We start from the raw sequence: 254,109 nt of genomic DNA on the forward strand, positions 1-254,109 counted from the left end.
TCTTGGAAGCCATGTACCATCACTTCTGCTGTACCTGTTCGTCACAGACCAACCCTCGTAGAGGTGGGGATCACAGGGGTCATCTTGGAGGCCTCCATTTGTGAAGCATTTGCTACACACTAGTTACTTTTCCTGTGCTTGTACCAGCTGAGCACTTTCCGTGCATGATCTCAATTAATGTTGTCAGTGTCCTCCAGATTGGTGCTATTCTCAACACCCCACTTTACCTTTGAGGCAACTGAGGCTTAGAAATGTTAAGTAACTTAGCCAAATTGTTTGTCAGTGACAGAGCGTGGATTACAATGTAGGTCTACCTTTAGAGCAAAATCCTCCTGTTACCCAAGGCCTCTTTTCACTTGGACTTTACAGTAACCGGGTCTCTCCTAACCCATCCTTGTACAAATGATTTTTTGATCGTAACTGAAGAATTCTGCATTTAACCTCTATTAAATTTTGCACACTTATTAAACATTACAAGCCAATTTTCATTCTCAATTATGTCACTTACGAATTCCTTTCACTATACTTGTGCCATCTAAAATCCTATTTGCACACAGAACATAATGGACAACAATTCTGAAGAAATCAGAAAACACAGACATGTCTCTAAAACAGGATACACATTAGGACTAGAATAAAAGCCTGGTGACTTCACGTATGTAGTTTTTGAAGTAAAATTATCTTAAAAAATTGAAGGTTAAATTTGCACTCCATAGCTAAATTTTGTCAATATGGCTATGAATATGTAACTCAGTGTAGCTGAGGTCACCCAGTCTGTTCTGTGACATTTATAGAAAATGGTCTGAAGGCCTTTATCCATATTCCATTGGGAAGACCAGTCTTCTCCCAACATTTCAGCAAATTCCAGGGTTTTTATATTCTTGTTGTCAGCTGTGGGTCTGAACCTCTGTTCCCAGTCAACTCCAGCTCTTGCCTCCTGCCACTCCTCACTTCTTTCTGTTCTTCAGGGTCCCGGATGTAGAACACAGCTCCTGTTTCCCCAAAAACTGCTCACAGATGACATGGTTTATACACCAGACCTTACTGACCATTCCGGAGAGATGAAGGATCCAGCATCGATGCAGCAGGAAACTGAATAGCAATCTTTCCTTTTCTGATCCCCAGGTTGCTTGCTCTCCTCATTCCCCAAAACCGTCGCCTCTCAATTTCCCTCGCTTTAGAAAGCAGAGCAACTCAGCTCTTCCTTCCTGACAGAGCGCTGGGTAACTTTGATTATTTAAAATGCCAATAACTGGCTCTGCTTTGCAACAAGGACTTTGAAGAGCTTTTGAAGTTCTGGCGCTTCCTCTCTCCCTCCGCAACCTCTACGTCCATCCCCCATCAGTCAGTCTTTCCAAGTGAGCAGTATATCTATTTATTCCACGGGTATGACTTGCACAATTTCCCTTAGAAGGCAGAACTTACTGTCAGTTTTGGCTTTAAGTGACATGATTTTCCTCCTTCTGTTACAAGTAGGACTGAACCAACAGTACTGTGAGTCACAGAGAGGGTGACATAATTCTTAGGGACACCTAAGGGACAGTCCTGTTGGCTTGGAGTAATTTTTAATAGTGTCTCCTCACATTCTCAGAATGCCCTGCTGGGGATCACAAATTATACGGTCATTGTGGTCAGAGAGGAGTTGACCGAATTTTGAAAATACATCACTGATGTGCCAATATCAAAGCAAAGGGGAAGTGAAGCTATTTGGAATAACTGGGGCAAAAAGCTGGATTAATTTTGGCAAAAATGCCTTAGTTTAATTCATTTGAATACACTGACCTGTAGTGATAGGACCCATTGAGGCGTTTACAGTGTCTGGAGCTAAGGGCCTTCCCAATGTGTCTGGTTTTTGACAATGGATAGAAAGGTTCGCTTTTAGGAAGCCACAGCACGAAAGGGAACTATGGAAAGCGGATGGACCCATGGAGCCGTCAAGTATCAAGATAATCACAGCAGCGACCCAAGCTGGCAGGCTTCTTCTCCATCTCTTCCCACCATATATCCCCAACATTCCTTCCTGAGGAAAGAATCCCACACGCAGAGGGAGGATGAGGTCCCGCTCAGTCCATCAAAGGGCATTACCGAGTGCCCCTTCAGTAGCATGCCTCTGGAGAGTCTGAGAGATTTCTTTCCGTTGAGAAGCAAATCATTTGAGGGGATAAGACATGCACACAGGATAACGTATCACATGAATAGTTTTGTTACGTTTGCGCCACAGCAATGGGAGGTTGGAGTGCAAACCAATTTAGGTTGGGGGCAGAGGATGCTGGGGAAGACAGGGAGATGATAAGACATTCAGCTGGACTTTGAAGGCTGGGTGGGCTTTAAGTTGAGGAGAGGCTGGAAGAGGGGAATTGAAAACATGGGAAAAACGGACCAGCAGAGATTGTAAGCACTGTGAATAGCAAAGTATCTGGGAACTTGATTGGATTAATCTGGAAGGAAGATGCATGTTGAGGCTGGATGCAGAATAAATCAGAGAAGTGTGGGCATTGGAGGCAGGCAAATTGGGAGGGAAGTGGTTATGACCCAAGGAGGAAGAGCACTCACAGATGAGGGTTCAGGGGTGACGAACGAGAGAGTAAGTTGTGCCTGTTACAGAATTAAGAAAATAGACAAATGAGACTTTTTCAGATGGTGGCGGTGAGGATGATTGGGAGGAATACCAGGCGGGAGAAATAACAAGAGGTCTACAGATAAGAACATCCACCAGGATAGGCCACGATTTTATGTCACTCACTGTCACAGAATGCTATTTATATATGAAGTATATATCTCTATATCAATCTCCAACAGGGGAGAAAGACTGGGCTTACTTTCATTCATTCAACAAACATTTTCAAGTGGCTCCTTTGTGTCACTCTACTGTGGGAAAGATATACACAATATCTTCCTTGTCTTTACTGAGCTCATAGCCCACAGTAGGAGACAGACACAGACACGGAGCCGGCAGGATGGTATTTTGGTGCAGTAACCAAGGTGGACTGTTCACCCCTTGGGCTTTCTGCGACTGCTCCCCTGTTCATAGCAAGGGAGTAACAAGGGCAGGGATGATACAGCAGAGAAGGAAAAGTAAATCTTTGATTTTAAGTTCCAAAATGGACCCTTTAAATTTTTTCTTTTTTTTTAAGGAAGATTAGCCCTGAGCTAACATTTGCTGCCAATCCTCCTCTTTTTGCTGAGGAAGACTGGCCCTGAGCTAACATCCATGCCCATCCTCCTCTACTTTATATGTGGGATGCCTACCACAGCATGGCTTGACAAGCAGTGCCATGTCCGCGCCCGGGATTTGAACTGGTGAACCCCGGGCTGCGAAGCAGAATGTGAGAACTTAACCACTGTGCCACCTGGCAGGCCCCTCAAAATGGATTCTTAAACATCTACTGAATCAACAGCTTGCAGGAGCCTCCATCTTTTGAGTACCAAAACCCACAGTTTACACCAAAAACAATACACGATAATGTGAGAGGCAGTTCCACTGCCCCAATAAGGAAACGTTCAACCAGACCGGGGCAGAGCAAGAGGAGGAGACAGACTCAGGGAGAAGAGAGCTGAGGAGGGAGGGGCGCCTGGCCCTGTACTCCGGAACCGGTTCTCACGTGGGGATGCAGTAGAGATGGACTCAGCAGGCAGGTGTGGAGCTTTGAGAACAGAAGGTCCCCACTTTCCATTTCCTTTGAGAAGTAGCAAGCCTTGCAAACCATATGCCCACCTTTTGCAATCCCCCCTCACACACACTCACACTCTTGGGCATGGTGAGGAAGCAACAGAGAAAGACCAACTTGGCTGGCAAGTCTGAATTTCCCAGAGCATCAGAGCCACGAGGCAGACAGAGGCGGGGGGTGGGGGGGGCGCTGCTGCAGGAGGCGGGGGACTGCAGAGGCTTGGTGGCCAGGAGCAGCAGGGTCAGTACGAGGACTGAGGACCAGAGACTAGCTGGGATGGCAACCATCTAAGAGATGCTGGCAGCAGAGGCAGGTGATGGAAGGCTGGGGGGATGAGGGCATTTCAGCCAATGCCAGTACGCACAGAGGTTGACTGGCCAGATGCCTCCTTCTCATTGATCCTGGACACAGTGAGAAGATCCTTGCCACCACCTCAGAACTTAGAGGCAACCCAGGAGAGAAGGGGTCCCTGAACTATCCAGAAGAGCCTGATTTGTTAGTTTACCCTGAACTAAGATGAAATTTATGCCACTAGGTAGACTATAGACTTGAGAAGGTTTAAACGTTCTATGTTTGTAGACCTGAGTTTGTGGACCGAGATGATATTTGCCACACAGACAAACGCAGTGTGGTGGGACAAGGGCAGAGGGAGCCCCGGGTGCTGTGAGAGGACAAGTGAGAGGTCTCCTGCCCAGCTTGAGGGGGTCAGCAAGCGGGGGGTCCCCCTGAGCGGAGCCCTGGAAGACGGAGAGCGGCAGGAAGGTAAAGGGAACCACAAGCCAATCTGTAAAGGCTGGAGCTCAGGCAGTGACACAGAGGAGGCTGCCGAGTTAAATGCGATGGGTTGTACAGGTCAAGCCCCAAACCAAAAGCCCTTCCACGTACAGCGCGTGGGGACTCCTGAGGGTTTGGAGAAGAGGAACGACGTGACCGCGTGTTCATTTCAGAACCACCATTCTGGGTGGACGTAAAGAGGGGACGGGGGAGCGGCTAACTCTGGGACACCTGCTGCTAGAGGCCGAGTCTTTTCTTCTCTCTCCCGTCTTCTCTTCACTGATTCTAATCATCCCCAAACCTGCACTGTGGGAGCAAAGAGGATGGCATTTCTTCCAGATTTTATCAAGTGACAATGAGCTTCGAGTCCAGGCATAGTGCCTGGGAACTGAAAGTTCCTGTTTGGTATCAAAACTGGTGGAGTTTTAATAGCCTGCTCTTGATAAGAGAAACCAGAATAAACTGGTGTGATATTTGCACGTAGAAACGTCTCCTATACACATATGTACACATAATATTCCTTATTTAGTGTTACTGAGAGTGAACTTTAAAAGAAACTGAGAAATGTGTATACTTTCATTTACACAAAGTTTACTTCAAAATAACTCTTTGCACGGCTCTGTGCAGCCGGGCGTGCCCCGGGAGGTGTTCCTGCACACGCGCCCTGGGTGTTTCTTCAGTCCTCTGTGATTCTGGGAGCCTTCGATACCTTATGAGTAATTCCTTTCTTCTACTAGAGTGGGTTTTGTTTTCTATACACTGATCAAAACAGGTCAAATAACCACTTTTTTACAAAAAGGATCAAATATGCAGTGGTTAAGAGCATGGACTCTGAAGGCCGACTGCCTGGCTGTGAATTCCAGCTTACCATGTGCCTGCTCCTGGCCCGGAGACAAGGCCTGACCCTCATGTGCTCCTGTTTCGTCGTCTATGAGATGAGGATGGGCTGGTGCCCAGCTCTCGGGGTGGGTGCGATGACAGAACGAGATGACAGGTGCAAAGCACCTGTAACAGTGCCTGACACATAGCCCCTGCTCAACAAGTGTTTGACATTAAAATATTAAATATATATTAAAATATTAAATATTATATTTAATATTAAAATACAGTTTCACACTATAACCACCACCAAATTAATTAAAAACTTCTTGAGAAGTTCTCACAAATTCTCAAAAATGAACATACTTAAACTAGTATAAAATTCTTTTGGCTAAAAACAAAAGCAAAATAAAACTGCCGTCACAAAGTAACTTTGAACTTGGCTGTGTGACAGTTGGAATGGCCTTCCCTAAGGAGAGGATGGGAAACACGCTGGCAGCTACGGTCCTCTTCTCCAGCACAACGGAGCAGGCTTGCTTTTTACCTGTGTGGTTTTTTGTGAAGGAAGGGTTCCTCTGGTTAAAACAAAAACAAACATGAAAACTGAAAACGAGCAGCGAAGCAGAAAGGACTCTCGTCTTGGAATAAGCAAACAGAGGGCTGAGGCTGACATGCACTTACAACAAAGGACTTTCCAGTTCTAAATAGTCAAGACAGAGAAAGTCTGCTGTCTGTTAGAGAATATTCTTTGTAACTCCAGTGTGAAGAGACGCCCTGTGCGTTTCTTCTGCACTTGGCCCTGATTTCTTAAAGCAGAGTCCTGCTCTGGAGTCAGGCTGTCACCTTTGCGCCTGGGGTGACATCTCTGCATTTTGGTTTCTTCCTCAGTAAACCGAGGGATACACTCACTCTCTTCTCGCTGGGGGAGCCGTGGGAATTCACTGAGATGCTGCTCAGGGAAAGGGCGGGGCCAACTTCGGTGGTGAGGATGTGCTCAGTACTCATTAGCATCCTGCCCTCTCCCCAAAGAGAGAGCAGCAGAAGCCATATTTATCCCCGTTTATGGGACTGACAGAGCACGGCCAGTGTGCGTGTGTTTTTCACACTTTTACATCCATTAGCAGATGGCAATATATACCCAGACAGAGGAAGCCAAGACACAGTCACAAGCTTGAATTCTCTCCCTCTGTTCTACGCTCCCTACATTCTCTGAGGGCAAAGGCTCCAGAAAACATCCTTATGCTCACGTTCTGGCATTACGCACTCCCATCTCTCTGGAGAATCCCTCTCGGATTCTACAGCGCCACTCACTTCCTGCCTGCTAGCCAAACCCAACCACAATTACTCACACTCTAAGATGCTGAAGCTCTCTTCCTTTCCTTATGAAGGTGCTAGAATTCCTGATTGAAGTTGCTCAACCCAGTCAAAGGGAGTCTTTCACAATAAGCAGAGGTAACATTTATTCAATCAACAAAGGCTGTGTGCCTGCCAGGGCCAGACACTGCCAGTTGTCAGGACACACGGAACGTGGGACTGGTCAATGTAAAACGGCATGACGTCAGCCTGCTCATGTTATTCCCAGACATCACTGAATAAGCAACAATTTGCATGACGTTTCATTAAATGCTTATTAAGAAGATAATCACAGTTGATGACATATATAAAAAAGCCAAACCCAGAAGGTGAGCACTGCGGCCAGCAGAGTGTATGGAAATAAGGTCCAAGCTGCGGCAGGAGCTGGCTGGACGGCCGCACTGGCGATGCTCTCGGACAGCTGGGGATAACTCAGCAGTCCACTTTACGGCCGAATAGTTTTACTAGGATCTAAAAAATTCCTTTCCAACTCGCTGACTTATGTTTCCATTCCTAACCAAAGAATGAGCCAAAGAAATAAATGACGAAAGATTGCCCGGGAACCCACATTTCAAGGCATGGATAGGGTGAACCCTAACATCTTTCTCAACTGCAAAGAGAAACCTCTGGTAGACAGGTGAAGATGAAGCAGCTTTTCCTGAACATGACACAGACGCGTACAAATCTCTTCACAGCGCTGGCGTCAACAAACGCCCCGGCTGTCGCAGACAGTGATCCAGGAGCGGCGATGGGGCGCTGGCGAGCGGCCTGCGCTACTTTTTCATCTCCAGGATGGCACTTCCCGGTCCGCGGTGCTTCGCGCTGCAAATGTTGCAGAACTGCGCGGGGGAGGCCTACAAACGTAATGAAAGAGCGGAGTTACAACCACCCCTTCTCCTCCTTCTCTTGTGTTCAGAGACGTCATGGGAGCAGTAGTCGGGGGCACGGAGGAAGCTGGGAAATGTTACTCCGCCTCCTGGAGATGCCTGCTGGTTCTCGGAGTCCGTCTACACCAGCTGTTACTGGGTGAGTCAAAGGACACCCCACAGCAAAACGCGTCTAAGGTGACCTGGGGGACATGGGAGAACGTGACCTGACACTAAAAAAGAGCAGTGTCATGACACAGCAATCAGGCTGAGACAGTCATACAAAATAGAGAACAGCTCTCGCTGGCTCTCACATCTCCATAGCAACAGCCATCAATCTTACCTGTACGGATTCACTTAAATGAACACGCTTTCATTACGTTTACTGTAGCATGCTAAGCATTTTTACCTTTGAGAAACAGACAAACGCATTTTTCTTCTGTGACATAAAACTACACATATTATAATTTTGAGGCCCTGAGGTGGTAATTTTGGGCACATCCCTCTCATTGCCTCAATTTCTCTTCAGTTGCTGGTTGCCAGGCGCCCACTCACCATGCTGGGCACGGGCAGGCACTCCTTGTGAAACATATGCCGGCAGTGGAAGATCACCACGCTGAAGGGCTTGGCTGCATCTGGAGGCAGACGGCAGAAAAGGGAGAAGAGGTCAACGCAACAAGCAGATCGGGAACTTCCAAAACCAGTTGCGTCTGCAAATCCAGCTGTGGTTTAATTTTCTAGCAAGGAGCTGCCTTCGGAGGACCACTTACTGACAAACGTGTTCCTGAGGGCGGTGCCATCACATGCAGAGTAGATACTGCATTTGAGATCTTGCCTGGCCTCCATGTCAGGTACCACAACTACAGACTGGGGTCAATTTCCCAGCAAATGCAACCACGTTTATTTTTAAAATTCGAATCAGTATGTGCGTGTGCAATCTTTCCTCCTGATCAGCTCCCCACATGAAATTGTGACCTGCCATATCCTGAAGCCAATTTCGTGGCTTTATAAACACGCCTTCTGCCAGTTCACCTACTGCCCTTGCCAAGACCGTTCACTGGCTTCAGGGCAGAGCTGGGTTAAAATCTGAGGCTGCGACCTTGTGTTGTACTGCACTTTTGCAGAAATTTTATCTAACTATACAGTGAGGGTGCATATGGTCTCTTTCTATTAAAACACTGCCCAGAACACCATGAAAGCTCACTTCTTTTCTTGTGCCCACTGCAGGGTTTTTTTGTTTTTTGTTTTTTTTTTTTGGTGAGGAAGATTGGCCCTCAGTGAACATTTGTGCCAATCTTCCTCTATTTTGCATGCAGGACACTGCCACAGCATGGCTTGATAAGTGGTGTGTAGGTCCGAGCCTGGGATCTGAACTCATGAACCCTGGGCCACTGAAGTGGAGCACGCGAACTTAACCACTAAGCCACTTGGCCAGCACGCCCCCTGCAGTTTTTAATGTAAGCACTTAAAATCCAAACCTATTTCCTCTAGAAGAGACCTTAAGTGGAATGACTTCTCGTGCTTCTGCCCTATTAAATAATCTCTTAAAGCTAAGTAAATGCTCTATCAACTAGGTCATTTAGTACTTCTCTATGTGGAATTCATGTTAAAAAAAGTGTTTTTTAGGGGCCAGCCCCATGGCCCAGTGGTTAAGTTCGCACGCTCCACTTCCTCCATCCAGAGTTTTGCTGGTTCAGATCCTGGGCATGGACATGGCACTGCTCTTCAGGACATGCTGAGGTGGCGTCCCACATGCCACAACCAGAGGGACCTGCAACTAGAACATACAACTATGTACTGGGGGGCTTTGGGGAGAAGAAGAAGAAAAAAAAAGATTGGCAACAAATGTTAGCTCGGGTGCCAATCTTTAAAAAAAAACAAAGTGTTCTTTAGCATCCCAACAACCACGCTTTAATTTCTACTTTGAAATTACGGAATTTCCTCCTCATGTCATAGGATCCTCACGTAAGGGCCTTTGACTATACACCAAGATATATCTATCTACCAAGGACTATAAATAAACAAATGCTCATGTCTTTAATGGAATCACAGTGCCCATTAGATGGTGAGTATCACCCTTCCACTGAAATGTGCGATGACTTGGGTGCCTACAACCAAATAGCAGAGGAAAAGTTTAAAGAACAGGAGAAGCTATCTACGATTTGTTTCCCTGGATACGCACACGGTTTTTCCACCTTGGAATTCCAACATGTTGATGGTAGTCTTTCGTTTTGTTTTATTTTACTCTAGAGCAGTGGTCCTCAAAGAATGGCTCCTGAACCAGTTGTGGCCACATGACCTGGGAACTTGTTAAAAATGCAAATTCTCAGGTCTCACCCTGGGACTACTGGATCAGAACCTGGGACCGGCAATCAGAGTTTTAACAAGCCTGCCTGGTGAGTGATGCCCACTCAGCCTGCAGCTTCAGAATCTCCGTTCCAAGGAATGGCAGCATCAGCACTCAACTGAGTAGGGATGTGGAATGAAATCCTTCTCTAAACTGTATTATCCCAAAAGTTATATAATTTTATACATAGTAATCAGCAAACTCCAAAATTTTAATTCCACTTGTCATTGACACATATTTGGGGATCCCACCCCCCACCAACCATTTTACCTGATGGAAGAATCGGGGAAAGACACGATTCACAGATGTTTTCCTCTGCAAGGAAACACACATGCACACATGTGGGATTACACAATGTTTCTCTTTGCTGTCTCTTCTGAAAGCAAGGCATATGTTTCCAACATGATTATTTCAATTATACCCACCATCGACCAGAACACCTTTCATCTGAGTTCGGTGCATCTTCTTCAGTAAGGACAAAGAGTCTGCTACGAGAATCTTCTTGCAGCCTTCACGAAGCAGAATCTAATGCACACAGCGTAAAAACAAAAGGCATCTGAAAAAGACTCCAAGATGGGAGAGAATCTTCTAACTGGGAATTCAGAAAATCATTGTTTGAGATATTCCAAAGAAGCCATCACTGTCCCCTGCCCTCAGCACCTTCTTGCCTCCAAACTACTGCCAGACCAACCTTTCCAGCCTCCAATTGGTCAGGACTCTGCATTTTGTTCTAATGAACATAGAGTGTTTCTCATAGTGCTTGTAAAATCAAATACGGGGGCTGGTCCTGGGACCTAGTGGTTAAATTCAGCACGCTCTGCTTCGACAGCCTGGGTTCAGTTGCTGGGCGCAGACCTACACCACTCAGTGGCGGCCATGCTGTGGTGGCGACCCACATACAAAATAGAGGAAGACTGGCACAGATGTTATCTCAGGGTGAATCTTCCTCAGGAAAAAAAAAAATCAATTACAAATTCCAAAGTCTGGCAAGGAAGGGCCTATATTATCTACCCTTATTATAATCTTATGGGGCTTCCTAACACATTCTTTCTGGCAGAGTTTGGCACCTCCATGACCTGCTCATTCCAACCTCCAGATCTTTGCCCAGGATGGAAAACTGACTCCAAAACCATCCATTTCTTTAATAAATTCATCTATTTACTGCACAAATATGTACTGGGTCCTATCATGTACAAGGAACAGGGCATAGAGAAGGAACCTAAGCAGACATGATGTCTGTCCTGAACCCCCTCCAGGGTGCAGTCTGTCCTTCTTTTCTTCCAATCCATCCAAACCATTTAGCATAATGCTGTCAATGTGCTGTGTAAACTATTAACTGACTACCTTAACCCTCACATTCAGTGACTCTTATGGGGCTGACAACTGTAGAATGACCACAGATATTAAATATCCTGTGACGAGATTCATTTTCTTATTCTTCATCTTGGTACTGTATCTTTTGCTTCTTTATGCATTTTTCCTGTTACTTTGTAGGCTTATTTTCCCTGCCTGGAGGATAACGAGCCCTAGCAACACCTCGGCAGTCTGAGAAGTCAGGATGCAGACAGTTGAGGCTGACTACCCCTTCTGGTTGGTACCCACTCCGTTTCAGAGCTGGGGGCATGATGGAGACAAGGACCACCCACCTGCCTTTAGGCAGGGCGACAGCAGGGAGAGGCAACCCACATCACCTTTCAAACCGGCTCGGCTGGCCACTGCATGAGTTTCCACCCTTTTCTGGGTCTTCTTGGGTAATTTAATAGGAAATTGGGAGAGGCTATGTGACGTATGCTTAAGACAGATGCCACTTTCTTTTCTGAGGAAGATTAGCCCTGAGCTAACACCTGCTGCCAATCTTCCTCTATTTTCCTGAGGAAGACTGGCCCTGAGCTAACATCCGTGCCCAACTTCCTCTACTTTATATGTGGGACACCTACCACAGCATGCTTGACAAGCAGTGCATAGGTCTGCACCCAGGATCCGAACCAGCGAACCCTGGGCCGCCAAAGCGGAATATGTGAACTTAACCACTGTGCCACCAGGCTGGCACCCAGATGATATTTTATTACAGGAACTTGTTGCTGCTTTTCAAAGAGGGAGACATTCAGGGCCTAAAGGACTGAGAAGCTCCGTACAGTGGCCGCAGCTTCCTCTTCTGGCCCAATGTGCCTTCTTACACGTGGGTCTGTGCAGTCACACAGAACTGGCATGGCCATTCACATAATGAAGACATCACTGCCTCGCGGCGGTCCAGCTCTGGGTCACAGCAAATGCTGCTGTCGAGGTGCATCCTGCCATTCTTCACACTAAGTCACTCTCAACTCTAAAACCTACAAGGGCATTCTGCTCTCAGGCTTTCAGTTTGTGCCACCAGGGAAGGGAAGCAAGGGCATCGCCAACTTGTGGGCCCCATCCCCAACTCATCTCAGTAACACGAGCCCCGCTCCCATCCCAAGGAGCGCTGGCTCTGAGGGAACGCAGCCCGAGGGCTTCCCCAATCACAGGAAGGCAGACAGTCAAGAACAGAACTGATATCCAGAGTAAAGTTTCTCTACTTGCCGCTTCTAGCACCGATCAGCGGGAAATAACATGATTTTGCTATTTATGTATTAATTGAGAAACTCTCTATGAAGTTTTATTCTTTAAAATGCTCCTAGAAATTGAATTTTTCTGATTCATTTTAAAAAGACATTAGAACTTTGACAGACATCATTAAAGCATTAAATACAGGAAGGAGAGAAAAATATCAAATACGGTAAGAAAAAAATCTAATACAGATGTCAGCAAACTTTGAGAAAATTTCTAAGCAAACATATAAAGCTGCTCAACCTCCAACACCAAAATAAAAACTTGAAAAATAGTGTCAATTACAGTATCTTTGGTAAAATGTTTCAAAAAGAGCTGGCTCTGCCCTCAGTTGGGTGTTAATGCCCACTGCATGAATAATACAAGAAGGGCGGGTCCCACAGTCTAGACAGAAGCCACAGTGTCTGCAAACAAAAAAGAAACAGCAAAAAATGCAAACTAAGAAGGAACCATTTCTTCACCAGGATTACATTTTTCTACATAGGTACAATCCATCTGCCCGCAGAAAGCATTGTCTAGGAAACACTTCAGTATTCAGAGGCACACAGCCAGGAAAAGGGGAAATACACAAACACAGCTTACTGTGGTAGAGTATGTTACTTTCTACTTCATTTGATCAAACCTAAGGCTCCAAGTCGGAAAAACATTTTAATTTTCACTTACATGATGCCAGACAGGTACATAAAAAAATGAGACTTAACACCTGTACAAAAGAGTTATTTATTCTATAAAATCTGCAGTAAACTGAAGGCAATCAGAGGTGGTGAGTGAAAGATTGTACAAGAATGGTGTGGTGTTACATAGGTGTTGTTCCCAGTATCAGACACCGGGCAAGGCATTGTGTTCACCATGGATTCCCAGTAGCAACTCCATCAGTGACTCATGAAGAATGTGCTGTTGCTGACACTGATGTCACCCTCAAACGGACACATTTGGTATTTTCCATGAATGCCTTTGTTAAAACACTGACGGCTGAAGTCAGACAGTAGCAGCTGGCTTACGGAGGTGGTCTTTACCACTTTCTGACCTTCACACTCATGATTTTTCTTGATCAATTTTGTCGGAGGTGTTCCTATTTTATTATTCCTTTTATTCTCTCCTCTGGGACTCCTTTGCTGAGGACATTTTCATTCTAACCTCCACGTCTCTGTTAAGCACTCTTTTATATTTTCTATCTCAATTTCTCTGTGCTGCATGCTGAATTTCATCAGATCTACCTTCCAGTTCTTTAAATCTCCCTTTCAGCTGTGTCTAATCTACTATTTATTTTGTCCACTGGATAATTTAAATGAATACACACATACACATACATAATTTCAAAGAGTTCTACCTGGTTATTTCTCAAATATTCCCATTTTCAATCATACTTTTCTATTTTTTATTATGGTATCTATTCTTTCTTTCATAGCTTCACTTTAAATGAACTTATTAATAATGCCTTTGAGACTGATCTAGTATTTTCAGTGCTTGGAAATACTAAGATTATCATATCACTTCACATTCTTTTGTGCACTGTATCTCCTGACTACCCCTCAGGATACAGTTCATAATTCTTTCTCTTGTGAGCTCACCATCAACGGAGAGTCCCGTGTACCCTATTTGAGGGAACACCATCCTGAGTGGCTTCACTTTTGCTCGTTTGGAAGTCTCCAGGGATTTCAATGGTCCTAGAAGAGTTTTCACAAGCAGTATAGTGTAACTTCAGATCCTACGATTTCTTGTGGGCCTTCTGTTCTTCCCCAACCTTCTCTCCCACTAACCCCTGAGGAGACGGCTAGTTCCCTTGGAATTTTACAAAACCAGAGAGTAGATTTTTTCTTTCTTTGAGGAAGATTAGTCCTGAGCTAACTGCTGCCAATCCTCCTCTTTTTGCTGAGGAAGACTGGCCCTGAGCTAACATCTGTGCACATCTTCCTCTACTTTATATATGGGACACCTGCCACAGCGTGGCTTGCCACGTGGTGCCACGTCTGCACCTGGGATCTGAACTGGCAAACCCTGGGCCACCGAAGCAGAACGTGTGCACTTAACCGCTGCGCCACCGGGCCAGCCCCAAGAGTAGATTTTTTCTATGGCTTGAGACTCAGGCTTTGTGCAGGGCATTTGATTTTAGTTCCTCACTTTAGGTGGGCCAGTAGCTATTTCTCCTGCTTCCACATAAATATTAGAAGCCCATAATCCAGTAACTGTATCTGCTACTCCAGAGGGCTGCCACAGCAACAACCCTCCATTGCCACTTTGGATTTACTGTCTCTCAGTATTTCCTGGTACCTGGTTATATCTTTTGAAATCTGCTATGAATTATAAAAATAAATTCTTTTTAATACAGTTACGTGTTGCTTAACAACGGGGATACATTCTGAACGTGTTGCTAGGGAATTTCATCATTGTGCGAGCATCAGAGTCCACTTACACAAACCTGGATGGTATAGCCTACTACACACCTAGGCTACATGGCACCAGTCTTATGGTACATCAATGCAGTCTGTCACTGACTGAAACATTGTTATGTGGTGCACGACTGTATCCTATTTAACATTTTTTTTTAATAGGAAATGGGTATTCAGTTCAGTCTGTCATGTATCCTGAAATTTAAAGCTTCTCTGGTTTAGAAAAATCAATTTCTAGTTTATATACTGTTCACTATGCTAAGCAAGGCAGATATCTATCAAGATAGATTACATCTAGATTTACTCTTGAATGTATTATACTTGAATTCTTAAGATCTTAGTCTTTACCACTGAACCTGATATTTGATGAAATAAACTTATTCTTTACTTACTTTAAATTTTGTTAAAGACTTAAAATTAGTCTACAAGGACTCTCTTTTTTATGGTTATACTGGTTGTTTTCCCATACCTTTTTCTTAGACTTTATGGAATTCACAAATACACTTTGTGATGTTTCCACAATATTTGTAGACTACAGAAGTTACGCTAAAGTATGCAGTTTTAGGAATCATCTCTCCCCTCTCCACAAAACGTAGTCCCTGTTTTCCAAATCAGGCCTACTGGCCTTTTAAAGAGCAAGTAAATTTTTGCCCAGCAAGATCTTTCTTGTCTGTTTCCTCCTGTTTTACCTTTGTTTCCCCGTGTTGGGCAGCCTCTGATATCACTTTCAGAAACTAAAATCAGTTTGAAACACCCTTATCTTGTCATCTATGAAATGTCTCCACTTGGTAAATAAGACAGAACCACTATTAATCTTTGCTTTGTAATCTATATCATATTAGAATTTCACAGAGGTAAAGAAACCACTGTCTGGTCTGTTCTTGCCTCACTTTCACAATGGCATTAACTTTCATCTCAAAAAAATACTTGTAGGCAGTGCTTAACAAGTAGAATATTATCTTTCAGAGATTCATTTTCCCTATGGGACTGTCCCTTGTATTTCCAAGATTATTCAAATCAATGGGCCAACTTCTTCTTACATCTTTCTCAACCACTCTCATTTTCTTTATACCACAGTTTCCCTCCATAGTTCTAAGTTTTTCTAAATTCTGTTTTACTAACATTACCTTTATTTTTTCCTCTTCACCATTTTCAAGACAATCAGTCATAGCTTCTGTAATCAGTCTGTTAACAAGCACACCTCGTTCTACCGTTGACAGAAATAAGAACGCATTTTTAAGACAGCTGTTGAAAACCCAGACGAGACTCTAGATTCTCTCCATTATTTCCTTCTTATTTCTTTGCAATTCATCATCATTGATAATAATCCCAACCAAAAGCAAAGCACCTGACCCACAGATATTTCATAAAGCAATAAAAGAACTGTACATCAGCCAAGTTACTATGGTTCATTACAAACAGCTGCTGTGGGAAAAATGCCATAAAAAATTGCCGAGTTTCTGAAATTTTTATTTTAAAAGACGCTTTGAATATTGAACTTTTTGCTGACATTGCTTTGTTCGTGCTGCACTGCTTATCATTAGAACTGCAAACGACAGACAGTTACCTGGTTTTACAAGCCCTCAATATGACACCAGAGCGAGACTGGGACACCATTTTACCTAATTTCTAATCCATCATTTAGGCCACAATGGGATTCGAGTTCTACTTGAAAAAGCTTTGCTTCTCATTAGAATTATTATCAAAGATGATGAACCACAGAGAAGTAAGAAGGAAAAGACAGACTCCAAGGTCTTATGTTGGAGTTCAAAAACAATATTATAAATACAGTTATATTTAAATTTACAATAGCACAAAGTATGCACGTACCAAATGGAGTAAAGAAGCTAGAGTTGGTTGTCATAGGCCACCTATGTCACCGAAAAGCTGTGATGAGGCCAAATTGAAATAGTTTGAATGGAAAAAAATCCATTTTATCTTAAAAGTTCATTTCAGGGATTTATAAATTTAAAAACTATCTCTTAGAGGAAATTAAGAGCTTATATACTGCTAGTCAAAAAAAAACCCATGTGGACCAAAAAAAGGCAGATAAGAAAGAATTCACCGTTTCCTCTTTATTTGTCTCTGGATTTCAATGTAGAGAGATATGGGAAATGATAAAGAAATGGGGATTGTAGCAAATGTAAGTACAAGAAAATAACTCTGACAGGCATGGAGATATCTGGAATCAATTTTCACCAGTGTGTGCGTATGTGTGTGTACATGTGTGAGGTTTAACAAAATGGAAGTGTTAAAGCTTTTTACTTCTCCCAGAAATATTAATTCAGACCATGAGCTGCTTGAGCAAAGGGCTGTAGCTCACTCCCCCCTCCAGGTGTCTGAGACAGTACGTGGAGGCCCTGTTAGAACCTAGCGCAGTATCTGACGCAGCAGGCACTCAAATCTTTACATAAATGTGTTTATAAACAATCAAACATATGGCACTTAAAAAAATCATACCTAAAAATCTAGCTGCGTTATTAGAGATTCCAAAATAAGTATTATGGAGGATTTACACTGAAACATTAACACCGTGCAGCTGCAATCACTATATAAAGGCGTGTTTATGAAATGACTCTGTCAGGAACTTGAGACAGAAGACACTTTAACATCATCCACTCTCGAGGTTCCTAAACGTCAATGCACACCCAGCGCCCGGCCGAGAGTGTCAGAAATAGCCAGGTGGTTTAAGCACAGTCCCTAGTCTTCCCCAAGAAACTCTAATCCAGCAGATCTGGGGTGGTACCTGAACTAGGTAATTTTAAAAAGAATTCACATAATTCTGGTGTGTAGTCAGGCTTGACAAACACTGGTTTAATCAAATGGGAAAATATTTCCAGAAAACTTATGTGCCCTCCCAAAGGTCAACAGGCTTGTTAATGGCAAAGCCAGGACCAGAGTCCAGGTCTGCAAACATCACATCCACTGGTCTTTATAGACAACAGGCTGCCTGTTCATACTCCACGCTAATCCTGTATAATCTTCTGTCGGTACAATGAGTGCATCTCCAGAGAACAATGGGACAATCAGTGAGAAATACACAAGATTTAGTCAGAGGATCTGGGTTCAAATCCAGTTCATCACCTTCCCAGACTGGCAAGTCATTTAACCATTTTGAGACTCAGTCTTCTCACCGGTAAAATGGAGATGACAGTTCCTAAAGGACCATTGTGAAGGAAAAATGACCCTCAAATTAGACTGTCAAAGGAGAAATGTTTATGAATAAAGATCCTGGAATTCTTAAGAGAAAAAAACCACAACAGAAATGAATATAAATACATGCTAAATTTATAAATAAAAATATAAAAAATTTATAGCACAAAAATAATTTGGAAATTGTGGTCAATTTAATATAAAAATTGAAATAGCAATTCTACCAAATTGTTTTATAAATAATTTATATCAAATCAAATGCTATTTATCCTTGATATCAGACCTGGAAACATTTTAAGTTTATGAAGTATGATAAGGGCTACTGGTATCTTACTGACTTTATGAGGCTTTAAAATTTGTTGACTAATTATACTAACAACGTAACAAAGTATAAAAACATATGATGGTAAGTTAAAATAAATTTTAAAAACTTAAACATTGATAATGTGGTTGATTATATTACTTCCTTAACTTTAATGATGTCACAGACATCTAACACGCCTAATGCTAAACTTCAGTTGAAGAAAGTTGTTGCAGTTTAGAAAACATGAAATTTTAAAACCAGAAAAGATGTTCATTGTAAGTTTTTCCCCCAAAACGTTCTCTACTCTTTTTTTGTTTTAAAGATTGGCACCTGAGCTAACAACTGTTGCCAATCTTTTTTCTTTTTCTCCCCAAATCCCCCCAGTACAGAGTTGTATATTCTAGTTGTGGGCCCTTCTAGTTGTGGCATGTGGGACGCTGCCTCAGTGTGGCCTGATGAGCGGTGCCGTGTCCGTGTCCAGGATCCGAACCTGAGAAACCCTGGGCCACTGAAGTAGATCACGCGAACTCAACCACTCGGCCACGGGGCCGGCCCCTACCCTCTCTCTTTCCAATTAGCAATTGGCTAATGAGAGATCTCTGAAAGCATTTTCAGTGGCCAAATAAATTTTCAAATGCTGTGTGCTCTACCCTGACTCTCCCTCGTAGAGATCCCCAGTGCCTATCAGCAAGAAGAGGTGCTGAGAGGCCCTGTGACAGCCGTTCTCTAACATCTGACCACAGATCCCCACGCTTACTAAATGGTTCTTAATTCCTCCAGGGTCATTCCCCCTACCACCCGGCTCCCTATACACAGTAGGTTCCAAATTCTTGCAAATTCATGCACCTGCACGCTGATTTTGGGGATTAACAGGGTTGGCAATTTTTTATCTGGTTAGAACACGTGAAAATCAACCATAGTTTTATGAAAAAAATAAAGGCTGGACAGAATCAAATGAAAACGTATGTTAAACTTTTCTGGAAACTTCAAAACACTCTATAAATAGACTTATTTTTACAGTGATCCCTAACAGGTTGCCTAGAGAAAGAAAATAAATGGTCATTAATGAAAAACAGTAGCCTTTTTCATAGAAAAACTTCTCAACTCTTTCTCCATGTGTAAGAAGGAAGTATTCCCTGGAGTTCTTTGAAGACCCTGCCCCAGTAGACCACTTTTTCTCTGCATCCTCCCACAAGATGTCAGAGCTCCAGGGGAGACCACAGGTGCAGCAGATCCCAGAAGCTCTGCCCCTGTCCCCGTGGGTCCCTCCGCTTCCGTCCCAGAAGCCCCTCCGTGGCCTGGGGCTCTACAGTCAGCCACCACTCTTTGGACCCGCTGGCCTCCTTAACACAGCACCCACTGCACACTTACACATCTTAAGGAAAGCTCTCAGTACATTTTAAAATATAATTAAGAGGATAAAATATTGACTTAGCAGCTGTTTTAGCGGATAATTTTAATAACGGAATCCATTTCACATCTAATAATAATTTTACTTTTATTGCCGACTGACTCAGAACTATGCAAATTTACTCGTAAAAAAATGAACGAGCAGTGAGACCCACTGGTGTCCATGCGCTTGGTTCTCTGGATGAAGAGCTAGTAAGAGGGATCCATTAGGTGCTGCTGCAGGCACTGGAGAGGCTGGGAAAAAAGTAAGGCCTATTTTTCAACCTGGAGGCTGGGCTTCATGCACGACAGCTGGAGGGGAGAAGGGGTAATTATTTCCTCATCTTCCTGGGGGCAGAGTGGTTCAGAGAGACATAAATGACTTCCCAATAAATCTGAGTTTGAAACTTTGCGCATATCCTGGCATACAAGGGGTGCTAAGAGCCAATTAAGTACAGATCATTCCCAAACTCACATCCAGAGCTTTATAAGGTCTGACACTGAACGGCTTTCCCCAAAGCCCAATTGCAAGCCTCGGACTCAGTGGATTATTTCCTGCCCGGATCACTTTTCTTTGTCCCTTGGGCACTGCACAAAACGTAAGCTCCCAGGTCACCTCTCCTCGCCTATTACCCCATTCCCTTATTCCTCTTTCCTTCCTTGCCTCTCCCATTCCCCCTCTGATAACCTTTCCCTGGGTCATCTGCAAACTCCAGATTCCACTGTAAATAAATACGTGTATACCTTGGAGCTTTTCATAGGATAGGTCCTCTCCTTTGCCTCTTTGCCTTAACCAAATACCCCTTTCTTTCCCACGACCCGGATTTCCCACAAGCCCTCCTGCGTGAAGGCTCCTTGTTCTCTCACATCCCGCCTTCGGGGAAACCTTTTCTCCTAAGCTTTAAGCCTTTGAAGCTGTGTTCCCAGTAAGACCACGGTCACCTGTGGGCTGCGAGGTTAGTCTCCAGTTCACCGAGAAGGCTGGAGTTGGCCTACAGCCCCCAACCCCACGTTCCTCAATGCCCACTTGGATGACTCATTGTGTCCTCACAGTTTCTCTCAGAATTCCACGCCAATGACCTTAACCTTCATCCCACTTTTTGAACATATTCGCAAGGATTCCTTTGGAAATTTTAATGTTAACAATATCCCACTCCCTGGCCACAGCTCTTGTCCCTCCAGCTCTGTCACTCTTTTTCATCTCTCACATCTCTAATCTGAGGCCACCACCCCGAGTTCAGCAGGCAGGCCCCCACTCTGCACCCTTCATGGTCACTCCAGGCTCCACACATCCTCCTCACTACGCTCCTCTCCTTACTCACCCTCGTAACCATTTCTCTCCACCACAACCTTATCTTTTGACTCTACGTGAAAAATCTTTGTTTCCAGGAAAGGAATTTCATCCATATTATAACAAAAACTCATTTTCGAATGAAGGAGGGAAAGAAAGAACGGTCTGAATTGTTAAAGAAATGGACTTTAAATAGTTTCAAGTTCTATGGAAGCTACCAGCATCTGGAAAAATAGTAATTGTTAGAGTCCTTTTAAAGAAAAGATTAGGATACTTTGTAATTAGCATATTAATTACTTATATGGAAATAATGGGGTCCATTGCTCTTATCACAAATTCTGAATTATTATGGATTAAAGTTGTACTAATCTAGAAAACAGACAAAAGGTTAAATAAAATCCTGTATTTTAACATGTTTCAGGCAGTGGGTTAATGAGTGGCTTCAGGAAATTATCAAACTATTTGAGAAACATTTTTTTTTTTATTCTTCTAAATGGACACAATACTCATTCTACCTAAAAACGGTTTGGGAGGTCTGACCTAACAGCATGGTCACCACTCTCACGCCCTCTCCGATGCCATGCTGTACTTACTACATAAATGTACGAACGTCTGCTCATTAGGAAGAGAAATTTGGGGATGGTTAAAACATTCGATGGCTTCCTTAAAGGTTGATAGTTCTAGTTTCTCCATGTGAGCAGTTTTCTAGACATCTGGGCCTAAATAAAATGTAATTATCAAATTGAATTATTTGACTGCTATCTAAAATAAACCCTGGAAAAGTTTATCTAGTAGTTAGTCAACCACTCAGCATGCTTATTTGTCCAAGAAAGGACACTTACTTGCAAATTGTAATCTTGCAGAATTTTAACCAAGGAATCTCTCAAATTGGGAATCTCCATTCCTTCCTTAATGCGGTGAATCAGCAGAATTGGGTCAACGTGCGTGCCAATGTTATTTAACAAGCCAGTAATAAATGCTACAAAATACCACATAAAACAATTTTATAAGCAATGTATATAATGCAATTTTAAACCAAAAGTAACTCAAAGAAAAAACTATTTCCTTCAAAATGTTAAAACTGTATGAATTTCTAAACTCGCAAGAACTAATTTTCTTTTATTTTCCTCATGACATAAAGGAGAAGCTAAATGAGAAGAGTTTAAAACAGCTGAAAAACAAATGATTCCTTCAGAATACAGTTTGCGATGTCAAAGGGTTGCAACTAATATTTACTGAAAATTTACTATGGCTCATCCCTATCACACACTTTTCTCCAATATTCTGCCAGGTCGGAATGTTATTTGTCTCCATTTCACAGAATAGGGAAATGGGGCAGTTAACTAATTCATCCAGGGTCACACAGCCAGCAAGTTATAAGCCCAAATTCAAACCCAGGACAGATTCAAGTTCACGATGTACTTTGGCCTCAGGTTCCTTAAACTACTACTTTATCACCCTAAATTAGATTCTCAAAGACATACGGGCATGTAACTACCTTAATCTGAAATTGACTTGAGTACCACTGTCCTCTTGTATCACAATCATAACAGCAGTTTTTAGAACTTGAAAATCTTGAAATAGATAAGCATTCCTACCAAAAAATAAAAAAGGGAAGGGGGGAGATTTCAAACCACTACTGTTAGTTTCTGAATCATTTCTGTATCTACAAAAGAGGACCTGGGTGACTGTTAAGTGACTGCTTTCGTTTCTTTCCAAAATGGGAGACCCAATGCAAATGGTCAAGCGGAGCGCCAACATATTTACACTCCATAAAACGGGGCAGGAAAGAGAGACTAAATATTACAATAGCAAACATCCACATATGGTCAACGTCCAGTGACAGTCACCGATTTCCATAAAAAGAGACTGGTAAAGGCTAGAGACTGGTAAGGGCTATCCATTTTCAAAATAAATGCACTCTGTAGACAAACAGAAAAAAAACAAACTAAGCCAGATCACATTTACTCAATTTGGGTGTAGTAAGTAAAACTATGGTTCATGGGGACAGTTAATATTAGGAGGTTAACCACTTGTTCTTTATCACACTAAGGTAATGCAAAGAGATGGGGCTCCAGACTTCTCTGCACAGGATGAGTATTGGAAATCGTTACGATGTGCCTGGGCTGTTTTTATTACGGATACTTTGCAATATTTTTAAGTCAACGTGTCTTGAGATAATTCTTACTCCAGACATAACTGGCTATATTGAGAGAAAAAGTTATGATCACAGATGGCTTTTCTGCTTACGTGGTTTGTCGATGGAATATAAAATCAGGTCTTCCCAGAGTTCTCCATCGTCTTGCTCCTTGGCAAATTCAATTGCTTTATCAACATCATGTAATTCCTCCATGATCATCTTCAGGGCACTTCGGCTATTGCCCATTCGGCCTAGCAAAGATGTGCGAAATACTTCACTTAGGGCATTTCAAGAAAATATTGTTAAAGAAATAGCCTATCTCTTTAATTTGTTTACACAGTTTGAAAGGTGAGACAAGAGCATATTTTCTTAAGTGATATTAGCACTCACTACCTATAACAAAATACAAAACAAATATCTCCTATTTACTGGGTGTTTACTTGTGCTGAATACTCATTGAAGTGCTTCACATGAAATTACATCAATCACCACTATAATCCTATGAAGTATGTTCTACTCATAGTGCTATTTTACAGAGGACATTGAAATGTCAGTAACTCTAAGATCATTCAGCTACTAAATGGCAGATCTGGAATCTAAACACAGGCCTGTAGATTCTGACTTCCTTCGGACAGACCTGGATTTCTTTGGATCCAGATACAGTTAAGGCTTTTAAAGGCCCTGGAGTCATTCTGCCTCTTTACGTGCTTTGCATATTGCTCTTCTGACACACTGTGCCAACTGCAAACTCAACTATCAGAGGGCTGCCTCTTTTCCTTCTCTTCCAAGTTCAGGGCAAAGCTTTTCAATAACCCCAATGAAATGAAAGTATTCATCAACTAGGCTTCTACTCGCTTAATTATCTTTACACACTTTGCTCATTGATCTCTTGGCGTTCTAATGGTTTTGTTAACAGTTTCCGGGAGTTTTTAACACAGTTCATGTAGAAAACTTTTCTCAGAGGAGGGACAGTGACTGCCCGGCTGTGGGCCATGGTCCTCCCGTACGCCCACGGCCCCTGGCCTGGGGTAGTAATGGACCTTGAACCCTTCTGACCCTGGGCAGCCATTATCAGTGATAATAGCTGACCTGTGAATAAAATGATATCCCATTTGTTATACCTTCCAAAGCATTTTGTTTTCCTACGAACACTATTTCCATAGTTTATGTCTTTAAAAAAATGGTTTACTTTTTAAATGTGTATAGGATTTTAAAATTTTTATAACGTAAAAAAGGGAGACGATGTCTCCCTTTGTAAGTTCTCTACTCCTTCTAACACAATGTAACATTATGACAAAAATCTACTCTACTGGAGTATTTCTTGGGAGGAGATGCTGGAGAAATACCTAATATTAACTCTATCTTTATGTTAAGAATATCTGCATGGAGCTTCCTTAGGAAAAATCTACATTGCTTTTACGTAAGTGATTCATTTTGGAGGAATGTGAAAATATAGTAAGTTCTGTGCCTTGGTGTGCAGGATACAAAAACTGTGACATGTATGGAGGCAGGGGCCAGAGGACCAGGGACAAACACCATTAGCTATGCTATACTAAAACATTTTCCTCTCTCTCCAAAACTTCGATATTCAATTGCATTTCCTCCAATTGTTTAGGGTGTGATTTTTGAAAATGAGCATTATTTATTTTCTACTGAGGTGATGGTAATATAAGATGATGATAATTAAAAAATAAAAAAAGGACAAACTCGTCAATGCGTTTACAATTTATTTTATGTTGTGAGATGTGAACGGATACAGTTTTTTTATCACACAATACTAAGATGTAATTTCAACAGCATTTATTAAACAACTCTTCCTAGAGCTGTGAAGTCTTCTTTTCCATGCATTGAATTCTTGTGTAAAATAGGCTCTAACCTTTGTGTTACTTTCGTCTAAACTTACGTCTACTCTTAGACAATTTCTATCACGTTGTCATCCCATTTCTTAGTTTATGGGGAGCAAAATGAATAAAAGCTACTTACTCAGAAGATACACGGTCTCTTCTACAAAGTTTCTCTGTTGACAGATCTCAAGAGCCTTCAAATAAAGCAGGGTAAAAACACTGCTATGGGTTAGCAGACAACAACAAATATTAATAGAGTCCCTTAAACACAAGTTTGAGAGAATTTTTCCATTGCCATCCTTTAAAAACAAAACAGAGCAAACAAACAGGACACAACCGTCCTTAGGTGTTGGAGTCGCTGTCCTCATTCACTCTCACGGAGGTGCTGGATCCTACACAATTTAACGGATAACATATTTGAGGCAACTCAGAACATTCCAAGAGCAAAGGCAGAAGGCAAGATGCTGAAAGGACCTTTCCCGCCAAGTTTTCTCTCTTTCCATCACTTTAGGTTTCTTCGCAGCACTGCCCCCTCCCGAGCTGCTTCAGTCCCTGGTTTAAGCTCTGGTTCCCTCCCCTGGACCGTAAGCTCCACGAAAGCATTGCTGCTCCCTGCCACATGTTCCCAGTATTGAGCGTACCAGAGCTCAGGAAACATGTGTTCCATAAATAAATAAATACTGAGTATATTTCTATTGCCGGCTCACAGGGTTTAAAAGAGAACTCAGCTCAAGGATCTGTCAAAAGGGAGAGGGGAAAAGCACATCGGACAATCAAGAAGGATCAAAAAGGAGGAGATCAAGTAAAGAAAAGAAATGGGGGAGTGCAGAGATGACAGCATTTCCTGAGTGTAAGAAAAAAGACACACTATGTGTTTACACATCATCCAATAATCCTGAAAGAACCGGCACACATCCACTATACACTCTGTGCTGGCGCTAGAGGGTCAGGGTGGATGGAGATGCAAAGATGCAGTGATAAAAATGCTGCTGATGATGACATGTAAGAGGACAACAAGGAGTGGGGGGAGGTGGTGGCTCAGTGGGAGTGGAAGCAAGGTCCAGGGAGGGTCACAGAGATGTGACAACACCGAATCCCAGGACCAGGAGAAGCACAAATAGGGGGCCATGTGCATAGACAGAGGACATGAGCTCCAGCATGGCCCTCTTATAAAAAGCTTCACAGAAGAGGTGGCATCTGCAGTGGGTGCAGTAAGAGCTCAGCAGCAAAGCTCACCTCAAATCCTTCCTATGTATCCTTCCTATGGTGTTGCTCTGCTCTGACTCAAAGCCGAGAATCTTTACTGCATCCTCGCTCTGGCCCTGCCTTTCTGTGCAGCAACACCTCACACCCCGCTCATCCCTCTACCCTGTCCCTCAGCCTGGAAGGCTGCCCTCACTCCCCACCCCTGGCAAGTACTTCAGACAAATACTTCTTGGACCCCTACACCAGGTCAGATCCCAAGTCCTTACTCTCTCTGCACCCTGCATGCTTTTCACAACACAATCATAGGTGCAATTAACTACTTCCCTAATTGTCTGTCTGATTTCTGTAGGCTGGGACCATGCACACTCTAAGCCCTGTGCTTTACAAAATGCCTGGCTCATAGTAGGTGTGCAGTATATATTTCCTAAGTAGATGAGCAGACAGAAAAGGTTTCAGGAGGAAGATCACTGGGTTGCATAGCTAGAGTAATCATTTAAAAACAACCAGTTGAGGTTGTTTTAAAAACAAGAACCAAGAAGATAAAAAGAACGGCACAGGTTCATCAGCTCTTCTGGCTCAACGATCTAGTTTAGGAAATAACAGCAGCCGCTAGTTTTGACATTTTGATTTTTGACTTAAAAATTGTGTGTAGAATATGTTTAAATCTGTGTCTCTTATTGGAGATTAACAGCTAAAATGGAGGGGAAAATGCTAATCACAGAGATCAACGCAGGAGAGAAAACCCCTATAAAGAGATCAAAAATTCAGGGGAGAAAAACCTCTAAACCAAACATAAAAAAGGAAAACACCAGTAATACCTTACTTTAGCATTGCAATGAAATGAGGATGGTATTGTAAAGTACACAAATCATTTAAATGAAGTAATGAGCAGACCTGAAGGTCACATCGAGGAAGAAATACTATTGATTTGATTGCCCACAAGATTCCTTTAAAAATTACGTGGCAGAGGTAGGTAGTTGTCCCCCACTATCCTTCACCCATTTCTTCTACAGTAATAAGATTTCAGGTGTGTGTGTGACTGCCAAGAATTAAACAAAACCCTCCAAGCTCCCCAGAGGTGGGAGAGCTACGTGACTAACGTCCACGGTACAGATGGAGCAGAAACGCGGACCGGCAGCTTCTGGGGGCGTTCTGAAGAAGCCGAGCAAGGGAACTCTTTGCTTTCTTCTTTTCAGTCCTTTCATCCAGTCTGCTGCTTGTAACACAGATGATGCTATCTCACACCACAAGGTCAAGGTCACATAAGGTGGGGGAAGAGAAAAGAGGTCTCTGACCCTGTGGCATGCCACCACCAGCATGGCCACTCCATTAGGACTTCCCTGTCACAGAGAACTAAACTACCGCTCTGTTTAAGCCACTATTATTTTGGGATTTTTATCACTCATGGCTGAACCCAATCATAACGAACACTTAGAAAATCCTCATTTATTTTGAGTAAAAACATGGTTTACCTATCTGTATACCGTCACATCCACAAATCATCATCACAAACAATGATGTTTATGACCAACTTTCTCATCAACTCCCAACTCTTCTGGAATGAGACTAGAGCAGAGACAGGATACACAGTGAGAAGTCAAATAGGGGAAAAAAGCAAAAAATCTGAAGTCAGAGGACTCGGGACTATTCCAACAAGAAATTATTGAGACACTGGCCTACATTTGTACTAGCTGGAGATACAGATGGACAGTTTACGGTTTAGTGAGACTGTCATTCACAGATAAACAGAACATGGTAATACAACTGGATAGGTAGAATGTTTAGAGAAAGACAGTATGAATAAGGATGAGTATATTGCTTAAAGTAGTTTATTAAAAAGGTATCTATAAATCAATTTTGTATTTGGAAATTTACTAACAGTTTAAAGTACCACTCAGAAGTTTCAAACAGAACCATCCCCCCTTTTCCTGAGTATTTTAGAAAGCTTGAGAAGGTGCTTGTCTCAAACCACAAAGCGAGTTTGCAGAGTGAAGGCTCACTGAGCTGTCCAAGACAGTAGCTTGCTTTATGTGGCTACTGGAATTTAAATTAAATTAAAAATTCAGTTCCTCACTAGCCACATTTTAAATACTCAACTGCTGTTTGTGGCTGGTGGTTACCTTGTTAGAGTAGACAGTAGCACACTTTCATCATTGCAGAACATTCTACAGGACAGTGCTGCTGGAAGCTCTTTCAGGATGCTACCAAAAATGACAATTCGGGTGGGAAGAAAGGTCTGAAAGCAAGTTTGAAGTCAAGAATGGTCTGCACTGCAAGATGTGTAACACCAAGCTCAAAGATAATCTGAGTGTCCGAAATTTGCCTTTCACAGATTTTTAAATATCTTGAGACTAGCTTCTAAAAGTATCTTAAATTAGCCTTTTCTCATATATGAGAAAGTAGAGACTCTAGAACTCTTTAGAAATTTTGAGTAAACTATAAAAAGAAAATATTTCTGGTACATAGAATTTTTCTATTATTGACACACGTGAAGCATAAAACCATGTGTCCAGTTTCAGATTCTTCCATGTTCTGGGCCGTGGTGCTCCCTCTAGAGGAAAGAGATGGGAAACACTTTTAAAGCCAATGGGAGACAGACAGACAGACACACAGGAAAGGAGAATAGTAGTAAAAATAAAAGTGAAAAGACAGAATAATGACAGAAATTGAGTAAAAAACGATCCAAAAATAATATTTTAATTTTCCTTTTCCTGATTAGTATAAAGGTAAGGAAGAGAGTTAGAAATTTGGGGTAATTAACAGGAACTTTATCAACTATAAACTAAATAATGACTTCCACTTGGCCTTGACCTTGTCATCTTTTATCCAATCTTCTCTTTTAATTTCTTTAATGAAAATCTATAAACTTTGTATCTCCCAGCTTTATTCCTCGAAATCCACAAATACTGCCACCTTGTGAATGCCATTATACATGAGAGAGATCACAAATTCAGGTATAAATTTGCCAAAGCTATAAAACTGATACTCTGCTTTTAACTATCATAGGCATAAACAAACCAGGTTTGCAAACGAAACTATGCTCGACGACCACACCTGGAAATCACAGGAGAAAGGACAATTTAGCCGTTTAAAAACTGTTATCTTTCATGATTCTGGCAATACTAAGAAATATCTTTATTATTGATGTTGTCATTATTATTTTAACTAACTTTGTGAACCTGAACAATGATTCCTTACCACAGGGGGCAGAACATGGGACCTGAAGTTAAAAGATCCAGGTTCCAAGTCTTGGCCCTTTGACTTATTAGCTCTAAATTTTGGGCTGTTTCTTTCACTCCTGAAGACTCAGCTCGTCATGTACAAAATGACTTTATCTACCTACCTGCACTTTTATTGAGATTAAACAAAAACAAAGTGCATTAAAGCACAGAACACATAAAGCACAACAGAAACGATTTTTATTGTCTTTCTAAATTGCTACAGATGTTATAAATTCTTACCAACTCTGTATCTCCTTTAGAATGAGCAATTTCATCAAAGCTTATGGTTAATTTTGGAATTTAGGAGATGTGGTGACTTTAAATCCTGAACTCTTGTCCTTGATAACTACATGCCTAAGGGGCTTTTGATGTGATGTCAGGGTCTCTACGAAGTTTTTGGCCAAATGCTATTGGCCGTGGGATTTCAATCAATTCAAAATAAGTTTGACCTGGATTCTTGAAGATTTCAACAAGCTGTCATATGAAATCACCCCTCCTCTCAACAATTACCCCATCCCAGCAGAGGCAGACAACCAGAAATGGGGAAGAAAGAGCCGCTATTCTGCCAGAGTGAATTACCAACAACAGTGGGTCAATATGCTCTGAACAACGCCTTGACACCTTAAATACTTCCCACTCAAAATAAAAACAAACACCAAAAGACCTCCTAAGCATCTACAGGACTAAACAATCCATCAACTCTTCCGAAGTAGAGACTTCCGAGGGGGAGGGCATTACATTTTTAAGTTCTTAACTTAGAAAAGTAGACCAAATTTTCTGAGTCTCTCTTCAGACCAAACAGATGAACTTATCTCTATGACCTTCAGTCACTTCACTGTTAGCATGCTTGGGGGGCATTTAATGGGGGAAAATCTACTTTGCTTTTTATGAATTTGTAGCTTTTTCATGTTATAAGTATTCATAAGAGAAATTAGTTTCTAAGATGACTAAGTGTATACAGAGCTCCTACTTCAAGGGAAAAAGGAAAGAGACCCTTCATGAGTTAATAAAATCAAGAATATCTCCTTTAAGATGGCTTTGGGTACCTGAACAAGGATAGTGATGTTTTTGCAAACATACAGATTTCCCACAATGGATTCTGATGAAAAGATAATCTCTTATGAAGAAGTCATTCAATGACCAGTAACATGAAAGCCCATTTAAGGAGTTCTAAAAATGTTGATTATTGACTTCATTATTTTATAGGGACATTATTTCCACCATTACAATCCTCTAATCCATTTTGTTCAAATTTTTCTTTCAGTGGAAACCATGAGATAATTTTTTTAAAAACTATTTAAAACATAATTGCTTTCAGTATGCTTGTGTTCTTTTATATGCAATGGGTTCTTCTCAATGGATCCGAGAGAAAAATTCTAAAAGGTCTACACAATGCTCTAAGTGAGTCCTATGTATCAGAAGTACCATACGCAGGTCTTCAACTTTCTGATGTTCCCTTACAGAGCAGTGTGCCTTCTGTTGAACACTACTAGATTAGCAAAGTGTAAACCAGATGGGTTACAGTGTGTGAGAAACACAAACACACTGGAATCCGGGTGCACCTCTGAACCTGTGTTGAGTGAATGAGGAGGCTGGATGGCTGCTCATCACCCACCTGTGTGGGACTCTGTCCAAGGAGTCAACTAGAGACAGCCACGCCCTCCTGGAAACAAATGCCATGTCCTCAAAAAGTGAGATATAAATGAAGGGGCACTGTTCAAAGCATAAGATTCTCACTCTTTTTCTAGATTACAGATTCCATAGTAAGAAAAGAGGGAAACATCTGCTTTTATTTTTGGAGTAAGATGATGTATTTCCAAATTTACTCTTGAGAAAATGTTGTAGGGCCCAAATATAAAATGTTACAGATTTTAATAAACTAATATGCAGGCAAGATATTTTTTCATTAACTGCAGATTTTGAAAATCCATTGAGCTGAAACTGGTTCATAGTAAAACCCATATATTTAAAGTTAATCACCATGGATTCAAGAAGCAACTATAAAAGTTGTGGGTGCACAGAAACTGCACGTTGTCAATCAACTTCTTAACACACGTCTCTTATGGGTCAAATTCATGTTTTGTTTTGTTGATAGACACAGTTGACTAAAAAGTACTTGTTATCTTGTCATCTGAATTTACTAAGACACTTGTAGATGTTAGATAGCATTCCAGATGGTATGAAGAACCATGGAAAACAATATTGACGGCTTTAGATTGCCAGGTTTCTAGTACATACTAGTAAGTATTATAGTTTATTTTGAAACAGCAGGCTCATAAAACTTACTCGTTCATATTTAGCCCTAAGTAGAACCTCTGAGTATTCATTTAGTCATTTGCTCACTCACTCATTACGCAACAAACATTTAGTAAGTATGTAACGTGTGCTGGCTACTGGGTTCACAAAATGAATGAGACAAACTCCTTGTCCTTGAAGAATTTACAGGACAGTGGGAAAGAGAGACTAGTAATTATATTTATTATAATTATAGTGAATGTAGTGTGATAGAAAAATGGAATGTAGTGTGAGAGAGAAATACAGAAACACCTAAGGTGGATATTTAAAGCAGGCAGGGTGCAGGACATAAGCTATTGACCTTGAGTCCCAACTGGGGCCAGTACCTCTGGCTTGGGACAGTTCCTGTCTCCCTCTTTGGCCGACTGTGAGGCCTAACTCTGATTCTGGTAAACTGACTCAGACTTCTGATATCGTTTTTTCTTCATGGTTGATTGAGTTCCAGACCTTAGGTTAAACCTTTATTCCAATTAAACCTGGCATAGAAATGCTTGTGCTCCTCACCAAAATCTAACCAACAGGACCTCCAACTCTCATCAGAAGGCCCTGGCAAAACCTACTGCTTTGAGAGCAAGAATCCTCCCCTTGAACAGGGATGGGTGAGCAGACAGAAGAAGACTAGAAGAACAAACAGTTGACCAACAATGACAACTTCTGCACCTGAAGTGTGCCAGCGGAGGAGTCTGTGACCTACCTTTTCAAGCGGGCAATGGGTACTATCTCGGAGAAATGGAAGCAAGTTTGGTCGATCATATTCAGCATAAAGGCTGATCTGTTTTTCATGGTAGCGCTGCCCCTTATGATGGTCTCTCTTGAAAAGCTTATGCAGATACTAAAGAGAACAAGGGAACCAATCATGAATATTAAAATGAGAAAAGTAATACCTGTTTAACATTGTTATTCAGTTCTAAACATCTTCCACGGAGAGGCTGAAGAAAAAGTCGTTTTCAGGAAAAATCTCTGGGTGAAGGAGAAGTGGACAGGAGAATGCCTTTGGGAGAGCAAGGAGCTTCTGAGCTTTTCTAGAATGGCCCCGAGTGACCTGGCTCTACCACTGACCAACCCTGTGACCTTGGGCAAGTCACTAACCTCTCTGTGACTGAGTCTGTTTATCTGCAAAAAATCTCATTGTGTTGCTGTGAAGACTGAATGAGTTACGATGTGTAAATCACTCAGAACCCTGCCCCGCATATGCTAAGCACTACAGGAATGTTAACCATAGTAGGGTTAATATCGTCACTGTCATCTGCTTCACTTCAGAAATAAAATACCAGACTGGTGGTCTTCCTAGATCACAAAAATCCTTGTCTTTTAGGGGCTGGCCCCGTGGCCGAGTGGTTAAGTTCGCGCACTCCGCTGCAGGCAGCCCAGTGTTTCGTTGGTTCGAATCCTGGGCGCGGACATGGCACTGCTCATCAGACCACGCTGAGGCAGCGTCCCACATGCCACAACTAGAAGAACCCACAACGAAGAATATACAACTATGTACCGGGGGGCTTTGGGGAGAAAAAGGAAATAATAAAATCTTTAAAAAAAAAAAAAAAAAGAATCCTTGTCTTTTATATAACAGAGGGTAGAGTCAATATGTTCTTAAAAACTGAAGCAGTAAGTGCTAAATTCATTCTCATACATTCTGCATCTCCTCTCTGTTAAGTCTTTTTGAGATCTTTTCAGAGATCTTTGCAGTGAAATGCTGCCTATGCTGGGGACATCAAAAACAGAAATAAAAAGTCAAAATCAAGAAGAGCACAGGTGTTCTGAACTAATTCTCAAAACCGATTCCTTTCCCTAGCTGTCAGAAAAAGTTAACGGACCTCAAAGGAACGGAGTAATTCACTTTCTTCTCAGAGGCAAGATTAAGACTACAAATATATTATGTAGAAGTTAGAAATCGATGTTCAACGTTTAGTGAATGTTTAATGTCAACAAACGCTCCATAACCCACCAGAGGCGGAAACACTTCACATTAATTGCATGAAGTGTATTCACACCTTGAGGACCAGTTCGTAAGCAACAGGGAGCGTCAGCCCCCACGAAGCTGTGACTGTCAATGAGTCAGCTAAGTCCGACATTCACTGCTGTGTACGGTCACTAAGTAAGCCCAGCCACGACCTGTGCACATGGAGAAACCACTCCTCAGGTTAACTGTCCACATCTCCCTAAGGCGAGAAGCAGGGAGAGTGGTCAGACAGATCTCCATGCGGGTCGGACAGAGGGCCCTGCCAGTCCACTGGCACTGGGGTCAGTGTGCGAGCTGGACACATGGTGCTGCTTCCCAGAGGCGCAAAGAGGACGGGAAGGCTCTGTCATATCTGCCAAGGCAAATTTATGGAGACATTACACCGCCTGACAGGGAAGATGAGCTATTTTAGTGTGAGCTCTGCCAGCGTCTCACCACGGCACTAATGACACTGTCACACAGACACCTATGGCCTGTAATCCTGTCTCACGGCCTAAGGAGGCCAGAAATCACTGCTTTACAAACAAATCCCAAGGTGGCCAGCACAGAGGCACCTTGCTTGGGTAAGCAGATAATCTTGAGATTTCCAATCATGAACAAAATAGCAATAGCATCCGCACAAGCCCTGAGCAAAAAAAAAGAGTACCACCCATTCCTATCCTGGAGTCTTCAAAAGCTTCAGTGCCTAAAACTGACTTCTGAACAAAATACTCTACTCCCTGAGCCTCCTCTTGTGGTGTAGAGAGGTGGGCAAAGATAAAAGAGTGCTTGTCATATGTGGTACGCATATAGTCCTACTGGTCTAATCTCTGTTTTCACTGAAGGCTTCTCTTCTATAATCTACTCCTGCTTTACTCCCATGAATGACAGCAGTGCAGAGAATAAAGTAGCCCCCCAGAGGAAATCTAGAATAATGGGTCTTAACAGCACCACCACCAACGCCACACGAGACAAGTGGGAAGAGCTGGTGTTGGGCTGAAGGACAAAAAATATGCCCTGTCCTCTGATCTTTCAGTGGGCCTGGACATGAAACAGCTGTGCGGTGTTCCCTTGGCAGGAGAACTGGACCTCTGCAGGGCACAGGGCAGGGCACTGGCTTTGCTATAATTTATGCCATAATTATGGTAAATGGTAACTACAGAAGGAAAGTGCTTACTCCTAGGCATAGTTTGATAACATAATGTGGTAACTTTTTTAAAAATCGCAATTCAATTGTGAATTACAGTTAAAGTGCCTGGTCTGTTACTAATCCCTAGCCTGGATTCAGAGCATACACTACATCCTAATGATTACAGAACACTGTTTGTGGTGCAACCTCCAATCTGAGCATTAAACTGAAGAGTTCACTCCAGTATTCTCAAACCAGTACTGAAGGTGCCTTGCTGCATGGTTCAAGCAAAGGGCAAGAGAAGAAGACTGTCATGCTCACCACGTGCTGCAACTCTGGTCTGTCTTCTAATTCTTCCACTACTTTTTTAATCTAGAGAAAAAATAAATTTTTAAATGTAGAGGATATGAACATAGCTGCAAAATTATCTGAGAAACATCTCTCCTCTTTCTGGCGACAGTGGTCTCAAGCATTCCTATGGTGACACACATAAAAACAAAAGACACTCACTGAAATTTTATCTTCATTGTCCAAAAGCATGTCAACAGCTTTCTGAAATATAAGAAAAGAGCCAGTCATTGAAATTTGCCAGAGACGAGGAGAAGAGAGAACACAACAATGTATCGTGTATGCTGTCAAAGCAGAGGGCTTATTTTTCATACTTAAACAGGTCCATTGTACAATGGCCCTTAAATGAGATATTTATAAAAGAACGCATTTTAAAGTGTGTCTCAGTCTGAGGCCTGTGTGCTTTACGTACTACTAAAATGGTACCTTGCTACTACTGACTAAATAGCAAACATCCTGCCTACACATAGTCCCAAGTTCTCAAGTGACTCTTGGTAGTTACGGACAGCTTATGATTCCCAGTACCACAAAAATGAGTTTTTCTTCTGACCAACTGAATATTGAGTGAGTCCCTCTGTAGATTCCACAGATATAAGGAGCTAGTCTTATGTAGAGAAAAAAAAATAAGATACCTGAAGTTTCATAATGATATAAAGCTTATGGAATTTTAGAATTTACTTTAGCTACGTTTAACATTCACATTCATAAACGTCTGCCCCAAACATTTTCTTCCCTCTGAATTATGAGGATGTTAGAAGAGATTATCCTTAAGTTATCTTCTAATTAGAAAGTTCTATGATTCCTTAACTCTGGTTCATACTCTTGAATAGCAATTAGTTTCAGCTCATTCATCTTTTTTCTACAGCTACATATGCCAAACTAGGCTCTTGAGACTGGATACGGGGAAATGCAATTAATTTTTATATAAGCATCTCATCCTTTTAATCATCTTCTGCCAGAGAAGCAGAACCTCTGTACCTGAACCTCCTCAGAAGTGCACTAAATCTTTGCAGGTCTGTCGTCCCTAAGGACTTAATCATTCAGTACGAAAAATGAGCTAAAAGCATCTTTCAGAAAAAAGAGGTAGATTTAGTTCCTATTTAAATTAAGTTTGTGAAGACTAATATGTAGTACCTATATATACATAACACAGCACATAATATCCCCAAAGACAGTAAAATAAAATTGAAAATCCAAGTAACCCTTCTGGAACCTTAAGGTTTCTACTCTGATTTATTTAAATTTTCTGAATAAGAACTACTGTGTTTGATGAACCTCTTCATTTCTATCACCAACAATTGTCATTAGCTTTCTTTTTTAAAACACACACATGCAGTTTGTAGCACATGCACACACACACACACACACACAGTTTCTACCACTTTACAAGAGCCACTGTGAGCTGTGGAGGTTGGGTGCCCTCACTGGTCAAGTGAACCACTATTCAAATTTGTCTTAGAATAAAATAACACACGCCACGTGTCCTGGACCTGAGCATCATCTGAGACTAAAGGAAACGTCACATGCTACATCTGTGAATGCCAAGGAATAAAACTGCAATAAATGAATCACGATAGAAGTTTACTTAAAATTTCAATTCTGGCCCATACAATTAAAATGAGCCAAAGCGTATGGCTCGTTTCGTTGTTTCTATGAGTTACGTGAATTCTTTTACTAAAAATTACTTCACACACACACAACTTTAAAAGTTCCACATCAAATTATGATTGCTTTTACAGAATAACCACATCAAGTAAAGGATTCTTGAATTCCAACGACTAAAATAACTTAGCATCTACTGAGGGTCACAGTGTCCTGAGCGTGGTCAGCATACAGCCAAGCTGTGTGATTTATTAACTACTCCAGCCTCTGGACAGATGTCTTATCATTAAAAATCTGAAATAGTACAAATAATTTATCAGTATTAAACTAAGAAACACATTACCTCAGAATCAAAATCCATTAATAAAACAATTTTATCCTTGATAGAACTGAAAAGATTGTGCTTGTGGATCAACTGGAAAACATCCTTATGCCTTAATGTTAAGTATATTTCCAGGGCATTGCCATAGTTTTTGTCATAGGTGTACCTGGTAATGCAAAATTTTTACATTAATGTTCATCAACACTTCTAAACATACACATACATAAATGTTTTACAGTATTAGAAACTGAAAAACCTGTTGAGAGACAAAAGTTAACTTTATTTGGAAAACTACTCCTCGGGATTGAGCTATATGTGACCAACAAGTATTTCTTTCTCAGAACCTTGCTTCCCATCTCACCAAAATTTACAATATTCAAGTAATAAAAGTTTGCTTTTATAGAGAGATGCAAAATTTTTTACAGCAATCCACAAAGTAGACAAAGAAACTAAGATCCAGAATGAAGGAAATTTTTATTCTGGTAATAGAAAAATCAGTTAAAACTCTTACAAGCAGTGTTCAGCTGATAAGATATATTGCAAAAGCTTATTTGTAAGGAGGATGTATAAAACTGAAATGTGTTTTCTGTTGAAACAATGTTTTTCACTCACATCGATTAATTCCCTAAGCCAGCTCCCAAAAGCCCAGTGAACCTAAATTGTGCTGTTAGTCCATTATTAGCACCATGGAATTATTACCATTCTTAGTACCTTGTTGATACTACAGAATCCAAGGAGTATCTATATCAAAGTTTCCAGAAGAAAAGGATTAGTGTTTCAACTTAGAATGCCACAGACATGACTTCCTCTGTGGAAAGTCTTAGACAGTCCTAATTCTAGGCCATTTTGATGCCCCTCTCTTGGTTTTGGGAAGAAGACATAAGAAGGTGGGGGCGGGGTGGTCTGAGGTAGTGGGAGCGCTGAGCGGGGCTGAGGCGTCAACAGTCCTCTTGAGATTACCCACAGTCTGCTTCTTGTTTCACTAGACCAAAGCTCCTCGCGGGCACGAGGGTATCTTACCTATTTCTCTATCACAGGCACGTGGCACAAAGCCTGCATGACTGAAAGTGCCCAATAAATACGAAATAGATTAACCAACCTTCCATTTTCTGAGCCCTGACTCAGAGCCAGCACTGAGCTTAGCCCTTGATCAAGGTATCTCATTTAACCCTTAAAACCATCCCACGAGGAACTGTTACCCGGGATCTTACAGATAAGGAGTCCGCGGTTGGAGAGACTGACTGACCGCAGGTCCAAGAATGACAGGATCCAGAGCCTCACCGGGAAACTGCCTTGTTGGAGTGGTCAAAGCAAGACCTGGGCCCTTCTCTCCCCGAACCACGGCCTTGACCACAGGCTGCTCACCAGGGCTCCTCTCCTGGAGGAGACGGATTCCATACCATTGTACCGTTCCCCACGCTCTCCTCACCTTCCACTTGTTCATTTGAAGCTTACAAAAGGTTTTTACTAACAGCGAATTTAAGAAAACGGTCTAAAAGTCTCCCTCCTCTGTGTGCCCCCCATTCAGAGGTTGCCAGATCTAAAATATGGAAAACTTTTCGTGTACATTGACTTGAAAAAAGAAGCACCAAAATATACTCACAATTCTGCCAGGGTTTTAAGTAAGGTCCTGTTCTGACTGTCTTTCTTCAGGTGGTCCCGAACTGCTTGAACTATTACTGAATTGTTGTACAGATCTCCGGGCCATTCTCGGATCAGTGTGGCAAAACCCTAATGAAGGGGAAGAAAGAGAAGAGGAACACACTCCAGATAGAGTAAAATCCAAAATAGTTTAAACAATGCCCAAAAGTATTCATGTAAACAAACTAATTTTATGATTAAAACTTTGGTCCATGAACACAACGTCACTGTTTAGAGTATGGGTGTGTGGATGGCGAGGGCAGGCAGAGAATGACTGTACACTGATCTCCATTTAACATGCCCGGGAAGCCAGGGGTGCCATCCACTTCTGTTGTTATTTCATGAAATGCACAAGTAAGAAAGGCCCCCTGGTTCTTCCATAAAGTACCACAGCACAGAGTTTAGGTTTGACCTGCTCTGTCCTCACTCTGGACTAACTATAACATTTGGATGACATCTTTAACATCTCACAGATATTGTCCAAGGCAGCTACTTTCCCCACCGCCTTGTATGCACTTTAGGTCTGGGCTGCCGTGTCCACTGGTCATGCAGTTGTCACTGCACAGCCAGCACAACTGCACATGGTGGCTTGTTCTCACAGCAGAACTGCCGGGCATTCCACCTTCAACAAGTTACCATCTTTGTCCTCCTTCCGCTCCTGCCTCTACGTCTAATTTTGTTTGGGGATTTGGGACTTTGGCCCAAGTCTTCTATCCCCTAGCTCTTACCCTCACTATCTCTGGATCTCACATTTTGTGGTTCTGACAGACAACCCCAGAGCCCCTGCTTGGATCCTGCTTCTCTCCTACGGTTGATTCTTGGCCAGTATCCTGTGTTGCCTCTGCCCTCCTGATTCTCAACTTCAGCCCTCAGAGTTTTAACACAAAATATGGTGGAGCAGTTTACTTACTGATCCTTAACAGCTCATAGGAAAAAAACAGCTTAGATGCATTCAAAAGACAGCAAATAGAAGTAACAATGTCCATATTGTTGAAAAAAATCATATGATTAATATTAAATGATACCTCAACTAATGCTTTAATGAATTGTTTAAATATTTAGAAATGAAAGAAGTGTGGCAGAATTTGCTTTTTTAAAGTACCAGGATTTGGCAAGAAGGAAATCCCCAAAGAATCTGGAATATGGTCGCCATTCAAGTCTTACCCACTTTCCACTACAGTCACCCTAGGAAAGATGGCAGGAGACCAGAACAACAGGCTGCACATTTTCCATCCAAACTGCACCCTTCCTACATATGAGCATGACTACAGTTTGACTTTAGAGATTTGAGGAGAGGGTTCACTAAGAAAAGATGATATATTTTATAAAAATACTGAATCAGAACATTAAAATGTTCTCTGAACCAAAACCATACTTTGGATCAAGTTTCTGTTTTCTTAAGACTCTGCAATTTACAAGATAAAAAAGTCTGAAAAGATTTCCACCCAAATCCTGGCAGCTCTCAGTAGCCCTAAGACCAGGAGTAATATGATTCAAGGGAAAGAAGAAAGCTTGGCTCCATTTTCTCTTTTCCCTATTCATGCAACAGCCTCACAGCACTGCCAACTTCCAATACAAAATAAGACAAAATGACCGGTCATATTGTGCGATAAAAGCATGATGACTCCAACATAAACTAAAATAAACATTTATCACATTTCATGTTAGGCTTTTCTCTGCTTAATTGGCTTCATATGCCCTTGGATAAATGTGCTCAGAAATACTGAAGAAATCAACCCTGTGGCCATTATTATTAATTAGAGGACACAGGGAGCTGTGACGATAGAGTGGGCAAAGTCAGACACCTCAGTGCCCAAGACAGGAAGTAAAAAGCTAAAAAGTACTCATTAAATGAAATGCCAGAGAAATCATCCCACTTTTAACGTGTTTATACATTTGCCATTAATATTCTGAAACAAAGCATAACTATTTAAAACGATTCTGTAGGTTGTAAATTAACAGGCAAAGCTATATGCATTTCAGTAGAAATCCCATACAAATTAGTCATGAAGCATCATTACCCACCCAATACTGTTACTTCTTAGCTTTTTAGGAAGAAAAGAAAATTGAGAAGTCCATATTCCAGAGAAGTAGTCGTTTTTTTTCCTAAATCTGACCTTTAGTGCTGTTAAGCAGCATAAAATTTTCATCCGCATAATGTGATAAAAAGCGTTGCTACAGAATGCTATCTGATCAATTATGCGACAATTCAATTCAAAATTAAACATGAAACTGAGAATGATGGAAGCTAAAATATGAATTGTTCCTAAGGGTTTATGACAATAAAAATGAATTATTTATAACCTTCTTAATAGTACTGTCCAGGTAGACACCCCAAAAACCTTTAGGGAAAAACATCTACAAGCTCTAAGATTAAGTCATGCATATTTCTTTCAGCCTCAGTCAAAAGTCTTCAAGATATCAATCAACAGGATAACTCTGATGATATAAGATTTAAAACAGTTTCAGTAAGAGGTGAACCATGTGAAAGAAGTGTAATGGAATCATAAAAATAATAAAATTGCTTTCTATGATTAAATTACATTACTTTAAAAAGAGGACAAGTATACTAAGTTTCAGTATTTCTAATTAAAGTTCATACTCTTTTCCATCATTTTCACAGAACACTCATATTCTCTTTCTTTTGGGAAGAGGAACAAAGATGGAATATTTATGACAGCCACTCTGTGTACTAAGAATATACTGGAAAGAAATAGGAGAAGTCCATCACAGGTCTTTATTCACTGAAGAAACCTTTTCCAATAACTATGGCCAATAATGGCCTCTCTTTAGATCTCTTATAGGAGATACTGCTCTGCCTGGCTGACTTATTTTCTAGCTGCCTAAAGCTTGTTAATATGGTTTCCCCAGTCAGCCTGTAAACCCAGTGAAGACTAGTACTGTGTTTTTTTATTTCTCTTGGATCCAACTGAGTACCCAGCCCAGTTCTAGACCATGGTGGGTTCCAAATAGAGGAATGTTGCCTTGAACTGAATAGGAAACGAACAGGAAGCATGCCTCTGGCCTACATCAGGTGGTACTCAGCATAAATGACAGAAACTATTACCATCGACTCTTCTGTACAGATCTAGAAAGGAACAGATCCATGCTGTTAGAGAAGACTGGATTATGATATTATAATACATGCTAATAAGAGAAGATGAGGAAACACTGCCTCTATTAGTATGCGTGATTATTTAAGAAATATTTTGTTCAAGTTATTCATGCAAAAGCACTTAATCCCTTCCTATAACCAGAATACAGACTTACAAAAGTAAAGGAACTATACAGGTCACCCACACATCAGGATGCTTGGATCTTAGGTACCCAGGAATACCTGGTTGACAGTAAGTGACCAAACACTCAAGTTATCAGGGCAAGGGATCACTATTTCAAAGGTCCCTTTAGATCTTAAGATCTAAAAATCATCTCAGAGCTAAAACATGGTATTTGCGATATTACTCCTCCTTAAATTGAATCCGTTATTGGTTAAAAAAGGATCTTAAATAGGTGTTTAGGACTCAGCAGGGATTTGAAATACAGGAGTTCCTTCTCTCATCCCCCTCTAGACTGATCACCTCTATTTCTGTGTGTTAACCTCTTTGCAAGCCACCTCACATTCTCGTGGAAAAGAGGAAAGTTGTAAACTAAAGTCTTGCTGACCTTTAAAAACTAACCCCAGAATATAAGAAGGCAATGACAACCTGCAGCCCACTGTGAGGCCCCCAAAACGAAAGCTTATCTAGGTTGGGCCTCTGAAATTCACAAGGAGCTGAGGATGGTGCCACTTTTATGAAAGACTATGGAGGCGGGGCGGAAGCTGGGGAAGAGCAGCCCACGGTGCCACATCCCCTGGTTCATGGATCCTTCTAGCACCAGTCACAGCTCTGAAAAAGGGCTCACCAGCTTTATCTAGAACCTGCCCACCAGAAATCTCCTCTTTTCCTCTGGTCAGAAGGAGGACAAGGCTAAGTCTTAGCCACAACACTTTGTTGATAGCTTTATGAGACCACTCAGCATATTATATAAGAATTTATCTGTTTATATCAGGGTTTCTCAACGTCAGTACGGTTAACATTTGAGGACAGATAATTCTTTGTCGTAGAGGGGCCATCCTGTGCATTTTAGGAGTTTAGCAGCATTCCTGTTGGTCTCTGCCCACTAAATGCCAGTAGCACCAAATCCCTAGTCATGACAACCAAAAACGTCTCCAGACATTGCCAAATGTCCCCTGGGGGGCAAAATCAGCCCCTGTTGAGAACTGCTGGTTTACATGCTTGTGTAACTTAGCACGTTAGGGTGTGACTTAGACTATGAATTATCAGTTAATACAGATCATTTCATTCACATTCACAAGCCTACTGCCTAACACATTTCTGGACTACCGTAGGCATTAAACAGATATTTCCTAAACGCACGGCATGTAGTAAATAAGCAATTTAAGTACTGCCTTTCTCCTTAAGCAATAAATAAACAGATCATTTCCAATCTCCTTCCCCATTCCTGACCCCCAATTTCTCTCCCTTTTTTTTTTTTTTTGAGGAAGATTAGCCCTGAGCTAACTACTGCCAATCCTCCTCTTTTTTGCTGAGGAAGACTGGCCCTGAGCTAACATCTGTGCCCATCTTCCTCTACATTATACATGGGACGCCTACCACAGCATGGCTTTTGCCAAGCGGTGCCATGTCTGCACCCGGGATCCGAACCGGCGAACCCCAGGCTGCCGAGAATCAGAACGTGCAAACTTAACTGCTGCGCCACCGGGCCGGCCCCCTCAATTTCCCTTTAATCCTCCTTTGGCAAACCTAGTCTGAGTCTCACGCTTTAGAAAGTTCTGAATTCTTTAGGGGTGGTACAAGCATCAATAGCAGTTGCTGTTCTACTTATGAAATCCTCCAAATGGCATTAGTCTTTTTCTTTAGCTCTATCAGGAGGTAGCTTTCAGGAATTCTTCAAAATGTACCTGGATTAGAGATTTTCATTGTCTACATAAACATTAGTTGTCATCAGAGATCATCTACCACACTTTCATCTACCACACACAACTGCAAACCTGTTTCCTTTAAACCAGGTGCTCTGTTGTATTATTTCTCTACATTCCCTAACATTTTCCATTGAGAACAAGTAAATATGACCACGTCAGAATGTCGTACCTCATAATCACTTTCCAAAAATTCATGTAAGATCATTTCATAGATGAGTGGTTTCAGAACTGGATCCCCTCTTGGCAAATAAGGACTAATAGCCTAAGGAAAGAAAAGGAAAAAAAATCCTTTAAAAAGTGGCAAACAAAACCATACTCCAATTATGCAGAAAATATAACATTATATTTTCACTTTTAAAATTTAAGGCAACAAAACACCTTGGAAAATTCTTATACAAAGATTCAAATAAACTCTACTTTCTTACAACACATTATAAGATGTTTTCAAAAGTATATATGAGGTATATATGTGTGCGAATGAATGAATAAAGTAATTCCCTAGGTTAACCTTTATCTCTCTGTTCCTCCTGATGAATTAATGGAAATCTAAATAACAGGAAGGACAACGTCACAGAGTTGATAAAAATCAACTTCTTAAGTAATCAAGGAGTTATAGGTCATCTACTAATCTTTCTTTTCTTCAACTGGAATATATCAACTTTTAAAAACTCAGTCATCTTTTGAAATTAGAAATATACCTTGTTTTCTTCAGCTATTTCAGTGCTAAGTGTGGAATTTCCACACACTGTTAAATGACTGCAGTGCACTGTGCACCAATCACTATGCTTTGCACTGGGGACAGAGGCACCATGCAAAGGAGCTCACAGCCCCAGAGGGAAGACAGGCAGAGATCTAACCAGCCAACTGCAATATTCTGGGGTAAGTGTTATAAGAGAGAGGTTAACAAGGTGCTATGGGGAATCTTGCATACTGAAGCAGAGGTCAGAGATGCCCAGGCTCTATTAGGCAAAGAAAGAAGGGGAAGGGCACCCTGGCAGCAAGACCAGCCAGAGCAAGGGCATGGCGCCATGAAAGCACACTCTACTCAGGGAGGCCAGAGTAGCTCAGGGATGTGGACAGAGTCACTGAAGGGAGATGAGGCTGGAGAGAAAGGTGCAGTGGGGTCATGAAAGGAATTCAGATTTTATCCTACTGGCAGGAAGGAAACAACAGATGTTAGCCAAGTGAGAGTAGCAGATTTATTGCTGTTTAAACAGCTAACATTGGGTTACAGTTGCCCGTAGATCTATCGAGAGTTAAGGCAGTGGTACTATAAGGGAAAAGAGGCCCAACTGACACTGACAAGGTAAAACTGACAATCGGAGTTTACCAGAATCAGCAGGTGAGTTAGATGTTCCCATTAAGGCCGTGGCTTGGAGCTATTACGCATGGAGGAATGGGTAAATTGCGATGTCATAAACACAGAATGAAAGGAGAAGGACCAAATTTGGGAAGGAAATGTATTCAGACTAATTTGAGTGGTCATTATCAGCAGTACATGCAAGGACAAATGGCCATCACACACTTCCAACACACATATGGAATTCAAAAGAGAGGTCCCGGTTATGGAGCCATCAGGGTAAACCTGGCCACAGGACTGGATCAGATCCTCCAGGAACAGCCCACTAAGCATGATGACAAGTGTCCTCGAGGGCCCCCCAGGAAGAATAACATTTATGGGGTGAGCCTCGAGGAGTCACAGGGCTGCCCAGCTGGGTAACTGGGAATTCTTAAAAGCATAATACCAAGAGAGCACTGAAAAGGCCCACAAATACTGCAAAGTTTACAAAAAGGTTTTAAACAAACGCAGGAACACTTTATTAATTAGTTTGGAGACTGTGCACTAAGTTGAAAGATAAAAACATGAAACACCAAAATTATTTGTTAGAGTTGCATGGTCGAACTTTTCCATTTATCTTCCAGCAAGTAAAATATTATTTGAATAATGCATTAATTCTTCAGTACCTTTGAAAAAAGCCTTATGTTTTATAATCTGCTGGATGAGACTATACCTGTTTTCCACATTCATTATAAGGAATATGAAAACTTCATCTGAATACAGAGAGAATTGGAAGGAGATAAGAAAACGAACACATCATATATGTAATATTGTATACATTTTAATGCACAAAATATAAACTAGGGTCATATTTTGCAACTAATTTCTAAAAGGTGGATTTTTCTTTCTAGCCAAGATACTTCTCAATAAAGAACTGGTTACTATTGTCTTCATTTTATTTCTATCTCAATATTAATATTCTACATGCAAAAACTGAGTTAAAAATAAAGATTTGCTTACCTTAAGCTGTCCAATTTCTTTAAATTTATAAACTTCATATTCCCAGAGTGCTGCATTTTTCCCAAGAATTTTCTGGCATTTCCTGGCATCAAAAACATCCAAGGGAGATAGTATAAATAAATAAAGTATAAATAAAAAAAGAAACAGAGACAGAATAAGTAGACATTTCCCCAGTGGTTTAGATCCATCTCTCATCCCAGAGTTTTGACAAATTTCTCTCTCAAGTGCCAATGAACATAAAGCTATTACTGTTATACACTTGACTGCATATACAAGGTTGATGGAAATCATCGAAATGAATACAAAATACTTCTAACTAAAGAAGAAGCCCTTTCAGAAGACTACAATTAGGGGTTCTCCCAATGATTTTCCTGCTCTGAGCTTCCTACTTATCCAGATGAGCCCTGCTGGTTTCGGGACCTTTCGTGCCTTGAAGAAATCTCATCATACTCAGAAGCGCCAATGTGAAGCACTTCTAGAATGACTTTACGTAATGGACTACAAAACCAGACTTCAGAAAACGCAAATACTACCATTGTCTAGAATCTGGAGAAGTGTTTATGGATAAACGAAACCTCACAATTTATACATCAAAGAAACACGTTTCCCTAAGTCACAGGGGAGGAAAAGCATGGGTGAAGGCTATCTTCCCTGGCTGCCATGTATGTGCAGTCCTGCAGACAGGCACAGCTCCAGGGGTAGTGACTCATGGAGACCCCCACGACCACTATATACCATTTATGTTTTCAGCCCACCATAGACTCCTGCCAGCCAGGAGCCTGGGGTCTGTCTGATCACTGCCATTCCATTGCCACTTTCTTGTTGGGAAACAATTCTTGAATTGTGAAAAGAGGCAGTGACTGCCTTTATTCTGGACTATCTTCTCAAGGATGCCTGTGGAGGTAACAGCCCTGGAAATCAGAGAACACAGATAGTGTCTCCCTCCAGAGCAAAGAGCAGATTTATTTACTGTCTAGTTTAATAAAAATAACGTCTTCCTCTGTTGCCAAGGGCAGGCACACTTACTGCCATTAGAAAAGATTCAGATACCCTAAGGTCAGGGTCCCTCTCCTGTAACACAACCTACTGCCTGTGCAGGGCCCTGTGGCCCTCGCGGTCTTGCACTGTGGGATCTGGCATAAGTGCTGGTACTCAGGCTACTATGACTGCTGAGACTGGCAGTCCTGTGTCTCTGACCCAGGAGCCTCATGTGTTCTGCTAGCACCCGTGAAACGGAGCCAGGATAACTTGTTAGCTTCTAAATTGGGGAAAATCCTCATGGTTCTCAGCACCTTTCTCATGAAATAAGCCAAAAAAATTTCTCCTTTGATGAAAATGAGACAGTAGATGGGTAAATAAATATCACTCTATTCCGTGGTTAAAACCATTAATATTCCAAAATTACCCATTAGAAAGATATTAAAAAATGTCAACTGCAGAGAATGGCTAATTTTTTTCAACATTGCTCAATTCTACTTATATTAACACATAATTGTGAAAATGGTATTATTACCGTGCTGCGATGTCATAGTCTCCTTTCTCCACCAGGTGGTTTATATATGCCAAGCCAATATCCTAGGGAAAATTAAATAAAGGAATTTCATAATTAACTGGAACAGCTGAAAAGGTGAGTCTCAGTTTCTGAGCAGGTCATGACATTAGGGTCCTATAAGCAACACCAACTGGAACCTGTTTACACATCTTAGTTTGCTTTATATAATTACACTTGTTTCTTTCTCAAGCATATTTATGTAATTATTCTCATTTCTTTCTTAAGCATATTTAAATGTCCTTGTATTTTCACAAATTTTAGAATTCACAATTTTAAACAATTAAGTAATGTTACTAATTTTTTTTTTTGGTGAGGAAGATCGTCCCTGAGCTAACATCTGTTGCCAATCTTCCCCTTTTGGCTTTAGGACGATTGTCCGTGAACTGACATCTGTGCCAATCTTCCCCTATTTTGTATGTGGAACGCTGCCACAGCATGGCTTGATGAATCGGTGTGTGGGTCCGTGCCCTGGATCCAAATCCATAAACCCTAGGCCACTGAAGCAGAGTGCACGAACTTAACCACTATGCCATCAGGATGGCCCCAGTAATGTTACTATGTGAAAGGCTCCTAACCTGCCCACTTCTAATAGATTTTCTACAAAAGAAATTTCCAATAATTAGCAACATGATCCAACAATTTCACAATGTCGCTGGATACAAAACTGGTGCCTGTGCTTTCATCTGTAAAACGTGAGCTACCTGTGTCCTCTGTCTCAAGTCTGAAGAAATGTCGCAAGAAAAATGAAACGACAGAACAGTATATTAAAGGGAAATATTAAAGTTAACATTAAAGTAAAAAAGAACTAAAAAACATGTGATTCAAACCCACGAGTTTACAGATGAGAAAAGTGGGGCTCGAAGCAGCGAGCTGACTAGCTTCAGAGTTCACATGCATCCACTTACTCTACCCTGGTTCTGAGAGGACGTGGGGTGACCCCTGTCACCACAGACACGGGAGCTCTTGCTTGATCTCCCCACAACTCTTCTTAGGAAATACAATTTCCTTCTAAAAGCATTTCACAAGAAGCTTAACTCAGCATATATAACAAACGTGGATTTTAACTTCTACTTTCTGCACAAAAAAGTTTTTGTGACATTTCTTCCTGGATGGCAGAAATGGCAGGGGCCCACTTCTCTCTCTGCCTGCTGGGTACAAAATTACATTGTGCCGGGAGAAGAAATTCTGTGCATAATTAATGTCTAGGACATGCCCATTTCAAGAGTGAAGGAAAATATCCATTGTTCTTAGTTTGTTAAATTTTCACTTTAATGACTACTCTGTAGGAAATCATATTTCAAATCTGTAGGAACTACAGAGGGAAGAAAGGGTGCCTAACTATACTTTTCTGAAAACAAACCACATACCACGTATCAGTGGAGGGTCTTTCTGTCCAGGTTCTGAGAAGAGAAAGTCTCCTTTGCAGAGCCAATTTCTCCAACCTTTCTCCTCATGTCCATGTCCCCTCCTCATTGTGGAGCTTATTCTGCCACTCACCCCCTCTCTCTGCATTCCTCTAACTTTAACCCGATTTTGCCTTTTCCCTTAGCATAAGCATGTTAAGTGTCTGTCTTACACATAACTCCTCTGTCAACAACAGCCTTCATGACGTCATGGCCCCCAGCCACAGTCTTCACTCTTTTCCACTTCACAGCTGCCTAAGAGTATACATTCAACTCTACTTCATACGCTCCTATTCACTTTTCACTCCCTAGAGCATGCTGAGAATGAAGAATACATATACAGAAAATTCATTAGTCACTTTCATCTCACCAGCCCCAATGTGCAACTAACTAGCTGAGCTTGTCTTACTTTTGATCTGCCTAGCTCAACTACTTGAGCATTTAACTCTCTTTACCTTGAAATGCTCTCCTCTCTCAGTTCCCATGATACAACTTTCCTCTGGCTGTTCCAAATCTGTTTTGTATGCATCACTCCTTGAATGTCAGTGTTCCCAATGGTTCCAGTCATGGTTCTCTGTTCTTTGACGTTATAAACACCCTGCATGGACTGGTTCAAACTCATGAATTTGCTGATGACTATCCTGAATCTATTTCTGAGTCCAGATCTCTTTCTTGAGCTCCACTAGGATGTCCCACAGGTGGCCAAAATTCAGTGTGTCAAAACTAGAATTCATTGCCCCCTGCTCCTCCTTGCACAGTCTCTCTCTCTCTCTCTCTCTCAGTGAATGGCAACATCATCCACCAGAGGCCCAAGTCTAAAGCCTGGGAGTCAGCCAAGATTTCTCATTCTCTCTCCTGTGTACACGGAGCCAGTCATCATATCCCCAAGAGTCCAGCTGACCATATCTTCCATCTATCTTCACCTTGCCATTTCTACCAACTCTGCAGGTCTCATTACTTCTACTTCCATACCAAGAAGAGATCATACTTAATTGATTCCCATCTCAGCTGGCCTCCCTGCGGCCCTCAGCTCCACCAGAGAATCTTTCTAACCAGCAAATCTGATGGCACTGAAAGCTTAATCTGTCTTCTAGAGCTTCCCAAATAGAGCCAAGCTCCTAATGACACATGGCCCTTCAGGATCTGGCCCTTGTTACCTATGTATAAACTCCTCAACTGCCCCATATAACCAAGCAGGCCAAGCGGTTTCACTTCTCTAAACCATCACATACACTATTCTATTGGCTGGAATGCCTTCTGCTCCATTTCTAAATAATTTTCGCTTGTTCTCTAAAATTTTGAATGGAAAAAATAAAAAAAAAGATGTCCTGGTTCTCTCTCCTCCTTTTAGTTCCTGAATTATGTTGCTTGTATACTCTTTGGGAATCAGGCTTTTATATGGAGTTTACAGAAAAGTCTAAGGTGGGGAAAGTGTAGACAGAAGGAATTTGTGCTGAAACCCAGAGAGCCATGAACGACTAAGTTTCCAGTCTTCATCCGTAAACAAGAGTCGGGGGCTGGAGGATCTCTAAGGACACTTCACGTTCACAGCATAAGATTTCTTTTCTGCTTTCCATCTGCACATTCACTGTCACAGTTAGCAAAGAAATGGGCTTTCACTGTATTTTTCCAGAGTCCAAAATGTAATAAAAATGTATTTGATATCCTAGATCAGTCTCCATAACAAAATCAATTGAATGTGTTGTTGTGGAGACACCAAAGCAATCTAGTTTTAGGAAACCACTCTTTTGATAAATTTTGTGATAATGTGATTTTACCTATGACTTAAAGAAACTTTCCCAGACATAAGTGGAAAGCTTTGTATTTAAAGCGTATTTCACAAATCCAGTTTCCAAATTACCTAAAACCACCTCTGAGCAGGTGTTCAAGCCTCTTGTTTACAAGGCAAAACTGATTCAATAAAATGAAATATTTTGACCTTACAGGTAGGAGAATTAGTTTGAAATAAATTTTCAAAAAGTAGGAAGAATCTGTTCTTTTCAAATTACATTCAGTCTCATTATAACTTAGTGAAAGGTAAAGTTATGTTTCAAACAACAAAATTACACACTTACCAGAATCTTATGTCTTTTAATGTTCCTTTGGCTAATTTCAGCTGCCATCAAAGCTTCCTATATTTACATAAGCATGATAAAATGAGGAGAAAAGGAGGGAGGGAGTGGGAAAGAAAGATATTGAGGTTATAAGCACTGTATTTATTATGCTTTCAAGTTCTGCACTACATAAATAAAGCCCCATTTTCCCGTGGCTTTTGCTTCAAGCACAGGAATTTTTAATGTTATGGTTGAATGAACCTCACTGAATTCAAACTCAAACAAAAGCACTCAACCAAAATGAAGACTTCTCTTATTTCCATTTGAATTCATTTCCAGATTAAGATACCGGAATCACATTTCAGACACAAATCAAAATAAAACCAAATCTGCTAGGTTCAAACAAAAACTCATCCATCATTCTAAATCTGTATGACACATATTGACAAAGGGGCTCTTTTCCTCTATGAAACAAGAAAAAGTAAACTATATGCATACATTTAGATACATCTACATTAAGATTTTTAAAATCTCTGACTTTATTTTTATTTTGGAATGTTTATAATTATTAGTTTAACACAAATGTTTATGACAAAACTTGTTTTAATAAAATATGTTTATGTTTAAATAAATTTAAGAAACTACTGGATCTAAAGCAACATGGTAATAACTGGGGTATGAACTTGGTATCAATACCTAGACTCTAAATGTTTATAAATTAAAAACATTCTCTTCCAAATCCTTTTAGGTGCTTACAAACCTAAAGCAACAAGTAAGTGGACTATTTTTTATTTCTTTTTAGCTGATTAGTATATAAGCCCATCCAGAGTTTCTCTAACTAAACCAACACAAAAACGACTTTGCAGCTACTAAAGTTAAAAAATGTTTCCCTTTTTAAAAAAAAAAGTCATGATGGCACATTATCTACTCAAATCCGTCTGAATGAAGACTCAGCAAAGCGGACAACGTCATTCTATCTGAACAGATAGTTCAAAATATCCTAAGTTACTACTAATTTGATAGCTTTACTTTTACATATGAAATAAGCACAAAATAGATGATTTCACTAAAATATCCAAATAGGCAATTCTGAAATACTAGCTCTATTTTATATTCTTTGAAAACCACAAAATAAACATTTCAATAGGCTGGATCTAACCCACTCCCTCTCTATCATCAACTCCTCTTCTCCACTGAACAGTAATCTTTCTCCCCTTAATCTCTGAATGACTATTGGAAAGTTATTAGTCTCCTACATATTTTTAGCTTAGGCATTCTAATTCACCTAAATGAAAGATTTATTACCAAAACCTTTTATCCTCTTTCTGGTATAGGCATGTCAATAATTTCAAGAAAGTGAAAGCAAAACTACTTCATATTTCTTCTTTTCAAGGAGCCAGTCGATGTGGTCGTCTTGGTCTCGTTCCTTGGCTACTACAACGTCTCTTGGACTCACAATGTAAAAGAGTGATTCCCCTTCGGAGTATTCTATAAGTGAGAGAAGAGAGGAACAATTCCGGTGACTCAACAGTAGGAACCTTGGCAGTGGTCTCGGGGGACTAGGTCAGAACAAAAGAAAACTCGCCCACCTCTGGAGCAAGTGTGTTTGGCTCTGTTTCAAGGTAGGGGTGGAGACAGTGCAGAGAATGACAGATCATGTTCCAGTGATGAAAAAATATTTAAGTGCAAAATTATTTGGAAGAAAAAAGAAGGAAGGGAAGGAGAAACGAAGAGAGAGAGGGAGGAAATACAAAAAAAACTTAAAAAAACAAGGTAGGTTCAAAATTCTGTGTTTAATACACAAACATTCTGACCTCAGCTGAAAGACAGCGTTCAAAATTCTCCATGTCTGTTGCATATTAGAATTCATCTACTGTATATACACTTTATTTATGGCCACTTACAGCACCGTTCTATCTTTACAGAACAATTACAACCCACAGTCGGCAAAAAATGTTTCCTCCTCATCAAGGTCAAGGCCATCTAAAGCATAAATGACAGATGCCCCAGGCCCTGGGGACATCATCTATCATTTCGGCATGTTGTGCACAACGCCAGTCGTGGGGCTTTCCCGCAGAATTCAATTATAAAACCTGTTCTGAAGGGTTTCTGAGTGCGCAGCAGAGTTTGCTCTGAGCAAAATACCTAGATTGGATGCTTGCAGTTGTGAATCACACGTGCTTTCTGCCAAGTCCAGAATATGCTCTCAACATTTCTCAGCTGATTAGGGGCTTCATAAAGAAAGCTCAAACACGTATAGAATATTTTTGCATTTCTTTTAGCCAAAATGAAGACTAAAAATATTCTCAAAAAATGTCAATTGTTTTTAAAGCAGGAAAGAATTCCTAAAAAGCTCAAGCTGTTCTATTTTCATCAACGTATTTTTCGAAGATATGACGACACCCAAACACAGATGCCCCTGGTATGATTAAATAGCAGCTCTTTATTTCTAAGCAGTGACTATGTTCATTCACGCACTCAACAAATATTCAGCAAATGCCTGGTATGTGCCAGGTACTCTTCCAGGCTCTGAGGATTGGGTCACAAACAGAAAGATGACTTCTCTGCCATCTCAGAGCACACCTTCTGGGACATAAAGTTGGGAGGGACATGGCAACCACAGAACCAGGCTGCTTGACATCAATGTGAGTTAGTGTTATATTAATTAATTAGGACAACAGACCAAACAAAAGAACAAAGGCTACAGCCCCCACTCACCTCTGTCCTGGCCCCATCTCTACCCCTCCCCCCTGCTGTGGGAGCTCAAGCAAGTCGTGCAGTATCTCTGGGCCTCGATGCCCTCATTTTCAACATAACAGGCCTGCCTAAATATTCTCTAAGATCCTTTCAGCACCTCAGTTTTATTCCTGGCTGTGCTACTCGAGTGGAAGGGGAAAAAACCTAAGTGTAACACAAAACACGAGCCAGATCCTTGATCTCTCTCACCTAGATGATAATCTCTACATTCATTCTCCTGAAAGCCCCTCACTGTCAGAGCATCGGAAGAGATCTCTTCGCAAGTCTCGGCAAGTGGCTGGATAATATCCAATCTGGGCCTGGCACAGTATTCTCTTTCCTGGGGGGAAAAAAGAGGGGAAAGGCTCATTTTAACTACATTCCTATAATTTATGCAAAGTAATTCTAGCTAGCCATGAATAAATGCCTTGGTTTCATAATTTGGGCAGATGTAAGCCCTTCTCACCACCTGCCACAGACAGCCTCGTAAGTATTTTATTTCCTGACCTTTTGCATGAGATAAATAGGACAAGTACTACTGTGTCATTTCAGTTGCCCAGTGCTGCAGCCCATGCAGCTCCAAGGGGACAGCTATCGTGTACTTAGACAACTTTGTCACATCTCTTCCTGACAAATGTGAGAAAAAGCAAAATAATATTACAAACTGCTCTGTTATCCAAACCACTGCCACCAAGAGTAAAAGTACTGGTAATGTTGAAAAGCCAGAGATTGAGAGTTATGTCTAAAGCAGAACTTGCAGAGATGATGGAAATGTTCTCTAACTACACTGCCAACATGATAGACCGAAGTTACGGGTGGCCACTGAACACCTGAAATGCGACTACTGTGACTGAAAAACTGAGTTTTAATTTTATTTAATTTTAACTCATTTAAATTTAGATAGGCACATATGGTTAGTGACTACAGTTTTGGACAGTACAGTTTTAGATCAAGACAGAACGGGGGGAATACACGATTTACTGGGCTTATGACAGTTCTATTAGCCGAGTAGGTGATCATACACAGATTATTCTCATTGAGGTCTTAAGTTAACCCTTAGTAAGTATTATTCGGCCTAATGTTACAGATGAAGGAACTAAGGAGCGAAATGTTTACTAAGGTCAAAGTTACATAAGTAAACAGACTGGGCTTTGTGGAAAAACTGGGACTTATGGTGAACCTCAGATTTGAAATCAAATTTTCTTTAAAGTTCATGCTTTCTGAACACTTAGCACACAGGCATAAGACATACACTTGACTATTTTCTAAAGCAACAAGACCTAAAGCAGTGTGACACTGGTGCAGAGAACACAGATGAAAGGGACGGAATAAAAAAGTTCAGAACTATCCTCAACTCTCCAAGTTTCCTACGTAAACCTCAGAGATTTCTTTGATCAATTTTGCTAGGTTAATTGAGAAGCAATGACATTAGTTTTGCATCTCACACATTTAAAACATTCCAAAAGTAAAATCTCAACTAAAAGATCAACTAGTAGAGAAGAAAAAAAAAAACCCAGTAAATATACAGCATAATTTATCAGCTCTATAAGAAATGAGAAATATCTCAATTTTGAAACAGAAAAAAAATGAAAAGACTGAAAGATTTTAATTAAAAAAAAGTTAACTGCTATAACAATGGTAAAAAATATCAAAATCAAAATAGCAGAAGAGAAAAAAATATTTGACCCAAATATTAAAAGAAAACTCACTAGACTATATAAATAGCTCCTTTATATGTGTAAGAAAACTATCAGCAATGTGATTCATCTCATTACTTTACGTTTGTCCAGAGGTCACACAGCCCTACTCATTTGTGAAATTCTGAGGAGCAGGAATTTGGTCTTGTTGATCTTTGATCCCCAATGCTTAGCATGATTTTTAACACACATGTGCTTTATTAATGAATGAAAGAAAAACCAACATGAGGGGAACAGCTTAATAAATTAGGGTATATCAACAAGAGGAAAGAATATACAACCACTGCTAGCGATAATGATGGGAGACTACACAGCCATACGGAAAGAGAATGGAATAATGCTTCTAAAAATATGGGAATTCAGAAGAGCTTGTAGGGGCTGGCCCTGTGGCCTAGTGGTTAAGATCAGTGCGCTCCACTTCAGTGGCCTGGGTTCGGTTCCTGGGAGCGGACATACAACACTCGTCAGTGGCCATGCTGTGGCGGCAACCCACACACAAAATAGAGGAAGAGTGGCATAGATGTTAGCTCAGGGCGAATCTTCCTCATGAAAAAAAAGAGAAGAGCTTAAAACTACGACTGCAAGTGTGTGGAAACGTGCATGTACGTAAAAGGTGTAACGGGGAAAATATGTTGGCGGAGAATATTATCAGTGATATAAAAACGAATTTTAATTTTGCAGTTAAACAGGCTTTTTGATATGAAAAAAGAAAAAGGGGAGTGTGACTGGCCCTAAGCCTGCCTCTTTATGCTTTTTGTCGTAATGTTACCAGCTTATTCTGTGTTCAAGGATTTCAGGTGTATTTGGTGTTACATAAGATTAATAGCTATACATAGTGGCACACAAATTTTTAAGTCATTTCTAAGACCCTCACTTCTTCCTCTGAAAAAATACCATTTTCTAATTTCCTATATGAGCAGCCTCTCCTGGTTTTCACCCTTTTGTAATACTCTTTTTATTAACAAAGCTTTCCTTCCTTCCTTTCTTTTTTTGGTCAATTGTTTACTAGGCTTTCCCTTTTTCATTTTGCTGCTTCTTTCCTTATGTCTTTCAATCACATTCTCAACCCTCCCCACGTTCCTCATCAAAAAGCACTGTGTTTACTCCCTCAGGAGCCACTGCTTTTCTTTATTTTCAAAAAAATAAATAAAATAATAATAAACTGATGTCCTGCAACAGGGCTAGAAGCCAGTCCTATTGATTTTAGCAGGTTTGAGTGTTCACTTAAGTCGACAGCTTCCCATTGCCTAGCAACATGGGCACCCAGAGCTTCAGGTTACTATAGCAATGGCTTCCTAATGCAAGTGCTCGCTCAGAGAAATGCTCGAGAGCAGCTACCACTTCAAAACTGGGGCTCCCAGGGCTTTTCTCCCTATTTTATTTCTTGCCATTTAAAAAGGAAAAAGAGAAAAAAAAGGAGAGAAGGAGAGGATACAGCCAAGGAGAGTCTACTTACTGTAAAGGGCTAGACAATCAATTACAATTTCTTTTATACACAGCATCCAAAAGAAAATCCTTTACAATAAGCTCTCCTTGTTTAAGCCTTGAAGCCACCCCTCTCCCCTCCCTGGCAGGACCCCTGGAAGCCGACAATGAAGAAAGCTGGGAATGGGGCCGCCCTGGGCTTCAAAGGGAGGCTGAGTGTGCATGCCCCTCCACTGGACCATCTATAACAGGCTTCATTCCAAAGTCATGCATAACACAATTCAGATTCTCTGCTGCTTCCTATTAGCCACACATTTCATACCATCATTTGCATTGATAACTGAGACTTAGCAAGACTCTATTTCAAAGCAAGAATCAAGCTACTCAGAATCACTGGGAAGTAAAGAAATAGGTCTGGACCGCAGGAAATAATGAACTGCCCTTTCTGTAATTCCCTCTGACCACAGGGACCCCTGTTGTTGCAGCAGATCAACTTCATTGCTGTCATTTCTGCTAATGCACAGTGTCAGCTTAGTTTCTTCGCCTTTCAGCAAGAGGAATCCTTCATTCCTTTCAACTAAAATACCAAGAGAGATTAAAAAAAGAGGAAAAAAAAATGACTCCCTTTTGCCCAGCAAAAGGAACCAAGGCAGACAATGCGTGGTGCTTCTGAAAGGTAAACAGAGCAGGTCAGCAGGGTAGCCCCTCCGACCGTATTCCACAGGTCAGGGAGTTCTGCTCAGATGACGGCAGCATCGTTTCATGGGCAACCTGATCCAGGTATAACGCTAAAAATAAACCCTCACTTCCCTTTGTATTCGGGGTGAAAAAAATTACCGTTTTTTCAGAAACCTCCTTGACGTAGGACAGTACAACAAGCTGATCACAGAGCGGCGCAAGTCCACTGATGTAGAATTCGGTTTCAAACTGAGACACTGCAAACAAAAGGGATATAAGATGCACCATTAACAGGAGCAAAAGCAGCACACCAAGGAAGGGACATACTGACTATGAATGCTGGGTGGACCCATTTTAGACATCTAACTTAAAGGGGGCGTGGATAAACATACTTTCTCAACAATAATCAGTACCAGAAAAGGATACCTGGGCACTTATGCTTGAAAATTTCTATCACAAATATAAAGCAGACCCAAGAATATAGCAGCATGAATGATGAAGTGTGACACTGTAGGCAGCTAGTTTAAAAACGACAGTTAAATCGCATGAAGCCACTTTGAAACCCATAAAACCCAATGTACACCATTACTAACAACAATAATAATCTTTAAAAATGCCTGAGTTTAAGTTTTTCACAATTAGGGCATTATAGTGGTACAAAGGTTACCCCAAAAAGATGCTATTTGTAATTATGAAACACTATTTTTATTCCTTTTTAAACATTTATTAAACATTTTATCTAAAGACTTAAAAATAAAAAGCGTAAATGTAAATCACATTATGATGAAACATCATTATTTCTTAAGTGAAATAAAGGTCAGAGAAAATAAATTTCTCTTTCCTTCTTAAAGACAGTCTTTAAGATTTAGAAGAAATATTGCATCACTTAAGAAGCATATGGATTTAATTACAATGGACCTCAAAGATCTGATAGAAAGCTCAGGGGTGGAAGTACAAATAACAAATACTGCTACAGTTTGATTCGGATGATTAGCTGCTGTAAAATATTTATAATACAGGACTGTTGTTTTAAGCAACTAAGTTTTGGGATGGTTCGTTACGCAGCAAAGCTAACTGATACGGTTAGCTTGCGGAAAGCACACGCTGCACCTGCAGATTCATTTGGGAGTAAACCTCTACTTGGACTGACCACATTTGCTAAGAGTTTCTTGCTTCAGATCTTCTCCACACTTCTGTGGTATTAGCTTCAGATTTAGTTAACTTGTATGATAAAATTTTCTTCTTTTTTAAAGTAGGGGAAGTCAGTGTAGAATACTGGAAACAATATTGATTGTAGTCAGGAAATCTGGGTTATAATTGCCACTGAATTGAACCTGGACAAGTCATTTTAATTTCTGTGGTTATAACTTTTGCCATCTATAAAATAATGGAATTAGAGGGAAAAGAATCCATAACACAGATGAAATGAGGGCTACTGTATTCTTCTTCTTCCCCTTCTCCATTTTACCTGGAAATCACTTATTGTTACTTGTCTCTACCTATCTTCAGTGCTTGCTCCTTACATGACTGTTTCCAGAATTTAATTTTCACACCAAAATGAAACTGAAGATGACCAAAAAGAATAACTAAACAGTTAGTAACATAAGCATTAAAAAGGATAACATTTCTCATGTTTTGTCCTTGATTAGATCTTATAGGTGGTCAGGGTGCCCTGAACAGAACCACAGAATGAAGTCCAAAGGCAGGTTCTCTGGTCCCATCTCTGCCGCTCACACTTTTTCCCTCAACATCTGTGGGCTGAAACTGAATATTCTTACCCATGCGCTTCAAAATAGTTTTGGTAAAGTGGTAATGTGATAAACATTTACCGGAAGTGTACATGTTTAACCACCTCCACATGCGCAGAGATGAGCAGATCCAGTGAAGCCAGGCACCGAAGGTTCTGGAGAAGCTCCCAGTGTGTGTGGGGGAGGGTGGGTGGGGCAGGGGGGTAGGGCTGGAATGTGCAGATGCTACTGAACAGTGTGGGGCCACACGGGATCCAGTGATCAAAGAGGTGACAGTTTCACATTCTAGAAGACATACAGGCATATTACAAGAGGTTTTAGTTGCCATCACTCCTGAGGTTGCTAAGCTCTGTTTGCTAGAGACGGACTTGAGCTCTGTTTCATCAGCTCACATTCCACTGTTGAAATGCTACGCGCACCTACCCTTACCAGCATCTTGGGTGAAGAACAAACAATCAGAGATGACACAGAGACTGTTTCATAGGAATCACAAAGAGGCTTGATGTGCTTATCTGCCACAGGCACCCGAGAGAGAAGATCATCTAAGAAGAGGTGGGTCAACGAGGGACTCTTCCTGTCTGGGGCCCCAAATGGGCTGCCCAGGATCACTGACAAGGAGTATTGGACAGTATGTCTCTAAAGGTAACCAAAGACACATCAAGGCTTGGTTTCTATCAATGAGCTGTAACATACAGAACAGAGAAGCCAGAAAATAATCCTATCCAAACCTTTCCTCTACTGTACGTTCTGATTTCCTCGTCCTCAATAGCTTGGATTAATAAGAGAAAATTTCCTGTTCTCTAATTAAGAACATAATAGAAAATCTAATGTGTTCTTAAAGAAAACAAGGAACGATGTGCAGAATCACATATCTATTTCACTTCTCAATTCCAGATACTGTAATAAATGCTTATTTGTTAAGCAGTAAATCTTACCAGACTTTGGTAATTGAGAACTAGTAATAATTTAGGCAGAGACATGAAGTGACTAGAAACTAACAAAAAATGTTATTTATGAAGAAAAGATGTGGTACATAAAACTAGCATTGTCAAGATTTCCAGAGGCAGAGTTAACAAGTTATAAACATTCAGATAAAGTTGAAATTTAAAAAATTGTTTCATTTTATTATAATAATTTAATATCCAGAAAAATCCTCTTATGGAAAACAAAATTGCAATTATAGTCACACCAGTATGATTCACAAATTAAGAGTTCTAAAATAATGTCTGTTTATCTTAGCTTTGAATATTTTACCACTCAGCAATTCATCTCCAGTAACACCCACTAGTAATGACACCATGTAAAAAAGAACTCACTTCCCAACGTGAGCTCCTGGTTTAGGGAAATGTCTACAGCTACTCGACATTTAAAAAAGATATTTCAGGGTGAATGGCAGTGTTTTGTTTTTCCATTACTGCTAACTAATGCAATCAAACCTGACTGTTTTTAGATCTATCACAATTCAGTATTCTTTATATTAATACTGATTCCAAGAAGGGCTGGTTGGAGACAGGGGGGTCAGAATGAAAGTGGAAGTACAAGGAATATTCTTTCCACTGAACAGATTTAAGGAAAGAAATGTGGACTGGTAATATTTATTCTTTTAAAGAACATACATAAATTCTGTAAAAGTTTATGAACTGATTCTGCAAAATATCTTCAAGTAATTACTGTCTTTCTATTTCAAATTTTCAATGGAACAATAGAGGTCTCGGTTTACTTTCCCTGATATTCTATTCTTTTCCACATATCAATGATTTTAATAATTTTAATGAAGATTATTTTTTCACTAAAAAAAATCAGTTTAAATAAAGGTGGTTTATAACTTTAATACCACAGAAGCTCACCTTCAAACTGATTATCTGGAAAAGATAAATCACAAGGAAAACAAAGACAAATTCTGTTGGAGAGCATTAAAACAAAACAGAAAGCAAAAGCTAGAGGGGGGGGAAAAAAGAGGAGTCAAAAAGGCAGGGTTTCCTGAGGGTGCCACAAAAGACAGGAGCTGTACTTCAGATCAAAGAGCTCCAGAAAGCTCTGCTCTAGAGCTCTGCAGGAAGTGCGCTGTGTTCACTCAGATGATGGACATAAGCAGCGGTGAGCATCACAGCTGCAGTGCATCCTCATCCTGATGGAGAAGGAAGGACCATCTGTGCTGTGCTCTGGTTTATTCAGGAGGAAAAAGCGTTCCTAGACAGGCCAGAAGAAACGATACAAGAAAAAAGACAAAGAGAGATCCTAAGAAGATTACGAGAGAAAGGGAAAGAGAGAAAGAGTCTAAAGGACTACTCCCATGACAATTCTGTTCACGGGGATCCTTTGAATCTAGAATGAGAATGATTCTATACAGTGCCCTGATCCAGAAGGGAAGCTAGAGTTCATGATCAGTGCTGTCCAAGAGAATAATAATGCAACCCCAAAACACAACATAAATATGTAATTATAATTTTTCTAGTAGCCACATAGAGGAGTTTTTAAAAAGAGGTGAAATTTTAAAAATATATTTAATTTAATGCATATATCCAAAATATTATCACTTCAATATGCACAACATAAAAAGTTATTGATGAGGGGCCGGCCCCATGGCCAAGTGGTTAAGTTCGCGTGCTCTGCTTCGGCGGCCAAGGGTTTCGCCGGTTCAGATCCTGGGCGCGGACATGGCACTGCTCATCTGGCCATGCTGAGGTGGCATCCCACATAGCACAACCAGAAGCATGCACAACTAGAATCTACAACTATGTACTTGGGGGCTTTGGGGAGAAAAAAAAAATAAATGAAAATTTTTCTTAAAAAAAGAAGATTGGCAACAGCTGTTAGCTCAGATGCTAATCTTTAAGAAAAAAAGTTATTAATGAGATAATTTACTTTTTATTTTCATACTGAGTCTTTGGAATCCTACACGCAGCACATCTCAATGTGCACCTGCCACATTTCAAGCACTTAATAGCTCATCAGGGGTCACTATTTTCAGAGGCACAGTGTACTATTCTAATTTATGCTTTTAGTTTTGTTTTTTGAGTTTCAGGACATTTTTCTTGAATTATTGTTTTTGAATTTGTTCCATTCCTTTGCTTTATTTTGTTTTTTTTTCTTCAGCAACTCTTATTTGTAGGTTGGATCATCTTTGCCAGTCTTCAGTATTTCTCACTTAATTATAAATCTTTTTTTCCTTACTGCTTTGTGATTTTTAAAAGTCCTCCTTCCCTTTCTACTTCTCTTACAGCATTGTCTTTGTGTCTATCTGCTCTTGCGTTCCTTCTAGTTTAATCTTCATTTCTGGAATAATCTTTTATTTATAAATATTTCCTGAATTGTCACCAAATTTGACATTTTTTTTGTGTGTGTGAGAAGATTGGCCCTGAGCTAACATCTGTTGCCAATCTTCCTCTTTTTCCTTGAGGAAGACTGTTGCTGAGCTAACATCTGTGCCAATCTTCCTCTTTTTCCTTGAGGAAGACTGTTGCTGAGCTAACATCTGTGCCAATCTTCCTCTATGCTATGTGGGATGCTAGGTCCACGCCCGGGATCCGAACCTGCAAACCCCAGGCCGCTGAAGTGGAGCGCATGAACTTAACCACTACGCCACCAGCCTCGCCCCTCATTTGACATTTTTTAATTCTGATTTTTGTTCTTTCACGTCTTGCATCACTTTTAAAAAATGTCTTGTAGGTTGTTCTGAAACATCAAATTACAGTTGTTGTCTATTTTGCAGGTGTTTCTTTGCCATGTGTTTTCATTGCCAAGGATGTTATTCTGCCCCTTCTCCACTTTTTCTTAAACCTCAGTGTGGGATCTGCCCCTGGTACTTTCCTGGTGCTCATTTCTAGGTGAAACCACTGTCGGTGATCTCTTAGAAGGAGGCAGGGACTTGGATACTCTTCTAACCTCGCAGAGGTCTCTCTTCTGCAGTTTTCCATTTACTGTTCAAACTCTGGTCCCTTGCTTTCTGAGGCTTCCTAGCCCTGCCCCTCCCCATCTCTCTCTGGACGTTCTCTTTCTTTCGTTTCTTTCGTGCCTGTCCTGCTTATTCTCCTCGAGTGACCCAGCCCTGGCAGGAAGCCCTGTCGCTCAACTGTGAGTTCACACGGGCTGCTGGGCACCTGCGCCCACTCCTCTCAGAGCGGCCCCTGGTCTTTCCCAGGGAACGTCGGCCAGCAGCTGTGGAGTCCCCCTGGTCTCAAGTCCACTGGATGCCCCCTTGCTCCCCTCTGCTTTGTCTCACAGCCACGCACCCAACAACGGGTCTTGTGGCTATAGGCGGTTTTTCCCATCCACTTGTATCTAGGAGTTCTTAGGGCTACCTTGTCATTCAGTTTTGGTGTAAATGTTGTCGATGGGTTTTTGGTTGTGTGACCTAGTTTTTCCTTTTTTATGTGACGACTCAGGCAGATTGAACAATTATGCTGCCATTCCTACCATCTTTTCAGAATCCCCCAAGCACAAAATGTTAACATATCAGTTATGCATCATAGTATATATCAGGGTTATAAACCATAAAATATATATATTATAAATATATTAGCAAGGGCATTGGGTCAGGATTACAGTCACAAATACATAAATACTGTTGGGCCATCAACAGCCCACACAGTGTCAGTGTCAGAATGATGGCCATGTGGCTGAAATAAAAACTCACAAGAAAGCATTCTTGCACCTTGGGTCTTACATGTCTGAGCATTATCAACTTAATTCAATAAAGAATTACTGAGCACCAATTAGGCATAAGACACTTTTCTAGAAGCATCAGGATGACGAAGTCTCTGCCTCTAAAAGAGATTGTGAAATCTAGACATCTACAGAAATAATTAAAATACCACATGCTATGCAAAAATAGGAAGAGGTATAAAGCAAGAAATACTACAAATCAGGAAGGTTAATTTCCGGAGAGCTCAGGATGAGGGTGGAAACAAGGGGCAATAATCACGACTCTAAACCCCTTACAGGCAGGAATGGTGCTTATAACATGAAAGAAAACATTTCATTAAATGTTCATTACATAAAATTTCATTAAAAAAAGAATTACAAAAAAACTAATGTATATTAGATCATAAAGGATAAAAACCAAGATTTTATTTAGGTCTGAATAAAGACCACCCTCCAAATAATTCACAACTAGATCCTTAATATCAGTGTATTCAGACCTATAAGAGATGGTATTTAAATCAGTATTTTTGATTATTACTTGTACCTCTGTAATATATAGGTTTATAAATACATTTTACTGAGAAATGTAGTTGAGAAATGTTTTAATCTCTTCAGCATAATTCAGCAAATCTGTATTTATATTTTTCCTTCAATCCTCTTTCAACTGACTTTAAGGAACATAATATTTTAGTCTTCTGATTGTTAAAAGAAACCACTGTTTTTCTCTCCCACTGAGTAACTGAATATAATAGTAACATTAATAATAGCTCCCATTTACCGAGCATTACTACATTGGAGGCAGTATGCTAAATACTGTGCATACGTTATCTCTTTTCACCATAACACCCCTACACTTTATTTTAGAGGGCACTGAAGCTCACTGATGTTAAGTAATTTGACTCAAGTCCCTTAAGTAGAAGGTAGCAGAAGTAGGAATTTGAAGTCTTACTTTCCCCAGATGAGAGTCACACTAGGAAACATAAACCAGATGGCAGAGATGCTCAAGTCAAACGTGCACCACAGTTAGCAGGAACGGAAGTTCAGGGCTTGACAATCGTCTGGCGGTTCTGCTGTGTGCAGCCAGGGTGCCCGGGCCTTCTCTTGATTTTGAGAGGTCCCCTTATGATAATGCCTCATTCCCAAGAAAACCTGACCCCTTAGTCACCAGATAATAATATTTCATAATCAAATAGATATAACGTCCACAGATTTTTCAATAGGTTTGGGCACTGTGTCAGCATGACCACTGATCCAAGAAAATACGTTTGGAAATCACATTTCCACATCTTCAGGACAGTGTTACAAAGCAGATGCATTAAAGTAAAAGTGACTTTACAATGCTTTACATGAGCAAGTCCTGGAGAAGACCTAACATTTGGGAATGAAATAGAAGGGAATGGCTAATGGACAAAGTAACAAAAACATTCCAACCAGGAGCCACAGTACACGTAAGTCAGAAATCATTTAAAACAAGTTGAGTCTACAATTTAATTGCACATTTTCTATCAATATTTAGCACACTGTTGTGTGAAATGACAAAGCTAAGCTGCTTTGCTAAGCACAACACCGCTTAGACAACAGAAAAGATAATGGTCAAGGACCTGCTGGGTCAAAAGGTTCAAATCACACAGTCACACTTAAAGTAGTAAATAGGCTGTTAGCAAAAAAAGAAAGGACAAGTTTTGGAGAGGATTTGGAGAAAAGGGAACCCTCCCACACTGTTGGTGGGAATGCAAAATGGTGCAGCCACTATGGAAAATAGTATGGAGGTTCCTCAAAAAATTAAAAATAGAGTTAACATATGACCCAGCAATTCTACTTCCAGGTATTTATCCAAAAGAAGTGAAATCAAGATCTTGAAGAAAGATTTGCACTGCCATATTCACAGGAGCACTATTCACAACTGCCAAGATGTGGAAACAACCTAAATGTCCATCGACAGAGCAAGGGATAGAGAAAATGTGGTATATACATGCAATGGAATACTATCCAACCTTAAAAGAAGAAAAGTCTGCGATATGCAACAAGATGGGTGAACCCTGAGGACTTTATGCTAAGTGAAATAAACCAGTCACAGAACGACAAATATTGCACGATTCCACTTATATGAGGTACCTAAAACAGTCAAACTCATAGAATCAGAGTGGAATAGTGATTGTCAAGGGCTAGGGGGAGGAGAAAATGGGGAGCTGTTAATCAAGAGGCATAAGGTTTCAGTTGAGCAAGATCTGGAGATGTGCTATACAACCCTGTACCTATAGCTAACAATATGGTCATGTGTCACTTAGTAACAGGATACGTGTGAGAAACGCATGGTTAGGTGACTTCATTGTTGTGCAAACATCATAGTGTATTTACACAAACCTAGAGGGTATAGCCTACTACACACCTAGGCTATATGGTCTAGCCTACTGCTCCTAGGCTACAAACCTGTACAGCATGTTACTGTACTGAACACTGCAGGCAACTGTAACACAATGGTAAGTATTTGGGTATCTAGACATATCTAAACATCGAAAAGCTACAGTAAAGATAGGGTACAAGAGATAAAAAATAGCACACCTGTATAGGGGACTTACCATGAACGGAGTTTGCAGGACTGGAAGTTGCTCTGGGTGAGTGAGTGAGTGAGTCGTGAGTGAATGTGGAGGCCAAGGACATCACTGGACACTACCGTAGACTTTATAAATACTGTACACTTAGGCTATGCTATATCTATAAAAAAATATTTTTTCTTCAATAATAAATTAACCTTAGCTTACTGTAACTTTTTTATTTTATAAGCTTTTAACTTATAACTTTTTGACTCTTTTGTAATAACACTTAGCTTAAAACACAAACACACTGCACAGCTGTGCAAAAATAAAATTCTCTATATTCTCATTCCATAAGCTTTTTTCTATTTTTAAAACTTTTTGTTAAAAATCAAGACACAAACACACATTAGCCTAGGCCTGCACAGGGTCAGGATCATCAATACCATTGTCTTCTACCTCCACATCTTGTCCCACTGGAAGGTCTTCAGGGGCCATAACACGCATGGAGCTGTCACCTCCTATGACAACAATGACTTCTTCTGGAATACCTCTGGAAGGACTTGCCTGAGGCCCTTCTTGAGGAGGTGTCACTCATTTTAGAAATATGTCCATGGTGGTTTGCTTGGTTTCTCTTTTCATCATAGATTTACTTGTTAAGCAGATAACGCACCATGAACATTCCTCTCTATTAATGAAAGCTTCAGTGGTGGGGTCCATGTTTTCAATCTTTTTAAGGAGCTGGTTGAGGTCTACAAAAGCTTCTGCTCATCCCTTCACTGTGAGTTTTCTTCGAGATTCTTCTGCTTTTTCTTCTCCTGCAGTTTCCTTTTCTCTTGCTTCTGCATCAGTTAAGCGTTCCTGTCCAGTCCTTACAATTCCTCGTTAGCTGATGCCTCAGGAACCACCTCAAGGGGCTCCTCAATGTCATCCTCAACCACACCCAAGTGTGATATTAAGATGTCAGTAGGCAATAGGAACTTTTCAGCTCTATTATCATCTTATGGGACCATCACTGAATATGCAGCCGTACTTGACCAAAATGTCTTTATCCAGCACATGACTGTAACGTATTGTACGCTTAAAAATTTGTTGAGGTAGTAGATCTCATGTCACCTGTTCTTACCACAATAAAATTTATAAGTGAATAAATAATTTTAGAGAGAAAATGCAAACCCCAAAACTACCCTGATGCATCAACTAAAGTCAAACACTAAAAAAGAGCAAACCAGAGCTTTTTTTCTTTTTGAAAGGGTTGCAAGAACTGCCTCACAGTGTGGATTTGGTTCCCTTTCCTTAGAAACAATTCTGATAGCCATCCACGGCAACTATGCTACAGAGCTTCCCTGACAATGTGGAGGAGGGACAATGAAGAGCTCTCAGTCCCAGGAGAATACAAGTGGAAATGCAACTTTTATTTCTCCATAGGAGATATTTCTCCGAATCAAAAAGAAAACAAACCTACTGCATTATTCCCATTTATGTGGCTATCAGAAGAAGAACAGGTGAGCAGACATCACCGGTATGTATGAAGGGGTCTTTGGATTCTAGAGAATTTCTACCCTACGGTTTTTATGTGAATGTCTGGAGCAAGTCTCTGTCCTTCTCAACAGCTCCTCTGGCTGCAAAGGAGGTCCAGGGGTTAGGGAGAGGCATGCATGGGAAGAATGTTACGGCACTGCTGTTATGAGCAACAGCTTTGACAGCAGGCGTATCTGAGTTCAAATGTTGCCTTCTTTGCTTATGAATGTAATCATCTTCAGCAGGTTACTTGACCCCTCTGAACCTTAGCGTTTCTCCATCTATAAAATGGGCTAATAGCCCCCACCCAATGGGATCACTGTGAATACTAAATGTAATTCTGCTTGTAAAGTATGTAGCATGAGCCTGGTGGTTGCTGTTATAAAAGGAATAAAATATATTTGTTACTTCAGGTGCTCCAGACTTCTTCTTACTACTTATGGAGAAAATTTATTAATGCCACTCCCAACAACAAACATTTGTGTCTCCAGCACTGAGTGGGACAGGGTTCTTACTTTGAGGAGGAATGGACAGAGAAGCAGAGCAAATACAACAAAATCTTTTTTTTTTTAAAGATTGGCACCTGAGCTAGCTATTGCCAATCTTTTTTTTTTTCCTGCTTTTTCTCTACAAATGCCCCCAGTACATAGTTGTATATTTTAGTTGTGGGTCCTTCCAGTTGTGGCACGTGGGACGCCGCCTCAATGTGGCCTGATGAGAGGTGCCATGTCCGCGCCCAGGATCCGAACCAGTGAAACACTGGGCCGCTGCAGCGGAGCACGCGAACTTAACCACTCAGCCACGGGGCCGGCCCCAAATACAACAAAATCTTAACTGCAGACTCTAGGAGGTGAGTATACAGGCACTCATTGTAAAATTCTGTACTTTGTTGTCTTTCAAAGTTTTCATAATAAAATGTCAGGAAAAAAATTCAATGCAGAACAGAAGAATGAATAGATTAGAGAGAGTCACACTAAATTAGAAGAGAAAATTCGTACACAGCCAGATCCTCAAGAGAAAACAACTTGAATGATGCCAGAGCTGGCATGACGCCTGCTGAACCTTAGACTACGAGATGAACCACGTCACTCACGTGCACAGAGGACTGTCCCCCGGCTGGAACCTGCATGTCTGCGTCAGAACAATAACAGGCGGATGGAGAGAGACCCTTAGATCTAAGACAGACAGATCTCTCAGCTCTCCTCCATCAGGGGAACAGACTCCCATTTCCAGGTCACTGTTTTCCCAATCAGTCAAGTGGCTGAAAATAGAATGACAGGCTGAATTCTAGGAGCCAGAGCCTTGGATCCACTGAAGATACTGACACTGTTTAATCAAAGTGAAGATGTCCCTTCTTTTCTCCTCCTTTTCTTTCTTCTTGGCTCCTCCATCATTTTACATCAATTCCCACATAGTTTTTCTCTTGATTTTTCTTTTTGGAAAAAACTTCCATATGAAATCAAGAATAGGAAGTCAATCATTAATTCCTTGCATGTAAGTCACCTGCTCCTGGCAGTAGACACCCAGAAATGACACACAGATATTGGCTTCATTTCCTAACAACATAATATCAGCTCCCCAAGTACCACTCCATAAAGACCATGGAAGACTCTGGTGAAAGTGCCAGAGGGTTAGGAAGTCCCGTGAGAACACAGAGATCCAAGTTAAAATAAGTACAGTAGGCATGGACCACAACCTACTTTTAACAAGGTAATGTGGAAGAAGAAATGACATCCCAAAAGCCTGATGTACAGAGAATGTCTTCATGGGTTGGTGACTGGCCAGTAAGCTTAATCTTCATCATTATTATTTTTCATTTATAAGAATAAATTAATATCCTATTGAGAGCAATAACTTTTGTGTTGTTGTTGGGATTCTGACATCTAAGGAAGAGTTATAAACATTCAGCTTCTAAGACAGTACAGTCACGGGAATTTCTTTAATCTTAATGCCGTTTTCACCTCTTTTACTAAAGAACAGTGGCTCATGCTGTTCAGGGCTAAAGCAAATTGTAATCCAGACCTCCTAATATTTCTCTTTTCCTTTATCCTAGTCAAGGACTCTTACCTAAACCACTTTGCCTCCTGCTGTGGAAACGGTTTACATTCTTAAAGGTTTGCTCTCAAGAGGGTAAAAAATGGTACTTAACCACTAACCATAGCAGTAAAATGTCAGTAATGTGATATTGTTAGTAGCCACACACGATCTATTTCACGTAAATTGTAGTACTGATGAAGTACACTTTGATAACGTGACCCCTGGGCTCTAGGGCCACCACTGGGCCAGCTGTGAGCAATCACGGAGCTGAGATGGAAGTGTGCACAGTGACAAGAACCACCATCATTCAGTCAGTGTCTAGGTGTGCCAAGTACCATGTTACAGACGTTACTTTCGTCACACTAATTCTCACAACCATCCAGAAGGGTATGTCACATCCCTTTTTACAGGTGAGAGAAGCCTGGCTCAGGAAGGTGAAGTAACCGAATCAAGACCAGACAGGAATTCGGCAAACTGCCTTGCCTCCCTGGCAGGTTTTGGTGGTTCTGCAGAGTCAGATTCTATCCACTTTAATGTCATGGTAGTAAGATCTTGGACAAGTCATTTACCTCCCTGAGCCCCAGTTTTCTCGTCTATAGGATGAGAAGCGTGCTACCTGCCCTTCAGAGGGCGCTGTGAGAGTGAAGTGAACCGATGCAGGTAACACACATAGTGCCATGCCCCAGACCTAGCAAGTCGTGAGCGATAACGATCATGTACTGAGAAAAGAGGACAATTGCTATGTTTTTAGGCCTCCCTGGCAATTTTTACATCCTTAAAAATTCCCAGAGTTTCTGCTTATTTTCTTTTACTCATCTGTATTTAAAATATTCTAATACTTATTCCTCAGGACACTATGCATTGAGATGTGCAGAGTGTTTTTTCTAGGAGGCAATGGAGGGTGGCAGGAAAGAAAAGAGATACTGAAATAATTATCTTCATCTTCAAGTTATCAGTCTTCTCTATTACCTTGTTCCTCAGTTTTTCTCAGTACCATTATATTCTGCATATACCTATTTTGTCCATACTCTGAGCAATATGAACTATGTACTTATTTATCCTTCTAAGGCAAAAAGTTATTAAAATGCCACCATCAACTTCTGACTTCACGTACAAAATATCCCAGGTTTAAATTTTATAACAGTATTAGCCATGTGGGTAATAGACATTTTTCTCTGTTTTTAGAAATGTGCAAATGATTTATCTTGGCTTCACCTTGTTATAATGACCCATCAAATTTATATTCCATATCCATCATCCAAATGGGTAAATGAACTTTTCAGCTGACTTACAATATGGCAAAAAATTTTTGGACACACAACTCTATTGCCTATTGCTCAGTTCTAAATACTACAAAAACAGCTTTACCACACCTGTTTAATTGACAAAAGTCAGTCAATTTTGATCCTTTCTGTCTGAATAACTTTGCACTAAGTTATAAAGCTCATGGTATATCATCCTTGGCATGCTTCTGCTGAATGCTTGTTTCCCAGAGTCACTGATTCATTCGACACAGTATTATTTAGCACCATGTGCCAGGCACGGGACCAGGTCCCTGAGATACAAACCCTGAGCAGAGACAGACCAAGGGTGTGCTCTGGAGGAGGTTACAGGCTGGTGGAAGAGAGAGAAAAGCACTGAGTAATCACGCTATCAGTTGTTTCAGCAACTGAAACAAGTGGTTGAAGGGGGAGTGGTACACACGCCTCTGCTGGGAGGATTAGACCTAGGTAGGGGGTCCAGCGGGCTTTCCCAGGAAAGTGACACTCGAGCTGAGGTATGGTCAAGGGTGACTAAGGGGCAATGAAGTGAAAAGAGGCAAGTGCATTCTAGACACAGAGAGATGAAAGAAGGCCAGTGTGGCCACAGCACAGGGACCAAGGAGAAGCTTACGATGGGCTGAAGCTAGAAAGGCAGGTGCAGGCCACCACGGACCCCTGTGGCCCATGGTAAGGAGTCTCATCTTCATCCTAAGAACAAAGGGAAGGGACTGAAGGGTGGTGACATGCTCTGATTTGTATTTTGACTGCATGGGGGGGGACCAGATTCCAGTAATTCATGGTGGAAGGAGAGCAACTGGTTAGGAGGCTGCTGCACTGATCAGATACAAGATTGTGGCAGTCTGGACCAGACCAGTGATGATGAAAATTAATATTTAGAAGGTACAGGACCAGGGGTCAGTCCTGTGCTATGAGCTGTGCATGCACGAACTCTCGGAATTCTTACAAACAACCTGTGGACCAGGTATTCTTTTCCACATTTTATAGATGGGAATATTGAGGCATGCAGAAATTTGTCCAAAGTTCAGGTGATAAAAGAACCCAAACCCACAGTTATGCGACTTCAAAGCCAACTACAAAATTATTGTGTAAAAACTGGAAATATAGTTAGAGAAAAGGGTCTCTACAGAGAAGTTTCAAAGTTGAAGACACAATGCTTCTTGACCTATTTCATCAAGGTCCCAAGTGATAAGCCCTGAAGAAGAAGATGGCCTTAGGTGTCCCCTTAATAAAATGGATTCTCTTTTGAAGGCTTGTGTACATGCATAGAAGGCGTACCTATTTCAACATATCGACTCGGCAAGTCCCTCATTTCACTGGCATGCCGTTCCTTCACTGAGCATATCTAGAAAACAAATTCACAGGTTATTTTATTCATTTGATGGAAAACTGTTTATAACATTTCACTCAATATGTGATACTTTCGTTAAATCAGCCATGTAGCTCTGAAGATGGAGTGCACATAATCTACCCTAGGACTCAAGTGAGAGAAATTAATTTCAATGACATACAGCAACCATTACTCATTTTCTCCAACATTATTCTCTAATAAAGTCTTATTGAAGGGCAAAGAAAGAAAGAAAACTATAATATAGTTTTAACGTGTTTCCAATGACCCATTCTCTGCAACTCTACTTAAGGACTACTTCGCTCATCATTCAGATAAAGCTCTGGCAGAAGTATATGAACAAAAATGCCCAGTGGTCAATCTGGGCAACACTCACGTTAGGTCTGAGGTCTCTGATTACTTAGTAGTAATTTATTTCACTGTTGCTAAATAATACTTTGCAAAGGTAGCATGTGCTCTTCTTCTCTCGAGTATATTAAAATCAATGTATTACATAATTTAAATCAGGTGTTGGCAAACTACAATCTGGCCTCTGTCATGTGTTTTATGGCCTGTAAACAGCATAGTTTTTACATTTTTAAAGGCAGGAAGTGGGGAAGGGAAAGGGAAGAAAGAAAAGGAAAAAACAAAAGCAAAAAGGGAGAAAAAAGAAAAATACTCAGCAGAAACAGGATGTGGCCTGCACAATCTAAAATATTGACTCCTAGCCCTTTACTGAAGAAGTTTGCTATCCCTATTTTAAATAGTATGTATGCAGTTTGGATACAAATTTATGTGTGTGTTATTTATCACTCACACACACAATACACAACACATATGTGTGTTAACAATGGTTGTTTTAGGGTGGTAAGACTATGGATATTTTCTATTTCCTCTGCTATACTTTCAAAAGCGAATATATTCTATTTTGAAATAAGACACAACAAAAATGCACGTAAGTTCCCCATCCAGGTTAAGACTGATTCTGAAGTTAAGGACTGACCCCATACAACCTTCGTCAGGGGTCAGGTTTTTTCCCTTTTTCTTACAGATGACATTTACTGTGTTCTTGTACAGCTGACATCCTAAGTATAGCTACAATATGGAAAATTCTAAAATACAGGAAAACAAAAAGAGAAAAAACAAATATCTGTTGTCTCAGCACAAAGTGAACATTATTAACAATCCTTTTTTGGGGGAAGCTACTTTTATTAACCTAACGATTTACTACAAATAACTTGATATATTATTAAATATTCTTCCACAACAAGAATCTTTAATGTCTCCATAGTATTTCATCACAAGTGCACTATAATGTATTTAATCAATCCCCTTTTAGACGTTAGTTATTTGCTCTATCTCTAATGCAAGCAATGGTGTAATTAACACACTTGTCTATAAAACCTTTGGACTTTTGTTTCCTTAGGATAAATTGCTAGAAAGAAAATTGATAGACCAACGGGTACGTGAATTTTCACAAGGTTTTTTTTGTTTGTTTAATACACACGTCCAAACTGCCGTCCAGCAACGCAGTGAATACACGCAAGTACTCGCTTTCTCTAACACAGGACTTGAACCCGTGGCTTTGGAGGTATAAGCATTTATTTACTTAGAAGTGATCGGCTACTTCCTCCCTTGACTGCTTTTTGTCACTTGTCTCCTGTGCACATCAGACAACGTCTCCGATTTTCCCCAAGATCCTTCTCTTTTCATTAGAGTTTTGATTTCATATGTTATCCTCTTCTGCCCACACTTTCCAGGGCAACTACTAAACTGTCTAACAAGCACACTCCACAAAGCCAAATGGACGACTGTTTTAATGTGCTGACAAAAGTACATGAGTACTTTTCTGTTTCAAGCGGTCTGAAGTATAAGAATACAAAGTACGAGTATATATATAATACTAACTAGCACTTCTGAGCAACTACTGGACACCAGTCCTGAGTTAGGGGCTTTGTAAAACAGACATATCTCTTTTCTTAGGAAGATTATGGTGCAGTGGGGAGATACAATGAAGTAAGGCATTTTACTCAAGTGTGCTGGGGAAGTACAGCAGCATAGAGCAGGAGCACCCAGTGGCAGGGGAGGAAGGCTTCCTGGAAGAAGTGAACTCAGGCCAAGGCCAGACTGCGCCTCTCGGGCCATGCTACGACCTCTCTGAAGACAAGGACACATGGCACCAGTGCCAGCTGGGCCGTGGCTCCATCTCCCGCTCCTCAGTTCCGTGGTCTGAGCTCTGTTCCCAGCACCTGTCTCATAGATGGGGAGCAGCAGGTGACAGCTAAGTGCTGCCCAGAGCTCAGGTGCAGTGGAAGAGCAGAGCAATGATTTCAAGAGCCCTTTACAACCGCAGGTAGGTTCTTGCCCATGAACACTAACTGCTTCATCTGTCTCCTCCACTGCTCCACTTACCTGTCTAACAGGCATCTCGAGTGGATACGCACAAAAACAACTTCTTTTTCCCTCTACACATGCTCATCAGCAGTCTTTCCCATTTCAGTAAAAGGTAGCTTTGTTTTCTAGTTCCTCAAGTAAAAAAAGTCACTATTGACTTCTCTCTTTTTCTCACGTCCCACACTCAACCATCAACAAATACTACAGGGTCGACCCTCAAAATATATCCAGAATCCAGTCATTCCTCATCAGCTCCACTAGGCTGATCCAAGACACCACTCTTTTTCACTGAGGTTACTGCAGCAGCCTCCCATCCAATCTCTTCTCTTTCCTGCCCCTTTGCTCCAGACAGTGACTGGTGATCCTTTTAAAATCCAAGTTAGACCATTAAACTAACTCCACTGCTCAACACCCTCTGCTGGCTTCCTATCTCACTGAAACTAAAGATTTCACAAAGGCCTTTGAGCCCCTACATGATCTGCTCCACCGCAACACACCCATAGACATATCTCCTCTCTCCCCTCTGTCCCTGTCCTGCACATTGCCCCATCCTCTCTGCCAAGAATGACTTTTGTTATGCTTCTCAAAAACAGACCAATCACACTCTGGCTTCAACCATTTTGTACCAGCTGCTCCCTTGCTGACACCTCCGCCCCCACAGCTGCACAGCATCCTCCCTCCATATCTCTGCCCAGATGACATGTTAGTCAAGAGAGAGGCCTTCCCTGGACCACTCTGTATTAAATGGCATCCACTCCCAACCCCTTGCCCCATTATCCTGTTTAATCTTTCTCCTTGGTATTTGCCACCCTCAACATAGTATATTTACTTGCTAGTTTGTTTTGTCTATCTTCACTCACTAGAGTGTAAATTTCCCCAGGGAGAGAACCCACCCTTTTGTCTAGGCATGCATGTGCAACACTAGAACATTGCCAGGCACATCACAGGAGCTCAGTAAGTATTTGTCAGCCAAATGAATGAAGGAATGAAATGGTTAGCTCTAATTGCACACTTTATGAATGAATGACATGGGTAGCTAACTGCACACTTTATGAATGAATGAAATAGCTAGCTTAATTGCACACTTTATGAATGAATGAAATGGCTAGCTCTAATTGCACATAACTTGTGGTTGTTTCTCCCCAACAGGAGTGTTCTCTCTCTGAGAAGAAAAATTATGTCCTATCTTCTCTTCCTTCAATACAACACAGTAAGATTTTGAACTGAGAAGAAGTCCTCAACATATTACTAATTGAGTCTGAAGAAGAGGAATCTCCAATTAAATGAAACATTTGACAGGACAGATGTTTTGAGTTGGAGCGTAATTTGGGCACTGTGAAAGTGTCCTAGTTTCCTGTGCCTGTTGTAACGAATTACCACAGCACCTTCCTCTCTTTTGGGACCACTCTCTCTTAATAAGGACACATGGGATGGCACTTAGGGCCTACCCAGGTAATGCAGGATAAACTCTCCATCTCAAGATCCTTAATTAATTACTTCTTTTGCCATATAAAGAAACATTTACAAGTTGCGGGAATTAGGATCTGCTATCTTTGGGGGCCATTGTTCTGCCTAACAGAGAAAGCATTTCTGGTAGGCAATCAATGAACTTCTTACATGTCTCTCTAGGCTAGTTTTCCTTGTGTTTCACCAAAAGAAAAGAAAATCACAACTTTAAAACAGAGAAAAAAGCCACCTGGTCCCTTTAAGGAATTTGTTAAATATGCAGAATATAAGTTTATCATATGAGTAACCACACACATGGGATAAGAAGACTGAGGAATCACTTTTTTCCTCCTAGACTACTGGGCACAGCCTCCTCCTCTGACCCTAAATGTGAATCAGGCTGTGTTCATTTAACACATGAAAACAATTACTCCATGTTCAACTAGAATGAAAGAAAAGAGAACCTAAATATGTCAAAGTAAGGGCCAGAAGGACCTTATCTTCTTCTGGTACATCCAATGATTGTTTTGGTAATAGCAATCATTACATTAATAATTTTTATGCGTTCTTTTCCAGAGAAGAATAAATTTTAAATAGCTATGTCTCTTTCATGACTCCTTAAGAATTTTACGGCATAACGATGACACCTGATATTTATCAGGCACTTACAATATGTCAGATTCTATGCTAAGCTCTTTATATGCATTATCTCATTTAATGCTCCCCCAAATTTAGGACGTGAGAAGGAGTAGTACTCCAACTCTGCAGATGAGGAGAGTAAGGCTTAGAGAGGGTCACACAGGAAATAAATGTAGATGCTGGAATTGACCTCAAGTCTGTCTGACTCTAAACTCTGAGCTCCTCCATTAGACTATTGCTGGGATTTTCTACCATTTCTCATACCAGTTCTACCTCAGCTAATTTTCAGTTTATTTTGTTTAGATTAAGCTACATATTTTTAAAGGGACACAAACAACTTTTGGTTCTGAAGTATCCAGTACAAGACAAGCACTGGTATGCATGAAATAAATGGGAACAAGCTTTGGGCCTCCTTTTGTGGAATAACTAAATTTCATTTATCCAGGGAAGGAAAGAGCAGATAATTATACACCACAAAATAGTCCCAAATCTTAATGACAATTAATCTGGGCCTCCACTCAGTCAAACTATTACCAAGCAAGCAGGATGGTTTAGTTTTAACCTTTTTCCACCATCAACTCTAATGAAGAAGCTATGGGTCAAAGCTAAGGGAAATGGAAAGAATAAAGAAAGGAAAGCCTGACAAACCAACAAGGCTGACCACATGTTCTATAAACAGCTACAGCCAACTGGGTTATGAGAAATTTAAAAGGATCAAGAAAGGCAGGACCATTCTGAACAGAGAGAGGTGCACAACTTGTTTTGCATGGCATGGAAAAGACAGACCATGTCTTAAAACTCATGCATATGAAAGAATTTGAGCATTAAATGATCATCATGGGACAGTAATATTCAGGTGAAAATATTTTGTTTCCAAGAAGCCATTCAAGAACTCATATTCTTTGGATCATCCTCAGTGGATCTATAACAACACAGACTTATCATAAAGACAAGGAAAACCACCTTGACAGATGTCCCCCAGCCAATAATCAGTGTCACGTTGTCCTTCCAACACAGGCTGCAGGGGTACATATCTGGCCGAAGACTGATATCGTCCCGGGGCACATTGGTGATTCTCTGCTTTGAGGTGATGTCAAAAATCTTCACACCCTGGAAAATAAAATACCATTAAGTATCTTCTACTCAGGAGGAGGAAGGTAAAGGAAAACTTATTAACAGCCACTGCTACACACCACCGATAGCCAGCACTGCAAAATACTGACAGTGTTTACTGAGCCCTGCTGGGAGCTATGCAAAGGAAAATGCTCCTACTCCATACAAACCCTGTGAGAAGCCAAAATAAAAGAAACCTCTCTCCTTCTTTATGGATGAAAGAGGTTTTATCAGTGGACGGCATCAGTGACTCAAATACAATGCAAATGTGAACTGTACAGATAGCAACAACTGCGTTTCCAAAATGACGGACAAGTAACATTTCTAATTGTACTGCTCCACTACAAAAATGGAGTTTGTTTTTTAGAAATGTTTTGAACCTGAAAAACCAGTATGTAAAGAAAGCTATTTCTGACATTTTAAAGTACTCAAATGGAAACATCAAGGAAGCAGTAACTGAAAATCAACCACGAGGCCACAGGTCTGTTTACCTTCACTGTGACCCGGAAGAGGTAAGAAAGTCCTCAATAGTGAGGTAGATTCTGGGAGATTTCTACCACCACTTAAAACTGAATAGAGCTAATTTACTAAATTACACCCTGAAATTCCAAAAGATATGCCAGATGTTGTAAAGATAATTTTTAAACTTTCTACTGGCCCTAACTCATACTGAGTAAACTTTAAGTAAGTGCAGCACCAAAAATTACGATCTACTTTTTATAAGGCAGGCCTACTTTCTGCTTGTAATTATACTGGGAGTCAAAAAGAAATCAGCAATATCCTGCACTTGTTTCATATCAACTGTTACTTGCCCTTGGCTAATAGGCAAATGGTATTTTCAAGATCACATTCCCAATGCAGCCCTTCAATTATTAAGATGCCTTTTCATTTTCTTGGCTATTCTCCAAGCCTCGGGTTTCTTACTCTAAAATAGAGTCCAGAAGATGTTGGGAATTACTCTATTATGAAAGCTAAAAGCAATCTAATTCTTTAACCTTCCAGGTCTGCTATCAATTGCCATTTGGATCTTTTAGAAATGACCACCACAGCATGTGGCATCTTTTCCCTTTGGTCCAGCCCCTTGGTCCACCCACTCTTCCTCTGAAGAAGCCTTAGGACGATGGAGCCGTGCTTTTACCATGTTATTGGCCCAAGCAATCAGGTGGCCTCTCCACTTCACACTCCTTATGTTTCCTTCCCCTTCGTGCAGAACTGAAGACTTCCACCTGCTCATCCAAGATCGTTCAAACAGCAGCAACTAGGGACAAAATTCATGGAGACAGAACTTTAGAAACTGAGAAGCATATATTAGGTTGCCTACTTATGATTCTTGACCGTTCACTGACCAAAAAACAAACAAGTTATTCTCAACATTTTTCCTGCTGATTTACAGTAGTATATGATCTGCATTTTGGAAAGAATTTCCACTACATCTTATCCTGCCCAGGACACTGTTTAAAATGTATCTGAGTGCTAAAGTTACTACAAAGCCAAGCCACAAGATGGCACCAAAATACCAAAATTCATGGAGAATAACACACACTAGTCAGTCAAAAGATTTGTATCACAGGAAGTTCTTCAAACGATTACTCAGGAATTAATTTATTTTGTAAATTGGGAAATTAAAACCTCATCATTTTTTTTTCTGAAAGTAAGATATTAGTCACAGAGCAAACTTTAATAGTTAGAATAGTCTGTTTTTCTTTAACCCAAGAAAACTAATTTGACAATGACATTCGAGGAGCAATTCATGTCATAAAATAAGAGAAGCTTGCTTTAGGATTCAACTTCTTTAAAAAGTTCATAGTAGCAAGGGTCTTTATTTTAAAGGGAAGAATCTAGAATTTAAAAAATCGGCTGGATAGATTTTACTGCCAAATATAACTGGTCAAAATCCTAAGACTGGTGAAGAGGTAGTTCTAGTAATTCATGCATTATTAAAGATATAATAAAGTATTTTTTCTTGATATATCCAATTTAAATCCTTTAAGAAAAGACATACAATATAACTTAACACATACAATGTACAATTCATATAATATATAACTTCAGGCATGTAATCCTGAAATACGTTTACCTTTAAAAGTAAATGCTAATGACAGATGTCATAATAGAATTCTTAAAATTCCTATTGTTAGAGTCAATTTCAGTTTACCTTAGTATATTTTGTGTCCCTTCCCACCCCAAAAGAGGGGGGAAAATAGGTAACAAGAGAAAGAATAAATTCACATTTTACTTATAATTTTTATATATCTTTCTCAATAGTTAGGCTCCTGTAAGTCAGAAAAGGCAAAGAAAATCCCGCCAAACCCTAAAATTAAATAAGTGTCCATCTTCACAAATGAGCAGAGCAGGGTCCCTTTAAAATGTCATAAATGTCTGAAGTTGCCTATTATCCATGCAAAAGAAAGGCGGCCTCACACCGTCCACCGTGCAGGCAGGAGGCAGGGCTTTCACTGAACATGTGCAGTCCCGTCTTCCCCTTAGATACAGGACATCCTCCACACTCTCAAAGACCTTCTAACCCATCTCGTCCTCTCCCAGCCCAGGTCCCAGGTAAGCAATCACCACTGCCATGCCTTCCAGCTCCCAGTTAGAGACCCTTACGTACGGCCTGTCTGATTCAGCCTCTCCCTAGGCCATCAGCAGAGAACAGAGGCAAGGAGGTCACTGAATGTGTTTAGTATTTTGTGACAGGATAGGTTTGAAACTTGGGAAAGGAGGAGAAAGCCTGAGAATACAGCTCTTGCTACACACTGCACTAAAGAAAGGTAGCTAAAAAAATTATATTAAATACAAGGAATTGATAAGACCAAAATGTCCATCCTCCATCTGTGGCCCGGGTCAGGTGGAGGTGACCGTAAGGAGTGGGCTGGGCCCGGGGAGTGCTCCATTCCCACCTGCTGGAAGCTCGGGTGGCTGGATGGCCAGGAGCGAAGCGTAGTGGAGCGAGGCATCAAATTCCTCCCCCCACCAATTCCCACCCAGAAATGACCAACACAGTATTAAAAGGGGAACAATCTGAACCTGTGTTAGAAAAATTATATATGTCCCAAATTTAAATTAAAAATTCTGTAAAATATGATAGAAATAAGACTCTGGTGAAGGCTATGATTCAACTCATTATAAGAAAAAGCCTGTCTGGGAAGCAGCTGGTTGGGGAGATCCCATAGTCAAACACCCGCCTTGCTCAGTGCAATGGGAGCTGGAGAAGAGGGGGTGACAGGGGAAATTTCATGCAGGGGCACCCAGGCTTCGGTCAGCACTGGTAGCTGACACCTGAACAGCCACTCTTGCCAATGCTGGTGACACAGCTCGGAAGGAAAGCAGGTGTGCTGGCAAAAGGAGGGCATCTACCAAGGGCAGCTGTGCCAGTTATGTGAGGGGGCAGTACCGTCCAAACTTCAAACTGCCTTAGTAAATGCAGAAGGCAGGCTTTAAAAAAAGAACACAGTTCTTCCTTGCCACGCCAATGATGACATTCTTTGGTAGCCATTTTCCCAACAGACATCGGTGTTCCAATTCAGGCAAAAACGAAACATAAAACTCCCTTCCCCAACATTGTCCAGAATAAAAGATCTGGACAAGTTCTCACAAAATCTGTGACAAATTCACAGCAACTTCAACTCTGAATACTGAGACTTCTCCCAGTTAATATGCACTAATAAGAAAAAACACTAGCACTATGGACAAATTCAGTATTTGAAACCAATAAGACTTATCCAGGGAATAAGAGAAATTCCCCACTCCTGACTCCACAAGAATGAGACACTCCCCCAAACAGAGAAGAACTTTAAAAAAAATCCTTCATAAAGAAGATGTGGTATATATATATATATATATATATATATACACACACACACATACAGTGGAATCTACTCAGCCATTAAAAAAAGATGAAATCTTGCCATTTGTGACAATACAGATAGAACTTGAGGGTACTACGCTAAGTGAAATAAGTCAGATGGAGAAAGTCAAACACTGTATGATTTCACTCATATGTGGAAGATAAAACAACAACTAAACAGCCAGATACAGAGAATAGATTAGTGGTTACCACAGGGGAAGGGGGTAGAGGAGAGGGTGAAAGGGGCAAAGGGGCACATGTGTACGGTAAGAGATGGCGACTAGACTTTGGATGGTGAACATGACACAGTCTACACAGAAGTCAAAATATGATGATGTACACCCGAAATTTATATAATGGTATAAACCAATGCGACCTCAATAAAACAAGATTAAAACTAAAAAAAATAATTAAAAAAAATCCTTATTCTCAAGTGACAACAAAACTAAGAAATTAGTAACAAAGGATAAGAAAAACACGAGATACTGAAACAAAAAAATAAACACTCTCCATCCTTGGGTAAAAGAGGAAATCAGTCTGCAACCAGAGCATGTTGAAAATGAGACACGGAGGGGATGCAATCACAGTTGTAAACAAGGGAGGGTCACAGCTCTGGAAACTCATAATGAACAAAAACAGATGTGCGTGGACCCGCCACACGACAAAAACACTTTACTGAGGGACGAACTGAATAAATGGAAAGAGACATTATGTTCCTGGCTAATAAGACTCAAAGTTCTCGCTGAAGAGCTTAAGTTTCATTAAGTTAACCAATGATTTTAATGCGAGCCCGAAGAAAATCCCAAAGGAATTATTTCTAGAACTTCCAAAATGCTACAAATTCATTGGAAACAATGTGAGAATAACAGGAATTTTTCTTTTTAATTGAGCAATTTTTTTGAGGAGGGGATGTGGATTTTCCCTGCCAGACAGTGAAGCATTTTATAAAATTAATACTCAAAACAGTATAGCAATGGTCTTAGAATTGACAGATGAAGGAAAAAGAAAAGAAAGAACTGACAAAGATGAATCAAAATGATAAGGTCAGACGCTGGAGAGAGAGAGAGAGAGAGAGAGAGAGAGAGAGTGTGTGTGTGTGTGTGTGTGTGTGCGCGCGCACGCATGTGCGCACGCCCAGAAAACAAGGCGCACTCAAACTGCTGAGCAGTAGTGTCACCATCTTTCTGGAGGGTTCTTTAGCATTATTGACTCAAAGATTTGCAAATGATCCCAGAGAGTCCACACCTAGAAATGTATGCTAAGAAATGACGATCAGACAAGCGAGTAAAGATGTACGTAAAGTTATCTATAACAGCCAGAAATGAACTATTAACTGGAGAATGATTCAGTAAAATGTGGTAGAGCTACACCACTCAAGACTATGCGTGCATTTTTAAATGATTTTATATATGTACATTCACTAACATAAAAAGATGTTTGCGGCATATTAAATAAAAAAGCAGATTGCAACACATTATTGAATTAAAAAACCTTTAAATAAAAGATGAATGTGTATCCACATATAAAAATCTGAAAAATATGTTACAAAGTAATCATACTTAATTCCAGAAATGGGTGACAGAAGATTTTATAGTAATTATTTCTACTTTACAATTATTCTGCACGGAATATGTGAATTATTTTCATAACGTTAATACATATTGGGATGAAAATCCATTCTTATTTTTACGATCAGGATAATTTAGAGGAATAGTTGGAATGAAACGATAAAACAATATAAAAAATTCACTGAAACAGAAAAAGAAGAAATGTTTGAGGCATACTGAAAATGTATTAGAATTAACTCACATGGACTGCACCTACTTTTTAAATAAAACATTAAGTTCTTTAGAAAATTTTTAACAAAGTCTTGTTGCATTTCCAACTGAATTCCAAACTCACTGCCAGGATCCTTTCTGCTGTGGGCAGTGTGCTTTCAGGTACAGGAGGGAGCTGCGGCCACCGGACCCTGGTCTCCCTTTGTCTCCTGCTCTAGCTCCGAAGAAAAAACTTCCAGCAGAGGGCAGGGAAAAAAGCAAGGAGAGAATTCTGACTTCAGTCCGTCTCGTGGTTGAGTCCGAGTTTCCGGAGTTCTATTACAATAAACCTTGTGTACTCTGCTCTGACATGAAATCAAAGGAGCTAAACAGCTTCTCCTTTAATAATATTTTTATAGTACAGACAGGCACATGCCATTCTGTGCCACTGATGGGGTGCTCGAAAATGGGGCGGGGGGCTAACATACCAACTTCTGTAATGAAACAAATTTTAACTAATTTACATTATAATTTTAGACACGACTCATGTTGTTTTCTGATTTTTTCAAATAGCAGTAGTTCCAGTCACTTTATATTTTGTGGATGAAAAGTAAGAAATGATCTGTAGATAAACAGCCTTCAATATATTAGGGAAGACTGTCATTTAGGGGAATTCTTTCATAAGTCAAATAATTTCCCCCTAAATTCTTGGTTCTGTACGCATTGTAGGGTCATGCTGGCTCTATCCCGGGATACTGAGTACCACATGACATCTGCTCCCTGAGATGCAAGTGTTTACTTTTCAACTCCCCCACAGACGGCAAATGCACTGAGGAAAGGAACCTCTTCTACTTTGCCAGACACACAGGCATGATAAATATTAGATAATGAACAGGCTTTCCTAGTCTACTACTCTTATTCTTCACCACTCACACACACAACGTGTTTACGACAAGAAGAGCCATGGAATTCCCCCAAACCCTCTAGTCACTCAGCCCATCTGTAGTTAGTAACGTCCCTAAACTACTAGGGACAGATGGGAATCTGCCCTAATCTCAAAAATCTAAAGGAAAGAACCCTGTGATGATTCATACAATTAATACATCCCTGCTTTGAGAAAGGTCTCATTTATCTCATTGACGCTGACCCCCGTCCCACTCCTGACACGTCAGCGTGTCTCCCTTTGCTCAATGCCAGAGGATACCCTTGCGCACAACTTGTGGAAAATTTGACTGCTACTCTTGAGGTTAGTCTTCCCCTGTTCAGTTTAACTAATTGCAGTTCTTTTATTTCCAAGATGCAAACTGGCCTCCCACTTGGCCTGAGCTGTGGTCACTGCAAACGTGTCTGCATGCCTGCAGGAGGCCCCCTGGACTGTGCAGAGCCCGCTTCCCCCCGTGGTCTCACACCTGGCCCGCTCCTCTCCTCTACTTCACCTGCCTGGCCCCTTGAAGCACATTTTTCTCCCTTCCCTCTCTACTCCACTTTATTCTTTACTCACGAGTCCTACTTTCCAATCCATAAACAGTATAAAACCTTAAATGTCAGCTAGGAATTATGGAATCATTCCAGTTACTGTCCTTTGAAACTCTCCAAACCCAGCTACGCTGTACACGCAGGATTAGACTGAGAACATGCTGTGGGACACGGAGTTTCATCCAGGAGGGAGAAAGACCAGACGGTCCACTCTCCATGTGCTTTTTTAATCCTAATCTATGGGAATTTCAAGCAGAAACACATGGTCTGGCAGGAATGCCAGGGAAAGTGCTGCTTCAGTGATTTAAGAAGAGAGAAGCTGCTTTTCTTACAAACATTCTACACTAATTTACCGCAAAACTATCTGCCTGTATTTCACTGACATTTAATAAAATCCATTTCTTTCTTCTAGGCATAAAACTGCCTAGAGACCTACGGAGCACGAATGTTCTGCAAGGCATTTTAGAGGGTGAGCCATTGAGTGAACTACCCTTAAAAGCAGCTGGTTAATTTATTTGGTTCATCTTCCACATCCTGTAATATTGAATTGTCATTATCACAATACTCAGAGCAATTTAAGCTCAATGGGAGCTAAGTACATAGAGAGGAAAAACTGTTTCCAAGAGGTCTATTTTTTGTTGGAGAAAGTATTTTAGGGCTTTATTTCCCATAAATCCACATTCTGGCAGTCAGCACTCTCAGTACTTATATTTCAATGGGAGTCCTCACATCCTCAGCAATATACTTTATTCTCCTATGTTTTGTGCTGATAAATCTATCTAGTACTTTCCTACACTACAGAGTGGTAAGGATGCACATCCCAGAATCTCCCTCACGTGTGGCAGGATTCCCATCGGGCTGTAATAAAGCCGCCGATTCCAGAAGCATAACCCCAATCATTACCCATCACCCCTCTCCGCTGATGGAGGAAAGGGAGTCTGATTGGCTCCTTTTTAATCATCTCGTGATCTGGCAATATATAAATCACCTGACGCCTTCAGGCTTCCTAAACACCAGCAACGCCGTTTGCTGGGGGCAAAGAGGGAAGACTGGGCTGGTATGTAAGTCCCTGGGCAAACGGCGCTGTCTCAGCAAAATAGACAAAGGGCATAATGATTGGGAAGAGTCATCACAGAAGGATTTAAAAACCCAAGATTAGAAAAGATTAGGAATGAATTTAAAAAGTCAAGAAAAAATGAGAAAACAGTGAGCGCAGAGAAGCCCTGGGATGGTGGCTGCCGACGGCAGATGGAAGTCTTAAGTCTTGATGGAGGCAGGAGTAACCAAGAAGAACCCAGTGGAGCAGACAGTGCCTCTGTCTTGCTTCCTGCTTTGGCTTAGAACCAAAGTTTAAAACACACAGCGTTTCCAAACGCCAACAGTTTTACTATCTCCATCACGAGAGAACAAAAACCACGTAGGAAGATAAGGGGAATTTCCCCACTACATTATTCCTTTAAGTTCAGTGGTTACTCTCTGGACAAGCAAGTTATCATCCTTCAATCTCCTTTCTCTGAAGCTAACTTAACATGTTTAAAAGCAGTTAAATACAGGCCAAATACTCTCCCATAGCAAGTCTCTGTACACAGTAGAATTTCCAGAGCCCACCTGACAGGCCACTTGCCTTCCAGCAGTATTTGAGTAAACACAACTCCAGTGCAACACAGATTTTGGACAAGCCCTTGAAGTTAACTAATCCTCTGAAAACTATGTAGACAGAACAAAAAACATATCAACATAAGGTAACAGTCAATTTAGTGACCAAGAACTACAAGTTACGGGTTCAAAAGAAGCTAAACTCTAGAGGTGCCACTTAGGAGCCGTTTCCTTTATATTAAAAAACCAGCGACGATGACAGACAGATCCAATCTATGTATCTAGCTACCCTCCTCTATGGGTTGAGCAATCGGCTGCAGCCAGCATGTGATACAGGCTCCTATTGAAACTAGCAATCTGCAAGTTTTGCATAAGCAAACCCACAGTTGCAAATGTGGTTCCACAATGATTGGGGCAATTTTTTAAAAAGTAATTTTACCACTGGAAAAAAAATCTTTCCTTATGGATCCCACAGACATAACAGAACTGGTTGTTCATGCCAAACACCTTGCGTCTGTTTTTCAGTTTGCAGCCGTCTGAGGATACATCTCCCAGGGCTGGGTTCAAGGTCAGACCTCTTCAGCGGCACGGTGGAGAAAACACAAGTGTCAGCCACTGGGTGATTAAACTTGAATCAGTGTCCTGTGCGATGGACAAATATCTCTAATTTCAACCACACATGATCTCAGTCAACGATGACTGGAGGGAGATCTCTGCACAGTGAGGATACGAAGAAGAAACACAAAACTGCTAAGTCTTGAATAACATAAAAAGCCACCTGAACACAGGTTTATATATCTGAAAAAGCACTTCACTCGATTCAAAGTAAAGCAAAGGGGGAAAAAATAAAGATCAAGATACTATCTGCAGAAGAAACCAAGTCAAAGGAACCTGCCTTTAGCGGGGCATGTTGGCCAGTCCTTAAGAACTTCCAGAGAAGGGGGAGCAGTGATGGTTTGGGGGCAGAACCACATCCACGTGATGGCATATATTCACCCTCTTTTTACACACTTCAGTGTCTACTCTAAAGTCTCATTATGACTCCTATATAATGCCTCCCTGGGAACAAGAATAATTATCCCAGATTTAGCCAAAATTGGAGAAAAGGCTGCAGGCTATTCAGGAAGCAGCAATAATTTGCGCTCAAACTGACAATAAATATCAAACGGACAGTCCTCATTGTCCTGCCTTCTCTAGTAATATTAAAAGCTGCCCCGAGCAAAGAATACAATCAGACAAATCACAAAGGAAGATCTATAAGTGGCTAGTAAATAAAAGTGTTCAAAATCACTAATAATTCAAAGAAGTTACAAAACAGAACAATGCAATATCTTTCTCTGTATATCAAATTGGCAAAGAGGATAGAGTGAAACAGGTACTCGCACACACAGCTTGTGTAAATTGGTACATTTTCTGGAATGCAACTTTACTTGGCAGTATGTATCAAAAGCCTAAAAAATAATCACAATTGTTGACTCACTAACTCCAACCTCAGGAATCAGTGCAACGAAAATATTCAGAAGCACAAAGTTCATGCCCAAAGATTTCTGCTTCATTACATCATGATTTATTACAACCCAAAACTGGATACAATCTAATGGTCTAATAAATATGAGAAGGGTTAAGCAAATTAAATAGATGGAATGAATTCCATCTATTCATAGGATGGGATATTATGTAACCATTAAAGAATATTTGAGCTAAGATTAGACTTCAATAATGTAGGGAATTTCGTATGATTTACAATGGCAAGTTAAAAAGCGATCCAAAATAGCTGAGATTACTTTATACATTCTTTTATTATTGCTTTTCATTACTATAAAAGTAATGAATGTTTACTACGAAAAAAAAGAAAGCAGAAAACAAAAGCCAAGGAAGGCCCGAAAGAACACTCAAAATCCTGCCCAGACATAGTGAATAATATGTAAATATTTTAACATTGTTAATAATTTGGTGTATAGCCTTCCATGAATATTGCTGCATACATATATTATTACATATCTACAAAAAAATGCAATCAAACCATACGTACATTTTCGTAAAGTACCTCAAAAGAAGCAATCTTAGCCAATGTTGGGCATTTCATTTGTTCCAACTGAGAGAGAAAAGGTGACATCCAAGAGCTGACCTGGCACTCACAGCTGGGCCCTGGTGTTCTATGGGTGAATATATGCAATTTCACAGACACCAACATCAGACAAGGCCTCGTGCCCATGAAGAATCAGAACAAAAATAAGCCCACTCCATAATCAGGTCTGAATACAGATAAAATATGAACATTTTCCAAACCACATGAGTGACCAAAGCACCTCCGTGTCCAGGCTACAAGGAGAGACCTCCACTGCTTTACCAATGTTATCTTTAGCCTTGATTTAGTCTTTCCTCCTCTTAGATAAGATTTATTAAGATACCGAATAGTAGGATTACTCTTGCTTCCTGACAGCATCCAATCTAGAGCAAAGCCCTGCTTCCTTAAACCCACCCCAAATCACCTCTCACCAGCCCCAAACCTCTAGCACCTTCATTCCAATGCCCTCTTCCTGACACCCGATGGGTGTGCTCCTGGTGAGCTCTATCTGGAGAGCGCTGACCCAGCTAAAGGACTATCATTAGACATTTAGTTTGTTCCAATTTTCACTGCCACAAACATTGAAGAAGAATATTGGCTGAAATTGAATTAGAAAAGTAAAAGGAAACAAACAAACAAACAATAGGGTGGGAAAGTCCAAAATGCTTAAAGACAAAGGATTTCAAAATTACCCCATGGTGATACAGTATGTACACATATGCATACACATATACACATTTTTCCCTCTCAAAATACCTGGAATACTCATTTTCCTCCTAAATCACTATTCTGATTAATGGTCTTATTGACCAACTGCATTCCACCAACAGCATTTTACCTATCTGCTTTTAGAAATGTACTGCCATTCCTGAAATCCAGATACAGCACCTAACATGGACCCTGCCACAAAGTTGTGTTCAAGAAGCAGATTCAAGCCAACTAATCCTGTGAAATGACTGGGATTCAGTTTGTACTGGTGTTGTCAACTTACAATGGCTGCATGACCCCTTGCTTTATATAGCCTTATCTTTAACAAAGAAAAAAAGGAAAAACCCTTCCAAAGTTAATGACAGCATTTAATATAGCCTTACTTTAAAAAAAAAAAAAAAAGAGAGAGAGAGAGAGAACCTACCAATGTCAACGGCAGTCAACTGGTATTTAACCCCATAGGAAAACATGGTGAGCATTCTGAACTAGGCAATGATTCCTGTACAGTCCTTAACCATTCAAAATACTTAAGAACAATCACAGTGCTCTTAACATGCAAAGGAAGGTATTTTCAGCAAGGAGCAAAGATGGTTTGATTGCTCAAAGAAGAAAGATGGTGGGCTTAACATCGGAATTCAGGGGGAAACTGCAATCCATATGGAAACATTACATATGGAAAAGTTAGCTGAACTCATTAAAGAAAAAAGGCTTCTATTCTCAACAGGATTTTGATGAATATGAAACAACGGGGATCACTGAAGAAAATGAAGTTGCCATGGATCCATCCCAAGGACTTTGGGAGTCCTATGTATTGATATTAAAAACATTATTAGGGGCTGGCCTGGTGGTACAGTGGTTAAGTTTGCACGTTCTGCTTCAGCGGCCTGGGGTTCGTGGGTTCAGATCCCAGGTGTGGACATGGCACCACTTGCCAAGCCATGCTGTGGTAGGAGTCCCACACATAAAGTAGAGGAAGATGGGCACGGATGTCAGCTCAGGGCCAGCCTTCCTCAGCAAAAAGAGGAGAAGTGGCAGCAGATGATAGCTCAGGACTAATCTTCCTCAAAAAAAAACCCCCAAAACCAAAACATTATTAATATTTGAGACAGATGAATCTAATTTTGAAAGCTATAAAGAATGCCTTTTTTGTTTGTTTTTTTGGTGAGGAAGATTCACCTTGAGCTAACACCTGTTGCCAAATTTCCCCCTTTTTCTTTTCGACGAAGATTAGCCCTGAGCTAACATCTGTGTCAATATTCCTCCATTTTTTGTATGTGGGATGCCTCCACAGCATGGCTGACAAGTGGAGTAGGTCCGTGCCTGGGATCTGAACCTGTGAACTCACGCCACCAAAGTGAAGTATGAAAAGCACCTATTTTTGAGCCTAAAAATGATTTCTATTTTAAGCACTGGATTTCTATTTTTAGCGTCAGCCACTTCAGCACATACAGAAAAGCCTACCAAAATATACTTTGACAATATAGCTGTTTTACATACCTAAAAAATGTTTGTGAACGTTACATTTGTGTTTTCCTTTCTATTGGTTTTTAATCAATTTTTGTCTGTTTACAGCATGAAGTGAATTGCTAGGAATGAAACCACAGTTTATAACACAGTACCTGGAAGAAATGAAGATATTTATTTACAGTGGTTCAACACGCAACCACTAGGACATAAACGTGGCAGTTGCCTGTGGAGGAACGTGTGAGAAAGTCTGCACGTAGCAGGCTGCCCAAGATCAAGCGTCTGACCACTCGCAGAAATACCATCCCAGAGACCCACTGGAGAGCAGACCGAGCAGGATAAGTGATGTCAAATCCCTTTTGACCCAAGAACCCCAGCTCCAATCTGACCAGATGAGCAGACACAGAAGGAAGCATGTCTGTATTCCGTGTTTAGCGGTCACGGTGGCTCACTGCGCTGTGTGGAATCTAAGAAGATTTGCATTCTTGCAAAAAGCTGATCCACTGAATCCTCTACCAAAATGGATTCAAGATGCAATCTGCTGTTTGCAAGCCCCTGTTGGAAACTTACAGAAGCTAGCTGATGCCACCACCGCCGTCCTTCAGGTAAATTTACCACAAGCCTTCAGCCCTGAACAGTGGAGCGCTTTGCCTCATTTCATTCATGCAGGTCCTTTCCTCGTTTGCTGGCTGACATTTTCCAGCTTGCAAAGCAACCTGTCCCTATGGCCAGGTCCCCCTCCTCCTATCCCACCACAACGCCAAACAGCTGACTGTCTCATTTCTAAAAATGAACTCCGCTGCAAGCAGCAAGGCGACAATTTAATAATTTGTCAAAGGAGTGGAAGCAGTTATTATGAAGTGTATTTCAGAGTTCAAAGGTAAAGGTCATAGGAAGCTAAAGTTTATCTGCTGACAGAGAAAGCTGAGCAATTAAAAGAAAAATCCAGACAAGATCTGCTTGGCAGACTCATCTCTAAAATAGAAACCTCATTGCTATGCTCATGTATTAGAATTCTTGCCACATAAGGAGGTTACACTTAAAAAAGAAAATCCATCAGTTCACACGTTTGAAAGCGCTCTCCAATGGCACTTTTAAGAGAGATGCTTTTTCTTTTCTTTTCTTTTTTTCCAACATGGAAACAAAACAGAATTTAGAATAAGCTTTTTATGCCCATGTGCCAAGCAGTGGAGTCCATAAATCCAGCTATGGCATGCAACTACTAAGAAGTTACCTTGAAAACTTAAAATAAAATAAAAATTTATGCCAGGCAGAACTATAGCCTCCTCTTCCCAGTCCCTGGTGGATAAGGGACTCTCTCTAAAGGCCTAAGAAGCTGGAACCTTAAAAAGAAAATACCAACAAATGTGTCAAGCTACAGTTGCAGGTTTTTTCTGCTACAGTGCTGTTTTGCAGAGCTATTCTGAAATGTATGTTCTAATGACTTTAAAAATGTTTTTACAGGAATCAAAATTTTTAATGAAAGCCAAACAACTAAAATATTAAATTAGATTTTCTTATGAAACGACATGACGAATGTCTCATTGCAGGACTTCTGTTTTCCTAGTTCACTTCTCTAGTCTCTGCCCCTTTCACCACTGCTTACGGAAGTTGGCATAAAATGCCAAGATTCATTTAGCTGTCACTCTAGGGAAGATCAGTGTCCTTAAGGGTTAAGAATGCCTTTATTCCACATTACACCTTCATCTGGAAAGTCTTTGCTCAAATGTTTTTTGAAGATTAAATTATTTCTTAAGGCAAAAGGCCATGACCTCTCAGTTACACGGTATTTGTCTTTACTCTCTTTCCCCCCATGTGCTCTGCCATCTGCTCCAAACAGAGGTCTTGACATCTACAATATACGATTATTGCCAGGTTATCACTGTTTGCTAATTGTTGGACTCATCAAACTTGTTCTGCTTAGTTTATGATGCTAGTTGAACACTGCAGTTGGAATGATCAGAGTTGCGATGGGGCCAATGTAGCCTCTGTTTTTCTCATTTTTCAAAGGTACAAAACGCCATGGCTTGGTTATAAAAGCACCCCTAAAATTTGCTGACATTTTCAAAATGAAAATACTCACTTCACAATAGTATCCCTTTCTTAATGTCACCTTCTAAAAGCCTTTTTCCTAGTTTTTAAAATCAAAGATATATTCCTTAATGAAATTAGAAATGTTTCCTGAAATATCTTCAACTAAATAAATCTATTTTAAAAGAAACAAAATACCCTAATGCTAAAACCATGCAGCATAAGTGATTTTTAAAAGCGCAAACCAAGCAATAAAATAAAAAATAAACAAGTGGAACGACATCAAACTAAAAAGCTTCTGTGCAGCAAAAGAAATGATCAACAAAGTAAAAAGGCAACCTACAGAATGGGAAAAAATATTTTCAAACCATATATCTGATAAGGGGTTAAGATCCAAAATATATAAAGAGCGCATACAACTCAACAGCAAAAAAATAATAATCCAATGAAAAAATGGGCAAAAGATCTAAATAGACATTTTTCCAAAGAAGATACATATATGAAGGGCCAACGGGTACATGAAAAGATACTGAACATCACTAGTGATCAGGGAAATGCAAATTAAAACCACAATGTGATACCTCACACCTGTTAGAATGGCTATTATCAAAAAGACAGATAAATGCTGGTGTGGATGTGGAGAAAAGGGAACCCTTGTGCACTGCTAGAGGGGATGTAAATTGGTGTATTCACTAATGGAAAACAGTATGAAGGTTCCTCAAAAGATTAAAAATAGAACTACTATATGATCCCACAATTTCACTTCTGGGAATCTATCCAAAGGGAAGGAAAACACTAACATGAAAAGACAGCTGCACCCCCATGTTCACAGCAGCATTATATACAATAGCAAAGACATGGAAACAACCTAAGGGTCCACTGACTGAAGAATGGATAAGGAAGTTGTGGTGTTACATATATACAATGGCATATTTTTCAGCAATAAAAAACAAGGACATCTTGCCATTTGTGACAACATGGATGGACCTTGAGGGTACTATGCTAAGTGAAATAAGTCAGACAAAGATAAATACTGTATGATCTCGCTTGTATGCGGAATCTAAAAAAAACCCCCAAACAACAAAAATCCAAACTCATAGAAAAAGAGATCGGATTTGTGGTTACTAGAGGTGGAAGGGTAGAGGAAAGTGGAACTGGAGACAGGTAGCGAAAAGGTACAAACGTGCAGTTCCAAGATGAGTAAGTATTAGGGATGTAACGTACAGCATGCTAACTAGAGTTAACACAGCCGTATCATACACAGGAAAGTTGCTGGAGTAAATCCTAAGAGTTCCCATCACAAGAAAAAAGACATTGCTGCTTCTTTTGCTTTCTTTTTATTTCTCTTTTTATCTCTACATGACGCTAACTAAACTTACGTGATGATCATTTCATAGCACATGTAAGTCAAACCATTGTGCTGTACACCTTAAATTTACACAGTGACGTATGTCAATTATATCTCAATAAAACTGGGGGGAAAAGTGCATACCACACACATAAGGAAGAAATCTCTGTAGAGATTTCTGCAAACCACACCAAGCTGGTGCACGATGTGGAAATCTCTAGTTATTTAACCATCTATACAAAGAAGTTACCATACTTTACTGAATAAACAGTAGCTTTAAGAAACTATTTACTAAATATGTATGTACATAATAAGCTTTAATCCAAAGAAATCAGTCAACAGTCCGTATGTCACAAGTCCCTGAATAGAGGACACATTTACATACCAATGTTTCTTAAACCTCTAACATAAGTAGGAGAAATTATAATGGCATTTTAAAGGGAAAGAACACAAAATCAAAATGTTTAAAGAGGAGTTAATTTGTTTGTCATCCCATAAGTAATTAAAGCAAAATTAGTGGCTCTAAAACCTAAAAGGGGTAGATATATAGATCAACAGACCGGGAAGTCCAGAAATAAATCCTAACATTTACGGTTAACTGATTTTTGAGAAAGGGGACAAGACAACGGTGAAGGAACAGTCTTTTCAACAAATGGTGCTGAGACAACTGGCCATCCGTATGCAAAAGAATCGATTTGGGCTCCTACCTTACACCATACATAAAAAATTAACTCAAAGTAGATTCTAGACCTAAACTTAAGAGTTAAAACTATAAAACTCTTTGAAGAAAACACTGGCATCAATCTTTTTTTTTTAATCGCGGTAACATTAGTTTATAACATTATACAAATTTCGGGTGTACATCATTATAATTCGATTTCTGTGTAGATTACATCATGTTCACCACCCAAAGACTAATTACAATCCATCAGCATACACATGTGCCTAATTGGCTCTTTCCCTCTCCTCCCTCCCCACTTCTGGTAACCACCAATCCAATCTCTGCCTCTACGTGTGTGTGTTGCTGTTTTTAGCTTCTATTTATGAGTCAGGTCTTACTGTGTCTGACTTTCTCCTTCTGACTTATTTCACTCAGCATAATACCCTCAAGGTCCACCCATGTTGTCACAAATGGCCAGATTTCATTGTTTTTTTTTTATGGCTGGGTAGTATTCCATTGTGTATATATACCACATCTTCTTTATCCATTCATCCTTCAATGGGTAACTAGGTTGCTTCCAAGTCCTGGCTATTGTGAATAGTGCTGCAATGAACACTGGGGTGCATGTATCTTTATGCATTCGTGTTTTCATGTTCTTTGGACAAATACCCAGCAGTGGAATAGCTGGATCATATGGTAGTTCTATTCTTAATTTTTTGAGGAATCTCCATACTGTCCTTCCATAGTGGCTGCACAAGTTTGCACTCCCAGCATCAGTGTACGAGGGTTCCCTTCTCTCCGCATCCTCTCCAACACTTGTTATTTCCTGTCTTGTTAATTACAGTTATTCTGACAGCAAGGTGCTATCTCATTGTAGTCTTGATTTGCATTTCCCTGACAGTGATGTTGAACATCTTTTCATGTGCCTGTTGGCCACTGGTATTATCTTCTTCGGAGAAATGTCTGTTCAGATCTTTTGCCCATTTTTTAACTGGATTGTTAGTTTTTTTGCTGTTGAGACGTATGGCGTTCTTTATATATTTTGGATATGAACCCCTTATCAGATATACGGTTTGCAAATATGTTCTCCCAATTGTTAGGTTGTCTTTTCATTTTGTTGACAGTTTCCTTTGCTGTGTAGAAGATTTTTAGGGTGATGTAATCCATTTGTTTATTTTTTCGATTATTTCCCTTGCCTGGTCAGACATGGTACTTGAAAATATGCTACTAAGACCGATGTCAAAGAGGGTATTGCCTACGTTTTCTTCTAGAAGTGTCATGGTTTCAGGTCTGACATTCAAGTCAATCTATTTTGAGTTAATTTTTGTGTATGGTATAAGACAACGGTCTACTTTCCTTCTTCTGCATGTGGCTGCCCAGTTGTCACAATACCATTTATTGAAGAGACTTTCCTTTCTCCACTGTATGTTCTTGGCTCTCCTGTTTAAAATTAGCTCTCCACAGATGTGTGGGTTTACTTCTGGCCTCTCGATTTTGTTCCATTGATCTGTGTGTCTGTTTTTGTGCCAGTATCATGCTCTTTTGATTACTATAGCTTTGTAGTATATTTTGAAATCAGGGAGTGTAATACTTCCGGCTTTGTTCTTCTTGCTCAGGATTCCTTTGGTTATTCAGGGTATTTTCTTGTTCCATATAAGCTTTAGGATCCTGTGTTCTATTTCTGTGAACAATGTCATTGGAACTTTGATAGGGATTGCACTGAATCTGTAGGTTGCTCTAAGCATGGACATTTTAACTATGTTAATCTTCCAATCCAAGAACACAGAATATCTTTTCCACTTCCTCGTGTCTTCTTCTATTTCTTTGAACAATGTTTTATAGTTTTCAGTGTACAGATCTTTCACCTCCTCGGTTAGGTTTATTCCCAGGTATTTTATTCTTTTTCTTGCAATTGTAAATGAGACTGTATTCTTAATTTCTCTTTCTGTTTCTTCACTACTAGTGTATAGAAATGCAACTGACTTTTGTATGTTGATTTTGTATCCTGCAACTTTACCATATACATTATTTCTAGAAGTTTTCTTGTGGATTCTTTAGGGTTTTCTAAATATAAAATCATGTCATCTGCAAATAGTGACAGGTTCACTTCTTCCCTTCCAATACGGTTCCCTTTTATTTCTTTTTCTTGCCTGATTGCTCTGGCTAGGACTTCCAACACCATGTTAAATAAGAGTGGTGAAAGTGGGCAAGCTTGTTGGGTTCCTGTTCTTAGAGGAATAACTTTCAGTTTGTCTTCATTAAAAATGATATTAGCTGTAGGTATATCATATATGGCCTTCATTATGTTGAGGGACTTTCCTTCTATACCCATTTTATTCAGCGTTTTTATCATAAATGATGCTGTATCTTGTCAAATGCTTTCTCTGCATCTATTGAGATGATCATGTGATTTTTTACTCTTCATTTTGTTAAAGTAGTGTATCACATTGACTGATCTGCAGATGGTGAACTATTCCTGCATCCCTGGAATAAAATCGATCATGGTGTATTATCTTTTTAATGTATTGTTGTATTTAATTTGCTAATATTTTGCTGAGGATTTTTGAATCAATGTTCATCAGTGATATTGGTCTATAATTTTCTTTGTGTTGTCCTTGTCTGGTTCTTGTATCAGGGTAATGTGGGCTTCATAGAATGAGTTAGGAAGCTTTCCCTCCTTTTTGATCTTTTGAAAGAGTTTAAGAAGGACAGGTGTTAAGTCTCCTTGGAATGTTTGGTAGAATTCACCAGGGAAACCATCTGGTCCTGGACTTGTACTTTTGGGGAGGTTTTTGATTACTGTTTCAATCTCCTTACTGGTGATTTGGTCTATTCAAATTCTCCATTTCTTCTTGATTCAGTTTTGGAAGGTTGTATGATTCTAAGAATTCATCCATTTCTTCTAGATTATCCAATTTGTTGGTGTATAGCTTTTCATAGTATTCTCTTATAATCTTTTGTATTTCTGAGATGTCCATTGTAATTTCTCCTCTTTCATTTCTGATTTTATTTGAGCCTTCTCTTTTTTCTTGGTGAGTCTACCTAAAGGTTTGTCAACTTTGTTTACCTTTTCAAAGAACCAGCTCTTAGTTTCATTGATTTTGTCTTTTTCTTTCTTTTTTAAGTCTCTATTTCATTTATTTCTGCTCTGATTTTTATTATTTCCTTCCTTGCACTGATTTTGGGCTTTATTTGTTCTGCTTTTTCCAGTTCCTTTAGGTACACTGTCAGATTTTTTATTTGAGATTTTTCTTGTTTGTTGAGGTAGGCCTGTATTGCCATACACTTCCCTCTTAGAAGTGCTTTTGCTGTATCCCATAAATTTTGGGACATTGCGTTTTCATTTTCATTTGTCTCCAGGTATTTTTTATTTCTCCTTTGATTTCTTTGTTGACTCATTGTTCAGCAGCATTTTGTTTAATCTCCACATATTTGTGGCTTTTCTGATTTTCTTCCTGTAGTTGATTTCTAGTTTCATACCAGTGTGGTTAGAAAAGATGCTTGGTATTATTTCAATCTTCTTAAATTTAATAAGACTTATTTTGTGTCCTAATATGTGATCTATCCTGGAGAATGTCCCACGTGCATTCGAAAAGAATGTGTATTCTATGGCTTTTGGATGCAATGTTCTATGTATATCTACTAAGTCCATCTGGTCTAATGTGTCATTTAAGGCCAATGTTTCCTTACTGATCTTCTGTTTTGATGATCTATCTATTGGTGTAAGAGGAGTGTTAAAGTTATCTACTATTATTGTGTTACTGTCTATTTCTCCTTTTACGTCTATTAATAGTTGCTTTAGGTGCTCCTATGTTGGGTGCATAGATATTTACAAGTGTTATATCCTCTTGTTGGATTGTTCCCTTTATCATTATGTAGTACTCTTCTTTGTCTCTTGTTACAGGTTTTGTTTTAAAGTCTATTTTGTCTATATAAGTATTGCTACTCCAGCTTTCTTTTCATTGCCATTTGCATGGAGTCTTTTTGTCCATCCCTTCACTTTCAGTTTATGAGTGTCTTTAGGTCAGAAGCGTGTTTCTTGTATGCAGCAGATATACGGGTCTTGTTTTTTTATCTAATCGACCACCCTATGCCTTTTGACTAGAGCATTTAGTCTATTAACATTTAAAGCAGCTATTGCTAAGAATGTACTTATTCCATTTTGTTACTTTTTTTCTGGGTGTTTTAGTAGTTCTTCTCTGGTCCTTTCTTCTTCTCTTGCTCTCTTCCCTTGTGTTTTGATGGCTTTCTTTAGTATTACGTTTGGGTTCCTTTCTCTCAATTTCTTGCGTATTTATTATAGGGAAAATACAGGCATAAATCTTCAGGATCTTGCATTAGGCAATGACTTCTTAGATACAACATCAAAAGCTCAAGTGTTAAAAAAAGGTTAAATGAGACTTCATCAAAATTACAAACTTTGGTATCTCAAAGGATATCATCAATAAAGTGAAAAGACAAGTGACAGACTGGAAGAAATTTGCATATCACATATTCACAAAGGACATTTGCAGAATACATAAAGAACTTTTACAAGTGTATAACAAAAAGAAAAATAGCCCAATCAAAAAACGGGTAAAGAATTTCAATAGATATTTCTCCAAAGAAGATATGCAAATGGCCAATAAGACCATGAAAGATGCTCAACGTCAGTAGTCCTTAAGGAAAGCGAAATCAAAACAATGAGATACCACTTCACATCCACCAAATGGCTATAATCAAAAAGATAAAAGTGAGTGTCGGTGAGAATGTGGAGAAATTGAAATCCTCACATACTGCTACTAGGAATGTAAAATGGTGCAGTCATTTTGGAAAACAGTTTGACAATTCTTCAAAGTGTTCAAAAGAAAGTTACCATATGATCCAATAATTCTACACTCAAGAAGAATGAACATACACGGCCACTCAAAGAGTTGTACACCAATGTTCACAGCAGCATTACTCATAACAGTCAAAAGACGGAAACAACCCAAATGTCCATCGACTGATGAATGGCTATAAAAAATGATAAATTCAGGGGCTGGCCCCGTGGCTGAGTCCATGCGCTCCGCTGCAGGCGGCCCAGTGTTTCGTTGGTTCGAATCCTGGGCGCGGACATGGCACTGCTCATCAAACCACGCTGAGGCAGCGTCCCACATGCAACAACTAGAAGGACCCGCAACAAAGAATATACAACTATGTACTGGGGGGCTTTGGGGAGAAAAAGGAAAAAAATAAAATCTAAAAGAAAAAATGATAAATTCATACAATGAAATGTAATTTGGCCACAGAAAGGAACAAAGTACTGGTACATGCTATGACATGGATGTACCTATAAAACTAATGAATGAAGCCAGACACAAAGGCTACGTATTGTATGATCCCTTTACATGAAATATCCAGAAATTATATGAAATATCCAGAATAGGTAAATTCATAGCAAAACAAAGTAGATTAGTGGTTGCGTAGGGCCGGGAGGAAGGAGGACAGGGAGTGGCTGCTAATGAGTTAAGGTTTCTTTTCTAGGGTGATGAAAATGTTCTAAAATTAGAGTACTGCGATGGTTGCACAGCTCTGTAAATATGTTAAAAATCAGTGAATTACACACTGTAAATTGGTAAACTTTATGTACGCAAATTACATATCAATAAAACTATTAAAAATCTAAGACAAATGACTTAATATCACATACGTTAATATGTATAATCATATGATTCTTCACTTCAAAATAGTACACACACACTTTTATCAAGCCTAACATACTAAGCCCTTTACACTTTATACTAATCCTATAGTATATAGGGTTTTTTCTTTTATATATATATAAAATATATATATATGTATATAGTTTTTTCTTTTAAATTATTTTAATCCAGAAATTCTAACTTAATATCACTTTTTGAAAGTTTTTCACCAGATGACCTGAACTATTTTTATGTTATACACACATAATTAAAACACCTTTTTGTCCTTGGGAAGAAATGTCTACAGATGCATTTCTGGAGAACTGAATAGGAAAAAGGAGAAATCAGAGTGCTTTGTCATAGAACACTGAACACAGAAAAACTTGTCAAGTAGTCAATGATAACCAAAGAGATGAACCAAATCCCTGATGTTCTTGCCTGTTCAGCATTCGGTGAATTCTACTTATTTTACTGCTTCTAACAACGTCTATCTTTGTATAAATTCTAACTTATTCCCACATTACCTCATCAGCACTTGGAAGCTAGACTACTCTGACGTTTGCATGACACTCATGTGTCTACTCAATGAATTCTGACCCAAACAGGTACATTTACACTGTGCTTCCAAAAGATGTCTGTAAATGATATAAAATGCTAAGTAGAAGGATGAAGAATAGGTTGTCAACACAGTTAACTCAGGCATCCTGCAGGTTGACAAGCCATTCATGTAGCATAACTACTGTGGAAACCGTTTGAATCCTACCACTTGGACATCACCACTCACTTTATCTCTAATATTTTCTTTCATACCAATACCATCAAGAAATAGGAGACAACTGTAAAATCTCCAACTCCAGAAACTGGAAACTGGAACTCAAAACTGCATCCCACACCAGGAAAATACTTAAACCAAAGTGACTTATCAATATTTTAAGTTACCAATATTTTATGAAGTATTATTATTAAGAAGGCAGGAGATATCCTAGTAGCAGATTCTCCAGCCCCAGTCAAGCCTTCAGATGACTGCAGCCCAGGCCAAAACCTAGACTGAAACCTCATGAGATGCTGAGCCAGGACCACACAGGTAAGCCATTCTTTAATTTTTGAACTTTGAGATAATAAATGTTTGTTGTTTTAAGCCACTTAAACAACAAACAAAAAAACAGTGGCTCCCCCTTCTTTATCCCCATTGAGTTTTAAATAAAAACAAATGAGTTTAAAGTACAGCTAAGTGAATTTATGCTATATCTCACAGAAAATTTCCTACTAGAAAAGTATTTAGTAAAGAAATACTTTAACAAGAGAAATTTTAAAGCTACTCTTTCCTGAGGTCAACAAAGACAAGTAAGGTAGTTATTTTTTTTCAGGAGTGAATCACCTGCAGATCTAAATAGAGAATGTTGGATTAAATCTATAACTCCCACTGATTAATCCCATAGACATTTTTATGTGAGGCCAATGAGGCCAGAACATAAGGATAACAATGGGCTGTGGGGAGGGGGGGAAGGAGCTGCCTCTCAACCAGAAATCAGAGCTGGTGCAGACTTGGCTTCGCGCCCGTGGAATGGAATAGGGATCTACAGGACCTGCCACTCAACCATTATTACAACGAGCTAAAACCAGTGCCTGAGAAAGGCTGGATAAGGTAGCAGCCAGTAGGCTTTCCTACTCTAGCATTCTAGGAAGCAGTGGACAAAGGGAAAATGACAGGTAACTATCATAAAACATTCGAAACCATTTAGCAGCTGAGCTTCAAAGTGGTCATTCCATAGCACTACATCTGCTACAGAAACCACCACAGACCACCTCCTTTTCGCTGATCTCTAAACTGAATATGAAATAACATTCAGAGTTCCAGTACAATGGTAGTATTTTACTATAAAATGGATTACAAAATTTCACTGGTTAATAAAAGTAGGAAAAAGTTAACGACTGCTATTAGCAGAAAGATTATTTTAACTTTAGAATTTACTATATCTACAAACAAACATGTAAATGTACAAAAAGGTAATTTAGCACTCTCACTTTTTTTTTTTAAAGATTTTATTTTTTTCCTTTTTCTCCCCAAAGCCCCCCGGTACATAGCTGTATATTCTTAGTTGTGGGTCCTTCTAGTTGTGGCATGTGGGATGCTGCCTCAGCGTGGCTTGATGAGCAGTGCCATGTCCGTGCCCAGGATTCAAACCGATGAAACACTGGGCCACCTGCAGTGGAGCGCGAGAACTTAACCACTCGGCCACGGGGCCAGCCCCGCACTCTTACTTTTTAAATGGCACTAAGGTAACAAAATATGCCATGAACATGTCAGTAAAAAATATCCATAATTGTCCTAAAACTTTATCAAGGCTGGCAAGAGATTTTCTACAGGGGGAAAAAACACTAGTTTATTTACTCTTTTGTTATTTTTAAATGCTACCTCTCTTTTGTGGAAGGAACAACATTACAAACGGCCACGTGGCAGTTTAAGTAACATCTTTTTCTCTTGCCCTATAGATACCCCAAAGGAATGTCAGCGAGAAGCTCCAAGGCCACACCTCCCTCAAGAAATGATGGTCTTACAATTTCATTACACTGTTCTTTCTCAAAATTTCTCCTAATGAACAGTCAGACGTAAAAAAACTAAGCATAAATTAGAGAGCAAATGCAAGCCCCCTCAAAGACCACATGTGAGGGCAGACACACAGCATTTACCTTCTTCCCTCCGGTCACAAACTGCTTGCAGCTGGACCTCACGTACTGCGGGTGCACAGCAATGATCTACAAGGGAACAAGGACCCGACACTGGTTTAGGAGTCATGGTTAAAGCACAGCATGAAAACCCTTTATACTTTCCAAGCAGCAGGATCTCAAAATCATCCTATACTTTGGCAGGAAGTAACCTATTCAGGTAAGATTCTGCTACTACTGAGGACATCTGTGTCTTGCTCTTGTGTGAAAAGATTTCTTCCATGAAGCCAGGTCAAAACTAAAAGATGAGAGTGAGTTAGTTCTAGTTTCGGGCTGAGTGGGACCCTCTACGTGGGTGCCCCATCCTCTGACACAGCAAGGGAGGTCAGTCAAGGCAGCAATTGTAACTGAATACAATTCTAATACAACAGAAGAAACCCAAAGGAAGAACCTGACTATCTCTTTGCCCGGATGCCTTTCAGTGACTGAGGGTACCAAATGGAACAGGTGGGGCAATGAAGCCTCACAGATATTTAGGATAGTTACACCAAGACCCCGTTAGTGTGAGAGACAACATTCAGGGTCTTCCCTTCTACCTATGGCCTCAGTCCCTGTCCCCCCCGGTTCTCATTAGCTTTCCGCTCAGCCAGTCTCCTCGCAACCCCTTACACAAGTTTCTCCCAAGGCCGCTCCACCCGTCATCTCTGTTTACTTCATGCACCAGTGGCTTTCTGAAGGTCAGTGGCTCTACTCAGAGCAAGCCCATCTTCGGAGCTCCCCTTCTGTGGCTGTAAGCCTGCACGTGCTCTGCCCCCTTACCTTTTTATCCCCAAACCCATGGAATCACTGACTAATGCACTTTGTTTTCTTCCTAACCTAACATACAGAATATTTCTAGACACTAAAAAAAATCCACACACTTAAGCTTGCACCAACCTGCAACTAAATACACTTTATATTCATGTTAATTGACTAATATATTTTCATCCTCCAATGGAATAGATTCCTCTTCCTACACTGCCATTTTTATGGCTTTTAGCGTATGACTCCTCATTTCTCTAATCATTCCTTTCTCCCAAGTTAGCCCTTCTTTCCTTCAACACTTCTCTAATCCACCTGAGATACCAATATTGAATCATTTACACGTTCTGTTATTACATATTCTTAAACCCTCTCATAAGAGTCCTTTTAGCTCTCTTAATAATACATAAGCCTAGAGAACAACTGTTATTCCAGACATCCCCCACGTTCCTAAGTCATATTACCTTACCCCTTTCTCCTCTTCTGCTCTAAGGAAACAAGGCCATCAAGATCAGTCGCAGCCAAACTCAGCAAACGGCTGGGCTCAGTCTCCCCTGTCCTGTGCCCGTCTCACAGACAGAGGCTGTAGGACCTTTTCCAAGGTCACTCACCCACCCCGAGAGGTTGATTCCATTCCTTAGTGCTGCTCCATTAAGTACTCACTTTCTTTTATTTTTCAATCTTTCCCCCTCTAGTGATTTTTTACCATCAACCAAAACACGATCTGCAGAAATCTTCCCTGGACACTGGCCCTCTCTCACCTACCAGATGATCTCTCTTCTTCATGATCAAATCTCTTGAAAGAAGAGTCTACACTAGTTGTCTCTACTTCTTCATCTCCAATTTACTTCTTGACACAGGTGACCCTCCTGCTCTTGAAACTGTCCTCACTAAGGCTGTCAATATCTCCATGATGACCAAATAAAATATCCTGTTTCAGTCCTCATCTCATTGACTCTCCACACTGCCTTTCGGCTGCTGCCCACTCCTTCCTTCTGGAAACCCTCTCTCCTTTGGCTTCCCTGACACCACTCTTCTGGATTTCTTCCAGTCTCTCTAACTGATTCTTCTTAGATCTCTTGCTGTTTGTTTTTTCCACTGCCTGAATCTTTAAATTAGAGTGTTCCAGAATTTTACCATGAGTCATCTTCTCTTCTCATTCTTTAGCTTTTATAAATGGATAATATCTTTAAAAATGGCTTCATCTTGGGGGCTGGCCCCGTGGCCGAGTGGTTAAGTTCGCGTGCTCCGCTGCAGGCGGCCCAGTGTTTCGTTGGTTTGAATCCTGCGCACGGACATGGCACTGCTCGTCAAGCCACGCTGAGGCAGCATCCCACATGCCACAACTAGAAGGGCCCACAAAGAAGAATATACAACTATGTACTGGGGAGCTTTGGGGAGAAAAAGGAAAAAATAAAAATCCTAAAAAAAAAATGGTCTACACTGAACAAAAGTAGAAAAAAATGAAACAAAATTAAAAAAAAAAAATGGCTTCATCTTACTCAACTGGGGTTATCAACTTTGTGATTTTAGGGCCAATCCCCAGCCTGAGCTCATAAGAGTCCTTTTAGCTCTCTTATAATACATAACTCATTATGTATTATAATGAGCTCCACACTCATGTTTCCAAAACTTCTATATAACGTTTCCACCAGATGCACTACAGTTAACTAAACTCAGGACCAAACTAGCAACATCCTTACTCAAATCATCCCTTATTGCAACTGATGGCATTCTCACGCACTATTACCAAAGCAAAAACCTGGATTTACCCTCCACTCCTCCATCTTTCATCACCCTCATGCAATCCATCACTAAGGTTTGTTGTGTCTACCTCCTAAAGGCTTTTCATTTCTTCTACTCCATCCCGAATACTCACTACTATTCTTTTCATTGAGATGCTGTAATGACCTGCCTAGAGCACTGCATTAGCCTTCTAAATTGCCTCTTGTCCCAAGTCACTCTCCTGCTTAAATCACCCTCCATCCTGGCATATTTAGCTTTCTAAAACACACATCAGATCCTCTCTCTCCTTCACCTGTCAATCAATAAATGTTTGAATAAACAAGTGAAAAAAACAAATGACTGCTTCCTTTAACAACTATAATAGTCACTATAACTACCATGACTGTTATCTAAAACTGGTCCTCCTGCCTCATGTCTACCAGCCCTCCAATCTATACTATATATAGTCGCCATATTAATTTTCCTTAAGCTTAGCTCAGTTTATGTCACTTCTTTGCTCTTAAACATTCAACAATTTCTCCTTATCTACTAGATGGAGTCTAAATTCCTTAGCCTGAATATAAAGCCAGCCCCAATCTGCCTGTACAGCTGTCTTGCAACTCAGTATTTTATGCACCATCTAAACTAGACTATTTGCCACTTCCTGAACACAACTTGAACTTTCTACCCTCTCCATTTCTATTATGCTGTTCTTCCACATGGAAAGCCAGCTTCTCCATCTGCTCTGTCCATTTATTAAAGCCCAGTCAAACATCACTCCGTCTATAAAGTCAGCACTAACAAAAACAGTTAGAAGTAACTTTTCTCAGCTTTGGACTCTCTGTGCTTACCTCTTTGAGTATTTAATCACAGATTGTGCGTGTGTGTGTATCATCTCATGCACTACAACAAAAGATTCCTGAGGACAGACTGAGATCACAGTCATATGATACATATCCTGTACTCCTTCACAGCATCAGATAGTATCTAGTATAAGTGGTGAATACTTACTGACACAATTAATGCAAGACTGGGAGGGCTCAAAGTATTGTAATCCTTATTGCCTTAGTTGATAAAACCCTTAGAAAAATTAAAACTTAGTGAATACTTACTTTAATAGGACAGTCAAAAGTCTCATGAAATTCTTCTCCAGAATACAGTCCAAACACCTGCACCTAAAAAGTAAACGGATCCTGTCAGTTCACCAGGACAGCAACAAAGACGGCTGCTGAGTCGGCGAGAACACATACTGTCAATAAAAAAAAAGCAGAACACTTAATCTAAGGTCTTTGTGATCTCTATTATATATCTAATGAAAACAATTCTATCAGGGTAAGAGTACTCTGCTGCAAGGTCATAGGCATTTCATGGATAGAGTTTCCTTTACTCAACATAAATTAGTTTTATCAAATGGATATCAACTTTTAAAAATGAAACAGATAGGAATAGGTTATTCATACTCTTTCATGAACTTCCCATAGGATATTCTTAAAGGAATTATTTTTTCCTTCCCTTAAAAGAAAGAGAAGCTTCTTTTTGGAGTCATATAGATATGTATATAAATCTACCGTGCAGATCAATGAGGCAGGAGATGAGGGGAACGGCACTTCATTTACAATCTTTACGCTGAATCTCCTCAGTGTATAAATGTACGATTGCAGTTTCTACTTATCAGTGCCACCCTTGAAGTTGTTCCAGGCCACTTTACTCAGACAATCTCTTTTCTGAGTGGTTTACTTAAAAAAACTGAATAATATACATGTTGTAAAGGGTACAAATCATAACTTTACAGCTTGACAAATTTTTCTGATGTGAACGTACCCCTTCAACCACCACTCAGATCAAGAAATAGAACCCGAGAAGCTCCTGAGGGTCCCCTCCCTGTCAATAACACGCTCACAAACTGACCACTCCCCTGAAATCGATCGTCATAGATACTGTGCTGGTGTCTGAATTTTATATAAAGGGAATCATGAACTACTTTCACTGGCTTCTTTCACTCAGCATTTTCTTTGTGAGATTTATCCATCCTGTTGTATACAGCAGTTGCTGGTTCTTGACCACTGCTATGTAGTGTTTCAGTTTAGGGACATATCATGATTTGTGTGTCCATCATCTATCGATCATTTGGGTTGGTTCCATGTTGGATCTATTATGAATAATGCTGCAATGAACACTCTTTACAGATCTTTTGGTGCACGTATATACACCTTTGTGAAGGGTATATAACTAGGAATGGAATTGCTGAGTCACAGATTATGCACCTGTTCACATTTAATAGGCAGCCAAACTCTTTCACTAAGTGGTTTTGATCAATTTACACTCTCACCAACAGAGAATAAGAATTTCAGGAGCTCTCAAACACTTGGAAGTAACAGGGCCACTTACAGCTATTTTCCAACAGTTGGGAAGTTTTCACTTTTTCTAGTCTCTAGAAGAGTGGAATTATTTCTTCTTTAAATTTTGAAGAATTCACTAGTGAAGCCATTTGCGTCTAATGGCTTCCTTGTGAGAATGTTTTTAATTACAAATTCAATTTTTTAAATAGATACAAAACTGTTCAGACTTCGGATTTCTTCTTATCTTGGTAAGTGGTGAGTAGTTCATTTTTGCGAGTTCAAAGAGGAAAACTTACTCATGTCATGATATAATTTTGGGAGACAAATTCATTCATTAAAAGATGAAATTTTTAGGACACTCCATTCACTTTGTGACTACTGTTTTTATACCTTTGTACCAAGTAAGTGATTTGGGTTCCAAGAACAGCACACAGTACAATGTACCAGAAGGGAATTTGATTTACCCCAGGCAGTTTGTTAGACTGTATTCTTGACACGGCAAGGATACGGATGCCCCACCACCACCTTCTTCTCGTTGTTTAGAGAGTATCAAATCAGTACTTTTATATAAAGGCATTAGCACAGGGTACACTGAACTTCTTATAAAATGGTGGTTAGGAAGCAGGAAAGAGAAGCATTGCATTCAGAGTTTTACTTTACCTCAGGGAAGGTTAACTTGATCAATCCCAACAAACCCAAGAAAGTCAGGTAGAAATTAAGGGAGGTACTGTTTATCACCTGAATCTTAATGGAGTAAATTGACAAGTGGTCAACGTACTGAAGTTACCTCAGTATAAACTCATGCTGAACTAGGAAGTTTAAATTCTTCCAACATAGGAATTTCTATTCAATATAAAAATGTCACTTACAACACGGTCCTATGTCAAATCGTAGAGTACTGCTAATAACACATCTCTAAATGCTTCCACCTACTTTCCCTTAGTGCCCCTCAAACCTGACTGCACAGTTAAAATCCCTGGGTATTAAGGGCCAGACCCCACGTTAGACAAATTCAACTTTCTGGTGGGGAGAAAAGGTACTTTTAAAGGCCCACCATTGACAGTAGGTACCCAGTGTGGACAATCCTGCTGTACCTCCTCTGGTCCTTACAGCAACTCTGTTACCATTACACGAACACAAACACCATTAGGCCTGTTTCACAGTAAATGAGAAGATAAATATTCAGATTGTGAATCTAATGGTGAAAATTAAATTATGAATTTCCGGAGATAGATGCCCCTTTAGAAATTATGAATCCATACTGAAGATACAATAGCAGAGTGCTAAGGCGAAATACACAGAAAGATAACAAATCAAATGTTTGCGCAGTGCTTCACAAACAGGCTGACACTCATCTCTGAGAACCAGTCAGGAGCAAAACCGCCACTGTCATCCCCAGAGCAGGGGCTGGAGCAGGGTCTGCTGAAGGCGGTGAAGCAAGATTAGAACTTCTAGGTCACGCTCTGTTACCAGGTTTAACCGAATAACATTCTCCTCAACTGTCCCTATTTTCTCCTTCACTATGGAAAGCCCTGTAACTTCACAAGACAAATGTCATAAACGTTATCAGTACAAGCAGGGTGATTTGTAAAACCTTCAATGTTGCAGTTCATTTCACTAATGAGACAGCTCAAGCTAGTTGGTCACAAGTTACACTACTAAAGCTAATGAAATCCAAACAATTCTCATTCATTTCCTCTCTCTCCCTCTTTATTTATTTTGCCATTTTGTCAGTGAATATCATACTCGTCTGTGAAAAGAATCCGTTGAATGACAGCCCAGAGAGCTTTGCCTTTAGGTAGATCTCATCCTAGATAAGAATAACATAATTAAAGATTAAAACAGAGAAGAACCTTTTGAAAATGGTATCCCCTATAGCAGCCTTAACGACCTCCCCCAACTTGTCACCGAAATACCCAATGAGGAAAAACAGAAAACGCAGGGCAGTTGGCCTTACAATCAACCTACTGTAAAGTCCCGGAGGCTTTCTCATCAACTACAAACCCAGAGAGCCATGTGATTCACATCCCACAGAACCACAGAAGGTACGTGATACACGTTTTACAGTCTGGAATAAAGAAAAGCTACCCTCATGAAACAAGGAGGAAGGTGTGTACCCTTCTCCACTTTAGCATGGATTTCTAGGTATTTGTCAACTGGCAGAGTGGGTGACAGCCCATCTGATGTAGAGGAACTATGAGTGAGGCGGCCAGAGTGTCAGACAACCCTCCCAGTTAGTACTTTCACGTAACCAGTCTCTCTCTCCAGCTTCCAAACAGCAACAGATCAAGAATTAGAGGAGGGATGAACGTGTAAACTGTCATTCCATCTAGGGCGGGAGCTGAAGGGACTTTGCAGGGGAGACGGCTGGTTTTCATATTCTCCAGCCACGTAGAGACCCGGGAGAGATGACTGGAGAAGCTCCCACTTCACGCTGCGGGGGTGGCCTTCACTGAACGCCTCTAGTCAGATGAAACTGGGCTCATCGACAGGCCCCCGCGTGGAGCTAAGAAGGTGATCCTACCACACCCAAAACGGTGACAAGCACGGTCAAGAGCAATCAGACGCTGAATCTGTTTGCTCACCCAGGTTCAGAAAGAGCTCGTCTCCTTGTTCTGGAATGGACAAACAAGCAACAAAAACGGACGCAAAATCTATAAAAAGAATATCGCAGCACACAATTCTCACAACTCAGAGGGAGAAAAACAACGCTTTAAAAAACGTTTTTTGTTTTTGTTTTTTTTTAAAGATTTTATTATTTCCTTTTTCTCCCCAACACCCCCCGGTACATAGTTGTATATTCTTTGTTGTGGATTCTTCTAGTTGTGGTATGTGGGACGCTGCCTCAGCGTGGTTTGATGAGCAGTGCCATGTCCGCGCCCAGGATTCGAACCAACGAAACACTGGGCCGCCTGCAGCGGAGCGCGCGAACTTAACCACTCGGCCACGGGGCCAGCCCCTAAAAAATGTTTTAATAGTAACCAGAAAAGAAAGAAAAACTAGAAAACGGTTTGGTAACTTCAATAAGAAGAAAAGACGTCTAAGAATCTGGAGCAGAAAGACAGGATGATGACGCCGACAACGACGCCAACAATGACGGTAACAGCTAACAATTACTACATGTTTCTTCTATTCCAGGTACTATTCCAAACAATTTACATGTATTACCTTCCTCCTTCCTTCCTTCCTCCTAATCATCAATGAGGTAGGTACTGTTTTTATCCCCATTTCATAGAGGTGTGAACAGACTGAGGCACAGAGAGGTATGAATAACTTACCACTTACCTGACATCCCACAGCTAAATCCTGGCAGGATGACCCCCTCCTAACCACTAGATCACACTGCCTGACACCCTAAGACACAGAAGAAGCTGCATTTTTTTTAATTTAAATATATGAGGCTGATTTGAAAATAGAGCTGGGAGAGAGAGATTTCAGGAAAATTAAAAATGCAAAATGGAATAAAACTATTCCACAAAGCTAAACTGACATCGGAAGAGAAGGGAATCAGCAAAGGGAACAAACAAGCAGAGAAACTCTCCCTGACTACAAAGAAATGAGAGGATAAAAACAATGAGGACGCAAAGCTCACGTGTGGAGAGTGTGTGTGTATCTCACAACATGACCAATTTCTCTTACAGCTGATGTATTTTCGAAAGGAGAGGACGAGTGACCAGTGCTTCTCCATTCACACACTTAGCTTGAAAAGTTTAGGTCCAATGACGTGGAGGGGAAGAGGCCAGACAGTTAATATATACTGAGAGCTGGCTGTACACGTGGCACTGCAGCCTTCTCCCTGTGCCCACTGCCCAGCTGAGGACACAGAGGCACTGGGAGAGCCAACAATGCCCCCCACCTAATACAGGGGTGTGGGGACGTCGCCCAGGCAGGTGGAACACACAGCTATGCTCTCCGCCTCTGCGCCATGCTGCCTCCAGCCTAAGTATTACTGAGTTTCTTTGAAGAAATGAAAACAAATGGAACTGAAGCAATAATCAAAATCATAAGTGAAGTAAACTTTCCTGAAACGAAAACAATACTTCTGTATATGGATCAACAGGACTTACTGTGTTCCAGACAAAATTAATGAAAGCAGACCCGAACGAGACATAACTTAGCAAACTGAGTTACAAGGGCCGCTTATTGTTGTTGTTATTGTTGTTGGGATTATGACTAGTCTAAGCTCCAAGGCAGGACAAAAAAAAAATTAAAAAGATTTTGCGAAAGAACAAATGCAGGCTGGCCTCAGACATGTCTACAAAAATCAAGGGGAGACAAAAGGGAACAACATCTCCAACGTGTTGAGAGACAATATTTCCATACAGAATTCTATACTAAACAGATTCTAGTTTATGTGTGAAGGCAACATGTACAAGAGATCAGAAAATAAAACTTGTACATATTTATCCTGAAAGTTACCTAAAAATGTATGCCAGTAAACTGAAACTACACATACACACACACACACACACACACAGAGTATATCTCAAAATTCAGAACTCAAGCATAGAGAAACTATGGAGAAAAAGACTAGAAATGAGCACCAGCTGAATAAACAGAGTAAATTTTTAAAGACTGTTAGGATTTTGGCTTTAAAACTGAATACAAATATCAAAAGTTATCCCTATTTATGTTTATCTTCTATTTAGAAGATAAATAATTATTTACCTAGGCATCTTCTTCATACACTAAAGAAAGAAAAAATCACAACAGCCATTTAAAGATGCATTCAATCTAGATATCTGGAGTCTATCTCTGTAATAATCTTTATGTTTTTACATCACTAACCACTTTACCAGATCATTCTATACTAGCTACTCACTTTTCCTACTAGTGACTAACCCAGGGTTAAGGACTAGCTTACACAAATATGGGCACTGAAAGATCTATTTTCTATTCTATCAATGTTAATAAAACATATGAGAAAACCATTCTTAAAAGTGTACCACAGGTCTACACCAAAATATGGCAGTTATAAACCTGGCTAAAATAGGAAAAACCAGGTATTTGCCAAGAAGTGTACCAGGAGATATCCGAGGGGCGTCTCGTTATCCATCCACCAGACATAGTAGTTAAAATATGCCACTTTGCCACATCAAATGATAAGTCTTCAACATTTAAAGCTCTGAAAATTTCTAGAAAAAGTAGCCTAGTAAAAATTCTTTTCCAGCTCAAAAAATGAATATTCTCTTTTAACAAATTAGTTCAATTAAATTGGTATCGGCCCGTAAGAAATTCCTCGTCTTGAAGAAAACAAAAGAAAGGAGATCTTTCTTTACAAATACATGAACACAAAACTGTCTCAACAGTTTGGATAATTCTTCTGATTTCTGCACATCGCAACTCCTCCCTCACCTCTCTTTGACAGTCTGCTTCATCTCAGAATTTCAGAAAGTACTGTGAAATGCGACAGTGCTTTTTGAAGAGCACGAGTGTTCCAATTACTGTTTCAAAAGACTCTCCGGGCAACAGTATGCTTAGATACATAAAATGCGCTCTTCTATGTCAAGAGGACTTCATTTTTCTTTTGTTAACAGATTAAATGGGTATAAATCTTTTACACTGAATACATTGTTTTTAATTTACTCGTCCTAATGGCCCATTGAATTTAGATCATGTAAAAAAAATAAAATTGGATTAGGAAATCTGCTCTGTTCAGTCAGGAATATGTAAGGCTCTGCAATGATTCTTAATGCACTCTCTTCTTAAACTGTTATTTTAGTAAAGTAGCTTAAACACACTGTGCATTAGAATTTTATCATTGCAAACCAACATTAGATAAGACTTTCATCGACTGAAAAACAAAAAAGACATTCTTATAAGTGGAAAATCAATCACCACAACCACTAAATGTCACAGCTCAACATCGGCAAGAAGCCCTGATAACTGTTCGTTATACACTGCACAAATGATGGATGTCCGTGGTCGGGGAAGTGGTGCCAGGTTTTTAGAAAACTGTACATATATTGATTTTACATTTATTTAATGTGCCCATTGTAAGACACTTTATTCTTCTGATAAACTATGATTGCTTATCAAAAGATTCTATAATTCAAGAGAAACATTCATAACTTGTGTGTGAAAATGAAAACCACCAGCCCACAGAAATCATGCCCACAAAATCCAATTTTGTGGATTTATGGCAGAAAGGCATTAAACTACTGTCTTGCAGGAACTGCAGACTAGTCACTGAAGTATAAGTGGCACAGCAGTAATGATTAAGGTGACATGTCCCCCTGCCACAGCTGTTAATCAGCTTAATACTAGTTACACTATTGACATTCTTGTAATTACTTTTCCTAAGGCACATTTGTGCAAAATATATTTTCCTTTAATTATGAGCAATCGGAAGCAAGTCCAATACCCAAAAAGAATGATCAAGGGTCTCCTAATGCAGGTACACCGCAAGCAGAGTGCTTTTCTGAGCACCTGCAGCTGAGTAAAATCAGCCCTTAGTGCCGGAGTAGCACTTTCCACGTGAGCACATCGGCACCATACCTTGCCATCCTCTGAACAGACGCCCATGTGTTCTCCACTTTCATCCAGGCTAATCTGATTTATCTTCACAGGACTCTATTAAAAAAAAAAAAAAAGGAAAACTTTAGGAAAATATATATCAACAATCAAATGCCTTGGCTGTTTGTAAAATTTAACTGATACAAGCTGTCTATTAGCTTAGATGCATGAGTCTAAGACATATTTTGTTTTTGCAAATGACAATAGTAAAACATAGCTTTGTTTCCAGACCTATAATAAGCCCAGGAACCTGAGATTTCCCCAAATTATCTTTTTCAGATACATGAAGTCCCAGCTAAAATGTTATTTTTCTTACGTGTTACATGCCTTTTTGTTCTGCTCTATTTACTCCACACTCCTAAATTTCTATCAAATCCAAAATCCATTAGAAGAACAAAATAAACAAAAGAAAAAATAAAACTCAGGATGTAAATAAAAATTTTAGTTGAATAGTTTGGTTCACCAGCCAATCTATTTGTTCTTCTCTCATAAATTACTAAATCAAGTTTTAATTTATATTTTACGCTTAGTACTTTCTCGGGGGAATCTACAAAGTCTACTGATATTGACTAACTTTATCCCCCAGTTTTTGGAACAATCTCAAATTTAAAAATCTGTGAAGACGAACTCAGGCTTTCTACTTTGGATTTATTTTTCAAAGAGTAAATATACAACTATATTTTTAATATTTTTCACAGCTTTCCAGTTCTCTATGTAGCCAACTATTTACTTCCTGAAATATTGATACAGGTGGATTTTCTAATAGAAGTCAAAATCAGTGAATGTTGATAACATTAAAAAATGGTAAACTCTTCTTTTTTATTTCTTCTTAAATAATGACAGTTTCCAACCATCTTACACAAAGCATGACAGGGACAAGGTAACCATGAAAAGTAAGCCTTCATCAATTACGACATGAGCTTGCAAATTAGTTTTTTCCTTAAAACAGTTTGGCTTGTTGATAAGAATAAATGGAAATACACAAAACTGAATGCTGGGTCCTTCCTCAATGGAAAACATCTCAGAGCTGGTAAGCAGAGGTCAGGGCAGACCAAGATTCCCAGGTCTCGGAAAGGCCACCCACTGACTGATGCTGCTGAGACTGAGTCCTGTGCTCCAGGTTGCCACAGCTGGCCACAGAATCCTTTCTCATCCTGCTCACCACACAAACAACATTCCTCAAACGCAGTCCATGAAAACCAAGCTACTTCCTTAAAGTTCCCAGAATGTGAACAGAGGAAAGGAAGGTAGACGTCTGATCCATTTGATAGGAGAATGAAAAGTAGCCCGTGGATGAGAATCGCAACAGAGAAAGAGCAGAGCCAGGGCTCCGAGCTGGAGCGCAGTGGAGAGGCGTCCTGCAAGGGAATATTGTGAGGGGCGGTGAGGATGTGCAAGAGCAAAACAGAAGCTGCGCTGGGAAAGCACTGAAGCCATTGTATCTGGACTTCCGCCTGAGATGTCCGAACGCTCAGCTTCGACATTCTACGGGTAAATGCTTTCCTCACTGAATATCTTCTGTTAACACTTTCCTTATGCTGATCTTTTGTTCACCAAACATTTTAACACCCATTTTACTCTTGCCAAATATAAACCCCACATACTTCTGGGGATTGTAATTTAATTGGCATTTGATTATAATCTACCTCAAGTTACAATTTAATAGGCATATGTAGCCTGATCAATGCCAAGGTTTCCCAGCCTGTCCAATATGATACTATCCACATGTGACCATTTATATGCAAAGCTAAATTAGCTAAAATTAAACAAAATTAAAAATTCAGTTCCTTGGTTGCGCTGACACATGCCAAGTGTTCACCAGCCACATGTGACCAGCAGCTACTGCATTAGAAAGCACACGGAGCACAGAACGTTTTCATCACTGCAGAAAGTTCTATCGGCAGTGCTGTTTGAGGCCTACAAAACAGCCCCAATGCTGAATGCGACCCTCCTTTACAAGAGCCTTCCTTACGACAACTTGCAATAAGAAGTGTATTTTCTTCCCACATACACGTCAAAACTTGTGTAATCTGTTCTGGGACCTTCTTGCTGTTTCTCCTGCCTGCATCTTTGCACGTGTTGCCCGGAGCCTGGAATGCTCTTCCGCCAGCTCTCCACTGGCAGTCATCTTCTCAGTGACACTCTCTGGCTCCTAATCTAAAATTTCAACATTTCACCTACACATTTTATAACTCCTTCACTGCCGAATTTTCTTCCTCCTTAGCACTTACCACCATCTATCTTACTATGTATTTTACTTATTTATCTTATTTCCTGTCAAGCTCACTCACTAGAATATTAACTTCATGAGAGGCAGTTCAAAGAATAAAAAATTCCAATCATACACAAATTCTTCCAGAGAACAGAATAAAAAGAAAATGCTCCCCAACTCATTTACCAGGCCAGCATAACCTTACAATAACAAAACTCAACAAGGATGTTAAGACAAAGAAAAGTACAAATAAATCTCATGAACAGAAATGGAAAAATCCTAAGGAAAATATTAATAAAGTCAGCATATATAGAAAAGCCAAGTTTATTCCAGAAATACGAGGCTGGTTTAAGGTAGGGAAATTAATCAATATATTATAATTTTCTGCATTAATAAAATAAAGAGGAAAACCATAAGATCATCTCAGTAGATGCAAAAAATATCTGATGAAACTTAACACCCATTCATGGTAAAAACTCTTAGCTTACTAGGAGAAAAACTCCTCAATCTCATTTAATGGTGAGATGTTGGGAGCTTTTCCTTTGACCTCTTTATAACACTGATTCTTCTAACCCTTTATGGGGCATTTCTCCACTTATTGGGCCTTCTTTAATGCCCCTAAATTTTTCCCTTTTCCCCTTAGTGGTCTTGCACTTTGTTTTATTCTGGGATAGCAACGACAGCGAGCATCCTTTTCTTATTCCTAATATGTAAGATACAATTCCACTTATACAACATAGAAAAATAGGCAAAATAATACTGTAGTGTACAGCAGGTACACATAGAGGGCATTAAATGAAAAAGAAAAGAAAAGCACTTATTACTACAAAGGTCAGTACAGTGGGTCCCTTTAAGGGAACTGTGGGGGAGGGGGGTCACGTGGTATATTCTTGACAATGGTAGTGACATGATTACTTGTTTTGTAACTATTTGTTTCACTGCACATTTTAGGTAATTTTTAAAGTTACATTTCACAGTAAAAACATTAAAAATTTTTAAATGGAATTAAAAAGAACTTGTGCATGAAAATGTCTGGGATCAATACTTTCAATGGGTTATTTATTAGATTGTGTTTTCTCCCATGACTGTCAAGCTACTCAAATGTTCCAGTTCTATTCTAGTCATTTATACTTTCTCAGACAATAGTGCATTTCAAATTCTTAGTGATGAAAGTATTTTGTATTTTACTTTTTGTTCATTTAATATTTTAATACTAATAATAATATTAATACTATTACTAATAGTCAGTAGTACTACTACTAAGTTAACATTTACTATATGCTTATTATGCATCAGGCTCTATTCTAAGAGTTTTATACATATTATATCATTCAATCCTCACAGCAATTCTACGAGGTAGGTACCATTAATTTTCCTATTTCCTATTTGCAAATATGGAAATATATATATAGCAGTATCTTACAGGTATACAAATATTTTATTTCCTTTTTTTCTTTGATCTTCCTTATCAGATGTTTATCAGCTGTACTGGTATTTTTATAGAAGCAAGACTTTAATCAATTTCATGTATTTTCAATGTATTCTAATTTATTAATTTCTATTCTTATTCAATATTAATTTTTTCCTTTTTTGCCTGAGAATAATTTTGTTGACCTTAATCTAATTTCCTCACATTAATATATTGCTTGTTGGCTATAACTGCTCATTTTTTCTTTTCTTCTTCAAAGATTGGCACCTGGGCTAACAACTGTTGCCAATCTTTTTTTTTTTTTCTGCTTTATCTCCCCAAAACCCCCCTCTACACAGCTGTATATCTTAGTTGTACGTCCTTCTAGTTGTGGGATGTGGCATGCCGCCTCAACGTGGCCTGGTGAGTGGTGCCATGTCCGCGCGCAAGATCCGAACCCTGGGCTGCCACAGTGGAGCATGCGAACTTAACCACTTGGCCACGGAGCCGGCCCCATGTAACTGCTCATTTGTTAATCATAAAATAATAAAGCGTCTTGCACTTTCGTTTGAGTATATTATTGGCCACAAACCAGAGATCAGAAAATAATGTGTAATTCAATAATTATTTCCTCTTTGAGAAAAGTACCATTTTGTTTTGTTTCATTTCTAAGGATGGTGACAGTGTTATTTGCTTATTTATTTAGTTATTAGTAAACTCTAGTGTGACTACAATGGAGTTCAGAGAATGTGATTTCTATAATGTCCATTTTTAGAAATTTACTGATTTCTCTTTGAAACCTAAGATATAATTTCAAAATAATTTATATTCTCTATTTTGAGGTTCAAAATATATTTTTTCAATCACATTATTTATACTATTTAATTTCAACACAGCCTCATTTACTTTTTTCTTCACGATCTAGCAAAGACGGATAGGAATATGTTTCAAAAACTTCCCACTACAATTGTAATTTTGTCCATTTCCCCCTGAATTTCAAATAAACTTTGGTCTGGATATTAGATGCCCTACAATTTGACACATCAAAGGGTACAACAGTTATATTTTCCTTTTGACTCCTAAATATAATCAGTATAACAGGCCTTCTACTGGGTAATGCTCTTTTGCCTTAAACTCTACTTTTTCTCACATTTTTATTGTCAATGTGCTTAATTTTCGTTTGGCTTTTTATAGTATATTTTTGCTCACATCTGTATTTTGTACTCCTATCATCTTGTGGGATATGTATTCTTCAAAACTGCAGCTGTTTTTCTTTTAGTAACAGAATACCTAGCCCATTTAGTGTTATCTTAATTGCTACATTATTTTATACTTTTTAGAATTATATTTCCCCATTTCATTATTATTCTTTTGCCATATTACTCAAATTGTTTCTCTTGTCTATCTAGGAAGGATTTAGATGTTGCTCATTCTATTTTTATCATAGCGATTATCTTTAAATTATTAAGTTATATATGAATTACATCTCCCATGAAATCAACACACTTGCATTAACTGACTCATTTGGAAGATGAGGTATTTAGCACATACTCATTACTACCTCCTTCCCTTACCTATTTTAAGGTGAGAATACAAATATTTTCTATTTCTTGGGTCACTTCAAATAGAATTCAAGAGAAAAGTTAGTAAATACATCAGTAAAAACTAAAATCTTTAAGTTCTAAGCATGAATCCAGAGGAAGAGACTGTTTCGCTATTGGAGTCTCCAAAATTTAAAAATGGAATCATGAGCGGTTATTATAGATAAGGGATATTTACCCCTTGTCATGTGCACTGCAAACAACTTTGCAGCTTACTGTACATTTTTAAATTTTCTTTAGTTTTTGAAGAAACTTGGATTCTTTTACTCGCGTAAATCAAACCAAATAAAAAGTCAACTCACTAAAGAAATAGAACAAATTGTAGACAAATAAGAACAAGAGTCAACCTCAGTAATAACAAAAACACAAAAACTAAAACGATGAGATATTTTTGCCTACGGAATCAGAAAAGATTTTTTTAAGAACTGAGTTTGGGCAAAAGCACAAAATAGACACTCCTCTTACACTGCTGGTAGGAATTCACATTGGGAGAAACTTTCCGAAGGATCATTTGCCAACACGTATCAAAATTCTTTAAAATATGCATTGCCTCTTATTCCCGAGGAGAAGTAAGAAGACTATTTTGCAAAGATGCTTTTCACAGCAGGTTTCTTTTGTAAAGAAACTGAGAAATGGAAATTATCTAAATTTGTAAAAGCAAGGAATCTAAATGATAAAAATTAAGAGCATAAACAAAAAACAAATTAAGTTAAAAAAAAAAAAGTATTATGTAGAAAAGAATTTGGCCTTGCCTAAAGAAAGGTCTGAGCTTTGCCCTGGGCTTCTGGGAGGTAATCTACGTCACACCTGCACACCTGACAGGTATGTCTTTGTTAAAGGCGGGGCCCATCACTTGATAGTGTTATGGTGGGGGCTGGCCATGCCAGAAAGACCAATGCTGTGGTTTACAGTAGGAGCTCTGGGTCACCGGGTATCAGTCAACCTGGAAGCTGAGATCAACCATGCGGACAACCCATCAAGCAAGCAATCATGCCTATGTACTAGAGCCCCAGTAAGAACCCTGAACACCAAGGGGGCTTCCCTGGTTGACCATCTATGCCAGGAGGATAAAACGTTCAGAGAACTATGGAGGCTTCACTTTTAGTACCATCTCAGGCTCTGTCCTATGTGTCTCTTCCACTGGCTGAGTTTTTGACTTGTATGTATTCCCTGTAATAAACCATAATTGTGAGTATAACAGCATTCAGTGAGTTCTGCGAGTCATTTAGCTAGTTATCAAACATGAGGGTGGATTTGGGAACCCCCAGAACTTGTAGTTGGTGTCAGAAGTGTTCAGTCGGCTTGGCAGTCTGGAGGACGACGCCCTCAAATCTCACTTGGTAGCTGTGGGTAAGTACAATCTGGTCTTTATAAATACTACCATATTTACAGGTATTTGTGCATAATATACGTACTGGAAGTACATACTCCAATATATCAGCATTGGTTATATCTGGGTGCTGAGATATTATTATTGTTTAGGTTGTCCCTTTTTAGGTTTGCTAATTTTCTTCAACAGATATTTATTTTGTTTATAATCAAAAGATAAATATTATTTACATGATTATGTAGCAAATTCATTAGTCTTAAAACAAAGAGAAACTGAAGTTAATCTTGATTGTTACAGCCATCATTCTGGGGACCCGCAGCACATATTTTTATCTTGAGTGATAATTGAGTTATCATCATTATGCATATCAGTTTCTATAATAGTCCTGTAACATTTAATAAATAACAGGATTTCAATATTACAGCTGTCAAAGGTAAAAATCCTTCCTCTCAGAAATAGGGACAAATGCCTTTCATGTAACTATCCTTCTATTTACTAGAAACAAACAACAACAAGAAAAAATGGGAAAAAGAGAAAGGGTACAGGAGAGAAACCGGAGTGCAAGATTCTGTCTTTCTTCAAGACTGATTTTTCCAATTGCCTGTTTCAGACATATAATTGAGGGAGTGTGTTTGCAAAGATGGGATACTGGAGTAGATGTAGATAAGGGTAAGGAACCAGAGAAAAATGGCCTCAGCTGTATTTTCCATTAGCTACAATTTTATTCCTAATGGAGACATGTTTGGAATTCCAGACAAATATAAGTGAGTTTGTTCAAAAATCAATAATGTCAAGCCGACACTATAGAACATACAAAAATATTTCCTTAATGGAACAAAAAAAGAAGCACGAGTAAACAGGAGGGGGCGAGGACCAGCACATACCTTCTAAGTCCAAGTCTACCACAGGTGGCCTCAAGTTCTTAAATTTAAAGAAAAGGCAAAATTACCAACATGTACACCTCATGTGATAATCAATGACCTAATGTAAAACGCTTGAAATAAATACACTTAGTATGGATTATGTCAGCTCTTCAATTAGGAATAAATTCACAGTCACTTCGAAAGCTGCTTTTAATGGTGTTCTTTGTGGCAACTCCTTTTCCCCTGACACTCCTCATCATCCCACCTTCAGCTATTGGTCCCCCAACAGTGAACCTAAGAAATCAATCTGCTAATGTATAATGTGTAAGGCTCCCCTGACTAACAAATGGATAATTGATTCCCTCACAAATGCTGCATCCCCGTGGACCAGGGTGGAATGAATAAGAACCAGAGATGGGATCTCATCTTTGTTCTCTCAGAGATTCACCGGTTAGCCATCCCAACACCCACACGACCACCTCTGCAGCATCCTGCTCTGTGGTCACCGTCAGCAAGCAGGCTGCCCCTGCATTACACGTGTGAGAAGCAACAATTGTTCTTTCAGACTTGGGAAAAGCTCATTTTACTGCTTATTTCACTCTCCCCTGATGATGCACCCTGAGGTAAGCAAGACCTCCATGTGGACTTATTAAGCCTCTGAAAAATACACCTAATGGTGGGTTTTCTACAAATCTACAAAACAAAATTAAATAAAAGAAATATTTACTTTCTCACTGATTTACTCTATCGCCAGAACGGCCTAACCTTTAACTATAAACTCAAACCTTCTCAGTTGCTCTAAAGATTTCATCTCAAGGTTCGCATTTAACCTTCCTTTGACTCAAGATGGGGAATAAATTTATCAACAGGTAATCTTGAAGTTGGAGAACTTCTGTGAAGCTTTCTTGGAAGTCTCAAAATGTGGGCTCGGTAAAAAGAGAGGAAGATGTAAAAACGCCAGCCAGTCACTCTCGAACACCACAGCAACTGGCTGGTTCCCAAGCCTCCATTGGTAACTGCTCTCCCTAAGGCCACCAAGAACTTCCTGGGGCTGACGCTACGGGAACTCTTTCATTCTTACTTTACTCCGCCACTTTGTGACAAGGTCACTCTGTGACCCTGCTCAACACTGCTTCTTTCCAACTTTCTCTTCCCTCAGCAGTGACAAGCACATTCTCCGTTGCTGAACTTATCACATATAAACACTGTTGAAGAAAAGAATAAATAAATGATAAAGCCTTTTTCTGTTATTTATGGTCCTGTGGCAAAAGCTAAATACATCATTTTTACCCAGCACACCAATTCCAAAAAAAGGCTAAGAAAACATGAACCCATTGCATATTGTTTGGGTGAATACTTAAGAAAATGGGGGGAAAAAGCCACACCAAAAACATTAAATCTCAAGTAAACAAGCATGACAAATACTAGGGGAAGAGATTGAAAAAAATCCTACAAGAAAAGATGAAGAATATACTCCTAGTCTGACTTCAAAGCAATATTAGATTCTGGATATATAATAAATGTTAAATAAATGAAGATGTAAAAATCTTCAACAACAAAAAAGATAAAAACAATGATTAATAAACATATAATGAAAAATGGATTAAGGATTAAAACAAAATAGTGCAAAAGTCAACACTAAATTTAAAATGACGCAGACAAAAATTAAGAGACTAGACATTTCAGTTACCATGAGTAAATAGAAATATCATACTAATCACCAGGAAACTAGTTTGCTGACTTTTTACTTGAAAGTCAGAAGAGATGATGACCTTCATTTAAACAGTAAAGCTATACAATGTTTTCACCCCAAGGGCAGATAATGAACACCCACTCCTCTCAGAAGACGCCTCACCTCCTTTCTGCTGGACAAGATACCCCTCTGAAGTGTTCCAACATCACTTTCCATCAGAGCACACCTGTTTCAGAATAAGAACTCATTTTGTGACCTGCTCCTGGCACTTAACTTGAGCTCCTAGAGAGCAGAAAATCCAGCAGCTGGCACAGAAGAGCTCAAAGCTGCCAAAAGAACGTGAACCCCAGTCTTTCAGAGCCTGAGGCTCTGAGCTAGAAAACAGGTTAAAATAAATAAATAAACGCTCTGTAAAAAGACAAATAATTAAGAGCAAAGTAGACAAAAACAGAAACAGAATTTTGTTAACATGCTATTTTCCTAAAAATAGGAAAACTTTTAAAGAATGGTAAAGCCTCAAAAGAAGTTCAATGGAAAGAGTCAACTTCTAGCATACCCTGCTCTTCTGGGACCCAAAGTTTTCAATACTCAATATCAGGCTTCAATAGCTGAAGAAGGGCAGACAGTCTAAACATGGCAATCATTTCCCCAACTATAATCTATTTTGTAGTTAAAATGAATATACAAGAAATGTGTCCTCTTAGGAGGTTTTGAAGACAAACCTGCCTCTCTAAGATTTAATAACTACATTAATTTGAGGTTCTTGAAGTGATAATCCAGCTTTTAACAGAAGCTGCTGTTTCTGCAGATGGAGGGAAAATGCGTTCGTTATCAGCAGCAATTCACTCCAACTTGAGAAATAATCAGGAAATTTAAAAAGCTGCAAAATCATTTATTTTTCTACTCTGAATAAACAGAAGGGGTAGTGGTGAAATGTGGCATGGCTGCAGACAAGTTACATTTAAAATTTTGCATGACAATGTGGCTGAAATATCCTTTATTCCACAAACAACTAGGGATCATCTATTACTAAATTTACACTTTTAAAAGTATATTCCTTTTCAGAGAAACAGAAAAGACATTCCTAAAATTCGTATGGAACCACAAAAGACTACAAATAGCCAAAGCAATCTTGAGAAAGAAAAAGCCGGAGGCATCACATATCCTGATTTCAAACTATATTACAAGGCTAGAGTACTCAAAACAGTAAGGTACTGACATAAAAACAGACACATAGACCAATGGAACAGAACCAAGAGCCCAGAAATAAACTCATGCATACATGGTCTATTAGTATTTGACAAGGGAGCCAAAAATACTCATAAGGGAAAGGATAGTCTCCTTAATAAATGGTGGACATTCACATGTAAAAATAATGAAATTGGACCTCTATCTTACACCACTTGCAAAAATTAACTCAAAATAGATTAAGGAATTAAAGGTAAAATCTGAAACTGTAAAACTCCTAGAAGAAAACATAGGAGGAAGGCTCTTTGACATGGGTCTTGGCAATGGTCTTTTGGATATGACACCAGAGGCACAAGTTACAAAACCAAAATTCAACAAGCAGGGATTACATCAAACTAAAAAGCCTCTGCACAGCAAAAGAAACGATCAACAAAATGAAAAGGCAGCCTAAAGAATGGGAGAAAGTATCTGCAAACCATATATCTGACAAGGAGTTAATATCTAAACTATGTAAGGAATTCATACAACTCAAAATAGCAAGAAAACAAACAATCCAATTTAAAAATGGGCATAGGACTTGAATAGACATTTCTCCAAAGAAGATATACAGATGGTTAACAGGTACATGAAAAGGTGCTCAACATCACTAGTCATCAGGGAAATGCAAATCAAAACCACACCAGGAGGTACCACCTCGCACCTGTTAGGATGGCTATTACCAAAAAGATAAGAGATAACAAACGCTGACAAAGATATGGAGAAAAGGGAACCCTGTTGAACCCTAGATGGAAGTGTAAATTGGTTCAGCCACTATGGAAAACAGCATAAAGATTCTTCAAAAACTTAAAATTAGAACTACCATATGATCCAGCAATCTCACTTCTGGGCGTATATTCAAAGGAAATGAAATCAGGATCTCAAAGAGACATCTGCACCCCCATGTTCACAGCAGCATTATTCACAACAGCCAAGTAAGGGAAAAGACCTAAGCATCCACTGACAGATAAATGGATAAAAAAATGTGGTGTATATATATGGAATATTATACAGCCATAAAAAGAAGGAAATCTTGCCATTTACAACAACATACATGGACCTTGAGGGCATTATGCTAAGGGAAATAAATTAGAGAAAGACAGATACTGTATGACTCACTTATATGGGGAATCTAAAAATATCCAACTCTAGAAACAGAGTAAAATGGTGGTTGCAGGGACCGGGGGTAAGAAAATGGCGAGATACTGATCAAAGTGTACAAATTTTCAGTTATAAGATGAGGAAGATCAGGGGACCTGAAGTATAGCATAGTGACTATAGTTAATAATACTGTATCGTATACTTGACAGTTGCTATGAGAACAGAGGTTTAGTGTTCTCACCATAACAACATCAAAATGATAATTATGTGAGGTGAAGATGTGTTAACTAATCTTATTGCGGTAAATGTTTCGAAATACGTACACGTATCAAATCATTACACTGCATATCTTAAACTTACATAACATTATTTGTCAATTAAACCTCAATGAAGCTTGAAAAAATAATTCGAATATTCTAAAAGAAAAGTACTAACCTATTTATATAAGCAAAGTTGATTTCCAAGTGAAAAGTATTTATTTGAATAACTTCTATGTTAAAATATTGAGCATACCAGTGCCATTTTAATAATAGAAAACAATTACATGTCTATTACTTGAGGTGATATCTGTTGCATTCCTAATACAGGAGCTCAAAACGACTCCCCAGATGTCATAATCTACTGAACTACAAATGATTCCCCTCAAAATGATTTCAAACTAGCCATAGCTACTCAAGGAGCTTTATGGCTTATCATAGCTTTCCCTTGATACTGCAAGGCTAATGTGAGTAAATATAAAATGATTACTTTAAGGTACAGAGAACACTGTCTACAAGTATCTCCAGATAGCCTTAATAAGTAATCTAGAACGTCCACAAGAATACTGTTTGATAGAAAAAAATAAATTTAAGTATCTCTAATTAGCCACTTAAATTTAACTTCCATTCTAAAGATCAAAAAAATGAAATTACCCTATTACAAAATGAATGTCCTTGCCTCTAACTAATATCTTGAAAATAATTGAAAAGAAATAAAAATCATCCAGGAAAGAAAACAATGGAAAGAAGTTTTAACGAAGAGTCCCCTTATTTGGAAAGAAAATAAAGTAATTTTGTTTATTCACTGTGTCATCACTGTTTTAAGTTAACCCTTGAGCTTAAATTTTCTGCACTTATAAGAATGCTTATAAATCAGTCTTTGTTATTCATTAAAACATTCCTAAATACCTTAATGTTTAAAAGTATCCTCTAATCAAGAGCTTTTAACCACTCCCCCATAAGAGCACATTGTGTGTGACTTGGATGCTCTAAACATACAAGGACCGTTTGCACCCTCACCTGACCCCTCCAACCCCAGGCTGCTGTCTCTGCCCAGCCCCTGAGACCCACAGCCCCTGAGCGCAGCAGACCAGTGAGAGGCTCAGGCATTCACCTCACTGCTGCACCCACCAGGATAGCACAACCTCCAAGAGGCAGGGGGCATGGAACGGCCTTGAGCCTGTGGAAGCCTTACTACGTAGGTGTTCGTTTTCTAAATCCTAACAACCTTTAAAAGCACAGGGAGGATTTGCAGAGGATTGCCTCCTAAGAAGCTGGCATACCGCTGATTCCTAGAGCTGTTTTCTTTTTGTTAAACTTCATCTTCTGCCTGTGCCTGCCACATCCCGCGGACAATGGTAGGAGGCTGGCTCGCACATAGCACGTACCCAAAGACAGTTATTCACAGGCTAGGCACCGACTGAAACATCGCTTCAATAAAAGGTAAAACCGGGCTTTGGTCCACATTTCCTCATTTATTTGCACGCCAGGGACTGTGCACATGGTGAACACGGTAAATGTGGTCCTTGTCCTTATGAGGCTTGCAAATCACCGAAACACTGTCCATGTTTAAGACAGTGACCTTCAGCGGATGCTACAAACCTGCAGCTGTCCTCTGCAGAGAGAGGGATGAAGAGCGAATTGGAGTCAGAGCTCATTCGCCCCACCTGCTTAACAGTTCAGAGGAGATACTTAGAGAAGTCGACCTGTGATGCCTTGGATGGCTGTCTACAATACTAAATGTGGCAGGGGAGTGAGCAAAACTTTTATAGGAACTTGTAAATAAGTCAGTCTAAGCAACAGCATAAGGAGCCAGCAAAGTTTCTTTGTAGTTTCTGTATTGGAAGAATTGCTGAGCACCTGCCAGTGAGCAGACACTGTGCTGGGTTGTGATGCCATTGTAAAACCATCTGTTTTACTAGAAAACATTGTTAAAAGAATAAAAATTTGTTCCATATATAAATGATCTGAAAAGAAATACAATTGAGTTTTCAAAATGGTGAAATATAATGTGTGAAGTATGATAAAAACTATTTGTTTTTAAACTAAGTAAATATTGTCCTTGCTTATCAAAGATACAAAGGAAAGAGTGATAGAAAAGGAAAGCAGTCACTAGAGAAATGCAAAACCACTGCTGTATCAAAAGAGAATAGTACAGAAGAAAAACTTACTAATAAGTGCATTTAACAAAAGAGCAACTAATATTAACAAAAACTCTACATGATATAAAGAGGATTAAACAAAAAAATAGACAGACAAGGCCTGCCTTCAAGGTGTTTGTGTACACAGAGTCTGGGATCCCAGCACTTGGCAACACTTCTATTTGACAATTTAACACAGTATATTACAGATCATTGTTTATATGACCAGCTCCACGACTGGTTCGACCTGAGAACAGGGGCTGTGTCATGTTATTCTTTACATACCATGCATATCCTTACAGAATGTCTGCTGAAGGAATAAGAAGCAATCACTGAATGTGACATACGTACTTTCATGTGGGGCCATCAAGGAAGGTGTCAAAAAGAAGGAGGGCCACTGAGCATTTCCAAAGGTAATGATAGGAAAGTACATTCCAGCACAAGCCAAAGGACAAAGTCTAGAGAGGGTGCAGCCCACAGTGTGGGAGAATACCGTAGCCCACACAGCGGCAGCCCTGAGGGCCGCAGAGAGGAGCTCGGCTTTATTCCACAGCATCAAGGAGGCGCGAGCGCTTTCAGTGGGGGAGCAGCAAATCCCAGTGCTCCTTCGGGAAGATGACTTGGGCAGCTGTGTGAAGGATGGATCAGGAGGGACATGAGGCGCAGATCAGTGGGGTTTCATTGCAATAACCCAGGTGAGATTCAGTAAAGACTTGAACAAGGGTGGTGGCAATAACAAGAACGAGCAAGGAAAGAGCGAGCTGAGAGAAGAATCTGGGGGATATGGAGGGATATGAAGGAGGATAAGCATCACAGAGACGGAAGTGAAGACTGATGAGCAAGAGAGCACAGGGCCTTCTGAAGGGATGATATCCACCAGGGGCCTGGAAAAGCCTAGTCTGTGCAGCTTGGCAAACACTGGCTTTTTCCTGGCTACAGTATTTAGATTCAAAAAGATACCTGACATTGTCTGGCCTACTAGACTCCCCTGATAAAGAGAAAGGACTTACAAAAGATACAGTACCTGGTCTAAGGAAAAGACAAGACCTTTTTGGGCACGGTTAGTGCTGTCAGCCCAGGGAGCCAGGCCTCAGCAGAGCAGGCGCAGGGCAGGCTCTTCTGTCCCTATGGTAACTCACAACACACAGCCCAACTGGCCTAAATTATTTCAAATAAAAATGTAGCATAGAAACAAACACTGATGTTTCAACACCCAGACATGTTCGGCTAAAAGGTGGGCACCGTGAATATGGCGCCCTCTGCAGGTGGCCATGCCCCCAAGACTCCTAGCCTACAGGGTTCTAACACTACAATTCCAGAAAACAAAATTCTTCTTTTTTTTCCCAGAGAACACTGCCCTAGGGCATATAATAAATTTTTTTCTCTAAGAGTTAAGGCAACAGAAATGAGGTCGTCGCCCCTGAGACCATATAACTAGAAAAGGAATAATAAGCATATTGCTGTTTTTCAAAATTAAGTCTTAGAGGGCTACCCCTTAGACTGTCCAAATTTTAAGCATCTGCTACGCCACCCCTGTGAGGACAAACTTCATCAAGAGAAGCAGCTCGAGTAAGCCAAACACAGCCCAACTCCATGATGACCGCAGAGTGATGTGAGCACCTCACCAGGGCCCACAGACGTCCCTGCTTAATGTCTCAATGTGCAAGTTAATGATACCATCAATGATGGAGGACAAATGTGTTACAGATGTTCCTCCTTATTTTTTCTTGCTTTCATTTGTAACTTAGCAGCAGCAGCAATGCTAATGCATTCTATTTATCTAAAAACATTTGAGAAAGTAAAGCCTTTGTGTGTCCACAGGTTGGAAAGAAAATCACTTCTAACAAGGGCAGCACTAATAGTTTAAATAACTGAGACCAAGTCATTAATCAAGTAGAAAATGCCTACCTCATTTTTCAGACATAAGATGAAGAGCATTTAAAACTTCATCAGTTCAGCTGTACTGTCACCACAGAAATTACTGCTATGATGCTCTCCAGTATAAAAACAGTGCTTTATCACTTCCCCAGTAAGTCATTTCCCAAGCAGATTGTCATCTCTCAATGGTTCTCAAAAGAGGCATCTTGTAAACCAAGTTGCAAAGTGCCCACACTAAGACGTTTTTCCTGGAGTCAACTCACAAGACCTCCCCAGGAACCACTTCACAGAGCCCAGTTACATAAGCAAGTATGTTCTTAAAAGTCCAAAGAGAGAAACCTGTTCATGCCATGTGATAAAAGATACCCGTTCCCAAATAAACAAAGGATCTGACGGAGCAGGCAGCAAAACCACTTGGTAAGAGTGGGTATGTCGAGGAATTTGCTCTTTCTCCTTCCCTTCTTTTTCCTTTTTCCTTCCTGCCTCCTTCCCTTCTAATTTTGCCTCCCCTGGACACTGTCAGGACAACTGTTAAGCCAACCATATAACTGAATTAAAAAATAACAGCTCTCCTGCAGGAAGTGTTGTAAACATCTGCAGTCCGACTCTTGGCTTGAGTCCCTCCCTCATGATGGCTAACTGAGCCTTGTGCTACACGTTTTACATGCATATCTTATATAATCCTCAAAATAATCACATCAACCAGGGATGCAACTCTACTCTACATTTTACAGACAAACGGAAAGAGAGGTTAAGTAATTGCTCAAACGAATGAATGTGGGGCAAGGGCTGGAAGCCAGGAGTCTGACCCTGAGCCTGGCTGGCAGCCACAGTGCCACACAGCCCAACTGCCACCTCATGACCACAACCTGCCAACTCCAGACCCTGGCCAGCCACCCCTCTGCTGGGTATGATTGCCCCGTTAGCCTTCATCTCCAATCATCCCCTCAGCACCTTTTCTGCATCCTTTCTAGGGTAGCCAGATTTCCAGTAATGCAACCGAGTCAGGGCCTGAAGTGAGACTAAGAAAAGAAAATGGGGAATCAGTAGGTTTGGGAGGTTGTAAAGTTTCTGTGTAATTTTTTTTCTGTCAAGACAAGAACTTCAGACGCCATCACGCTATCAAGGAATAGATCCTTCTCCTCACAGCACAGTGAGGATTTTTTTCTTGAGGAAGAATGAAGACTTAAATGTAAAAAGGAAAACCTTTGGAAGAAAACGCAGAAAGACACCTCTATGACTTTGAAGGAGCAAAAAACTTTTTCCTCAGAAGACATAAAAAATACAAACCATAAATGAGAAGATTGATACAGATTTACTGCATTCAAATAAAAAAAACTTCTGAACCACTGAAAATACCATAAATGAGGAATTAAAAGATAAAACTACAGACTAGCAGACATCTGCCACTCTTCCATCAAGGAGATGCGTCCAGACTCTCTAGGCCCTCTGCCCCTGGAGCAGAGCACCCAATTCTCTGGCCCATCACAGGGTCTGAAATCTGGTGTTGATCAGACTTTAAATGTTTTGCCAAACTGATGGGTGTGAAATGGTATCTATGGTTAGGATAATTTCACATTTCCCTGATTACTCCATGATTACTAGAGAAACTGAGCATCTTTCCACGTGGTTACTGGAGACATTCGGGGTTCTCCATCTGAGAATTTCCTGTTCATACTGTTTGTCCAGTTTCTTTTTGGGTTGTGTGTGTTTTCCTCATTGATCTGTAAGAGTTTGTTATAGAAGTCATGTTTTAACAAAAATGTTAAAATTTAACACTGTTAAAATTTGCTACAAACACCTATGTTTACAGCTTTTATAGAACTTAAAGAATCAAAGTAAGTGAACAAAGACAATAAAGTTGAGACTTAAAGTATTAATTTAGTGTGAAAACAGCTGTTGTCCTAAAAGTAAATCATCAGTGTTTCATTTAATATGGAACAATTTATTTCCAAGTGTTAAATTTAACTTGCTGGTGACTTGTGATTCTGAGCCATCACATGAGCCACCCTGATCAATGTTGTTATTTCTGCTTATAAACAACGAACTTTTTAATTACAAATCAATTTCGAACTTTACACACATACTGACAGCATATGAAGTAAACAATTCTCAAAAGAGTAAACAGTCTCATTAGCAAACAGAAAAATACACACTAAATCAATAAATTCCTATTTTCTAGAAATCTAAGTGGCAAAGAATTTTTGAAGGCTAACAGCTAATGCTGGATGAGACACAGTGACACATTCTCATCATACAGTGCTGGTGGGAGGCTAATTCGGTATTACCTAAGTGCAGGGAAATGCAGCAATCTGCAGCAAAACCTTAAAAATGTTCATAGCATCTGACCCAGCGATTTCACCTCAAAGGATCTGTTCAAAGGAAATAAAGTGTCACAAGATTCCCCAGCCGGCCCTAGGATGCTCATCCCAGTATTCCTCCCAGATTTAGCATCATTCGATAGGAGTACCAGGCACAGGACAGTTGGCTCCTAGACAGCTCCAGGCAGTACGAGACCTACTTTTCTGTTTAAGAAATTCATTCTGTGTGATCAGAGTGGGGCTCATCCCCCTCCCCTAATTTCCACTCTTAAGTCAAGCCTAGTCAGAGGAGCCTATCAAATGACCTACAGCAACCGCTTCAGGGGGAAGTATGTACCGCAGCCAGGCCCAGCAAAGTCTTTCCTGGCAGGTTTTTGCCAGAGTGACTGAAGGAGGAGTCCTAGCTCGCTTATGAGGATTATAGTTCTGTGACACGGGTCTTAGACTGTGGACTGACCTTCACGCCCACCAGACGAAAAGAGCCTATCCTGGAAATGGGGACTCTACGACACCGTCTGAGTCCTGAAGCCGCACGTCACCTTGACATACAACAGGAGGAGCCAGTAATCCCACTGTTGATTAAGTCTGGCTGAGTCGGATTTCTGCGATGCTCTGAAATAATATATTAATTTTTTTGCACTAAAGTAAAATGGAATCCTATTTTTAGACTACCTCACAGGGCATTTAATTCTCTCTCTCTGAGATGAAACTCTTCTGGAAAATCTAACACAATTCTGGTAGACTTCCTGCCTACTAGGCAGAGATACCCTAACAAGATACTTAGTGCAGAAGCTGCTCTCTCTATTATTGCAAACAAGCCCATTTTTCTGACCTGAAACACAGTGCCCATGCTCTGGGGGAACCTCAAACAAATCCTCAGTAACCCAGACCCCACTCTGTATGGTGTCATTTATAGTGTCAAACACCTTACAGAACATCCAACAGTTTGGGGTGACTGGATGCAAATAACCTAAGTATTTTGATGTGTAAACATGACCTCTGGGAACACATTATTCTATTTTTTCTGTAGTTTTGTCTTTTTGTTTTCTAAAAACAGCTTTATTGAGAAATAATTGACATACGATAAACTGCACATATTCAAAGGGTAAATCTGGCAAAGCTGTGAGATATGTGTGCATTTGTGAAAGCTTCACCATGATCACTATAATGAAAATATATCTATCAGTTCTGAAAGTTTCCTCACGCCACTTTACAATCCCTCCATGTCACCCCTCTGGCCATCTCCAGGCAACCAGTGATCCGCTTTCTGTTACTATAGGTTTGTCTGCATTTTCTAGAATTTTATATGAATGCAACCATAGAATATGTAGCCTTTTGAGTCTGGCTTCTCTCACTTAACTTCATAGCCTTGAGATTCCATGTTGTCGTGTGTATCAAAAGTTCATTTCTTTTCATTGATGAACAGAATGCCATTGTATGGATATAGCACATTTTCTCTCTCCATCCCCCTGTAGATGGGCATATACATTGTTTCTATTTAGCGGCCATTATAAATAAAAATGATATGAACATTCATATGCTTCATTTCCTAAGTGTGGAATGGCTGGATCATATGGTAGGTGTATGTTTAATGTTTCAAAAAATCTGCTACACTGTTTTCCAAAGTGGTTATACCATTTTACATTTCCACCAGTAGTATATGAAAGTTCTGGTTTCTTCACACCCTCACCAATACTTGATTAGCAGTCTTTGTAATTTTAGCCACTCTGAGAGGTGTGTAGTGGTACGCATTATTACATTTTACTTAGTTTTAATGTGAATTTTTTCCTTTTCTATCAAACTAACAAAAGCAAAAGTGTTAAGAGTCAATAGCCGCCCTTGGCAGTAAAGACTTTCTTCTTAGTAGAGGTGTAAAATAAGGACTGAACAACCAAATGATAAGAATGCTATAGAAGAATTTCACGTCTGGATGGACAGATGAACAAAATATTCTTTAAGTTCCCATTTATCATAATATATCATGACTCTATCAAATGAAAATATTTGGGAATTATAGCCAAAAAAGTAATTTCTAGAGAAGGCTAATAAAACAAACAGAAAAAGGGAGCTTGTTTAAGGAAGAAGTAATACACCATTATTTTGAAACATACTCTGTCAGGGTTTCCACAGACTGAAAAGTCTATTATTAACAAACTCCAGGTATAAACTATTTGCTATTAAACTATATACACAGACACTCATACCCCAGGTAAAAGCCCCTGCCTCCTGGTCCAAGACATCCGATTTACCATCACCGTTTGTTTCACTTACTTCCCTAAACAATCTTAACTCCAAAGTCAGTCACCACAACGACGCTGACATGAAAACACTCCATGTCTTTGTTTTTCCTCCGGCCCTTCTGCCCAACCTGCTGCCTAAGTCTCTCTCAGCGCATCTCACCATCCATTCTCTCCTCTCCACTCCCCTATTCTCAAGCTACCAGAGGAACAACAAAACGTCTATGTAGATAAAACGTCTGCAATGACTGTTCCTAGTCCTTTCTGATTCCTTGTTTCACAGGAAGAGTGCATCAGTCTGTCCAGACCCACTCCAACAATCAGGAAATACTCCTTCATCCTTCAAGATTCACCTCAAATGTCACTTTTTCTGGCTTACAAAGTTAATCACTCCTCCTCGGAGCCTCCACACTGTTCACAATCCTTTTAAAGTGCTTATGCTGCAATAAGCACCTGACCCCAGAGAAAGAGGCATCAGAACTGAGGACCCCCCCACCACAGAATGGGGTCCACAGTCTTCCTGACAACTAGCCCCAGTCTGCTACCCAGGTCAGAGTCCTATTCTGAAAAGTTAAAATTACTTCAACCATGACTTTGAAATGTGTGCAGTACCAGGGTAGCTTCGTTCAATGAAGAAATATTTCAAACTTTAGCTATTTAAGACATATTTTCCCAAATGTAGTTACCACTAAAGGGTCAGATATTACAATATTCTGTAAGCATGATATTTTAACTATTCTAAATGAGAGGAGCATCCTTAAAGCTGAATATATTTTCTTAGTCACCTCTGTGCATAAATGCTACCAAAGTTATCAACTTACCTATAAATACTTAATCCACACACTGGAGATTATTTAAGAAAAAAATGCATAAAATTGGAAATATGACTTTCCTTGGCATCATTCATCAGAAGTTAGAATGAGTTCTGTTTAAGTAATTCTCAACTCATTTGACACATTTTCTTATCACTCAAAATACCAAGTCCAAATATAGGAAACAGGTTCTTTAAACACATAAGAATCTGAGACCTGCCAATCAGTCTTAGGTATTACAGACAGTGGTACATTTAAGCCAACAATGTACCACTTTGATAATATCAAAAGATACATGCCATGCTTCCCAAGAAATGATACCACATCTGGAACAGCATCCTATAGATGGGATTTGCTTCAGGGTGATAAGCCAGTACCACAAGACCAATAGTAGAGCAGTTTCCTTGTTCAAGGAGAGATAAATTAAGTTTTTAGATCTGCTTCAAGGGTTCTTTTAATAAGTAGTCACCCCAACATTATCCTGGCCATGTTATGAATAAGCTCGAAATAGCTGGGCTCTTCAGGGTATTAACGCATGCAAGGTATCTGCATTAACTTGCAAAGAAATGGTTATGTTCAAATGATATCCCGTAACGTACACACAATAACCCTGATATGTGAAAGGAAGGTGTAAAACCCTGCTTATCTGGAAAATAGTCCAGATATAGGCAACTTTTCAGATTTGGAATTATTAGTTCAGCCAACTTCTATCAATTTCTTACTTTTTACCAGCTTTTATGCTAAGCCCTGAGGATGCAGAGTTAAATTACATACAGAAACTGCCCTCAGGAAGCTCACATTCTATGGCGAGAATGACACAGATGCAAATAATCTCAACAAAATGACTGTACGTTCAAAATGAAGGTATCACAGAAAAGCAGATGATTAAATCATGTGAAAGATAAAAGAGGTGTTTGTGAATATTAAAAAAACAGTCTAAGAGGCTTCAAGGAACAATAAATTTTCAGGATTATATTGGAAAGAGAGAGATGAGCGAGAAGACAGGCATTTCGTTGGCTGAAACATGAAAATAAACATGGGTAATCCTGCAAACAATATTTATATATCAATACAAAGGAAACAAAAAACAAGACTGATTTATATTAGAGATTAATTCCTCTAAGCCAAAGAAAGCAGTAGAAGGCCAGGAATGCAATCTGGAAGATGGCCGAGTCCCCAGGCCCAGGGACAGAAATGAAACCACGGCCATTTAAACACCAGTCACAAAAACGTCTTTCTAAACTATGTAAGGGAAATGACTTAATTAGAGCGTCTAGATACGTGAGGGAGGCCTAGAATGAGCCAGGAGAGGAGGGTAGAAGAGGAAGTGGACAGGGAATACAGAACCAAAGCAAATCAAGCCCATTTCCCCTCCGTTTCCTTACTTGGTATCTTTTATATCTAGAATGATCTCTAAAGCCTCCTCAGCTTCTAAACTTTGATAACTTTATGAATTCCCCATAGCAACTAGGAAAGGTGATATGTTAAAACTTGATAAGTATTGCTACATAAAAGGGTTACTTTCCATAAGTAGGAGTTAAGGTTGAGACTCAATATAACAATTCCTAATTCTCAACCCAACGGGGAGCTGAGGGTGAAATAATACACAAGAGTGCAGAGAGGTGACTCCCAGAGACCCACGGAGAGGTTAATTTTCATGGGTCTGTTTCAGAAAACCAGTTTCATGGGTATGTTTCAAGATATTATCAAACAATATATGCTTACTGGGTACCAAACAGCCCCAGAGAAAAGAGAGGGAGGAACAAGGGGAGAAGCATAGTAGGAGCCATGGCGCCCGCCCTCCAAACCTTAAATATGCATGTGAAGCTGGAACTGACACCAGGAGGGACTAGCGCTGCACGTGAATAGTAACAATGCAGTTCAGAGAAGGAGAGGACATCTCAGGACAGGAATCCAGGGGACGCACATCACAGAAACAGCAGAACTTAATGGAAGAAGAGCCACCATTCTAGAAAGATATAATTAATTTTAATTTAAAAAATTAAAGACTGGAAGCAAGCATATCCGAGGCAATACTCAGGAGATGGTGAGCAGACCACAGTGAAGAGGGAAGAAACTGACACCAAGACTGGAAAGGTAGGTTTCAGCATATGACCAGGGTCTTTGACGCTTAGCTAAAGAGTCAGGACTTTACCTGGGAAGTCATGAGGAGCTATCTAGCATTCTCGGAGACCCAGAGATGAGACTGCTGGGTGGGAGAAGGAGCAGAAATGGACACCTATTAGGAGGGTGTTAAATTTTGGAGCGTGAGCTAGTTAAATATTGACAGAAATCTGGGTTTTCACCAAAGATTAGCAGTAAAGAACAGAATGTGTTAGTTGAATCCCAAATCAAAAACAGGAAGAGAAATATCAACAGACTCTCTAGGTGGAGTCAGGGGGAATCCTGAACCGACCTGTTAGGAGATTAATTTCAAAAAACGTGGTATGTATCTTAACATAAAATGCCCAATAAGCCCCTGTTCTGTTTTGGTTTTTTATCTCTTTCCTTTTGTAACCATCCATTTTACAGGTATTTATCTGATATCTCCTGCCAGGGCACCATGACAGCAAAATCTTCGCATTTTCCATTTCTAGCAAAGAAACAAAAACACATAAAGGTAAACGGCAGAAACTTATGTTTGGTCAATGGAGTTCTTTACTCTCCTAGCACACGTAAAATAATAAAGATTTAAAACATACAGAATAATGCTCCAAATACTGTGCTCATTGACTCCTAATTACTCAGACTTAAATTAACATGCTTAAGGAAAGTGGAGGCTATTAAAGACAAAGTAACTACTATGATTAATGGCATTACCTAGGCATAAAGGCCATGTGGGAATTTAAAAGGAATTTGAGATTCTCTAAGGGATTAAAGTCACATGTCACAGACTGGTGCAAGCAATTAAGACAACCATTATTCAGGAGAATACGGCCTGATCTATATTAAAGAAGGCAGTTTTCTTAGCAACTTGAGCCCTTTTACATGAGAAGCAAGGCCTATTTTAATTTTATTCTTTGAGTTAAGTAAAATTGAATTTTATCAATTAAGTCTGAGTTAACATAAAGTTACATCAAGAAACAATCTTAAAAAACAGATTTGTGGCTAAAGCATTTTAATTAACACATATTCTGAATATTTCAAATGTACCCAAATGTAAATATCAACAGGCAAAATAAAGTATCATCCTAGTTGATTTTCCGTCTTGCCCATCAAAAGAACAGTCATAGATCGTTGGGTAACACAGACTCCTCTCTATCAACCTTTTTATGTAACTGTAGAAGAATATACAGCTGTAGGAATAATCTTAGTAGCATGATTCATTTGTATAAAGATCCCTGAGGATACCAACCTAGGAAATTCGCTGGTGTTTGGAAGTGAGTAGAGGAAAGGGTTACTTCAACAGACAAAGGATAATTTGAGCTTTGCTCAAGGTCAAAGAGACATACACGTGTCTAAGTATTTCTGTACGGGTGTGTTATGAAGTATAACTCGTATCGAATAACGTGCACAAATCTCAACTCTACAGTTCAGTGATTTTTACATATGTATATACCTGGGAAACCGTCAAGATGGAGACTATAATCAGCACTCCAGAAGAATCTCCTGCGCTCTCTCGCAGGTCAAATCATTATTTGACCTCTATCATCATAGTTCAGCTTTGCCTTTTCTTGACCACCATATAAAAGGAATCATACAACATGTACACATTTGCGCCTGGCTTCCTTGGCTAAACATTAAGTCTGTGAAATTCGTCTATGTTGTTACATGTATCAATAGTTTATTCTTTTTAACTGCTAAGAATATACCAGAATTTATTTATCCATTCTACTATCGATGAACATTTGGGTTGTCTCTAGTTTGAAGCTATTAAAATTATGCTACTATTAACACCTGTCTATATATTTTTTTGCGGACATACGCGCTCCATTCATTTTTCTTGAGTATACACCTAGGAGTGGAACTGCTGGGCGATTAGGCAGGCATATGCTTAGCTTTTGTAGATTCTGCCAAACGGTATTTCTCCTGAAATATTAATGGGATAACAAATAACTTTCTTCAACATGCAGAATGATTTATTTAGTTATTTCTTCTTTTATATCATATATATTTAAAATAACGTTAGACAGTCTCTGGTGCAATGATTCCACTCCATCACAAATAGCAGAATCATCTGGGAAACCTTATTAAAGGAGAGATTCCTCAATGCCCCCAACCTCTGCCAAACAAAACTCTATTGATTGGTGAGGTTTGAACCACTGCTTCACGACTTCTACTACCAGACTCAAAACTATAAATGTAATGAAGGAGTTGTAGAGATATTTCTTGGAAAAATAAAAAACGTACGCAAATATAAGGTATTATTATTTATCTAATTTTATTTTGTTTAAATTATCTTCGCCTAGAAGCAGAAACTAAAGGGCATTTATTCATTAATTTTTTAAAAAATACTTGTTTTACTCTCACACATTTCTAATGAAAAAAGTTCTTGATTAAATATAGTAATCATTACATTCAAATAAAATTAGTAAATTCAAGTCATAACAGTGTTTTTAGAATTAAAAGAATTGTTTTTTAGGAACAATGATACAGAGCCACACAAAGCAACTACATCATCAGAAATAGGAAAATAAAATAATAAAGAAAAAAACTCATCAGAGACAAGAAGCTGAAGATTGAGGCTCCTTTCAAAAGATAATGACAATCTGAAACTTGTCACCTGAAAGTCATATACCTAATATGGTAACAATCATGAAAAAGCCAGGGCCTCATGAAAAACTTGTCCACAGCAGACTATCAAACTCTTGAGTAAGGCAAACAAATAAAGAAAAATAGCACCACGGCACCTTCCTCTCCTGCCAAAAAAAAAAGAGTGTAAAGCTATAGAGAACTTAATTTTCAAAGACGTCACGTAAGCAGGACCAAAAAAAAGAAGTGAAAAAAAGTGTGGGCAAATTTAGGAATGATACCATAGATGACCTGAAAAACGTTGTAAGATACACTTGACATAAAATTAACATCAGAAGATGTCACTGAAGGCTTACACTGAGCAGACACAGAGACTGACTGAACAAATGAATGAGTGAGCAGACACACGAATGTACTCCTGCAGTATCTGTCTTGGTTTCTCTTTTGGCAGCGGAACCAGTGGTAGACGCACCATGAACCTTAGCAATCAAGCACGACAATTTCTATACAATATTAAAAAGCAGAGTGTCACAGAATCATTGAACTGGAGCAGGAAATTTAAGAGACCACGTAGGCAAGTTCTTTTTTCAAGGTGAGGAGACAGGAGTAACACCACATAAAAGGGGTCTGCCCAGCAGCAGCGACACATTTTAATGGATGGCAACTGAAAGACCAAACGCTTACGTCATTAAGACGGGTGTCCAGTGTCCAGGAGGTAGATGAAAGATGGCCAAAAGTATATTCCTCTTGCCTGGAAGTGATGCTAAAGCAAAACAAGAACTCACAACTTTCCTGATCTATCAGTATGATTAGAGCACGTAATTCCCTTTCTGGAATATTCCAAAGGTTCTACCACCATTTGGCGGTTCCGTTTCTTTTAAGTAAAACAGCATCCCTTTTCCTTTCATATGCAATGTATCAGCTCTAGAAACTGTGGTTTCCTTTATAAACTACACCAATACCTCATGATGGCTCTCACAACAGCGCTGACGCCTTCTTCAAAAAAGTACTATCTGCCCCTGAAACGATCCCCTTTTTCATCCCAAATGTTCACATTCACACAACCATGGATGCTCTTGATACTTTCAAGGTACATCTTAAACACCAAAACCAAGCTTCAAATTCAACGTTTCCTCAATGATTCTAAACCACAATTAAAAAAACAAAAAACTTGGTTCTTCAAATTCAATCAATATAATCCCCTAAGAGTCCAAGCATAAAAATACTCACATAAAATACTAGTTTTATATATTTAGAAGAGAGAAACTGAAGCAGCAAGGTGATCAATCAATTTTCAATGACATTTGGCATCTAGAGAAGATGATGGGGCACGTACTTACAACTGACACTAGTCACCAAATGAGAGGGTCCATGCTGTAAAGAGTCCACAAACGCCCAAGTACGTAAATTAGCACGAACCCTGGGCCGCCAAAGCAGAACATGCGCGCTTAATCGCTGCGCCACTGGGCCGGCCCCAATATATTTTTTTTTAATAACAATTCACTTAGACATTCTGCACTGTTACAATTTAAAAAGAACACACATAGGAATATTTTAAATGCTCCATTTAAAGCCAAATGGATGACAATAATTAACTAAAGAATCGCCATTAAATGGATTCATAAAAAGAGATTTTTAAAGGGAGTTTGTATATAAAAGATACCCAGCCAAAATATATAACATATACATATAGAGCTCTTTCTTTGTAAGTCCACCTCTAAAATTTTTAGCATATACTATTAAGTTCAGAGTTATACTCTTAGCACCCTATCATTTAATTGATAAAGATCCTTCTTTATGCTATTAAAACAAACAGCTAAAATTAAGATCCTAAGGCACACATTTTTGCATGAAATTCAGCTCATACATTATTTTATACTGTATACTTACTACATCAAACTTCTGAGTGATGTTCCCCTGGACATCAAGTAAATAAACCTTGCCATAATGTGTGCCAAGTGCCAAAAACTGTAAGAAGAACAGAAGGGTCAGTTTATTAGCATACCATTAATACACAATTAGTAATAAAACCATTTTGAAAGTCAAGCCTCCTTAATGTGTACGTGATCTGCAATGCCCTGGAAGATATGCGTTCCTCGGAGGAGGTTTGTCTCCAGCTTCAGGGAAATAACAGAACGGGGCCTATTTTATTGTGATAGTGCAAGCTAGCTGTCAGAATGACTCATGAGGGCCCTCATCTACTGACAACTAATGGTGTGTATGCGCTCTGTACACAATGCCTGCTGGACTGAGGCAGCAAATTAAAATGCAGCTGTGAAAGCATGACCAACCTACAGTTGAACTCAAAATCAGAAAGGAATGATTAAGAAACTCACCTTAATTTATGGCAAATGTGTAAATCTGCACTATCATTTAAGTTCAACATAGACATACACACACAAACAACAAAGTATTATTTTTTAGAAAGGAAATCCATGCCATATAGAGAGAGAAAAATACTCAGATGTACTTATACTATTGGTTAGCATTAGAATGCCTCTGGAAAAGTTAATGTATAATATGGAGTATAAATGTTTATATTCTAATGCAAAAAAAAATCCTTTTTTGTCACAAAAAAACTACTGTGCTACATACTCATTTTATGATGTGAAACTAGTTCATAACTCCCACTGTTCCTTTAATTCTCTGAACTAACCCTAAACAAACCAGAAGAAACTTTAGGACTACCTGAAATACGACATGAGATTTTTCTCCCTTTTTATTTCTTTGCGCATTACTCAAATAGTTCCAAATTCTCTATATTTCACTGCATGTTAGCATGCTTCATTGCAACCTATAATGAAATGCTCAAATTTACAGGCACTACTAAGCGTTTCAGTCAAGCAGCACAATCTTTAAAAAATAACCCTACAGAAAGTCAAGATTTAAAAGGATTTCTCAAAATGGAATGGCTTAAAATGAAATTTCAGTCCAGGCACTTAAAATATGAAGCTACATTAAAGAGGAGTCACAAAAAGGGAAAGAAGGGGGTTCATTAGAAATTCATCCCCCGCAATGCCTTTCACTCCCTGCAAGGTTGCCTTTTTTCAGGAAGAAAAAAGTCCCCGGGGTAAAAAAATCAATACTGGTTAATAAAACATCAGGTGTGCAGACATAACTAGGTATGACGATTCCGCTGCACAGGCCTGCCTGAATGCACCAGGTGCCACGCCGATTACTCATCCAGGGCAGACAGCAAGCCGGGTGAAAACAGGATGCCTGGGCCTGGAAAGGGAAGGGGAAAGAGGGAATTCTGGAGGGAAATTAGCCTGAATATTTAAACCAAACAGGGATGTTTCCTCCGAAGCAAAAGAACATTCTAATCAGAAATAGAGGACTGAGATGGTTGCAATTTTTTCCCTACAGTTACACTCTGACAATATTTGAATACAAAAATACTACATAACACTAGCTAAAAACAAACAACACTCCACTTCATTCTGAGACCATCTATGGGAAAAGAATGGGTCTTAAAAGCTCCCTGCACCCCAAGTACTCGACAGTATTGATTCGCCTCATAAATATTGTATTTAATTTGTTAGAAAACCAAGGGGGCTTGGATCCTTAAAACGCTTTAATACTGGGTCAGCCTCTGACCCCTCTGGGAAGGCCGTTCTTGAAACTCCAATTATACTTTATTTTTTCGAAGTTTTAAAGATTCTGTGCAGGGTACTTTACCGAAATATTAATGCCTTCCCTTTTTCTTTTTCCAAAGTGACTCATTTCATTCAATACTTAAGATGGAAAGGAAACACAAGATAGTTATTTTGGTTTTATAGTTTCAACTTAAAACTATAATTACTTAAGAATGTTTTTGAAAAAAAAATGCAGTGGTTTTTATGACAAGCTTTTGTTTAGAAAAATATTTCATCACTTGGATTAGATAAACTATTGCTGCTCCTTTTAGAAATAAATAATTTCATGTGCCCTTTGAAGAAACCAAGTTTGATAAGCCAATCATACAGGTCTTAAAAAATTTATTTAACTAACAAAATCATTGATGATTCATACTTCAATTTGCTAATGCTTTCAACTACTTAAAAGACAACAAAAAATGCAAAATTGGCCACAAACCACAAATGTAAATACAAATTCTTTAAATGTGACTCTCCTTCCAGCCTTTAAGTCTTGCAGCTCTTTTATAACTATTAATTTTTTTTTTCCACGTAAGAGCACTTAGTATCCAGGATGGGCAAATAATAACTGCAATTTAATCAGCCACTTTTGTGTTTAATTACAGAAACTTGACTCATTTTATAAACTATCAGATCAGGCATCAAATTCTTTTTCTGAACCCTCCACTAGCATAACTGATTCTACTCTGAATGACTGGACTTTTTGTCAGTAAACAAGTAGGAGAAGTGATAAGCAGTCCTTTGGACACCAAAAAGGAAAGAAGAAATATCATATTTCAAATATGGTCAGCTGTATAATATCATCTATGTTTCACATAGCGTTTTATAGTATTCAAAGCATGAGAGCAAGGAATGCCTTCAATACACATGAGGAAATAAGTCCTGAGAGTAGAGGTGACTTCCCTGGAAAGTCAATCAGTGGCAGTGCTGGGGCCAGAATTAAGAGCTAAAATACTCTCAACTGGATCAGAAACCTGATGAATAGAAAGATGGGTCTCAGATTCAGAGAGCATGTTCTAGAAGTTAGCACTGATTACAAAGCCCACTCTCAAGCTCCTTGGCCAAGTGGTTTGAGTACAGTGTTAATAAAGTTTGATGTCTTGGCAGGCAAACTTTGTTCCCCATTTCATCCATTCAGTGGTCCATTCAACACACAAAAAGTATTTAAAATATGCTCAGATAATAAGCAAGCGTGACTTAAGTGGGGACGGTATAATGAGGGAGAAAGATATAAAAAATTAACTGATTAAAATTAAATTTAAAGACTATGCTTAAAATGCAAGTATCTCTAAGACTCTATGGAACATGAGGGGTGTCAGCTGCACTGAAATGTGAAGGAGAGTTAGACAGCAGACATGGAGGCAGCTTGTGGTAAAGACCATTTCAGACAGAGTGGATGTGATGTACTCCAAGGCATGGGGTCACATAAGGAGCTGGACAAAGTCAAGAAATTCTAAGTAGTTTTACATAGCAGAAACATCCAGTTTGTGCCCAGGGGAGGAGACAGGCAATGGGAGTGGAAAGGTTGGTTAACAGGAGGCACTTGAATATTTATGGAGAAATGAAGGTAGGAAAGCAGAGGAAAGGGGGGAGGACTGTCCAAATCATGAAAACATCAGGAAGCCAATAAAGAATTCTAGGAAGGAGGGTTACACGATCAGATTTGAATTTCTGCAAGATTACTTCAGTAAACGAAGTGTTATGAATGGACTAGAGTGAAAGCAAATCTGAAGGAAGACAGATTGGTTTGCAATGTGTGCATTAGTCCCAGGGAGAAATGACGAATGTCTGAACTAAAGGACCCTGGGCTTAGGATGGGAGTAGATTCAAGCAAGTGAGAAGGGGGTGGAATCCAGGCAGAAGAGATGTTGTAAATAGGGACAGCCAAGCATTGCCACCAGAGCACCACACTGATGGCAGAAAGTGGTAAGACATAAGGCCAATCCTACAAGGGGGCAAGATCTTAGAGGATCTTACATACCATATTGAGGGGCTTAGACTTTACTTAGTAGATAAGGAAAATTATACATGGGTTTTAAAATTTGTATTTTCGAAAGATCACTCTGGCAACCAGATGGGAGGCGGGTTTGAAGTGGAAAAATCAGAGGCACATGAGTACAGGCAGGCGAAGATGAGAGCCTAAGCTGGGGCAGGTGTGGTAAGAAAATCACCAGGACTTTGGGGAAGACTGGGTGAAAGTGGACAAGGAGTCAGCTTTGGCTTAGGTGACAAAGGAGATGGTGATGCCACTAAATGGGATAGAGAAGAAAAAACAGATGCAAGGTTACAGGGAAAAGATAAGTTCACTATGGATGTGCTGCGTTTCAGGTAAACATAGAACAACAGCTGGAACTGGTTAGGAGGCACCTGGATAAATAAGCACGCTACTCTGGGGAGCATCGGAGTGTAGGTGTCACAGAAAACATGACATTTCAAATCCAGAAAAGTAAAAATCCAGAAGAAATGTAAACAATGAACCAAGTCCTGGGAAAACCAACATGTAAGGGAAAGGGAGAGGTAAAAAGCAAGTGAAAGAACCAGAAGGGAGTAACAGAAATGATCAAGAAAATAATGAGAATGGTGCCATGATAAAGAAGTTTCAAGAAGAAAGGTGAGATGCACAGTTTTAAAAGCAGCAAAATGTCCATCAACTGGTGAATGGACAGACCAAATGTGGTATGTCCATACAACAGAACACTATTCGGCCATAAAAAGGAATGAAGTACTGATACATGCTATATCACACATGAACTCAAAAAATTATGCTAAGAAGCCAAACACAAGAGACCAAACAACATATGATTCCATTTATATGAATTATCCAAAATAGGCAAATCCATAGAGACGGAAAGTAGATTAGTGGTTACCTAGGGCTAGAATAGGTCTGACTCAGGACATAGTATATCTCTCTAAGAGAGACGGGAAGTAATGAGGGGAGGTAAAAAACAACAGTGGACAAAAAAAGGTCCTTGAACAGAAGGAAGAAAACCTCCTGTGAGTCAGGATGGGTGTAGATTCAGATGAGGTGGGAAAGGGGTCAGGAACTGAGGTTGATCATGCCTGAGAGATTCAATTATCTTAATTAAACGGAAATGACATCATCTTCTGAGAGTGAAGGCAGACAGAGGACTAAAGGAGCTGATGAAGGGCAAATAAATAGGAGCACTTTTAGTGACACATTTACCGGGACATGTGAATCTGGACCAGCAAGTGCCTGGCTGGCTTGGTCATCAGAGCACTGACTCAGAGTTCAGAGTGAGGCTGAGGGGCACAAGAAAGCACACGGATGTAAGAGAATTGAAGATGCTGGCAAAGTTAAGTTAGGACGGTTAACCACCTGATAGAGACAGAAAAGAACAGAGAAAGAATGAACCAGAGATCAGGGCGCCACAAAGTTACAAAACAGGCTTAGTGGGAAAATTAACACAATACCTTGAAGGATAAAAGGAGTCAACAGAGAGTATACTGAAAGATCCTCAAGTTACAGGTACTGAAACCATCCAGGGTGTGGCCTTAAAGGTGGAGATGAAAGGGCAGACGGGAGAGTCCCTGGAATTAAAGTAGGCTGAAGAACCGCAAGGCCAGTTCCCAGGGGGCGAAGGGAAGTGACAAGGTAGTTGGGAGATGGCAGCAATGGGAAGGGCTAGAGGTGGGGCAGCTGAACAGTAGGCGTCTCAAAGGAGGGGTTTCTGGTAAAACAGAGAGCAAACGTTCTATTAACATGCTGAGTGAGCACAGGAATCTGTTTACAATGGAGTGAAATCCGAAGCAAAACGGAATGGGGTAGGAGCAAGGAGAGGATGAGGCTCACAGGGAAGAGGAGAGCAATGGGTGAAAGTGCCTGGCCTCCAGTACTCCGACCACGACACGGAAGGTTTTGGTCCAAGAACGGGCTCAGGGTGCTGTACGATACTCAGCGTCGACTCAGAAAACTGGTGGGGGCTTTGTTGCGACGAAGACCCAGATGTGGATTAATTCATTCGTGTAATACATAAGTAATAATTTGGGGCTTGTCGATTGATTCCTAATGCTTCCAACGTCATCTCTTCTATTCTTATGAAGGCACTGAGCCCCACACTTTTTCTAATCTTAACACTTTCCTACTCTATTCCTTATGATTTGAGGAATTAAGCAATAGAGTTCCCAAGAACCACTTGCTATAAATCTTTCACATCCATCAATATCTAAATTCTACTTGATACACTCTTGCAACGTGTTGTGTGAGTGCACACGATTACACATATAATATTTTTGGTTGTTTGGTTTTCTTGTTGGTGAGGAAGAAGAGAGGAGGAGAGGCAGGGAGATACAATTACTGTAAAAATCCACCACCAAAAGCATCTGGACTCCAAGTATAAACAAACTTAGAAGAGACATGACTTACAGAAGAATCCTCTACAAGGGCTACCTTACCTTGTCATGGACTGTCATGCAGCTAGCTGCATCCTTCTGAAGGATTTCTGTCACCCCGTTGGAAAGCCTTTCATACTTCAGTTTGGGTTCCTCTTCACTCTCTTCTTCCTGCACAAAAAGCAGAGAAAATGACAGATATCACGGATTTATCCGAAATAGACTCAAAATACACTTCTTAAGGGGGAACCGGAGACCATTCCCTCAATGACTGTCAATAACTACAAATGTAACTAAAGGTTAAGAGCTTCACGTTTCATTTTTCCAACTAGATGTATCAAAACTGCTACAACTTTACTGGTGGAATAAATTCAAAAGTTGAAATCAAGAATATACATACTTACTGTCGATAGTAATCAACTTTGGCTTATTAAATACTAAACTGCCTGGCCCACTATGCAGACATTTGCCAATAAAAGGTATGGGGGAAAAATACCTGTCAGCATGATCTCATGGGCAAGAAACACAGGAATGACATAAGAATACAACAAATCTCTAAAAGACGTGAATTTTGTATTGCAAGATTATAAATATTTTTGTCAGATTTGAAAAAAATCTAATTTTCATTAGAAAAATATAACTGCGAAAACATTAAGTCAAAGTGAAAGAAAATTTGAAACTTTCTATAATGGAAAATATATACTTACCCTTCAGATAAAAAATTTTAATATTTATTTTAAATAACTGATAATCCATGCACAATCATTACTTTAGTTCATGCTAGAAAATATATTATTTACTCTCATCTAAATAAACCTACCTATGCATTAAAAATTTCTTAATCATTTTATAAGTATTGCTATTCACTATGAACTTTATATGTTCAACCTCACTGTTGATATAGCATCATAAGATATCCCTAATCCTTACATTTATGGAATAAAGTTAGGTTGACTTTAGATCAACCTAAATTGATCTAAAACTAAATTGATCTAAATCAAATCTAGATTGACTATAATGGCCATGACTTAATAAATCAAGGGTAGTTACAAATATCATTACAATGACTCAAAAAAAGATTTTATTTTACTGCATCGATACGTAATGAGAAACAAAAAAAATGTGCACATGCTGACAACTATGATATGCTAAAGCTGGCCAAAACAGAAGTTCACAAAAATAATCCACTCATTGAGATTTCCTTCAAAAATAACTGTATAGGGGGCCGGCCCAATGACGGAGTGGTTAAGTTCACGTGCTCTGCTTTGGTGGCCCAGGGTTTTGCCGGTTCGGATCCTGGGTGCAGACATGGTACCGCTTATTAGGCCATGCTGAGGTGGCATCCCATAACCCACAACTAAAATACACAACTAGGTACTGGGGGGATTTGGGGAGAAAAAGCAGAAAGAAAAAAAGAAAGGAAAAAGAAGATTGGCAACAGTAGTTAGCTCAGATGCCAATCTTAAAAAAAAAAAGCTTAAACAAAACATAGTCTTCACCTCACAGCTAACCTTCAAGTAGTCTGAGGTGCAGCAATGCTCTCACCACCATAACTAGAAAGGCTTGAGGAAATATACAGCCGCATCCATCTAAGGCGTCAATTAAAAGGCTGCTGCGGCAACCTGAACTAGAAGGACCAGATTCCAAGGTGGTGGAGAAACCATGGAGGTGAGCTGGCCTTCCACAGCCATTCTTCCTGGAGGTATTTACCAATTCTGGGTGCAGGACAGGAGGCTGAGAACCCAGCCTCTGCCTGGGACGATGGCCACTGCTAGGGACAGAGAAAGCAGTGAGCTTTTTGATAGTTGTGGGGACAGAGTGACAAAACTGGAGACCTGAGGGGCTAAGATTCCAGTGAGAGAGAGAGGCAGAGAAGTGAGCTTGTTACACAACCACTGTTCCCCGAAGACGACTGGCCATTTCCAAAGCTACATAGAGTGTGAGGCAAAAAAGCTAAACAGAAAGCCTCAAAAATGCAAACCAGCTGCTTTGAGGTGCCAAGAGGACAAGAACTAGAGTCAGGTGCCATTGGGAAATGAGGTCCTGGTGAATACTGCGGGGCCTCACTCAGAACACTCCTGGTCTCCAGGGGACACGAAAAGTAGCTTACCAAAACTTCAGTCTAGCTTTGACTCAGTTCAATCCCCGACTGGAGTCAGGTACATAACCCCCAAACCATCTGTCCAGTAAGGCAAGGGTGACTCCTTGGAGAAAGAAAATCACTGGGGCCTCTACAATTTTTCACTTACAATACCGAGAATTCAATAAAAAATGACCAGGTTTGCCAAAGACAGGACCAAATGACTAAAAATCAAGGACAAAAACAAGACCATAAAAACAGACGCAAAGGTGAACTAGATACTGGAGTTAGCAGAAAAGCGCTTTAATACAACTATGACCAGTATGTTCAAGAAAGAGAAAAAGATGGAGAAAATAGATGAAAAGATAGAGTTTTTGAGAATGGCAATCTGTAAAAAAGAATCAAATAAAAATTTTACATCTGAAAAATGTAACTCAAATTAAGAACTCAATAGATGGTTTAACAGAAGATTATCAAAGCAGAAGACAGGATTAGTGAAATGAAAAACAGGTAAAAACATATCCAAAGAGAAGTCCAGAGAAGAAAAATGGATGGGAAATAAAGGAAGGAATGTATGAGATGTATCGAACACAGTGAATAGGGTTAAGATGCTTTTAATTACAGTCCCAGAAAGATAAGGCAAATGGGATGGAAGAGAGGCAGGAGCAACACGTAAGAAGATACCAACTGAGAATTATCCAAAACTGATAAGACATCAATCCACAAATTCAAGAAGATCTCCAACCCTGAGCAGGATAAATAAGAAGAAAATCACACCCAGGTGCATCATAGTAAGAAGAAAATTATGTAAAAGAAAAATGACTTGCAGAGTACTATGAGCTGGGTCTACTGAAAACATTAAAACTGACAGGACACACCAAGCACAGACCGCAAACTCATATGCTTACAAAGTCTTTACCTTTGGGGCACAGATTTGCATTTTCACATGCAAGGGGGCTAATGTGTGGATAAATGGAGAGGATGATATATCAAACATCATGCTATAGGCTTAACATCAGATATCGCATTTCATCGTGACTTAAAAAAAAAAAAACTACGGTGAGTTAATTATCCCATTTTACAGAGTTTCAGTAAAAACTGACAATCAGAAATTTTAAGTAATTTCATCAAGACACATACACAAAGCCAAAAATCAAATTCAGTTATGAATGCTCTAAAGTCAATGCCTTCCTTGTACAACACACTACCCAAACTCCTATGAAAATATCACAAATCACAACAGAAGCCTCCACAATTTTTATGCCTACAAAGAAATTTAAACTATGTGATCAACAGGAAATGTTTTAACATGTGTTTATTTAGCAGGTGCATTAGTTATCTGTTGATACATAACATATTATGCCAAAATTTACTGACTTAAAACAAAAATACATATTATTTTACAGAGTTCCTGTGGGTAAGCAATACAGGAGCAGCTTAACCGGGTGGTTCAGACTTAGAGCTCTCATGGGGCTGCAGGCAGGATGTCAGCTGGGGCTGCAATCATCCGAAGGCTTGACTGGAGTTAAAGAATCCCGATTCCAAGATGGCTCATTCAAGTGGTTGGCAAGTTGGTGTTCGCTGTTGGCAGGAGGCTTCAGTTCCTGGCCTCATGGACCTCTCCACAGGGCTGCTTGAATGTCCTCAGGACATAACAGGTGGCTTCCCCCAGAGTGAGTGATCCAAGAAAGAGCAAAGTGGAAGCCACAATGTTATATACAAGCTAGCCTCCGAGGTTGCACACCAACACTTCTGTAATATTCTATTGATCATACAGGTCAGCCATAATTGAGTGTGGGAGGGGAGGACACAAGGGCAGGAATACTAGGAGGTGAGGACCACTGGGGGCCATAGTCAGGCTAGCTACAAAACAGTTAGAAAATTTTAAAAGCAATAAACCTAGTTTTAAAAAAATCAGTATTCATGTCTACTGATGAGCTGTCTTAAATTTTCTTCTCCAAGTATGCACAAGCTATTAGTTATTAAAAGAGTAGTAAAGTCAAAGATGATGCACCTGCTATTAACTTTCCAAGAATAATTTTAAGAACGAATAGTAATAGAAGGAAGCATAATAAACATGGTTATCTCAAGACATACACTTCTTTAAAAAGGTAGCTATGATAGTCAACCCAACCCAAGGAGCTGTTACATGTCAAAAAGCGACCTGTTGCTAAAATAAATGTGAAAGAGCTAATTAACCAAGTCTAAAAAACCTGGAAAAAGAAAAATTACAAAAAGCAACAAACAGTTCTGCTTATGTACTTCCAAGCAAGAAATAGAAATCATTACCAACAAGTTAACATTAAATGTGGCAAAGATGATATGTGCATTCTGAAGTAAACGTGTTAAATACAAATTGAGCCCTGAATGTTAGTCTTTATAATAAGATGCCACATCTTGTTCCAGGCTGGACATCAAATGCGCATCCAACGTGAAAAGTTAATTCCACCCTCTTGACTATTTTGCATAAAAGCACTCATCCTCGGACCATTAGATAAAGTTACTGTAAATAAGGTTTGCCTGTCTTATTTATAAGTGAAAACTAAATAATTTCTCTCACATAAATATACAAAAATAAATACTTTCACAATACAGTTCACTGAAGCATTCATGCTAGGCTTCAAAAACCATAAATAAAATGAAAACTCCAATATTAGGCACTTGATGTAACATTTCACGCTTTTCTGACAGGTATCTTATGTTAAGTTAAAAGCAAGATAAGGTGAATTTTTAAGGTATTTTTCTGCTTGCTGTAAACAAAGAAAATGGAAAGTAATTCAAATATACAATTCATGGAGGTTACTGTATTGCTGCAGACTTATATCACATTTTAAATAAAAAATATTTTTAAAAATCAAGCAGATTTAATATAGAGCTTCACTACAAAAAACATCTAAACAGAAAAAAAGGGTTTCGTGCAGTCTGAACTTCCATGGAAAACAATCCAGTGCTAATAAAAAGCAAATCAATAATTTTTGTTAAATTTTAATAATCCTGCAAACCTACAAATAAAACCATCAACAGTCTGACTTGAGATGACAGTTAACTGCGTTTCTATGACAACCTAGTGGAATAGTACAAGTCCTGACTTGCAGCTAAGCGAAGATATGAACAGAGTGACATTTACCCATACAAGAAAAATTTGCAGCTTTCCTTTAAAAAGAATCAATTCCTCCACTAACATGGATTTTCACTAAATGTATAGCACTTTTAATTAAAGACAAGTCCTTTAAACCATCATACAGGATTCTAGAACATGATCTAAAAGTAAATTTCATATCAGAGTCATTCTTAGTGAATTTTGAACTTAAAAGCAAAAAAAAAAAATACTTTGGGGGATAACAAATTAAGGCAATTAAAGATTTCTGCCTAAAAAACTATTTAGTAATTTGTTACTAACACCATAGGATAAAATTTCAAGGAGGAAGTCCTGTCACCTTGGACTTGCGTACCAAAAAGAATATTACACTTCTCACCTGATAATTTAAAATTCATGTACAAGAAACATTCTTTTGGTGTTTAAAACCAATTTTTTAATTTTAACTTCATCCATACCTGTCACACATCAGTACACTTTACACACCACTGTTACAGTCCAAAGAAGACCTGAACTTTACTTTTGAAAAGTGTGTGTGACATGAATTCTGGAGGTTAACAGATCATTACATTTTCTATTGTTAATATTTATATAGAACTTAAAATTTTGTTTTTGGATAGCATTTCTTTATTAAACTCCAGTTTTGTCCTGTTTGTTTTTTTTACAGAACAAAATGATACTAGACATATTGAAGGCGAGAGGTGAGATTCTTATAAAGCCCAAGTTAAGCTAGTGCGAAACACCACCATTGAGCACTGCTGGACAAGTCAGCCTCGCTCTTTGGAGATGGCCTTTATCCCACGCAGCTTCACCCATCAGAAGGACCTCAGCTGAACCTCCAGGAATTCTCAAGAGATGGTTTACTTGGTTTCATGTCATCAACTATACCTGACTAGGGGCAAATCCTTTTAATAAATATCCAATGTTTTGAAGCTAGATACTACAGGGAACACTAACATCCTCAAAAAGAATTCTCATTGCTCAAAAAGAAAATGCAGTTTGAACTTCCACAGTAAAAAACTAAGTGTTAATAAAAAGCAAATCAATATTCAACCATGGGTATGATGAAGGTATAAAATAAAGGCTTTCCTCCTCTAGAACATTCTTTCTAGAATTCCAATTATCTTAAGGAGAAACGAAATATTCAAAATTAGTAATCAACTTTATAAGTTTAAGATATAAAAAAGCTATAAAAATCTAATATCAGAACATCTGAATTTTAGAAAATGTGCATTTAAAAAATTTTCTCTTTACAAGTAATTCACCTCATATGGAGCCCATGATATACTAAAATATTTCTCTTTGATCACTGTTGGAGAAGATGGAGGGAGAACAGAAAAATTTAAAAAAACCAGTTGCTTCCAAAAATAAGACTTTTTTTAAAAAAAGCAAAATTGAAATTATACTGCAAGTCAATCAAAACATATAATTTGAGTCTCAAAAACATAATTAACAAACTTTTAAGGAACAGATCTATTCACTACAACACAGTACTATCAACAAAGGCAACATAATCAAGAACTATATATTATTGTACAAATAATATACAAACACATTTACTTGAAACTATAATGTTATCAATTAATGTACATGGACAATATAGGACATCTCCAAATATGTTATATCAATCTTGAATTTTTCCAGAAAGTGTACAAGAGATCTATGATGAGAAAAATCTGCACACACAAAAAAGACCCTAAATGTAAGATTCAAAATTAATCAAGGACTAATGACTTTAACTAGCTTTGTATTGCCCACCACTCCCCCAAATGAATGTCACTTCCTTAAAAGGGCAAGTGCGATTATTAATTATTCACTAAATGTATAGCACTTTTAATTAAAGACAAGTCCTTTAAACCATCATACAGGATTCTAGAACATGATCTAAAAGTAAATTTCATATCAGAGTCATTCTTAGTGAATTTTGAACTTAAAAGCAAAAAAAAAAATACTTTGGGGGATAACAAATTAAGGCAATTAAAGATTTCTGCCTAAAAAACTATTTAGTAATTTGTTACTAACACCATAGGATAAAATTTCAAGGAGGAAGTCCTGTCACCTTGGACTTGCGTACCAAAAAGAATATTACACTTCTCACCTGATAATTACAGATATTACCTGATATTACAGAAAGATGATTTTATTTACACAAAAAGATGATTATCTGATAGGAAAGATGGTTTCATATACCCTTCTAAAACGTCAAGACATATCAAGAAAACTACATAAACAAGCCAAGAGAATAACTTCTGGCTTCCATTAATAACACAAGGTATTATAGCTGCCTCAATGACCAAACTTTTTAAGAAAGTGACATGGAGATAATGGAATTCATCTACAGTAAAACAACTGTAGTCAAAGCTCCCAGGATGCCTTTCCATCAGACTGGTGACAGGTAACCAATTATGTTCTTACAGGAATGCAAATAATGCTGTTAAATTTTTGACTTTCAAGCAATATAGCTATTACTGAAAACATATATTAACCAAAACAGGTAGCTGAAATTAGGAAGTGATAAATGTAATCTAGATGACATCGGTCTACTTTTTCATATAGATAGAAAATTCAGATGAGTCTACTCATATCCATATATTATTTTTAAAGGCATAGAATACATATGGTTAAATAAGTGGTTCCCAACCAGAGTTCATTTTGTCCCCCCGGGACATTTATTTGGCAATGTCTGGAGACATTTTTGTTGTCACAACTGAGTAGGGGGAGAAGGTGCTACTAGCCTCTGGTGGGTAGAGGCCAGGGATGATGCTAAACATCCTACAATGCACAGGACAATCTCCCAGAAGAAAAAATTATCCAGCCAAAGATGCCAACAGTGCCAAGGCTGAGAAACCCTGGCTTAAGTAAATTTCACAAGATTAACCATTACACACACATTAAAATCTGCTTTCAAAGACTATTTCATAACAAAGGGAAATGTTCTCAAAACATCTTAATAGGTGAAAAAGTAGGTCATAAAACCTGCTTTGCATGATCCAAATTTTATTGAAGAAATATTTATACACATGTGTGAGAAAAATGAAGAGAATAACACTAAAATAGTAACCTTTCTGAGCTTCAGTTTCTTCATCTGTAGAATGGGAGTGACAGTGGGTCACAGGGCTGCTGTGGCCATTACAGAAGATGGCAAATAAAAATCACTACTGTGAGCTACTGCCAATATTTTCTCAATTTTCTACAGTAAACATGTATTATATTTATTGTAGAAATAAACACTATTTTTTTAAGCCATTGTTCAACATCCTCTTCAAAACCTTATATCGCCTTAACTAAGATTCTTATCTCTCAAAGCTGCTTTCCTTACCATACACTTTGACTAGAAAAGTGAGAAAAAGTTGGAACCTCTAATAATTGCAGAGCTCTACTTAAGATTCACAAGATATGCAGTCTTCATAAACCCTGGTCTCTCCTTTGCCCTGTAGCATCTGAATTTCATGTTCAATTCAAGGAGGAAAAAACAAGGTGAAGGTCCCCATGCCCCAAGCCACATACCATAAACAGGATCAACTCCCATCATTTAGTTTATATTGGGAAAGCGATAAGAATATATAGAGGAGGGGGAAAAAAATGAGAAAAGCAAATAAGCTTTTCATTTCCTTCCAGCCATATGGAATAACCTAAGCAATCTTCAAGATAAGCCATTCAGGTGGACAATTTCCGCCACTGAAGCCCACATAACCCTCTTTTCCTTTCTTCCCAATATCCCCTGGCGATCACAAGATCCTCAGAAGCAGGGTTTATGCCTTTCCATTGTTCTGAACTTCACCTGACAAAACTGTGGGTACCTCACAAAGACCAGTGAAAACACAAGTATGCAGTAACAGCAGACCAAGTTGAGTAAGAAGCTTTACTAAGATATTTGGATTTCCACACAGGAAAATCCAAATCAGAGAATATCAGCCAAGAGGACCCTCAGAGATCATCTAAACTATGCATTATTTGACAGACACGGGGGAGGTATGTGGGTAGAGGAACCAAACAGAGGGAGGGGGGTTGCTATTCAGAAAAAGTGTAAGTTAAAATTATAGAAAAATGCACAGAAATCAAGCTCTATAGTCTTCTAACAGTAGGAGCAAACAGAAGTCCTGCAAACTCAATTTTCATGAAAAATTTACATTTATTTATAACTTATATGTCTATCATTATATGAAAAAGGAAAATACTACAGTTCCTGAAATTATTTTATGTTTTAGAGGAGATTAAATACCTCTCCAGCATCTTCCAATTGCACATTCTATATCCAAGATGCAAAGAAGCCCTCACTAGCCACGCCCACCGAAGCCTCTGACAGGTTCTCAAAACTTCCCATGAAGAAACAGAGGAAGATAAAAACTTATGATAGCAATAAAAACTAAGACGAACTGTTACCAAAATCAAGGAGACGCTGATACATATGCTGAATATGAATCCGAACTCATGACACACCCTGACTTGTTTCATGAAAACGTAAACCACCTGAACAAAAGGTAGAAAGCTAGCTGCTTTCTAGCTCTGTACCCATGACTCAGAGCCTGCCCCACTCGACCAGCAGACACCCAGCCCACCCCCGAGGGACTGCTCTCCAGAAGGAGGCGACAGTCTGCAGCCTCTGCCCACCGTTTCTCCACAACTGCACTTTCGGCCCTGGCCACCAACTGTCTACGTCTTTCTTCCACCGGCCGACTCTACAAGCCCCTAACACCTTGACAGCGCATTATCAATGGTCTAGGAGCCCTGGCCTGACCCAGAGAACAGAGAGCAGGAAGGTGGACCCTGCAGGGAACCAGAGAACACTAACAAAGGCAAAAGCAAGAATGCACTAAACAATCAGAAAACAGAACAGTTAATAAGTCCAAGGGTTACTACTTTTTTTTTTATTAAGATTATGATAGTTAACAACCTTGTGAAATTACAGTTGTACATCGTTATTAGCCATGTTGTAGGTACACCACTTCACCCCTAGTGCCCTCCCCCCACCCCCCTTTTCCCCTGGTAACCACCGATCAGTTCTCTTTGTCTATATGTTAACTACCACCTATGAGTGGAGTCATACAGAGTTCGTCTTTCTCTGTCTGGTTTATTTCACTCAACATAATACCCTCAAGGTCTATCCATGTCGTTGTGAATGGGACGACTTTGTCCTTTTTTATAGCTGAGTAGTATTCCATTGTATATATATATATATACACACCATATCTTCTTTATCCAAGGGTTACTACTTTTAAAAGATCTTATTTAAACAGAATAATATAACCAGAGAATGAATTCAGAAAATAAGTGTCATCAAAGTGCTACTGATCTCCTGCAGAAAGGTATCTGCCTAGACTGTTTTAGCAGCAAGTTCTATTAAAAACTCTCAAAGAATAGAAAATTCTTGAGTTATTTAAACTGCCTCATAAGAGGGAAATATTAAAAACTTCCCAATTCATTTTGAAAAGGTGGCACCAAAATTCCCAGAGTACCTCAAAGGAAAAAAATATATACTTCACTCACTCACTCATGTAAGAATTTAAATGTAAAAATTCTGAATAGAACAGCATAAATTAAACCAGCATGTATTAATAGAAAACTTTTAAGACGAAATATTGCAAAAAGGCAAAGATTGGATATTCACCATTTGATAGGTCAAAGAAGGAAAACTATAGGCCCACATTGACAGATCCTGAAACAACATTTATAAAGTTCAACACTCTAATTTTTTTTAAATGCTGATTTTTAAAATATTTTTTTTAAGAAAAGCTTTCAGTAAATAAAAAGAGGTTTCTTTCCTGAAGAGCTGAGAATGATCATTTGAAATCAAAAGCCAACATGACACAATGAAGAGAAGTATTCCCATAATGAACAGGAAACTATCACCTTTTTTTTTCCAAAACTGATTTAGAAGTTTTAGCCAAGGTAAAAGACAAGAAAATGGAAAACAATCATTGCTGGCATCACCTTACTGGAAGATGATATGATTGTATGGAAAGAACAAAACACTTACACAGCTTATGATGATTAATTTTGTGTCAACTTGACTGGGCCATGGAGTGCCCAGATATTTGGTCAACCATTGTTCTGGGTGTTCCTGTGAGGGTGTTTTTGGATGAGATTAACATTTAAATTGGTAAATTGAGTAAAGCAGACTGCCCTCCCCAACGTGGGTGGGCCTCATCCAATCAGTTGAAGGCCTGAATAGAACAAAAAGATGGACCCTCTCCCAAGTAAGAGAGAGTTCTTCCTGTCCACCTTTGAACTGGGCAGATTTTTCTGTCTTCGGATTTGAAATGAAACATCAGCTCTTTCTGGGTCTTGAGACTGCAAAACCATTGGCTCTCTTGGGTCTCCAGCTTGCCGACTCACAATGCAGATCTCAGGACTTGCTAGCTCCGTAATCACAGGAGTCCGCTCCTTAAAATGAATCTCTTTCTCTCTCTCTTTTTCAGATCCTATTGGTCTCTCTCAGATGCTACTGGATCTCTCTCAGATCCTTTCTGTCTACACAGAAGCTACTACTGTTCTATTTCCCTACTGAACCTGACTAATACACAGCTCCTGCCAAGACAGAGAGCTTGCCCGGGCTGCTGGCCCTCTTTCCCTAAATCAGCCCTGAAGATACTGTAAAGATGAGAAGAAAGAGGGATCCCAGAACTTAACATCCCTGGGTGAGGAACTCTGGAGGCAAGTGAAATCATCCAGAAGGAGGAGCTGTTTAGACATGGCGCTCACCTCTCCTGGGAAAATCGCCTCTGGACATTTTGCTGCCCCATTCACTACAGAAATCAGCAGCAACGGCCCAGCCTCACAGGGGTGAGGACTGGCCAGCTGCATTCACTCCTCCACCCTATATACTTTCCCCTACCAAGGGGAGATGCCCCTCTCCCGGTGCTGCTTCCTCCCAGATACTTGCCTAAAGGGCATCTTACAAGTGCTCATAAGACTCACAGCACAAATTCTGAAACATACTTTTTTAGTAAGTTTTCATACAGAAAGAAACATCTAGGAGATGCTGTAAGAGATATGAGAATAAGGAGGATCAAAAAATCTTGGTAAAGTTCACTAATGTCATTAAACAACGAAAAAAAGGATGAGAGAGAAGGGGAGAGAAAATTATCCAAAATCCTACTGGAATTCATAATCAAGAGGCCAGCCACAAAATAAACTAAAATAAATTTCTCCTAGGCCGGTCCTACCATACACAGCCCAAATACATGGGGCAGGTTACTTAAAACCTCAGTTCCTCATCTTCGTGAGAGATGGGATGATAACATGTACTTCATAGGACTGTTTTAAGAATTAAATGAAATAAACGTATGTAAAGCATAAAGCACAGTATCTGTTAAGTATCTGGTGAATGTCAGTTACTAAAAATATTACCATTATTTGTACTACAGTAGCAAGTTTAAACTGTATGACTCATACTCTCCCTTCTGAGTTTACTCCCTATCACATTACCCAGACATAACATTAAGCAAACATAACATCTCTAATGTAATTATTACCTCTTTGTTTTATAGTACTTAGAGAAACTGAAGATACATTACTTTTGACTTTGCCACATCATTAAAAAAATGGTTTCAAACACATCCAAGTGTGAATCTTTTTATAAGCCAAGTAAAAGGAAATGCTACATTCTTCTACTTATTAAGCCAATAACCTCTCCTGGGCGCTGTAAAGACAAAAAGTAGGGGCCGGCCCCATGGCCGAGCGGTTAAGTTTGTGCACCCCGCTTTGGTGACCGATTTTCGCTGGTTCGGATCCTGGGCATGGACGTGGCACCGCTCGTCAGGCCATGCTGAGGTGGCATCCCACATAGCACAACCAGAGGTACTTACAACTAGAATATACAACTATGTACTGGGGAGCTTTCAGGGGAAGAAGAAGGAAGAGGAAAAAAAAAAAAGATTGGCAGCAGATGTTAGCTCACGTGCCAATCTTCAAGGGAAAAAAAAGACTAAAAGTAGCCCATCACAGGCCAAATATCTCAAAAAACGCCCAATCATCAACAGAAATGATGACAATAGACTAAAACCTTAAGCTTTATCAGAGGTTTCCCTGACTCCCGCCCCTTCTGATACTATTTTGAGGGATTTATTTAATCCACTCAGGTCTTTGGAGAAAACAGTCAGATTCTAAAGTAAAGAATTACGATGACATGGATGCCTGTGAATCTCTGTATTTAATAATGGCTGCACTAAAACTGAAACAGCTCATGGATGAAAAGAAATCTACGTGGTATTTAGATTTGTTATGGCATCTCTTGAGTCTGCAGAGAAAGGAATGCCTAAAGTCCTGACAAGGTAGAAACAGGCCATAATTGTCAAGTGCAATTATCACTTAAACAATATTTTGGAGCAATTATCAGAAGAGAGAGACACACATTTTTGTAAATATAGCTCCTGACAGCATTAGCGGTTTCATTACAACTATTTTCTGTACGTTTTCCCTTGCTGGATGTATGTTACTCCTGAAACCCTGAGAAATAAACAAACTCTAATGAAAAGTGCTAAGGGAACAAGACAATCCAATCACATCATTTACCGTATGTTTCCTATCGCTGCTGTGACAAATTACCATAGACCCTGTAGCTTGAAACAACACAAACTTGTTGTCCTACAGTCCAAAATCAAGAGGGGCTCAAATCAGGATGCTGGCAGGGCTGTGTCCCTCTGGAGGCTCCAGGGGTGAATCCGTTTCCTCATCTTTTCCTGCTTCTGGAGGCCACCTGCATCCCTTGGCTGTGAGTCCCTTCCTCCCTCCTCCACCTTCAAGGCCAGCAAGGATGGGTGGAGTCCTTCTCACATTACATCACTCTGACCTCCTCTACCTCCCTCGTCCACTTGCGAAGACCCTCATGACTATACTGGTCCTGCCTGGATATTTCAGGATAATCTCCCCATCTTAAAGCCAGCGGATTAGTAACCTTAGCTCCATCTGCAACCTTCATTTCCCTTGCCATGGAACATAAACATACTCGCAGGTCCCAGGGATGAGGACACAGACATCTCTGAGGGACCATTATTCTGCCTATCACTAAGGATGAGAGAGAATAAAAATGGTTGCGGCTATGGAGCTGGATGCCATAAGCCAAACCCAAAGTTAAAAGATGGTTCTCACCTGCTGTTCCTAAGTTAAATCACAATCCTTTCATGGACCCACCGTGGGGTAAACCAGTTCTCAGCTAGTCAGGAAGCCAGGGGTGGTCCTTCGTATCTGGTTTTGACAAAGGGAGCTCTCAAAACCCTGGTTTCACCATTACGTCCAAAATCAGGACATAATGCCAGCTTCATATAATTGGTGTAAGGCTTAATGAAATCAAATCATTTATTCACTCACAAGCAGCTCTGCTAATGAGACTCTGGTGACTCTCCCCGCCCTCATGAAAGCACCTGGCATAGACCTGGACAGGAATAATAAAACAGCAGCAGCAGCATGCTTACTGGATACCTGCTAATGACACGCACACGCTAACTACACATTATCGCTTTTGACAGTCACTCAACAGAGCTGTCCCTTATGAGAGTTCCAGACATCATCATTTTGTAATACACAGTACAAGAACTTCTGAGAGCATCAAAGACCTTTTGCCAACCCAATCTCTTTTGAGCCCATTCTAGCCAGGCCCCACCACCACCTCCACCACGAGTCACTGCGATTGCTCATATCAGGATCACCAATAGCTCTGCCTTCGCAGATATCCAAGGGCAAATCCTTAGACCTCACCTTATTCCTCCTCTCAGCAGCAGTGGCAATGGTTGACCAGGCTCTTCTTGAGATGCATTTCTCCCCTGGCTTCCTGGACACCACTCTCATTTGGCTCTCTTCCTACCTCACTGGCTACTCCTTCTCAGTCTCCTTAGCTGATTTCCCTCCATCTACCAGATCCCTAAAATGCCTTAGTACCCTTGAGGTCTAGGCATCAGGCCTCTTATTTATCTGACTTCATATCCTAAATGATCTCACCCAGTTTCCTGGTTTTAAACACCATCCGAATGCTGACTAACAAATTCTCATCTCTAGTCCAGACCTGCACTAGCCTTCTTTATCCAGCTACCTACTTGACACTTCCACTTGGATGTCTAATTGGCACTTCCAACTTGAAGTACCCAAAATGGAACTCCCCCGCCCCACCTCCCCTTGAGCACCCAAACCAGCTCTAGGTAGAGTCTTCCCCTATCTCAGCTAACAACTCCATCTTTCTAGCTGCTCATCCTTGATTCCACTTTCACTCACACCCCTACACCCTAGTCAGGAAATCCACTGGCTCTACTTCAAAAAATACCCTAAATCCTTCATCACCTCCAGCTCGAGTTCTGCCAAAGCCTCCTAATTGGTCCCGCTGCTTCCTACTTGCCCCCTTTCAAACAGCATCAAGAGTGCTCTTATTAAAACAAGGACCCTCCAATGCCTTCCCATCTTGCTCACAGTAAAAACTAAAGTCTATAAATTGACTGACAGGCCCTAGGTTCTTGGCCACCCATTACTTCTCAGGCGTAATTTCCTACCATTCTGCTTCAGCCCCACTCAAATCCTCAAAGACATGACCTCACTCCAAAGTACTGTATTTGCTCTTCCTTTTACCTGGAAGACATTTCCCCCAGATATTTACTCAAATGTCATCTTACCAGAGAGGGCTCCTCTGACCATCCAGGATAAAATAACCTCCTCGGCTCACTCCATATTCCCCTTATCCAATGTTATTTTTTTACCCACACGTTTATTACCACCTGATATATATAATTTTGTTTATTGTCTACCTCCTTCACCAAATACTAGTATATCCTAGCACTCAAATATAGTAGTACTCAGTAAATATTTGTTGAATGAATAAATGATCAGTAAATCCATCTTGGACTGCCTAAAATAATTTTTCTTCTAGGTAGTAAAATTATAAATTCTGTTCAAATATATATCACATATCATCAGAAAGAGTCATCTTCATCTTTTCAATCTCGAACCAACGGCAGAAAGAGAGATTCATAAATCTTGCATTCAGCAAGTTTCTACGAAGTTTCCAAACATATAATTTTTATAATATATGCTTCAAAGGGAATGTTTATCCTTGCCTGAATGATGCAATAATCAGCAGAACCTGTTAATATTAATAGCTCATTAAATGAAAGAGCAAATTTTTAATCCAAAGGCCATTTGGAAAGATGTCACATTACAACCCCAGGTTCCATTTTTCTCAGCAATCAATCTCATAACAAGGTACATTACCATTTTAGTTACTAGTTGCTATAAATTTGTTTATTAAAATTAATACATGTAAAGAATCAATTTAAGTTTCAATAAATGATTCACAATGTTCTACGCACCAGGTAAGATTAATAAATTATTTTTGTGTGATGCATTTGCTGATTGAAAGAAGCTATCTCCTGACTTCTCACGACTGGTTTTCATTTTAATAAAACTGAAAAAGAATTCTCCTTGTGGCTGATGCACCTAGAAGTTGCATTTTACTTTAAAATTAGTTTCTCATTCAACATAAATTGCATATAGGTTTATTTTAAATAGATTCAACTATTTGTTAGCCTGCTTGATTTTACTAAAATTAATATATCTAACATATTAAAGGCCTCCTAACTATAGCATCTGCACGAGCTAAGCTAGATCTGAATGGAGATCTGTTTAGGAGGCAGGTTTATTAATAACAGTAACAAAAATTAAGAAAGACAGAGGCGACACTAATTAACTACTGTGTTATTACATGCCATGATCCAAGTACAGACTTATGTTATTTACATGCAATCTTTGCTTCAAAGTAACAAACTTCAGGCAGAACATGCCTGAGTTTAGCTATTGAGCGGCATTCACGAACAACAAAAGGTCACCGAAACCCTCACCTGGTACAGCACAGACCTCACTACATATCAGTTTCCAATAGGTGCTCCTTTCTCTCCTCGCCACCCCTCTTTAGCCTGATGGCTTTTCCCTTGTGATTCTTCTCTTCGCTCTGCAGGTTTAATCTTGAAATGGTAGGCTAACAGTTTGATGCGTCTACTGTAAAAGTCTTTGTACAACACACTAAATTCTTCTAAGAAAAGGTAGAATATGCTTCTAAATAAAAAACTTAGAACCCATTCAAAATAAGCAGGATTTAAAACATACATATCTCCATGAAGCAGAACTGCTTCAGTTTTCAGCTCTATGACCAAAGTATTCCACAGCATATTGTTCCTGCTCCATAAATAGGAAAGAAGCTTTTGAAAATGATGAGCTTTTTGTATTGCTGATGCCTCGATTTCCTCTCCCTACACTACTGATTCTACTCAGAAATAAATCTGTGCTGTGTTAAGCCACTACAATTTTGGAACCGTTTGTTACTGCGGCATAACCTGTCTCTCCTGCCCAGTATATTCCCTAATAGGACTGTGGTTCATGTTAAATGAGATGATGACCGTAAAGCACTTCACGCAACACGTGGCATGTACTAAGCTGACTGAAAAACCTGAATTGATGATTCTTCATGATTTAAATATTGTGTTGTATTAAAACGCATATTACAAGAATGAAATGACACAGATGTTGGAATTATCTGGCAAGGATTTTAAAGCAGTCATCACAAAGGGGCTTCCACAAGCAATTAAAAAGTCTTGAAACAGATGAAACAATAGGACATCTCAGCAAACAAATGTAACTTATTTTAAAAAATGGAAACTTTACAAATGGAAAATACAAAAACCAAAAGAAATAACTCACTGGATGGGCTCAACAGTAGAGTGGAGATGACAGAGGACAGAACCAATAAATTTGAGGACAGAGCAATAGAATTTCCTGCATCTGAGCAGCAAGGAGGAAAGAGAATGAAAAAAAATGAACGGTGTCTCAGGGACCTGTGGAGCAAAAAGAAAAGGGCTAACATTCATATTATCAGAGTCCCAGAAGGAAGAGAGCAGAACTGAAAAACTATTCAAAGAAATAATGGCTGAAAACTTTCCAAATTTGGTGAAGGACATAACCCTACAGATTCAAGAAGCTGAGGGAACCTCAAAAAAGATAAATCAAAGAAATCCATGCCAAAAGACATCATAATTCAACTTCTGAAAACTAAAATAAAAAAAAAAGTCTTGAAAGCAGCCAGAGACACATGACACATTACTTATGTGGGAAGCACCAATTTAAATGACAACAGAGTCCTCATTTGAAGTGACAGAGGCCAGAAGGAAGTAACATAGCATTTCTCAAGTTCCGAAAGAAAAAGCTCAACCATGAACGCGTATCTGGTGAAAATATCCCTCAAGAATCTAGAGAAAATAAAGACAGTCTCAGATGAAGAGAAACTAAGAAAGTCTGTTGCTTGCAAATCTATCCTTAAACAATAGCTAAAGGAAGTTTTCTAAACAGAAAGAAACAGAAGATAGACAATAACAGAAGAAAGCTTAGAACTCTAAAAAGAACATAGGAATGGCTGAAAATAGGGGTAAATACAGTAGACTATCCTTCTTTTCATGAGTTTCTTAAATAATATTTAATAATTGAAGCAAAAAGCATAATACCAACTGATGTGGTGCTCAAGGAACATAAAGTAAATATTTAAGACAACAGTATTTAAAAAGTGGGAAGGGTAAAGGGACATAAATGGAAGTATAGGTTCTACACTTGACTATACGTGGTGAAATATTATGGATACCAGCAGACTCCACTAAGTTATATATGTATATTTTAACCTAGAGCAACCATTAAGAAACCCATACAAAGAAATATACTCAAAAACGCTATTAACAAATCAAGATGGAATCTTAAAGAAATATTCACTAACTCACAGGAAGGGAAGAAATGAGAAACAGAGAAATGAAAAACAGAAGAAACAAACAGAAAATTAAAAATAGCAGACTTAAGCCCTAACATATCAATAATTACCTTAAATGTAAATGATCTAACCACACCAATTAAAAGACAGATTGGCGAGTAGGAAAAAAGTCGATTACAAAAGGTTACACACTGTATGGTTCCATTCATATAATGCTTGAAATGAGAGAACTAGAGTGATGGAGAATAGATTGATGGTTGCCAGCGGCTGTGACCATAAAAGGGTAGTACAAGGGAACCTTGTGATGAATGTTCTGTATCTTGACTACAATGATGCTCACATGAATCTTCACACGTGACAAAAGTACACAGAACTAAATACACACACACACATGCACAAATGAGTGCATGTAAAACTGGTGCAATCGGAATAAGGTCTGTAGACTCTATCAATATCGATTTCCTGGTTGTAATGTATAAAGAGTCATGCAAGATCTTACCCTTTGGGAACTGGGTGAAGGGCATAAAGAATCTCTATTACTTTTTACAACTGCATGTGAATCTACAATTATCTCAAAAAAACAAAAACTTTAAAAAAATAACTCAAGAAAAAAATGTCTATTACAGTAAAAAACAATTTTGGCTTTATATAAAATCTTGGATAAAATAAAGAGGGCAAGAAATAAACTAACTAAACCTTCTCGCTAACTCCCTTGTTAAGAGTTTGAGGTGGGGAAGGAATGACATGCATTTTCATTCTCGGTTCCATGGCTTGCAACCCAAAAGTTCTGTAACATCAACACAGCAGACTACTATGATATGCATAGACATTAATGTGTTTTGTTAAAAAAATAATAATTGTCTTGTTTTGCTAAGTATATAAGTAAGGCATATTTGCTATAGAAAATTTAGAAAATGAAGGCAGATAATGATAGTAAATAAAATAAAAATCACACGATGCACTGATAATATGGTCTTGTAGTCTTTTTTTCTATGCTTAGATGTGGATATTGGAGGCTGGAGAGAAAGTGGATTTTACTTGAAATCAGGAATCAGCAAGCCACCGTCAAAATCCAGCCAAATACCTGTTTTTGTACAACCCACCGCAAACCAAGCAGGGTTTTTACATTTTTATATGGTTACATATCTATATAATATCTTCAATATTGCCTCTTTGATTGCAAAACTTTAAATATTTACTATCTAGACCTTTACGGAAAGAGTTTGCCAACCTCTGCTCTAAATGGCCTTTTTTGTAAAAAGCTTTTTTCAATTAAAAAGATAATATGGGGTGGCACAGTGGTTAAGTTAGCACATTTTGCTTCGGTGGCCTGGGGTTCACCGGTCGGGATCCCAGGTGTGGACCTTGGCACTGCTTGTCAAGCCATGCTGTGGCAGGCGTCCCACAAATGAATTAGAGGAAGATGGGCACAGATGTTAGCTCAGGTCCAGTCTTCCTCAGCAAAAAAGAGGAGTGGCAGCAGATGTTAGCTCAGGGCTAATCTTCCTCAAAAAAAAAAAATAAAATTCCTTTATTTCTGGATATTTAGCCTGTTTCCAAATTTTTATATTATAAACAAAGTTGTAATCAACACTCTTACCACTAAATTTTGCACACAGAGAAGGATATACTCTTCAAAGGAGATACAACTTATAACTAACATTATTTTATTTTATAATTATTAATTTCTAAATAAATAGCATTATTTATTTTATGGCAAAGCAGGAATTTCATTAGAATTCTTAACACTATATATAAATCAGCTAGACAATTCTCTATTCTCCAGAAGAGAAAGCAAAGTTCAAAGATTCTTAAATTGAATCTTTTCCTACTAGTTGAACAAGTCAAAATCTGTAACATCACCCAAAATATCACTTTATACATAAGCAAGAGTTCCAAAGATTTTTATTTAAATCTTGTCCAATTCTACAAAGGTACACAGAGGAAGAACCTGCATTAGAGAGGTCACAGTGAAGCTGGAGGCAGTATAAACAGAGGTTAGAAGACCAGCTTTGGAGTCAAATTGCTGGATTCAAATCCACTTACCAGCCAGGTGACCTTGGGCAAGTTAACTAAACACTCAGTCTATTTCTTCATCCGTAAAACGGAAGCAGAAATCAGAGGCAAGTCACAGGGTGGAATAATAAACCTAAAGAGCTGACCAAAGTGCCAAGCACTATTTCTCACACTCTGCGTGTTTGCTTTTGTAATAATCTTCATTATCAAAATTGATTCCAACGCTGTGCTGGTTCCACTGCACCATCTTTGCTCCAAAGACAGCTCAGAATCTTCCTCTATATGCAGTAACTTGTAGGATTTTAAAAATAAAGTAAAATCCCAAATATCAGTTTGCTCACTTGCTTTTGTTTAAAAATATGTTTAATATGAAAGCATATTATTTGTTTCTGCCTGAATAAAACCATTATAAAGGAGTCACCAATAGATTAAAAAGTACCACTGTAAGGAAAAAAGTCATCCTTTTCTTTTGCCTAATAGTGGAGTTTACTTACCTTCTTACAACACAGCTAAGCTAGATACTTCAGAATCTTCTTGACTCCCCCATGTAGCTCATCTCTCACATACTATCCTACACTTCCTATCGACTGAACTTGAGAGGCATTTCCTCTTTGTCTTCTGTACTGCCTAGCCCAGGCCCCTCTACCCCTACTATCTCTCATGGGGACTTCCAGGAGAAATTCCTGACAAGGGGCTCTTATTCCAGTTCATCTGTCACCAGCCCCTATCCCCACCCCTGACAATCAAGGCTTTGGCTGGCTCCCCAGCTTCCAATGTCCATACGATCAAGTCCAAACTGTCTGGTTTGACACACTAGGAGCCTCCAGACTTTACCCTAGTTTCCTTCTCCAGCCTCATTTCCCCAACTTCCTCCTACATTCCAGCCACAGGGAGCACATCACAGTTGGCTGAACGTGAGTGCACTTTCACAACTTGGTCTCTGCACATACGTTCCCTCCTTCCTGAAGACTTGCCCAGCTTCTCTGCCCAGACTCATCTTCCATACTAACCTCGAGGACTACAAATGAAGCCATTCCTGACTCACCATCCACTCCCCCATGCTCCCGTAGCACGCTGTTACCAACACCACCATAGCAGTTATGCCTCAGTATGGAAAAGATCGTACAGCTTCAAAATAGGGATAACAATTTTGAGCAGTCAATATTCTTCTCTTGAACACGTTAAAATAAGAATTTTGAAGAAAACATAGAGAAAAACTTCATGACATTGGATTTGGCAATGATTTCTCGTATATGACATGAGGAGAACAGAAAACGAAAGTAACAACAGACAAACTGAACTACATCAAAAGTAAAAACATCTATGCATCAAAGGATACACTCAACAGAGTAAAAGGGCAACCTATGGACTGGGAGAAGTATTTGCAAATCATATAGGTGAAAAGGGATATACAGATATAGACATATAAAGTTATATATTCTTTATATATTGTATTATCTATATTATTGATATCTATAGTAAGAGAGATAGAGATATGAGTAAATCACTTACAACTCTGTAGCTCTAGATCTATTCATCTATTTCTCTATCTATTCTATCCATAGGTTGTTGAGTTCTTGATAGATATAGATAGACATATAGATGTCTGATAAGGGATTAATATCCAGAATATACAAAGAACTCCTCAACTCAACAACACAAAAACAAACCACCTAATTAAAAAAACAAACAGAGGACTTGAAGAGACATTTCTCCAAAGAAGATATACAAATGGCCAACAAGCACATGAAAAGATGCTCAACATCATTAGTCATTAGGAAAATAGAAATTAAAACCACAACGAGATATCACCTCATATCTGTCAAAATGGCTACTATCAGAAGAAAAAAAAAAACAGAAAATAAGTGTTCATGGGAGTGTGGACAAATTAGAACTCTTGTGCAATTCTAATAAAATGGTGCAGCTGCTATGGAAAACAGTATAGTGGTTCCTCAAAAAATTAAGAAAAGAATTACCAAGTGATCCAGTAATTCTACTTCTGGGTATATACCCAAAAGAACTGAAAAGATACATCTTTTCAGAGATATCTGTACACTCAAGTTCACAGCACCAATATTCACAATAGCCAAAAGGTGGAAGCAAGCTAGTGTCCATTGGTGGATGAATGGATAAACAAAATGTGGTTTGTAGACACAATGGAATATTATTCAGCCTTAAAACGGAAATTCAGACACATGACAAAATAGATGAAACTTGAGAACACGGTGCTTAAGTTAAATAAACCAGTCGCAAAAAGACACATACTGTATGATTCCACTTATATCAACTACCTAGAGTAGTTAAATTCATAGAGAGAAAAAAGTAGAACGGTGGTTGCCACGGGCTGGGAGGAGGGAGAATGGGAGGTGTCATTTAGTGGGTATAGTTTTTGTGTTGTAAAACGAAAAAGATCTGGAGAATGCTTGCCCAACAATGTGTATGTATTTACCAATATTGAACTGCATGCTTAAAAATGGTTAAGATGGCAAATTTTATGTTATGTGTACTTCACCACAATTAAAAATTAAAAAAATAAGAACTTAGAATAACCTAACACTATGACCTTCCTGATATAAAAGCTCAGTTTATATGAAATGCAGGATTTCACAAAGTGATGAATAAGTTGTTATAATATATGGTTGAAAACACTAAGCAGCATCATTCACAGAAATGGAAATTACCTGAGCACTTGAATAAAGAGGACGTAGAAATATACAAAGAAATGGCTGCCCTGGGAAAGCTTAATTAACTGTTACAAAACCTAATGACGAGAGAGAGGAAAAAGAGAAAAGGAAAAATAAAGCTTCTTTGGCAACCAAGTGGTATCTCACAATATCAAACCTGGGATGGAAAGTGATTCAAATTGAGTGAGAAACCCAAGAAAAACTTCTCCAAAGACTGGATTGCAAACCAACACCGTCTACTTACAAAGCCTACACTTGGTCTAGCACCAGCCTGCCCACTTAGCTGGTCCATAGACGCCCTGGAATCAGGAGCATCGGGGAGAGTAAGCACTTTCCCAGAGCCAGAGGGGAGTCTCTGCAAGCCCACAGGTTGAAGGCCCCGGCAGTAAAAAGAGCCACCAGCAGCACATCTAAAACACAAGCTAAACATCATAATATTCACGGAGTGCTTCCCACATGCCAGGCACTTAGGAGATGCTTTGCAAACATCAATGTTACCTAATCCTTACAGTAACCACACAAGGTAAGCCATAACCCCCCTTTTCCACAGGGGGAAAGTGAAGGATAGAGATGAGCGCCCAAGGTCACACAGCAAGTATGAAATACAGCTGAGACTTGAACCCGACGGCCTGACTCCAGTCCTTCAGTGCCATCCTAAGCAGAAGGTAAAATGACGGAAAATGCCCAGGGTCTGAGGACTTGAGTTTGAACTCCCTTCTCCCACAAACCAGCTATACGACATTACACAGTCAGGTTACCTTTTGGGTCGCAGTTCCCTCAACTTTAAAGTAACTATCTTTTCCTTCCATTTCTTTCCTGAGTGTGGTCAACTCTTATTCCCTAACTTTCTAGTTTTTTGTCCACCTCTCTTCCGAGTTTTTTAATTTCTGGTTTAGGACAGATTTTCCTATCCACGAATGCTTGTTTAAAGACATCCAACTCAGGATGGACTATTAGGCTGCTGTTTTCTTGGGCCGATGATGTTTGCTTCCCACTTGGTATTCGTTCGTCCTAGAGTAGCTTCGTATAGATGCTACCTGCCGTTTCAGTTCCTTTTTAAATGTCTCAGATTTTCCAGAGAGCAGCAATAGGCGCTCCTATGGAGCAGACAAGGTATTTGGGCAGTCTACTAGGTTTCCCAGCTACATTGGTAAATGAAGTACATTTTCTTTAATAAGTGACATCTCTTTTTGGTGGTGGGGAGAGGAGTGGGTCAGTCTCCCCTGACTTTCTGATATTCTTTGTTTGGGGGCACCCTTAATTTCCCCCCCTTTTTCTTTTTGCCTTCACCACCACACCTCCAGGGGATGACTCCCCCTTCTTTCCAAGAGTAGACCCCTCCTAACACTGTCACCTCTGGTCCCTCGCATTTTTAATCCCCTTCCCTTAAATTCCCCAACAGGCAGTGCTCAGATCCACCAGGTCTCAGGCCTGTCTTCACTACTTCCCCCCTCAAGGCGGGGCCCTCTCCCTCCTCGGGGTGGTGGGCCTCTGTATTCCGCCACTGCTGCAGCTCAGCTGCACTCTCTTCATTTCCATCAGTCTCCATCTGACTCTCAGCTCAAGTCAATCCAGATATGTATTTCCCCACTTGCTCTGAAGTTTATAGTACTCTGGTCCCTAATGATGCTGGAGGTAGAAGTGAGGCATACTTTCTGTTTGCTCTCCTCGTGGACCCATTCAGTAACTGAAGAATGTGTGGAAAGATTTATTCAGGTGGCTGCCAACATCCTCCTCACCTCTGAAATGAAATTCCTGGACAGGGCTCTAACACCACAGGATTCTGTACCAGTGACTCTGAGAACGCAGGGTTCTCAGTTAACCAGAGATTTCCAAAACTAAGAACGGTGATCTGAAATGCTTTTTAATACTTTATTAAAAAAATTAACAAATATTATATCTTATCTGTAAGCACACTCAGTAATGCCTTTCTGGGAGCTCCAAAGAGAGTACCAGAAGTCCTTAGTAGTGAAAATATTAGGAACCATGACTCTAGAGCCAAACTACAAATGCATGATGGCATAATATACAAGATGTTCTCTGGATGAATATGTATAAGCCCACCTTTTCCCCGAAAAAGCAAACAAAAGTCATACAATAATTACATGCCAAATTTAGAGACTATAATGGCTACAGTCATTGGTGTGGATTTCCAGCAGGTTATCATGGATATTTTTTCATTCCTCTGAGCTAAATAAAACAGTAAAAGGAAAAAATGCAATTATTATTATTAGTCCATCCATAAAACTGATGAGGTAATTAGTTTGTGTTATGCTGAAATTTATTTGTTTTTTTGCTGAGGAAGATTAGCCCTGAGCTGACATCTGTACCAATCCTCCTCTACTTTATATGTGGGTCACCACCAGAGCATGGCTGATGAGTGGTATAGGTCCATGCCTGAGATTCAAACTTGTGAACATGGGCTGCCAAAGCGGGACACACCAACCTTAACCACTACACCATGGGGCCAGCCCCCTGAAAATTATTTCTTATACGTAGTCTTGCAAAGGAAATTTTTAAAAAGCCCTCCCTAATATGTTACTTTAGTTTCCTTAAAATACAATCTTTAAGAGCCAGCCCAGTGGCGTAGCAGTTAAGTTCGCCTGTTCCACTTTGGTGGTAGGGGGTTTGCCAGTTTGGATCCCAGATGTGGACCTGCACACCACTTATCAAGCCATGCTGTGGCAGGCGTCCTATAAATAAAAAAAAGAGAGGAAGATGGGCAAAGATGTTAGCTCAGGGCCAATCTTCCTCAGCAAAAAGAGGAGGCCTGTCGGCGGATGTTAGCTGAGGGCTAATCTTCCTCAAAAAAAAAAAATCTTTAACACAATTTAGCTCCTAAACAGCTTTTCAGGTAGTTACTTTCCTTTTTATTTTACGAAATTGAACTATAATTTCAAAGATTTAGCAATTAAACCAATGAGGATGCCATATTATTAAAAGAATGAAGAATATTGCAGAATCTACAGTAGTTCTCTTAAAAATTAGATTTTTAAAGTGTCGAGATGAGTTTGTAAAACTCTGAATCAATTTTCCTACTGCCAATATGCTTCAGATTAAAATATTGTTCAAGATGAGGAGAAAACTTTTTGTCCCTTTTCCTGTTTACTTTTTAAGCTAATCCCTTTAATATTTTTAATGGCAACTGGCGGGTTCTTCCCCAAGGCTCAACCGCCCATGGCCCTCCTCCACCACCCCAGCCCCTGGGAAGGCTGCATTTTGCAAGGGAGACCAAGCTCAAGATACTAACATGGTAACCTAGAAATCCCCAGGCTCCTGGATCACCACCTTACCTCAGACTCATCTGTAGATTCTTCAAGAGACTCAGTTTCCTAAAAAGCATGGAGGAAAAAAATGGTCAGAACAGACGACAAAAGAACAAAAAACATTTTCAACGGAAAAGAGTCCTCATGTCCCCACCACTAATATCCACCTGCCCTTTTTTGGAGGTAATTTGCAACTACAGTTGAAAGGACTCCATGTGGCCCGACTCACAAGGCCTCCTCCAATTTCTCCACACCCTGCAGGATGGAGGTGGTTACTCAGGGCCACAAGGATCCACTGCTCCTGCCGACCTCCCTCAAGTGGTCAGCAAGTTAACAAATGACCCCAGGAACTTGTCATCTGAGCACACGGAAGGCTTTTCTTTCGCTAAAAATGGAAATCAGTCTGGCAAAGCAGCCTTACTGATCTCGGAAGGGAAGAGGAAACTGCCATCTCAAATTATCTATAAGCCAATTTTTATACAGAAAAGCTCTTGTGCTGTTAATTATTATTGCTATTAATCTGGCTGAGTCAAAATGATTGTCTTGGTTAAACAGCTTTTACAAAAGAATTCCCCTAGAGTGGTACCTATCAGACATGGTGCAAACAAGCCGTATAATTTACATCCACTCTTTAAACCATTAACCACAAGACAGATTCTGCCATTTAACACAGTTTCTCTCTTGCTAGACAATGAATCTCGCTGCTCTGGAGAAAACAAAGCAAAAGGGAAAAATTGACCGGATCCTGCTAATCTCTCACCTGTCCACCGAAAGAGAGAATCTGCTGATGCCATGCCTCCTCAAAGAGGTCAGCAAAATGAAGATTTACTTAACGTACTTATAGATATCAATAGCAATAAAAGGTTACGACTAATATGCTGACACTGAATGTAAGCATTTTACAACAATCCATGAGCGAAAGAAAGAACAAAAAAAATGGGGCAAGGACATTTTAGATATAACTAATATTTTTTCAAGGAAAAGAATGAACATTTTCTAGAAAGTTAGAAGCATGTATTACTCAATGCAAAATGGACAGTAGGATTTGCCAAGGCAAGTCTGGTGTTTGAAAACATTCTAATTTCATTCATCAAAAATCAGTAAAGGCCTGGCAGGTTCTGGAGCAGTCTCTGCTCTCGAAGGCCATGTGTAAAATGTAGACGAGTGTTACTTGTAATTAAGAATTTTACTAAGTTACATTACTAACCATGGTGAATATGAGAATCATCTCTACATAGCAGTGCAGTCTGTTTAGTTTAATGTTCATCTAAGTCTTAGAAAGTTCTTATTAATTTGGAGCTACAATCTCTCCATAGTAATTTTTTGTTCTCAGCGCCAAAACGACACACAAAAAATTCAGTTCTTCTGCTACTTGACAGTTCTCCAGAGTTAACAACACAAATCATGCCTACCCTTCGAAATTGTTTCTCCTCCATCCTAACCATCCGCAGTTCCTAGATTTAGTCCATTTGCCATCCCAATCCTTCTCTTTTGAACACACTCCACTTAATACTAACAGTCACTATTCTGATGTCTTTACTGTGCATCTATTATATATTGCTCACAATGCTAAGTGTTTTACATGCAGCATCTTGAAATTTTCTAACAACCTCTGAGGTGAGGTTGACCATTTAAATGACTTCTAACATGCCTTGATCCCTGACAGTCTCTGATCAAGTTACCAGCATTAGCAAAACAAGGTTTGACAACTGTGCCAATAAGCCACAACTAGGAATATAGCTGTGGAAAATATAGAAAATATAGGAAAATAGGGAAATTCCTATTTCCAGGCTTTACAACTCTAAAAGAACACTTGACTGCTCTTTTCAGAGAAATTACATTAAACCTAAGGAAAAAATTTTTTCCTTATTTGGAATCCATTTAAATACGTATATGGGGTATAAGGACAAATGTCCCATTTACGTTCTTCATTAAAACTAAAACATAAGTCCCCAACCAGTGATTCCAATTCAAAAACTCAAAATCAAACGACACTCTTGTTCCCCACCAGAAAGCACGCAGGGCCAGAATCTGACACCTTGAGGCATGGGGGCCTCAGAAATAGGAGGCTTCTGGGAAAAGCAGGCTCTGAGTCGCTCCCTGAGGCTGCTGGTATCTGTCCAGAACATTTACTCCAGGACACTCTCAGACTTAGCCTCAGCACCAGCACGAACCTCCCAAATATAGTTGTGGCCTCAAAAAATTACACTTTTGTCCACAACGCTACCAAAGCAATGCATGAGTGACTTCGGGAATTATCCTGGTCTGTTATTACTTAGCTTCACTCATTCATCAGGCCCCTCGGCAGAATGCTCTAGAGACAGATGGGCAAACAAGAAGACAGGAAGTGAAGGTCCCCAGCAAGGGATCAAAGAAGCATGGCTGAGCCCTGGGAAAGGTGACCACTTAGAAAGAGTCGATGACTTTCAAACACTTTTTGACTCCACACTCTCTCTTTCAAAGAATCTAACTTCAAATCATGAAAACGTAAGTTATAAAACTGCTGTTTTCTAAGTGAAACAAGCCAGAAACAAAAAGACAAGTATTGTAGCATCCCACTTAGATGAGCCAGAAAGTAGAACAGAGGTTGGGCAGGGCCGGGGGAGGGGGGATGCGGAGTTACTGTTTAATGGGGACAGAGTTTCAGTTTGTGACAATGAAAAGTTCTAGAGATGGGTGGTGGTGATGGTTGCACAACAATGTGAATGTACCTAATGCCACTGGATCATACACTTAAAAATGGTTAAAATGGTAACTATTATGTATATTTTACCACAATAAAAAAAATTGTGCTGTTCTGATTGAAGCAAAATGATGGGCTAGAAGGCACGCAGTGACACAAACGTACAGCTGAACAAATCCTGCGACAACAGGCTGAAAGCTACACTCAACAAGGATCTCACTCTCCTTTCTTTTGCAAACCAATCCCTTACACGTAATCACCTACCTAAACAGCTTTACTTAACGATCTCTGCGCCTTGACAGGTGATCTCTTCTATCCATCCATCAACTGCTGTCAGGATCATCTTCCCAAACACACCTCGGGCGGGGCACCGCCTTCCTCGGAGAACCCTCAGGAGTCAGGAGATCGCAGTTTTCCCAGCAGGGCAGTCAAAGCCCACTCCAATGTGGCCCCCTACAGACTTTTAGCCTCATTTCCCACTCGCTGCACAAACCCACAGCCCTCCAGCCACAGTGGGTGACTTCTCACAAATATTTCTATGCCAGGGCTGGCAAAATGGTGGTCCGTGGTCTGGGTGGGGTCTGCAGGAGTTTTCTTCAAACTGGGTAGCATTTTTAAGACTTTTACATAAAACTCTGTATTTCTGACTTCATAAAATTCAGACCATATGTCTCCACGGGATCCACATTTCCGTGTAACATCAGCTGGAGCCAAGCAGCTGTGCCCGAGAGAATGCTCCTCACCCACCACCCCGACTCCCAATTTCCCTACACCATACAATCCCAGTCATTCCCACTGCCCTCTGCCTGCCTTGAGCTTCTGATGCTTGCGCTGAGCATCCTTAAGTGGTTCCCTAGGCTTAGAAGGCCCTTGGCCCGACCCCACACTCATCCTAGGGGTCCTCCAATTCCCACTACGCTCTACAGGTTCAAGGAAACACTCAGGTGGTACCTCCGGGGGGCAGTAACAAAGGGCCTTCACTCTTGCTTCAACAAGAGAGCTTGGATTTTATGTTTTATATTTTCATGTTGTCAATCTGAGGCTAAAAAAGTTTGAAACTCACTGGCTGTTTCGACATCCTTTCTAAACCTTTCTTCATGGCCCATTCTAGGTCTCACCTCTTTCAGAGTTGTCTCCAGTGAGCCCAGGCCACACGGTCCACATCTGGCTTCCTGTGGCCTGTTTCTTACCATCCCCGTCAGCTCGCTCACCTAATATTAACCGCCTTGTCCTAAGAGTTGTCCTTTTAAATATACTGTGGATAAACCCGACGGCTTTTGCCTTTTTGTGTCCCACTACCATCCACAAAGGAACAGCTCAACACCCATTTGCTGGTGATGACGATAAGAAAAAGCAGCCAACCTAAAACAGTAAGATTGTGCCTCCTCTGTTTATTCCTTTTCCACTTATAAGGAACACCAAGTGCATTTTCTCCAGGCAGATGCTTGAATTATTGGCTCACGGCTACACGTCAGTTCTAGAAGGGGGACTGGAGTAAGGTGGCAGCGATCAAGGATACAGCGATTCCAACAGAATGTTAACCTAGCAGCAGCCCTTGGAAGGGGCCAACAGGGCTCACAGAAGACCCCTCCAATAAGGGCTTTCAACCCACTCCCCCCCCAAATCCCACCATCAGCACAGGCCCCAGGACAGTGGCTGGAAGAGACTCAGCACAGTTGGCTCAGAGGCCAGACAGGGTTCAAAAGACTGTCAGCCCAGAAGGAGAGAAAGAAGCCAGGACCTCCCAGGTCATGAAGTCCTCAGAATTTTGAGTATACTCACTGTCTGTTGGGGGAAAAAACAGAATTTGGGGGAGGAAGAGGAGGCTAGAGCCTGAGGAAGGCCAGCTCCAAACTTTGCTGGATAAAGATAGCAGAGACCAGGCCCTGGGAAATCAGACTGGGCTGGAAACAGACGTGAAACACTCAACCCTGGACTGGGGCACTGCCACCTGAAACACTAATTGTACACCAGAGGTGCACTGAGTAGAAGATTGTGACAGATCCCAATGTCTGACACAGGCACAGGGCAGAGGAAATATTTTGTGACATGCATTTGATATCCCTGTGTCACAGAGCCCTAATTTCAGACAACTCTTGGGCACCCGAGGATAGCTGGTTGAGTAGGAAAGATGAAAGGCACTTGGGGAGCTGGCAGGAGCAGGGGGACTCAGGTTTCCAACCCTGTCCAGCCCACTAGGCTCCACTCCTGCACTCATCTTATTCTGCACATGAAGAAAAACTTTGAGGTCAGCCCCAGCTCGGTGACCTAGTGACCCAGGCCCAAATGTGACTTTGCATCAGAATCACCTAAACTCGGTTTGGGGAACTGGCTAATTCCTGCGAATACAGTCCATCTTCACAGGGGATTCAGCAGTATAAAGAAGAACCTAGAATCACAAGCATTTGGTAAAAAAAAAAAAAACAAACACTAAGGAGGACCAAGTTTCTGGAAGAAACAGCGCAATTGAGACTGAGCAGCCATGCGTGGGAGCTGCAGGAAACAGAGAAGCCCCTGACCTGGTGAGAGCTCCCTCTCCGAGGTGGTAACATGGGTGCAGGGGAGACTAGTAATCAGCTGGTGACCTCCACCTCCAGCCAACCAACCCAGACGAAGATGCGAAGAAAACCTTACCAGACAGTAAGCATGTCCAGCTAAGCGAATTTGTGATTACATTTTATTTACGGGATGGTAAAAGGTGGGCCCTCTAAAAATGTCTCTGATCCTGTGCTTTTAAAACTTCTCGTTTGGGGCTTTATTTTTCCCTTACTAATTTATTAGCAAAGTTGCTTTTAAAAGATCTGTCTTGGCCAAGCTGTAGGAAAAAAGCATTGTGCAGACCTAGGCCAATCCAAGTCCGGGTCCTTGTCCAGCCATCATCCTATGTACCCGGCAAGCATTTCAACCCAGCACTTCAACAGACTTTATCTCATTTCATGCTCACAAGAGTCCTGGGGAATAAAGTGCTCAATCTACAGGCAAGAAACGTGCGGCACTCAAATACGTGTTGACTTGATTTTTATTTTACACATGGGGCTCATCACATGGGAGCATCCACGTTCACGGATGTGCTACCTGATAATCCGCAAATGCTCTACAATACAGACAAAATTTCCCTAATTTCTACAACATAGAGGGAGAATTCAAAGTAGAAACTCTCCCTTCAAAGTAGAAACCTATTCCTCTGGTCAAGGAATAGATGGTCTGATTGACCAAAGATTTTAATGGACTAGGTGCCCTGCTGGTTAGTAGGAAAGATAAAAGGGTACCTGCGGAGCCGGCAGATAAGGAATGTAGGAAATTAATCGACGATACATTTGAATGAATAACCTTCACAAGTTTCAAGTAAGACAAAATAACACTAATTCTAGTGAGCCTAAGCTACAATGTGACATGTTGGATTCAGAAGTCTAGTCTCCCCCTAATAAATTCACTGAAACATTTTATTAAGCACCTAGTGCCTGTGAAGCACTGGCCCCGTGAGAGATGCAGACATGAGGGCGCTCTGTCCTGATTCTCGAGGACTCAGCAATACGTAGGAGAAATAAGACAAATACACACACAACCAGACTTCAAGAAGAATGTTACTCATAAGAGAGGGATGGACAAAGACTGTTGCGCATGTGTGATCATGAAGGTCAGGTATAAATCATTTTGGAACTACGTAAAACTGCTGGTTAGAACTTTTCCGGGCAGAACGCAGGGTATTCGTTCTTTCTGTGATCTATGTAATATACACGCAGCTATTTTTGCAAACTACCTTAACCATACTCAGCATAAACAAGGATTTCCCAATGACTTAAGAAAAACGTTCATTCACATCCAAAAAGTGATTTTTAGTTTGTGAGTCTGTGAACCGTTTCATGTTAGGTTAACTCATTCGGCCCAGATCTCATTACTTTTGTTCTTCCTAAAACTAAGTGGGGAAAAAAAGCAATCACCAAAGAATACAACATTCAGAAAAGTTAAGAGGAGAGGTTTAGTTTTGTCTTGCTCATTTTGGAAGGCTGTGCACATTTATAGAACACGGTGTCAAAGAAAAAGCTTCCTTTGCCCTAATCTGTCATTGTAGTTAATTTTAATATACATCTCAGTTTTTAAAGCACTCAGGGTGAAAAATTATGTCAAGATTTCCTAAAAAGGGGCCAGTCCCAAGGCCGAGTGGTTAAGTTCGCGCTCTGCTTCGGCGGCCCAGGGCTTCTAGGGTTCGGATCCTGGGCGTGGACATGGCACCACTGGTCAGGCCATTCTGAGGCGGCATCCCACATGCCACAACTAGAAGGATCCACAACTAAAAAAATATACAACTATGTACTGGGGGGATTTGGGGAGAAAAAGCAGGGGAAAAAAAAAGATTGGCAACCATTGTTAGCTCAGGTGCCAATCTTTAAAAGAAAAAAAGATTTCGTAAAAGGTTCAAAGTAGCAGAAAAGAACCAGCAAATTTATATACTCCACTTTTGTGCACTTTTAGCCTTCAAAAAACTATATAATAAAGGTCTACTATGGTGGTCAGATTTTAAGGGATTCCTACCGTGAAATGCAAAATGCACAAATCAAGCAGAGAAAAGTCTAACCGTTTTTAATCTATAAAAGACTGATAATATGGGTACAATTATTTACTAGCTTTCTTTTTTTTTTCAGGAAGATTAGCCCTGAGCTAACATCCGTGCCCATCTTCCTCTACTTTATATGTGGGCAGGCCCCCTACTAGCTTTCTTTTAAAAAAATAAACAGAACAACAACTTGTGAATGTTAGCCTCTCTCTGGTCTTTTTGAGAATGACACTGACACCATGGGGACAGGGCGTGAACACCTGTTCTAGGAGTACGCTGGCTGGGAAAGCATCAAAGATGAAGTGATGGCTTGAAGGAAATGTACTACGGTGATAAGGGCTAATTCTCCTTCATAAAGGAAAAAATGATTTAGAGTTAGGTTCCTGAGTATTTTTTAAAAGGCAAGAGTTCTCTTGAAAAATCATGAGCTTTGGAGATAGAAGATGAGATTACAGATATAAGTCTGAGCAAGTTACTTGAGTTGTCCGAATTTCAGGTTGCTTATTTGTAAAATGCAATCATTTAATACCTATTGAGTGCCAATCACTATTCTAGGTGTCAGGCATACAGCAGTGAACAAATCCTTGCCATCATGAAACCTACATTCTAATGGGGAGAAAATACAGAAATATACAGAATATACAGAAAAAATAAACAGAAATTTAAAAACACAGTATGTCAGATGATGATGAGCGCCAAGGAAAAAAATAATGGAGGAAAAAGGTTTCAAAGAATGGTCAGGGAAGGTCTCACTCGAAAGGTAACACTTGGACAAAGACATGGTGGAAGTGAGACAGAAAGCCCTGTAGACATCTGGGGTCAAAAAAGGGAGTAGCATGAGCCGAGGTCCTGAGGTAGAAACACGCCAGCCTTGCTGAGGGAACAGGAAGAAAGCCAGTTTAGCTGGTGCAGAGTGACAGAAGGGGAGAAGAGTATTGGAAGATGAGGTCAGAGAAGAGGACAGGAGCAACTGGGGCAAGGTCCTGTAGGGCAAACAGGCCATTATAAGGACTCTGGCTTTTCCTTGGAGTGCAATGGGAAGCCACCCGAAGGTTTGAAACAGCAGGTGCTTGTCCTGACTTATATATCAGAATCAACCTTTACCACACAGAATTCTTTTGTGAGGACCAAATACGACGTGAAAGGGTTCTTTAAACCAGAAAGTGCTGCAAAAATGCGAAGCATTCTTATGATATCACTAACTTTCTAGGTTAGTGATTTAATCATCATCTTTTTACAACAGACAGCTTTGCCAAACTCCCCTTCTGCACAAAATTGTAGTAAATACTAAGAGCAACTCTTTCCATTTCTAGTCCACTATACTTAAGAAGTAAAGGAGCTTGGTTTTTTGCTGTTAAATCAAACCACAAAAAATATTTCAACATGAAATGAAGGTGGACAGCGCATTAATCAACCTCACCACTGTCATCAAACCTAGCAATGAGTCAGGAAATTATACGTGCCTAATGTGCATTTTCCTTTCAACTCTTGGGAACACAAGAGAGAGGCTCTAGTGGCAGCTAGGGGACTCTCCTATTATCACAATGACCACCCAAACCAAATTTCTACCTAGGCAAATTTCTTAATTATTAGCATATATCGAATGTACAGAGGGCAAACTGTCATTACGTACATGAAATATGTTGCAAAAGGTACAAATTAAATGATTAAACTAGGTAAACTTCTCATCATGATACCAAACAGCTCACCATCTAGAGGTAATTATGGAAACTGACAGCCTTATTAATTAGTGAGGAAAAGCAACGCCAAGCTGAATTGACACTGGAAATGGAACTAAGGTATTTCCCCAAGCTCTGGTCTTTGTCTGCTCTTGTTTGTCTTCTTGATGTTACTTTGCTGTTTCATCTACTGTCTCGCTACCACTATTGGCTGTATGAAAATAACTCATATTCCCGTCGTTAACTTCTACGCTAAACTCCAGTGCCACACGGCTGGGCTTTGACTGGACACTGCGGTCTGAAGTCCTGCCAGCATCAAACAAGCCCACGAAACTTGTACTAAGCCCAACTTGTAGTAAGCACTTGAACTTTGTGTACTAACCCATGCCATCTTAAACCACCCTCCGAGGACCCTACTGTTATTACCTCCGTCTTATAATTAAAAGTTAAATAATTAGCCCAAAGCCACATATTAAAAAGAACCAGCTCTGGAGCCTAGGCATTTGTGCTCCAGAATCGATGCACGTAACAGCCGCGGCCCGCCACAAAGCTTGGTACCTAAATGTAATAGATGCGAAACAAAACTCATCCTTTACTCTCTCCTAGCCCCCCTGCAAGTCAGCTCTCACGGTCCTACTTCGAGAGAAAAGGAATTTAAATTACAGTCATCTGGCCTCAACTCAAGGCACCCCCATCACGCCTCCCACGGGCAGGCTGTCCCCTGGGGTAGCCCAGGCTGCCTTCAAGCCGAAATTCCCCCGAACACAGACCACAGGGGTCGCGCCGCAGGAAGGGCAGCCTCGCCAGGGAAGGCGGGGGTGTGTCAGGCGCTTTCGCGGGTGCCCTCCAGGAGCTGGCTCCCACCCGCTCTCTGCTCCCCGAAATGGGCTTTCGCCGCCGGCCTGGCCCGCCTTGGGCCTGCCGCGCCCGCCCGCAGCCCGCCCCGCCACACGCTCCCCTCCCACCCCCGACCGCTTCGCCCTCCTCCCCACTGCCCTCGTCTAGCAGTTGCAGTCTTTACCTGCTCCTCTGCTTCCGCCATGGTGCAGCCGGGAGGGTCACGTGACAGACCCGGAAATGAGAGAACCCAAGACACTGGAGCCCGGTGCCTGCTGGGAAATGTAGTTTTAGCAGCGTCTCAGTCGGGAGGTACTTTCTATTGGGCCTCATTTCTGCTTTTGACTTTCCAAGCTGAATGAAGTTGTGCTTTGGAGAGTCTGAACGTAACGACTGTTAATGCTATGATTTATTTTACTGATGTTATTGCTTTCTTGATTATATAGTATTTATTAACATTTACTATATATCAGGCCCTGGGTTTATAGCTTTGCATAAATTATCTCATTTAATTCTCCCAGCATTCCCTACCATTAACTCCATTTATAAAGAACATCGTGGCTCAAAGGTCACACAACTAGTAAGAGGCAGAACTGGGATTAGAATTTGACTTTGATGCCAAAGATTCTGTGATTACCAAATGCCGCTTAGTCTAAAAGTGTTCTTGCCCTTTCTTTTTTGAGAATTTTAAGTGAACATAAGGCATAAATCAGTCTTTGTAGTAGAGAGAAAAAAATTTATACTCTGGAAATATTTATTTAGCTTGTACTTCCTGATGCTTTCAGTTGGTATCTTCTGGCATCTGGACATTGAAATTAAAAAGAACCTCTGTTGTTCAATTAAATAATATGTTAAGCTTTTATTGAGTATATTCTATAGGTAAATATTCAAGATAGAAGATATAATGTAAATTTATCCTTGGCAAGATCTGTAAAACCACTCTATTACTTCCACCCTTTAGGATGAACAATTCCCTCTCCATGTCTCTGGGCATTATGAACTCTCCTCCCTAATCCTCAGGAATTTACAGTATCTTGTCCAAAGACAGGCATTTTCTTCTTTCCACTCATCTCCAGTAGCTGGTTACTAGCAGAGGGCATCACAGATGGCAGCACATCATGGGTTCCCAGTGGCCTTTTTGACTTCCTATGCTCCCATGGACTGTGACCCTGTAGGAAGTTATGGACTCAGCATTTGTGCCTCCGAGGTCTCTAGCTGTAACCTGCTCAACCCATGATTCCTCAATAGACGGGGTGACTGTCTGAGACACTTGTCTTCTCTCCTGGGCCTCAACAGCTAGCTCCATCCTCTTCCTCCAAGCCTTGCTGGGGTCCTTCTCCCATTTTGCTGATCACTCAGTCACAGGGAATAAAGATAGACCAACTCTACGGCATTGAGATATCGATAGCCAGGCACTCAGTGCCCTAAGTGTAGACCTTTCCAGTCCATGAGTTTCTAAGATCTTCTCTTGCAAAAGCAGCCCAGGACCAAACATTGCTCATGATGGACTCCAAGTCCCAAAAGGACCCTTATACAGACCCAAAAGGTGTGGAGTCCTCAGTCCAGTCTCCCTAGGAAAGAGAAATAAGCCTAGCCCTTCTACTTTTCTGACTTTTCTTCCAAGCTGTAATTTCCCATTTTTCCATTGTGACCTAGACCCACCCATAAACCTTTAGTGGGTCCGATTGAAGATGTAGCCAAAGTTTGCTGCAGATTCTCCTCTGCTCACTCAACCTCAGAAACTCTGGATTCCTCAAGACCGTTCCCCATTCAATGTACTGTCTTGACTATAATAAAATATGATGAGCGTATTACTCAATATGATGGATCTATTACTATTTCCTTTTGGACCGACTGGAAAGTGAAGAGACCCAGATATGGAACGATGAATTAGAGGAAGAAACCCACTATAAGCTAGCATCTTCACGCTGTGCCTGTAGGTGAGATGAAATTCACATGTGATCTCCGAGCCCCAGGTTTTCTCAAGTGAAACGAATTTTGGGCTCCCTTATCTGGGAGATCCTCTCCGCTACTGCTACTCAAAGTGTGGCTCACGGACCAGCAGCATCAATATCACGTGACTTGGAGCTTGTAAGAAATGAAGAGCTTAGGGCCCTCCAGAAACCTACTGAAGTGGAATCTGGAGTTTGGTAATATCCCCACATGATACATATGTACATTAAAGTTTGAGAACTGTTCAGCCTAAAAACCTTTCATTCTATGGCAAATCACCTATTTTTTTCTTGCACATCATCTGTTCACCCTCTCCCAACTTCAAGCTATGGAGGTAAAGATAAGAGTCAACTTGTCATTTTCGATCTATAGGACCTAATACTGGGACTTCAAAAATCAGACCTAGTACCTTCTATTTGTAGAGTGGTTCACTGGTTTTAAGGATTTGCCTCATAAGTTTGTTGTATAGGTCTGAAACAGTTTACTAACTCAATAGATTGTAGTCATTTTACTCATGATAACAACCTATTTCATTGTTTAAACAATATGAATGGCTTCAATGTTTTCCATTATAAAATAATATTTCTAAATTTAGGAAATGTGAAAAATCAGCCAAGTGGAAAGTTGAGGTAAAAAAATTCACCTCTAGGGGCTGGCCCCGTGGCCGAGTGGTTAAGTTCCCGTGCTCCACTGCAGGCGGCCCAGTGTTTCGTTGGTTTGAATCCTGGGCGTGGACATGGCACTGCTCATCAAACCACGCTGAGGCAGCGTCCCACATGCCACAACTAGAAGGACCCATAATGAAGAATATACAACTATGTACTGGGGGGCTTTGGGGAGAAAAAGGAAACAATAAAATCTTTAAAAAAAAATTCACCTCTATATCTCTTCTAATGAGATGATGGTTTATAGATTCTTTTCCCAATCTTTAAGCTTCCATTCCTTCTTAGATTGCTACCTTTTCAGTCTAAAGGTCTTTCTTGACAGCCAGTGACAAGCACAATTATACCACATTACACTACTGACTCAAAGGAATGACCTTAGTCTTTCTTTAATTAACTTTCTCTCCCAAATAGCTAAAATAATATTTATGTTCTCTCTAGCAATTTTGGCAATCCTTAGCTTATTTTTCTGTTTAGTTTTTCAAAAGCTATGCCCGCTGAAACTTGTTACCTTCTGGTAGTCTAGATGTCATTTTAAGATATAGCGAATTGGAAGGTTCCCTGAGCAACCACGCTAGAGTTTTTTAAAGAACATTTTTCTAACTACAAAAATAATGCATATTCACAATAATTGGAAAAATATAAAAAATATGTAAAATTCAAATGCCACTTCTAGTTCCTCCATCTAGATCATCGCTGTTGAAAATGCTTGTTTTTTTCCCCTCTCTCTCTTTCTGTCTCTCTTCCTCTCTTCTCTTCTCTCTTTCTTCGTGTTTAAAGTTTTTTTAAGCAAAAATCATGTTAAGTTTTGTCATCTGTTTTCCTTACTTAGTCATATTTCAAGATGATTTTCCGATAACCTTATACAATGTTGCTCTAAACGATATGACTTAATGGTGCACATTAAACTTACATTCTATGAAAATACCATGATTTATATAATCAGTTCTTTTTCATTGCGTACTTTGAGTATATCTAATTAACATCCTTTTGCATAATTTTGGCAGATGCTCTAATGAAAGGTAGTATCAATTGTAGAAATAAGTGAAGACCAACCAAATGAGAAAAACTAAGGCTATTTATTTGGAACCTGCTCCAGCAAGGAAGTCAGTGACTATCACTTGCGTTTTAGCAGAAACTCAAAGGTGGGCAGAGGAGTGGGAAAGCTTTATACCAGACAAAAGGGAAGGCTTCAGGTGTCCCCTGATGGAGGCCATTTGTATGGGGGAGCTGTAGCTGAAATTAGAGGGGGTACACCCTGTGTTATTGGTTAGGGGTGCATGTTTAGCTTTCTCTGGTTGGCCCTAAGTTGGAAGCAGGGATAAAAATTAGGAAAGCTGTCAGTTATTAATCAAGTCCTGGCCGCCTTGGGTCGAGTGTTACAGAAGTTATTGTTTAGCTTCCTGGATTGTTACTAAACTAGCAGCCTGATGTCCTGCAAGCCTGACTTGTAGCAGGCTGGGTCCTGGGCTGTTGTTGTGGATGAGGGCTTGGTTTCCAGGGCAGATTGCTGAAGGCTGTGGGTCAGAGCTCTGTTTTTATGTATGGTCTGGCCATTGTTTGTTTCTATATTCCATCTCTCACAATTTATATTCCCAAGAGTTATATATCAGATCTCTATAGCCTCCTACCATCAAGCATTCGATACTATCATTTTCTTAAAAATATCATCAGTTTAGTTGGGGGAAAAAAGAATTACTTTTTGTTTTAACTTGTATATCTTTGATCTTTGATGAATTGATATTTTCCATAAATTCACTAGCCGTTTTCCATTCTTTTCTGCATTTTTTGCTCTTGATCTCTACTCATTTTCTGTTGGGAAATTGATCTTTTTCTTATTGAAAAAGAATGTCCAGCAGACAGTTGGTTATCTGGTTTTGAAGCTAATAGAAGTCTGGTGCTAGAGATCAATATTCTGAGATCTTCAGCATACAATTGATGTTTGAAGTACAGGGGACTAACCAATAAAGGGAAAATGCAACCTAAAATATGGTCTTTGAGAATATATAAATTTGAAGGAAGATTGAAGAGGATGGGGTTTAGATTTGCCGTGGTGGTTCCCTTGCTAGGCTCCTGTGAAACTAGTGTGCCCTGATTTGGATAAGGGGTTTTATTGTTAAAATTAAATAGTCACAGCGTTTTCCCACTTCATGGAAAAAATAATTAATTAGTGGGGAAAATATTGCACTTAGGACTTTTCTTGTAGATGTTTTCTTGGAATCTTTGATTTTGCTATTGCTTAGTTACAAACAAGTACTGAGAAAAAATACATTAAAATAGTAAATAAATCCTAACAAAAGAATCAGAAAGAAACTATCATGATTGCTTTGACAGCTCCTTATTTTTAAATTAAGATGTGCCAGCATCTAGCACAATGCCTGGCACATAATTGGAGTTCAACAATTATTTGTTCACTAAATCAATTAATTACTTAAATAAATAGTTAATTTAACGTATCTCCATTTCATGATGTTTCCCCAAGAACTAGACTTTCCTGGTGCCCTGCCACCATCTGTTCTATGAGAAAATAAGGAGACATTACAGGTTTAGAGTAGAGCGGTGGAATGACATGATGAAGGTGGTGTTTGAGAAGTGTAAGTCAGAAGTTGTGTGAGGGCTCAAAGATGGGAGTGATCAAATTGGTCATAAAGTTCAGAATTGACTTCACAGAGGAAGGAGCACATCAGTGGTCCATAAAAGACGGGTAACAGGGTCTCAAAGGATAAGTAAAAAGCTGATGGTAGAAAGTAGAGGAAAGGAAAATATCCCATGTAGAAGGAACACTATGAGAAGAGACAGAAGACGTGAAATAACATCCAAACAGTCAGATGTAAGACTAATTAGGTAAGATGATGCTAGAGTCTCTCAATGCCAGGCATAAATTTGTGCATAATTCCATAGGCAGTTGTGGCAGAGATTGCTTATTACCTAGCTAATAGCCATTGACTTCTACTTCTTTGGTAAAAAGAACTCCTATAACACTAGGGGCAGCAATTCCCCTACATAAAAGATATATTTCCTGGCCTCCATAACGTAATTAGGTGTGGCTATGTGGTTAAGTTCTAGTCAGTGATATATAAAATGGAAGTGTTGTGCGTGCCTCCCAGGAAAGATTCTTAAAAGTGGACAATGAGCTGAGGATATCCCTTTTATCTTTTTTGCCAGTAGGTTCTCCAGCAACCATCTAGGTCCATGAGGTAATCTTAAGGATGGAAACCAAATGCTAAGGATGAAGCAGAAAGATAGAAGGAGCCTGGGCTCCTGATGACTTTTTAGAGCCACTATGCCACCCCAAACTGCCTGCCTCAAAATTGATTTTGAATGAAAGAATAAACCCTCTTGTTATTGTGGATTGTCTATCAGGTGCATACAGACTTAATCCTAACTAATCCAGTGGTGAAGACAGACTGAGGATTTTTGAGACTAGAAATGGCATGGCCATAAAGATGTCACCTATTGCGCAAGAGTGAATTATCATTTCCCTACGTGCACACCTGAGAAATAGAAGGAGGAGAAAGGGAGAGGTCACACGTGTGTGTGTGTGCGAAAAGAACAAAATTTTATATGATAAAGTTTGTAGACCTTGGAACATAGGGAGCAAACAGTGCCCCCAGGATGCAAATTTGCCCTTGGCTCTTTCCAGTCCATTGTGATGTTTAAGAGCTTGAGAAGTGGACAGATCAGGATCTAAACCCTATCTGTGCTATGTACAGTACATACTTAGAAAAGTAGAAGTTAACTTTTCCAAGTTCCAGCATTCTCAGCTGTCGAATGGGCTAACAGTTCCTTCATTCCGGAGTTATTGTGAAAAATAAATGAGAAAATATATCTAAAGCTCTTAGCAGAGGCTGGAGCATCGCTGTTTTTCTTATTGTTGTACTGCTATTGTGTTTCGTGCACTTGAACATCCACATAACAAACCCTGCAATCTCCTCTCCAGGTTCTGTTTCTCATGATCCTCATTTAAAAGCTCATGACCACTGTCCAGGCTTATTTAAAAGAATTGAAATCAATTTCTCCTCACAGACCACAATGCAATTAAACTAGAAATCAATGACAGAAAGATAACTGGAAAATTCCAAAATACATGGAGATTAAACAACATACTTCTAGATAACACATGGGTCAAAGAAGAATTCTCAAGAAAAATTTTAAAATGTTTTGAACTAAATGAAAACAAAAACACAATTTATCAAAATTTGTGGGATGCAGCAAAAGCAGTGCTTAGAGGGAAATTTATAGCACTGAATGCATATGTTAGAAAAGGATAAAGATCTCAAATCAGTAGTCTAAGTTTCTACTTTAAGAAACTAGAAAAAGATGGACAAATAAAGTATAAAGTAACCAGAAGGAAAGAAATAATAAGAACTAGAGAATATCAATGAAATGGAAAATGGAAAATCAACAAAACCAAAAGCTGACTCTTTGAAAAGATCAATAAAATTGGTAAGCCTCTAGCCAGGCTAATTAAGCAAAAGAGAGGACAAAAATCACTAATATCAGAAATGAAAGAGGGGACATAAATATGGATCCTATGGACATTAAAATGATAATAAAGGAATACTATGAACATCTCTCTGTCTACAAATTTGATAATCTAGATGAAATGGACCAATTCCTTGAAAGACACTATCTGCCAGAACTCACACAAGAAGAAACAGACAATCTTGAATAGGCCTATATCTGTTAAAGAAATTGAATCAGTAATTAATAACCTTTCAATAAGGCCAGATAGGTCACTGGTGAGTGCTACCAAACAGTTAAGGAAGAAATTATACCATTATCCACAATCTCTTTCAGAGAATAGAAGCAGAGGAAATACTTCCTAACTCATTTTATGAGGCCAGCGTTACCCTAATACCAGAACCAAACAAACATATTACAAGAAAACCACAGAGCAATATCTCTCATGAACACAGATTAAAAAATCTTCAGAAAATACTAGCAAATTGAATCCAAAAATGTATAAAAGAATAATGCAACATGACCAAGTTGGATTTGTCCCAGGTATGCAAGACTGATTCTATATTTGAAAATCAATTGATGTAATCCATCACAACAACAGACAAAAGAAGAAAAGGCACATGATCATATCAATAGATGCAGAAACAGCCATTTATGATAAAAACTCTCAGTAAACTAGAAATAGAGGGGAAATTTCTCAACTTGATAAAGAATATCTACAAAAATCCTACAGCTATCATACTGAATGGTGAGAAACTTGAAGCTTTCCCAGTAAGATCAGGTACAAAGCAAGGATGTCTGCTCCCACCACTTCTTTTCAACATTGTTCTGGAAGTCCTTCCTAATGCGGTAGGGCAGATTGGGAAGGAAGACGTAAAACTATCTTTGTTTGCAGATGACATGATTGTCTACGTAGAAAATCTGAAAGAACTGACAAAAAAACTACTGGAACTAATAAGTGATTATGACAAGTTTTCAGGATGCAAGGCTAATATACAAAAGTCAATTGCTTTCCTATATGCCAACAATAAACAAGTAGAATTGAATGTTAAAAACGCAGTACCATTTATATTAGTACCTCCAAAGTTGAAGTGTTTTGAAATAAACCTAACAAAATATGTATAAAATCGATATGCAGAAACTACAAAACTCTGATGAGTGAAATCAAAGGAGAACTAAATAAGTGAAGACATATTCCATGTTTATGGATTGGAAGACTCAACATTGTTAAGATGTCAGTTCTTCTCAACTTGGTCTATAGCTTCCACGTAATGTCAATGAAAATTCTGGCTAGTTATTTTATGGATGTCAACAAACTAATTTTAAAGTTTATTTGGGAGACAAAACACCCAGAATAGCCAATGCAATATTGAAGGAGAAGAACAAAGTTGGAGATCTCATGCTACTCAACTTCAAGACTTACTATAAAACAATCAAGATAAGATGGTATTGGCAAGAGAAGAGACAAATAGAACAATGAAACAAAATAAAATATACCCAGATTAATATAGTCAACTGATCTTTGACAAAGGAGCAAAGGCAATACAATGAAACAAAGATAGTCTCTTCAACAAACGGTGCTGGAACAACTGGACACATGCAAGAAAAGAATCTATATACAGACCTTACATCCTTGAGTCTGGTGATGTCTTTTTAGATACAACACCAAAGTCTTGATTCCTGAAAGAAATAATTGATAAGTTGAATTTCATTAAAATTTAAAACTTCTGCTCTGGGAAAGACAATGTCAAGAGAATGAGAAGACAAGCCACAGACTGGGAGAAAATATTTTCCAAAAACACATCTGATAAAGGACTGTTATCCTAAATATACAAAGAACTCTTAAAACTCAACAATCAGAAAACAAAAAATCCAATTAACATGTGGCCAAAGACCTTAACAGACACCTCACCAAAGAAGATATACAGGTGGCAAATGAGCATATGAAAAGATGATCCACATAATATGTCAACAGAGAAATGCAAATTAAAACAATAATGAGATACCACTACACACCCAACAGAATGTCCAAAATCTGGAACACTGACAATACCAAATACTGGCAAGGGTGTGGAGCAACAGGAATTCTCATATATGGCTGGTAGGAATGCAAAATGGTACTTCCAGTTTGGAAGATCATTTGGAAGTTTCTTACAAAACTAAAAGATACTCTTACTATAGGATCCAGCAATCTCACTCCTTGCTATTTAGGCAGAGGAGTTGAAAACTTATGTCCACATAAAAACCCGCACATGGCTGTTTATGACAGTTATTCACAATTGCCAAAACTTGGAAGCAAGCAAGATGTCCTTCAGTAGGTGAATGGATAAACTGTGGCTTGTCATCCAGACAATGGAATGTTATTCAGTGTTAAAAAAAATGAGCTATCAATCCATGAAAAGACATAGAGGAACCTTAAATGCATATTACTAAGTGAAAGAAGTCAATCTGAAAAGGCTACGTACTGTATGATTCCAACTATATGACATTCTGAAAAAGGCAAAACTATGGAGACAATAAAAGATCTCTGGTTGCTGGAAGTGGGAGATTAGGATGAGTAAGAAGAGCACGGAGGATTTTTAGGACAGTGAAAATATTCTGGATGATACCATAATGATGGGCATATGCCATTAGACATTTGTCCAAACTCATAGAATGGACAACAGCAAGAGTGAAACATAATGTAAACTATGGACTTTGGGTGATAATGGTGTGTCAGCATAGGTTCATCAGGTGTAACAAATGTACCACTCTGGTGACAGATGTTGCTAATGGGGAGGCTATGCATGTGTGCAGGTGGGGGATATATGGGAAATCTCTGTACCTTCCTCCCAATTTTGTTGTGAACCTAAAACTACTCTTAAAAAAAAAGTCTTTTTTTAAAAAAAGGCATTTTCTGTACAATCACAGATAGCATGGAGTTGTATCTTACCCATAGTGAGGGTAGAAAATCCTACTAGGTACCCTTTCCATGATAATTTCCCATAAATGATCATCACTTTATGTATGTTAATACTTTGCATCTATGGATTTCGAAGAGAATGGTGAAGATTAATTCCCTAGTAAAAAGAAAAAGGTAATATGTAAGCGATCTGTCAAATATTACTCAGTAATGAATGGGAGAAAGAAGAGTCTAAAAAGATTTTTTTTCTTATGTTCATTGCAATACTTTGGGGGGGATGTTTTTCCACATTTTTTTCCTCCTATGTGTATACAGGGGACTACCCATATGTGATCTTTAAACACAACTTCGATCATACATACAGTAGAACAGACTCTACTATAGAGTTCAATACTCTACAGTATTGTGGCACATTGTTTTTGCTTGTTAATATATTAAAAATTTAATTCCCATAAGTAAATATACAACTAAAGAATTGGCTATCTTTGTGTAGTCTCAAGTCGAGCTGATTATCATAATTTATGTAACCAATCCCCTATTTTTGAATATTTAGATTGCTTTCAAGTTTTTACTATTATAAACCATATTGTGATGAACATCGTATCTTTGTCCACTTGTACAATTCATAAATATATCCTTAGAAAAATTTTTAGAAATGGAAAGGCTTGGTTAGAGGACCTTTGAAGTTGTCATAAAAGTTCTTTGGAAATACCAAGAAATGTCTAAAAAAACCCGACACAATCTTTTGAATACCGTAATGTGGTAATTTTGAATAATTTATGAAATCCTTTATTCATCCTTTGGATTCCTATTTTCTGTCTTACTAACAAATATTTCAAAGACCATCTGTTTGGGTTTTCCCCAGACATAGACTGTACGTGTGCAATCCACTTACTAAACTTCTTTCATATTTTTGACAGAAAAGCACAAAACTAATTTTTTAACTTAAAGCATGAATTCAATCTGTTCAGAATCCAGGTGTTTAGCTGTGCCAAGAAAATGTATTATTTTATAGAGAATCTTTCATTTTCAATCAAAAATTTGAAACAAAATACTTAAACACATCCTGCCATTGGATCCAAACATCATTTGTGAAACAAGATCCATTTTTCAGCAAGAATCCAATTTCAAGGTATGTTTGTGGAGCAAGAGCCTTTCTCCTTCATAGATCTTGAGCCCTTCAAACACAAAGCTACTAAAAATTGAGAAAGAGGAAGAGGAGGAAGAGGAAGGGTCTGCTGCCCAGGTGAATGTAATGGCAGTCCCCAGTTGTGCTCCAAAATTTAATGTAACCAGTATGTTAATTGATTAAAACTTAATATTCACTTTTTTGTATAAACAGTCATACAAACGTTTCTTAGCCAGCAAACTATTTAATCCACAGTACAGTTGAATCTACACATTATAAAAAGTAGAAAACATTACTGTTGCAGTGCCAGTAATTAAATTAAAAAACCCACTATGATGCTGGTTTGATAGTTTCGTACTTACATTGAATATTGGCTTATGAAGAAAACCAAACTTATCCACTGAGGGGTTTTATGTTTTACTTTGTTGTATTTCTGCAGTACTTTCGTCATTTATTGGAATGTGACAACCAAGAAGCTTATCCACCATTTATGGCACTGCTATCATAGGGCAGCGCAACCTTAGTTACAGGACCCCTGACCCAGAAATGAGGTTTAGCGCCTTTAGATTGTCTCTTTAAGGAGAGGAATGACTTTAACCATCACTAAAGCAAGGCTCATCTCCTCAAAAAGAGAACATACCAAGGAGAATACATTCTTACAAATGAACGTGTAAGAGAACATTGCACACTAAAGTGAAGCCAGACCTGCAAACCTTGTTGGACTCTCATGTGGTATTTCCAGCTGTTCTGACAGCTACTGGAGAAAAATAGTTGCCCCAGACCCCATTATATTTATGTGGCAGCGCCAGAACCCAAGACCTGACATATCTAGCCGATACATCACAAACTTCTTCTTTGACACATAAATGTCTGGAAAGTACTGAAGGAACTGCACCCTCCCACCCCCACCCCCATCCCCGCCCTACCTACCTACCCATACCTCCCAAGGCCACCTGAAATGCTCCTCCCTTCGTGCCTTTCCCTCACTCTGGTTCCTGCAGATCCTACTTCAAACTGAGATGTTCTGGCCTTCCTGTTCCCACAAGCCAGCTCCCACTCCATTTCCCCAATCCCATTCTTGGGACACTACCCTCCTTCTTTTCATTGTGCTTCACATGCCTGTCCGTGGTGCAGTGAGTGGAAAGGAGGCAGGGGAAAGGTCTTTCTGATGGAATTCACCATGGAGAAGAAACCATGCCCTCCTGTCAGTTGATAGAGATGATGAGCCTCTCTCTACCAAAGCTGACCCTGGGTTCCTCTATCCCAAGGAGAGAAGGGCTAGTGGTACAGAAAGCCTGTTTAACAGTTTATGATATGTTGTGGTAGACATTTACTGGATTGTCTGTCAAGCACCCTTTCCTAAGATTTGTCCTCCTACCACCATGCCCTCAGCCCACCTCCACAGGGTGCCTATAAAGTCCTTCCACTTACTAGATACAATTTATTGATCTTCATCCCTTCCCTGAGATATTTGGCATTAAGACTGAAAGAGGTCAAACTGTATCCTGTTTCTACAAGATGTCTCAGGAATTTTTTTTGTTGAAACAAGTTCAAATTCATTTTCTGATGCTTACAATCAAAAGAGCTCTGACCAATATGTACACACACGCACACACACACTCACACACACACACACACATTGGCTTTCTCTTCTAAGCAATCTTTATGTCATATCTTCCCTGCCCTTTGCTCTAGTAAGTGGGTTTTGGTAACCAGGGAAACAGTCTTGATTCCTAGCCCCAAGGGATTAAGGATAGGTATCTCGGAAATAGACAGGGCTGAATTCCCTGCTCTTTGGGTGACAATACAATCGCCACTCCCACCTCTCCTTGGTATGTTCCTTCACTTTCATGCAGGACTTTGCCACCCTTCCAATGCTAGCTAAATTTCACCTAGTAACTGATTTTACCATATCTTCCCTGCTGGATTTCAGATGAACAATTACAGATGAGCTGGATACCAGGCCAGGAGCCATGTTGAAAGGCAGTTGCAAGTTCAGAAGAAATTATAATACTGAGCCCCTCAAAGATTCTGGCTCAGTTATATGGTTCAGGGACTAGGTCAGTACAGTACTATCCTTCGGCTCCCATTCCTGGTTGATCTGGAGGTGGGATGACTATAAGGAGAGAATGTTCAGGAAAATCCTGAGGCCAACCAGGCAGCCAGCCAAAAACCTGCCTGCAATTGCCACAGAAGTATTCCTATCGTAATAGATACACTTTGAGGTCAGAGTAACACATCTCTTGCTTAAGTGGCATGTGGTTGGAAGAAAAGGCTCTTGCTTGTTGATAGAAAGGAATAAAGCACTGAACAACCAAGATTCAGACATGACTTTTTGCAATACAATCCTTCCTAAATAAGGTACAGTCTACTCTCAGAGCACTAAATTTCTACCTTCCCTGAGTTCCCAACTTAAAATGCTTGGAAATCTCTCCTCTTCCACAAACTGAAATGAATCACAGGTTTCTCTTTCTAATGATCTAAAATGTTGCTAAGTTTTCACTCTAGTTCACAATTTGTAAATATTATCTAAGATGCTTCTTTTATGCTAAACTGCAGGATTGAAGAAAATATTCAGACTTTAATAGTGATAGTCTTGAAGATGTGGTGTAATTTCATACCCGGAAAAGGATTCACTGGTAACGGTTATACACTGATGAGGATTATTTTAGGCTGGTTACTTTTAAAACTGCAGATGAGAAGGGGGCTGGTTACTTTTAATAAAAGCAACTCTGAGGAGCGGAATTTGCTTGCCCTTTGTTGGGAAACATTTACGTTTGTAAGGGAAACCTCTATCTGTAAAGATGCCTCCCTCTCTGTGCCAGGAGGAAGAAGGGGGATGCCCTTATCTCTAGAAACTCTTAATCAACGCCAAAGGCAAGAACTTAAGTTGTTTACTGTCTGGCAACCTCATGTAACTGACCACCCCCCCAACATCCTCCTTTGTCTTTAGCTGAAGATAATATTTAAGCAGTGACTTCTGCCATTTACTTAATCCGGTTTGATTCTTATCTGAAAGTTATAGGACTACCCAATAACCAGACCCTACAGGCACTGATACCATTTTAACAACTCTTTTTACATATTCTTTCCTTTGTCTTGTAAAGAGATAAGTCACATACCTATGCCTTAAATCTAGCCTTACTCTCCACCCATGTGCGCAGCAGCAGCTCCCCATGGCGGCAGCAGCTCTGACTGCCCATGGGTCCTGTCCCCATGCTATTCCACACTATTCTCTAAATAAAAGAGCACTACTGCCAGATCTTGAGAGTCCAAGAAATCTTTCTTTTGACTCCTCGGCTCACTGACCCCGCATCATACCCTATGCTCCAAGTGCCACACTGGTGCAAATGGCTGCAGGACCAATGCCTTCAGTGCATCTACAAACTCAAAGAGTCATTTTGTCCCCTAACAGTGGCCCTTTTCTGTGTTTACTTGTCTTGCATTCCACAAATTATGCTAGCCTGCTTGAAACTCTTGGAAATCACACCAGAGTTGTAACTGAGTGAAAAGGGGCTCGTTCTGCTCACCACAATTCAGTGCCAATAGATTGCAAATGAGGCGGTGGTTGAGAAAGGAAAGTTTATAAGATTAGTTAGCATAGTCAGAAGATGGTGGACTAGTGTGGTAAGGAACCATCTTAAAATTATACAGAATCTTGAGGCAGTTATATAAGGGAAATAGGCAAGGGAGGGGGCTTTAGGAATGTCAACCATCTGGTGTGATGGACTTCAAGGGGCCTCGTTATCTCTTTCTTTTGTCATTCATGATGGGTACCAATGCAGAGTTTTTCTTTCTGGTGGTCATCTTGTTCCTGGGGAATTCAGAGAACAAAGTTATCTTCTTATCACAGCTGGGAGATATATACAAGCGATTCATAGAACTAGCAGATTGTGTATTTTGTAAAAGCGAGAGGTGCTCAATCATCTAGGTCATGTGCAGGCTAGAATGTATTCACAGAGACTAGTGAGTTAGGCTCATAGTTATAATATTGCTTCCCTTCCCTAAGATGGCTTCCCTCATGCTAACTTAAGATCTGGCTGTTACAGAGTGACTCCCACATCCACTAGCTATGCAAGAGCTGCGCTACTTTGTGGATAACATGCGTTTCAGCCGGGAAGACCTATCCCAACTTTGACAGGGCGTGGATTTGTGCAAGGCAAAGAGTCGTTGGTTCCTTGCTTGGCACCACTCCTACTTTAGGTGTCAGGAAGCTATTCCTCACTTGGTGCATTAGGTACTGGTGTTTATAATACACTAAATCTGGTGACATATAGTTAGTATTGTCAGAGTAAAGTGTGCTTACATGCCTTCTCTCTTTGTTTCAGGAAGGTTTCTGGGAGGATTTTTACTCAGCCTATTCAAAGGATTATATGGGGCAGCAGCTTGTCCTGGAGCTTCCATGAGTGTTTTCTTGAGCCCTTGACTGAATTCCTTCATCCATGAAATGTGTCTGAGATCCCCATTTCCCTCTCAGAAATAGTAACAATACATTACCACTATGTAATTTGTTTCGAAGATTGTTCAAAAGGCCTGGTTTTTATTACTCATTTACTCAGATGGGATTCATTCTTTTAACAATTAGCATGTAGCAAGGGTAGACACATGAATCCTAAGAGTAAGGGACAGTTATGCTACGAGTAGCCAACTACAGAGCGTGAGAATATTCAACTAAATTCACAGAGACTCAAATCAATTCCTGCCATCTGATACACTTTTACTAAGTTTTTCTCTTTTCCTCTCCCTTTTTTGAGGATATATCCTAAACTGGATCCATCACCTCTTCTCCAAAACCTCCTCCTCTTGAGTTTCCTTTCTCTGTGATGGACACCACCCTACATGCAGCTGCCCCTGTCAGAAAGCTGGGTGTCATCCCTCATACATCTCCTTCGCTCGTATTTCCAGATCTCAACAAATACTAAGTTCTGTTAATTCAACATGTTGACATGTCACTCCATACCCTTCTCTCCATCTCCTTTATGTCTTTCCCAGTTCAATTCACCATCAACCCTCCCCTAGGTGACTATAACAGCCTCCTAGCTGGTTTCTCTGCCTCCATTCCTGTCTCTCTCTACTTCCTTATTCACATTGCGCCAAGAGAGAGATTTTAGAAGGGATGCATGGTTGTAAAACTTCTCTGCCTCAAACCCTTCATTGGCTCTCTGTTGCTCCTGGGATAAAATCCAGTGTGTTATATGTACCACCTCTCCAGCCTCATAGGCCACCACTGCCTCTTCCACTCTCTTCTCAAGCCATATAGAATTGCATGGAGTGCCCAATGTGCCCCACTCTCTCTAATATCTGGGTCTTTGCATATGCCAATCTCATCATTTAGAATAATATCCCTGTCCCCCGTCCCCCTATCCCGCTTCCATGCTTGATTGCTAAAGCCTCAGACTTCAGAACTGTCACTCATTGCTATTGCCTTAACAACAGCAGTAAAAATTGTCTATTAATATTTTTCTCAAGGAAATATACTTTCTCTTTCTGGTTTGTACTTATAGCAAGTTTCCTCGGATTTTACACAGCTCAAGTTGCCAGTTTATGCCCGGTTATCATGAAATTATAACATCTTTTGCACACATAGGATGGTCCTTCTATCCTTGGCAAGTGAATTAGGGACCACTAGAAACTAGAGCTCTTTGGAGCCACTAGGGTGTTCTTCTATAAACACGCAACTATTTACTTCAACTTTGAGGTGAGTAAGTTTCTTTCAGTGTCTAATATTGCCTATAATAACTATTTCCTCGCTTCCAGGCTATCATTTGATGATGAAAACAGCTTAATATTTTACTATATATCTCCCATCCAGTAAGTTATAAAATAACTTTGTTCTCAAAACAATCTCTGACTCTTGGAACCTTAGCTGAGCTTTCCTGAATCTTTGCAGACTGGTTTCCTGCTTTGTGGAAAGCAGGAAAGCTATGTGGACACAGACAGCTATGTGGACTGCCTCTGAGGTTCCATTTTTTGAGTTTACAGTACCAAGTCCAGAACGTTCAAGCCATGGACACTTGTTGTTAGGACCATAGGAATTTTTTGTTTCATTTGTTTCATTTTCATGACCAAAGCCTTTAGAAACACATTGGCATAAAATCATCAAATACGGAAAGCAAATTTGGTTTCTTAATGGGAGTATTTAATCTTTCCAAGTGCTGAGTACAATTAATTTTCATCTTCCTAAGACTTAAGGGTGTGCTTGAAAGTCTACTCACAGATAGATTGTCAGTGTTATCTTAAAGATTTTCACTTTTTTATTTTGGGTTTTGTTTGTTTTGTTTTTCTACCTACAGCATCCACAGTAAGAACTCATTTTCCTTCATGATATGTATATAGATGGATAGATACATATCATATATCTCTCTATATATTTCAAGAGAATACACACACACGCACACACACACACACTATTGAAACAAAACTTCCATGACATAATATTTACCCTTAGTATACGTGATTCACACTGACATCATTGACATTTTTTATTCTATCCTACCTTATACTATCCTACAATAATCTGGTCACTACCCATTAAGTTGACTTCCTTATCTGCAATTGAGGCACAAGCTGCAATTTGAAAAGCATTGGTTTATTACATTTGACAACAAGAAAATAACAAGGCAAGTAAAGTAGACTAGCGTGACTAGTGATTTTATTTTCTAGAACATTTTCCCATCCTTTTTTCCTTTTATCTCCAGGTGATCCTGTAGGGGCTTGATCACCATGGCTTCTTCATTTGCCAGCCTTTGAGGGGAGCTTGTGACTAAAGTTGGGTCAATTCTAACACATTTCCTCCTGGACATAGTAATCATTCCAGGTAAGGACATTTAACCCCAGATGCACTGTTCAAAACTTCTCTGCTGGAATGAGTGTGGAAGATGGCCTCTTCCTTCGGGCATTGCCAAGCTGTGAGAATGTGGGCGTAGACTGTTGGCGGCCATCTTCTTCTCGCTTGTGTGGAGGAAGCCCGATTGCATGATTCCAAGCTCTGTTAACGGATGGCGAGAGACAGAGAGAGCCCGGGGAGCAATATTTGAGCAACTGGATCAAGCTGTGAAGAACTCTAGATTTATCTTGTTCTCCCCAGGTATATGAGACAATATAATTTTCTTTTTGCTTAAGCTGTTTTGAATCGAGTTTTCTCACTGGTGAAGTGGAAGAGTTCTGATAATGTGGTAAAGCAGGTGGACACAGAGAACTTGATATCAATGACGTGAGCGTGAAGATCACATGCGTGTGTTCAGGTTGGAAATATGCTATCCTCTGCCTCCCTTCTTATATCCACGAAGAAATGGGCTCTTCAGTGACTTATGTGGCAGGATAATATGGATTTTAAGTATTAATTCATATGTCCTTCCCCCCACCAGATCCTCTACCCCTTGTCCTTTCCCCCATTCAGTCAGTTTGGCACTCTTTGTTCATTTCCTCAGAAAAGGGATGGCACCGCAGAAATACAAAGTCTTGGCTTTTCACTTTCAGTTGCCTAGGCTTCAGGAGAACATGAAGAAGCTGTGAGAAACAAGACCAAAAGCTTTCTAACTGTCAGACCAGAAAGGGATTCCCAGGCTGAGGGGAGTGACAGATGAAGGGGACATGATGTGGGAGAAAGTTGGGAGAGGCCCTAGGAAAAGTCACTTCATTCTGCTCTAGAATCTGGTCCCACAAGCAGAGTCCAAGATCAATGCCTGGAAGACTTCCTGGCTCCACTGAGGGGAGGACCAGGCTCTCTCTGTGCTGAGGAGCTTCGTTAGTCGTTCTTGCATTGAGGCTCAGTGAGAATTTCCCTTCTATAGCAGTTACCACATGGCCTGCTGAGTGTTGAGGAGGAAGACTGCCTTTCTGTGTCCCTCTGTACCCATCCCACTAATCCTGGGTAGACAACCCCCACCGGGATACACAAAATCCCCCTGAAGTGGAGTGTGAGGCCTGGATACAGACAGAGAGGTTATTGAGAATGAAGAAAAGCCTGCTGCACCTGAACTTGAAGGAAGCAAATTATTACCAGACTGAAATCTCTCCAGAGCTAGGCAGTAATAAAAAAAATCCAACCTGACCCGCAGCCAGTACTGAACTGCACATTTTTGTTTCATGTCTTCTCAACAAATATTAGCCAATGTTAAGTCCAGTGCTAGCTGCTGATAATATAAAGATGACCAATACCAGAGTCCCTACCCTCATGTTGCTCACAGTGTGGGAATGTGTAGTTGCAGAAATGTATGTAACTGATCCTATCCAAAAGGCTGATGGAGTGATGGGTGGCCTGGATCGCTTCCCAAGGCCTCTTCCATTCTGTCATTTGATAATTTTTCTTTTTTTTCAGTCAAAAGCTACCCTGCATTGTCACGATTTTCATTTGTGTCTAGCCATAAGCATTCAACCTCTATAGTTCAATGAAGGAATTTTTCTATAATATTTCCCAAGGGGGAAAACTTGGCATTAATTACAGTTTTAAAAACCCAGAGTAAACGATGCAAGCAAGAGCCTCTGAGAGATCACTTCCCCCACCTTTATTGATAAATTCTGGCAGAAGTGTGTGGCGCCAGTTTGATCTGCTGCAAGTGCTTTCCGCTGGGCCTGGCTCCTAATCACAGCCTTGCCAACGGGATGGCCTCCTTCAGTACAATTTCCACTCGAGTGCTGTATCAATTCTCTCCTCTTCATAGAAATAGCCTGCCCTTCCTATTTCTTCTCTTCCTCCCCAAACTCCTTCAATAATTGACGCTAGCCCAGAGCCTGGAGGCCCTGAAGCTCACCCTTGGGCAGCCCTTGATTAAGAAGCCATCGAGTGGCCGCGCCCCACGTCAGAATCCTGATCTCTGCAGTCAGGTCCATGCCATTAAGTGGTACTTGAAAGAGACTGCTTAAGTACATGGCTTTGTGGTGGGTTTTCTTTCTTTTCCCCTTACTTCGTCTTAGTGAGTCTTTCCAAAGAAATACATTTTGAGCTAAGAGCCTCTTCCAGGGTGGAGAGTATATCTGTAGGTTTCAGGGAATTAAAAAACCGGGCCACCCCCTGCCAGGTTAGTTAAAATGGAGCCAAACAGCTCTCCTGGAGGAGGAGACGGCCCCTTGTAAGGAAGTGAACCACCCTCCTAATCCACGAGAGAGAGGAATTTTTCAGAAGCGGAAGATGGATGATTTTGAAAAGATTATGCTGCATTCCAAAGACAGACACTGTAAGTAGAACATTCTAATTGGGTGACTGTGTTACAGAATAAGTTAATAACGGAACTGACCACATCTTAAGAACAGGCAAAGCATTTCCCTGAACAATAGTTTTTCTACATTCTTTTCATTCTGTAGACTCAGAGAAGGTATTTGGATGGATCATATGCCTTTTGTGAACCCATGACCCGGATTTAGAAAAGCTGAAATTAATGCATGCCGACCTTTCCTAATAAGCTCAGCTCACCCCTTCCTGGCTCCCGTCCCCAAAATGAACTCTAAAGCATAGAATTCAGAAAGCAGAAACTACGTGCACAAAGAGTTACAACTGAAGTTTAGTGTAACCCTGTCACATTTTGACAGTAAATTAACCAGTTAGATGTCACATTGGGTAGAACATATTCCTATGGATTGTCAAGGACTAGAAAGAACTACTGTTGATTTGTATGTGCTTTATTGAAACACTGTAATGGGTGCCTCTCTTAAGACAACAAAATTAACCGGATTTATGCTCTTCACATATGGCAGCAGCTTCATCATACTTAAATGTTCCAAGGTTGGCATTGGAGAGAGAATTTTCATATGGGAAGCCCTGGGTGCCTCCCAGGCAGAGGCCATTTTTTCGCATCAGTGTAGACAGTTCTCCAGCTTCTCTTAGAATCCGGGCTGGAGGAAGAGATGGCTGGAGATGGGAAAAGTTTAGCTCTGGCTGCTGATTAAGGCTCAGGTTCCAATTTTGAATTTCATGTTCTGGAATATTCTTCCCAGTATGACCAACACTTAAGAAGTTCCTTTCTCTGGGAGAAAACATGTCTCTGAACTCTAGGGGAATGGCCTTACTCTATCCCCATAAGATATCACATGAGAACACAATAGTCCAAACTCAGAGTAAGAGGTAGTGTGTGGGTCTTTTCTCTACTTGATCACCTATAATACATAGAATCACAATAACTTACACAAACGTATTACATTCATAAATAGTTGCTCCTTAAATTATTTCAACATCTCAGCAAGTTAATCATGATCACGCCCTTTCCTTTCTCAGAATATTCCACCAGCTCCCCTTTAACTCTCAGAGAAGCTCTAAACACTTTAGCACAACATTCAGGGCCCTTCAAGGAGTAGAATGAACAATCAAGGAACAAAGTTGAACAGTATAATGATGTTTAATTTGTGGCCAATTCCCTTCTAGATTGTGGTCCTCCAGTGCAAGATTGCATTCCAATCCTGTCTTTGCTGTTTTCCATCCATGTGACTTTGGAGAAACCACTCGATGTTTCCATATAAGGAAACTGAGTTTCAGAAACATTAGCTTCTCCAAGGTTACCTGGATGGAAAATGACAGAGGTGGGATTGGGACCGAGTTTGTTTGACTCTAGAGCTGAGCCCCTCTGAGTTCCTCTGAGTCAAGTCCCTGCTGTTCACAGTGATGGGGACATAGCAGAAGTATGTTGTTATTATAAGTCCCTCTCCCAGGTGGCAGCCAGAGCTAAGTGCCTAGGAATGCCTCTGTTAATTAGCATCTCACACGTTTTGAGTTAATGATCAAGTTAATGACTTCCATTTCTCAAATGAGGAAATTGAAACTCAGGGAAGTTAAATGGCCTTCACAGTTGTAGGCATAGAAAGTGACAAAGTCAGAATTATAACCCAAGTCCTTTGATTCTTAATCCAGTGTTCTTGCCATGCCACTCACTGAACACATATTTAAAATTTATAATTAGGGAGAGATATAATTGAGAATAAAAGAATGAATATTTAAACTTTCTAAGAGAAGAGATCTTTTGTAGAAAATTTAATCTTATTTGTTTATTGGCAGGAGTGACAAAATATCCAGTTTTAAAAGTACTTCGTTGTACTTTTAAAACAGAATTTTAAAGTAAAATCTATACTTCCCCGTAGATGAGTAAAACCAGATTTTAGTAGGTAGGCTTGAAGGGGCTGGAAGCATATTTATGATAAATAGAAAGTAAATCTATTTTTATTGACTCAATCCTTAGGATATCAGAATGAAAGTATATGTGTGTGCTTATGTATTATTCTCCTAACCATTTTTCCTCTCTTCAATGTCTAGGACATCCTACCTGAAAATACGGGGGGAAATTCAGAATTTACAGTAGATTCTTAATTCTTGACGTGAATAAAGGCACAACTTAAAAAGTCAAATGTGGCTTTAGCAAAAGTAAATATAGTTGTTGGGTTTCTGCCCGCTATTCTTTCCAGAAACTCTTACTCATCAAACATTGAAAGTGAATACAGCTTTAAGCTTAAAAAAAAGAAAGAAAGAAAAGAAAGATAATTTTTCCCTCCCTAGTGTTGAAATACCCTATTAAAACCTTGAGAATAAAACTTCCTTCCCCATCAATGTTTTCCTTTTCTATTAAGCAGATATTGATTTCCCCTCCCCTGCTTTTGACACAGGAGTCCAAATGACCATGGCCCTTTGCTTTGCTGCCTCCTTTGTGTCCTGATGACTGCCAAGGCAGTATGTTTATGAGATGCCTGGTGCTAGGCAGCCAACAGGGGGTGCTCGCTGCATATTTGGATGAAGGGAAGAAAGACTGGATTCAAAACAGTCTTCAGTTTTATTTTCCTTTACTTTCAATGCAAAAGTAGAGACTACAGTTCTTCTCACACACAAAGGTTTTGCAAATATGTTCCGAAGCAAGGTGAGGAAATGCATCGGTTGGTGGAGGGGCCTTAGGGAGAGCCAGTATTTATACACGAAGCAGGTCCTGGGGTTCTGAGGAGCTAGGGTCCCTGAAGGATTTGGGTCATTGATCATCAATTACACCTGCATTTTCTCAGCTATAATGACTAAGTTTATTGGATAATTTATCAACTTCTTACTTTGTGTACATAGAAACAATGTGAGTAGTGAGAAAATATGTTCTAATTTTGCTTTTCCTGGTTCCTTCTGAGCACATCACTTCGCACTCAGTCTCAGCTTCTCCATGGATAGTAGGCAGAATGGGCTCACGATTCCCACAGACAGTTTCTCCTATGTATAAACTTGCTGGTTCAAATGGCAAATAAAAATAATAAAGACATTTTGGAATATAAAATTTTGAGGACAGCCATGCATTTTCACATTAAGGAAAGACTGGAGAGCTGTTAGGATGCCATGTAGTTCTTACCTGCTTAGATTCAGATTCAGTTTGAATTTATAAAAATCCCTAAAAATAAAAATGTGGCATATTCAAATATTATCTGATTGTGATGTTAAAAAAAATCAAGTTTAACCTTAGAAGGAGGTTAAAAAGAGGCTGCTTGAACACAAGACAAAGGCTGACAGAAACAAGTCATTTTGAATTATTTGCCTCTGAAAATAAATGAAAAAGATCAGAAGTAAGAAGCTCTCATTAAAGAAAATATAGTATGTGGCAAGTCCTATAAAATTTATCAAGATATGTCATCGAGAAAAACCAAAAGTCATAGGTATATATTAAGATATTTAAAAAATAATTAATATTGCTTACTTTTTATTAGGCTAGTAAATAAGGTTTCCTATAGAATTGTTAAAACCTTTATTTTGATTTACGCAGCAAAGACTTCAGAAAGAGTGATGGCCTTAGCTCGTTATTCAAAGAAACCACAAGGAAAAATGTGCATCTTAGAAACATACTTTGTTTTCTCTTTCTGGAGCCCAAAGAACTTCTAGCTAAAAGACATATTTTGATTAAGATAATATTTTTCCCTAATCAATATTTTTTACCTCTGGGTTATTACTTCTTTGAAGGCTTCTCTGCCTTTTTTTTTTCTTTCTAAATTAGTCCATGTGGTTTATGAGAAATCATCAGCACTGCCATATGCTGCCGTTTACATTAAATCTTTCCCTTAATATTTACTGCTGGTGGCAAGGCTTGTCTCCAGCCTTTATGGTTTGGCATCAAGTCTTGAAATGTGTATTTTATACTTAATTGGAATGGGGATAGGAGCGCAGGAGTAGAATTAACTGTTAATGAAATAAGGTGCCTCTTGACCAACATTCAGCGTTTCCAGCTTGGTTGGTAAAAGGCCTGAGCACTCCTTGGTGTGAAACCACATCCAGCGTGGTGTGCTTGCTTTGTACGTGTGCCTAGAATTACCCACTGTTAGTTCTCTGTCAAAGTGGTATACAAGTATCTAAATGATCATTCTGAATTTTTGTACTTAGCTCATTGCAGATGGGTGACAATGGTTTGTGGACCAGCGCAGGTCTGTGGACCACACTTTGAGGAGCACTGTTCTGGGTGTGAGGATGGAAGGGCAATGTGCACTCCCTTTGATCTCATTGGCCCTGTCTACTGTCCAGTGTCCTGTGTTTCCCCAAACACTCAGTGGTGGCTGTACATCTCCCCCTACCTCATCCCGACACAGATGCACACATGCGCGCACACACACACACACACACACACACACAGATAGTGGGTTAAGTTCTAAAATTAAGACTCAATATTATGTGCTTCCTTGACATCTGAAGAAATTGGGAGGGCCTTGAGTGGTGTAACCACAAGCTCCCCAGCTTACTCTGATGCCACAGATAACGTCCCCTCCCAAAAAACCCTCCTTATCAAAGACCCAGGCACAGTTCCTGCTTATTCCTTAGTAGTGGGTTTCAGTTCCTTGACAGCGCGTGGAATTACTCAAACAAGCCAACCACACTCTCCCATGGAACCAGGAGGCACCCTATCCTCTTGATACTACAAAGACTGCTTCTCACTGCCCCCGGTTGTTCCCTCTGTTCCTGAGCACAAACCCTCTGTGGCCCTGAGTGGTGTGTGCTGTTCTCCTCTCTGGATCATGAATCTAGGTAATTAATAAACTGCCGTCGATGTCATCTGTCTAGTCAGGTGACATGTGTTTCACCAATCCCTCTGATCCTAGTGTTGGGGATCCCTCCTTTACCAATGGGGTGAATAGTAGGCAATTCAAATGCACACACACGCGTACGTGCACATGCACGTATGCACACGCACACAAAGCTCCTGAGCAGGAAAAGGTTTATCCTAAGCCTGAGTTTGTAGGACAACGCCCTAAATTATAGTCCTGTCCTTGGACTACTGCTCTAAATCAGGGTTTGCATTTTCTTTTATTTATTTTTTTTTATTGAGGCAACATTGGTTTACAACGTTATGTAAATTTCAGGTGTACATCATTATTTTTCAGTTTCTGTGTAGATTACATCATGTTCACCACCCAAAAACTAGTTGCCACCCATCACCACACACATCAATCTCCCCTTTCACTGTCGTCCCTCCACCCTCCCCTCTGGTAACCACCAATCCAATCTCTGTCTCTGTGTGTTTGTTTGTTGTTTTTGTTGTGGTTTTTATCTTCAAAGTAAGAGCGAGATCATATGGTGTTTGACTTTCTCCATCTGACTATTTCACTTAGCATAATACCCTCAAGGTCCATCCATGTGGTTGCAAATGGCAAGATTTCATCTTTTTTTTTTATAGCTGAGTAGTATCCCACTGTGTGTATATTCCACATCTTCTTTATCCATTCATCCCTTGATGGGCACTTAGGTTGTTTCCAAGTCTTGGCTGTTGTGAATAATGCCACGATGAACATGGGGTGCATATATCTTTACGGATTCGTGTTCTTTGGGTAAATACAGGGTTTGCATTTTAAAATGAGGGAGGAGGAATTAGGAAGAGGAGGATGTGGATCTCTAGGTCTGGAATCAGAAGATCTAAGATGAAAAGGAGTGGCATCGAAAATGTCCTGACATATCATTAGCTTTAAAAAGTAGTTTTCCCATTCCTTTGATGGCATCATTGTGTGGTACAATGTGATATTGGATATGAGTATGTTTTTAAATGTTATATGTATACTTTTATTTACATTTTTTTATTATTAGTTTTTTTTTATTATGAGGAAGATTCATCCTGAGCTAACATCTGTTGCCAATCCTCCCCTTTTTTTGCTTGAGGAAGATTAGCCCTGAGCTAACATCCAAGCTAATCCTCCTCTATTTTGTATGTGGGATGCCTCCACAGAATGGTTGATGAGTGGAGCAGGTCCACTCCTGAGATCCGAACCCACCAACCTGGGCCACGGAAGTGGAGTGTGCAGAACTTTAACCACTCAGCCAGGGGGCTGGCCCCCTATATGTATATTTTTAAAAGGGGGGATTTTTAAAATGATGGCTACCTAACAGCTACTGATTAATTCTGCACCATTTTCCCACTGAAGTCTCCATGAAATCAAACAAAGAAATGTAGCATTGCAGCTGCCCTGAGCTCCGGGACGGGCTGGTGTCCTGGCAGGAGCAGGGGCGGTGATGCTTCTGGTGGGAGGAGTCAGGCAATTCATCCTGCCCCTTCCATCCTCTTCACTTTCATTTCTCCTCCATATATCCAATTTAAAATTTCTTTTGACTTGCGGTAAAGTACACGTAAAGTAAAATGTACCATCTTAACCATTTTTAAGAGTACAGTTGAGAAGTGTTAGGTCCATTCACATTGTCACTCAGTCAACCTTCAGAATTCTTCATCTCGCAAAACTGAAACTCTATACCCATTAAATAGCAACTCCCCATTCCTCGCTCTTCCCCACCCTTGGCAACCACCATTCTACTTTCTGTCTCTGTTATTTTGACTACTCTAGATATTGAATATAAGTAGAATCACACAGAATTTCTCTTTTTATGATTGGCTTATTTCACCTATGTTCTCAAAGTTCATCCATGTAGTAGTGTGTGTCAAAATTTCCTTCCTTTTTAAGGCTGAATGCTATTCATATATCTGTACGTATATAGATATCACATTTTGTTTGTCCACTCGTTTGTCGGTGGACACTTGGGTTGCTTCCATCTTTTGGCTATTGTGAATAATGCTGCCGTGAATATGAGAATACGGATACGTCTTCGAGACCTTGCTTTCAGTTCCTTTGGAAATATACCCAGAGGTGGAATTTCTGGATGACATGGTAATTCTATGTTTAAGTTTTTGAGAAAGTGCCTCACTGTTTTCCTGCTGTACCATTTTATATTCTCACCAACGTTGTGCAAAAAGTTCCAATTTATCCATATCCTTGCCAACATTTATTATTTTCTGGGTTTATTTTTATTTTTATTTTTTATAGTAGCCATCCCAATGGGTGTGAGGTGGTATCCCCTTGAGGTTTTGATTTGCATTTCCCTAATGATTAGTGATGTTGAGCATCTTTTCATGTGCTTATTAGCCATTTGTATATCTTCTTTGGAGAAATGTCTATTCAATCTTTTGCCCATTTTTTTTTTTAAAGATTTTATTTTTTCCTTTTTCTCCCCAAAGCCCCCCGGTACATAGTTGTGTATTCTTCATTGTGGGTTCTTATAGTTGTGGCATGTGGGATGCTGCCTCAGCGTGGTCTGATGAGCAGTGCCATGTCCGCGCCCAGGATTCGAACTAACGAAACACTGGGCCGCCTGCAGCGGAGTGTGCAAACTTAACCACTCGGCCACGGGGCCAGCCCCACTTTTGCCCATTTTTTAATCAATTTTTTTTAATTGTTGTTGAGTTGTAGGAGTTCTTCATATATTCTGGATATCATCTCCTTATCAGAAATATGATTTACAAGTTCTCCCATTCTTTGAGTTGCCTTTTCACATGTTGATTGTGTCCTTTGATGCACAGAAATTTTCGATTTTGATATAGTCCAATTTATCTATTTCTTTTGCCTGTGTTTTTGGTGTCATAGCCAACATATGCCAAGTCAATGTCATGAAGTTTTGCCCCTATGTTTTCTTCTAAGAGTTTTTTTTCTTTTTTCTTTTTTCTTTTGAGGAAGATTAGCCTTGAGCTGACATCTGCCACCAATCCTCCTCTTTTAGCTGAGGAAGATGGGAACTGAGCTAATATGCGTGCCCATCTTCCTCCACTTTTTATAGGTGGGATGCCTGCCACAGTGTGGCTTCATAAGCAACGCCTGGGATCTGAACTGGTGAACTCCAGGCTGTAGAAGTGGAGTGTGTGAACTAAATCATTGTGCCACTGGGCCAGCCCCTCTTCGAAGAGTTTTATAATTTTAGCTCTTATGTTTAGATCTTTGTCCCATTTTGATTTCGTTTTTGTATATGGTATTAGGTAAGGGTCTAACAATTATTTTTCATGTGGATATCCAGTTTTCTCAACACCATTTGTTGAAACATATATCTATTTTTAAAATGTGTTTTTTAAATTAATTAATTAATTAATTAATGTCTTGGAGGAGATGTGTTTTCTTGTTTGTATGGTGCAGAGGCACCAGCCTGGGAGAGAGGATGAAAGCAGTGGAATGGAAGAGACAGTGGCTGAGCTCACTGGGCTGAGGGGTTGTTTTGATCATGAAGAAACAGTTGGGGAGTTGGAAGTGAAGGATTTGTATTTGTGAAATGCCCTGTGTGACTACGGGTCTTTGTTAGTTATCCACTGCAATGTAACAAATTACTCCAAAACCTGATGGCTTAAAACTGACATTTATTAGATGGGTTAGGAATCTGTTCGCTACTTAGCCAAGTGCCACTGACTCAAGCGATTGCTGTCAGGGCGTCACCCTGAGTTGTGGTTTTATCTGAAGGGTTGACTAGAGAAGGATCTGCTTCCAAACTCACTCTCATGGTTGTTCACAAGATTCAATTCCTTGCGGGCTGTTGAACTGAGGTGTTCAGTTTCCTGCTGGCTGTTGGCTAGAGGCCTCCCTCAGTTCTTTGCCACAAGTGGCTCCCGATAGGGCAGTTCACAACGTGGCAGCTGACTTCCCTTAGGGACTGAGCAAGACAACACTCATGATAGAAGCCAGTTTTTTTGTAACCTAATCTTGTAAGTGGCATTTAATCAATTATGATGCATTCTATTCCCTGGAAGCAAGTCATTGAATCCGTCACACACTCAAAGAGAGGCAAGAGTGTAAATACCAGGAGGCAAGGAGCATTGGGGATCATCTTAGAAGCTGCCCACCACATGGTCCAAGTATCAAATAGTGCCTCTCAGGGCTGAGGTGACCAAGGGCCACACAGATTTGAGAGAGAGCCATTCATTATTCCCCAAGCCCTACACCACCACAGGTCATAGTACAGAGGACTTAGAGCAGCCTTCAGCAAGAGGGTATTTGTATTCAATCAGGACCATCATAAAAGCACAATTAGCCTAAGAAGTTGTTAAACTGGGTATTAGTGGCAGTGGCTGCAACACATTAATATGAAAGGGTACCATCAGGCAGAAAGTGCCCTTCACAAATGGAGAGACTTTGGTAGGAAAGAGTTAATTCTCGGAGCTTTGTATCCTAGTCTCCAAATCATCTCCTGCCACCTTCTTGGTCAAGCCTTGGATGAAACGTGGGTGCACATTTTTATGAGTGTGTACAATTAGAAGGTAAAATTTCACTAAGAACTATGAGCTTTTGGGCCCAGGTTAGTTTGCCAAGAGATACCCTGCGAGTGAGAAAGCTTATGCTGTACACCTTGCCTTGTGGAATCCTCCACTGTCATTGTTGGGGCAAGTTGATAGAGATCTCCATAAGCCCAGCAAGAGCAGGTGACTCTATATGAAACACTTTCCAATTCATTGCTGGTTGCACAATTCGGCATGGCCGGTAGCAACATAGCTGTAGTTAAAGACTTACATTGCTCACCCCCATCTCATTCTCCTCTCCTTCCAGGTACACATGAGCATTATACTTCCATACCTCCTTGCCATGTGGAGCATCTTGTGGCTCGTGGGAGGGTGACATGAGTGCATTTAATTGCCAGTGTGAGACTTGCCAGCACACTAGTCCACTGCTGAGGCAACCGTGGAGAAGGCTTTGTGTTGAGAAGGAGCTACAGCAAGATTGAAGCATCCTGGATCCACTTCATGGAGAGGACAGTGGTCCCCTGCAGGAGGCAGTAGACAAGGATGAGGAAGAAATAGACTTCTGTTGTGTTAAGCCTCTGGGATTTGGGCTTATTTGTTACTGCAGCACACCTTGGCCCTTTCTGACTAAATCACTAGGTTTCCTTTTTCACTGTTGGCCTTGGTGGTAATGCTGTGGAGTTACTGGGGGCGAGGGAAGTCTCAGCTTCCTCAGTCAGTAACTCGTGAAGCAGCCAAGACCAACTAGGGTGAGCACGTTGGTTGGAGTAGGACCTCTGTGGAGCTGCCTGTGGAGCCAGCCGTTGTAACCTGGCCTTCAGAGAAGCCTCTAGGTTCCTGCTCCATCAGTGGGTAGAAAGGAGGACCGTGACTAATTCAAAGTCAGACTCCAGTTGGCCTCAAGTCTTTATTTTTTAATGCTGAATTTGAGGAGAAAGTGAATTAACATCTACAGGGTTCTGACGGGGAAAGATGTGACTCCAGGGTTATTTAACCGGCCAATGTTTCCTGTGTCCTGGCAAAAGAAATGCATAAGTAAATAAATAACAAAACACAATCCTATGGTCAGGGCAACACAAGAGAATAAAACCATGGATTCAGCATATGTGAAAATAATCATTAGCAAATGTTATGTAATACAAATTGGAAAATGTTATGTAATAAAAAATTTCTGCAAAATGTATGATTTCTGGGGGCCAGCCCAGTGGTGCAGCGGTTAAGTTCACGTATTCTGCTTTGGCGGCCCAGAGTTCGCTTGTTTGGATCCCGGGTGCAGACCTACGCACTGCATGTCAGGCCATGCTGTGGTAGATGTCCCACATAAAATGGAGGAAGATGGGCACAGATGTTAGCTCAGGGCCAGTCTTCCTCAGCAAAAAGAGGAGGATTGGCAGCAGATGTTAGCTCAGGGCTAATCTTCCTCAAATAAAAAAGTGATTTTGTTGGAGCAAAAAGTCTGGAAATTATCACAAAGGGAAACGATGAGGAAGTAAATACCTGCATAGAGAAAAAAATAATTATTGAATACAGTATAGAAGAGCAATATTTTAAAAGGCTTCAGAATCACTCAGTTTTACCCAAAAATTTCATCACACTGTAAACATTCCAGAGCATTAGAGTAAAATGTAGAAAGACGTCTACTCCATTTTTACAAAGCTAGCTTGACTCAGGCACTGAAACCCGATAAAAAGAGCAGGGACATATTGCAGACGGATTTTAATTATTCATATAATTACCTAATCATAAATAAAATTCTGCATTCTCACCTTAATGTGGGGATAATAATACTACCCACAATAGTCATGAGCATTACGTGAGATAACGTAGGTTCAGTATTTAGTATAACACTTAGCAAGTGTTCAATAAATGGTAGCTGCATTAATTTTGTGACGTTTTCCAAATTTAAAATATTTCAGTGAATAATATCTCATTCTTGTTGTTATAAAGATACTGGTTTATCAAATGGCTGTGTAGGTTTATGACAATCAAAATACAAAGAGAGTTTTCTAAGAACCTGAAAAATATTTCTAGTTATTCTCGAGGAATAAAAGCCAATAATGGCAAAGAGAATTTTGAACAGAGAAATATTGTTGGAGTATTTCCCCTAACAAATATTACACCATGTAACAAAACTGCAATCATTAAAACAGTGTATACATGTAGATTAGTGGAATAGAATAAAGAGGCTAAAATAAATTATGCCCATTATTTGACCAAAAAACCCCCATCACAGCTAGTGGCGAAAGATGAATTACCCAATAAATGTGTTGAAATGTTAGCTATTTGAAAAAATAATAACATAGAGCCTTTACCTCATATCTATGCACCAAATAAATTGCAAATGGAGTTAAGTGAAAATTTTTTTTTCTTTTTTTTTAGGTTTTATTTTTTTCCTTTTTCTCCCCAAAGCCCCCCACTACATAGTTGTATATTCTTCGTTGTGGGTCCTTCTAGTTGTGGCATGTGGGACGCTGCCTCAGCGTGGTTTGGTGAGCAGTGCCATATCTGTGCCCAGGATTTGAACCAATGAAACACTGGGCTGCCTGCAGTGGAGCACGCGGACTTAACCACTCAGCCACGGGGCCAGCCCCCCAATTTTTTTTTTTAAGGAAGATTAGCCCTGAGCTAACATCTGCTGCCAATCCTCCTCTTTTTGCTGAGGAAGACTGGCCCTGAGCTAACATCCGTGCCCATCTTGCTCTACTTTATATGTGGGACACCTACCACAGCATGGCATTTGCCAAGCGGTGCCATGTCCACACCCAGGATCTGAACCGGCGAACCCCGGGCTGCCGAGAAGCAGAATGTGGGAACTTAAACACTGCGCCACTGGGCCGGGCCCATGAAATTTTTAATGTTTTAAAAAAAGTACCATACAGATGAACATATTTAACTAACCTTAGTATGGAGAAAGGCTTTCTGCAGGTATATATAAATGCAATGAAAAAAATTGAAAGAGAAATGACAGATTTGATAAAAGTTATGTGCATCAAAAACCCTCTGAAAGGAAACAACAAATCTACCAGAAAATGTGCATCTTTAAAGATCACATATAAATTAGTGAGAAACCATTCCGGAAGAAAGGGGGAAAAAGCAATTCACTGAAGAGAAATTGAAATTGCCGATAAACACATGAAGATGTGACGTATTTTGTATTCAAAGAAATGTGAGATTAAAATAACAATGAAATACTCATATTCTGCTTGACATATAGAAAGCTGACTTTTAAAATGTTAACAACACTGGAGAGAATCCAGGGAAAGTCTCTTGGGAGTAGCTGAGCATTAAATATTGAGCAGACTTTGTCTACACTCGCAAGAGAGAAGCCCAGCGGCAGAACTTTATTTCCGGGGAGGGAGCAGGGGACAACCAAGGGTTTGCAGTCAGCGAGAGTGATGTCACAGCAAGATGCAGGGGAGTAGCTAAGAACCATGTCAGGCCAGATGCCCCTCACTGTCAGGGCTCTGAAAGCAGAGGATGACTAGCTCCTTGTTATCAAACATATTTATTTATTTCAAACATGTATATGTGTATCAATAAATTCCTGTCTTAGACAATAATCATATGAATACCGGTCAATGTGAAAAATATCAGGTGTACTAAAAAAAAGATCATTCTGGGGCCGGCCTGGTGGCACAGTGGTTAAGTTCTCGCATGTTCCGCTTGGGCAGCCCGGGGTTTGTGGGTTCGGATCCTGGGAGTGGACATGACAGCACTTGGCAAGCCATGCTGTAGCAGGCATCCCATGTATAAAGTAGAGGAAGATGGGCATGAATGTTAGCTCAGGGCCAGTCTTCCTCAGCAAAAAGAGGAGGATTGGCAGCAGATGTTAGCTCAGGGCTAATCTTCCTCAAAATAAATAAATAAAATAAAAAATTTAAAAAAAGATCATTCTTTTACCATGGGTTGAGATTACAGGTATTTTTTTTCTGTTATGGCCGCCAAATACAGGCAATTCTCTTCGTAAAGTGTCTTACACAGAACCAGATTTAATTAGATGCTAAAATAGGCTTTTTAGTCATGAAGAGAAAATTAATGATTCTCCTTACAAAAATACCTGGCTTTTTGACTAGAACGTACACTCAGAGGTTTTAGAAAACTTTTGTATATGGCAATTTCTCCATTTTATACCAGCTGCTTTTTAAAAATAAAATGTAACATCGCATGTCTTTTGAAGTCAATTTTAAGATCAGTGGAACAATTTTGCATCATCTCAAAATAAGAATCACAAACTTTTCTATTCAGAGGCTGAAAATGACATTAAAACAACAGTAAAATTACAGACATGCCAAGCCTTTAGCTACCGATTTTTCTGTTTCCATGACATAAGTGTGATTGTGGCCTAGTTGTTTTGTATTTAAAACTTGGAGTTGGCATCTTCCTGGTTCCCTGCGTGGACATGCCTGTGCGTATAACCCACGTGGACTAGTTAGGATTTGTATAGCTCTGACTTGTAAGTGCCTTGTAGGGCTATCAAAGTTCATTTACAGTGTCTTCACAGAAGTCTATCAGACTGGTTTTGGTTTCAGCCACAGGTATTGAATGAATCACACAGAGAAAGGACCATGTTAGTTCAAGAGACTGGGTTCCTGCTACATCCAGGGCTGAGTTCTGCACAGAACTGGGAATTCTGTGAGATGGAAGAGACTTTCCGAGGACAGACAACCTTTTGGGAAACACGTATGTAATTTTACCTTTGTTTTTCTTCCATAATTTTTTCCCAAAAGCGTTATCTTAATGCAGGGCTTGCAAACTCAAGTGCTCAAAAGGGCCAGCAGCTGACAAAAATAAGTTGTTATGACTTTGTTAAATTAATACTTATTATATGGAGCACAGGGTGCTGGATGGTCAGTCATAGGTCAACAGCAGAGCACAAGAAAAATTGAAATAGAGAAGCTTATCGCTCATAGGTCCTGGAGGAAGTCCGTGGCCTGCCTCGAGGGGCCACAGGAGGTCAAGGCAAAATGCACACAGAGAGAAGGGACCTGGGGCACACGCTTTTAGGAGGGTTCCTCGGTAGAGTGCTTTAGGGTTCCCGGCTGTGGCGAGACTTGTCAATTCAAACCTCAAGAGGGGGTTTTTGTTAAACTCCACAGAGGCCTTAGCCAAGAGGCATACTGAGGAAGGCCTTGGGAAGCTGGGGAGACAGTTGATCAAAAGAGCTGTTGTAAAGTCATATCAGGAAGTTACTTTTGCTTGTGACTCCAGAGCATGCGCTTACATGAGGGCTGCTGTCAGTTTCAGGTCCCTGCAGGCTGCGTGACCAAACAAGATGGACCCCGAGGCATCAATACAGTGGAGAAACAATACAATGGAACAGCTTAACTAAACTCTCAAAGCAAGGGGAGTGTCTGGAGTCAGCCGGGTGATAACCGGAGAGGGCTTGCTTCACTGGAAGGGGCTGCTGCCCATTAGCTCCCATCTTCTGTTGCCATCCTGGCTGGAATGCAGACCCAGTGGGGCCACGCAGTCAGTGTTTTCCTGAGAAATGCCCTGTTATTTAGATATGACAACTGCAAAAATAAAAAACAAAAACAAAAACTGTGAGTAAACAGAGAATGTCAGCAAGACATGCAGCCAGTGGCTCCCCAGGGTGTGACTTCTGCTTAATGTCACATCAGGGTCCCTTTGCCTGGCAGGACAGAGCAGTCTGCTTAACTGTTTTTGAGAAATAGTAGTACTTAGTTCTTACAATTTTGTTCCAGAACTTTCTAGCTGTGGGGAGAGTTTGTGCGTGTACTTTAGTCTCTTCAGTAAAATGGGGATATTAATACCTACCTCTCTAAATTTTTGTGAGGCCTTGATGGATCGGCCACGTACAGAACTGGCATGTTATCTTTCTTCCCTCTTGTTGATAGGATAGTCTCCTGGCTCCAACCTCACCAGTTTCATTACGTCCTCTCCCTCTCTCTCACTCACTGTGTTCATTCTCACCCTCTACCTTTCCTCTTGCTGTGCCCCTAGTCTAGAAGGTTCTCCCCACTTCCTTTACTCATTCTAAATATCCTACAAGATCCAATTCACCTCCCTTTTCACCACCCTTTCTACAAGGCATCTCCTTGCCTTATTCCACCCACCATTGATCTCTATAATCTTATTTCATTATTTTTTCTTTCGTAATTGCAGTTCTAGGCACAAAGTAGCAATGAACAAAATTGTGAAGAAGTTTTCCCAACTAAATTTAAGATTTCTTATGAGTAAGAATACAGCTTTGCTGCTTCTTTGAATAGTCCATAAAGCTTAATGTAATGTTTTCATGATAATCAGCACTAAGAAATGTGAGCAATAGAGTAATTTAGACATTCATATCTGAGGGAAAAAAGGTAGCTTAGAACAGACTATCTTCAGATATCCTCTGAAGGTTTGTCATTCAGATCACTATGTTTATCACAAAGTAAAACATAATGGAAAATTACCAAAAGTGACATAATGAACTCAGGATTGCAAGATTCGACAGAAACCAAATTTAAGGAATAACTTTTCTAGAGAAAGACACGACGGCAAGACAAGCAGAACTTGCCAATGGAGAGGGAGCCTTGGCCATCAACTTTTGTGCCATTGTCAACATTGTCTCCAATGTAGAGATAAATAAGATGAAAGAGTATAACCTGGCTGTTAAGTATGGGATTTGTTGGTTCATCTACTCAATATTCATGTTCACCAGGTAACTTTCTCCTTTTGACTTGTCTTTCCATTAAGGTCTTTTTATAGGACTTTCCCTGGTCACGTTGACCCTAGATTTTTGGCCCATATGACCTTTATTTCTCACTATAAATCAACAAACTCGTAGTTGTGGTGCCTACTTTAGTTTTTCAAACACTTTAGTTTTGCAAAAGTTTTTGGGCCTGGTCCCTCCTGCATGCTGACAAGTGTGTAATTCAGGTAATCCTTGAGAAGGACTGCCCTGATCTACTCAGCCTGTCTGATTTCACCCCTATCACATCCATATTCAGATTTCTATATGACACACCAAAGCGACAAAGTGAAGAAGTATAATCCATTTTCCTCTTCATTCTTCTCTTCCCAGTAGCTTAGTTAGATTTATGGTGTACCCTAGTTACTCATTCATTCAAAATTATTAAGAATATGCTACATGTCCATCCCAGTGTGGATGCTGCAGGAGCAGATATTGACCCTGCCACAGTGAAGCTTTCCCTCCCACAGGGTTTTGAACCTACCTGAGTCAGTTGGTCATGCGCAACTACTAAGTTCTTTTTGGTAGCTATTGGCAGCCGCTAGTATGAATGCTTTGCTAGTTAGCTAATCCTCCACAGTCTGGTCTTAAAGGAAACAAGGTCGCAGAACAAATTCTGCCACACATACAAACATTTATTAGAGAAACATTTTTAGCAAGCAGGCATAGAGACCGTCACACAACTCACTCTGCGAGTTCCATGGAGACCCAGCTGTCTGTTCTTTAGATGATCGGCAAACACCTTGAATGGAAGGGTCACTTGAAGCAGATGTAGCCACAGTCCAAAGACATAATTTAGTTTATCTGATAATTGGCAGCAGACAACCATAAGCCTTTAAAATTGAGACTGGAATCTTATCCCCGATGCCATGTTGAGGGCTCGCCGGTTCATGTAAGGTAAGGGCACACCAAAAGTAATTGAATTGAACCACATATCTCAAATGCCACTTGTTTAACTAATTTAACCATTTCTAACATGCTTTGCACTAATGATCAAGCCAATAACTTCACCAACACAAATCCATTCCAATACCCCATATGTAAATTAGCAAAGTGTCTAGTTTTGATTGAAGATAAAGATAGCTGTAGCCTCTGGATAGCTGTGCCCTTCCTGATTAAGTACTAGCTGACTTCCCCTTTGAGTGTAAATTCCTGATGAGGATAAGTGACAGCCCCTAGGGTGTAGATTAAAATTAACACACACATCCATTTACATCATGCTGTCTGTGCTGAAGTATTTTAAAGCAAATTAGAGACATTATAACACAAGGTTTTACGATATACACAGTTTTAATACCATTTCAGTTTCCTCCAAATGTATTAAAGCTCAGGAAAAACTTCAGAAGAATGGAGTTTTGTCCTCTTCCCTGGAACAATCTATATGAAGTATACTCCTTAATGACAACTCGACTAAGAAAAGGAAAAAAGTTATTTTAAATTTATTTATCTATTTATTATTTTTCAGTCTAAGCTGGCGGGCCTAGGAGAAATGCAGAATTCCTCTTAGAGTAAAACTTCCCTTTTGTAGAGTGAAATAGCGTATTTGATGCTAAAGGTCTATAGGGCACAGCCTGGAAAGTGAAGATGAATGCCAATAAAGACCTGAATTACTCTGCATTACAAAGTAACCAGGAATTTTTTTTCCCTTGTATAAAGGGAGTGATTAGGAGGCTCCAAGTTCAAGTGGAAGTGCGGTGGGCATAGGGAGAGATGGCGAAGAAACGTCATGGCCAAGAGAAGAGACCCAGAGAAATGGAAGCAAGTGGAGTCTGGAGAGGAGAAAGGACCCGCAAAATATTATCTGTGGTAGAGATGACCTCTGGGTCTTAACACAATCATGTCTGATACTAATTTTATGTCAATTTTATGTGATTGCTAATTCTAACTTGTCTGTGCATAATTAATTTGCTAGCTTAAGCCTTCAATAAAATGTCTGCTACACAGAAGAGCTGTGGTTAGTGGTCCTTTGAGAAAATGAAGGAAGAGGGGTGGGGCAGAGCATGGATTAAGAAAGTTCAGAGAGAGGACAGCAACCCAGGTATTGACCAATGAGTACTGGTCTTTCTCTGAACTCAGTTGACCAATTGAGAATTCAGAAGGGGCATACATTAAGAGTGGGAGGTGACCAGGAATTTGTAAGTTTCCTCTGGGAATCTTCTAAAATCTTGGCGAAGGCTTGGGCTTCCTACAATACATGTCGCATAGGTTGTTGCCATCTTACTTCAGGTATTAAAGGGAAGAATAGCCACAGGAGACGGGAAGACATCCAGCATTAAATAAAAGCAAATCTAAACCTTAAATGCATCTCTTGACATTTATTTGATTCATTTGTTACATTTTGTCTTAGAAAGCTAAATAAGTTGAACTTACAGTAGAATATTGAGAAAAGTTTCACCCAATATTAACTGTCTCCAAATGCAGGGAGTTTATTCATGGAATTTTTGTTTATTTAACTGAGAAAGTAAAATGTTTTCTTACATTGGAAATTTGTTTTTTATTTAAAAGGGGGAAATATTCCCTCTATGATTAAAAATATGTTCTCCTTCAAAAAATTTTTGGCACCCAGAATTGTTACTGTCCAAGGGGGGTTGTCTGCCCACTGCAAGACATGCCCATAGTCAAGAGGTAAGGTGCTAGGAGAGAAAGGGTTGTTTATTACAGCTTGCTAGCAAGAGGGAAGATGGCTGACTAATGTCTGAAAGAACCATCTTACAGAACGAAGACTACAGGCCAGTCATATAGGGGCTGATCTCTGGGTGAGGAGGCAGCTGGTCTCTGGGTGGAGGTATCCGTCTGATCTCCAGGTAAGGGTAGACATCTGGTGTTAGTTCCTGATAGTCTTGTGTTACTGGATATGAATCAGAGATGGAGCAACACCCTATATCCAGGTCTTCAGTTGTCATCGATGATGGCCATCAGCGTAGACTCTCTGCATGGGGATCATCACATTCTTAAGGAACTCAAAAGAACAAAGTTATCAACTTACAGCAGCTGGGAAAGCCCATAAAATCTACAGAGCATGTCTGGGCTAGTTAATCAGAGGTCATTCAAAGTTACAACATCGTTTCTTTTCTACACTATGGCTTCCCTTATGTCAACCTCGTGTTGAGCCGGTATCAGAATGACTTGGTGCTGTACAGCAAGATCATAACATAAATCATAGTTGCTGTTCCTCTATGCCCGGTACCCATGTACGTGGGTCTACCCAGTGCCAAGGGTCTGGCATGGTACTAGGTGGTGAAGATACACAGAGAAAAAGATGGTTGTTGCCATATTCAAGCTCCTGTTAGCAGAAAGGTAAATAGAGTAGTCCCTCCTTATCCACAGTTTTGCTTTTTGCAGTTTCAGATACCTGAGGCCTGAAAATATTAAATGGAAAATTCCAGAAGTACACAATTCATAAATTTTAAATTGTGTGCCATTTTGAGGAGCATGATAAAATCTCATGCAGTCCCTCTCTGTCCCACCAGGGACATGAATCATTCCTTTGTCCAGTGGATCCACACAATATATGCCATCCGCCTGTTAGCCACTTAGTAGCCATCTGGATTATCAGATCAACTGTCGCAGTATCATAGTGCTTGTGTTCAAGTCATCCTTATTTTACTTAATAAAGGCCCTAAAGCGCGAGAGTAGCGATGCTGGCAATTCAGATATGCCAAAGAGAAGCCAGAAAGTGCTTTCTTTAAGTGAAAAGGGGAAAATTTTCAATAAGGAAAAACTTAATAAGGAAAGAAAAGCATCATATGCTGACGTTGCTAAGATCTACAGTAACTTTTATAATAGTATATTGTTCTATTTATTATTAGCTGTTGTTAATCTCTTACTCTCCCTAATCTCTAAATTAAACTTTATCATAGGTACGTGTGTAGGAAAAAACATGTATAGAGTTCGGTACTATCTGTGGTTTCAGGCATCCACCGGGGGTCTTGGAATGTATCCCCCACGGATAACAAGGGACTACTGTACTACTGAATTTAATGAAATCTGCTTACTCTTTGTTCAAACTGAGCAGCCTTCCAAAACTTAATATGATAACTTCGAGATCATAAAATATACATTCCTCTAAAACGTATCCCAATAAGCTGCTAAGGTGTTATGATTGTTTTCTAGGTCACTGATCATTTGGGCTTTTCGTTGATCTTATTTGGGTTTTAACATGTCTGAAAGCATTAGTTTGTCTTGTATATTTGTTTGGAAAATCTGATTGTTTTGATCTTATAGGTACGCTGGCGGTTTGTTCCTACACATTCAGCATCCAGACAACATGGAAAAGGAGGTGATTGGAAGCTTATTTGGGTTTCTGAGATGTGAGTGATATAATCCGAAGAATGCCAGGGGAATTACTTTTGTGGTGTTGGAGTGTCCTGAGTGGAATGGGTGTTAGTTACAACATGGAGGAAAATGTAATATACTAAGTCTGAGTATTTCGAGTTATGACTTTTAGAACAGAAATGGGCAGACTGGAATTATTAGATAAGACAAAGGGTATCTGTGGTTGGATATATGAGTGGGTATGTTGAGGCAGAGGGTGCAAGTGCAGATGATGCAGAGACGCGAAGTAGATGATTTGTATTCTGGCTCCTCACCTACAATTTGGTGTCTAGACCATTCTTTGATGCCGCCTTCTCTTTCCGCACCATCTGGCCACTTTGCGTGTACATCTTTGTTGTAAATAATGGTTCAAGAATCAGATTTCAAATTCAAGATCCACTACTACCTACCTATAAACCTTTGTGAAAAACATCTTACCTCTTTTAGCCTCAGTTCCTCCAACAGCACAATTACTATTATTTATACCAAATGGAAGATTTGGTCAGATTACTTTATTTCATAGCATCTAAGATATGATTGCTTATAAGACACAATTACTTTATGTACAACTAAGGAAAGGAAAAAATGCTGCCACGTGAACTGTAGCACCATCAACTATAAGATGGATCCTGATGTTGGAGAGGCTAAATGTGAAATCTTGAATCAACGAGATACGCAAATGAAATATTTATTGTTAAGGAGTCATGGAAAACATAAGGTACCGTACAAATATTATTTATTATTATTCATATATTGAATTGTATAATGACGTGAACTTGATGGATACACAGAAGTGATTAACTTTCATCAAATTCTGGCGCACGAAAAGGAGGAGCTCCCCCATGAAACTTGAGAAGGCAGTGACTTTATGAAATATCACGTTAAGGTTTACATCATAAAAGTGGAAATAGATTCAAAAGATAAACATGTTCTTACAGAACCATTATGTGCCACAAGTGAAAATTACATATGCGTTAGAACATAAACATCTGAGATCTACTACATATAAAATCATGTCATTCTTTTACAGTTCTCCCCTAGGGGAAATCCAAGAGGTCAGATTCAGAGCGCCAAGTTTTGTTATCTTCACCTTAAAAGTTCACCTTGCAATGGACGGTGAAATTAGTCAACAAACAATCTTTGGGAGGGATAAGTAAAATTCTAAGTTATTTTTCATGTCCCAGACTATTGACACAGCTTCACACAGGAAATATTCCACATTCTTTGTCTTGCTAAGGGAAAGGGAAAAATGACTTTAGCAATGAAAAAAACTTTAGCAATGAAACTAGAGAGTGTAAGTGGTGGGTGACTTTAGAGCTTCTAAGAAACCAATTTTTAATGATGATTAGCTATCTTTTAAAGACTTTTCTTAGTCAAACTGTGGAGAGGAAAATAGTATAAATAGAGTTTTAAAAAAGATATTTAGAGAATAGGATATTCACTGACCATTCCCCTGATACTTTAAACTTATGAGTATACTTCTACTCCTTGAGCATTGGAGACATACTGATTCCGTTTCTAGAATATTCAAATCTTGATGAGATCTACTAATAGGGTACAAAAGAAGCATGGTACAAAGTGGTTTTACATTACAAACACATGTGTATTTACCTTTCACGTAATTCAGTCAGGATATTTCAATAGGATGTCACATCACCAAATAGCTAAACCATGTTCAGAAAACTAGTCTCCACAAGTTGGAGGAATTCTCTAGTTTCTTCATTCTGACCCCAACTATCACACAACCTGTCTTTCCAGCCTCGTCCATAGTGAAGGGCATAAAAACTGATTGCTTTCAGCATCGGACCAAGACACGCAGCTTGGTCTCAAACTTCTCCTAGGTCAAGAGTACAGCTTGAAGGGGCTGGCCCCGTGGCCGAGTGGTTAAGTTCGCGCGCTCCGCTGCAGGCGGCCCAGTGTTTCGTCGGTTCGAATCCTGGGCGCGGACATGGCACTGCTCGTCAGACCACGCTGAGGCAGCGTCCCACATGCCACAACTAGAGGAACCCACAACGAAGAATACACAACTATGTACCGGGGGGCTTTGGGGAGAAAAAGGAAAAAATAAAAAAAATAATAAAAACCTCATAAATTAAAAAAAAAAAAAAAAAGAGTACAGCTTGAAGATTGGATATTTTGTCAACCTCTTGACACTTTGCATCTGAGCAGTAAGTGGAGGAAGGTGAAGAAGTTGAAGTTGAAGGTGAGGGGCTTTGACATTTTGCTCTGTATTTTTTTTTTTAAAGATTTTATTTTTTCCTCTTTTCTCCCCAAAGCCCCCCAGGACATAGTTGTACACTCTCAGCCATGGGTCCCTGTAGCCGCGGCATGCGGGACGCCGCCCCAGCGCGGGCCAGACGAGCAGCGCCATGTCTGCGCCCAGGACCCAACCAACGAAACACTGGGCTGCCTGCAGCAGAGCGCGCGAACCCAACTACTCAGCCACGTGGCCAGCCCCTTTGCTCTGTGTTTTTTAATTCGAATTCTTTACATTGAAAAACCTACTGCTTATATAATTTATTAAAAAATTTAGTCTTTCCCTGATGAGAAGGTATGGAGAAGAGTTAAAGAAAAAAAATGTTTGTAAAACATTTGTTGATATAACAATCTTAGATGTGTGGGCACTTAATAACAGAATTTCAAGATGCATAAAATAAAAACTGACAGAACTGACAAATCCACATTTAAAAATAGTCATTTTAACAATCCTCTCTTAATAGTATAAGGAGACAGAAATCAGGAAGGGTATAACAGATTCGAACATTACTATCAACCAATTTAACCTAATTGTCATTTAAAGAACAGTACCCTCAACAATTGCAGAGTACTTATTATTTTCAAGGATTCATGGAATGCTCATCAAAATAGACTATATGCTGGGCCATAAAACAAGTCTGAGCACATTAAAGGATTGAAATCATACAAGGTTTGTTCTTTAGCCACAACAGAATTAAATTAAAACTGGAAAAAACCCCAAAAATCTTCAAATATTTGGAAATTAAGCAAACCACTCCAAATAGCCTGTGAGTCATAGAAGAAATAAAAGAGAAGTTAGAAAACATCTTGTATGAATATGAAAACACAACATATCAAATTTTGTGAGACGTACCTGAAGTAATTCATAGAGAGAAAATTTATGTCTCTAACTGCTTATATTAGAAAAGAGGGAAGGCTAAAATCAGTGATTTAAGGTCTCATTTTGACAAGTTGAAGAAGTACAAATTAACCCCAAAAATAAAAAGGAAAAGAAAATTAAAGATAATAACAGACATTTCAATTAAATGAAAAATGAATAAACAATAAAAAAGTGAACCCAAAAGTTGGCTCTTTGAAAGGATCCAAAACTGATAAATTTCTAAATAAACTGATAAAGAATAGAGACAGAAAAGCCAAATTATCAGTGTCAGGAATAAAAGAGGGATGTGAACATACATTCTAAAGGCATTAAAAGAATAATAAAAAAAAAGTATGATTATGCCAATGAATTTGATAACTTAGATGAAATGGACAAAGTTCTTTAAAGATACAAATGCCCAAAGTGACACAAAATAAATGCCAATGCATTTGATCACTTGACAGATGTAAATAGTGTACTTAATACCTTTACTTATTATTTAAAACTCAGCTTAAATATCCCTTCAGAGAGGTCTTATTACTCTCATAGTTTTAATTAAAAATATCAAATAGATAAAACATTTGTAAACATGTTCATAGGTGTATTACCTCGCTTGGGCTGCCATAACAAAATACCACAGACAGAGTGGATTAAACAACATTTATTTTATCAGAGTTCTGGAGGGTGGAAATCCACGATCAAGCACCAGCAAATTGGGTTTGTGGTGCGAGCTCTCCTCCTGGCTTGTAGACGGCCACCTTCTCATTGCGTCCTCACATGGCCTGTCCTCTGTGCATACATTGAGAGAGAGCACTCTGGAGTCCTCTACTCTTTTCATGAGGGCACCAGCTCAGTTGGATTAGAGTCCCACCCTTATGACTTCATTTAGCCTTAACTACCTCCTTAAAGCCCCTATCTCCAAATACAGTCACATTGGGGGTTGGTGCTTCAATATGTGAATTTTGGGGGACACTATTCAGTCCATAACAATAAGATACTAAGAACAACAACATAAAGAACATTAGATATGGTCCACCGAGTTTAAGAAGGAAAGCATTAACTTTGAAACCCTCCTTCCCTTTCATAACCATGTCCCTTTTTATCTCCACTCAGAGATAACCATTACCTTGAATTGTGAGTTTGTTGTCTTGCTTTGATTTATAATACTATCGCACATTCATGTACCTAAACAATAAAGTGCCACAATAAAATCTATGTAAATAGAACCACACTGCCTGTATTTTTCTTGACTTGCTTCTATTTCGCAGCATTATGCATCTGAGATTCATCCCGTTGTTGTCTGAAACTTTAGTTAACTCATGTTTTTATGCTCTATAGCAATTTATTTTGATCGACATCTGGGCTGCTTTCAGTTTCTTGCTGTTCAAAACAGTGCTGCTCTAAATATCCTTATAGACATCTTTTGGTGGGTAAATGGAAGAATTTCTTTAGGTCAGGAGTTGGCAAATTTTTTCTCTTAAGGGCTAAATAGTAAATCCTTTAGACTTTGAGGACCATAAGGTCTCTATCACTACTACTCAACTCTGCCCGTATATTGTGAAAGCAACCATAGACAATACATAAATAAATGGACATGTCTGTATTGCAATAAATTTTTACTTATAAAAACAAGAGTTGGGCTGGATTCGACCCTCAAGTCATAGTTTGTTGATCCATGCTCCAGGTTATTAATTAGGAATGAAACTACTGGGTCATATTTAGTGTATATCTACTTTTAACTTGACTAAATAATGCCAAGTTTTTTTTTCAAAGTAATTGTACCAATTTACACTCCCATCAACTTTTTAGATTTCCAGGTACTTCACATCCCTGCCAAGACTTGAAAAGCTCAGATTTTTCTTTTTGCTAATTTGAAGGGGGTGAAATGACATCCAATTGTGATTTAAAATGCATTTCCCTGATTACTAATGACTTCAAACATCTTTTCACATGAATTCTTTTCTGTGAATTATTTGTTGAAATGATATCCCCATTTTCTATTGGGCTGTTTGTCTCATTGTCATCAATTTGAAGGGGTTATTTTTATATTACAAAACCTAATTCTCTTCCAGTTGCAGTTTTGAAAATATCTTTTCCCATTGTGTGGCTTGTCACTTCACTTTCTTAATGCTGAATTTTGAGAAATGGGAGATCATAATTTTGATGTTATAAAACTTACCAGTCATAAAAGATTGGTTTTTATTCTTTGTGTTTAAACTCTATTTAGTCTGATAGTATTATGGACATGCTAACTTTATTTTGCTTACAATTTGGATAGATTGTCTATGTTTTTTTGGTCAAACTCTTGTTTCCTGTAAATAACAGATTTTGATCTTTTTAGCCAAGCTGACAATATTTCCTGCTTTCGTAGATGATTTAGTCTGTTTTACACTGAGTATGGTTACTCACATATATGGATATATTTCTATTATCTTATTTTATGCTCTCTTTTTCTGTCCTATATATATTTCTCTTTTTTTCTTTTAAATTGTTAATCTAGTCTCATTCCATTGTTTTTCCTTAAGTATCTTGGATAATATGGACTCTTATTTCTGTCCTTTTAGTGATTGCCCTAAAATTACAACATGTATCCTTAATAGACTTGAAACTGATCAACAGGTCACTCCCATATCTGGATTCTATTACTCTCTAATCTTAAACAACTAGAAAATCAGACAAAATATACATAACAACAGCTTTGAGACATGGGGCAACAGGCAGCAAAGAACAATGATCTCTGAGAGTGAGTTGAACACTGTGAGTGCACCCGCTCACACCTAGAGAGAGTTTGCAGCCACAGCAAGGGCTGGAGGGAAACCAGCAGTCTTGTTGAGTTCAAGAGACAGAGTTTAGAGAAGAAAGACAGCTGGAATTTTGGGACACACACACATGTACACACACACACACACATAAACTGTGGAGAGGCAGTTTTTGGCTGAGTGCCCGTCTGTGAATATTTTTGAGGAAACTACTGAGCTTGAGAAAAGGACCCTTGGAAAGGAGTAGGCAGAATTAATCTTGAGAGCTCATAGAAGGTCAGGAGGAGTTTGTTTTCACCAGACAGGATGGAAAGACCTCCTAATACACAAGCTGTCAAGTCAAGTTCTCAGAAGTGCGTTTGTCAGCAGTGGGACAAAATTAGATCTGGACTAAAGGCTGTTCTGCACACAAAGTGTAAGTGATGCTCATAAGGACCAAACTGATTGCAAGTAACTTAACTGCATTCTAGAACAGAGGCCAAAATCATTTAGAGGAATAATAATAATAAAAAAAACCACTCAATAATGTAAATACATGTCTGGTAGCCAATAAAAAATTGCCAAGAATACAAAGAAACAGGAAAATACAATCTGTAACTAATAAAAAAAATTTAATAGAAACATTCTCAGAAATAACACAGATGACAGATTTAGTAGACAGGGACGTTAAGACAACTGTTATAAATATACACATGCTTGAGAGGGGGAAGGAAAGCATAAGCACAAGCAAAAACACCCAAAGGAGACTTTTAGAGATTACAAAGTGTGATACCTGAAATTTAAACATTAATGAATGGGATTAACAACAGATTAAATATGTAAAAGGAAAAATTAGTGAACTTGAGGATATAGCAATAGAAACTATCCAAAGTAAAACACCCAGATTTAAAAGACTAGAAAAAAAATGAACAGAGCATCCATGAGCTGTGTGACCATGTCAAGTGCTCTGATGTATACATGTAATTGAAATCCAGAATGTGAGAGAACAGAAGATATAAAAAATACATATGTTTTTGAAGAACTGAACTTCAAGCAGAAGAAATATGAGGAAAACTACACCAATACACATCATAATCAACCTACTGAACACCAGTAATAAGAAGAAAATCTTAAAAACAGCTAGAGAAAATGGACAGATTATATACAGAGGAACAAAGACAAGAATGAATAGAAGACTTCTCATTGGAAACAACAACGCAGAACTGAGGACAGTGGAACAATATCTTCAGAGCACCGAAAGAAAAAAAGAGCTGTAAACTTAGAATTCTATATCCAGCAAAAATGTCTTTCAAAAAGTAAGGCTAAAGACTTTTTCAGATATACAAAAGCTGAGAGAATCGACCTCTAGTAGACTGGCACTAGAAGAAGCACGAGAGGAGGTCCTGTTGGCAAAAGGAAAATGATACCAGAGGGAAATTTGGATCCACTTAAAAAAATGAAGAGCAATGGAAATGGTAAATATGTGGATAAATAAAAAAATATAAAAGACTTTTTTGTTATTTTTAATTTCTATAAGCTTAATTAAGTGAGAGAGCATATCTCTTTTGATTATTATACTTGGTACCTGTTAAGCATTTTGTAAACAGTATTGAATGACTTATATACTCATGCAAATAAATGTATCTATGAAAACTATGATATGCACTATTAAGTAAAAGTACAGAATACTATGAAAGAAGAGAGAGCCTAGTTTGATTTCCTACTCTTTGGGGAAGAGACATTTAAGCTGAAACCTCAAGAATGGCAAGGTGTTAGTGAGGCAAAGCTGGGCAGTTGTCCAGGCAGCTCTTGCAGAAGAGATCTCAGCACTTCCTAATAATTGAGAGGAATGACAATAGGACAGGAGATTCTTGAGCAAGAGGGAGAATCACATGGCAATTTTTAAAAGTAGGCAGGGAAAGTTTTTGAATAGGGAACTGTTAAGAGCTGAATTGTGTCCCCTCAAAATTCATGTGTTGAAGTCTTAACCCCTACTGTGACCAGAAACTAGGCAAGGAAAGGGTTAATGGAAATCTGATCCATAACTACACATAGTCCGTCAAATGTTTTCCAGACGAGGAGAAAACTAAATGTGCTGTTTTTCAGAAGTTGATGTCCTTGTTTTTGCGGATGGTGCTGTCCTCCGGTGAAACTTACACAGTTGCAGCAGGACCCCTGTAAATTGCTCCAGCTCAAAGTGTCCAAAAGTTACCTTGGACCTGTTCTGTAACGGCGTGTTGCACTGTGCTCATTATGTAACGTCTGCACATGAGCCCTGATTAAGCCCAGTTGTTACACAGTGGTAACATATCCTCTGCACTCTGGGATATAAAGTCTCCAACTGCACTAAGCTTGTGGGCGGACATCCTTTGGGAGCTATCCCCTGTGTTCTCCATTGCTCATCCAAGCAATAAACCTTTTTCTTCACCCACTTCAGCCTTGGTTGTGCTTTTCTGCTCCACACTCACCAAGAGAGGGACTCACTGAGTTCGGTTACACTAGTACTTCAGAACATGACTGTCTTTGGAGACAAGGCCTTTAAAGGGTAATTATGGTAAAATGATTGGGCCCTAATCCAATAGGACTGGTGTCCTTATTGCAAGAGGACATTAGGACACAAACACACACAGAGGAAAGACCATGTAAAGACACAGGTAGAAGATAGTCATCTACAAGCCAAAGAGAGAGGCATCAGAAGAAACCAACCCTGCCAATGCTTTGATTTTGGACTTCCTGCCTCTAGATTTGCAAGAAAATAAATTTCTGTTGTGTAAGCCATCCAGTTTAGGGTACTTTGTTGTGACAGCCCTGACAGACTAATATAGAGACTGACGTATTGTGATACTTTAAAACACTTAATTTTGATTGCCTTCAAGTGATCATGCCAATATTCAAGTATGTGTCAAACAAACCAGGGAGTTATCATTTGGATAAACTACTGGCAGATAGTCCAAAGGTGGCTTTTTAATCCTCAAATACTAGATAAATACCAAATGAGAATAATTCCCTCTGCCCTTAATAGTGAGTGCAATTGGTAAGGAAAATATGCCTCTGTGGCATTAAACCTCTGATGCCCTGGGCTGTCTGTTTATAGTCTATTTCAGGAAGCATTCAGGAGTTAGTAAAGTTATAGGATCAGGTGTCTTATTGGTAGCTAAGTTCTAGCTGATATCTGCAGGCGGGTTCAGTGTGCAGTATTGGCTTGGTCTCACATTTAAAAAGACATCTTGGATCACCCCTACCAGCCTTTTTTGGAGATGAGCTAGGTGGTCTTTCAAATTTCAGATTTCTTTCAAGTTTAATATCAGAGGATTCTGTTGCATCTTAATCTACTCTGTTTACCATGCTCAATATTAAGGCTATAGGATACTTGAAATTGCAAATATTTTCTCATGCAGGAAATATTAATCTTCAGATACTCATACACAGTTACAGACGAATGTGATGGTGTATGTTTAGCTGTTGCAAAACTAAGATTTCTTGCCATCCATTCGCTGTACCGGACTGTTAAAACAGCCCCTCTCTTTGATGCCCTCTCAGCCTGCTGTTCAGTAAGACGTAATTGTGCCCATAGAGGAAGATGGGTTGGAAACGCAATAGCAGGATATACTTAAAGTAACTCAAGTTGAGTGGAATTACATTATTCAAACTGAAAACCCAGGGAAAAATTTGTTACAAGCTTGCTTAACAAGTCAGATGTCTTCATTTGGAGAGACGTGGTAATAATTTGCCATTTGTCGTGAAGTATGCCTTTTATATCAGTAATTGAGTAAGATAGATAACAGGTGATGGCTTGGATCAGAGTTTTTCAGAATAGCATAGCAGCTTCAAAGACAACGTTAATCATTTGCTCTGGCTGGAACACAAGAAATAACAAAATATCAAAGGTTTTATTTTGACATATGGTTTCCAGCTAGTTGACTGAGCAAGCAGTAGATAATCAGAGTTCAGGAGTAGAGAATCGAAGGACGAAGTTAAGAAAAGGTAAACAGCCTAGTTTTCGAGGGTTCAGAAGAGTGGATTTAAAAGAAGAGTGCAATATAGCCAGAAGGTCAAGATTTATATATCTCAAAAAAAATCCTATTCACAATAAGAACCGACAACAAAAGCTATCCAGCAAGAACCCTAGTGAGAGTTGCGACGAAGTTATATGAAGCAAATCACATTTCACCGTAACTTAAAAAAAGACAAATGAATAAAGTGAGGATCTTAGGTGGGTGACATAATATAGTTTTGGGGTGATTAAATATAGTCAATTCTTTGCAAATTAATGCAATTGTAATAGATATATTTGTGGTATATTTCCTGCGATTTCTATTCCCTTGGTTATGCTTTTCTGGAGATACTAAATCTTACAAAAGGAGTGTGTATTTTTTCAAATCAGGAAAAGGTTATTAAAACTTTATTCTGTCCATTTGAAGTGCTGAACATACCTTTGTATGCTGAGTGACAGCGTAAAATTGGTGATATGGAAGTCCACTGTCTTTGCTTGAGACCACGGGGCGGCTGTATTGCACATCTCTGGAAGTGCCATTATCATTGTAGTCTACATGAATAGCACTCTCTGTAGTTGTGCAGTGCACAACGTCAGCTGTGGTACAGGGTGACCTGACCCTGCACACTGAGAGATTTTTGTTCTTGCTTTTTCCCCAGCTCCAATAAAAGTCTCCTATTATTTTTCTTTAAAAAAATGTATTTTTAATAGATAATTTACCTTACCTGAGAGGTCACATCACCAAGTTACAGCAATTTACCAGACTGAAAACAGGATTGTGGTAGAGCTCTGAGGGTATTTTAAAGCTCTCCACTGTTTTAATGAAAAAGCAGCACACTCTATCAAGAAGTTTCTGAACCCTAGCCAGAGCTCTTCATCTAAAAGGGAATTTAAGTGTTGGTGTATTGGAAAGCCAGTCATTCACTGCCCATCACTCAGCTGACTGGTAGTAGCAATGATGCCAACACAGATTACAGATTGTGCTGTAGAAAGGACAGATTTTGCTTTTAAGAAACCCACCTAACTATTAACTTTTGTGAATGAATATGTAATTCCATAGTCCTTTGCAAAATCCAAATATTCAGCAAATATTTGTTTTTCTCTTATTAAGTTCTAAACAATGTTTGTTTCATATTTCCTTCAAATAACAATGAATCTCCTGTCCATATTGAGCACACCACATAAATTTCAAGGAGGCTGCATGGGTGATTTCTTTGATAAGATCAGAGATTTGGCTTAGTGAACACACTGTTTCCTTAATAATTCTGTGAAGAAACATAAATGGCCTTGGAAGCACGTATTACCCAGCGATGTGTGTAAGTACAGTCATGCGTCACCTAATGACGGTATATGTTCTGAGAAATGTGTCATTAGGCGATTTTGTTGTTGTGCAAACATCGTAGTGTGCATTTACACAAAGCTAGATGGTATAACCTACCACACCTGGGCTGTGTGGTACTAATCTTATGGGACCACCGTCACGTATGTGGTCCATCACTGACTGAAATGTCATTATGCACTGCATGACTGTAATGTCATCACTAGAAAAATAAGAGGCTGAATAAAATGTTGCACGTTAAAAAAAAAAAAACTTCTCCAAAAAAGAGAGATATTTTAATTTCCCCTCCCCAATTCTTCTATTGGACATTTAGCTTTTAAAATATAGTTGAGATGAATTTTAAGAATAAAATTTTTTGATTTTGTTAATAAATTTACTAACAAAAATGATTACTTTTCAAATGAATTTTTATCACAATAATATGGTTTTATAGTTAAAAAGTCAAACAGTTATAAAAGGATTATAATGGAAAACAGCTGTCCCTTTGTAGCCTCTCCCTAGAAGCAACTGGCTTCAAGCTCTAAGCTTTCTCTTTTGCTAGATAGCTGGTAATGCCTTTCTCTTCTCTTCTGAAAATAGATGCAAACCATAATTTCTGGTTCAGTCTGTCATCAGGGTTTTATTATTATAACTGTATCTGTTAGGTTCCATCAGAGAAGCACCCACTTGGAATAGCCCTGCACACTGCTGTAGGGAGGGAATGGCCACAGAGCCTTCTCTTAAGGGCTCTATTCCAAGCAACTTTTTGGATCACCTGGTTAATGGGTCAAAGTAGCACATCAAAACAGATATCTAACATCTAAAGTTTCCCAGCAAGCATTTTGACTCTTCTTATGGGTAGGGGATGAAAGTTGAAGCAATCTGTTCTTTACTTTGGGGGAAATACCCTGACATTCCCAAGAACACTGAATCCTTGGAAACTTCGGATGGCAGAGTCTTGCTTTCCCTTGAGATTTGCCCACATCTTCCAGCACGCCTGTGTGTCGTCAAGGCAGCGAGGGTTCCTGATCCGTCTAGCTCTCATGGCCCTTTCAGCAAGATGTCATTAAGATAGTGGACCAGTTGATGTCTTGTCTTGCAGGATTAAACTTGTATTTCTACATTAACAAGAGGCATCAAATAGCACCTATTGATTATACAGAATATATTTAGCTTGGTTTCACTTATTCCCTTTTTCTAAGTCCTCAGTTTTCCTTGGAATGATCAAAGCTTTTAGGTCCACATTATGCTTATTTCTTATGTAATATATCTAAGTAATTATTTTTGTCATCTGAATTAACTTTCAAATCAAGCTGCCAGACCAGATGTCAATAGAGCCAACATGGCACCTTAAGATCTTGTGAAGATCTCCTTAAACCCTAGTCTGTGGAAACTCTATGGTTTTGCCAAGACACATAAAAATTTGAAGAGAAAGTGAAAGGCAATAGTGGGAAGGTGAGAGGTAGTTTTGGCTTCATTTCAGCCTCACACAGTAGGTCACTGAAAGCATAAGACTAAATGTATGTTCTTATGAAGCCACCATTCTATCAGCTCAGCTCCAGCTTCTCATCAGGATGCACAGCCCTTCTCTCATCTCCTCTTATTGCTCCTCTCCTGCCCCCCACGCTCAAATTCCCTTTCACTGATAAATCGTACCACTAACTGTCATCAAGCACCAACCGTGTACTTGCTACTTTATATAGATTGTCCTCTAATGCTCTCACAGCCCATTTCACAAGTGAGAAAATTGAGATAGAAAAAGACTCAGTAAATTGCCCCCAAATGCACATTTTAGAATTGTCTTTACCTGCCACCTAACCAAGCTCATCAAGACATTGTTCTAAACAAAATCAGTTTCTACTTTAGGAGGAAGTCTGGTGACAGTTGGTAAAATATGTATTTTATTCATCCATCATGGGTATTTAGACATTACCCCTTGTCTTACAGGTTTCATTGTTCTCTGCCTCTTCCTTTGAATCTCTCAGTGCCAATACTTGAATTCATTACCTTGGTTACTTTCACTGAGATGTAGAATATTTCTTTAGGTCATTGTGTGTATGTGTGTTTAAGACTATTTTTTTAGAGCAGTTCAAGGTTTACAGCAAAATTGAGAGGAAAGTACAGAGATTTCCCATATACCTCCTGCCCCCATAGTTGCATAGCCTCCCCCATTATCAACATCCCCCCCCCCCAGAGGGAACATTTATTACAACTAATAAACCTACATTGACACATTATAATGACCCAAAGTCCATAGTTTGCCTTAGGGGTCACTCTTGGTGTTGTACATTCTATGTATTTGGACAAATGTATCATGACATGTATCCAACATTATAGTATCATACAGAGTATCCTCACTGCCCTAAAAATGCTCTGTGTCCCACCCATTCATTCCAACCTCCCCTCCTCAAACTCCTAGCAACCACTGATTTTTTCACTGTCTCCATAGTTTTGCCTTTTCCAGAATGTAATACAATTGGGATCATACAGTATGTAGCTTTTTTCAGATTGGCTTCTTTCACTTAGTAATATACATTTAAGATTCCTCCATGTCTTTTCATGGATTGATAACATTTCTTTTTGGTGCTGAACAATATTCCATTGTCTGGATGTACCACAGTTTATCTATTATCTGCTGAAGGGCATCTCGGTTGCTTCCAAATTTTGGCAATTATGAATAAAGCTGCCATAAACATCCGTGTGCAGGACTTTGTGTGGACATAAGTTTTCAACTCTACTGGGTAAATACGAAGGAGCAAGACTGCCGGATTGAATGGGAAGAGTATGTTTACTTTTGTCAGAAACTCCCAAAATGTTTTTCAAAGTGGCAGTTCCATTTTGCATTCCTACTAATAATGAGTGACAGTTCCTGTTGCTCCACATCCTCACCAGCATTTGGTGTCGTCAGTATTCTGGATTTTGGCCATCCTAATAGGTATATAGGGGTATTTCATTGTTGTTTTACTTTGCATTTCCCTGATGACATATGATGTGGAGCATCTTTTCATATGCTTATTCGCCAGCTGTATATCTTCTTTGATGAGGTGTCTGTTAAGGTCTTTGGCCCATTTTTTAATTGGGTTGTTTATTTTCTTATTGTTGCTTTGGGTCACTTTTTTTTTTTTTAAAGATTTTATTATTTCCTTTTTCTCCCCAAAGCCCCCCGGTACATAGTTGTATATTCTTCGTTGTGGGTCCTACTAGTTGTGGCATGTGGGACGCTGCCTCAGTGTGGTCTGATGAGCAGTGCCATGTCCGCGCCCAGGATTCGAACCAACGAAACACTGGGCCGCCTGCAGCCGAGCGCGCGAACTTAACCACTCGGCCACGGGGCCAGCCCCGCTTTGGGTCACTTTTTTGGTCAAGAGTGTAGTAAGGAAATACATCCAGACACTCTACACGCCTGAGAATATCTCTCTGTTTTTCCCACTGAAAAACGATACATCGGCCAAATGTAGATATGCTATAGACATTATCTTAATATGATCCTCTCATTTTGGAGAAAACTCTGATGACAATCTGAATTCAAAGTACTTCCAAATATCACAAAATTACTAATAAAGAGGTGGAATGATGAGAGAGAAATCCAACATGCAGAATTCATCAAGGAGTTGCAACTATCCTCAAAGGAAATAGGCAAATTGATAGGAAAGAAAATGTATTATAGACTTATATAAAAAAAAATTTAGATTTGAAAAACACCCAAAATAGAAGATTAAGCACACTAACCATGTGCCAGGAAAAATTAACCAGGGAAAGATTAGGAAACATCCAGCTTGGAACCATTCTTTTCCCAACAGTGGGAAGATACTGAGAGGCCACAAGCTATTTTTATTTTTAATTACTTGATGAACTTTCTAAGAGAGTGTTGGCAGACAGAAGAGCTGAAGAGAAAGGACGCAGGAAGCCCACAGCCAACTTTATAGCTACTAAAAATAATCTACTGAGCAAAGAAAATAATACATTAAAAAAAAAAGCTAAAATGCAGTGGATCCGATATTCCACAAGGCGGATTTGGAATAAAAGGAGGACAGTATTCCTGGGCTGCGGCTGTTTCTTGTCCCAACTTCCCACAGACCCACAAGCACCCAAATGGTTAAACAAAGACCCCAAACCATCACCGTGCAGCTCCCACACCACTCATTTTGAAAAGGGAAGATTCAATCAGTGTACAAGTAAATAAGAATAGGAGTTGTGAAGGACCTAGCCATTACTATTCTTGGCAAAATCATGGGTATGGATGGAACTGGCCCCATTCCAACACGAATAAACTGAAAATAATGATAAATCAGTGTGGAACTCATGCAAACACTTGGCAAAGGTATGTAAGAAAGAAATAAGAAAAATGTAGAATGCCAACCACAGATTGAGTACTTTTTGAAAAATAAGAAAAGATAACTTCAGACGGTACTAGTAACTTGGAATTTCAAAGAACATGAATGCTGTGAAAGCATCAATGAATATGTGATAGAAGAGTAAGAGATGAAAATGGAACCATTCAAGCTATGAAAAATTGAAAAGAGATAAAATGCATTGCATTTTTTTGTTTTAAGTATCTTTTGCAGCAAAAGAAATCTAACAGTCTAAATATAGCTAAAGCTGACCCCGCCTTTCTAATCCTTCTATCCCCAAGATAATCACACTCTACTTTGGTGTGTTTCCTTTCTATGCATGATTTTATTCCTTTACTACGCATGTATGTGATCATAAGTAAGGTATAATATTATTGTAGCTTTTGAAATTCACACAACCCATATCATACTACATGCGTTACTAACGCAACTTGTTTTTCTTTTTTAACTAAATATTACCTTTGAAAAGCTTTTCCATGTTGATCTATATCAGTCAAACTGTTGTATAGTATTCCGTTGTATGAAGAAACCTCAGTTTATCCATTGTCCTACTGATGTTAGGATTTTCTTTATTTATCTTTTACTACTGTAAGTAATTCTGGAGTAAATATCCCTTTTTGTTTTCTTAAGCTCATATAGATGCAAAATTTTCTGTAGAGTAGACTCCAAAAAAAGAGTCAAAACTCTGCACATCTTCAACCTGACAGAGTATTGTCAAATTTTCTCTAAATTATTTTTCTCATCATAATGTAGATAGTAACAATTTCCTCCCATCCTTGCCAAACACTTGACAATTTATGGTTGTGAAATGGTGTTTCAGACAGGTTTTAATTTGCATTTCCTGATTGCTAGTACGGTTGAGCATATTTTCATAAGTTTAATAGCCCATGATGAGTCCTCTTATGTGAATTGCTCATTCATATATCCTTCTACCATTTTGAAGATTTAGTTAAGCGAATTTTTCTTATTGATTTGTAAGAGTTCTTTGTGCATTCTGGACATCAATCTTTCATAGGCCAAAGGCATTGCAAATATTTCCTCGAAATTAATACTTTTCTTTGAACTTTTAAAGTGGTAGGGCCGGCCCAGAGGCGCAGCGGTTAAGTTCGCATGTTCCACTTCTCCGTGGCCCAGGGTTTGCTGGTTTGGATCCCAGGTGTGGACATGGCACCACTTGGCAAAAGCCATGCCGTGGCAGGCGTCCCACGTATAAAGTAGAGGAAGATGGGCATGGATGTTAGCTCAGGGCCAGTCTTCCTTAGCAAAAAGAGGAGGATTGGCAGTAGTTAGCTCAGGGCTAATCTTCCTCAGGAAAAAAAAAAAAAAAAGATTTATTTTGTTAGAGAGAAATTTTAAATTTTAAAATGTATCAATTTTACCCTTCATGATTTGTGGCTTTATGTCTTAAGAAACCATTTTTTCCCTCATGTAATAATATTATAATCTTCTTCTAAAATTCTAAACTTTTACCTCTTCTTATTTAGGTCTAAGAAGTTTTTTAAAAAATCATAAATAAGTGTTGAATTTTACCAAGTGCCATTTCTAAGCCTATTGAGACGTTTAAATGGTTTTTGTTAACTTGTTTATGTAATGAAATACATTAATAGATTTTCCAATTTATTGGAAATGCAAGCCTTCTTTGCATTTCACAGAAAACACTATTTATGATTTATACTAGTTTAATACTGTGATAAAAAAGGTAAGCCCCAAATAGCTTTTATTTGCAACTGTCAACCCAAATTAATGAAACCACCTAAAGGGAGACTTTGCAGTAAAGAAGCTGTCCTTGCAAAAGTTATTTTATAAATATAATAAACCAATGACTTCCGAAATAAGTGTAAAATACAGTGCAAAGTCACCTCATATTTCTCCAATGCATTGATGAAGTTATTTCCTAACATATTATTAGAAGTTTGTTCCTTCGGTTTTAAGTGAAACTGACTTGTCATTTTCCTTTATTGTAAGCCCTTGTTCAGGCTTGATATCAAGATTACCATGGGTTATAAGTGAGTAATATAAATTAGAGATTATTCATTCCTTGAATATTTGTTAGGAGTGTAAAATTGCCTAGGCCTGATACTTTTTTTGGATAGATTTTAATCTATTGATTTTTAAGTGATTTTTGGCAATTTATATTTTTATATGACGTTCATTTCCATTGTTTTCAAGTTCCGTGGCATAAAGTGTTATTAGTTGTTATGATTCTAGAATCTCTCTGTGGTCATCTTCACTTTTAACCCTGATATTGCTTATTAGTGCTTTCTCATTTTAGACATAATCGTTATTGCCCAATGGTGTCTATTTTATTAGTTTTATCAAGACACAAAATAGCTCTTATACAGAGGGAAAGGGGCAGCTCTTCCTTAGAGTAGAATTTTAACTGATAAATATTGAAGGAATGATATAACAGCCAATCATCTTTTGGAGTAATAAATTTGCAAGCAAGAACCATTAGTGGATTAATAGGTCAAAATTAATAAGTCAAAGCATGATAAGAAATGGGATATTTGCATAAAGTATCTCCCCACAAGATACTTGTTAATCTAAAAAGAAACATAGTAGCTTTACATCAGAGAAACCTGGCAGATATCACCTTAACCAAGTGACCAAAATTAACATCACCAGTAACAAAATATACTGACATCAGGTACCTCCTGTTCTTATGCATTGAGAAGAGCGTATTTTGTCTCTGTGGAATTTGTGCCAAAAAATACGTAACCTGAGGAATCGTCAAATAAATCTATATTGAGAGACATTCTATACCATAACTGACCAGTACTCTTCAAAATTGCCAAGTTTGTGAAAAACGAAGAAAGAATAACACCTGTCTCAGATTAGAGCGTATTAAGGAAGCAGAACAATTGAATGCAGCCTAGAATCCTGGATTGAGTCCGGAGCTTGATAAAGGACACGGGTGGGACAATTAGCAAAATCCAAATCATGCCTGTATATGAGTCAATCTAGTATGTACACTTAGTTAATCATATCAATGTTAATATCTTGGTTTCAATAATTTTCCTGTGGTTATGTAAAATGTTAACATTAGGCAAAGCTGGGTAAAGGGTAAATGGAAACTCCGTGTCATATTTTTGCAACCTTTTCGTGAAACTGAAATTAGTTTGAATAAAAAATGGAAAACGAAAACCAAAAGCCCAGCTGTTTGATTTTATGCTTTCTCCGTCATGTCTGTGGTTACCTTTAGTAATTTCGTTCCTTTTATTTTGTTTTGGTTTACCCTCTTCTTTGCTTTATTTGTTTTTAACTTCTTCAACTGGATGCTTAGCTTATAATTTATCATCCTTTTGTCATTTCCTCCAAATGTATTTGTGTTAATCACGTATTTCTGCATAAAATCCTCAAATTTGGTAGCTTAAATTACCCCTGAACTTGGTAGCTTAAAGCAACAAACATTCAGTAACCTCACAGTTTCTGTGGGTGAGGAATCTGGGCTGGGCTGAGCTGGTTCCTCAGACTTCATGGCTCTCAAAAAGCTGCGATGAAGCTGGGGCTTCACTCACTCAGTGAAGCTGGGGCCGCAGTCATCCGAAGGCTGGACTGGGGAGGGGTCTTCTTCTAAGCTCACTCACCTGGATGTTAGCAGATTTTATTTATTCATGGGTTGTTGGACTGAGGGCCTCCATTCCCTGCTGGCTCTTGGTGGGAGGCTGCCCTCAATTCCTTACTACATGGGCCTCTCCACAGAACAGGTCACCACATGGCAGCTCCAACAGAGCGAGCAAGTGAGAAGAGCCCACAGTGCAAGCAGGACGGAAGAAATCATCTTTTATACCCTGATCTTAATGATATCTGGTCATGTTCGCCATATTCTATTCATTAAAAACAAGTCATCAGGTCCAGCTCGAGCTCAGGTGGAGGGTATTACACAAGGACCCAAACACCAGGAGGTGAGAATTATGGGGAAGTATTTTCGCAGCTGCCTACTGCAGTACTCAAGGCTATAAATTTTGCCCTCTAAGTAATTTATATTTGTAACGGTTCACAATTGATCTCATTGTTCATGATCTCATTGTTCACCCTAAATATTTTATCATTTCCAATATAATTTTATCTTGGATCCATAAATTATTTGTTTTGTATTTTAAACTTTCCAATATATATTTATTCCTATCATCAAATGATTGGCTTTACACTTACAATGTATTCCTCTCATATTTCTTTCCTCTCTTGCCTTCTGTTGAATGGATTCTACTTTATTTATTTACTTTTACCTTTCTGTTGGCTAAGAAGTCATATTACCATTTATTAGTGATTACCCATAAAAACTTAACATGCATACTTGATATTTAGAGATTATCAATATTTATACCTTTCTTCTGAATAATAAGAGACTTCTCAATATTTTAACTCCAATCTTCATCCCTTCCATTTTATAAATTGTTGTTATTTAGTAATTTAATTCCACCTTATTTTTATTCTTCATCCCCTATTAATGATATTCTACTTCTTTCCCCCCAGTCCTTGCCTATTTAGATTTACCCGCATTTACCAGTTTTGTCTAAGTTTAGGTTTTTAAAAAAATTGTTGTTGTTTATTTTTTGGGCTTTTTCTGGGCTTATCACTGGGTCTTGAATCCGTCAATCTGGGTTGAATTTTCTTCTTCCTGTAGTACACATTTTACTAGTTCTCACAGCAAGAATTCTCCTATGTCGCCCATATGTTAGACCTCTTTGTCTATGTTCCCGTTTCTGAAGCCCTCTGTGTACTTTTCGTCTCTCGTCTTTGAGCGCACCTTCTTCACTTCACTCTCTTCATTTAAATTCTGTTATTTAGCCTATCTATTGACTCTGATTATAGTTAAAATTTTCATTACTAGAAGATCTATTTGATTCTTTGACATTCTTTTTTTCCCATTTCTTTCTTTAAGATTTACACTGAAAACTATAAGACATTATTGAGAGAAATTGAAGACGACATAAAGAAATGGAAAGAAATTCCATGCTCATTGATTGGAAGAAGAAACATAGTTAAAATGTCCGTATTATCTAAAGCAATCTACAGATTCAATACAATTCCAATTAGATTCCCAATGACATTTTTCACTGAAATAGAACAAAGAACCCTAAAGTTTATATGGAACAACAAAAGATCCCAAATAGCCAAAGCAATCCTGAGAAAAAAGAGCAAAGCTGGAGGCATCACACTCTCTGAATTCAAAATATACTACAAAGCTATAGTAATCAAAACAGCATGGTACTGGCACAAAAACAGACACACAGATCAATGGAACAGAATTGAGAGCTCAGAAATAAACCCATACATCTATGGACAGCTAATCCCACCAACAGTGTATGGGGGCTCCCTTTTCTCCACATCCTCTCCAACACTTGTTATTTCTTGTCTTTTTAATAATAGCCATTCTAATAGGTGTGAGGTGGTATGTCATTGTGGTTTTGATTTGCGTTTCCCTGATAATTAGTGATGTTGAACGTCTTTTCATGTGCTGATTGTCCATCTGTATACCTTCTTTGGAAAATTTACCAATTTTCATTATAATTACACTGTAAACAAACAGGAAAAGTAAATTTCACAATTAAAACTAGTCCTAGTAGCTGGGACTAGTTATGGGTTTCAAACAATTGGAGAGATAAGCTACATAACAGGGCTTGACTCCATTTCATATCTATCATTACTAAGAGGCCTCAATTCCTATTCTTACAGGGTGTGAAAATCCCAGCTCCTCTTTATTATCAGACCTAAAAGTCCATCCCCAGTGTTTTTGTATCCACTTGCGTGCTCACCGTGTGGGTTTTCCATTTTCTTTTTATGTCTGTTTCCCAAACATTTCCCTTTCTTTATGGTCAGATCCGCTTTGCCTTAAAAATGTACTGTTATATGTTACAACATGATATTGTGCTTTTTTGGTATAGTTTGAAGTGGGGGCCAGCAATCAGATTATGAGCGATCCACAAATTTGCTGGGACTGCTATGTCTCCCAGGACGAGAAGCTGCACCCAAAGTCTCACCTGGATGGGGACCTCCAAGTTTTCCCGGTACTGATACCTAAATCAGACTGTTGGGCACATGGCAGTTTGTTTAGCTTCAAATCCTACCAGGCTACTCATGCTTATATGAATAGCAACCATGACAACGGAAGGGGGCTCTCTTCTGAAACACAGCCCCCTAAGTTGTCCAGCTGGGCCTGGCCCAACCATGCAGAAAATCACACAGAGGGAAAAGACTAATAGATTTAACTGATTACGTAATAGATGTTAACTATGTCTATCAGAGAAAGAATGTTCAAATAATACATAGTTGGGAATAAATGGAACAAAAAATGCTCAAAGACGGAAGAAATTTAAGTTTCCCATAAACGAAAGACTGAATATGTTCATTAAAATGGCTTCTCTTGTTTCTGAAAAATAAATAAGTAAATAGGTAGATGTAAAATGACCAAAAATAAGTTGCATTTTACGCACTATTTTACTTACACTCTAGAGTACAATAAGCACATAATTATGTTAATGTTATTTGGCACCAAAATATTTATCATAAGAGAAAATAAAGACAAGAGATAGAAGTACAAAATAAAAGGAGTCAAGAAAAGTCTCTAATCTCAAATTTTGAGTTGGAAATATCAGTTAGAAAGCTGGTCTTTCTCCCTTAAACTTTTTTTCTAGTTTTGCCATCTGAAACAATGTATAATCAGTGGTTCTGAATACTACTCTTCCCTAAAAAGAATCTAGGACTGGTGTAGGAAATGTACGGGAAGATTCTGGAACATCTTGTTGGTATAAAAAGCAAAGAAGCAATCAAAGGCTAATGGGATCATGTCAAAAGTACATACAGCCAGCTTGATGGGCTCCCATGGCAAAAGATGTGACAATTTGAGCATCAATGAGAATAATGACTCCAATTGTTTAAAACTCACTGAAAATATAAAAACCTACGAGTTATTAGTGATATTGAAAAAAGAATAAAAAAGAAAGAAAACATAACTCGTACAATATTGGAGGTTGCTAGAGCACAAACTGACTTTGAAAATTGATAATGAAAGGAAAAGAACTGAGCGTTTATCCTGCCTTTGCCGTATGAACTGTGTTTCAGAGGAACCAAATCTCTTCAGTGGAGGAGGGCAAGCTTTTCTCTGCAAAAACTGCTGATAAATGCAGAAGGAATTACAGAATTTAAAAAAATCACCATTTTGCAACTTCTAAAGAATAACAACTTCAGACAATGCTCATCAATGAGCCATAAATCTGCTGGATGAAATGTTGATGGACATTTTTTTTTTTTATTAATGTTATGATAGATTACAACCTTGTGAGATTTCAGTTGTACATTTTTGTTAGTCATGTTGTGGGTACACCACTTCCCCCTCTGTGCCCTCCCCCCACCCCCCCTTTTCCCTGGTAACCACCGATCAGATCTCCTTATGTTGATGGACATTTTTACAGTGAAGGGAACAGGTTGTCCACCTGAACCTAAGCATCTCTTGAAAGTGAGGCAACCAGCCTTGAGGTCCCTCCTAACGAAACGCAGTGTGAAACGACAGCACCATCCACGGTGCAATCTGAACCTGAACATACGCAAGTCTCCAGCTCTAACTCTCAGTTTGCAGGAAATACAGGAGGAACAAGTTACATCGTACCAGGAGAAAATAATCAGCAATATTCAGAACATGCAACAGACTTAGTTCCTTCAACATTTAAAGCATAAAAAAATCAAACCCTTGAGACAGAATAGCCCCAAGTTTACTTAGGTTTAAGAAAGAAGAAACGATGGGCAACATGACCTGCAGAGTGATGGCATAGAGGACGTCTGTGACTCCTCTATGAACTGCCAATTTCCTGGTCATTCTGCACTTGGGATGTACAGAGTCACGAGATGACATCAGCTAAGGGAAGGCATGGGCTCAGGGTCTCTCCAGCTTTTATACCTTGCCAGTCACGTAGCCCTCTCAGGAGCAAGTTCTCAACTTACAGTTCCCCTCTGCTTGGTCTGGTACCTAGTCCTCCAGCAGATTCTCATGCATCAGGCTGGTATAACGTGGACCCCTCACAATTCCTTGTGTTAAAGTTGCAGGAGGGGCTCAACCACTAGTCAAATTCTCAGGTCCCTGGGGCTAGAGGACAGCTCATAGAACCGGCTGTTAATCCTTTCCTTCCAACAAGAGAATGATTCTAATTATGAACCATGAAGTTTAAGCTTGTTGAGGAGGAAAATAGAATTAAGGATGCTAAAGGTTGGTGGTTTGGGGTCCCAGTGGAGTCAAAGACATGATGGAACTGAGGTAAATTCTCTATATATGGAGCATAGTATGAGACTGGGATGCTTAGAACAGAAATTTGGAGGTATTAGTATGACTCAGAGTGAGCTGCTGAGATGGAATGGGGACAAGAACACTGAGGATGAGCAGGTCAAGGGCCAATGTAATGGAAGGGTCATCTGTTGGTTCCATAAACGATATAGAATAAAATAGATTGAGATGCTGATTTTCTTTTTTTTTTTTTTTGGTGAGGAAGATTGTGCCTGAGCTAATATCTGATTGCCCCTGAGCTAACATCTGTGCCAATCTTCCTCTATTTTGTATATGGGACGTCACCACAGCATGGCTTGATGAGCGGTGAAGGTCCATGCCTGGGATCTGAGCTGGGAACCCTGGGCTGCTAGAGCAGAGTGCATGCGCTTAACCACTGTGCCACCAGGAGGGCCCCAAGATGCTGATTTTCTTTTTGAGTACTCAGGTTTGGCAGCTGCTTCTAGCAACGGCTCAGAAAGACTTCCAGTGCCAAGGATGTTTAGTGAAATTTATCATTTTGTTTTGTTGCATTCTGAATAATCCATTCCTCTAAGTCTGATTCTTGTGTTTTCAGCTATATTCTCATCTTATCACCAGATCGACTTTGCTCTTCGTGCTAGGCCCAGACAAAGGCCAGTCTCCACTGGTCCTTTCACTGGTCTTTTTCATGCTATCAGCAGTGCTTCTGGTCAGCCCCACCACTTCTGGCTCCTTTAACCTCCACACCAACGGCATCTGCCAATTTGAATGTGTTCACTAACGTCATGTGTGAAACAGAACGAGTACACTGCAGTGTTTTACTGATGTCCCTATCGTTTCTATTTATTGTTAGGGCCCCAGATTTCTATGTGCTGCAATAAACCCAACCACACAGGTATTTCTCCATCCCACGGTGACCACTCATTTTTTTATGTTGTTTTATAATTTATAAATCTTCTTTCTTGTTTAATAACAGGGTTTCCGAAAATCAACACTATTGCTTAAACTCCAGGTTATATGCACTATATTCTATAGAGGAAAGAAAAGGAAAGAAGGAGAAGGGAATCACAATCTGTAGGACTGTACTGTTATTGCAGGCACTGGCACAGGTATCCATGAGCATTCTCTTTTAAAACTCAAAACAACCATCAGGTCAGCTGAGGTCAGCCTGTCCTTTAACATTTAGATAAAATTGATGCAAACCTTCCTTATCAGGCAGCCCTCACGGATTCACAAAGTATTTGTGAATTCTCAGCAGTTGTGGACTTTTTTTTAATCACCCCTCTTTCTACCCAGCATTAATACTCCTTTTCCTAAAGCCCCCTGATTGCTGTTTGTAGATTCACATGTTTTCAGAGCTCCTGATTCTGCTTCCAGTAGAAGATCCTGCATCAGATCACACTACAGAGGCTAAGTCATCCAGTTTATTCTGTCCCTTTGACCAGGAAGTTGAGGGCTGGGTGTGTAACCTAACCTGGACTAATCAGAGAGAATCCCTGGACTTTTGTTTGGATATTTGAAGCAAAGGGTCTCTCTCCTGTTCTGGATGGTGTGGTTTGTGCTGTGGTGTAAGGCCCGGAGCCGCTCTAGACATTTGCTATCATGAGGGAACCCAGTCTGAGGCAAACCAATGCTCGGATTGAAACAGAGCCAAGACACTCAAGGGGGGATGTAGTTCTACTGACATTATAAACCTCTAGATCAAGCCAGACCTGAAGCCTGCACACCTGTACCTTTCAGTTTCGTGAGCCAGCAAATTCTCTTTGTTGTCTCAGAAAGTCAGAGTCCAGTTCTGTATTTCTTGCATGACAACAGATACTAGTTTACACTCTGTCACTTCTTCAGGCTCTGCCTGAACTCATTGTATTTCACTTTCCATAACTCTCCTGTCTACTTGTTGCTATTGACTCAGGTGTGGAATTTGGCTCTTCCTTCTTCTGAAAAAAGGTCCCTCATTCGAGAATTTGTGTGTGTGGCAGATTTTGCTGAAGATTTGGGAATCGAAGAGAATGTACAACACAGGAAAGAGCAATAGGAACAACAACATCTTCAATGAACGTGGAATATTAGCTCTCCCTCTTTTTTTTTTTTTTTTGAGGAAGATTAGCCCTGAGCTAACTACTGCCAATCCTCCTCTTTTTGCTGAGGAAGACTGGCCCTGAGCTAACATCTGTGCCCATCTTCCTCTACTTTATACTTGGGACGCCTACCACAGCATGGTTTTTGCCAAATGGTGCCATGTTCGTACCCGGGATCCGAACCGGTGAACCCTGGGCCACTGAGAAGTGGAACGTGTGAACTTAACCGCTGCGACACCAGGTCGGCCCCTGCTCTCCCTCTTTCTAAGAGTCTCTCTGGTTCACTTCATGGGATGCAGGGGGGCATTGCTCACCCAGTCCCATTCTCTCGGCTCCCCATCCTTCCTGTCTATTCTCCCCTGACCTGTAATGTGATTTTCTTTAGCTGTGTCACTGTGACCTCGTCTTCTTCCACCCTGCCTTTGGACCTTCTTGGCTAAGCAGTTTATCAAAAATTTTCCTGAAGAAATAAAATTCCCTCCTGAAAAGGAGAATCCTGAATGGCATGGCTGGATAATTATGCAATTATATACTTTCTGTTCTGTTTCATGGGTGTCATCATTTTTTTTTTTGATCCTGCCCTTCAACTACGGTTTTACAAACACATGGATGCTGAGAATCATGGATTTTAATCTTTTATGTTCCATGGAGATCTGTCTGTCTACTTGACATGGGGATTTGGCAGATACAAAATATGATAACTGGAAAGGGCATGAAAAGTCCAGCACCTTCAGTGAGGCCCAAGGTCATAAAGGCATTGATGGTACAGATGGGAGCAGAACCGGACACTTAACTCCCCCTTGGGCTTCACTTTGAGGCATGTGCCAGTCACTAGGGACACTCTTGAATTGCTGGGACATAGACTTGATCCTAATCGTGGATGCGTATTCTGCACAAAACCTTTAGAGACCCTAATTTAATGATTTTTACCACACTGCCAGCCAGCAGGAATTGCACATCTCAGTTTACTCATTTATAAAATTGTTGGTTTGCGTGGGTTCATCTCTAGGAAGCTTTGCATTTATCATAGTCAAAACACTACAATCTGTGTGGTCATTTGTAAAATCAAGATAAAAAAAAAATCTACCTTCTAGGGCCAGAGTGAGGATAAACAGCGTTAATATATATGAAACGCTGAGGACAGTACCTGGCATCTAGTAAATACTCTATTGTGTCTGCAATTCCCAAACTTTTTGGTCTTGGGACCTCTTTACACTATTATAAAATTATTTAGAACCCCCAAAAGCCTCTGTATTTGGGGGGTTATATATATCAGTACTTACTGTATTAAAAATTAAAATGAAGAAACTTTTAAGAATGTTTATTATGAAGTCATTTAAAATAATTACATGTTAAAAAAATAATAATTACATGTTAACATAATTTTCAAATGGAAAATAACTATATTTTCCCCAAACAAAATAATTAGTGAGAAGATCGGCATTGTTTCCCATTTTTGCGAATCTTGGTAGTGTCTGGCTTACCAGAAGATTCTTGGAACCATCCCCACTGCTGCGTTCAGCCTGCTGTGAAACCACATGTCAGCAGGCCTTGGGAGAAATCCCAGAAAATGAAAGCGAAAAAGGCAAATCTCCTTTTAATATTATTTTGAAAAGTTTTGATCTATGGATCCCCCAAAAGGGTTTCAAGGACCCTCAGGAGTCCTCCAACTAGAGTACACCTTGAGAACGACTCCTGTGTTTTCTATTGTTATTATTGTTATGATTATTGATGATGACACAGAGAAACAGGCTAGAAATGGATTTTCCAAAGTTGGAGCTGTGCATTGTGAAGTTCTCTTAATGAAGCTGATTCCATGCAGATATCCATTTAAAAATGCTTGCCTTTGGGGCGTGCCTGGTGGCGCAGCGGTTAAGTGCACAGGTTCCACCGTGGCTGCCCGGGGTTCTCCGGTTCGGATCCAGGGTGAGGACGTGGCACCGCTTGGCAAGCCATGCTGTGGTAGGCGTCCCACATATAAAGTAGAGGAAGATGGGCATGGATGTTACCTCAGGGCCAGTCTTCCTCAGCAAAAAGAAGAGGACTGGCAGCAGATGTTAGCTCAGGGCTAATCTTCCTCAAATAAATAAATAAATAAATAAATAAAAATAAAAAATAAAAATGCTTGTCTTTGAAAAAGAGGAATTAGGTTCAGGCCGAAGTGCTGTGACCCCACTGATATGAGGAATAAAGGACAGTGGTATTTAGTTTTTCAGGCATGTGGAACTGTAGCCATGAAATAATGAGAAAAAAGTCCCCCTCGTGTACTGTTGCTGTGAGGACACACTGTGTGTTTGTACCACCCTGCAGAATTTTCCTGAGAAGTTATGTGTTGGCGTTTGTGCTCAGACACCAAAACCTTGGATCGTACGGTGAAACCCGGGAGCGTTTCAATGCCTTTTTCCAAAGATGTTCAAGCAGTAGAAATATATATTCTGGAAGACCAAAATGCGTAACTGGAACCAAAGCATTTCACGAAAGAGGCAAATAGAAATTAAAGGACACTTGGA

The 254,109-nt window shown here is 39.6% G+C and overlaps 1 protein-coding gene and 1 long non-coding RNA gene across 11 annotated transcripts; one reads left to right on the forward strand and one right to left on the reverse strand.

Moving 5' to 3' along the window:
* Positions 1 to 6,696: 6,696 nt before the first annotated feature.
* VPS41 (VPS41 subunit of HOPS complex) lies at positions 6,697 to 185,444 on the reverse strand. Of its 10 annotated transcripts, XM_070615440.1 has the most exons (29): positions 185,368 to 185,444; positions 175,457 to 175,495; positions 148,624 to 148,731; positions 142,466 to 142,543; positions 114,788 to 114,862; positions 107,063 to 107,125; positions 103,449 to 103,514; positions 79,277 to 79,396; positions 77,989 to 78,135; positions 72,498 to 72,564; positions 57,615 to 57,712; positions 53,866 to 53,995; positions 52,292 to 52,407; positions 50,941 to 50,997; positions 47,424 to 47,485; positions 45,911 to 45,992; positions 43,781 to 43,873; positions 38,590 to 38,717; positions 37,008 to 37,152; positions 35,225 to 35,266; positions 35,036 to 35,086; positions 32,341 to 32,478; positions 25,064 to 25,118; positions 23,191 to 23,331; positions 21,783 to 21,919; positions 10,253 to 10,352; positions 10,098 to 10,142; positions 8,036 to 8,115; positions 6,697 to 7,468 (listed from the first exon to the last, which is right to left on the reverse strand). In XM_070615440.1, the coding sequence occupies exons 1-29, from the start codon at positions 185,386 to 185,388 to the stop codon at positions 7,388 to 7,390; spliced, it is 2,565 nt and encodes an 854-aa protein (XP_070471541.1). In that variant the 5' UTR covers positions 185,389 to 185,444; the 3' UTR covers positions 6,697 to 7,387. The 10 variants fall into 10 exon arrangements, with proteins under 10 accessions (XP_070471541.1, XP_070471543.1, XP_070471544.1 ...); XM_070615442.1 differs by lacking the exon at positions 103,449 to 103,514; XM_070615443.1 differs by lacking the exon at positions 142,466 to 142,543 and having other exon boundaries at positions 185,368 to 185,432.
* Positions 185,445 to 222,029: 36,585 nt separating this feature from the next.
* LOC139083100 (uncharacterized) lies at positions 222,030 to 223,394 on the forward strand. The gene is made up of 2 exons (XR_011539668.1): positions 222,030 to 222,348; positions 223,108 to 223,394. It is a non-coding gene; the product is annotated as an uncharacterized lncRNA (long non-coding RNA).
* The last annotated feature ends 30,715 nt before the right edge of the window (positions 223,395 to 254,109 follow it).

Source organism: Equus przewalskii, chromosome 4, assembly GCF_037783145.1.
Source record: "Equus przewalskii isolate Varuska chromosome 4, EquPr2, whole genome shotgun sequence".
Classification (NCBI taxonomy): Eukaryota; Metazoa; Chordata; class Mammalia; order Perissodactyla; family Equidae; genus Equus; species Equus przewalskii.

Excerpts from the sequence above, each read along its gene's own strand:
- VPS41 (XM_070615440.1), bottom strand. The coding sequence starts at position 185,388 with ATGGCGGAAGCAGAGGAGCAG. Across the intron at positions 72,565-77,988 it reads GCTGGGGGACATCTGTCAAG|ATATGCTCAGTGAAGGAACG; the intron begins GTGGTTTTCCTT and ends TTTGTTTTCTAG. Across the intron at positions 8,116-10,097 it reads TTCCCCGATTCTTCCATCAG|ATGCAGCCAAGCCCTTCAGC; the intron begins GTAAAATGGTTG and ends GTCTGCCTCCAG.